At 40.6% G+C, this 288,358-nt stretch overlaps 6 protein-coding genes across 12 annotated transcripts in view; 3 read left to right on the top strand and 3 right to left on the bottom strand.

Moving 5' to 3' along the window:
• Positions 1-17,210: 17,210 nt before the first annotated feature.
• On the top strand, positions 17,211-47,867 carry LOC143029299 (uncharacterized). Of its 3 annotated transcripts, XR_012966815.1 has the most exons (5): positions 17,211-17,458; positions 19,799-19,883; positions 32,826-32,977; positions 33,131-33,257; positions 47,332-47,469. XR_012966815.1 is itself a non-coding variant. In XM_076192038.1 (4 exons), the coding sequence occupies exons 1-4, from the start codon at positions 17,345-17,347 to the stop codon at positions 47,530-47,532; spliced, it is 552 nt and encodes a 183-aa protein (XP_076048153.1). In that variant the 5' UTR covers positions 17,211-17,344; the 3' UTR covers positions 47,533-47,867. The 3 variants fall into 3 exon arrangements, 1 of the variants encoding a protein (XP_076048153.1); XM_076192038.1 differs by lacking the exon at positions 33,131-33,257 and having other exon boundaries at positions 47,332-47,867; XR_012966814.1 differs by lacking the exons at positions 17,211-17,458; positions 19,799-19,883; positions 33,131-33,257; positions 47,332-47,469 and adding an exon at positions 22,328-25,686 and having other exon boundaries at positions 32,826-32,965.
• Positions 47,868-65,899: 18,032 nt separating this feature from the next.
• Positions 65,900-76,589, bottom strand: dUTPase (Deoxyuridine triphosphatase). The gene is made up of 4 exons (XM_076192037.1): positions 76,176-76,589; positions 67,470-67,606; positions 67,208-67,353; positions 65,900-67,098 (listed from the first exon to the last, which is right to left on the bottom strand). The coding sequence occupies exons 1-4, from the start codon at positions 76,277-76,279 to the stop codon at positions 67,042-67,044; spliced, it is 444 nt and encodes a 147-aa protein (XP_076048152.1). The 5' UTR covers positions 76,280-76,589; the 3' UTR covers positions 65,900-67,041.
• Positions 76,590-81,256: 4,667 nt separating this feature from the next.
• Positions 81,257-190,042, top strand: Sse (extra spindle pole bodies like 1, separase). Of its 2 annotated transcripts, none has more exons than XM_076192046.1 (12): positions 81,257-81,331; positions 87,614-87,716; positions 96,599-96,725; positions 98,024-98,130; positions 106,879-107,003; positions 111,637-111,786; positions 124,378-124,539; positions 152,589-152,801; positions 176,112-176,207; positions 176,575-176,780; positions 182,473-182,640; positions 188,630-190,041. In XM_076192046.1, exons 2-12 carry the CDS (start codon positions 87,614-87,616, stop codon positions 188,859-188,861), a joined length of 1,689 nt encoding a protein of 562 aa, XP_076048161.1. In that variant the 5' UTR covers positions 81,257-81,331; the 3' UTR covers positions 188,862-190,041. The 2 variants fall into 2 exon arrangements, with proteins under 2 accessions (XP_076048161.1, XP_076048162.1); XM_076192047.1 differs by lacking the exon at positions 81,257-81,331 and adding an exon at positions 81,591-81,611 and having other exon boundaries at positions 188,630-190,042.
• A 22,800-nt stretch (positions 190,043-212,842) lies between these two features.
• Positions 212,843-244,215, top strand: LOC143029296 (uncharacterized). Of its 3 annotated transcripts, none has more exons than XR_012966813.1 (3): positions 212,843-213,825; positions 231,814-231,917; positions 232,396-244,215. XR_012966813.1 is itself a non-coding variant. In XM_076192036.1 (2 exons), exon 1 carries the CDS (start codon positions 212,937-212,939, stop codon positions 213,807-213,809), a length of 873 nt encoding a protein of 290 aa, XP_076048151.1. In that variant the 5' UTR covers positions 212,845-212,936; the 3' UTR covers positions 213,810-213,825; positions 232,396-244,215. The 3 variants fall into 3 exon arrangements, 1 of the variants encoding a protein (XP_076048151.1); XR_012966812.1 differs by lacking the exon at positions 231,814-231,917 and adding an exon at positions 228,826-228,995; XM_076192036.1 differs by lacking the exon at positions 231,814-231,917 and having other exon boundaries at positions 212,845-213,825.
• Positions 227,281-228,391, bottom strand: LOC143028969 (uncharacterized). Its single transcript, XM_076191319.1, has 2 exons — positions 228,086-228,391; positions 227,281-227,799 (listed from the first exon to the last, which is right to left on the bottom strand). Exons 1-2 carry the CDS (start codon positions 228,389-228,391, stop codon positions 227,281-227,283), a joined length of 825 nt encoding a protein of 274 aa, XP_076047434.1.
• Positions 244,216-260,420: 16,205 nt separating the features above from the next.
• Txl (Thioredoxin-like) overlaps positions 260,421-288,358 on the bottom strand; it is a 33,881-nt gene continuing 5,943 nt past the window's right edge. Inside the window, exons 2-7 of one of the 2 annotated variants that reach the window (XM_076192035.1) lie at positions 285,325-285,401; positions 283,330-283,486; positions 277,883-277,996; positions 277,271-277,393; positions 276,988-277,148; positions 260,421-260,804 (exon numbers count right to left, since the gene is read on the bottom strand). In XM_076192035.1, the coding sequence (XP_076048150.1) occupies positions 260,594-260,804; positions 276,988-277,148; positions 277,271-277,393; positions 277,883-277,996; positions 283,330-283,446 (726 nt within the window). In that variant the 5' untranslated portion in view covers positions 283,447-283,486; positions 285,325-285,401 and the 3' untranslated portion in view covers positions 260,421-260,593. The remainder of the gene's footprint in view (positions 260,805-276,987; positions 277,149-277,270; positions 277,394-277,882; positions 277,997-283,329; positions 283,487-285,324; positions 285,402-288,358) is intronic. The other variant, XM_076192034.1, reaches the window with a different exon arrangement.

Below are 288,358 nucleotides of genomic sequence, written 5' to 3'. Positions count from 1 at the left end.
CGCCGACTATTAAGTGAGTCGGACGGAGGATAAAAACGTAAATTCTCTTTGATCATATTACATGGAAATCACACATTTTAAAGAAAATATGTCATATAATACAACCATATGCTATTTTTTCAATTTCAAAAGAATGTGCAATCCTATCAACACTGTGCTTTGCCCACTTTAGATTATGATTCAGAGAACTTCATATTGACAAACTTAACTGTTTCTATTGGAAAGATGCGAAACCGGAATGAAAAAAATATATATACTTCAGAGTAAATAATTGGCGGTAGCCGATGTCAATTATTTCTTATCGTATCCAGCACTTGCAAAACAGCGCAGTTATGGAAATAATTTTTTCTGGAACTGAAACATTGGAATGATAGTAAACGAAAAGACAGTGTTCTGTTGTTGGACTTCCAATGGGCCGCGAATATTTCTTATTTTCACGTTTTTGGGAGAGTTTTAGTCTCTTTAATTACAGATTAGATATGTTTTATCAATTATTTTCATCGTTGAACAGACAAGTACGTTGCAGAACGGGGACGTTTTGGTACTACCACACCGGGGACGTTTTGACTGGATACCGCCAGGCGGGTGATGAAGTGCCTTTTGAAAACGATAACATGAAACGCCTCATCGAAATATCGGAAAAGGCTAAGTAGATTATTTATTAACCACACCTAAGCGGCCGAAACGCCAGCTTTGTTCCTAAACAATGGCCGAAACCTCCGGTCACCCCCAACTCGCACCTGCGCTCTCTACCACTTTTTCTATTTAAAGTAGCGAGTCGACGGATCACCGTGACAGAGTTCAAAATAAAACTGATTTACAATATAGAACGTAAGCTCCACCACAGTCTTTTTGGGCAAAGCACTTTAGCATGTTAAAGTTGTTCATTGGCGAGTCATCGTGACTGATTTCAAAATGAACCTGAATTACTATATAGAACGCAAGCGGAAACACAGTTCTGGTGGACAAAGTGCTTTACCATGTCAGAGTACTGAAGGGACGGGTAACTGTGACTGAGTTAAAAATGAACCTGACTTACTATACAGAACGTAAGCTCCACCACAGTCCTGGTGGGTATAGTGCTTTAGCAAGTAGCGAGTCGACAGGTCACCGTGACTAAGTTCATAATGAACCTGACTTGCGATACAGAATGCAAGTTCCACCAGTCTCAGTAGGCAAAGCACTTTAGCATGTAAAAGTAGTCAATCGACGAGTCACCGTGACTGACTTCTTACAAAATGTTACCCCCCCATCCCCACTAACCTAACCAAACCGAACAAAACCAAATCAATCCTAACCCAATCCAACCCTGAATTAAGATATAAAACGTAAGCTCAACCACAGTTCCGGTGAGCAAAGCACTCTGGTATGTTAAAATACCGAGTCGACATGTTGCCGTGACTGACTTATAAGTGAACCTGACTTACGATATGGAAAGTAATCCCCACCACATTCTTTGTGGGCAAAGCACTTTAGTATGCGAAAGTAGTGAAACAACAGGTCAGTCACGGAGTTCAAGATGAACCTGACTTACGATATAGATTTTAAGTGCCATCACAGTCCTGATGGCAAAGTAAGTTAGGATGATTGATTGATTTATGGAATTTTTGGCTCGAAGGCCAAGCGCCGGAGCCGGTAGGCCATTCAGCGCTGTAAGTTAGGATGTTAAAATACTGAGTCTATCTAACGTAACTAGACCTAACCAACAAGGCAGGATACTTACATGGAAGACTTCCTGTGACTCCAACTTGTGGCAACGTGTGGCGGATAATATTGGCTTCGTAATACATCACAAGTTCACAACACTATCTCTATTGCACTATACTTCACGACCACAATTTCACTCCAAACTCCCGCACTATCATTTTCACGTCACGGTGGGAAAGAACACGGTAGATACAAATTAACGTAAGCACTAACATGCTTCAAAAAGTGTCTCCGATTTTCCAAGACAACAAAGTCAATGTTCTCGCAAAGCAGGATACATCCCGCTGGAGATGTTGATTTACCGAAATTACAACGTAGACTGAAGGCCAGTCTTCCAGTGTTGCCAATTTTGTAGAGGTGAATTCCCACAGATTAAAGATTTTTTCCCCACAGATATCCACAAACTGAAATTGAAATCCCACAAAAATTCCCACAAAATTAATACAGCATTATTTCATATAAATTTATTATTGATGAAGAAAATTAAACATTTTTCCTTACAAAAAAGCAGTTACTTAATATTTAACAACTATATAAACTTAAAAACTAGGTCTTTCCATTATGACTGTTCTGTAGACAGCCTGCAGCTACAGTAGGCCAACCAAAACTTTGCAATACAAACATCATAATGACAATAATTAGATTTATAGTTACCTACAGTCTCAGTTTCTTACTGCATTAAATCAAGATTAATGACATTCTCCTCCTCCTCCTCCTCTCTAGAACCTTTAGCACCGAAATTTCTTATCATGTCATCAGTGGGCTGAAAGTTTACACACGACTGATAATAATGAACCAACCCATACCTTATCTGCAACAATGCCTCTACCGACCTAACCTTCAGACGATTTCTCAGTTTCGAGTGAACAACACTCATTTGAGAGAAAATTCTTTCTACTGAGGCATTTGAAAATGGAAGGGACAATAATGCCAGTACGAGGCCTGAAATGTTTGGGAATTTTTTTTGTCCTGCAGAATTTTCCCTTTCATTTACCTCAGTCCAAAAACATACTGCATTACCCAAGCAACTTTTAGGCCACTGCTGAAGACCCATTGAACTCCATTCATTTTCAAGACCATCTAGATCCTCAAAGGTAGACCGTTACCTAGCACTAATCAGAGCAACAGGGTCTTTAATCTGCGATGTGGCAATGGAAGGATGGAAATTTTTCAACATCATAAGTATCTCAACATTATCAGGTAAGCGCATCTGAACTTGTTTTATGAGTTCAACCACAAACTCTTTACACCGCTCTTTGATATAGTGAACTTGAGCTACAGTTAAAGAACAAGCAGATGCATATGTGGTGAACTCATATCCAAAGCTCATTGCCTCACATAGCACAACATGATCCAGAAATTTAAGTTTGGGTAGGTTTTTATCATAACATTTTGACAAGTGCTTTCCATTTACTACAATGTTCATTAGATTACGATACATTGCAATGAGATCCTGTGTTACTTTTGTGACATCTGCAGTTTGTGACTGGAAAATCTTATTAACACTAACTATTTCTTTTAGAGTTTTTCTGACAAACAACAAATACAATTTATTCTGGTCATCTCTGTATGCATCAGACAGGGTTTTCACTGTGTAACAACGTTCTTTGGAAGCACTCAGGTCAAAATGAAGCTTTAGAGCCTCCCACTGATCGATAATTATACGAACTGCTTCCAACCTTGCCTACCAGCGTGAGCCTGCCAGTCCCGGCACCTTCTTAGGTACTGTACACTGTTTTCTAACACTGTATATAGCCTGATACTCATTAGTCCTCTTAGGACTAGTAGAAAACCAATTATGAGTTTCTCTAACTACAAAATCAACAATTATAGGAAGGCATTCAGAAGCCTTACTGGCAGAAAGGTGAAGGGAGTGGCACACACACCTAAACAGGGATTATCAACTCTTAAAAGTGTTGAGAGTGAATGAGTTCGACCGATCATCGAACTGGCTCCATCAGTCCCTAGGCCTATCATTTTTTTCACATCTAGGCCGTCCTCAGCCAAGCATCTTTTAACAGTTTGATAGAGATTATCAGCTGTAGCATTTTCTATTGGTAGTAGACAATAGAAAGTGTCCACTACAGACTTTTTACTTGTACTGTAAAAACGAATGCAAAGGGCAAGGAAAGATATATTTGCTTCGTTGGTACTCTCATCAACCACCAAGCTAAAAAATTGGTCTCCAATTTCATTTCTTAATTTAACAGCAAAAGATGGAGTAATGACATATTTTTGAAGACGTGCACATTTAGTATGGTGCATTCTGAAATCTTGTAATGTGCGTGATTTCATAGCCAACTTAGGCAAAAGTTCACCCAAATGGTCTACTGATAAAGCTGAGGCATGTTCAGCTATATAAACTGTTATTCTAAGCTCAGCAATTTTGACTGGATCTGTCTCTATGGGACGCATAGCATCTTTGATGGACCTCTGGCTCTTGCTTGTAGAGGATTTAGTGTTATCGACGTGTTTCTTGCTAAGAGAGTGACCAATCACGGATTTCATGTGCGCTTGAAAGGAATTTCCGCAAACTTTGCATCGTGCTTTGCTTGCATCACCTGGGACTGACTGCAGCCAACCTAAAAACAAGAAGTCAAAGTTCTCTGATAAACATACAATAGTTATACCATTTCATCTGCGGTAATTTATATTACGACTACATAAGCACTGAGAAAACGTAGATCTAGCCTAGCGTACACCACACCTTGGTAAAGTAAGATTATCCAGCGGTAATCAATTAATGGATATAAGGAAAGCATACATGTATCTATTTGTATATGCTCTTCATCTATTTTTAACAAGGTAACTTAACAGATTCGAAATTTTTGTCGTTACCTTTAAAACGTTGATCATTTTTCCATGATGGACGGTACCTCTGACTGTATTTCCTTGTACTTTTGTCAGTCATCTTGACTATCACTAGCAAATAAAGTAGGTCCTACAAGCACCGGCCGTCTTGCAGACCGGTATGACTAACAGCAGCTGAGCAACAGAGCTTACTGTATAACTGAAACTGTAGAGTGAAGTAAGCCTCTGGCGAGACTTCCAAAACGTTCCAAGATTCCAACTTGAGCATGTTGACAAAGGAGTCGAGAGTTTCTACTGGCCAGACCGTGCTTGAACGTATGACGCTCTCGACATATCGCGGGGAGGGTCGACCGTACTTGAACGTATGACGTTTTCGACCTATCGCGGGGAGGGTCGACCGTACTTGAACGTATGACGCTTTCGACCTATCGCGAGGAGAGAAGAGAAAACGTTTTCGCTTGGGCTGTGTCTTCATTGAAGAAGTAGTCCTCCTCCTCCCCCCTACCCAATCCCTTCCGAGTGCCCACTAAACGAGTGATGGAGTCAGATGGACGCGTCCAGGACGCGTGAGTTATGGAACGGACCAAACTATGATCCACCCCATTCCCACCCTACCCATATTATGTACCACAGAATTAGTTCCAGTATTTAAAACTGACTGATTCAACACAACCTAGTTATGTATTCCAACAATACTTTTTCAAATTCTCTTGTTTATGGAGAATCTTAGTTATTTGTCTGACTAATTGTTGATTCCATAGAATTCCCCACAAACTGTATGGATTCCCACAAAAAGAATCCACAAATTAAGAACAAAATTGGTCTCCCCACAAACAGTCCCACGTCAGATCATTTGTCCCACAGATCTGTGGGAAAATCCCACAAAGTGGCAACAGTGCAATTGCGAACGTAGGCGTATACACTCGTCAAGGCTCACAGCTCGCTCACGCAACCCACAGCCAAAGGGAAGGCGGCCAATCAGAAGGCTAGACAATCAGACGGGACCTTTCTGTACGCCAGTTACAGGGTTTAAAAGGATGGCCTCTTGCCAACTGCACTCGGGCGTCTATATATATTCTAACCAGGAAGTCCCCTTAGGCAACTATACTTGATCACTTTTACTATGAGCAGATGCTCGCGATCAAGTTCAGCTCTAATCGCGGTCCCATCCTCCTGTGTACCCTCTACCGCCCTCCCTGTATCCCCTTCCTCCCCTTTCTTGACATTGCCAAGGTGATGTCATACAAAGTTCCAGCCTTCTTCATTGGCGACTTGAACTGTAGGTATGCTGACTGGAGCCCCGGCACGTCCCCTCTTTTTGAAGGAGGTGGGGGGGTTTATCTCGGATTTAAAATTCAAATCCCCTGGTCCTTCAGGCATCGGTACACATCTACTCAAACGTATGCCAGAGAACATAATCTCACCCGTGATGACATTATACAATAGCTCATTAGCCTCTGGGTAATTCCCAAATCTTTTCAATGCCTCCCATACCATCCTCATTCCCAAACCCCAGAAGCCCGTCTCCGTCCCTCTTTCATACCAGCCAATCTCCCTTTGATAAGGTGTTTGAGCACATCCTCTGCCGCCGCCTGACCGGGTACCTGGAGATGGAGAACGTGCAGAGGGACTGCTAGTTTGATTTTCGACCGGAGCGCGGTGCAGACGACGTTACTTCCATGAACACTCAATGGGTTCAGAGACTGCTAGAGGGTCGCCCTGGTAAAGCCATTTTGTTTGTAAGGATGTAGAAAAGGAATTCGATACTGTCTGGCATGAAAACCTCAAGTACAAATTGTACCACAAGTTCGTTTTACCCTACCGTTCACAAGGTTGCTCTACAACTACCTGGACGACAGGACAATAAGAATAAAGTGGCGGGGCTGTCTGTCTCGACCTTTTGTGCCGAAGGCTGGAGTACCACAAGAGTCAGTCCTTAACCCCACTCTGTACAATCTATATACGGATGACCTGCCAGAGCCGGCTTACCCACGCAACCGAGCTCTTACTCTTCCGTATGCGGACGACACTAATCAGATTAGCAGACACAAAACGCTGCAGGGAGCGTTACACGGTATGCAAAACATACTAGATGGGCACACGAGTGGGAGCAACAGTGGCGCATTAAGACCAGCGCGTCGAAATACAAAGCTGTATACTTCCGCTGCAAGCACACCAACAGAACAATCACGAACATTCATTTTAAAATGAACAACCCACAAATCCCAGTGAAAAACCATGCCTGTGTGCTGGGTAGCGCACTGGATAGTGGCCTTACCTGGACCCCACACTTCCGTAGACAGAGAGCGAGAGATAATGCAGTGTTGCGCTTCAAAACCGCGACACTGCCCACTAAACGTCGATTGTACCTAGCTCTAGTTAGACCGATTCTGTGTCAGTCCCCGGGATTGAGGCAGTTGACATGTCCCACTAACAACTACGACCATCCGAAGGTTCAGAATACCGCAGTCAAGTTCACTACGGGTTCGCGATGGAGTGACTTCAGAACCGCTGAGTCCCTACAGCGAGATTCCAACATCCGTCCACTCAACCAACACAAACTTCACATGAGACACCTAGAAAGACTGCACGCCAAACACAAACACATGATAAGACACATCACACCTAGACCACACCGTACAGACTACTTGTCAGCTGCGCCTCTCCCACGGGCAGTGTACACGAAAAAATCGTGTACGTGTTTAGCCGCGCCTATTTACAATCTATTCTTTTACCAGCTTTGAATGATCGTGACCAGACGTGCCGCGATGTGCTGGGTTCTGTCTAAGTACCACGGACACGAGTCCGTCTATATCCAGCAGTAAGCGTGAGGAAAGGTAACAGATTCTCAGTAGGCGTGCTATGGCTGGCCGGGTTCAGTCCTCGCCGCATATACTTATAATTTTACTTTCAAATTGATTTATATGTAAACATGTTATTTGCATTTTTAATATATATTCACATCTCTACCGAATATATATCAATCAATCAAATCAGCCAACCTGAGTCCACTGCTTTATAGCACTCCATGATTCACACGACCGCGCCAACCTCTGCCACGTCACTCCTGCAAACTTTTCTATCTCGTCTCTCCACCTTCTGTCTGGTCTCCCTCTTCCACGCTTCCTATCTCGCGGCGTCCACTCAGTAACACACTTGCTCCATCGCTCATCAATCAGTCGTTCGCACTAACTTACCTGCCCAATTCCACTTCCTCTCTTTTACTGCTTCCACAATATATTTCACTCTAGTCTGCTCTCTCACCCAACTTGCTCTCTTTCGGTCTCTCAGTGTTATCCCCATCATTGATCTCTCCATTCTCCTCTGTGTAATCCTTAGCTTTGTTTCCATTGCCTTCGTTAGTTTCCAAGTCTCACACCCGTAGATTATTGCTGGTAGAATGCATTGATTGTAAAATTTACGTTTCAAACATAAAAGTAGAGAGCCTCTCAGGATTTTATTATACTTACCAAACACTTTCCAGCCAATTGTAATGCTTCTTTTTGTTTCATCATGCACTGTATGGGGCAGAAACGTGGAACATAAGAGAAGAAGAGAGAAGGAGTTTGAATGTGTTTGAGATGAGGTGTCTGAGAAGTATGGTGGGGGTTACTAGGCTGGATAGAGTGAGAAATGAGGAGGTGAGGAGGAGAACAGGGGTGAAAAAGTAGCTGGGAGATAGGGTTGATGAAAGAATATTAGGATGGTTTGGACACATGGAAAGAATGACTGAAGAAAGACTAGTAAAAGAGGTATGGAAGGCAGATGTGGAGGGAGTGAACATGAGGGGACGTCCTAGGATGAGGTGGATGGATGGGGTGAAGGGGGCTTTGGGGAAGAGGGGAATGTCTGTTGAGGAAGGAAGGGAGAGGACGGAAGACAGAGGTGAGTGGAGAATGGTTGTATATGGATGATGTTGTGATTGCATGAGGAGGAATGGGCGGGGGTGGGGGGGTAGTATGTGTGAGTAAATTTTGACGCAGCCCGAAGGGATTTCTCCACGTCCTCTCCTTATATGCAAGGGGGGACGGAGAGGGGGGTCGCCGATTAAATGAAGCGGCCTTGCTGTGGATGTGCTGTGTCTTGCGACACTGCTTCTGACCCAGGGCGGTGGGCAAGGTGCAGGGATGACCCGTCATCCAGGAGGTGCTCAGATGAGAGGGAGGGTGGAAGGGGTGTGGAGTGTATTTAGGGATGAAATGGGTGGGAGTGTTTTTATGCCTTTCCCTTTTTGGCTACCTCCCTTGAAAGGGGGAAAAAGCCTTGGTATATGTATGTATGTATGATGATCTTTCGTCACTTTCACCATTTGCCCTAAATTATTATAATCCTCAACTTCTTCAAGACTCTTACCATCAATTACAATCTCGTTACTTTGAATGTTCGTGTTGAACATTACTTTGGTTTTACTTTTACTCATTCTTAAACCTACTGTGAGACTTTCCTTGTTTATATTAATCACCATATCTTGGAAGTCTTCTGCTTTTTCTGAAATAAGAATAATGCCATCTGCAAATCTTAGGTGGTTCAAATATTTGCCATTAATCTTTAAACCATTCTTTTTCCAACTCAATCTTCTGAAAATATTTTCCAAGCTGAAAATAGTTTGGGTGAAGTTGTATCGCCTTGCCGTACTCATTTCTCGATCCTGATCTTTTCTGTATCTTTATGTACTCGAATTATAGCGGTACCTTTCGCATAAATATTTTTTAAAGCTCTTACGATCTGTTCGTTTGTACCCTGCATGCGTAGCGAGTTTAGTATTGCTATTTGTTCGACCGAGTCAAAGGCCTTCTCGTAATCTACAAAAGCTAAACAGAGAGGTATATTGTATGTTGTAGTTTTCTCGATTAGTTGGTTTATCGCCTGCAAATGGTCTAGAGTCGAATATCCGCTCTTTTAAAGCCTGCCTGTCCTCTCGGTTGGTTTCCATCTAAAACTTGACTTAGTCTATTTGTAAGGACCTTGGAGAATACTTTATATACGTTTGATAGCAAGCTAATCGGTCGATAGTTACTAAGGTAATTCTGGTCTCCTTTTTTATGAAGCAAAATCACTATAGCATTGCATCATGATTCAGGAACGCTTTCTTGACGTAAGCACTTGGTGTACAACTGAGCTAATTTAATATGAACTAATTTACCTGCGTCTTTCAACAGATCTATCGGTATACCATCTTCCCCAGGTGTTTTTCCTCGTTTCATAGTTTTTAGAGCAAATTCTAATTCTTCCTTTGTAATCTCTGGTACACTTCTAACGTCTACACATGAATTTACTAACTGAACTACGGTCTTCGACGAGTAAAGCTCTTGGTAAAATTCTTCTACTTTTTTGCCATTTGTCTAAACATTTAATTATTTCTCCATTTCTATCTTTCAAACATATCATTTGTTGTCTTCCTAAAGCATGTCTGCACTCGTTCACTTTAGCACTTTTACCTTTCCGAATATTTCCTCTATTTCACCCATGTTTCTCTTTCTTTTCACTAATCTCTGCCTTTTGTTCATAAGCTTATTTAGTTCTACTCTTTCTATTTCGTCTTTCCTGCTTTTAATATGCATGGTCCTTCTTCTTTTAATTAGGTCATTTGTAGCTTTGGAGTATTTCTTTTCTCTACTGTTTTTTGTACTTCCTTCTTTCTCTGCCGATTCCCTAATGATATTCACTAAATTCAAATTAATATCTTCCGCGCTGTCCTCGTTAGATCTTAGAGCTTCGAATCTATTTTTTATTTCTAACTGAAAATTTTTATTATTATCCTTAACCTTTGCAAGGCTAATTTTATTTCTTAAAATTAGTTTATTTCTCTCGGATCTGAAATTGAATTTAGCTGTGCAACCTACCATTGTATGGTCACTACCTATGTTGACTTTATTATCACCGTAACAATGCTAACGCTTTTGCTCTCATCTCCTAATATGAAGTCTATTTCGTTCTTTGTTGTTCCATTTGGACTTCTCCACGTCCATTTACGACCTACACGCTTTTGGAAGAAAGTGTTCATTACCCTTATATTGTAGTTCTCTGCAAAATTGACTTATATCATATTACAATAATTTTTCTATGTTAGAATATCAAATAAATCAGTATACCCCTCACTTAAGGTTTTCTATTGTGTTAGTGCACTTCTATTTTCTGTGGTTTCATGTTTTAATGTGTTTTATTTATTTTACAATGTACAGTTGCCCCACTTAGTTTTGGCACAGTTTTAAAAATGTTTCGGACAAGAATAGAAACTCGCCCAGTATTCTGTTTTTATTACATTTTCGTGTCTGTTCATTTACATGTTTTTTTTCTTTTTATTTATTTATTTTTGCTAAATAGTAACTACCTTTAAAAATGTGACAAACAGCGAAATACTCAAAATTGTGTAGCAGACGACACATTTTTCTTGACTTACTAATGACATCTATCACTCTTTTTGACAAGTAATACGATTAATATACGTTGCAGAGGAGAGAGAGAGAGAGAGAGAGAGAGAGAGAGAGAGAGAGAACGCAGGAATCCGTTCACATAATGGTCGATGGTAGACTAATAACCAGCTTCAAGCTGTGAGTGGTGTCGAGTGCAGTGACAAACTAACCAAAACTAACTCGTATACTTATAAGTTATGTTATAACCCTATTATTAAATTATTTTGATTTATTTATTCAGCAGAGGGCTTGTAATCCAATTATGTTATGTTAACTGTAATGCAAAAAAACAACGTTTTTTTTATAAAAAGAAAATATTTGTAATCTTGTGCAAATTTGTTCAGATGTTGAATATTTAGTACATAAAAACAGGTGCAACTATGTTATTCATCCCTCCACATATGCGCATCTATCTTATTCAAAGAGGCATTAGACAGAGTATAAAAATAAACAAGTAATTGACCATATAAAGTCACTGTCAGATGCTGCAAGCCTGCAACAAGTGTAGATACTGTATATGGGCCAGTATGGCTATTGGCTGGCTACCTTACAAAAATTTACCTTTTATTTTAGCATACTCTTCAAAGACTAAGCACTCCAATTTCCCATAGTGACCCTGGACGTTGCCTAAACACAGATCTGCCACTTGGACAGTGGAAAAGGGGTTAACATAGTAATGGGGGGAAAACTGCTGTACTCCCCGCCACCCATCAAGGCTCAGAGCTTACTTTCTACCTGACTTTTTGCTCGCTATCCCTTAACTTTAACCTACAATCATACATAACACAATTGGATCACAAGCCCTCTGCTGAATAAATGAAAATAATTTATTCAATAATAGGGTTATAACATAACATATAAGTGTGCGAGTTAGTTTTGGTTAGTTTGTCACTGCACTCAACACCACTCACAGCTTGAAGTTGGTTGTTAGTCTACCATCAACCACTACGTGAACAGATTCCTGCGTTCTCTCTCTCTCTCTCCTCTGCAACGTATATTAATCGTATTACTTGTCAAATAAAAGTGATAGATGTCATTAGTAAGTCAAGAAAAATGTGTCGTCTGCTACACCATTTTGAGTATTTCGCTGTTTGTCACAATTTTAAGGTAGTTACTATTTAGCAAAAAAAAAAGCAAGTAAATGAACAGACACGAAAATGTAATAAAAAAGAATTCTGGGCGAGTTGCCATCCTTGTCCGAAACATTTTTAAAACTGTGCCAAAACTAAGTGGGGCAACTGTACATTGTAAAATAAATAAAACACATCAAAACATGAAACCACAGAAAATAGAAGTGCCCTAACACCATAGAAAACCTTAAGTGAGGGGTATACTGATTTATCTAATATTCTAACATAGAAAAATTATTGTAATATGGTTCTTTTCCTTGCTGAGTTATTTTAAAACAAAATATAAAAAAACGAAAATATCCGTGTTTTTTGTCTTATTTTTTTGCAAAAGAAAAAAAAACGTTAATTTTTTTTTTTTTTAGTTGCATCTCAAGGACTTATGTATGATTGTAGGTTAAAGTTAAGGGATAGCGAGCAAAGTCAGGTGGAAAGTAAGCTCTGAGCCTTGATGGGTGGCGGGGAGTACAACAGTTTCCCCCCATTACTATGTTAACCCCTTGTCCACTGTCCAAGTGGCGGATCTGTGTTTAGGCAACGTCCAGGGTCACTATGGGAAATTGGAGTGTTTAATCTTTGAAGAGTATGCTAAGATAAAAGGTAAATTTTGTAAGGTAGCCAGCCAATAGCCATACTGGCCCATATACAGTATTTACACTTGTTGCAGGCTTGCAGCATCTGTCAGTGACTAAAATGGTCAATTGCTTTATTTTTATACTCTGTCTAATGCCTCTGTGAATAAGATAGATGCACATATGTGGAGGGATGAATAACATACTTGCACCTATTCTTATATACTAAATATTTAATATCTGAACAAATTTGGACATTAGATTTTTTTTTATATATAAAAACAGCGATTATTTTTTTTCATCTATAATCTCACCTGTCATTTCTTTCACCTACTCCAAATTTTCAAGTGCACGTCTGATCTCCCATTTTCTTCCCCACTTTAGCAAAAATGGTCAATTGCTTGTTTATTTTTATACTCTGTCTAATGCCTCTTTGAATAAGATAGATGCACATATGTGGAGGGATGAATAACATACTTGCACCTATTCTTATATACTAAATATTTAATATCTGAACAAATTTGGACATCAAAAAAATATTTTTTATATAAAAACAGCGATTATTTTTTTTTTTCATCTATAATCTCACCTGTCATTTCTTTCACCTACCCCAAATTTTCCAGTGTACGTCTGATCTCCCATTTTCTTCCCCACTTTAGCATTAAAATATCCTATTACCAACGTGTACTAACATTTTTCTTGATCCATTACCTGACTTAAATCATCATAGAACGACTCAATTTCATCGTCTGAACTCTGAAGTTGGTGCATAAACCTGAACTATTTTTAGAGTGTACCTTTTACACAGCCTAATCACAATCCAAGCTACCCTGTCTGACAAACTACTGAATTTGACTACGTTACCAGCAACCTCTCGGTTGATCAAGAAGCCTACTCCACTAGATCTTTCTTTGTCCTTACCTCTATAGTAGAACAGATGGTGACCACCTTGTAATTGTATCAGCTTTTCTTCCGCTCTTCGGACTTCGCTCAAGCCTACGATGTCCCACTTGATGTTGTCTAGTTCTTCCATTAAACTCTCCAGCCTGTGGTCTTCTGAGAGACTTCTTACTTTGTAAATATAAATCTTCATTTTCTTCATGTTGTTTAATGCCCAAGACTCGGATCTGCTTAGACAGTGCTTACTCACATTCGGTGGCACACTGCCCGTAAGCACACAAGGCAATGTGGTTGGACCTTTAGGAGATGATGATCGAACAGGTACGCCCGGTTTTGTTTTGGTTGTGCTGTTCATGGTTGCTATGGTTTTTTTTTCAGTAATCTCACCTCCGTGCCAACTGGTTTCTGGTGAGATATTTCTCTGGTGTCACCTTATTCATTACATTCTGTGAAGCCCTATATCTATAGGGTGCCCAATGGTCCACGCCGTCATTATGACGGTACCTTATATATCTATGAGGAATTTCCCTGATCGCAATCAGGGACGTGCCAGTTAGCAGTGGGTTCTGCGACTGTGCGTGTGAGCTGCTCTTTGTCTAATCTTTCTTACAAAACCTGTTCGATATGGGTGACCCAGCAGAGATTTTCTCTCTATCGAATTAGCCTTTGTAGTCATTAAGATTCTCAAGCCTATCCACCACGTCAAGGTGTCAACTCTCGGATAGGGTGTGTGTGTGTGTGTGTGTGTGTGTATATATATATACTATTACCTGTTCTCTCGCCCGGCAAAATGCTCCGCTATTTCAGGAAATCTGTTTCATAGGCCGGAACCAGGATACATCTCTCCCCTTATTTATCCAGTTGAATGTACACCCGCTTACAGGAAACAACCACCCATGTGTAGCATACACCAAGCAAATCACAAACAAAAACACGACTACACGCACAAACATCTACATAAGCTTTTCCTTCTACTAAAATTTATTTCGTTTCTAACTTTCTCTCCTAATGCATCTTCTCATTTCGGTTTACCTACCACTAAAAATCTTTCCAAATTTTCTGTCTGTCCCTACGACTAAGCCTTCTACTCCCTTTCTAACTTTGTTAAGTTGAATAGATATCCCTAAAGTGCCTTCACAGTTACATATTTTGATTTCAGCCTCCAACTCCAAGTCTCTTGCCCACCCCTCCTAAGCCACGACTTCACGCAAGAAACATCCCTAAGAATCGCCCGGTGGCAATAGCCCTCTTTTATTCACAACTATCATTTCATTTTCATACAGACATAATTATCTTACCCTCCTACAACTACCAACCCCGCGCAAGCGGCTGGTCTTTCCTAGGTAGTCCATAGTGTACAGCCTCACCAACCATCGCAGCAAGAACTCGCCTCCAGCTCCAAGACCTTCTCTCTCCTAGCTTCGATCGAGGACCTCCAGCTCCAGATTTCAGGCTCCCCACATACTCACCTTATCCGGCGATTGAAAGAGATAGAGATTACCGTGTGTATTCACATTATCCGGCGATTGAAAGAGATAGAGATTATTGTGTAGTCAGGAGTTTGATTTCCTCCTTGGTTGTCCATACCAGAACACTATAGTGTATTATTGATATTGATAGGTATGATGGAAAAAATAAATATTCACTTTATTGTCAGTCTTCATTTAAAGTTGAGTCTATACAAAATCAAAGTGAACTTGGTAAATACTAAAAGTCACGGATAAATTTTTCAGCTATCAAATTTTTTTGTTTAATTTTCCCAGGATTTTTGGCTGAGACAGGAAATAGGCTACGCTAAAACCATAGACGTATACCTTATATTTTACAAATATACCACTGCATAATCTATTTCCAGGTGAAAGTAATTATTTTATTAATTACAAAAGTAATCGAATATATAAACAATTACTATCACATTACCACAGGTTGCCAACCACTGGCCATGATGGAGCGCGTGCCGTAAAAATCTCCTTACGACAAGTGTTGAGCCGGCACTGCATGTCCATCAAATGAAAACGGTCCGAAACACCCCCAGCAGTGCGTTGGCGGTGTTGTAAACCTCGATTTCCAACAGTTCCACTAACACCGCCATGGTGATGGGGCACATCTTGTGTCCGCATACCAGAATACATACACAAATCTATGCATCACTGCATAGGTACTTAATAGAGGTTCACAAGATAATATACAACATGGAGGGACTAATAACTTTGTGTGCGTGTCAAGCAACCAACAAAGGGACATCACCTCAAGACATATAAATAGAGAACAAGGGTTAACACAATAAAATACCTTTTCCCCAGAAAGTCATCGAGGAGTGAACAACCAGTCAAAAGAAGCAGTCTCGATTAGAACAACGAATGTCCTCAAGGAAAACTTTGGAAAATTATTTAGGCATGTGGAAAGTGGGGAGAGGGAGGCATCACAAGAATCAGCAGTGGCTGCTCCAGTCCTAACACAACCGTCTGTGGAGTAATCACAAAAGATTGTTAGCAAAAAAAAAAAAAAAATTATCATGGCATACGAGGACCACTTCTTCATTGGATCAAGACGTTCTTGACTTCTCGAGAACAGTGCGTTGTTTTTTAGTGTAGTCAATCGTTAACTGTTACCGTAACTTTTGGGGTTCCTCAGGGCACTGTCTCGGGACCTCTTCCTTTCTTACATAAATGATCACCTACTATCACTTTCCTCTACTACTAGACTCTTTGCGGACGATAGTTTAGTATAGAGGCAAATAGATAACAGGGACTATTGTCTTCAACTACAAAATAACCTACGTGCTCTTGAAGACTGGGAAGCCAAGTGGCAAATGACATTAAGACCTGACAAATTTCACCATAGATTCACCTGTACTAACCAACCTATATACATAACACAAACCTAGATATAATTTCCCACCACAAATACTTGGGGGTCCACATTTCAGAAGACATGAGGTGGACCACACATGTAAGCAGCGTCAGGGCTACAGCCAATAGAGCCCTGGGATTCCTGCACAGGAAGTGAGGAACCTCAGGAAAGGCAACGCAGTCATCAAAATTCCTGTTTATAAGACATTCGTTTGGCCACACTTAGTATTGCGACAACGCCTGAGATCCACACATTAACAATGGCATATACAAATTAAAGTCCACAGAATAAAGTAGCACGATGGATCAGACACGATTACTGACACACGACACCAGTCACTGGGCTAAAACAAGACATTAGGCCTGAACCACTTGAACCATGAGGACGAATACACATACAACGAATGGTACACAAAATCACAAACAACTTAGTTGACATAAACAAAGAAAGTCACACACAACAAATGCACGAATATCTTAATTTCCCGACTCATCGCCCGGATATGGATCAAAAGGTCTCCTGTCGGCATGCTCCGCCTTTGTAATCCTTTGTAATATCATATATCCCGTGAGTGCCCTCTGCGGGTTCTGGCCAAGAAAGAAAGTATGGAAAGTTTTTGGTAAGTGTTATTTTTGGGTTATTCAAACTTTTTGGAATAGTGAGTACTTTAGCACATTGTTCTGGATATATCGTTAGTGGTGTTCTTAATGCAAACACACAAGAATCAATATTATGTTAAGTTCGAAGATAAATAATATGTTTAGCAAATTTTTGTTTGTTTTACACTTTATTCTAGCGCATTTTAAACACTAGTTAGAAACAGTGGTTGTTGGCACGGGACATTTGAAAACAAAACAGTGGCTTTAGTGTAGTTGACAAATATTAAAAATCGTGTAAACGCAATTCAGTCTTAGTGACTACAGTAGTTTATTTGTACACACCGATAAGAAATATATTGGGGATGAGTTCCTCAACCGTGTCTGCATTAGTATCGGAGAAACTAAAATGTATAATTGATTCATTTGATGATTGGGTTGACGATGATCGATCGGTTGTGTTAAATGAATACATGGGTGTAAGTTACTTTTTTCCCCAAGTTTTATTAAAGTATTCGATAGTGCAGATTTGAGTAAAAAAGATTGTGGGGCTAATGGCTTTGGGGCTTTGATGGAGTAGGGAGTTTGGTGGCATGTCTTCAAGTATCAACTATCAATCAAGAGCTGTTTTATGATCTGAGACTAGAGAGTGAATGTATTTATTAATTTAAGTATAGATGTGTTCTGTGGTACAAGTCAAATAGTTGGTTATTGTTATTGTTAAAGTAGTATGCTCATTAAGTAGTTGGGAAAGTCCTACCCTTGATAATGACACCCACCTGAGCCACCTGGCCTACTTCCTCCAATACAATAGGCAATACCCAGCCTCACCTTTGGCTTTGCCACCCAAATAAAACAAACACTAAAGCTATTCAACAAGAATTTCAGTAAATTTTTAGAAGTGCACACCTACTTGATATAGCATTAGAAAATTAAATAGTTTTATGAAATATAATACATTAATCTGATATATGTTATTCTTGGTAGAAGATAATAGAAAAATGCCGTCCAAAGCCATTCAGAGCCGTCCAATTCTAAATGAAGCCATCTTTTTTCATCATAATGCCTTTAAATGGTGTATTCTTCAATTTACAGCAAGTATACCTAATTTCAGCGAGTTTAGTTGAAGATGTAGCAGCTTCGTCAGTTGATTGGGTTGGACGAGGAGAAGGCACTTATGAAAGCACTCCAGAGCCATCCAAATCTAAATTAAGCCATCTTTTTTCATAATGCCTTTAAATGGTGTATTCTTCAATTTACAGCCAATGTACCTAATTTTAGCGAGTTTGGTTGAAGATTAATAAAGTTATCTGCACCGATACCAAAGACCAGCTTACCGTCCAACTTAACTGTCGGCGGGCTGGGCGAATCATAGGTGTGGTCGGTAATTTTGCATAGGATAAAGACGTAAATTCTCTGATCATATTACAGTAAAACCCCGATTATCCAAAACAAAAGGGGGGAAGCCTCTTTCAGATAAGTAGTTTAGTTTTACTAATACAGGTAAACGTCGACTTACGATGGCATTAGGTTTCGATAGAGCCATCGTAAGACGATCTCATCGTAAGTCGATCCCCACTCTGTTCCGTGGTCACTGTACCTAGCCTACCTGTATATTAACCACCAGAGATACTGAATATAGCCTATTAAACATGTTCAGTAGTTTATTTAATTATTTTTATCCTTTTTACCATATTCAAACACTATAATATGTATTTTCAGTACGGAACTTAAATCTCGCGGGCAGCAGCCAATGCCAGCCGTACGACGTGACGTAATAATACTCGCATCATAAAATATAGTCACCGCTTATATCGATCGTTCTCTCTTTCACCCGCGAATTTTGAAAACCACAGAGAATGGGATTTAGGGCACATTTGAGAGAATGTAAAAACACAGGGGCGACTACAATAAATATAATCAAGACGCCGATATGGCAGCGTCGCGAATCCACTTGCTCCTCATGACGCCTACGTGTGCGGCACCGTATGGAAGGGGTTAAATTATCATATCGTCGTCGTCGTCGTCGTCATCGTAAAGTCGAACAATCGTAAGTCGCGGCCATCGTAAGTCGACGTTTACCTGTACAGATACAATACTTAATTGAAAGTTAGTGTTTCATTCACTATCATTAACCACTTCAGTATAATGACACCTACATAGGCATCATGAGGCGTGAGTGGGTACATAAAGATGCTGGCATTGGCGTCTTGAATATATTTTTTTGTAGTTAAACATGAGTTATCTCCAGATTCTGTAAATTGGTTTGATCACATTTTCTGTTTATTATTATTACTCAGAGTAAAAGAGAATGGGCAATACAACAGTGACTTTATATTTTATAATGTAAGTAGTGTGATGAATTGTACATATGGCAACTGATACAGCACACAAGAATTTGACACATACTGAAGTTGTTAAGTAACTATGAATTAAAGATATGAGTGTGATAATATGTATAACAATACAAATAGCATATTTTTAGTAAAAAGAAATTGTGATTGACCACCCTCTATGCTCACTATCCCTTAATCTACAAAATGCCAAATGGAACCTATTTGCTTGTATACTTAGAATTCCCCTATATTTTTAATGGTATGGTTAATGTGGTTGTGTGAAAGAGGAATTTTGTATTTCCACTTGAGGATGGGCAGGCATATTAAATTTAACATCTAATTTTATTTTACCAGTGTTTAAGTGGTTATTCAATTAATATTTTGTTAGCACACTGAATTGGCTTTTGTATGAGCCCTTAGTAATTTGAATTTTATTTACTTGAGTCTTATAATTGTCTTTGCAATATGCATACTGTTTTCCAGATATTTGATCAAGTGTGGGCAAGAACTGTTGAACTGAGTGAAAAGCCACATCCAGAATCCCAGCTTATAGAAGATGATGAAAAAGGTATGAAGTTAAAATTCTGTTCATGTGTATTTAAAGTTTGTAGCTGGTATTTGAACGCCAGGAGGCTGTTGCCGGACATCTGAAAGCTGCAGGTCCCCTACAAGAGAGACCAGGGACAACAGATTGATCGATTGTTTCAGTTTGAGTTTTATTATTTACTCAGTCACTTAGTTTTTGTATCTGTTTATGGCTTGTAGATATAGTGCTTCTGGATGAGGGTGGCCTTGCAACCTGTTTCTGTTAAATCCATCAAACCCACGGTTGGTGGCCAGGGTACAAACAAGCACATCTACGTGATATAGTAATAGGAAATGAAATAATAATTTTGTAAATTATTATACATACATATACCAAGGCTTTTTCCCCCTTACAAGGGGAAATCAATAATAGAAACAGTTGCTAAAAGCTATAAACAAAGTTGCATAGACTCCTTTAGATGCCATCTTTGTTTTGATAAATTCAGAGGTCAGAGACAATAACAATAGCCTGATGACCTCTAGAATTACAGTTCCTGCATTACTAAATGCAATTTAGGTTAGGTAGGTATGTTTGGTTAGGTTGGGTTGGGTTAGAATATACAAATTTAGCATACTTTAATTTCTTTGACCACCTCTACCTAAACAAACATGACGTTTCAAGTAGTCTTGAAGCGGCTACATGTGTTTGTTAATAGCTTTTAGCAACTGTTTCTATTATTGATTTCTGCCAAGAATAATGTACATTACGTTGATGTATTATAATTTACAAAATCATTATTTAATTTTCTATTACTATATTGCACCGGTAAAGTTGAACCAATGGCATGGTTCATTAAATTCCATGCTACAAAGTCCTCTGAAAGGGGCACCATCCTAGCCTTCTGATGGGAGGAGTTTGTGACGTTAAACTATATCATATGACATAGGTGTGCACCTTTAAAATTCTACCAAACCAAGCCTTAGGTGAACCTCTTGCAGGCTCCCCATATACCTGGAACATTCTTTCCCACTACAAGGATCCTTTTTGTTGGCTGGACTCAGGAGGATTTGACTGGATGTATTGGCTCTCTGAAATGAGGAGTCTGGGCAGTGGTGAAATCAGCAGTGAGGTTTACTCCAGCTTCTGGTGAGGCCACAGCAATGGGACCCTTGTGAGCATGACTGGTTTTATCTGACTATAGCATGCCATCACAGGGGTTACTTTGGTTGATGAGCATATAATGCTGATGAGATTGCTGCAGACCTTGGGCTTCATTTCTTATAAGCTGTATGTTGGACGAGTGTGTTGTGAGGTCACGTGACCTTGAAATACAACTGCGTGGCGGGAAACCATCAGTCGTAGTGTAACCACCGGTGAGTAAACAAACACTGGTAGCAGATCATCATTCGGCGAATTGGCGTCATTTGAGCCATGTCTGTGTCAACTAAGTGGCCTCCCAAACTATCAAATGAGGAAGCATATGAAGTATGGAAGAAGGATATTGAAATATGGTCCAAATTAACGTCGATCAATAAGAACAAACAAGCGCTGGCGATTCATTTATCCCTGGATGGCCAGGCGAGGGTGGCGACATCAGAGCTGGAAGTTGCTGATTTGGAGAAGGATGATGGAGTGAATACCTTGTTAAATAAATTAGACAAGCTATTTCTGGTTGACAAAGGTAGGAAGCAGTTTAATGTGTTTCAAACATTATATAATCTTCGGAGGGCTGATGGTCTTGGAATTAAGAAATTTATATCTGACTTTGAACACAAATATTGTGATTTCACCAAGCAAGATATGTCATTGCCTGATTCTGTGAAGGCTTTTATGTTATTGTTGCCGTGTAAGTTAAGTGAAAAGGAACAACAGCTTGTAATGTCAGCAATGACAGATGTCACCTATGAGAACATGACTAGTGCCCTCAATCATATATTTACTAGAGGTTTAGGCCTGGTTGGGCATACCAGTGAATCATGTGTGAATCAATCTGATAGTGGCATGATTGATATAAAGACCAAGCCGGTACTTATGAGTGAGGACAGAGATGATACTGACACAATTATGTTTGCCAGGGCTTACCAACATAGTAGATCAAGAGTTAGAGGAAGCAGGCGTGGAAGGCAGCCTTATAGGGCAAGAGGCACTTCGAGAAGGCAGAACCCCTTGGAACCAAATGGGCAAGTAACAAGATGTAGAATATGATTCATATTTTCATCGGGCTAGGTCATGTCCTGATGCTTATGAAAACAAGCAAGAAGGTGTACAATATGAACAGGGAGCACAGACAGAACAGAAAGAAAAAGGTGAGACAGCATACCTATCACTATTTTTAGGATATGCAAACAATAGAGGAACAATAATCTTATCAATAATAAGCTTATCAATTATTGATAAGCTACAGAGGTTGGTAGAAGAGGCTAATGGTTGTGCTTTATTAGATACAGGGTGTTCTTCAACAGTGTGCAGAACTGACTGGTATGGGAATTTTGTCAAGCATCTGAGTGATTATGAGTGGGAAAACATCATCATAGAGGAGTCAACTTCGACATTCACTTTTGCCGACAATGTCACTGTGCCTTCTGTTATGAAAGCAACACTGCCTTGTGTAATTGCAGGAATGAGGGCTAAAATTGTTACAGATATAGTAGACTGTAATATTCCACTCTTGCTAAGTAGATCCTCTATGAAGAAGTCTGAGATGATTATCAATTTTGCGACAGACCAGGTGAAAATAAAGGGACAGGTGATCAATTTGCACACATCAGTATCAGGTCATTACTTACTACAGATATCAGCCTGACTAGGTGTGGATGAGATTTGTGAGATGTTTGCATTTGCTGCCATCAAAAGTAAGGAGGTAAAAAAGAGAGCAACAAAATTACACAGACAGTTTGGTCATCCTACAGCAAACAAGCTCATAAAGGATTCTAAACTAAAAGAAGCAGTTGAGATTGTTTCTAACGAGTGTGACATTTGTTGCAAGCTGAAGAAGACTAAACCATGCCCTGTTGTTTGTGTGCTAATGGCATCAAGGTTTAACGAGACAATATCCATGGACTTAAAGTGTTGGGGTAAGAATTATTTTTTGGTAATAGTTGATCTGGCAACTAGATATTGTACAGCCACTGTAGTCAGGGACAAACGTTGTGACACCATCATAAAAGCGTTATTCCTCAGATGGATTGTGAATTTTGGTGTACCTGGGAAGATACTTACAGACAATGGATGTGAGTCAGTAACAGTGAGATGCGAACCTTGGGAGAGGTATTTAATGTGAAAATTATGACCACAGCGGCAGAATCTCCTTGGAGCAATGGCGTGTGCAAGAGGCTGAATGCAGTGATTGGAGATATAGTGATGAAAATTATGACTGATAACAAGTGTGATTTGGAAATAGCCTTAGCTTGGGCAGTTTCTGCACATAACATCCTTACAAACTATTTGGGTTTTTCACCAAATCAATTGGTTTTCGGGAATAATCCAAGTTTGCCTAACATCTATGCAAACCGACCCCCAGCGTTGGAACCAGTGCTATCATCTAATATTGTGAGAGACAATTTGAATGCACTGCATGTGGCTAGACATGAATTCATTAAAGCAGAGTCGAGTGAACGCTTGACAAGGATTATGCGACATAATGTAAGAGCAAATGATAAAGAGGATCTACAGAATGGGGCTGAAGTTTATTACAAGAGAAATGACAACAATGAGTGGCATGGCCCGGGCATAATCATCGGAAGAGACGGCAAACAATTCCTGGTTAGGCGTGGGGGTACTTATGTTAGAGTACATCAATGCCGTTTAACATCTGCACCAGAGCATGAAAGCAGAGGACAACCAAGATATGGTATTAAGGTCATCAAAAGGTGATAATGACAGGACATTGCCCAATGGATATGCTTTTAAAGAGGAGTCTGAGAATGAGGATGACAACCAAGTAGCAGATGCTTTGGAGGAATCTACTGTTGCAGGGATACAACAAGGAGCCCCAAAGGCAGTAGATGCTAAGGAGGAAAGTGAACAGAGAGAGAATAACACAGAGGAATCCGCTTATTGCTTGCTGGCACTCGAATTCAAGGTACAAGGAGTGACACTGGTCGTGTTGTGAGTAGAACAGGCAAAGCTACTGGCAAATATTGTAATTGCTACAATTTTAGATGGGATTCAGATGCTGACATTACCTGGGCAGACTTGGAAAAGGATTTCACTGATTGGAAGGTGGTTGATGAGGATACTGAGTTGCTGATAATGTTTACATCAGAGGAGCTGTCACAGGCCAAGGAAGAAGAAATGAAGAGCTGGAGGGATAATAATGTTTATGAGGAGGTTGAAGATATGGGGCAGAAGGCGATGTCTGTACGGTGGGTAGTAAGAGAGAAGATTAAGGAGGGTCGGACCAAGGACAAAGCTCGATTAGTAGCAAGGGGATTTGAAGAAGAAATGGATGATCATCAAAAGGATTCACCCACTTGTTCTAAAGAAGCTGTACGTTTGGCTTTAGCTGTTGCTGCTACTAATAGGTGGACATGTCATTCTTTGGATGTCAAGGCGGCTTACCTTCAAGGGAATCCAATTGAGAGGGATATATATTTGCGCCCACCTCCTGATTTTGACTATGGAAGTCTGTGGAAGTTGAATGAGGCTGTTTATGGACTGGTAGATGCAGCAAGACAGTGGTATATATGTGTCAGGAAGGAATTACTTGAGGTAGGAGCTATAGTCTCATCTCTGGATCCGGCACTGTTCTCGTATAAATGAAAAGGGTGTCTTGAAGGAATAATTTGTGTGTACGTGGATGGTCTTTTTTGGGCAGGTACCAGCTGCTTTGAAGAACATGTTATGGCCAAACTTCATCAAATTTTCCTCATTGGCAATTCTGAATCCAAAGCGTTCAAATACATAGGATTGAATATCATTTCATGTAATGATGGGAGTATAACATTGGATCAGAACCAGTATGTGGCAACACTAACACCCATTCGTATTAGTAGGCAAAGATCCACAATCAAGTCGAGCAAGTTGTCAGAAGGTGAAAGATCAGAGTATCGTGCCTTATTAAGACAGCTCAACACACACCCGCCCAGACATTGCTTTTGAGGTATGCGAATTGAGTGGAGTCGGTAACAAGGCCACTGTGGGGAATTTATTGCGTCTGAATAAGGTGGTCAGTAGAGTGAAGGAAGGCATGAAACTCCATATACCGAAAATGGAGAGGCTTGAGAGTTGCTTTTTGGAGTGCTTTTCAGATGCTTCATTTGCCAACTTGTCGGGTGGTGGTTCCCAAGGAGGTTTTGTAGTGTTCTTATGTGATGACAGTGGGAGGCGCTGTCCTGTGTATTGGCAGTCGAGGAAGATCAGACGTGTTGTGAAATCCACACTTTCTGCGGAAACCATGGCATTGTTAGACTGTGCAGAGACAGCAGTCTATCTAGCTAGGATTCTAGATGAAATTTCATGCTGTGGCCATTTGAAGGTGAAGTGTCATGTGGATAATAAGAGTTTGGTGGAAACCCTCCAATCTTATAAAGGAGTGGAAGGTAAGAGATTGCGCATAGATATAGCAGTATTGCACAATATGCTGGAACAAAAAGAAGTGGAGGAAGTAAACTGGGTGGAGACGGCGGCTCAGCTGGCTGACTGTCTAACGAAGGAAGGTGCATCGACCGAACGGCTGCAGAATGCCGTCAGTCTGTACTAAAACGATGCACAATGCAAGAGACAGTGGAGCGGAGTGGTGGAGACTGGAGAAGATTAAAAAAAGACAGACGAGTGTGTTGTGACGTCACGTGACCTTGAAATACAACTGCACGGCGGGAAACCGTCAGTCGGAGTGTAACCACCGGTGAGTAAACGAACACTGTATATGCTCCCACTGAGGTACATAAACTTGAAGAGATGTTCTGTACCAAGCTTGATTCTAGCTGACCATTGCCCATCATAGGATATACTTGTTGCTTTGGGGAACTTCATCATTGTAGTTACTGGTACTGATAGATATGAAATATGAATTGGTTCTCATGATTGTAGAACCAGGGTCATTAGTAATTCTCTCCTAAATTTTGCAAAATTCAGAAGGATGAAGGTTGCTGTGACCTGGACCTAGAGATGAAAACCACACTGATGGATTTGGTATAGCAATACAAGAAATGTGGCAAAAGAGATCTATCAAATCTTTGTTAGTACTCAATGGAGGATCCTACATAACTGCAGGGTTTGCCAGTGGTTTACCAGTGCTGAGTTCTTTAGGATCAGTCATAGACTTTCATTGAAGCTTTTAGGCTTGGTAAGTCCAGGAGAATCCTTACATGTAATCAACCTGGATTTCACTTGGAGATGTATTTACTTTATTGTATTATACAGGAAAGGACCAGTATTTGTTGGGTCCCATCTCTGACTCCCCAATATCATACCTAGCCTCAAGTTGTGTGGTTAGGAGTGAGCACTAGGAGTCTTTGATCATGTGAAAGTGTTTGGTGCCCCATAAAACCCTGAAAAACCATGGGATGCCTTTAAATGTCTGTCTGTCTATGAGGAGGTAAGATGTTAGAGAAACAATGGGTGGTGGAATGGGTGTGTGCCTTGGCTGGCTACCATCCTTATAAAGGGGAAGAGGCCCTTGGCATATAAATAGATTTACCTATCTACTGGACCACCCATGACCTGTTGGGTCAAATAGAATTTTAAATGATATGTTGTTAATAAAATGGTCAATAGAATCTTTATTAAGACAATGCTCTTTTCAGTAGATGAAGGCAGTGACTTGATTACTCATAAGAGGTGAAATGCAGAAGATTGTGACGTCATGTAGTCGTTGCTTGGAACACTATGCATCATATGATATGCTCTTATATTTACAACATTCTTTGTTCAATTTGAATGATTTAAAAACACTTTAATATTTTCCTTTTGCTTAACTCCACTCAGTGCAACATGTAATTGTCCATGCTGAAATACAAGTTTGTCTAGATAAACTAAAACTTTCTGAAAAGTCTGTCCTTGACTTATGAATGGTCATGGGAAACACTGATTGAATTGGAAACTGAATTCTTGCAAATGGAATATTGTCTGGGGTATTGGCTGCTTGTTATTGTGGCAAAGTAGCATGCAGTTGATACTTTAGGGTCTATATGGGGGCACCCCTACGGACCAGAGCCACACATCATTTTGTCTATGATAGAGGAAAACTGTTCATAGAGAAATGATGACACTTTTATACTACGACTGTCCCTCCGTTATGCTGTCCCCCAACCCCTTGCTGCTGTCCTGTACCATTTCTCTGAGTATTCATTTTCTGTGGTGGGGGAAAAGAATACTGCCACCAAGTATTTCCACTTGGATCGTAAGAGGCAAGAAGAAAGGGACGGGGATTGGGACTAGGCATCCTTCTCCTTGTAGCCCCACAGGGGACATTCCTAAAAGAAAAAGTAAAGGCATAAGAGGGTCTGGGAGTTTTCCGACCAGCACCCTAAGGATTGGGTCTTTTAATGTGCGTGGATGTGATACAGATGAGAGTAAAAGGGAAGAGATAGGTAGTATGTGAGAAGAAAGATGGATGTGTTGGCTTTGAGTGAAACTAAGTTGAAAGGGAAGGGTGAGTGTAAGTGGGAGGTTATCAGGAGTGAAGAGAGGGTGAGGGAGGGAAGGGGTGGCTATTCTAGTAAGTGAAGAGATAGGTAAACGTGTAGTGGAGTGGAAGGAGGTTTCCTCAAGGATAATGTGGATGAAGGTGAAACTGGGAAAGGAGATGTGGGTCTTTGTAAGTGCATATGGGCCTGGCAGTGAGAAGAGCATAGAAGAAAGGGAGGCTTTTTGGATGAATTTAAATGAGTGCATAGAGGATTTAGGGAGAAATATCAATGTAAGAGTACTGGGAGACCTTAATGCTAGGGTAGGAAATGGTCCAATTGATGGAGTGGTTGGGAAATGTGGAGTTCCAGGAAAGAATCGTAGTGGAGAGTTGATCATAGCAAATACAGTGTTTCAGAAGAAAGTCAAGTATAATACACATGGGAGAGGGTGGTGGATGGAAGGGTGGTAGATAGAGCGTTAATGGATTATGTAGTGGTAAATAAGATTATGATAGGAAGAGTTAAGGATGTACATGTGCTAAGGGGAGAGGGTGGGGGAATATCAGATCATTTTTTGGTGGAAGATAAGTTGAGAGTGGAGGATAGATGGAGAAAGAGGAAAGGGACAAAAGGTAGGGAGGTGCTTAGAGTGAACTCTTTAAATGAAAAAGAAAAGGAAGAGTACAAGAAGAAGCTGAAGGAGTGGGAGGGAGTGAAGGATAGAGTAGAGCTAGGTGTGGAGGAGGAGTGGGGATGGTTCAAGGAGGGAGTCACAGAGTGTGCAAGGATCGTGTGTGGAACAAGAAGGACGGGAGGAAATAGAAGGAAGGTTAGTGAATGGTGGGATGAGGAAATAAAGAAGGTTGTAGAAGAGAAGAAGCAAGCTTTCATAGATTGGTTACAAAATAGAAAGAGGGAGTCATATGAGAGGTACAGAGAAAAGAAAAGAGAAGTAAAGCAAAAGTTAATGGAGGCAAAGAGGAGAGCAGATGTGAAATGGGGTAAGAGTATGACAGAAAATTTTGAAAGTAATAAAAAGAAGTTTTGGAAAGAAATTAAGAGAGGAAGAGGAGGTGAATCAAGTAGAGAGGAAAAGGTAAAAGGTGCAGATGGAGAGATGATAATGGAAGAGAAGGCAGTAAGGGGAAGATGGGCAGAATATTTTAGGGAGTTGCTAAATGTGAGGGAGGATGGGGAGGGAAAGATAGTTGCAGTGGGAAGTGCTAAGAAAATGAGTGAGGAAAATGGAGGAGAAATAAGGAAGGATGAAGTGAAAGCAGTTGTTAAGATGATGAAAGCAGGTAAGGCACCTGGTCAGGATGGATGCCATGCAGAATGTCTAAAAAAAAAAGGGAAAGTGATGGTGGACTAGCTTGTGAGGTTATTTAATGTTTGCTGGAGAGAGGGTAGAGGACTGGAGGAGTGCCTGTTTAGTTCCACTTTGCAAGGGAAAAGGAGACAAGCGTGAATGTAGTAGTTTCAGAGGGATTAGCTTGTTAAGTGTAGTTGGGAAGGCTTATGGGAGGATCTTGATTGAGAGGATTAGGAAAGGAACAGAGGGAGTAATTGGTGAGGAACAGTGTGGATTTAGGATGGGTAGAGGTTGTGTAGATCAGATTTTTGTGGTAAGACAAATATGTGAGAAAGCTATAGGAAAGGGGAAGGATGTTTTTTGGGCTTTTATGGATCTGGAAAAGGCTTACGATAGGGTAGACAGAAAGGCACTGTGGGAGGTTATGCAGATATACGGGATAGGAGGAAAGCTTCTAAGAGCTGTCAAGAGTTTTTATGAGAGTAGTAGAGCTTGTGTCAGGATTAGAAATGGAGAGAGTGAGTGGTTCGAGGTAAAGGTGGGACTTCGTCAAGGATGCGTTATGTCGCCCTGGCTGTTCAACTTATACATGGATGGGGTAGTGCAAGAGGTAAATGCAAGGGTAGTGGATCAGGGATTGGAGATGGTTAAAGAAAATGGAGAAAAGTGTGAGGTGAGCCAGCTGTTGTTTGCTGACGACACTGCACTTGTGGCAGGATCGGAGGAGGGATTGAGGAAGTTGGTGACAGAGTTTGGGAGAGTATGTGATAGAAGAAAGCTAAAGATAAATGTGGGTAAAAGTAAGGTGATGAGATGTACAAGGGGTGAAAGTGGTAGTAGACTGGAAGTGAGCATTAAGGGAGAGTGACTGGAGGAAGTGGATAGTTTTAGATACTTGGGTGCAAATGTGGCAGGAAAAGGTGGAGTGAAGGTGGTGGTAGAATGTAGATTGAGAGAAGTGAGTAAATGCCTTAGTGGATTAAAAAGTGTAATGAGGAATAGACATTTGGGAATGGATGCTAAGAGGAGACTGTATGAAGGAGTGATTGTGCCAACAGCACTGTATGGGGCAGAAACATGGAACATAAGAGAAGAAGAGAGAAGGAGTTTGAATGTGTTTGAGATGAGGTGTCTGAGAAGTATGATGGGGGCTACTAGGCTGGATAGAGTGAGAAATGAGGAGGTGAGGAGGAGAACAGGGGTGGAAAGGGAGTTGGGAGATAGGGTTGATGAAAGAGTATTAGGATGGTTTGGACACATGGAAAGAATGAGTGAAGAAAGACTAGTAAAAGAGGTATGGAGGGCAGATGTGGAGGGAGTGAACATGAGAGGATACCCTAAGATGAGGTGGATGGATGGGGTGAAGGGGGCTTTGGGGAAGAGGGGAATGTCTGTTGAGGAAGGACGGGAGAGGACAGAAGACAGGGGTGAATGGAGAATGGTTGTATATGGATGATGTTGTGATGCATGAGGTGGAATGGGCGGGGGGATGGGGGGTGAGGTAGTATGTGTGAGCAAATTTTGATGCAGCCCGAAGGGATTTCTCCCCATCTTCTCCTTTTATGCATGGGGGGGACAGAGAGGGGGGGTCGCTGATTTAATGAAGCGGCCTTGCTGTGGATGTGCTGTGTCTTGCGACACTGCTTCTGACCCAGGGCAGTGGACAGGATGCAGAGATGACCTGTCATCCAGGAGGTGCTAAGATAAGAGGGAGGGTGGAGGGGTGTGGAGTGTATTCAGGGATGGAATTGGTGGGAATGATTTTATGCCTTTTCCTTTTTGGCTACCTCCCTTGTAAGGGGGAAAAAGCCTTGGTATATGTATGTATGTATAGATAAAACAATTTTCAATCTTGGAATTAGAAGGTTGTGACGTCACATTGTTGTTGCTTGGAACACTATGCATCATGTGATTTATATGATTTGTAATATTTTGATAAACTCATTATGCCTCATAGAAGCTAATTCAAGAGTTGGCTATACTTTTAGATAATGAATATGAAAATTTTAAATATTAATGGTCAGAAAATATGTAATCTGAAAATTGGAAATTAGAAAATTGGCAAATTGGAAAATTAGCAGTTGTATCGTCTTGCCCTCAGCATTGGGGTTCCTTGGGACCCACAGAGTAGATGTCGTGACATCATGTCTCTTCTTCTGATTAGCTGGTCCTCAGTCGTGACGTCATATCTCTTCTTATGATCTCTTCTTCTGATTGGCTGGTCCTCAGTTGTGACGTCATATCTCTTCTTCTGATTGGCTGGTCCTCAGTCGTGATGTCATATCTCTTCTGATTGGCTGGGTGATGGTTTCAAACAAGCAAGATAACAAACAAGATGATCAGAATTTTATAAGTGTATAGATATATGAAAAACCTTCCTCTTCCTTAAATGAGATAGCTAGCCAAGGCACACTCACCTTTCACCCATCGAACACCTATTTGTTTTCCTTTTTATCTTAGCTCCTTGTGGATGAAGGGCCATCCCTGCCCCTTGCCTACTGCCTGGGTTAGAGGCAATACAGCAAGACACAGCACCTCCACAATAGGGCCCAATAGCCAAAGCTGCCCCCCCTGCCCCCCATACACACACACCCTGGTCTTCATTTGTATGGCAACCCTCCCCCTGTCCATTCATGAGTAGTGAGAGAAGACGTCATGTTCCATAATGTTCCATAAGCCACATTCTTGCAAGAGCCATATTTGCTCGCCATCCTTAATGAAAATGCCTATTGATGTTAAATTCAACCAATTAGTAGGCTACCTTGAATTAGATGATAAGTTTTAATGTGAATTAGGCTTTTTCTCATGTGAGTGTCCCAGTTGCAGGAGGACTTACAAACCAGCAGTGGAGGAGTACCTGTACATGACTCAGGCACCTCAGTCCGTGGTTGGAGTTCACCATGAATGATGACACAAAGAAGTAGCATCCACATTATTATAGATGTTCTTTTTTATTAGATAATTAGAAATTGATCAATTGTAAACCTTTGCACAAAAATAAAGAAGTGAATAGATTGTGTGAAGCCAGGTACACAGTGGTAGATTGGGATTATAATTATAATAAACTGGCACTCTATTATTTGGTCTTGCTATAAATTTAAGAGATGCGGGCAGTAGTGTCTCTGACTCCCTTGCTTGTGCCCCACACATATCTCATATACACCAGACTAAGGTAAATTGTATATTTTTATATCGTGTGAATTGAATAGTGTTGCACCTCACCCTTTCACTGTCCTTGTGAAGCGAGAAAATCTCTTTAAAAGACAAATTATCATACTAGCTACTGGATTGAAGAGCTGTTCAAATCATGGCCAAGATTTGATACATCAACTCAAACACAGAGGCTAGTCCATGACATTGTACTAGTGTAATGTGACAGTATTGGGAGGGTTCTTTTGTAGAATTGTACATCTATATTTTTCATGTGCTCTTCTATGCTGTCTATTTTGGTTTCTGAGTGTAGCTATTCACTGGGGGATGGTTTTGCTGTTTTGCCTCACTCCCCAACCTCATCCACTTGAGAAATATACAGTGCAGATAAGAAGAAATTCCTTCAAGGCACATCATTTCCATATTCATCTACTTCATTCTTAGTCTCCTCCTCAAGCTCCCTCCATTCACATTTCTGTTTTTTTTTTTTTTTTTTTTTTTTCTTCTTCTTCTTCTTCTTCTTCTTCTTCTTCTTCTTCTTCTTCTTCTTCTTCTTCTTCTTCTTCTTCTTCTTCTTCTTCTTCTTCTTCTTCTTCTTCTTCTTCTTCTTCTTCTTCTTCTTCTTCTTCTTCTTCTTCTTCTTCTTCTTCTTCTTCTTCTTCTTCTTCTTCTTCTTCTTCTTCTTCTTCTTCTTCTTCTTCTTCTTCTTCTTCTTCTTCTTCTTCCCTCATTCTTTCCATATGCCCAAACCATCTCAGAATTCTTTGATCCACACTATCTGCCAGCTAATTTTAATGAGTTTATTGGAAAATGAATTTGGTATGTTATTCAATCCAAAACAAAAAACATGCCTCTTGAGAAATTCTATTGTTTAATATTAGTGTTGCTGTGTTGATAAGAATTAGGTTATTTTTGTTTTAACTTGTTTTCTTTTTAACTTTTTATTTGCAGATGATGATGATGGTGCTGAAAAAGAAAATCTAGAAGATGTTGAAATCTTGCATGAAGCAACTTTGATTGCAGTTACCAAAAAACGGAAGTCTTACCCACATACGTTGGCTGGTCTCACAGGAAAAACAACCAGACTCTGTAGCAAGAGTATAGTATGTTACCTCAGTTTTGCTGACTGAAATATATATATAAATGAGATATCAAGTGAATGTTAAGACCACAATAGTTATATTATTTGGCCTGTTACAATTTGTATTTCTCTCAAGAGCTAATGCAGGCTTTATCTCTTATGTGTTTCACACCAGAAACAAATGGGAGGAGGATAGGTTGCCTGGCTACCTCCCTTATAAGGGGGGAGAAGGTTTTGTTAAGTCTCTCATGGTGGGAGATAAGAATGTTACCGCCATCATGGTCCTCTACATGCTATTGAAGGTGATTAAATGGGGCAGAGCAAGAGGGCAGGGAGTCTTCCTTTCCATATTCCTCTCCTGCAAAGAACAGGCAGGAGAGACCAGTGAATGGTGTTTACATAATGTGATTCTGCAAGATGGACATTTGAGAATCATTTCCTTACCTACCATCCATCTGAAGACCCAGTCAACATCCTCTCACTTCCATCTGGAGGTACCCTGAGGGGCTGACTCTTGGTCTTCAGACTGGGCCCAAGATCTCTCGCTGTCAGCTTTGTATTTCCTCTATCTTTTCATGCAAAGAGAGTTGGCAACTAGCAATTGATTCCCTCCTATTACTCCATGCCAGTGACATAGAAAACTGCAACAGACACCACTCCAAAGGTTCTGCCCTCAGATCTGTGGGAGGACTCGGGGACCATTGACAGTTACCATGGTTTTGTGGGTTTCTGACTGAAACTAAGGTATTATTGTTATTAACAAGGCAGAAGAGGTGATTCTGGTAGGACAAGTCCAACCAGAATATTAATACTTGTGGAATGAATGAAGGTAAAGTAGATGGGATTGCTTGTATGTTTGTAAGAAGAAAGATGTAGCATTGCATGCAGGTCACTATCCAGCACTAAGACACTACCAGCACATAATAGGCCTGGCCACAGAAACAAACTACCATAGATGCAACCATCACACAGAGGACACTGAATACCTCGTATTACACTGCCTCACCCTTGCTATACCCAAACAACAACCTAATATTTCTACTGTAGGGTGACTTGTGGGTCACTCCAATGGCTGTCGCTAATTACCTGGGAGCCATGGGTCTCCTTCAAGAGATCTGGGGCAGTGGATTGATTGAATGAATGTGAATGAGAAAGGTGAGATTGAAATTGGACTGTTTGGAATGGAAATGTCATTAAATGGGCAAAAATAAGAATTAGGAAGTGCAGTGCAAGTGTACATGAGTGCATATGGACCATGTAGTGAGAGAAGGGAGGAGGAAATAATAGAGCTTTAGAATGATGTAAATGAGTGTGTTGAGGGGTGAGGAATAAATGTGAATATCATAAGGGATGATGAAAGCAAGGGATGAGCTAGTGGATAGTGTAAATGGGAAGTAAAATGTGCATGAAAGGAATAAAAATGAAGGGAAAGTACTGTAGTTGTGCATTGAAAGGAAGTTGGTGATTGCTAAGAACATGTTTATTAAGAAGAAAAATAAACATAGAATTGATCAATTAATCATTGCCATTTCACAAAGTAGAAAACCCACAGCCCCTCAGTAATTGGCACTGATCCTCAGAACCTCCCACAACTATGGGAAGAAACTTTGGACTGTTGTCTATGTTGTATTTACATAATTGTAGTACATTGTCTATGTTGTATTTACCTAATTGTAGTACATTGTCTATGTTGTATTTACTTAATTGTAGTACATTGTCTATGTTGTATTTACCTAATTGTAGTACGTATACAGGAAAGGAGCATCACTCGTTTGGTCCCGTCTCCTGTTCTCTAATTTTGTAACATACCACCTAGACTCAAATTCATGTAGGGTTCTAACTTAATTTATATCTTTGATTTCCAATTATCATATTTAGATTTGAACTCATGTGTTGGTTGAGCTTGGGCTCTCTATATCACTTCATTCTGGGGCTGTTTCTATGTCACTGGCTATAAGTTGTGGAGAAAGAAGAGCAGTTGCCAGTTGTCAGTTCTCCGTGTGTGAAAAAAAGGCAAGAAATACAGCTGAAGTTGATAGAGAGATCCTGGGTCTAGTCCAAAACTGAGTGTCAGTTCCTTAGTGCTGCACTTCCTGATGGAAGTGAGGGGCTTGGCATGTTTTGAAAATGGGCAGCCCCACTATCCATCTTGCAGGGCCACCACATGCAGGTACTCATCATTGGTTCCAGCATAGGTAGATGTGAGTCAGAGTGGTTAGTGGAAGGGTAGTAAATAGAACAATAAGAGATAGAGGAGTGGTACCTGAGAAAGTGTGTGTCGTAGTATTGGATGTGAATGTGGTGAGGGTGTAGAGCAGTAGAATGTAATCACTATCTGGTGGAAGAATAGTTGGGAATAGATGAAAAGTGGAGAAATAGGAGAAGTTGCTGAAAATGAATGAGAGAGTATTTTTAGTATTTTGTCAGCAGTAACCACTGCTTCTGTCCTTGGGAATTTTGGATTGTATTACACCAAAGAGGCTAAGTCACAGAAGTAGTAAAAAGGAGACTTAATAGGTATCAGCCTTTTTTTTTTTTTTTTTTTTTTGTGGGGTGAAGAGGGGAATGTCTGTTGAGGAAGGACAGGAGAAGAAAGAAGATAGGGTTGAATGGAGAATGATTGTGTATGGATGATACTGTGATGCATGAAAGAATGTGGGTTGGGGATGGGGGGTGAGGGAGTATGTGTGGAAAATTAATTTGATACTGCCTGCCTGAAGAGATTTCTCCCCCATCATCTCTTTTTCTGTATGAGGTGATGGAGAGGAGGGGGGGGGGTCACCAATTTGATCAAGTGGCCTTGCTGTGGAAGTGCGGCTGCCGTCTTGTGACACTGCTCTTGACCCAGGGCAGTGGGTGAGATGCTGCAGGGATGAAGGAAGGAGGGAGGGAGTGGATTTTGTGCCTTTGTTTTTTGGCTACCTTCCTTGTAAGGGGGAAAAAGTCTTTGGTATATGTATGTATACATTTATTTTTATGTATTTATTTTAGATTAGTCTCATAATCATAAAAGAATGCTGCATGACTCTTGTCCATGGGAATGTTACTAAATCTCTGAAAATATTGGCTACACATTAAATTTATGTAGTGCATATTCCATACAGAGAAAAACATGAATACCACAGTAGTGAACTTTATGAAATTTGTGAAATTTATTGGAATTTAGATGTTTCCTGCATATAAGGAGTGGTTGAAAGAAGAAATAATGATTTGTATAGGAAAAGTAGAGCAAAGAGGGCTGGAAATAAAGTGCATGGTGAGAGAGGCCAAGAAAAGAGCACAGGTGAGGTGGGGAAGATATTTGTGTGAAATTATTGAAAGGAATAAAAAGATGTTTTGAAAGAATGCAAAAAGAGCACCAAAAGGTGAGTCTAATAGAGAAGAGTGAAGGGAGCAGATATGTTGTTGTTATACTGTATATATATATATACTAAAGGGTTTTTACCCCTTACATGGGAGGTAGCCAAAAAATAAAGGCATAGAAACCACTCCCACCCATTCCATCCCCTACATATTCCACTCCCCTCTACCCTCTTCCCTCCCTCTTATGTCGGCACCTCCTGGATGACAGGTCATCCCTGCATCTTGCCCACTGCCCTGGGTCAGAAGCATAATAATGCAGTGAGTGGGAGTTGGTAAGAGAATGACTGTAATGGGTAAGGAGAATGCTAGGGGAGTGTCAGAAGAGGAGGCACAAATAACATTGAAAAAATTGAAAGATGGCATTGCACCAACATCACATGGGTGTCATATGGACAAAAGGGTAAAGTAGTAATAGTGGAGTGATTGGTGAGGTTCAGTGTGTCTCAGGTAAGGATACATATTGATTGATTGGGGGAATGCACATGTGTATATATATATATATATTATGGTTAAAGAAAATGGAGAAAAGTGTGAGATAAGCCAGTTGTTTACTGACAATTCTGCACTTGTAGCAGGATCAGAGGAGGTGACTGAGGAAGTTAGTGACAGAGTTTGGCAAGTTGTGCAAAAGAAGGAAGTTGAAGATAAATGTGGGTAAAAGTAAGGTGATGCGATGTACATGGGAAGAAAGTGGCAGCAGAATGGAAGTGAGTATTAAGGGAGACTGGAGGAAATGGATATTTTTAGATACTAGGGTGCAAATGTGGCAGGAAAGGGAGAAGTGGAGGTGGAGGTAGAATGTAGATTGGGAGAAACAAGTAAATGCCTTGGGTGATTGAAAAGTGTAATGAGAAATAGACATCTAGGAATGGATGCTAAGAGGAGATTGTATAGAGTTATGTATTTACCTAGTTGTATTTTACAGGAAGAGAGCTATGCTCATAGTGACCTGCTTTTGTATTTCAGCATCAAGTTTGATCTTAAATTCTTGTTTAGTTTATGCAATCACTGTTTCCTCATTCAATTTGTTCCAGATATCTACCACTCTGTGTGGGAAGTTATTCTTTTTCAGATCTCTTCTGTAACTATCCTTTTTATTTTTTATTTATTTATTTTTTTATTTTTTTATTTTTTTGTCATCTTGTTTTTCTTTTGTCCCGTCTGGGGTATTGGCTGCATGTTATTGTGGCAAGTAGCATGCAGTTGATACTTTAGGGTCTATATGGGCCACCCCTACAGACCAGAGCCACACATAATTTTGTCTATGATAGAGAAAAACTCTGTTCATAGAGAAATTATGACACTTTTATACTACAACTGTCCCTCCATTATGCTGTCCCCCAACCCCTTGTTACTGTCCTGTACCATTTCTCTGAGTATTCATTTTCTGTTTTCGCCGACCCTGTGGTGGGGGAAGAGAATACTACCACCAAGTTTTCCCACTTGAGTCATAAAAGGCGACAAAAAAGGGACGGGGGATGGGATTAGGAGTCCTACTACCTGTAGCCCCAAAAGCGGACATTCCTAAAAAGAAAAGAAAATGCATAAGAGGGTCTGGGAGTTTTCCAACCAGTACTCTAAGGTTTGGGTCTTTTAATGTGAGTGGATGTGGTACAGATGAGAGTAAGAGGGAAGAGATTGGCAGTATGTTTGTGAGAAGAAAGATGGATGTGCTGGCTTTGAGTGAAACTAAAATGAAAGGAAAGGGCAACTGTGAGTTTGGGAGTGTAGCTGGGAGGTACTCAGGAGTGAAGAGGGGACAAGGAAGAGAAGGGGTGGCTATACTAGTAAGTGAAGAGATAAGTAAGCAGGTAGAGGAGTGGAAGGAGGTTTCATCAAGGTTGATGTGGATGAAGGTGAAGCTGGGAAGGGAGATGTGGGTTTTTGTAAGTGCGTATGGACCTGGTAGTGAGAAGAGCGTAAAGGAAAGGGAGGCTTTTTGGGTAGATACAAATGAGTGTATAGAGGGATTAGGGAGAAATGTCAATGTAGTTGTATTGGGAGACCTTAATGCTAGGGTAGTAAATGAGCCAATAGACGGAGTGATTGGGAAGTATGGAGTTCCCAGTAAAAATCGTGGAGAAATGATGGTGGAGATGTGTCTTGAAAGAGAGCTGATGATAGCTAATACAGTGTTTAAGAAGAAAGTCATGCATAAGTACACATGGGAGGGAGTGGTGGATGGAAGGGTGGCAGATAGAGCGTTAATGGACTACATAGTGGTGACCAGGAGTATGGTAGGAAGAGTTAAGGATGTACATGTTCTAAGGGGAGAGAGTGGGGGAATATCAGATCATTTTCTGGTGGAAGGTCAAATGAGAGTGGAAAAAGAGGAAAAGGACAGAAGGTAGGGAGGTATTTAGAGTGAACTGCTTAAATGAGGGAAAAAAGGAGAGTGAGTTTAAGAAGAAGTTAGTTCGTCCACATTTGGAATATGCTGTTTCCGTATGGTCACCGAATCTCATTAAAGACATTGACAGACTGGAAAAAGTACAATGGCGAGCCACAAAACTGATTCCAAATATAAAAAATAAATCATACGAAAATCGACTTAAGCACATGAATCTGTTTTCCCTAAAAAAGCGTAGACTCAGAGGTGACTTGATACAGGTCTTTAAGATTTTAAAGGGAATTGACAACATCAAAAGTGACCAAATTTTCACATTGAATGAGAATCAGACAAGAAACAATGGTCTCAAACTGTCCGGAAATAGATTCAATTTGTTAGTAGGTAGAAACAACTTTGCCAACCGTGTAGTTAATGAATGGAATAAACTTCCTGCACAGGTAGTGCAATGTAGTTCAGTTCGAAGCTTTAAGAATCATTTAGATAAATACCTAAGATGCTGTAATGATTACAATTTATGTTATATTTTTTGTTTTGTTATAATTTGTCTGTCTGATTTTCATTTATTATTAGTTATATGTCAATTTATAATCATTTACTATTTACCTGTTTGTTTGTTATTCAACTATACCTATGCATTTATTTATGTATTTTATTTGTTATTTTTACATTATTATAGTTTTAATTTATTATTAATATATATATATATATATATATATTTTTTTTTTTTTTTTTTTTTTTTTTTTTTTTTTTGCATCCGACCTAGATATGGATCAAAAGGTCTCCTGTCGACATGCTCCGCCTTTGTAATCCTTTGTAAGAGGAAAGGGAGGGAGTAAAGGATAGAGTAGAACTAGGAGTGGAGGAGGAATGGGGATGGTTCAAGGAGGGAGTCATAAGGTATACAAAGATGGTGTTTGGAACAAGGAGGGCAGGAGGAAAAAGAAGGAAGGGTAGTGAGTGGTGGGATGAGGAAGCAAAGAAATATGTAGAAGAAAAAAAGCAGGCATTCATTGATTGGCTGCAAATTAGGACGAGGGAATCGTATGAGAGGTACAAAGTAAAGAGAAAGGAAGTTAGGCACAAGATAAAGAAAGCAAAGAGGAGAGCAGATGTGAAATGGGGTAAGAGTATGACAGATAATTTTGAAAGCAATAGAAAGATGTTTTGGAAGGAAATTAAAAGAGAAAAAGGAGGCAAATCAAGTAGAGAGGAAAAGATAAAAGGTGCAGATGGAGAGATGACAATGGAAGAGAAGGCAGTGAGAGGAAGGTGGGCAGAGTATTTTAGGGAGTTGCTAAATGTGAAGGAGGATAGGGAGGGAAAGGTAGTTGCAGTGGGAAGCGCTAAGAAAATGAGAGTGAGTGAGGAAAATGGAGGCGAAATCAGGAAGGATGAAGTGAAAGCAGCTGTTAAGATGATGAGAGCAGGTAAGGCACCTGGTCTGGATGGATGCCATGCAGAATGTCTGAGGAAAGGAGAGTGATGGTGGACTGGCTGGTGAGGTTGTTTAATGTTTGTTTGAGAGAGGGTAGAGTGCCGGAGGACTGGAGGAGTGCCTGTATAGTTCTGCTTTACAAAGGAAAGGGGGACAAGTGTGAGTGTAGTAGTTTCAGAGGGATCAGCTTGTTGAGTGTAGTTGGGAAGGGGTATGGGAGGGTCTTGATTGAGAGGATTAGGAAAGGAACAGAAGGAGTAATTGGTGAGGAACAGTGCGGCTTTAGGACAGGTAGGGGTTGTGTAGATCAGATCTTTGTGGTAAGACAGATATGTGAGAAAGCTATAGGAAAAGGTAAGGATGTTTTCTGGGCTTTTATGGATCTGGAAAAGGCTTATGACAGGGTAGATAGGAAGGCACTGTGGGAGGTACTGCAGATATATGGGATAGGAGGAAAGCTGTTAAGAGCAGTCAAGAGTTTTTACCTCATCTGGGGTATTGGCTGCATGCTATTGTGGCGAAGTAGCATGCAGTTGATACTTTAGGGTCTATATGGGGTGCCCCTACAGACCAGAGCCACACACCATTTTGTCTATGATAGAGGAAGACTGTTCATAGAGAAATGATGACACTTTTATTATACTATGACTGTCCCTCCATTATGCTGTCCCCCAACCCCTTGTTACTGTCCTGTACCATTTCTCTGAATATTCATTTCCTTTTTTTGCCTACCCTGTCATGGGGAAAGAGAATGCTACCACCAAGTATTCTCACTTGAGTCGTAAGAGGCAACAAAAAATGGGACGGTGGATAGGATTAGGAGTCCTGCTACCTGTAGGCCCAAAGGGGACATTCATAAAAAAAGTAAAGGCATAAGAGGGTCTAGGAGTTTTCCAACCAGTATCCTAAGGTTTGGGTCCTTTAATGTGCGTGGATTTGGTACAGATGAGAGTAAAAGGGAAGAGATAGACAGTATGTTTGTGAGAAGAAAGATGGATGTGCTGGCTTTGAGTGAAACTAAATTGAAAGGGAAGGGGGAGTGTAGCTGGGAGGTTCTCAGGAATGAAGAGGGGACAAGGGAGAGAAGGGGTGGCTATACTAGTAAGTGAAGAGATAGGTAAGCGTGTAGTGGAGTGGAAGGTTTCTTCAAGGTTAACCCCTTCAATACAATGACGCCTATGTAGGCGTCATGAGGAGCAAGTGGGTACACGAGGATGCCGATGTCGGCGGTTTGATTATATATATTGTAGTTGTACCTGTGTGACCCCCATACTCTGTAAACTGGCTTCATCATATTTTCTATGGTTATCAAAATTCACGGGTGAAAGAGAAGCAATACAGGGGTAACTTTATTTTTCATAATGCAAATATTATGACGCAACATCGCACGTCTGGCAGCTAATGCTGCCCTTGAGATTTTGGCCCATATTGAAGGGGTTAATGTGGATGAAGGTGAAGTTGGGAAGGGAGATGTGGGTTTTTGTAAGTGTGTATGGGCCTGGTAGTGAGAAGAGCATATAGGAACGGGAGTTTTTTTTTTGGGTAGATTTAAATGAGTGCATAAAGGGATTAGGGAGAAATGTCAATGTAGTTGTATTGGGAGACTTTAATGCTAGGGTAGGAAATGAACCAATAGATGGAGTGATTGGGAAGTATGGAGTTACAGGTAAAAATTGTAGTATATAACACTGGGGAACACTCATTTTGTTGCATTTAAAAAAAGACTTTTCTATAGTCAACTTGAGTGTGCTGATTTCAAATCTGAAGTCGGGTTTTGTCTGCAAGCTACAGATTTTATGCAATTTGACATTTTTATTTATTTTCTAAATTTTCGTTATTATAGGAAATTGCAATATCAGCCACAATTCTTTTGTTCACTTGAATCTTAAAACAGTATGAAAGCCATTTCTGTACATTTATTAAGGCAAAAGAAACAGAACATTAACAGAACATCTATCCCAAAGTTAGATTAGCATCCTTCAGAACATCACCACAGCTGATGGAAGCTTATCAATTTCTTTGTGTATTTTTTTCAGGCAGGAATTTGCGTTTGTAACTTTTGCGTTTGTACATTTCATCTGGGCAATTTCGTTTAATGCTCCAGCAGTAGTCAGCCATCATACTTTTGTCCCAGCGCCCTTGGTAGCGCTCTTCCATGATCTTTAGTTCTTGGTGGAATCGTTCTCCTTGTTCGTCACTCACAGCCCCCAGGTTGTCAGGGAACTGATCAAGGTGGCTGTTCAAAAAATGAAGCTTGATGCTCATGTTGCACCCGAGATCACGAAAAGCGAGGAGCATTCTGTTCACAAGTTCACTGTAGTTCTCCGCCTTATTGTTTCCAAGGAAGTTCTGAACGACTGCCACAAAGGATAACCATGCTGCCCTTTCTAAAGCGGTCATCTTAGCAACAAACTGATCATCACGAATTAGGGTTCGAATCTGTGGGCCATCAAACACGCCTGCTTTGATCTTCTCAAATGATAACCCTGGTAAAGCTGTGATGATGTATTGGAAACATTCACCTTCGGTTTCCAGTGCCTTGACAAATTGTTTCATCAAACCTAATTTGATGTGAAGAGGAGGAAAGATGATCTTATCTCTGTTTACAATTGGGTCTTGTATGATATTTGGCATGCCTGCTTAGGGTGTCACGAATAGGCCAGTCCTTCTGGACCCAATGTCTGTCTCATGCTCGGCTGTCCCACATACAGAGGAAACATGGAAACTTAGTGAAACCTTTCTGTTGTCCAAGAAGAAAGTTGACCATCTTTAAGTCTACACAAATTATCCAATTGTGCTCATGATACTTCAATAAGTCCATGACCATTCTCATATCATCATAGTCTTCCCGCAAATGCACTGAGTGACCGACAGGTACTGCTCCATAAACATTGCCATTATGTAAAAGAACACACTTTAGACTGCGTTTTGAACTGTCTAAAAAGAGTCTCCATTCAGCAGGACTATAGTAAGGTACACCCAGTTCTTTGAGAAGCCCTGGGATGTCATGGCAGTAAACAAACTGTCTGTCTTTTGAAAAGAAGGTCACAAAAAGCTGGTCACGCTTTCTGAAATATGATACTTTAACAGAGTGATCAACAAGATTTCTGCCTTGTAATCTTGATGCCAAAAGCTCTGTTGCTTTCTTTGAAAGACCTAAATCCCGCACTAAATCATTCAGTTCAGCCTGGGGAAGAGGCTTAGGGACGGGGAAAGGTTCAGTGTCTGAAGAACAGTCCTCCGATTGTGAACACTTTTCTGACAATTCACTGTCACAACTGTCTTGCTGGCTTGTATCATGTCCAATGTCTTTATCGTCCAATGAAGGCAAGCCTTTGAAAACTGGAACAGGTACTTCTTCAGAGTGCGGAACAGGCCGAATAGCTGAGGGAATGTTCGGATACGTAATCTTATGTCGGTTTTTCTTCCCAACACCCGTTGTGTTTACCATGCAGAAATAACAGTCAGTTACATGGTTGGTGGGTTCGCGCCAAATCATTGGAACTCCAAAAGGCAGACCTTTGCGTTTTCCTTTGGTCCAGTCTCGAAGCATTTCCTCACAATTGTGGCACACAACATGAGGAGCCCATTGCTTGTCTTGATCACCAAGATGAACTTCAAAATATGCCTTGTAGGCACGCTTGACGAACGAGGATATGTTACGTCTCTGACGATTGAGTGTGTAGCATCCACATATGTAGCAGAAGGCATCAGGCTTGTTTCTGCAATGATGTCTCATTCTGGAAGCCATGTTTGAACTGAAACAAAAGAAGAATGATCAAAATATTAGAAGCTATCTATATATATGGACATTAAAATGCTTATACATGGTTTACGCAAGTTCACATATGTACAATTTCATTAACCTCAAATTGCATACAAACTAGAGCTTGTAGAGAAAAACTAATTTCAGATTTGAAATCAGCGCCTAAAACTCTTTCAAAATCCGTTAAAATATCCAATGCAACTCAAAGTTACTGAAAAAGTGTTCCCCTGTGTAATTGATGGTGACGTGTCTTGAGAGTTGATGATAGCAAATACAGTGTTTAGGAAGAAAGTCAAGCATAAGTACACATGGGAGAGGGTGGTGGATGGAAGGGTGGCAGATAGAGCATTAATGAACTATATAGTGGTGACCAGGAGTATGGTAGGAAGAGTTAAAGATGTACATGTTCTAAGGGGAGAGAGTGGGTAATGTAAGATAATTTTCTGGTGGAAGGTAAATTGACAGTGGAGAACAGGTGGAGAAAGAGGAAAAGGGCAGAAGGTAGGGAGGTACTTAGAGTGAACTGCTTAAATGAGAAAGAAAAGTAGGAGTATAAGAAGCTGAGAGAGGAGTGGGAGGTAGTGAAGGATGGAGTACAACTAGGAGTGGAGGAGAAATGGTGATGGTTCAAGGAGGGAGTCATAAGGTGTGCAAAGATGGTGTGTGGAACAAGGAGAGCAGGAGGAAGTAGAAGGAAGGGTAGTGAGTGGTGGGATGAGGAAGCAAAGAAGGGCATAAAAGAGAAGAAGCAGGCTTTCATAGATTAGTTACAAATTAGGACGAGGGAATACAATGAGAGGTACAAAGTAAGAAGGGAAGTTAAGCATAAGATAAAGGAAGCAAAGAAGAGAGCAGATGTGAAATGGGGTAAGAGTATGACAGAAAATTTTGAAAGAAATTAAAAGAGGAAGAGGAGGCGAATCAAGTAGAGAAGAAAAGGTAAAAGGTCCAGATGGAGAGATGATAATGGAAGAGAAGGCAGTCAAGAGTTTTTACAAGAGTAGTAGAGCTTGTGTGAGGATTAGAAATGGAGAGAGTGAATGGTTTGAGGTAAAGGTGGGACTTCATCAGGGATGTGTTATGTCACCCTGGCTACTCAATCTATACAAGGATGGGGTGGTGCAAGAGGTGAATGTAAGGGGTTGGAAATGGTTAAAGAAAATGGAGAAAAGTGGAAGGTGAGCCAGTTATTGTTTGCTGACAACACTGCACTTGTAGCAGGATCAGAGGAGGGATTGAAGAAGTTAGTGATAGAGTTTGAGAAGGTGTGTGAAAGAAGGAAGCTGATGATAAATGTAGGCAAAAGTAAGGTGATGAGATGTACAAGGGGAGAGAGTGACAGCAGGCTGGAAATGAGTATAAAGGGAGAGATACTGGAGGAAGTGGATTGTTTTAGATACTTGGGTGCGAATGTGGCAGGAAAGGGAGGAGTGGGGGTAGAGATAGAATGTAGATTGAGAGAAGTGAGGAAAAGCCTTGGTGGATTAAAAAGTGTAATGAGAAATAGACATCTGGGAATGGATGCTAAGAGGAGGTTATATGAAGGAGTGATTGTGCCAACAGCACTGTATGGGGCAGAAACATGGAACATAAGAGAGGAAGAGAAAAGGAGTTTAAATTTGTTTGGGATGAAATGTCTGAGTAGTATGATAGGGGTTACTAGGCCAGATAGTGAGAAATGAAGAGGTGATGAGAACAGGGGTATAAAGGGAGCTGGGAGATAGGGTTGATGAAAGAATATTAGGATGGTTTGAACACATGGAAAGAATGAGTGAAGAAAGATTAGCGAAAGAAGTGTGGAAGGCAGAGGTGGAAGGAGTGAATATGAGGGGGCGTCCTAGGATGAGATGGATGGATGGGGTAAAAGGGGCATTACAAAAGAGAGGAATGTCTGTTGAGGAAAGACAGGAGAGGACAGAAAATAGGGGTGAATGGAGAAGGGTTGTGTATGGATGATACTGTGATGCATGAGAGGGAGTGGGTGGGGGATGGGAGGTGAGGAAGCATGTATGAGAAATAATTTGACACAGCCTGAAGGGATTCCTTTCTGTCTTCTTTTTTTTTCACAAGGGGACAGAGAGGGGGGGTTGCCCAATTAATGAAGCATCCTTGCTGTGGATGTGCTTTATCTTGTGACACTGCTTCTGACACAGGGCAGTGGACAGGATGCAGAGATGACCCATCATCCAGGAGGTGCCAAGATGAGAGGGAAGGAGGAGGGTGGAGGGGAGTGGAGTATGTAGGGGATGGAATGGGTGGGAGTGGTTTCTATGCCTTTTTCTTTTTAGCTACCCCCCATGTAAGGGGGAAAAAGCCTTTGGTATATGTATGTATGTCTACAGCTAACATGTCCATTCTTACTGGAGGTGCTCTCTTTGTGAATGCCTTCACCATTTGTTGGGTGATGTTTGGAGTAGTGTGGTATTGGATTAGCCCTCTTTGAATTCATATTGGTTTGGGAAGGTGGGTATTTTAATTACCTTTCTTTCAGCTACTAATATTTCCTTTAGTTTGGGTATAGTGGGTAGTAGGGAGATGGGTTTTACATGAGTGTAAGGTGAGTATCCAAAGGCTTTTTCCCCCTTACAAGGGAAGCAGCCAAAAAAACAAGGGCATAAAATCCTTCCCACCCATTCTATCTCCATATACTCCAATTCCATGCAACCCCCTCCCTCCCTCTTGACTCCACTGCTTCATTACATAGATAAAAAAAAAAAAATAAAGAATCTACAGAGCAGAGAAGAAATTGTTTTAGGTTGTGGCAATTTATCACCATTCACAACCACTTCCCACTCTCACCTAGAGTATCTTTTGCACTCTCTCTTTCCTGCTCAACAGACATTACTTTGTTCTCAAGGTTCTTTTCATCCCATCCATCCCACTTTCAGTCTTCCCCTCAAGTTCACTCCATCCACTTCTGCTTGCCACACAATTTTTGCTAGTTTATTCATTCCTCCCATGTGTCCAAAATATCCCAGTATTCTCTGATCATCTCTATCCACCAACTCTTTCCATCCCCACTCTCTCTATTTCCTCCCTATCTCCCTTTGTCTTCATTTCTTTCTTTTCTTTTTATCTGTTTCTCTTCCTTCCTTTCTTACATCTCGGGTAGTTTCTGAGCTGCCATTGTATGCCATCGAATTTGTCTGCCTCACAAAGACTGACCTGGAATCAGTAACTTCATAAAGCTGACTGAGAGGATAGACATTGAAGCAAATTGTCTCTACTGCCCAGCTTCAAAGTGCATCATCACCCTCACCAGCATCTGGAAATTAAAGTTGATGATCTTTCTATTTCTGCCAACTTCCACAATTCTTCCACCAACTAGCAATTGTTTTCTTCCTGGTGAGGTTCATGGGAGAGACTGAATAAGTACCATTGTTGGCTACGAGTACCATTAGACTCACAATGAAAGTCACAGTAGCAGATGATTGATGACTTACCTGTATTAATGTATTTCAGGAAACCCAGAAGGTTGATCTGCCTCCACATGTCCCACTTGAAGTGTGCACAGGTGTTGATAACCTGGAAAAGAACTGTTCCCAACTGACTGAAGACAACCTTGCATCCCTAACTTCCAGTATGCTTACCCTCCAACCACGTACAACTAAATTGCAACATTTAGAAGAAGCTATACAGATTATTGTCAATAATAGGGAGTAATTTTCTTTATTTGACTTTTTCCACCCCATTATGGTTGTCTATATCATAGATTTTATTCCTGTGATTGTCAGACAGTGGCAGAGATTGGCATGGTCATCAATGGCTGTTGCCCAGGGCAGCACCTTGGCAAGGACAACACAAAGGTGCTTGCACAAATATTATGAATAGTAATATTTGTGAGAAATATCACAGTCAAGTAGTGGGGATTTTGATAACCTGTTAATTTGTCTTAACCTCTTCACTCTGGGCCAAAATCTCGCGGGCAGCATTAGCTGCCAGACGTGCGATGTTGCGTCATAATACTCGCATTATAAAAAATAAAGTAACCCCTGTAATGCTTGTTCTCTTTCACCCATGAATTTTGATAACCATAGAAAATATGATGAAGCCAGTTTACAGAGTATGGGGGTCACGCAGGTACAACTACAATAAATATAATCAAGACGCCGATATGGCAGCCTTGTGTACCCACTTGCTCCTCATGACGACTATGTAGGCGTCACCGTATGGAAGGGGTTAATGTGGCTTGGAAGATATCTTCTAAATGACGCAGTCCTATCCATCTCATCTGTTCTACAGCATTCACCTCTTCCTAGTCTGTATCATACACCACACTCCCTCTGATTTGTTGCTTCAAGAATAGTTTCAACTGTTTCACCATTCATTATGTGTTGGGAATAACTGTGAATACCATATTTTACGGCTTGCAAGACGCACCCTATTTGAAAGAAATTTCTAAGAAAAAAAAAGAAGTCATTCTCATACAAGAACACATTCACCATACCTGACCACTGAATACAAAAACACAAGAAGCAAGGACGACACACGTATTGGACATATTGTTTACATTACGAAATCACTTGTCCGATTTTGTTTGTATGGCAATAATACCAGTTAGTGATTAGAAAATATACTATATATTTTTCATTGTCCAAGGGTGGATTTATTTTCATAAAAATAAGCTAGAAATTCAAAAATATACTTGTAGAAATATAAAATTCCACTGCCGAATCATTTTTTCGGTAGGCGGTGGTCCAAAGTGTCTTTCTGCTGCTCTATTACAGTGTTCTTTGGCATATCATACAACTTGTAGCTTGTATGCGATAGTATAACTATACCATTTTGATGAAATTCAGTGCATTATTCCTACCTTATTTAGGCTATCATTGCAAGCATGGGATGGGGTCCTTTGTTTTTATGTCGACGATCATTTGTCATTCTCTAAAATTCCAAGCATGGGGGGGAAAATTAAATGATATGAATTGCCTTGTGGCCATTTCTTCCTGCAAGATCGAGATTATTCATTTAAAATACTGGAATGAATGAATGAATACATGTAAATAAAATGAAGCCAAATAATCTTTTAATAAGTACTGTCAACTGTGTATTTTCTATTTTACTAAACACAGTAAAGTGCATAAAAATAAAAATATGTACAAGGAAAAACATCATAAAATGACTATCAATATTTATGCAGTTGTTTCTTTCAGGCTATACAGATATATTGCTTACCGGCACTTCACCAGATGGATTTACCACATCCTTGGTAAAAAAAAAAAAACAGAAAAGTTTTGCCATCTTGTGCAGTCTCACGACTTCGTGCACAGTGGGAAAGTGAGGGCTATACATACTGTGGTTTCAAATATCCCCAAGTTTGATGTGAACGCAATGACATGTGATATAAATATCAGGAAGCAATGTGGACTTATGAAATCACTGTTAGTTTGATTACAAAGTCATGTACCATGTACTAGTCTGTTGAATCTTTATCATGTTTATGTGATGGCAATACTGCTGCTGTACACAACCTAGTCAGTGCTTCAATGATTAAACCATGTTCGCGATTGTCTTTCAGACACTACATCTGATTTAGTGTGTCTTTTGTAGGTATCTGCAATATTTTATACCTCCGGTCCAGCGGCGGCGCCAGGAATTTTTTAGTTGGGGAGGCTAAGGGGGGGCTGAGCAAATTTTTGGGGGGCTAATAGGGTAAAATTTTACTTTCGATCTTTGTTGGAATATAGCAATACAAAATTAAATAGTAATTTTGTAAATTAAAATGTATGAACGTAATATGCAATTTTGTGTGCGGAAATTAAAATAAAAATAGTTGCTAAAACAGGTTTCTAAGTAACGAAGTCGTGTACGACGAATGGTACGCCATGTTTGTTATGGTAGATTCCGACGTCGGAGAAATGAAAGGACGATAAATTTGTCTAAACTTAACTAAACTAACCTAACCTAACCTGTGTTTAATAAATCATTACCTGCAAATTAGATATCATCCGGCTGGTCCTCGTCGTCATCGTCGTGAGAGACGTTGGCGGGCTTTTCAATCACTCTCTCAGCTTTTGTATGGCTATATTCCTCCAATGGTCGAAAGTAAAATTTTACCGGTTAGGTTAGTTTAGTTTAATTTAGTTTAGACAAATATTTCGTCCTTTCATTTCTCCGACGTCGGAATCTACCATAACAAACATGGCGTACCATTCGTAGTACACGACTTCGTTAATTATGAAATCTGTTTTAGCAACTATTTTTATTTTCATTTCCGCACACAAAATTGCATATTACGTTCATACATTTTAATTTACAAAATTACTATTTAATTTTGTATTGCTATATTCCAACAAAGGTCAAAAGTAAAATTTTACCGCTAATAGTAATATGATAATACACATATATTATCCTCATTTCAGAAGGGGAGGGGGTTAATGGTAGGGCTAGCACTGATGGCTGACAAATCTTTAGCCCTGGCAATTAAAAATTCCACTTAATAAAATTATTTCAATGAGTGTTAATTTTCAATTTGCTCATTTCAGTTGGGGGGGCTAAAGCCCCCCCAACCCCCTCTGGCGCCGCCACTGCTCCGGTCCATGGCTTCAGGGCCAGTTTAATTCACTAGGCCTATATAGGCCATCCTGTATGTCCATGGAATTTATAACAAGCCCTCTCTGACATAGGCATAGGCCTAAGCCTAACGCATGCACATGATGCATGGAGTCAGAAAAAGTAAAATGACTGCGGTACCTCAAGCCTCCGGCGTTTATCAAACGCTGACCTCTTTTTTTGGTTTCGGCGTGGAATGCTTTGTAGTAGCTGCAAAAATTGAGGGCACGGCATCAGGTTTTAGATGTCTCCTGGTCTTCTCCATAAATCCAATCGATAACGCTAGATTCATTTCGAAGCATTCCTCTTCGAAGTGGTCAGAGCAAAGTTCTGAAAACTTCGAAGGCTCCCACAGTTTGCCCGGTCTTTTGCCTGCTCTGTTCACCTTTATATCCATTCCGATCGTCGGGCTGGCTCCGTAGGAAATTGAAAGAAACTCCTCCCACTTCCACTACCATTGTTGCAGCCTGCGGCAACGCAGTACACCATTATTATCACAATTTTGTGACAAAATAAAAAAAAATTGAGACACTTAAGAGACGACACACGACTGACAATGCAAAAGCGATACGATGCACTCTCAGAATAAATATTGTTTGGCAACTGTGACGTCACGAACGCGGAATTCCCCGAACGTTCCTGAAGCGCACGGGCGGGTTTCGAATAGCAGACAACGCAATGAGATGAAGACAAACAACTGTTTTTGCCAAATTTGATAAGATGTAGATGGTGGAATTACAGGTAAACGTCGACTTACAATGGCATTAGGTTTCGATAGAGCCATCGTAAGACGATTTCATCGTAAGTCGATCCCCAATTTGTGTATCACTCTGTTCCGTGGTCACTGTACCTAGCCTACCTGTATATTAACCACCAGAGATACTGAATATAGCCTATTAAACATGTACAGTAGTTTATTTAATCATTTTTATCCTTTTTACCATATTCAAACACTATAATATGTATTTTCAGTACGGAACTTAAATCTCGCGGGCAGCAGCCAATGCTAGCCGTACGACGTGACGTAATAATACTCGCACCATAAAATATAGTCACCGCTTATATCGATCGTTCTCTCTTTCACCCGCGAATTTTGAAAACCACAGAGAATGGGATTCAGGGCACATTTGATTGAATGTAAAAACACAGGGGCGACTACAATAAATATAATCAAGACGCCGATATGGCAGCGTCGCGAATCCACTTGCTCCTCATGACGCCTACGTGTGCGGCACCGTATGGAAGGGGTTAAATATATCATATCGTCGTCGTCATCGTAAAGTCGAACAATCGTAAGTCGCGGCCATCGTAAGTCGACGTTTACCTGTATATAGAATACTGTCAGTATGCTTTTTTATGTACATTAAACTGTAAATACAAAAAGTTACGGAAGTCTTGATATCTGACCTTTAATTGGGTAATCATTTCCCTTACTGAGAGAATATATATATATACAGACGCTCCTCAACTTACATTTTAGTTACGTTCCGAACATAACATGAAAATGAACGTAAGTTGTTACTGTACTCACTATCGGAGAAAAAATGACGGAAGTACAGGGAAACTGTATATTTCGACTACTATCTGTAGTCCTCTTCAGCAGAATGCTTACAAGAAGCTAAGGTACAAGTATATATGAGGAAGTGAGGGGTACGTAAAAGGGGATGGGGAAAGTGGGGGGACTCCCCCATCCCCTTTTATGTACCATGGACTGAATCAGTAAATAGGAGACAAATTACTGTTGTTGGCAATTTGGTATGGTATACATTTATTGGTTTCTTTTCCTGTGCTTGAAAATAATATTGTTATACAACCACTCCTCGTTTAACGACCTACTTGGTTAACGACATCGCGGAGTAACGATGGGCTTTATGACAGACCAATATTCGTTTAACGTAAATCTCCCTAAGTTACGACATCGTGTACGAAAAGTTGGCTGAGGCAAATTTGTATGATGTTATAAATGAACTTGTACGGTGGATATTAGCTGTGAGGTAAAGTGTTCTGAAGCTTAGGTCTACATTACCATCCTGCAAGCTGCAAAAATTACCTGGGGTACAGTATATACCGGTATTGGTAAATTTTTAGTTTTGACCATGGGTGCAATATAGCAATAGAAAATTAATTATTAATTTTGTAAATTATAATGTATCAACGTAATATGCAATTTTGTGAGCAGAAAAAAAAGGTGCTAAAACAGATTTTGTAAGTAACGAAGTTGTGTCGGACAAATGGTACGCCATGTTTATGATAGATGCCAACGTCGAAGAAATGAAAGGATGATAAATTCGTCTAACCTAACCTGTGTTTAATAAATCATTACCTGCAAATTAAATGTCATCCGGCTCGTCCTCGTTGTCGTCGTCGGGAGAGACGTTGGCGGGCTTTTCAACCACTCTCAGCTTGCGGGGTACACAAAGTTCTTGCAGCTTGAAGGAATGCATGTATCTCCGCTCCATAACATTCCTTCAAGAAAATGTACCTGGCGAGGTACTATCAGAAGTACCTAGGCCCACAATTGACAGACGACAAGATGGCGTCCCGATCCTATGCTACCGACTTCGTTCATTAGCATATCTGCTTGTACCAAGGTATTTTTATTTTCATTTCCGCCCACAAAATTGCATATTACGTTGATACATTTTAATTTACAAAATTAATTATTAATTTTCTATTGCTATATTGCGCCCATGGTCGAAACAAAAAATACCACGGTATTTAATATGGAATGTCAGCATATGCGGATTTGGTCATACACAGTAATTTAAGGAACTTAACCACCACATTATTTGAGGGCTTTCTGTACTATCAAAACAGTAAATAAAGCTTTAATGCACTGTATAAAAGAGGGAAAATACACGAAAATAAAGATACATGTTTTGCTGGACATTGTACATACAGTACATGTACGTATATGTATACACTTTTGCTTAACAACCAATTCGGTTAACGACGGCAACGCTGGTCCCAATTGTCGTCGTTAAACGAGGAGTGGTTGTATTGTATTATCAATTAGTTTTAACAAACACAACAGTCAAATATTCCTAGAGAGAGCAGAGCAGACTAACGGTAGCACTCTCTCCTCCCACTTCCTTCCCTCTCACATGGGGTCTGACATCACCACCACCATGCCTGGTATTGGCAGCCTGGACTTGGGTTGGACAATTGGGCCATTGTCTAGCTCTACAACAGATGGGATTTTTTGTCTACTAAATCAAGGATCTTTTAAATGGAGGGTCGAGTGTATTTGAATATTTTGATGCAGCCTGAAGGAATTTCTCCTCATTTTCTCTTATTCTGCATGAGGGGGTCACTGAAGTGCCCTTCCTGTGTATGTATTGTGTCTTACTACATTGTTTCTGACTTAGGGCAGTGGGTGGTATACAAGGATGATCCATCATCTATGAGGAGGTAAGATAAGAGGGTGGATTGGGTGGGAGGGGCTACCTCCCTTATAAGGGGGAAAGAGCTCTCTCTTGGTATATTAATAGAGATAGATTATATTTCCTCCCAGACCCTCTTATGCCTGGACTTCTCACAGGAATGTACCAATAGGGCTATTGAGAGCAGGATGCCTAGTCCTACGCTCCATCCTGTTTTAGCTACCTTTATGACCCAAGTGAGAAGACTGGCAGTATTCTTTTTTCCCCCTACCACAGGGGAAAGGTGAAAATAGAAATATATACTTAAAGAAGTGGTACAAGATAGTATTAAGAGGGGGTGGTGACAGCATAATGGAGGGAATCACAGTACAAGGTAGCAGCATTTCTCTGTGATTAGAGATTTCCTCTAACATAGACAAAATGATGTGAGGCTCTGGTCTGTAGTGACATCCATATAGTACCTAAAGTATCAATTGCATGCTACTGCACGATAACATGCAGCTATTAGTCCAGATGGGGTGATAAAAGATTAGTAATAGGTATGGAGGGAGTATTCTTGAGAGACAACCTGGGATGATATGGATGGATGGGGTTAAGTGGGCATTGAGCAAAAGGGGAATGTCTATTGAGCAAGGAAGGGTGATAGGGATGAGTGGAGAATGTGTATAGATATTGCTATGCAAGGAAGGGATTGGGGGTTAGGGGGTGATTGTTTGTGAATGGTATTTTTATGCAGTCCAAAGGAATTTCTCCCCATCTTCTCTTTTTCTATCAGAGGGATCACCAATCAAGTAAAATGGCCTTGCTGTGGATGTATTGTGTTTTGCATTGTTTCTGATCCAGAGGGGCAGTGGGTTGGATACAAGGATGACCTGTCATCCATGAGGAGCTAAGGTGAAGCAGGGGAAAGGGTGGGGGTTGGGAGTAGGTATGTGCCTTTGACTCGACCACCTCCCTTATAAGGGGAAAGAAACTCTTGGTATATAGATAGATTATATTGAAGGGGCTAACACTCTTGATTAATGTTTGCAACTTGGTGGTATGTACCATAGATTTTAATTTTGGCTTGTCAGATTATTTTATTTTACTGGAAGGCAGATGTGGAGGGAGTGAACATGAGGGGACGTCCTAGGATGAGATGGATAGATGGGGTGAAGGGGGCTTTGGGGAAGAGGGGAATGTCTGTTGAGGAAGGACGGGAGAGGACAGAAGACAGGGATGAATGGAGAATGGTTGTATATAGATGATGTTGTGATGCATGAGGTGAAATGGGTGGGAGGAGGTAGTATGTGTGAGCAAAATTTGATGCAGCCCAAAGGGATTTCTCCCTGTCTCCTCCTTTTATACGGGGGGGGGGGGGGCAGAGAGGGGAGGTCGCCGATTTAATGAAGCGGCCTTGCTGTGGATGTGCTGTGTCTTACAAAGGACTACAAAGGCGGAGCATGCCGACAGGAGACCTTTTGGTCCATATCTAGGTTGGATGCGAAAAAAAAATCATAGTAAAATAATAATTATAAAAAAAAACTATAATAATGTATGCAACAAACAAAATACATAAATAAATGCATAGGTATAGTTGAATAACAAACAAACAGGTAAACAGTAAATAATGATAAATTGACACGACTAATAATAAATGAAAATCAAACAGACAAATGATACAAAGCAAAAACAAATAATATAAAATAAATTATAATCATTACAACATCTTGCTTAGGTGTTTATCTAAATGAGTCTTAAAGCTTCGAACTGAACTACATTGCACTACCTGTGCAGGAAGTTTATTCCATTCATTAACTACACGGTTGGCAAAGTTGTTTTTATCTACTTCCAAATTGAATCTATTTCCAGATAGTTTGAGACCATTGTTTCTTGTCTGATTCTCATTCAATGTGAAAATTTTGTCACTTTTGATGTTGTCAATTCCCTTTAGAATCTTAGAGACCTGTATCAAGTCACCTCTGAGTCTACTCTTTTTTAGGGAAAACAGATTCATATGTTGTAGTCGATTTTCGTATGATTTATTTTTGATATTTGGAATCAGTTTTGTGGCTCGCCGTTGTACTTTTTCCAGTCTGTCAATGTCTTTAATGAGATTCGGTGACCATACAGAAACAGCATATTCCAAATGTGGACTAACTAACGATTTATATAGCTTGTTAATGAGCGATGGACTTTTGAAATCAAAAGATCGTGCAATCAGTCCTAGAATCTTATTTGCTTTCTCAGAGGCTGAAATACACTGCTTGGATGATTTGAGGTCGTTACTGATAATTACGCCGAGATATTTTTCACTATCCACTTTTGTTAACGAATTTCCAAATAACTTGTAATCGTACTTATTGTTGTTTTTACCTATGTGCATTACCTTGGATTTACATGTGTTAAATTTCATTAGCCACTTTTCAGACCATTGCTGTAATTTATCTAAATCTTCTTGAATATCTAATTGGTTTAAGTGATCATTTGCCATTCCGCACATTTTTGTATCATCAGCAAATTTGGAAACAGTAGATCTTAGTCCATGGTCTATATCATTTATATATATACTATGAATAGAAGTGGCCCAAGAACGGAACCCTGAGGAACTCCACTTGTAACATTTTCCCATGTAGAAGTTTTTCCATTTAAAACAACTCTTTGTTTTCGACCATTCAACCAATTACTAGTCCAACTTAATAGGCTACCACTTATTCCGTGTAAAGCTAATTTAGTAAGTAGTCTTTCGAGGGGGACGGTATCAAAAGCTTTTGCAAAGTCTAGATATATTAAATCTATATTGTTTCTTTTGTCATAATTCGATATAATTGAGTTGTAGAATTCGAGTAAGTTAGTCACGCAAGAACGTTTCCGTCTGAAACCATGCTGGCTATCATTTATCAAATGGTTACTTTCTAAATGATGTTCGATAGCATCTCTGATGATAGTTTCCATTATTTTTCCTACAATTGAAGTCAAACTTATAGGCCTATAGTTATTTGGTTTCTTTTTCTCACCTTTTTTGAATATGGGAGTCACGTTAGCTAGCTTCCATTCTCTTGGGACATCTCCAGATATGATGGATTTCTTGAAAATAATTTCTAATGGAACAACAATCTCATTTTTCATTTCCTTTAAGATTCTTGGATGCCAACCGTCAGGCCCTGGTGTTTTATTAACTTTGAGTTTACCTATACACCTTTTAATTTTTTCTTTTGTTATATTTACCGTAGTAAGTTTACCCTAGACTTTTCACAGGTTTCAGTTTGGAGTTCACTTTGAGGTGTTTCGTCTATGAATACCGAGCTAAAATAATTGTTTAAGATATTACACATGACTTCATTTGAATATTCAAGTTGACCGTCAGCAGATAATAGTGGACCAATGTGATTCCTAACAACCTTTTTATCTCTAATGTAACTATAGAATTCTTTGGGATTCTCTTTGCATTTATCAGCGATTTTCATTTCGTATTGTCGTTTTCTTTTTCTTGTCTTTTTTAAATCTCTCTGTATTGATACATAACTTTCATGGTCATTAGATGCACCCGAGCACTTATATTTCTTATAAGCCTGTCTCTTTTTAGCAATACTTTTTTCAGTTTCTTTGTCGAGCCACTTTGGGCGAGACTGATGTGGGGGATGTCTGTCCTTAAAAGGAATGTAAGTTTGAATCATCTTAGTGTGCATATTTTGAAATATTTCCCACATCTGATCTACAGGTCTTTCGTTTAATTTTGCCTCCCAATCTGTAAGCTGAAGCTCCTGACGTAGTCCTATGAACTGAGCTTTACTGAAATCGGGTATTTTAGAAACACAAGTATCTATTCTAAAATTGTTTAGGAGTTTGAATCTAACTAAATTGTGATCGCTATTTGCAACAGATTCACCGACTTCTACATCAGTTACCATGCTTTCGCGGCTAGTGATCAATAGATCGAGTAAGTTTCCATATCTTGTGGGCTCTTTTACATGCTGAATTAAGTAATTGTCACCAAGAAAATCAATCAAGCAACTACCTATATGGCCATGTTCAAGGGTCATCCAATCAATGTCAGTAAAATTGAAATCACCCATTATCAATAAATCCCGGTTGCAGAAACTAGACAGTTCTTGAAAAAACAGTTTGTCGTCTGCTGATGATAATGTCTTTGGCCTATATATTACACCTATATTCATTTTTTGTCCATTTGTTTGGGTTAACTCAACCCACAAACTATCGTATGCATCCTGTTTCACTTTCTCTAAAATACAAGCGTGAACATTGTTTTTAACGTACAACAGAACACCCCCACCTTTCTTGTGGTTTCTATCGTGATGAAAGTGTTTAAATTCAGCATCGAACTCTGTACCATTTAACCATGTCTCAGTTATTCCTATCATATCGAGATTTTCGCTTTTGACATACGCCTGTATTTCTTGAAATTTGTTCCTAATACTACGAGCATTAAAGTGCATGGCTTTAAGAAACTCGTGATTATTTCTTTTTTGACACATTTTGAGTTTCAATATCATGTCTTACATTATCTTGCGACACTGCATCTGACCCAGGGCAGTGGACAAGGTGCAGGGATGACCTGTCATCCTGGAGGTGCTAAGATAAGAGGAAGGGTGGAGGGGAGTGGAGTGTATTCAGGGATGGAATGGGTGGGAATGATTTTATGCCTTTTTCTTTTTGGCTACCTCCCTTATAAGGGGGAAAAAGCCTTGGTATATGTATGTATATATATGAGGGATGATTGCTACTTGAGCAAGAGGTTGGAGTGGAAGCAGTTTAAGGCTGCTTGGCTTAGCAAGTTTAAAGTAAGGGCATACATACACCAAAGGAGGTAGCCAAAGTCAAAGGCATATCACTCCCATCCATTTCATACCCACATACTCCATTCCCATTCACCACCTTTCCCTCCCTCTTTTCTTGGCCCCTCCTGGATTACAGGTTATCCCTGCATCCCACCCACTGGCCTGGGTCAGAAGCAATGCAGCAAGACAAAGAACATCCATTAATTGGCAACCTCCTCGCTCAATACCCTCATGCATTTAAAGAGAGGACTGGGAGAAATCCCTTCGGGCTGCATCAAAATATAATTCACGCATACTATCTCATTCCTCCATCCCCTATCCACTCCCTTCCATGCATCACAGCATCATCCATACACAACCATTCTTCACCCCCTGTCTTCCATCTTTTCCCTTAACAGACATTCCCCTTTCTCAATGCCCCTTTTACCCCATCTCATCCTTGGTTGCTACCTCATGTTCACCCCCTCCATCTCTGCCTTCCACACCTATTTTATTAATCTTTCTTCACTCATACTTTCCATGTGTCCAAACCATCCCAATACTCTTTCATCAACCCTATCTCCCAATTCCCTTTCCACCCCCGCTCTCCTCTTCACCTCCTCATTTCTCAATGTACAGAATCTCTTTACAAATGTCTTAATTCAAAATGCCATCTCTGCTATAAAGAGTCTTACTTCACATCAATGGAGATGACCTTCCTATCAACAAGAAAGAGTATATCAAATTAATTGAAATGTGCTTCAATGGTGAAACATTTCACCAATATGAAGGCCTGCCCATGGGATCCCCTTCAAGTGCAGTAGCCATGTGCCTCTTCTAAGAGACACTGGAACACGAAGAGTACATGAACATCATTCCAAACGACAGCAAGTGGTGCAGATACGTGGATGACTGCCTTCTCATCATCCATAAGAACACAACATTAGTGACATCTTTTCACATCTCAACCAAGTACTGTACACCCTAAAAAAATTCAGCTGGCTGTAGAGCACAAGGTTAATGGGTCCTTACCATTACTGGATAGCATCATCATCAGAGAGAATAGCTCTGTAAAATTCAAGGTGTATAGAAAGCCCACCCAAAAGATGATTACATCCATTATCCTAAGTGCTCATGACAAAAAGACCAAGACTGGTGTAGTCATGGGATTTTACCTTTGAGTGCTCAGGATATGCAGCCCTGAATTCCTCAATGACGAATTGCATCATGTCACCAAGACTTGAAAAAATTGGCTTCCCCACTGGTCTTCTGTCTGCAACCTTGAAAAAAGCCAAAGCCATAATGGAGAGGAATAATGACAAAGACCAAGGCACTGTCACAATATGTCATGATATGACAGAAGGATGTGCATGTGAGATGAAGTGTAGCTTATAGCTTATGTAAGTTGTGTTATGTGTGTTGGTCTGTGTATCCCTTGCAAGTTACATATAACTGCAAATACATAAACTGATGTTGAATTCAGCTAATATTAGGTTATCTTAAGCTAGGTACTGAGGTATAGAACTGTAAAAATAAGTTACTCTGATACGTTTACCAGTTGCAGGAGATTTACTGCATAGTATGGAAAAAGAGTACACAAATGGAACAATTTGCCAAAGAGGTCAAAGGGCACCACAGCAACGATGGCCTAGGAAAGTAGTACAATCTAAATCCGTGCTCATTTCTTAACAAGATTTAGATAGATAGCAGTTGATAAATTGTAAACCTTCACACAAAAATAAAGTGGAAGGATTGTGTAAAGCCAGGTAAATAGGAATATAGACATAGCAACATGGCACCTGTATGCACCCCACATATAAAAAGAGGGTTGCATGCTGTGCCAACACACAATTTACACTTACACCATCATTCAAAACCCTTCATATTTTTTGTAAGTTCATTTTTGTATATTAAGGGAGAGCGACTGGAGGAAGTGGATAGTTTTAGATACTTGGGTGCAAATGTGGCAGGAAAAGGTGGAGGTAGAATGTAATTGAGAGAAGTGAGTAAATGCCTTGGTGGATTGAACAGTGTAATGAGGAATAGACATTTGGGAATGGATGCTAAGAGGAGACTATGAAGGAGTAATTGTGCCAACAGCACTGTATGGGGCAGAAACATGGAACATAAGAGAAGAAGAGAGAAGGAGTTTGAATGTGTTTGAGACGAGGTGTCTGAGAAGTATGATGGGGGTTACTAGGCTAGATAGAGTGAGAAATGAGGAGGTGAGGAGAAGAACGGGGGTGGAAAGGGAGTTGGGAGATAGGGTTGATAAAAGAGTATTGGGATGGTTTGGATACATGGAAAGAATGAGTGAAGAAAGACTAGTAAAAGAGGTATGGAATGCAGATGTGGAGGAAGTGAACATGAGGGGATGTCCTAGGATGAGGTGGATGGATGGGGTGAAGGGGGCTTTGGGGAAGAGGGGAATGTCTGTTGAGGAAGGACGGGAGAGGACAGAAGACAGGGGTGAATGGAGAATGGTTGTATATGGATGATGTTGTGATGTATGAGGTGGAATGGGCGGGGGGATGGGAGGTGAGGTAGTATGTGTGAGCAAAATTTGACGCAGCCCGAAGGGATTTCTCCCCATCTTCTTTTATGCATGGGGGGACAGAGAGGGGGGGTCGCCAATTTAATGAAGCAGCCTTGCTGTGGATGTGCTGTGTCTTGCGACACTGCTTCTGACCCAGGGCAGTGGACAAGGTGCAGGGATGACCCATCATCCAGGAGGTGCTAAGATAAGAGGGAGGGTGGAGGGGTGTGGAATGTATTCAGGGATGGAATGGGTGGGAATGATTTTATGCCTTTTCCTTTTGGCTACCTCCCTTGTAAGGGGGGAAAAAGCCTTGGTATATGTATGTATTTTTGTATATATTTTACACCATGTAAAATAGTTATATTTTGCATTTTGCCTCTATTTCATATCCAGTGTGAGATGGAAAATCTCCTAACAAAAGGCATGAAGCACACTGGTAATTGGATTGATAGAACTGATCAGATCGTGGCCAGGTTTGATACAGTAAGTCAAATACAACAAGCTAGACCATGACAGCATGAACAACACAATGTACATAGTAGTCCCCACCTCTGACTTGGCCTGCACATTCAGTAAAGAATTTTGACATATGGATATCTGCATCTCATGTGATGCAGGTATGACAATTGGTGACCTTATTAAACCAAAGCTAGGCAATAGCAATACCAAAAGTTTAGTTTATAAAATTCCATGTTCAGGGTATGACAGTGCTTATATTGGAGAAACTTACAGGGGGTTATTCACAAGATTAAAAGAAGACAGAGCCAATGTCCAATACCACCACAACACCAGTGCACTCTGGAACCACATAGATGAAGATGGACATCTACCTAAATGGGATAAAGGAAGCATTCTACACAATAATCTTAGCAAGAAACAAAGAAAAATTGTAGAAGCTCTGTATATAGCCACCAATAAATGTATGAACAATAGAGTAGGTGACATCAAATTATCAGAGACAACAGCATGGCATGCTGCAAGAGAATGGAAGAAAACGGGACATCAGATCATCAGAAGCACCCCACGGAGTGTCAATTCAACTAACACACAGGAGTTCGAGCCTCCTTGAACTCAAACCTATTGACCTATTCTTCTTCACTACCTATATATTTTCTGTATATACTGCCACTTTTTCTGTAAACATTCTTTCTGAAGAAGCACCATAATGCAAAACTAGTCAAAAAAATAAATTAATTCTATTTGTGTTTTCCCTCTGCCTCTCTTATATATATAGTATATATACACACACAATGTATACATATACCAATGGCTTTTCTCACCCTTACATGTGGTAGCCAAAACCAAAGGCATAAAATCCACTCCCACCCATTCCATCCCCACATACTCCCCTCCCTCTTATTTTGGCTCCTCCTGGATGACAGGTCATCCCTGCATTTTGCCCAGTGTCCTAAGTCAGAAGCAATGCAGCAAGACACAGAACATCCACAGCAAGGCTGCTTCATTTAGTTGGCGATCCCCCCTCTCCATCCCCTTATACAGAAAGAAATGGGGAGAAATCCTTTTGGGCTGTGTCAAAATATTCACACATACCACCTCAACCCCCCCAACCCACTCCCTTCCATGGATCACAGCATCATCCATACACAACCATTCTCCATTCACCACTATCTTCTCCCTTCCTCAACAGACATTCCCTTTTTACCCCATCCATTTCATCATTGGTCACCCCCTCATGTTCACTTCTTTCACTTCTGCCTTCCACCCCTCTTTTAACTTATCTTTCTTCACATTCTTTCCACATGCCCAAACCATCCCAAATCTTCATCAACACTACCTCCCAACTCCCTTTCCACCCCCACTCTTCTCTTCACCTCATTTCTCACTCCATCCAGCCTAGTAACCCCTACCATACTTCTCAGGCATTTCATCTCAAACACATTTAAACTCTTCCTCTTATATTCAATGTTTCTGTTTCATATAGTGCTGTCAGTACAATCACTTTTCCATACAATGTCCTCTTAGCATCTATTCCTAAATGTCTATTTCTCATTACTTTTTAATCCCCAAAGGCATTTACTCACTTCTCTCAATCTACATTCTACCTTCAAGCCCACTCCTCCCTTTCTTGCCACATTCATACCCAAGTATCTAAAACTATCCACTTCCTCCTGTCTCCCTTAATTCACACATCCCTGACAAAGTCCCACCTTTACCTCAAACCACTCACTCTCAATTTCTAATCCTAACACAAGCTCTACTATTCTCATAAAACCTCATGACTGTTTTTAACAGCTTTCCTCCTATCCCATATATCTGCAATACCTCTCACAGTGCCTTTCTGTCTACCCTGTTATAAGCTTTTTCCAGATCCATAAAAGCCCAAAAATCATCCTTACCTTTTCCTATAGCTTTCTCACATACATCTTACCACAAAAATCTGATCTACACAACCCCTACATGTCCTAAACCCACTGTTCCTCACCAATTACTCCTGTTCCTTTCCTAATACTGTCAAGGCCTCCCAACAACACTTAACAAGCTGATCCCTCTGAAAATACTAATCACACTTGTCCTCTTTTCCTTGTAAACTGGAACTACTAAAAATATATACATGTATAATAATCAACACGCCAGTATCACGTGCCCACTCACACCTCATGACGCCTACATAGGCACCGCACCGAAGTGGTTAACCCCCCCCAAGACATTTACTAGTTTCTATCAGTCTACAATCTGCATCCACTTCCTGTCTTTTATTGATCAATTTTGAGGTTTTCATACAACTACTGGAGTTAATTTTCATCTTTAGGGTGGTTGTTTCATGCATAGCTGGGGTGGTACTTTTTCCACATAGCCTGAGAATATCTCTGGGTTGCCCTCTGGAGGATCACTAATTTCATGCACTGCTTTGTCTAGGGACAGGCATTGGTTTACATAATAAATTTTTCTATACATCTATTTACTCTTACAAAATTGTTTTTTGTAGCTTATGAATGTTCTCTAGTATGTAGGTTGTTTTCTGACCTATTACTAGTCCATATGAATGACATAAATAGAAGGGTGGACTGAACCCTCCTATCTTTTGCCAATGATACCCATATCAGCCGTGCAGTGCAGGAAAGTGGGGACATGCAACATCTACAAGACGATCTCAACTCGGTTTATGCATGGGCCAACAACAGCAACATGCAATTCAACAGAGAAGTTCGAGGTCTTGAGATATGGAACAACCCAAGGCATTAAAGACAACACTGAACTGCACACAGAAAGAGGTATGAAAATCACACCCAAAGCCCATGTAAAAAGCCTGGGCATTCACTTGAATGATGATGCCACTTTCCACCACCACATCAAGCAGTCAGTGAAAAGAGCACAAGGGATGGCCAGCTGGGTCCTAAAGACTTTCTCCTCAAGAGAGGTTCAAGTGATGCTTACCCTTTGGAAGTCGCTTATTCAACCAATCGTGGACTATTGTAGCCAACCCTGGTCGCCACACAAACGCAGAGACATCCAGATGCTTGAAGCTGTCCAAAGGAACTACACCAGGCACATCAAAGGGATGCAAGATCTCAACTATTGGGATCGCCTGGGAGCACTAGGTCTATACTCTCAACAAAGGAGAGAAAGATACAGGGCCATTTACACATGGAAAATCCTTGAGGGTCTTGTTCCAGACCCCACCCCTTCAACAATCAAGCCATACCAGTGTAATTCATGGGCGTAAGTGTGAGAGACAAATTCTCCCATCAAGAGCCCCGGAAAGGATCAAGACCCTACTGGCAACCAGCCCCATGAGGGTCCAAAAATCTTCAACCCCCTCCCAAAAGAGGCGAGAGAGAAAACTAAATGCTTGGTGGATAGCTTCAAACATGCACTGGACAGGTTCCTGCGGAAGGTGCCACATGAGCCTCCAGTGCCAGGCTACACCACCATCAGTAGGTTCTCTCCAAACTCACTACCAGACCAACTGACCCTTGCAAGGAGGGACAACAGGACTGGCAGCAGCGGTAGTCCACTACGGCTGTGAGGATCGACCTCGGAACTTCACTAAGTAAACTTTATTGGGAAAGGATTCAATTGGAGGTTTTGTGTGTTTTTTCCATGTTATTTGGGTTTGTTGGGAGTGTGAACACATTTTTGTTTAGTGATGCTGCTTGTTGGTTACAACCTTCATCCACAAAGAGCCAAAATAGAAGGAACAAGCACAGTAAAATTCCTTTTATCCGACCTTGGTGGGACCTAACCTAGATCAGATGTATGAATGTACACCAATAGATTAAAAAATCAATCACTGGTTTGGGACATTTTCACTTATTTACTGTACAATAAAGCATAATAAACAACAGAGCTGAGGAGAAACAACCACCAATGGCCAAATGTAAGCAAACCGTAAAATGCCCGCAAAAACAATAGCCAACCTGAGTGGCAGGAGTCGGTAGTGGCGACAGCAACAACTAAACATCCACTCAATGGTCGGATGTTTGGACAAATTTAACTCTTACCCGACTTGGGACATTGAAGAAAAAAGTCGGAAGTCTGATAAAAGGAATTTTACTGTAATTGATGCTGGTTGGGTGTGGAATAGGTAAAGGCTGGGTGTTTGCCTCAGATAGACCACCCTGAAAAGGGATTTTTGGTATACTGTGGGTGTCGAGATAAGAGGGTGGAGGGGAGTGGAGTGTGGTAGGGATGGAATGGGTGGGAGTGGATTTTAGCCTTTTTTTTGCTATCTCCCTTATAAGAGGGAAAAAGCCTTTGGTATATGTAAGTTTTATAGGTACTGCTACAAAGTGCAGAAACAAATTGGTATGATTACCCATTAATGAAAACACAAGGAAATTGGGGTCACAATTTTTTTCTGCTTTTATTAATGACATCTGATAACCATGTAAGACATGTGCAATTAAAGGGACAACAGCTAAAATGACTACATATCCACCATCTAAAAATATATATAAATGCATCTTCAGATCTGTCTTGATTCAATATGCAAATGGGTTATAAATAACAATGAACACATTTTCATCCTATCTTCTGTTACTCCAAAGTTCCAATTTGTTCAAGTACTATTCAGTGCCCTTCCCTATTTTGTATTTAAGGCTATTAATGTCAGGTCATTTGCAAGAGAGGACATTGGTGCTTAGTTGATTCTAAAGTTTGGAGACTATTCATGTCTAATTCCACTGGGAAAAAATCCCCAAAATTCTGGGCCTCCTCCTATTTGACACTTGTATGGCTTTCAGTCCATATATCACAAGACCTGACAGCAAAAATCAACAAGAAAAACTTAAATCCATAACTAGTACAGACTTTGGACAACAGAAATAAACTAATAACCTACAAGTCATAAGAACTTTCACTATGCCTCCACAGCATGATTCCCAACCATAAGAAATGGGTGTAAAGATCACACCTCAACACTTTCCAAGCAATACTGCTGGTCTATCTCTAAAATACCCCCACACAAATCAGGTTGTCACATTTGTCTATACATTCTACAGTTTTGTCAATCGTGAAAATATACAAAGGCTGTAATCCTCCTTGTACACAGAATGGTCTGTCAAAAAGCATACATCCACTTATCAAATGATTCTCCCCTCAAATTTAAGAACCTCTTCAATATGAGTCAAATATCAGGTTGACTGATGTATGATGATGCATCACAATATGGGCATTACAAAATATAAAGTTACTGCTGTTCACAGAATACAAGGATCACTCGGCTACTACAAAATAAACACAATCAGCAAGCGAACACCAGCATCCTCGTTTATCCTTCTCGCAGCTCATGATGCATATGTGGGCATCATATTCAAGAGGTTAACTTTAGAACAAGAGATCACATCCCCTGAGACACTACAACCTCCCAAAGGCTCAGCAATCTGTATGTATGCATCTGAGCACATGTAAACAACCTGACATATCCAAACTTTACATGTAACTAGTATTCAATTTGTTTTTTATACTGGAAATTTATTTCTTAGTTCTTTCCTGTAGATCCAAAGCCATCTTTTCCCCTTTCTGTATCATCAAGGGTCTGAAACAAAAAAGGTTTTTAAATGCACATGATATTGAGCATTGTCATTTTACAGAAAGCTATATAACAAATACACAAACATTTAATTACATATGTATCATTGTCTTACCTCACATTCCTCAAGTTCAGGGTAAAATATTCTTTCACAGATTAACTGAGCAATACGATCACCTTTAACGACTTCATAGGGCTCCTGGGCATGGTTGAAGAGAACAACTCCTACATTACCCCGGTAGTCTTCGTCAATAACACCCGCTGTAAAACAGGTAAATTATTTTAATATACTCACAATCTTACAATGGTAATGTTGTCTATCTACTTTCAATTGTATAGTAGGTAATCCAATAAGATTTAAAAAAGCAAGAACCAACCTCCTACATCAATGTGGTGTTTCCATGACAGGCCAGATCGGGGGGCCACACGACCATAGCAACCTGAAGGTAATTGGATCTGAACATCTGTCTTGACCAGAGCTTTTCCCTGTGCCGGAATTTTTACATCATAAGCACTGGAAAATAGAAAAACTACTTAGTCCCAAAACATGATATTTGCTCCTATGTATGAGTGAAGTAAGTGAGGAGATAGGTAAACGGGTAGTGGAATGGAAGGAGGTTTCCTCAAGGATAATGTGGATGAAGGTGAAACTGGGAAAGTAGATGTGGGTTTTTGTAAGTGCATATGGGCCTGGTAGTGAGAAGAGTGTAGCAGAAAGGGAGGGTTTTTGGATAGATCTAAATGAGTGCATAGAGGGATTAGGGAGAAATGTCAATGTAATAGTACTGGGAGACCTTAAGGCTAGGGTAGGAAATGAACCAATTGACAAAGTGGTAGGGAAATGTGGAGTTCCAGGAAAGAATCGTAGTGGAGAGTTGATGACAGCAAATACAGTGTTTCGGAAGAAAGTCAAGCATAAGTACACATGGATGGTGGATGGAAGGGTGGTAGATAGAGCATTAATGAACTATGTAGAGGTAGATAGGAGTATAATAGGAAGAGTTAAGGATGTACATGTGCTAAGGGGAGAGAATGGGGGAATATCAGATCATTTTTTGGTGGAAGGTAAGTTGAGAGTGGAGGATAGATGGAGAAAGAGGAAAAGGACAAAAGGTAGGGAGGTGCTTAGAGTGAACTCATTAAATGAAAAGGAAAAGGAGGAGTACAAGAAGCTGAGGGAGGAATGGGAGGGAGTGAAGGATAGAGTAGAGCTAGGAGTGGAGGAGGAATGGGGATGGTTCAAGGAGGGAGTCACAAAGTGTGCAAAGATGGTGTGTGGAACAAGATGGACAGGAGGAAATAGAAGGAAGGTTAGTGAATGGTGGGATGAGGAAACAAAGAAGGTTGTAGAAGAGAAGAAGCGAGCTTTCACAGATTGGTTATAAAATAGGATGAGGGAGTCATATGAGAGGTACAAAGAAAAGAAAAGAAATAAAGCACAAGGTAAATGAGGCAAAGAGTATGACAGAAAATTTTGAAAGTAATAAAAAGATGTTTTGGAAAGAAATTAAGAGAGGAAGAGGAGGCAAATCAAGTAGAGAAGAAAAGGTAAAAGGTGCAGTGGAGAGATGATAATGGAAGAGAAGGCAGTAAGGGGAAGATGGGTAGAATAATTTAGGGAGTTGCTAAATGTGAAGGAGGATAGGGAGGGAAAGATAGCTGCAGTGGGAAATGCTAAGAAAATGACTGATGAGTGAGGAAAATGGAGGAGAAATAAGGAAGGATGAAGTGAAGGCAGTTGTTAAGGTGCCTGGTCTGGATGGATGCCAGGCAGAATGTCTAAAAAAAGGAGGTACAGTGATGGTGGACTGGCTGGTGAGGTTATTTAATGTTTGCTGGAGAGAGGGTGGAGTGCCGGAGGACTGGAGGAGTGCCTGTATAGTTCCACTTTACAAGGGAAAAAGGGACAAATGTGAATGTAGTAGTTTCAGAGTAGATTGAGAGGATTAGGAGAGGAACAGAGGGAGTAATTGGTGAGGAACAGTGTGGATTTAGGATGGGTAGAGGTTGTGTAGATCAGGTTTTTGTGGTAAGACATATGTGAGAAAGCTATAGGAAAGGGGAAGGATGTTTATTGGGCTTTTATGGATCTGGAAAAGGCTTACGACAGGGTAGACAGGAGGGCACTGTGGGAGGTTCTGCGGATATACGGGATAGGAGGAAAGCTTCTAGGAGCTGTCAAAAGTTTTTATGAGAGTAGTAGAGCATGTGTCAGGATTAGAAATGGAGAGAGTGGTTCGAGGTAAAGGTGGGACTTTGTCAGGGATGTGTTATGTCACCCTGGCTGTTCAACTTGTACATGGATGGGGTGGTGCGAGAGGTAAATGCAAGGGTAGTGGGTCAGGGATTGGAGATGGTTAAAGAAAATGGAGAAAAGTGGGAGGTGAGCCAGCTGTTGTTTGAGGACGACACTGTGCTTGTGGCAGGATCAGGGGAAGTTGGTAACAGTTTGGGAGTGTGTGATAGAAGAAAGCTGAAGATGAATGTGGGTAAAAATAAGGTGATGAGATGTACAAGGGGTGAAAGTGGCAGCAGACTGGAAGTGAGCATTAACCCCTTCCATACGGTGTCGCACACGTAGGCGTCATGAGGAGCAAGTGGATTCGCGACGCTGCCATATCGGCGTCTTGATTATATTTATTGTAGTCGCCCCTGTGTTTTTACCTTCTCCCTAATCTGCTCTTAATCCCATTCTCTGTGGTTTTCAAAATTCACGGGTGAAAGAGAGAACGATCGATATAAGCCGTGACTATATATTATGATGCGAGTATTATTACGACACGTCGTACGGCTGGCATTGGCTGCTGCCTGCAAGATTTAATTCCCGTAGTGAAGTGGTTAAGGGAGAGCGATTGGAGGAAGTGGATAGTTTTAGATACTTGGGTGCAAATGTGACAGGAAAAGGTGGAGTGGAGGTGGAGGTAGAATGTAGATTGAGAGAAGAGAGTAAATGCCTTGGTGGATTAAAGAGTGTAATGAGGAATAGACATTTGGGAATGGATGCTAAGAAAAGACTGTATGAAGGAATGATTGTGCCAACAGCACTATATGGGGTAGAAACATGGAACATAGAGAGGAAGAGAGGAGTTTGAATGTGTTTGAGATGAGGTGTCTGAGAAGTATGATGGGGGTTACTAGGCTGGATAGAGTGAGAAATGAGGAGGTGAGGAGGAGAACAGGGGTGGAAAGGGAGTTGGGAGATAGGGTTGATGAAAGAGTATTGGGATGGTTTGGACACATGGAAGGACTGAGTGAAGAAAGACTAGTAAAAGAGGTATGGAAGGCAGATGTGGAGGGAGTGGACATGAGGGGACGTCCTAGGATGAGGAGGATGGATGGGGTGAAGGGGGCTTTGGGGAAGAGGGGAATGTCTGTTGAGGAAGGATGGGAGAGGACAGAAGACAGGTGAATGGAGAATGGTTATAGATGGATGATGATGTGATGCATGAGGTGGAATGGGTGGGGAGATAGTATGTGTGAGCAAAATTTGACACAGCCCAAAGGGATTTCTCCCTATCTTCTCCTGTTATGCATGGGGGGATGGAGAGGGGGGGTCGCCGATTTAATGAAGCGGTCTTGCTGTGGATGTGCTGCATCTTGCGACACTGCTTCTGACCCAGGGCAGTGGACAAGGTGCAGGGATGATTCGTCATCCAGGATGTGCTAAGATAAGAGGGAGGGTGGAGGGGAGTGGAGTGTATTCAGGGATGGAGTGGGTGGGAATGATTTTATGCCTTTTTCTTTTTGGCTACCTCCCTTGTAAGGGGGAAAAAGCCTTGGTATATGTATGTATGACATAACAGCACTGTAAAATGCAGAAACAAGAATCCTGCAATGTTTCTTCCTAAGACACAGTCAGTGCACAAAGAAAGTTGATCACTTTAATTTTCTACTATTCATCCTGTGCTACTCTCATAAAATCATTACCACCTCTTTTGCACAAATCATGGCAAGGACAGATTTGGCTATTGTAATTGTTATTTTGAACTGTGTTCTTTTCATTATCTGCACTTCATGTATATTGATTCAATGCCAAATTAACTTATTTTTATTAATACATACATACATACATACATATATATATACACACACCAAAAGGCCCTTCCCCATTGTAAGAGGGTGAAAAAAAGCACCCTTCATCTATCCCACAACCATCCATATACCCATTTGATGTCCTCCTATTGTAACTCCCCTCTCCCCTACCCACTGTTCAGGTTAGTCAATCCAGGAAGACAGCAACCCAATAGCAGTGCCCAACAACAGCTGAAAGTTGCCCCAAACTTCTTCAGTACATGGCAACATCTCTACCTCCTCATCCACTACAGAAATTACTAGGAAGATAAAATATATATATATATATATATATATATATATATATATATATATATATATATATATATATGTATATATATTAGTCAATCCAGGAAGACAGCAACCCAATAGCAGTGCCCAACAGCTGAAAGTTGCTCCAAACTTCGTCATTACATGGCAACATCTCTACCTCCTCATCCACTACAGAAATTACTAGGAAAAAAAAAAAAAAAAAAAAATTATATATATATATATATATATATATATATATATATATATATATATATATATCCCTTTGGGCTGTCATCTCATCCATTCACAGTTATCCCTTGCCCTCTCCCTTCCCTTCCCCTTGTATCCAAAACATCCACACAGAAACACAATTATACCCACATAATCTAAAAAGCCCTTCAAGGACCACCAAACTTATTTCTCCGACAACAACCACCCCTGGATATAAGCACCACATCAGACAAGAACCACACTAGCATGCCTGCACTCAGCACACAGTACACAGAATAGGCCTGGCCATATTCAGTCTGCCCAAGATGCAACCACCACCACATGGAAACACAGAACACCTCATACTACAATGCCCTACTCTAACAATCCCCAGACAACAACACAATATCTCTTCTCCAAATGGTTTCTGACACCACCCACAGGCTATTGCTGGATTCCTGAAGGCCATGGGTCTTCTGGAAGAGACTAGGGGCAATGGATTTATTGTCTTTTAGTTGTTCGAGCAATTCTTTTTATTGTTCAAAGTTTGTTTGTTTTTAGTTGTTTTTCTTTCGTCTAACATTTTCACTAATAAGCCACCTGAGAAACTGCTAAATACTAAACAAAAACCGATAGCAAAGTTGTCTAAAATTTCCTAGATTGCAGAAAAAATTATAATAAATAGATAAATAAACAAATAAATGATCTGATGAGAAGCAAATTTCCAGGGTTTGATGGGTTCCACTCTAGAATTATCTCTGTAAAAGAACAGGGGCTGTGTCAAAATATCTACACAACCACTCTCCACTCACCCCTCCTGTCCTCTGTGGAGAGAGGAGGTTGCCATGCAAGTGAAGCAGCCTTGTTCTGGATGTGCTTTGTCCTGCTTGACCCCAGCAGTGGGCAAGAGATAGGTATAACCTTTCATCCACAAGAAGATAAGATGAGAGAGAAACAAGAGTGGTGGATGGGAGTGAATTGTGTGGGTATGGCAGTGCCTCTGACTTGACTACTTCCTTTCTACTCTGGGGCCACACAACTTGACAACTCGCAGCTTAAACCCCAATAAATTCCTACCTCTAAACCTTACTTCAACACTTATACTCACAAACACAAATTTTACATTTAAATTACACACACACACACACACACAAAAAAAAGTGAAAAAGTAAAATTTATTTAATACTAAGCAGTTTGGTTTTATTTCTGAAAGATATATCAATCTACTGTAAATACAGGGAGATACACCCCTGCACAAGATGCTCCCTTATTATACAAGGTCATTCTATGGGAGAAAAAGAAGTGCTTCATCATATATTCACTAAAAGATGTCTTAGTTTTTTGGGGGAAAATTGTATGGTTCTGTGAATGTAAATAAAATAATGAAACAGTATACTGGAGCAAAGTACAAAATAATGTATTGTAATTGTACATTAACCTTAAATCTAAAGGAACCTAAGTTATATTTGCTGTAGCTAACAAGAAATAGTGATACAATGAAATCAATGAATACTGGTACATGCAAATAAAGCATACATAAAGCTTCCCTATCACTGCACATCTACACACATGCTGACATTTGGCTTAAATCAAATGTTATGTCTTTTTTGTTTTTCAGCCATGGGTTTGACCTTTGTAGAAAATTTACCATAAATAAAATATTTATCTATATACCTCAAACTTTTTCTCCCCTTATAAGGGAAATAGCAAAGTCAAATGCACATACCTACTTCCACACATTCCACTCCCCTCCACCACCCTTTCTACCCTCTCATCTCAGCTCCTTATGACAGGTCATCCGTGTATCCTGCCCACTGCCTTGCATCAGAAGCTATTTAGCAAGACAGTACTGTCAGTGAAAAGCTATCCCTCTAAAACTTTGGATGTACTGTACTTAGAAATTGATTCATCATCCAGCTCTAATATATTTCAATTACTATTGTAATAATTAAAATTAATTATAATGAAATCCATAAAAAGGACTGTATTCGTCAACAAACACATGTAAAAATGTTACTATGTCAAACTTATATTCCTACTCTCTATCGGAAAGAAGGGATCAAAAACGTTTTCGATGTTTTGATGAGACTCGTGTGGTCAGAGAGAGAGAGATGCTACGTAGGCACTCCAAGACAGCCAACCCAGACTATAAATATCTTCATCAAATTATCCCTTTTAAAAGGTAAGAGTTGTCAGAACCAGTTATACAAATTTAATTAAAAAGATCCCACGTCCGATATAGAGAAAGGAAATGAGACGTAAAAGGGGAATGCAAGTTACACGGATGCTGGCAATAACCACGCCTTGTGTTGTTGCTACATGTTTGGATAACCCTTTACGTTCTCATAACTATGTTTCATAACTAACTTTCATAGACTCTGTTGTAGGAAAAGTAAATCTTTCTTTTATTGTATAAAGGGGTCATGAAATGGCTTCCGTTTAGGGGGTTAGATTCACCTAACCTAGTATAGAATAACCTAAAATCATTTATACACTTTAAGTAGGGTAATTTAAAGATTTCTGAAGAGGCCTATCCTTTGTTATATTACAGGAAGAGGCATATTAACCTCATATTACCTTGCTTTTGTCTTGTAAGGATTTCTTCTGCCTCACGAATCTTTCAGATACCCTACTCCATTTTCCTATTGATGTGGTACTTTTTTCTGAGGAAATTGTAATCTTACAGGGAACCAGTCTGGGAAACCAGAACTAGTGTCGGAACTGGTCTTGGAAACCAGTGAACCGGTCTGGAAGACCGGATGGGACGCACATTCTCAATTCCCTTCCTTCCCCGGTTTGGGAAGCTTTTGGATGAGGTTAGAAGAATAAACGAACCAATGACGGTCGAGTTTCCTTTCAACCAAGAATGGAAAGCGGACTAGGACCCACATACCCACAGGTCCCATGTTCTACCAGACGACTAACCGGCAGCACAGTACAACTCCTCATCCTTCGGTTTGTGTGATTGGCTGTGACAGAGTAGCGGAAAAATGATTGCTTACTCCAGAAAGTGTGTGGCAGTCTCTAACATCTGAAGAATTGTTGATATACATACAAAAAAAAATTCTCTCTTTTTTTTTTTTTATTGTCACAGTTCGCTGTGACAGTACATCAACAGCAAAGCCACTTCACTTAATTGGCGACCCCCCTATAAACTATAGTATGGAAATATCATAATCCAACTTTACTCCCAATCAAATCAGAGTGCAGCCTGCATGGCAATACAGAAAGGATAGCAGGGTCAATATGACCAATACACCAGTTAGTATGACATAAAAATGGAGCAAATGAATGGTAGTGCATATAGTGGATCTCCATAAACAAATTTTACCCACTTGACCGTCTTGAGGAGACACACCAGCTCAACTGGATGGTCTAAACACCAGAAGTAAAGAAGATGCAAGTAAAATCTGAGAATGCTGAACATTTATACAACCCCTAGTGCTAGGATTAGGTGAGGCATGAGGAGCCTATGCTAGAAGGCAAACAGCTGCAGCCAAAGCCATCACCTCTGCCCATTGCTCTTGCACTATTGAGGCTGGTAGTCGCTACTGGGCAACTTGAACCCACAACTAAGCAAATGTGAGGCCTGCAGGCTTCCAATTACACCACCAACTTCTTCTAAGTTAATCCATGTAATAATGTATAGACATAGATCAGGTAGAGTCACAGTGTACATGTTCAGCTTGGTTTAGTAAGAGAAAATCTCAAGGCCTAGGAATTTACTTGTTTGGTGCACCTGCATTATACTATCGCAGTGGCTATTTTCAGGTTAGGTTATTGTCGTAAAAATTTAGTTCAAAAGTTCACGATATAGGGTGCTATCAACATGTAAGAATAGCCCGAGGACTATTCTTACAACTCGTCATAAAAATAGCCACTGCCTTATACTATCAACTTAAGATCAGTAATATTGCCAATATTCCATGTCTGGGATGCAAACTACAAAAAGTTTCAATGTCATCACATGAATATTAAGGTCATGAACTGCATAGCCATAGATAGTGTGCCACACAATGTCAATGATTTAAATAAATTAGAATAAATGCCACATGCCATGGTCACAATCTAAGTAAGATGAAGTTTGAAATGGAGTAAAGACAAGGCTCAGAGTGAATCAGAGTAGTAATTTGAATTTTAGGCTACATTTCAGAAACAAGTTCATATCCATACGTAATACTGGCTCTAATCGAGCCTTAGGTAGGTGGAGGTGGTCCATCTCTTCTAATTCTATCTGGCATGTCTTCAGATCCGTACTATCTTTTTAGTATTTCATGTGAAGCCTGTCTGACTAATACATAAGGAAAGCTAACCAGTCTAATTAACCCGACATCCTTGACACGAATAGCTGTATTTAGAAAGTATTACGTCTGCATTCTTGTCAACACATCTGAATCTGGCTATAGCCCAGGCTACATACGTTATGAATAATCCAAAAACATAGCATCCTCCACTGTTCAGTAGATAGCATTTAATGTATTATTCCACTCACCTTGACTGAATTCTCTCATAAGGGGGAAGAAGCCCTTGTAATATTTAGGTCTACTCACCTACACAAGTCATAACCTGCTGCAAACTTGGATCCCCTACACGGAGTGTAGGCATTTTCTGAAAGTTTGACAAAGCGAAGAACACAGCGAGTTTCTCCTGGCATGATGAAGCTTAATGTTTCTTATGGCGGGCTACCACTTTCAATCCTATGTCCCTCTGTTCATAGATTTGAGAATACGCGCGCAAAATTGGTAGACACCAACGGAATCCTTAGAGTACCCTAATTCCCCCAATTTTCCCCTAGATGTATTCCCCTAAATATATCAATTTTTGTCAGCCTTAATTCAGAACAAGCAAAATATTATGACTAATGAAAATAGAAAACAACTGCCAATCATATAATTTTCCATTAAAATACTATTGCCAATGTTTTTTGTGCCGGACTTTGACTTTCAATCTTGTGGCCCTCTGTTCAACACATCATAAGCGCGCGAAATTTAGGTCGGTTGTAGTCCTGTACCTCCCTAAATCCCCCGATTTTTCCCTAGAATCTTTACCTTGTATCTATTTTGCCGTTACGATTATAAAATATTTCAAACTGAATCTGAATCTGGACAATTTTGATCATCCTTAAATTTAGAACAAACGCGCTGTCATGTTTAATGGAAAAGAAAAATGCCAAATGTATCCTTTCCCATTACTATACTAATGCCAATGGTGCCATTGAAAAATCATTCTGTCCTTCAGAATCACGTAGGAATTCATCACCAATACAACCATTAAAATATGTAGCAGCTGTATTATTAGTATTAATCTTATAACAATAAAAATTAGTAGTAGTACTATCATTATAATTATTATAAATTCATTTATTCTCAACACTACCTCTCCCCCATTATTATCCACTTTTCTTCCATATTCATTAATGGGCAAGTGAGCTACAAGTCTTACAATAGATTGGTCAAAAATATTATTGTTTTGCATATGCTTAAAAAGGGGATTTTGTATTACTGGAAGATAATTTAGCTCTCCGTTTATGTTATGTACGTGAATAAATGTACGGGGATGAAATGGGTGGGAATGTATTTGTGCCTTGTCCTTTCTGGCTACCCCCCTGGTAAGGGGGAAAAAAGCCTTGGTACATGTATGATGATGTATGTACGTGAATAATATAATTGTTGCTGGGCGGTTATCGTAAGCTTTCTTCTACCTTTATCTCTGAGTTCTATATGTTATTGATATATCATCATTCTCTAACTCTTCTCTTCCCAATTTTGTATATTCTCAATAGTTCTTTCTTCATTTTCATAAATCGTAAAATTTATATTAAGTAGTCTGCAGCATTTGACACGATCACTATTCATCAAACACAGTGACAATTCATGAATAATCATAATGATGAACGCATGGGATCACTGAGGATCAGGAAAGAAGATGGTGCTACAGGAAGGTTCGACGAGAATGACTGAAGCAGACGACGTTTTGACGATAGGGTGTAGTGACGCGCCCCTGGTCAAAACCAGACTAGTCGTTACACATTTTCTGTTCTGTTTAACTTGGGAAGAGTATTCCCACGGGCTTTATGGGTGAGCCCGTTTGGAGGGTGATTTGACTTATGAGTGTGTGTGGGCCCAACCACACACACCCATACATTCACAAGATGTGCATACGTATATGAAATACGTATGCACATCTCAGTGAATGCACCCTTCCTAACATTAACTGTGTGTTAGTCATAGTGTTATGTATCAATTGGTGTAATAGATATAGAAAAGAGGGGGGGGGTTGATTCAATATATGAGTGTGTGTGGCTTGGCCACGCCCACTCATACATTTACCGGATGTGCATACCTATGTTAAATATGTATGCACATCTCGGTGAATTCACCCTTCCCGACATGATGGAGAATACAAGTGTAATTATATAACATAATTAAAGGGGGGGCTGACACTCCACCAGCCGACGCAGTTCGTAGGCGCTTAAGTGGCGGCATAGGCGACGCACAAGACCCTCAGATGTTGTCGGAGGCCCTCTCCTCAGAAAAGCAGTTGCGGGGCAATGCTTGAGGTAGTGCTTGAGGGTGGCTACAGTGGCGGCATCTTCTCTCTTCAGGTGTTGGATTGCTTTTAATCTGCCAGAAACAACGGTCCTCCAGTCGCAGACGGAAGAGCAGTTTCCACTTTTCTAGGTGTGGAGCGGGGAAGTACAAGGGGCCCTTAGTCTGTGACTGCCCTGTACCACCAAGCTCTCTCTGACACCTTTGCCTCCAGTCTGTGCTGAAGAAACCGTTGTACCTGATTAAATTTCTGCTGAGAGGGACGACAACATCGACTTCGGGTCTTTGGCGCGCCGCTTCAGCTGCGGCGTCGGCTAGCTCGTTACCTGGGACACCTACGTGGCTTGACACCCAGTTGAGCGTAACACTCCTGCCTTGCTGATGCAGTTTCAGCAGGAGTGCTAGGATGGAGGTCAGAAGGCGTACATTGTCGCTGGGCTGTATCGATTCCAAGCTGCCTAGCAGAGACTGTGAATCCGTGTGGATCACTACAGGACCAGCTCGAGATATTAGTGCATGCTCTAACGCTCCTTGGACCGCTATGGCCTCAGCTTGGAGAGTGGACGCATGATCAGATACTCTCCTGCCGTAGGTCAAACCATCCGTCACGAAAGCAGCCCCCGCACTGCGAGGCCTGTTGGGGTCTACGGAGCCATCCGTGTAATAGACCGCCATTCCAGGTTCCGATAGTGCGCGGATGCCTTGTAGGGCCTGCGCTCGTACTCTTTCCTGATCACATAACTTCTTCTTACTGGGAAGCTTTGTGACAACGAAGGTTGCAGGTATCGACAGCCATGGTGGTGGGGCCTTGAACTCTGGGTGTGGAGAGTCCCTACCCTTCTCAAGGAGAGTGCTGGTGAGCCTGAAGGAGTCCAGGATCCCAGCCGCCTGTGATAACCAGGTATCGGAGTGGATAAGAGTATCCACCCGTCCCAGAGCTGTCACAAGGCTCTAACTCAGCTCAGTTATCCTGGGGCTCTGGACTATCTTGGCAAGAAAGTCGACCTCCAGCCTTCTGACCCGTGATGTTAATGAAGGCAATGAAGCCTCCATTTAGAGGTTAATGATCTTAGTCCAAGGTTGAGCTCCCAGGATAATCCTTGCTGCGGCATTTTGGCAAGGCTCCAGGTCTTCAAGCTTGGCAGTCGCCACATTTATGAGCTGGGGCGGCGTAGTCCACCAAACTGCGGACTGCGTGCACATAGAATGTGCGAAGGACCCGATGCGTGGCACCAAGTGCCTTCCCCGTCATTGCTCTCATAACTGTAGTTCTTGCCTTCAGTCTCTCCTTGAGATAGGATAGTTCCTTCTGAAAGGTGAACCTCACATCAATCCAGACCCCCAGGTACTGATACTGGTAAACCCAGTCCAGCCTAAGGTCCTGGATGGTGAGGTGCTTCCCTTCTTTCCAGAGTCTCAATGCCATGGCCTTCGATTTTGTAGGGGAGATCTTTAACCCTAACCTGCAACATTCCGTCGCCACAGTGCTTAAACAGCGCTGAGCCCTGTTGAAGCACTGCCGTTTCCCAGTAATTATGAGCACAATGTCATCTGCATTGCTCCACCTGGACACAAACCCACCAAGAACTGGAGATAATCACACAAGTACTTATCAACAATGGATACGCAAACTCAGTTGTATCACAAGCAATACAAACACATTTAAACAAATGGTACACCGACGAAGACAGAAACACCACAAGCGAAAACAAACCTATAAAAATATACTACAAAAGCCATATGTCCACAGAATACAAAGCAGACGAGAAGATCATAAAGGACATTATTCACAAAAATGTACTACCCACCAACCCAGCAAAACACATCCAGATCATCATATACTACAAGACAAAGAAGACATCCCAACTAATGATACGTAATCGCCCCAACACAACGAAAACAGAGTGTAGCAGTGTGTCGGTGAGGAAAGTTGAAAAACGGGGTTTCGCTTACGAAGTTTTATTGTAAGCGGATATCAACAAACAAGCGACGTCTAGAACGTCTTCGTATCAGTAACTTAACAAAAACAAAAGATGTCTACATAGGATTCAATTAGATACACACGACTAAAAGTGCTGTATAGGATCTAAACCTATTACAAAGTACAAAACATATGAGAATCACATATATAAGGAATCTACAGCACCAGTATACAATTCTTTAACACCATTTTCATGTATATAAAAATAATAGTAAGACAATTAATCTCAATTTACCACACAGAGTTACAAGAAGACCATGTTGTATACCAATACAGCTGCAATAGTGAGGAGTGTGGACCTCACTCTTACATTGGTATGACAACCACTAAGCTTACAAGACGCCTAACATGCCATTTGAGTAACGGATCCATAAAGTCCCACCACACTACCAAACTCAACAGACCACTAACAAGAAAAGATCTGGATCACAACACAACAATCATTGGCAGAGAAAGAGATCCACGAAGGTTGCTACTCCTTGAAGCACTCTACATTCAAGCAAAGCAGCCATCAATCAACATCCAGGTGGAAGACCCACGGGTCTTGCCATCTAGCAAAAGAATAAGTGCTAAGCGACCAACGAACCCTATCTCTTTGCCCACTGGGAGAGACCCCCCCCCCCCGCGAGTGAAAACAACGCACGCTCATTGGCTACCATTCACCAATGAGCATCCAAATTTTCCTCGACACAGTGTCCATGATCCGTACATTCCATATATAATATACACAGAAAACTTGACACAACAAATCGCCCTGGAAGATGGAACAAGAGAGTTCCGAAACGTCGGCCAATATAAGAGATCTCCTAAACAGACTTACAGAAAATGATGTCAAATATTCGTCGTATAGAGACTATACACAAGAAGATAATCAAAAATGAATCTTCAATAGCTTTTAACCTCGTCTGCCTGCAAGAAAAAGAAAGAAAGAATATATATATATATATATATATATATACACATATATATATATATATATATATATATATATACATACATATATATATATATATGGAAAAATGTACTTATTTTCATATAGCTCCTTTATTGTATATTATGATCAAATAAATGCAATACGGCAAATACAACTTTTGTATTTTCTCTACAGGCATTTCATTCACAGTTCGAACGTAAACAAATTGACAGTTTGGCGGACAAATACAAAATATATTAGAAGGTAAAATAACTTTCAGTCTTATTCGTATTCACTGATAACGTAGTAATTAGGTTGCAATTATTAATTTGTATGACTTCCATGCAAAGTGGTTAAGCATGATGAATGGATTAAATGTATGTGTGGAGCTTATTCTTAGAAATAGCTGTGTATGTTTGATCACATCCCGTTGTTGAAGTAGGTGACTGTCACTAGCCAATAGCCTAGATCATATTAGATGTGTTCCATTATATTTACATACAGTATTGTTAAATGCCATGAAATTTATTGGTGAAACAGATTTGTAGGACCCGGTTTATTTAACAGTTTTGCATCATGCTCAAACAACTTAGCAATAGAATGAAAATTTGAAAATGATTTCATGAATTACACTCATCACTTTGCCTTTGGCAACAGTTACAATAATATTTACAAATTTCAATTTGGGTAAAATTTTAGAAGTGCACCCAAGCAAATAGAAAATTGAATACTAATTTTGTAAGTTATAATAATAATACATCAGTGTAATATACATTATTCTTGGCAGAAATTAATAATAGAAAAGGTTGCTAAAAGCTATAAAATAATAAACAATCATAGCTACTTTCTTTCAATCTTTGGTTGCTTGAGATACCATCTTTGTTTTGGTAGAGATGGAGACTGAAGAAATTAAAGTGTGATAAATTTGTCTATTCTAACCTAACCTAAACTACTTAACCTAACCTAAACTACTTAACCTAACCTAACCTAACCTAACCTACCAACCTAACCTTACCTACCAACCTAACTTAAACTAATATAATTTACTTACTTAACCTAACCTGCATTTAGTAATGCAGTACCTGTAATTTTAGAGGTCGTCACGGTCGTTGTCCTCTCTGACCTCCGAATCTATCAAAACAAAGATGGTGTCTAAAGAAGTTAAAGCAACATAATTTGTTTCTGTATACCGGTAGGTGACAGGTCTTATCAACATTTTCTGATATTGATTTCTGCCAAGAAAATTATTTATTATTTGATGTATTACAATTTATAAAATTAATATGTAATTTTCTAATGCAATACCATGTCGGTGTGCACTTTTAAAAAAATACCCAAATTTGCAATTTATGTGGTAGTAAATTTCACCTTTTCAAATCATGTTGTTTGAGGGTACCATGAATAAAAGAATGATTACAAATACCTATTTAACTTACTATATGTTTAAACTGATTTACTGTGGTCTAGTTTTCTGCAGAACTTGGTAACTAAGAATTGACCACTCATTGAGAAAAGGAAAACATTCTAGCATTTGTGTAGCTTGATTTCTTACAAATCTTATATTCATTTCTGCTTAATCTGTCCATGTTCTCTCAGAAAAAAGATAGTAATATCTGCATTCTCCAAACCCTTTATGATTTCAGTTTTCATTTGATCAGCTTTCTTCCAATGTTGTTAAGTTTAGTTTTATGATCTTTTGTCATAGGATAAGTTTCTCAATTCCAGAACCATTTTGGTGGGTCCTCTTTGTACATCTTCCAAAGTATCTATATCTTATACCTCATGTTACCTTATGGACATCTTGGCAGACACACTTCAGATATAGGAATTGCTGCTGTTTCCTCCTTGTCCATGTTGCCTCCAGTGAAGTGGTATGTGATGTACCAGCTTGTTATAATGGGGCCATGTTGTACTATAGGATGCTGTGGGAGGTGTGTCTTCAATTTCTTGTAGGAAGGCATCCAGCCATCTTTTGAAGACTTCTGCTGTGCAGGATGTGGTTATAGGTTTTTTCTTAAGGGCATACTATATTTGCAGTGAAGAGCTTTTAGAGGATGAAATTAAATATATATCTAAAGTGTTCACAAAACTCAGATACCCGGAAGGACTACTGCACAGATTGAGAAAGAAAGCAACGGTAATAATGAGAAGGAAGAAGGACAACCGGTCCAGAGAAGGCAGGGCTGGGATTTTGTCCGTCCCCAACTCGAAGTACGCAGAGGAGTTGGGACATATTCTCACAAAAGCGGGTGTGAGCGTTGCTTTTTCCACGGGTACAAAATTAGGAGAGGTTGTCTGGAGCAAAAATGAAGATAACTCAGAAAAAGGTATGGAGAAAGGCGCGGTCTACAATATACCATGTGATGGTTGCCCGTTAGGATATTATGGAGAGATGGGAAGATCAGTAGAACTGCGGACATATGAACACAAAAATGACATCAGAGCTCACAGAACCTCAAACTCGCTAGTGGTTCATTTAGACCAATGTAGTCATCTTCCAGATTGGAACAGGATGGAGGTGCTCCACAAAGGTGTAGGGGAAAAGAAAAGAAAAATAGTGGAGGCAGCCTACATTATTTCCCACCCCTGCATCAACCATTGGGATGGGTTTATAAAATTAGCAGGAGCAGCAAGCACTTTAATCAAGGAGGTCAAGAGGATAATTGAGAACGGAGGGAGAGGTGGCATGGTTGGAGTCACCTGAGAAGTATTGAGAATGGATGAGGGTATGGAGGGAGAGGAACATGGCAAGGATGAATTATATAAGCTGTTCATTTCCTAAGACTGTATGTACTTTGAGAATGTCCTGGTAACGACGAAACATCAGTGAATAAAACTCCAACTGTTCTCTGTGTTTAGCTCACTGCCCTTCCACTCACTTGTTTATTTATTCATTTATCATTATTATTATTATTATTATTATTTTTTTCTTTTTGCATCCAACCTAGTTATGGACCAAAGGGTCTCCTGTTGGCATGCTCCACCTTTGTAATCCTTTGTAATGAAGTGGCCTTGCTATGGATGTGCTGTGTCTTGTGACACTGCTTCTGACCCAGGGCAGTGGACAAGATGCAGAGATGACCCATCATCCAGGAGGTGCCAAGATAAGAGGGAGGGAAGAGGGTAGAAGGGAGTGGGGTATGTTAGGGATGGAATGGGTTTCTATGCCTTTGTTTTTTGACTACCTTCCTTGTAAGGGGGAAAAAGCCTTTGGTATATGTACATACATACATATACCAAAGGCTTTTCCCCCCTACCTGGGGGGGTAGCCAAAAAGAAAAAGGCATAGAAACCACTCCCACCCATTCCATTTCCTATATTTTCCACTCCCCTCCACCCTCACCCCCTTCTTATCTTGGCACCTCCTGGATGATGGGTCATCCCTGCATCCTGTCCACTGCCCTGGATCAGAAGCAGTGTCACAAGATACAGCACATCCACAGCAAGGCCGCTTCATAACTTCGGGGACCCCCCCTCTCCGTCTCCTCAAGCAGAAAAGGAGAAGACGGGGAGAAATCCCTTTGGGCTGCGTCAATTTTTTTTTTTTTTTTTTTTTTCCCCTCATACATACTTCCTCGCCCCCCATCCTCCACCCACTCCCCCTCATGCATCACAGCATTATCTATACACAACCCCTCTCCATTCACCTCTATCTTCTGTCCTCTCCCGTCCTTCCTCCACAGACATTCCTCTCTTTTGTAATGCCCCTTTCACCCCATCCATCCATCTCATCCTAGGATGCCCCCTCATATTCACTCCTTCCACCTCTGCCTTCCACACTTCTTTGACTAATCTTTCTTCACTCATTCTTTCCATTCAACCCTATCTCCCAGTTCCCTTTCCACCCCTGTTCTCCTCCTCACCTCCTCATTTCTCACTCTATCTAGCCTAGTAACCCCTATCATACTTCTCAGACATTTCATCTCAAACTCATTCAAGCTCCTTCTCTCTTCCTCTCTCATATTCCATGTTTCTGCCCCGCACAATGCTGTTGGCACAATCACTCCTTCATATAACCTCCTCTTAGCATCCATTCCCAGATGTCTATTTCTCATTACACTTTTCAATCCACCAAGACATTTACTCGCTTTTCTCAATTTACATTCTACCTCCACCCCCACTCCTCCCTTTCCTACCACATTCACACCCAAGTATCTAAAACTATCCACTTCCTCCAGTCTTTCACCCTTAATGCTCACCTCCAGCCTGCTGTCACTCTCTCCCCTTGTACATCTCATCACCTTACTTTTACCCACATTTATCTTCAGCTTCCTTCTTTCACACACCTTCTCAAACTCTATCACTAACTTCCTCAATCCCTCCTCTGATCCTGCTACAAGTGCAGTGTCATCAACAAACAACAACTGGCTCATCTCCCACTTTTCTCCATTTTCTTTAATCATCACCAATCCCTGACCAACTACCCTTGCATTCACCTCTCGCACCACCCCATCCATGTAAAGATTGAACAGCCAGGGCGACATAACATATCCCTGACGAAGTCCCACCTTTACCTCAAACCATTCACTCTCTCCATTTCTAATCCTAACACAAGCTCTACTACTCTCGTAAAAACTCTTGACTGCTCTTAACAGCTTTCCTCCTGTCCTATATATCTGCAGTACCTCCCACAATGCCTTCCTGTCTACCCTGTCATAAGCCTTTTCCAGATCCATAAAAGCCCCCAAAATATCCTTACCTTTTCCTATAGCTTTCTCACATATCTGTCTTACCAAAAAATCTGATCTACACAACCTCTACCTGTCCTAAACCCACACTGTTCCTCACCAATTACTCCCTCTGTTCCTCTCCTAATCCTCTCAATCAAGACCATCCCATAAGCCTTCCCAACTACACTCAACAAGCTGATCCCTCTGTAACTACTACACTCACATTTGTCCCCCTTTCCCTTGTAAAGCGGAATCATACAGGCACTCCTCCAGTTCTCCAGCATTCTACCCTCTCTCAAATAAACATTAAACAACCTCACCAGCCAGTCCACCATCACTGTACCTCCTTTCTTCAGACATTCTGCATGGCAACCATCCAGACCAGGTGCCTTACCTGCTCTCATCATCTTAACAGCTGCTTTCACTTCATCCTTCCCTATTTCTCCTCCATTTTCCTCACTCATCACTCTCATTTTCTTAGTGCTTCTCACTGCTACTACCATTCCCTTCCTATCCTCCTTCACATTTAGCAACTCCCTAAAATACACCTGCCCACTTTCCTCTGACTGCCTTCTCTTCTATTATCATCTCTCCATCTGTACCTTTTACCTTTTCTTCTCTACTTGATTCGCCTCCTTTTTCTCTTTTAATTTCCTTCCAAATCATCTTTTTATTGCTTTAAAAAATTTCTGTCATACTCTTACCCCATTTCATATCTGCTCTCCTCTTTGCTTCCTTTATCTTATGCTTAGCTTCCCTTCTCTTTGGTATATGTATTTTGTGTATTTCTGTTATCAGTGCATTTTTCCATTCCTAAGGGAGTTTTTATTCTTTTAAGGATTGATGAAAAGATGGGAAGACAGTTTTTATACAGATGCCTAGAGGGCAATGTTGCCCAAACTGGAATAAAACAATAAAACTCAGAATAAGACTCCAGTCTTTCCTCTTCCCACCCATTTCATATATATATATATATATATATATATATATATATATACACTTTCATTGTTTTGCATGTAATAATCATGTCAGTTTTCTTCCTTTTTTCTTTTAATGAGGGGAGATCCCGTTCTTATATGGTCCGTCTACAAAACTGGGACCATTTTGATTATTGTTCTGTGTATTCTCTTGATCTTATTGATATCCTTTTTGTTTGGGGACCACACTACTGCTACATTTTCAATTCTAGAGAGAGATAAGGTTCTTTATGAGATTTTTCATCTTCCCCTGGTTGATGAAGTGAAAACACAACTTGTGTTTTTCAACAACTTATATGTGTTCTGCATCTTCTATGTGGTGATTGCACCATGGGCATTTGGTGTCTGTAGGCCAATTCTTTGACTGGTATTGTTATGGGTTATGATCAGCAATCAAATTTTGATCAGTGATTTATTTTGTAGACATAATCACCATTCATGATTTACTGATAAGTTTATTTGAAATTTTCTTGTGGTGGTAAAATTTAGTCCCCTGAGTCTGTGTGCTGGTATATTTTTTGTTTGTACTCTTTCAATTCAGGTCATTGCCCAACACTGAAAGTGCCAACACAGAATAGGTTTGGCCAAAGACTTATATGCATCCACCCTAAAAGAAACAACACCTCGTCTTACACTGTCCTATTCTCACCCTACCTGGACAACAACAGAAAATGTTTTCTTTGAGTGACTTGTGTGCCAGTACTGGTTACCTAGGGGTTATGGGTTTCTTATAAGAGCGACTTGGGGCAATGTATTGATTGATTTATGTTGGTTTTTGTATATCTGACCCAAATAATTTTAAAACATGCCTCTTATTGCTTTAACATGCAAGTTTAGATGTAAATAGCTTCATGTATTTGATGTTGAAAATATCTTTTAAGTATGTTTTATTATTGCAGATGGCAAACAATTTTGAGGAAAACCTAGAAAAACTGCTGTCTCGCCTTGGTGCTAGAACTCTTGAGGATGTAGTTAATACATTACCAAGTGCCCGTAATGCAGGTTAGCATGATGTTTTTGTTTGAGTATGATGTGTTTTGACTTGGTCATCCTCCTTATAAAGGGAAAGCGCTTTTGGTGTACATATACCAAAAGGACCTTCCTCCCTTACAAAGGGGATGGCCTAATCAAGCTATACATCCATTCCTCACTGATCCCACATCCATCCAACACCCGTATGTTGTCCATTCTATCTCCACACAAAAGTACATTCACACTGATCACAAAACAAACTCTTCAAGACAGACCACTGAACTCACTACTCCTATAAAACTATAAACCCTTTTTTGATATCAGCCTCACAGGAAAATCCCTCCTAAGAAGCAAGAACCACACTATCATCCTTGTGTTGTAGTCACCACACAGCTCTAATACAGTACCTGTACAGAATAGGGCTGGGCACAGAATCAAACTGCCCTAGATGCAACCATCACACAGAGGACAATGAACAATACATCATACGCTACTGGCCCACACTAGCTGTTCCCAGATGGCAACACAATATTTCTTCATTGAGTGACCTCTGGGACAGACTGGTGGTTGTACCAGATACCTAGGAGCCAAGCCATGGATCTCCTACAAGAGAGACCTGGGACAATGGATTGATTTATTGGATTGTGATTGTTTCAGTTATATTGTCTGTAAGTGTTTGTTTCTTTTGTTTTATTGGAGAAGGGTATCCCATTGTGCATTTGTGTTAGGAGTCTAATAATGTATCAGGTGTTGTCTTCTATAACTGTTGTGTATTCAATGAATGTGGTGTTTAGTATCCTGTAGTAATGTTTTGTTTAGGAATTGAAGTAACTTCATGTGCTTGTGATATAACTGATATTTGTACATATGTGATTTGTTTAAGAATATGTTTTTGTGGGGGTATGTTTTTGGGTGTGTTGATGTTTGGTGACTGCCACTCAATTGTATTGTTTGTGGTGTATTTGAAGTGGTTTCATGTGTAACACATGTTACATGTGATGGAAGTGTGTGAATAATTTATAGGTTTTATGCATGTGAGATGTGTATTGGCTTGGGTTAATTTCTATGTCTCAAGGTAGACAGAGGAGGTTTGGGAGGGCAGGTGTGGGAGTATTGACCTGATGTAAAAAAAAACAAAAGAGAGGGAGATAGGTTGGTTACTGGTATGAAGTAATTGATAGGATTGAGTGAGTTTCTGAGTCTGATCCAGAGACCAGGTACCAGGCCCTCTGGGCTGCACCTCCTTATGGTAATGGAAGTGATTTGACATATTTGCAACTGGGAGGTGTCAGGCTCTTCTCTGTCAATCTTCTTCTCTCAGTCAATGGTGCCACACCTTGCCAGCATGCTGTGTAACACATTTACATAGTGGAACCTTGATTTTCTATAATTCAGTTATACAACATGTGTAGTTTGCATCATCTGCAATGAAGCTCATGTAACATTCCACACCCTCATCCATGTCATTCACATAAATAGCAAACATTATTGGAGCCAATACTAATCTTTATGAAACTCCACTAATTACCTCTTCCCAAGTAGAACTTATCTCTGAGCACTACCCTCATTTTTCTTCCATGCAAAAAATCTATCCATTTCAATAGTTTACCTTGTATCCCTCCTATGGTTTCCAGTTTTCTTAATATTTTTTTTTGCGAGGGACTTTATCAAAATCTTTTTGCCGATCTAGGAATGCACAATTAGCCCATCCATCCCTTTCTTGTATTATATCTAGTAGACTTGAGTAAAAACAGATAAAATTTATGGTACATGATCTTCCCAGTCTAAATGCAAATTGTTTTGGAATTTGTATATTGTTCTCCAAATATTTTGTCAATCTTCTTTTTATAATTTTTTCATAAGTTTTAGCTACCGTGCTTGTAAGGGAAACGGGTCTGTAATTTGTTGGGTCTTCCCAATTTTCTCCTTTATAAATTGGTACAATATCAGCATTTTTCCAGTCTTCTGGTATGTTTCCTTCTTTAAGCGAGCAACTTGTTAAGTTAAATATTTTGTCTTGGTTCTTCCAATTTGCTATTCCACCCAGGCCATGCAATTTCCTGACATCAAGGTTCATTATTTGATCCATTATTTCTTTTAGAGTTACTATTATTTCCCTCATGGGGGGGGGGATTTCACTTCTTTCCCTTCATCCTGATGTTGTATTTTTTCTCTAGTGAAAATCGACTTGAAGTGTTTGCCCATGACTTCAGCCATTTCTGTATCTTCTGTGTATTCCATATTCTCTTTGTGTAGCTTCACTGTTTCGTATTTATTTTTTAGTTTACCATTTACAAAAAAAAAAAAAATTGACGCAGCCTGAAAGGATTTCTCCCTGTCTTCTCCTTTTCTGCATGGGGGGACAGAGAGGGGGGTTGCTGAATTTATAAAGCAGCCTTGCTGTGGATGTGCTGTCTTGTGACACTGCTTCTGACCCAGGGCAGTGGACAGGATGCAGGGATGACCTGTCATCCAGGAGGTGCCAAGATAAGAGGGGGGGAGGAGGGTAGAGGGGAGTGGAATATATAGGAAATGGAATGGGTGGGAGTGGTTTCTATGCCTTTTTCTTTTTGGCTACCCCCCTGTGTAGGGGGAAAAAGCCTTTGGTGTATGTATGTATGTATTTACATATTTATAGAATAGTTTTGGCTGATCCTTACATTTTTCTATTATGTCTTTTTCATAATTTAATTTTTCTTCCCTGCGCATTTTTACATATTCGTTCCCTTGATTAATATATATTTGCCACTTTCTAGGTTTTTTGTCTTTTCTCCATCTTTTCCAAGCTTTATCTCTTCTATCTTTTGCTTTGCTGCACCTTCTATTAAACCAGCACTTAATATACACCTTTTCCTGTTTTTGTTTTGGGGCATATTTATCCACTCCTTCTTTATAGATTTTCATCAGAATCATCCATTTTTCTTCCACTTGTGTTTCTTGTACAATTTTCCTCAGCTCACTTTAAGAAAAAAATTCCTAAGTTTCTCAAAGTCCATTTTACTATACATCAGTCTTCCTTTTCTGTGTTTCTCATTTCTCTTTATATATATTTCCTCCTTTAATTCTAACTCGAGTAGTATGTGGTCACTCTTTGCAATTGGTGTCTTGTATTCAATTTTGTCTACTATTTCAGGTTCTGATGTAAATAATAAATCTAGTCTCAATGGTTCTTTATTATTTCTAAATCTAGTGTTTTCTTTTACCTATTGTGTCATTGTATGTTCTATAGCAATGTCGAGTAATACATAAGAACATAAGAACATAAGAAATAAAGGAGACTGCAAAAGACCATAAGGCCTACACTAGGCAGCTCCGTATCCATCACCACCTGTCATCCCCATCCATAAAGTTGTCTAATCGTTTTTAAAACAACTGATAGTTTCAGCGCTTACTACATGGTTACATTTCCCCATTGATCCTCTCTGCCTTTCACTGTCCTCTCTTCCCAATATATTTCTTTGCAATTAAAATCTCCCATGAGTACTGCATTACTTTCATCCTTCAGCATCTCGTTTAATGAAGATCTTGTATTGTCTAACATTTTGGAATTAGCTCTCTCCAAGACCCCATTTTTTAGGGCACATATATCATTGCAAACTTTGTGCTTTTCATGTCGCTATCTTCAACTCTTATTGTGATCATCTCTACCTGGTTCTCTCTATATGTAATTTTCATCACATTTAAGTTTTTCTTAACCAGGAACATGACTTCTCCACCTTGTTTCTATTCCCTATTTCTAAGCCAGTGATTATATAATCCATGTCCAACACTGGTACTAGTGGACCCCATAATTTTGCCTCTACAATTCCTATTGGTACTAGTGGACCCCATAATTTTGCCTCTAAAATTCCTATTGGTACTAATGGACCCCTTAATTTTACCTCTACAATTCCTATTATGTTTGGTTTTGCTTCTGAAAGGTAATCGTTTAGTTCATTTAATCCTGAGATTAATCCATCTATGTTGGTATAAGCTAATTTTGATTTTCTATGCCCTCCATCTCATTCTCTGAACCTTTTTTTTTTTTTCTTGAATATATATACAATTTTTTCAGTCTCATATCTAACACTCCAATAGAACTGTGTTATACACTATTTCCATTGTTTTCTCGTTTTTTCTTTAGCTTTGTTTCTTAATGCCTTAATTCTTTCTCTTTCCTCATCATTCATGTCTCTTTTTATTCATATATTTTATAGTGTTTGTTTCTTGTTAATTTTCCTGTTCTTACTAAGATTTTTTCCATTGCCATTTGTGACCTTAATTTGATCATTAGTGGTAGACTTTTTCCTTCTGCATACTTACCCATTCTGTGCACTTCCTCTGTTTCCATATTTATTTCTTGCTCTTTATCTTGTACTACTTTTTGAACATTTCTTGCCAATTCTTTGTCCTCTTTATCTCTCAGGAACCAATTTAGGTTATTTTTTCCTTTAGACCATATATTACTATACACATTTTGTTGTCTACTGTATCTCATACTAGATTTTCTTTTTCTTTAATTACAGTACTACCTCTCATTAACGGACTAAAAGGAGGGTAACGGTGTCCGTTGATGTGAATAATCCGTTTATTTGGAGTGGTTTTTGGGTGGCATAGTGATTGCACAACACTAAACAACAGCACCAAAAACACCGAAAACACTGCAAACACAGCTAATTAACATCCATTAATGAGAGGTAGTACTGTACCTTGATAACTGCATCTTTGGCCTTCTCCTGCATTTGTTGATGAACATTTTTTTTTTTTTTCTCTCCCTTCCAAATTACCTTATCTTCTTTGTCTTTTTTCCAATCATTCCTGAGTTGTTGCAAATCATCATCTCCTATGATTTTTCTGGCTTCCACGGTCATTATTTTTATCCGTTCATCCACCTCTTTCCTTATGGTCTCATTATTTGTGTTTTCATTATTTTTCAACCTCTCGTTTTCACCTTTTAACTCGGCCAGTTCTTTTTTAGTACACTTACCTGTTCTTTTATTTCAGTGTGTGTTTACTTTTTTTTAAGTTATTTCCTATTCATCTTCCATCAATAGTTTCTTGCTTCCATGATTCATTCTTATTTCTCATGTCCCTCTCTATGTCTATAATTCTACTAAAAAGTCTTCTTTCATACCCATTGAATCCAGAAAAATGACCCTCATTGCCATTGTCAAATAGAAACCTTTTTGTACCTCTCAGTGATCTGAAGCCTATGTTTACATTTTGCTTCGCTCTTGCACTGGCAGATGGCTCTGGGTACATGTTTCTCTGACCCGTTGCCAATTTCTTTCATTTTACTTCAATTACACACTATTTAAGTTATAATTTAACCATTTCGGGTATCCACAAGCACTCCCCTTCCTATATATCACACTCTAGATATTCTTATATTGTAGCACTATTAAAGGATTCTGTTTTTAAAGTAATTCTCAGGAGCTCCAATTTATGTGTGTTATCACTGATGATCGACATGTAAGTGCATATGGGCCTAGTAGTGAGAAGAGTGTAGAGGAAAGGGAGGCTTTTTGGATAGACTTATATAAGTGCATAGAGGGTTTAGGGAGAAATGTCAGTGTAGTGGTATTGGGAAACCTTAATGCTAGGGTAGGAAATAAACCAATAGATGGAGTGGTTGGAAGTGTGGAGTTCCAGGAAAAAATCATAGTGGAGGGTTGATGGTGGAGATGTGTCTAGAAAGAGTTGATGATAGCAAATACATTGTTTAGGAAGAAAGTCAAGCATAAGTACACATAGGAGAGGGTGGTGGATGGAAGGGTGGTAGATAGAGCATTAGTGGACTATATAGTGGTAACCAGGAGAATAATAGGAAGAGTTACGGATGTACATGTTCTAAGGGGAGAGAGTGGGGGAATATCAGATCATTTTTGGTGGAAGGTAAGGTGAGAGTGGAGGATAGATGGAGAAAGAGGAAAAGGACAGAAGGTAGGGAGGTGCTTAGAGTGAACTGCTTAAGTGAGAAAGAAGAGTAGAAGCTGAGAGAAGAGTGGGAGGGAGTGAAGGATAGAGTAGAGCTAGGAGTGGAGGAGGAATAGGGATGTTTCAAGGAAGGAGTCATAAGGTTACAAAGATGGGGTGTGGAACAAGGAGGGTGGGAGGAAATAGAAGGAAGGGAAGTGAGTGATGGGATGAGGAAGCAAAGAAGGTTGTAGAAGAGAAGAAACGAGCAATCTAAGATTGGTTACAAAATAGGATGGGAGAATCATATGAGAGGTACAAGGAAAAGAGAAGAGGAGTAAAGTCTGTCTGATTTTCATTTATTGTTATTTATTATTTACCTGTTTGTTTATTATTTAACTATACCTATGCATTTATTTGTGTATTTTATTTGTTATTTACATTATTATAGTTTTTATTTATTATTTTATTATAATGATTTTTTTCGCATCCGACCTAGATATGGACCAAAAGGTCTCCTGTCGGCATGCTCCGCCTTTGTAATCCTTTGTAAGATGAAAGAGGCAAAGATGAGAGCAGATGTGAAATGGGGTAAGAGTATGACAAAATTTTGAAAGTAATGAAAAAAAAATTTTTGAAAGAAATTAACCCCTTCCATACGGTGCCGCACACGTAGGCGTCATGGGGAGCGAGTGTATTCGCGAGGCTGCCATATCGGCGTCTTGATTATATTTATTGTAGTTGCCCCTCCATAATGACATTCTTTCTAATTCTTTTGTAATCGCATTTTCTATGGTTATCAAAATTCACGGGTGAAGAGAGAACGATCGATATAAGCGGTGACTATATTTTATGATGCGAGTATTATTACGACACGTCGTACGGCTGGCATTGGTTGCTGCCACCGAGATCTAAGTCCATGACGCCTACGTGTGCGGCACCGTATGGAAGGGGTTAAGAGAGTAAAAGGAGGCAAATTGAATAGAGAAGCAAAGGTAAAAGGTGCAGATGGAGAGGAAAATGGAAGAAATGGCAGTAAGAGGAAGATGGGCCAATTATTTTAAGGAGTTGCTAAATGTGAAGGAGGATAGGGAGGAAAGGGTAGTTGCAGTGGGAAGTGCTAAGAAAATGACAGTGATGAGTGAGGAAAATGGAGAAATAAGGAAAGATGAAGTGAAGGCAGCTGTTAAGATGATGAGAGCAGGTAAGGCACTGGGATTAGATGGGTGTCATGCAGAATGTCTGAAAAAAGGAGGTACAGTGATGGTGGACTGGCTGGTGAGGTTATTTAATGTTTGTTTAAGAGGGTAGAGTGCTGGAGGACTGGAGGAGTGCCTGTATAGTTCCACTTTACAAGGGAAAGGGGGACAAGTGTGAGAGTAGTAGTTTGAGAGGGATGAGTTTGTTAAGTGTAGTTGGGAAGGCTTATGGGAGGGTCTTGATTGAGAGGATTAGGAGAGGAATAGAGGGAGTAGTTGGTGAGGAACCGTGTGACTTTAGGACAGGTAGGAGTTGCGTGGATTGGATTTTTTTGGTAAGATCATTCATACATACATACATGAATTACATATATACATCTGGGCCTCTTTCCCCTTATAAGGGAGGTAGCCAGCCAAGGCACACACCTACTACTACCAATTCCATTTCTATCCACTACTCATTGTTTCCCTCACATCTTAGCTCCTCATGGATGAAAGGTCATCCTTGTCTCCTGCCCACCCAGGTCAAAAACTCTGCAGTAAGACACAACACATCCACAGCAGGGCAGCTTCATTTACATGGTGACTCTCCCTCCTTGTCTCTTCATGTAAAGAATAGATAAGTTGGGGAGAAATTTCTTTTGGCCTGGATTAAATGTCATAAATGTATGACCCTTCTCCACTCACACCTATCCCCTGCCTTCTCTCTTCTCAACTCAATAGACATTCCACTTTTGCTTAAAGTCCCTCTCACTCTGTACATCCATCTCATTTTGGTTGTCTCCGTAAGTTCACTCCATCCATCTCTTATTTCCACTTTTGTTAATTTTTCTTCACTAATTCTTTCCATGTATCCAAACCATCCCAATAATCATCAGCCCTATCTGCCAACTCCCATTCTACCCTTGCTCACCTCCTCACCTCCACATTTCTCACTCTATCCAACTTTAACTCTCACCATACTTCCCATACACTTCATCTCAAACAAATTTAAACTTCTCCTTTCTACCTCTCATAAATCCTAAGTCTCTGCCTTACACATTGTCATAGGCATACTCACCCCTTCATATAATCACCTCTTTGCATCCATTCCCAGATGCCTGCCTATTTTTTATGTACATATAGGTGCATGTATATCTGTGGAATGCATTCAGTGATCAAGATTAGTCTAATGATAATTATGATGTTTATTGTACATACATACATATACCAAGGCTTTTTCCCCCTTACAAGGGAGGTAGCCAAAAAGGAAAAGGAATAAAATCATTTCCACCCATTCCATCCCTGAATACACTCCACACCCCTCCACCCTCTCTCTTATCTTAGCACCTCCTGGATGACGGGTCATCCCTGCACCTTGTCCACTGCCCTGGGTCAGAAGCAGTGTTGCAAGACACAGCACATCCACAGCAAGGCCGCTTCATTAAATCGGCGACCCCCCTCTTAGTCCCCCCATTGCATAAAAGGAGAAGACGGGGAGAAATCCCTTCGGGCTGCGTCAAATTTTGCTCACACATACTACCTCACCCCCCATCCCCCCACCCATTCCACCTCATGCAATCACATCATCATCCATATACAACCGTTCTCTATTCACCCCTGTCTTCTGTCCTCTCCCGTCCTTCCTCAACAGACATTCCCCTCTTCCCCAAAGCCCCCTTCACCCTATCCATCCACCTCATCCTAGGACGTCCCCTCATGTTCACTCTCTCCACATCTGCCTTCTATACTTCTTTTACTAGTCTTTCTTCACTCATTCTTTCCATATTTATTGTAATTTGTAGAATATATTTTCTTTGCTATTTTGTATTTTGACAGAGAGTTACATCAGAGCTGCAGAGAAAAAGTTGCAAACAGGCAATGTTGAAGAGGCCTTTCATTATCTCTCACTCTCACATTCAACACTTCTTCATCATCGAATCTCCATGCGTGTTCACAAACCACGGTCTGTATAGTGTTCACTTTTTAGTAAGGATATTGTGTATGGGTTTCTTGTTGTGCAAAGACATGATATACTGATATATGCATGAATATATGGAGGAGGCTCACTGGCAGAGTGATTTAGTGTTGCTACTTGGGTATGAGGTTGAAGTGGAGGTGGATCAAATCCTGCTAGGAGAAAGTGAGTATGTAGTAAAGGCACACTACATTAAATTCCCTGCATGGAAAAAGCCCTCCTTTAGGTTGTTTCATCCTAATGTTTTCTGAGATTAGGAATTTGTAATAAGCCAAATCATGAACATATATATGTACAATAGATTGTTGACGAGTTAAACACTATATGAGGATGGAGCCTTTATTTGTACAACGTTTTGCTTATTACAGCTTTTTCAAGTACTTGAAAAAGCTGTAATAAGCGAAACATCATACAAATAAAGGCTCCATCCTCATATGGTGTTTAACTCGTCAATCTTGTTGGCAACTGCCACTTTCATGAAAACAATAGATTGTATGTTCACCTGATACCTGTTGTAATGATGTAGTAAATGCACTGGAAACTGCATGAATTTTTATTTTTTCAATTCTTTTTTTAAATTGACACATAGTATGTAGAGTTGTACTTTTTTAACTTTTGTAGAGCAAAGTTATTTCCAAACAATTTTAATATTTTCAACACTGTGTTTAAAAAGTGAGCCAAGCAAATATAAGTGGGAAAGGGTTGTGAGGGGAGGGTGGTTGAGGGGCAATAATAACCTCTATAGTGGTACCCAAAAGGGGAAACTGGAAGAAGGAGAGATCAGGGGATTTTCAGGTTATATCTCTCATCCCAGTTTCTCCTTAGCCCACATTATCCAAGAGACACTTCTCCCAATTCCATGTTGCACTTACCCTTCTCATCACTTCCCAATAGTGCAACATTACCTGACACTCTACGCACCATGCTTACCAACCAACTCCAGCTCATGCCTCTGTTTCAGTTTGATTTCACTTGACAGTAACACATCAGTCTTTGCACTCACTAACTTATCTTTTGCTTTCATCTGTACTATATTGGTCCACATTTAATTACCCAATTATTTAGGGGTGGGATACAGAAGAGATTTAAGGAAAGTAGTGCAAAGAAGGGATAGTTGAAGTTTCTTATAAGTGAGTTAGCATCCCTCTGTGAGTGTGTTTTGATTACTTTTGAAGGAAGTTTGTGCCAGTTAATGACTGTGGGATAAACAAAATATATTCTACTTAGTGATTAAATTTGAGCCCAGTTCTGATGAATGATAATTACATTTGCCATTGTTATTATAGGAATGGACAAGAGAGCTCTTCTGGGTTTACTAGTGAAAACAAAAAACAACATCTTGTTGCCTACAGCAAAGATGACACATTAAATATGCTAAGACAGCTCCCATCAGGTAAGACCACAGGGCATAGAACTGTTTTATTCCTTTCATATAAAAAGTGTTAAGGCAATACCCCCTAGCACTATATTTTCCATAATGGATATTGTTCTTTTGTCTATTCTGGTATATTTTTTCTCCCTCCTTCCTTCCTTTCTTCTCTCTCTTTGATTTCATATAACTTTCTCAGCCTTCCTTTTCCTACATACTTTTTCTCTATTCTTACTTTGTTCATATTTTTTCCTTCATTATCTCATGACTCTTCCTATCTCATGTCATCCATTCCTTTTCTTTTTCCTTTCTATAAATCTGCTTATTTTTTTGCCACTTCCTTTTTTCACTTCATTTCCTTTTTTCTAGAGCACTTGTGGCGCAGTGGGAAATGTGCTGGTCTTGTCTCTTCCTAGTCATGGGCTTGAGTCCCACACTCCTCTCTGAATGACAGCAGACAGTTACCTGCCCCAACAATCCAAGCACGTGGTTGTCTGGAGTGAGCAGTGTCACTGATGATTTCTGGTGAAGCCTCCATCCAGTTATTTCTGAGCCATTACTCTAGTTTGTCTATGTAGGCTTAGCTGCTATTTTGTAGTTTCTATGGTAGGTTATAATTGCCAGGTCATCTGTGCGAGTACATTGGTATTAAGTTCTGGATCTGGAGTTGAGAAATCATTAGTGAAGAGATTGAATGGCATCGATGAGTATTGCCTCTTGGGGGACTCCATTGTACAGTGCCCGCAAGGGAAATGTTCCCATGAAAAACGCAAGTGAAATATTCCCACGAGATTTGTAGGGTACTTTTCCACTGCATTCCCGCCATACAAATAGTGGGAGAAGCTTGGAGTGATGTGGCTCATACCAGCCTGGCTGACTCCCCCCCCCCTCACCCATGCGGGATGCCTCTGTCTGCTCCCAGAGCCCAGTGAGAGAGGATCTGTGATGCTCTGCTCCTTGTTCACACTTCTCACAGATTTTAATCAACTTTGAAGCTCTGCCAAACAACTTCAGCTGATCACAATGGGACGTACAAAGCTCACTGTGGAGGAGAAGACCCGTACACTCACCCTACTGGAGCAGGGAGTGCCTATGATTCATGTAGCCAGCGAGCTGAATGTAAGCAGAAGGACTATCTACAAGCTGAAATATGCTGCTGCTGCACTCCCTGGTGGCACTGTCCCACCAAGGAAAGCAGGCTCTGGGGGGCCAAAGAAAGACTTCTCCAAAGACAGATAACATCTTAAAGCAAGAAGTAGGGAAAAATCCTTCGATAACAGCAACTGAGTTAAAAAATAAGCACCCTGAGCTGCTGAAAAATGTTGCTATTCGAACAATCCAACATCGCCTTCAAAAGGACCTGGGTTTGACCTGTTGGCATGCCATCAAGAAACCGCTGTTGACAGAGACCATGAAGAAGAAGAGGATGCTATTTGCAAAGAAATATAAGGACTGGACCCAGGAGTAGTGGAAGAATGTGATGTGGAGTGATGAAAGCACCTTCTGACTTGTCAGGGGGGGTGCCAAAGTGGTGAGTAGGCCTAGTGGTGTGTCCAGGTACGACCCATGGTACACCGTAAAGACTGTGAAACACCCGGATAGTGTGATGGTTTGGGGCTGCTTCAGTGGGAAAAAGGGCAGGGGTGGAGTGTATTTCCTCCCCAAGAACGTAACAATGAGGGCAAGTAATTATATTGATGTACTGAAAGATCACTTCATGCTTATGTGGGAAATTCATGAGTGTGATTATTTTATGCGTGATGGTGCCCCTGCCCATAAGTGAAAAGCTGTGAAAAAGTTCCTGGCAGATAATAATATTGATGTTTTGGATTGGCCTGGTAATTCCCCTGATCTAAACCCAATTGAAAATGTCTGGAACCAAATGAAAAGTGAAGTGGAAAAGTCGTGCCCCCACCTTGATCACCAGCCTGAAGGCCTTGCAGAAGTTGTGGGTCACGATGGATGCCTCCTACTTCAAAAACCTAGCCATTTCAATGCCAAAGAGGCTTGAACAGATGTTAAAAACAAAAGGAAACATGTCTAAGTACTAGGAGTAAACATACATACATACATATACCAAGGCTTTTTCCATCTTACAAGGGAGGTAGCCAAAAAGGAAAAGGCATAAAATCATTCCCACCCATTCCATCCCTGAATACACTCCACACCCCTCCACCCTCCCTCTTATCTTAGCACCTCCTGGATGATGGGTCATCCCTGCACCTTGTCCACTGCCCTGGGTCAGAAGCAGTGTCGCAAGACACAGCACATCCACAGCAAGGCCGCTTCATTAAATCGGCGACCCCCCCCCCTCTCCATCCCCCCATGCAGAAAAGGAGAAGACGGGGAGAAATCCCTTCGGGCTGCGTCAAATTTTGCTCACACATACTACCTCACCCCCCATCGCCCCTTAATGCAAAAAAAAGGAGTAAACATAAGGATGCAATAAAACAAATGTAACTTGTACCTTTGTGTTATTTTTTTTTTTTTATCCCAAAGAACCTAGTGGGAACTTTTCCTTTGCGGCCACTGTACAGCCCTATTGTCCTAGAAATATGGGTATTTTGGGTTACTAGGCAATGTCTCCATGATAAGAAGTTGGTTAGCCATATTTTGTTGTTCTTGTGTATATCTGTTTCTATGATCTCTTTTAAGAGTACATCTCTGCGAACTTTGTCAAATGTAATGTTTATGTCCAAGGCTACAGAAACCATTCATTTTTGGTGGAGCTTTCATGTTGAATCCTTCCAGCACTTGTTGGGTGATGTTTGTGAGCATTGTGCTGCTGGAGTGGCCTGTATCCTTGAATCCATGTTGGGTAGGGGTGATAGCTATTATTGTTGTATTATTCCTTTCTGCTGCTAATCTTTCCATCAGCTTAGATATGTTCTCCAACTTAATTTTTTCATATTTTAACTTGCCATAATCACCCTTGAACTCTTCAAGTTCTGTTTCATATGATTCCTTTGATAATATTATCTTGTGTTTATGACTTCGCCAGGGATGTGTCATGTCGCTATGGCTGTTCAATGTGTACATGGATGGGGTGCTGCAAGAGGTAAATGCAAGGGTAATGGGCAGGGGACTGGAGATGGTTAAAGAAAATGGAGAAAAATGGGAGATAAGCCAGTTGTTGTTTACTGATGACACTGTGCTTGTAGCAGGATCAGAGGAGAGATTAAGGAAGTTAGTGACGAAGTTTGGGAAGGTGTGTGAAAGAAGGAAGTTGAAGATAAATATAAGATGATGAGATGTACATGGGGAGATGATGACAGCAAATTGGAAGTGACCATTAAGGGAGAGAGCCTGAAAGAAGTGGATAGCTTTAGATACTTGGGGGCAAACGTGGCAGGGAAGGGGTCGAAGTAGAGGTAGAATATAGATTGAAGGAAGCAAGTAAATGCCTTGGTGGATTAAAAAGTGTAATGAGAAATAGACATTTGGGAATGGATGTTAAGAGGAGACTATATTTACCTAGTTGTATTATACGGGAAGGGAGCTATGCTCATGGTGACCCGTCTGGACCTTTCAGCATCAAGTTTTTTCTTAAATCTTGAATTGTGTTTGCACACACTGTTCCCTTATCCAATTTATTCCAGGTATCCAGCACTCCATGTGGGAAGCTTTTTTTTTTTTTTTTTCAGATCTATAAGGATGGTGTGTGGAACAAGGATAGGAGGAAATAGAAGGAAGGGTAGTGAATGGTGGGATGAGGAAACAAAGAAGGTTGTAGAAGAGAAGAAGTGAGCTTTCACAGATTGGTTACAAAATAGGATGAGGGAGTCATATGAGAGGTACAAAGAAAAGAAATGAGAAGTAAAGCAAAAGGTAAAGGAGGCAAAGAGGAGAGCAGATGTGAAGTGGGGTAAGAGTATGACAGAAAATTTTGAGAGTAATAAAAAGATGTTTTGGAAAGAAATTAAGAGAGGAAGAGGAGGCAAATCAAGTAGAGAAGAAAAGGTAAAAGGTGCAGATGGAGAGATGATAATGGAAGAGAGGGCAGTAAGGGGAAGATGGGCAGAATATTTTAGGGAGTTGCTAAATGTGAAGGAGGATAGGGAGGGAAAGATAGTTGCAGTGGGAAATGCTAAGAAAATGACCGTGATGAGTGAGGAAAATGGAGGAGAAATAAGGAAGGATGAAGTGAAGGCAGTTGTTAAGATGATGAAAGCAGGTAAGGCACCTGGTCTGGATGGATGCCATGCAGAATGTCTAAAAAAAGGAGGTACAGTGATGGTGGACTGGCTGGTGAGGTTATTTAATGTTTGCTGGAGAGAGGGTAGAGTGCCAGAGGACTGGAGGAGTGCCTGTATAGTTCCACTTTACAAGGGAAAAGGGAACAAGTGTGAATGTAGTAGTTTCAGAGGGATTAGGTTGTTAAGTGTAGTCGGGAAGGCTTATGGGAGGATCTTGATTGAGAGGATTAGGAGAGGAACAGAGGGAGTAATTGGTGAGGAACAGTGTGGATTTAGGACGGGTAGAGGTTGTGTAGATCAGATCTCTGTGGTAAGACAAATATGTGAGAAAGCTATAGGAAAGGGATGTTTTTTGGGCTTTTATGGACCTAGAAAAGGCTTACGAAAGGGTAGACAGAAAGGCACTGTGGGAGGTTATGCAGATATATGGGATAGGAGGAAAGCTTTTGGGAGCTGTCAAGAGTTTTTATGAGAGTAGTAGAGCTTGTGTCAGGATTAGAAATGGAGAGAGTGAATGGTTCGAGGTAAAGGTGGGACTTCGTCAAGGATGCGTTATGTCGCCCTGGCTGTTCAACTTATACATGGATGGGGTAGTGCGAGAGGTAAATGCAAGGGTAGTGGATCAGGGATTGGAGATGGTTAAAGAAAATGTAGAAAAGTGGGAGGTGAGCCAGCTGTTGTTTGCGGACGACACTGTGCTTGTGGCAGGATCGGAGGAGGGACTGAGGAAGTTGGTGACAGAGTTTGGAAGAGTATGTGATAGAAGAAAGCTAAAGATAAATGTGGGTAAAAGTAAGGTGATGAGATGTACAAGGGGTGAAAGTGGCAGTAGACTGGAAGTGAGCATTAAGGGAGACTGACTGGAGGAAGTGGATAGTTTTAGATACTTGGGTGCAAATGTGGCAGGAAAAGGTGGAGTGAAGGTGGAGGTAGAATGTAGATTGAGAGAAGCGAGTAAATGCCTTGGTGGATTGAAGAGTGTAATGAGGAATAGACATTTGGGAATGGATGCTAAGAGGAGACTGTATGAAGGAGTGATTGTGCCAACAGCACTGTATGGAGCAGAAACATGGAACATAAGAGAGAAGGAGTTTGAATGTGTTTGAGATGAGGTGTCTGAGAAGTATGATGGGGGCTACTAGGCTAGATAGAGTGAGAAATGAGGTGAGGAGAAGAACAGGGGTGGAAAGGGAGTTGGGAGATAGGGTTGATGAAAGAGTGTTAGGATGGTTTGGACACATGGAAAGAATGAGTGAAGAAAGACTAGTAAAAGAGGTATGGAAGGCAGATGTGAAGGGAGTGAACATGAGGGGACGTCCTAGGATGAGGTGGATGGATGAGGTGAAGGGGGCTTTGGGGAAGAGGGGAATGTCTGTTGAGGAAGGACGGGAGAGGACAGAAGACAGGGGTGAATGGATAATGGTTGTATATGGATGATGTTGTGATACATAAGGTGGAATGGGTAGTATGTGGGAGCAAAATTTGACGCAGCCCGAAGGGATTTCTCCCCGTCTTCTCCTTTTATGCATGGGGGGACGGAGAGGGGGGGTCGCCGATTTAATGAAGCGGCCTTGCTGTGGATGTGCTGTGTCTTGCGACACTGCTTCTGACCCAGGGGAATGGACAAGGTGCAGGGATAACCCGTCATCCAGGAGGTGCTAAGATAAGAGGGAGGGTGGAGGGGTGTGGAGTGTATTCAGGGATGGAATGGGTGGGAATGATTTTATGCCATTTCCTTTTTAGCTACCTCCCTTGTAAGGGGGAAAAAACCTTGGTATATGTATGTATGTACGTATGTTCTATAATTATCCTTTTTTGAGTTTCTTTTCATGTCCCATTTTAATAAATCATCCCCATCTAGGATTTCCATTCCTGTCATGATTCTATAAATAGTCAGCAGGAGTGACATGAAACATAAGAGAGGAATAGAGAAAGAGTTTAAGTGTATTTACCTAGTATTCACCTAGTTGTATTTTACGGGAAGGGGAGCTATGCTCGTGGTGTCCTGTCTTCATATCTCATTTTATCTAAACTATTTTGAATTCATGTATTGTTTTTGCACACACCACTTTCTCATCTAACTTGTTCCAACTGCCTATTACTCTTTGAGGAAAGCTGTTCTTTTTCAGATCTTCTATAGCTGTCTTTCTTGATTTTCTTTCCGTGTCCTCTTGTATTTCTATCATCCCATTTTATTAGATCCTCTGTATCAATAATTTCTATGCCTTTCATGATTCTGTAAATAGCTATCAAATCTCCTCTCTCTCTTCTTTGCTCTAGTGTCTGTAGTTCAAGTTTTGCTAGTCTCTCTTCATATGATAGTTTTGAGAGTGTTGTGCCAATTTTGTAATTGCTTTGTATTCTTTCAAGTTTTTTTATACATTTTTTTGTACTTGGTGACCACATCGTTGCTGCATATTCCAATCTTGGTGTTATCAGAGTGATTAGTATTTTCTTCACCATTTCTTCATCCAGGTATGTAAATGCCACTTTGATTGTTCTTATTAAATTATAAGTTTCACCAAAAATCTTATTTGTTTCTCAGGTGACATATTATTCATAACAATGACTCCCAGGTCCTTCTCATTTTCAACTTTTTTTATACTCTTTTCTCCCAATTTATATGATCCTGTTATTCTGTTTTTGCTTTTTCCAAATTCCATTATACTACACTTTTTTGTATTGAACTCCATCTCCCACTTCCTACTCCATTCCCAGACTTTATTTAGATCACTCTGTAGTGATTCACAATCTTCTTCCATGTTCACTTTTTTTAATAGTTTTGCATCATCTGCAAAGAAGCTCATATAACTTTCAATTTCTTCATCCATATCATTAATATATATAGCAAACATTATTGGGGCCAAAACTGTTCCTTGTGGAACACCACTTATTACTTCATCCCAATTTGAGTGTTGGTCTCTTATAACTACTCTCATTTTTCTTTCTTGCAAAAAGTCTTCCATCCATTTAAGCAGTTTGCCCTGTATTCCTCCTTTGGTTTCTAATTTCTTAAGCAACTTCTTATGTGGTACTTTGTCAAAAGCTTTTTTAGGTCTAGAAATGCACAATCAGCCCATCCATCTCTTTCTTGTATTATATCTATTAGCCTTGAATAGAAACATATTGAATTGGTGTTGCATGATCGTCCTTGTCTGAATCCAAATTGCCTTGGATTTAGCATGTTTTTTCTAAATAGTTTACCCATCTATTTTTGACAATTCTTTCACAAATTTTTGCTATTGTGCTTGTTAGAGAGACTGGTCTATAGTTGGTAGGGTCTTCTTTATTTCCCCCTTTATATATAGGTACTATATTTGCTTTTTTCCAATCTTCTGGAACTTTTCTTTCTTTCAAGGAACTGTTTATTATGCTATGTATTTTGTCTGCCAGTTCATTCCTGCATTCTTTCAAAATCCAGTTTGCTATTTCATCTGGTCCATGCGATTTTCTAACATCAAGATTACTCAAGTGTTTCAATAATTCATTCTTTGTTACTTCTATTTCTTTCATAGGGGGGACTTTCTCTTTCCATTCGATCTCTTCAGGTTTTATGTTCTCCCTTGTAAACACTGATTTAAAATGCTTGTTCATAATGTCCTCCATTTCTATTTCCTCTGTGTATTCAACTCCTTGTCTTAATTTCTCCAAATCTTGTTTGTTTTTCAGTTTATTGTTTACAAATCTGTAAAATAATTTTGGTTGATCTTTGTTTGAGATGAAATGTCTGAGAAGCATGGTAGGGATTACTAGGCTGGAAAGAGTGAGAAACGAGGAGGTTATGAGGAAAGTGGGGGTGGAAAAGTAGTTGGGAGATAGGATTGATGAAAGAGTATTGGGATGGATGGGACACATGGAAAGAATGAGTGAAGAAAGATCAGTTAAAGTGTAGAAGGCAGAGGTAGATTGAGTGAACATGAGGGGGCGACCAAGGATGTGATGGATGGCTGGATGGATGGAGTGAAAGGGGCATTGAGAAAGAGGGGGATATCTATTGAGAAAGGAAGGAAGGAAAAAGACAAGATAGGGGTGAGTGGAGAATGGTTGTGTATGGATAATGAGGCTGTGATGCATGGAAGGGAGTGGGTGGGGGATGGAGGGGTTAGGGAGTATGTGTGAATGATATTTTGATACAGCCCGAAGGGATTTCTCCCCGTCTTCTCTTTTTCTGCATGAGAGGACGGAGAAGGGGGCTCGCCGATTAAATGAAGTGGTCTTGCTGTGGAGGTGCTGTGTCCTGCTGCATTGCTTCTGACCAGGGGCAGTGGGTGAGATGCAGGGATGACCCATCATTCAGGAGGAACCAAGAAAAGAGGGAGGGAGGGGTGGTGAATGGGACTGGAGTGGGTGAGGGTGAAATGGGTGGGAGTGGATTTATGCCTTTTGACCTTGGCTACCTCCCTTGTAAGGGGGAAAAGGCCCCTAATGGTATATGTATGTATGCATGTATGTGTATGTCTATCGTATGAAAGCCACTTTTTTTTTGTCATGATATAGGATGAATACAGGAAAAAACAAATTCTACCTTTAGTAGCCTTTTTTACAGAATATTGGTATAATTTTTATGACATTACAGATTGGACAGTGGTTCAGATAACTTCTCACCAGACTCCATTTCCTCAGCAGAAGACCAGCAGGCAAACCCCTGGGCTTTATTTGGCTCGCTGTAGGTGTGGGCCAACCCCAAGCATCATTGTCAAGGTAAATGGATGCATAAGGAACTTGTGCAGAAGATGCAACACATAACACTTTAAAAAATTGAAGATGTGTAAACACTGAGAAAGAATGATGCAATCAATCTGTTGCTCTGAGCCTCTTGTAGGACTCGTGTAGCCCCAAGGTATTCAACAACTGCCCTTGGGTTGGCCCAGAGACCCAAACAAGACGTGTGTGTGTATTTACCTAGTTGTATTTTATGGGAAGGGGAGCTATGCTCGTGGTGTCCCGTCTTCATATCTCATTTTATCTAAACTATTTTTAAATTCATGTATTGTTTTTGCACACACCACTTTCTCATCTAACTTGTTCCAACTGCCTATTACTCTGTGAGGAAAGCTGTTCTTTTTCAGATCTCTACTATAGCTGTCTTTTTTTATTTTCTTTCCGTGTCCTCTTGTATTTCTATCATCCCATTTGATCAGATTCTCTCTATTAGTAATTTCTATGCCTTTCATGATTCTGTAAATAGCTATCAAATCTCCTCTCTCTCTTCTTTGCTCTAGTGTCTGTAGTTCAAGTTTTGCTAGTCTCTCTTCATATGATAGTTTTGAGAGTGTTGGTGCCAATTTTGTAATTGCTCTTTGTATTCTTTCAAGTTTTTTTATACATTTTTTTGTACTTAGTGACCACATCGTTGCTGCATATTTCAATCTTGGTCTTATCAGGGTGATTAGAATTTTCCTCACCATTTCTTCATCCAGGTATGTAAATGCAACTTTGATTGTTCTTATTAAATTATAAGTTTCTCCAAAAATCTTATTTATATGTTTCTCAGGTGACTTTATTCATAGCAATGACTCCCAGGTCTTTCTCATTTTCTACTTTTTTTATTCCTTCTCCCAATTTATATGCTCCTGTTATTCTGTTTTTGCTCTTTCCAAATTCCATTATACTACACTTTTTTGTTTTGAACTCCATCTCCCACTTCCTACTCCATTCTTGTACTTTATTTAGATCACTCTGTAGTGATTCACAATCTTCTTCTGTGTTCACTTTTTTCAGTAGTTTTGCATCATCTGCAAAGAAGCTCATATAGCTTTCAATTCCTTCATCCATATCATTAATATATATAGCAAACATTATTAAGGCCAGAACTGTTCCTTGTGGAACACCGCTTATTACTTCATCCCATTTTGAGTGTTGGTCTCTTATCACTACTCTCATTTTTCTTTCTTGCAAAAAGTCTTCCATCCAATTAAGCAATTTGCCCTGTATTCCTCCTTTGGTTTCTAATTTCTTGAGCAACTTCTTATGTGGTACTTTGTCAAAAGCTTTTTTTAGGTCTAGAAATGCACAATCAGCCCATCCATCTCTTTCTTGTATTATATCTATTAGCCTTGAATAGAAACATATTGAATTGGTGTTGCATGATCGTCCTTGTCTGAATCCAAATTGCCTTGAATTTATCATGTTGTTTGTTTTTTTTTCTAAATATTTTACCCATCCATTTTTGACAATTCTTTCACAAATTTTTGCTATTGTGCTTGTTAGAGAGACTGGTCTATAGTTGGTAGGGTCTTCTTTATTTCCCCCTTTATATATAGGTACTATATTTGCTTTTTTCCAATCTTCTGGAACTTTTCTTTCTTTCAAGGAACTGTTTATTATGCTATGTATTTTGTCTGCCAGTTCATTCCTGCATTCTTTCAAAATCCAGTTTGCTATTTCATCTGGTCCATGCGATTTTCTAACATCAAGATTACTCAAGTGTTTCAATATTTCATTCTTTGTTACTTCTATTTCTTTCATAGGGGGGACTTTCTCTTTCCATTCAATCTCTTCAGGTTGTATGTTCTCCCTTGTAAACACTGATTTAAAATGTTTGTTCATAATTTCCGCCATTTCAATTTCCTCTGTGTATTCAATTCCTCCTTGTCTTAATTTCTCCAAATCTTGTTTGTTTTTCAGTTTGTTGTTTACAAATCTGTAAAATAGTTTTGGTTGATCTTTACACTTTTCTATGACATCTTTTTCATATTTTCTCTTTTCCTCTCTGCACGTTTGTACATATTCATTTCTATAACAAGTATATATTTTCAATTTTTCAGGCCTTTTGTCTTTTTTCCATCTGGTCCAAGCTTTGTCTCTTTTGTCTTTTAACTCCCTACAACTTTTGTTGTACCAGCACTTTACATATTCTTTTTCTTGTTTTTGTCTTGGGACATACTTTTCCACTCCTTTTTTTATAAATTTTTGTCAAAATATTCCATTTCTCTTCCACTGGTGTTAATCTTTGTATATTCCTTCCCAGTTTTCTTTTTGAAAGAATTCTCTTATTTTATCAAAGTTTGTTTTTTCATACATCATTCTTCCTTTTCTATATTGTTCATTTCTTTTCATGTATTTTTCCTCATTTAGTTCCAGTTCAATCAATATGTGGTCACTTTTACTTATTGGTGTTTTATATTCAATCTTTTCCACTATTCTAGGTTCAGATGTAATTATTAGGTCTAGTCTCGATGGTTCTTCATTTCTATACCTAGTGTTCTCCTGTATCCACTGTGTCATTGTATGGTCAGTAATCATCTCAAGTAGAGTGTTTCCCCATGAGCCGTCTCCACCCTCTACTGTCATCTCTTCCCAGCAGATTTCTTTGCAATTAAAGTCGCCCATCATAACTATTCTTCCTCCATCTTCCATTATCTTATTTAATGTTATCTTTGTGTCCTCTAACATATTTTTATGTTCACTCTCTTCCCACGAGGCTGTTTTCGGAGGCACATAATTTATCACAAACTTTCTGCTCTTCTTATCTCTGTCTTCCACTTCGATCATAATCATCTCTACTGTATTCTTTCCATATGTGACACACCTCACGTTTATATCCTTAGTCAGGAACATAACTCCACCCCCTTGCTTTGTCTCTCTGTTTTTAATCCAATAATTATATGCATCATGTCCTACACTGTTGGGTGGTAGTGGACCTTTTAATTTTGTTTCTACAATTCCCATTATGTCCGGTTCTTTTTCCTTGAGATAATCATTCAGCTCATTCAATCCTGTTATTAATCCGTCTATATTTGTGTAAGACACACTTAGTTTTCTGCCACTTCCATTGTGTTCTCTGTTTCCCTATTGTTTTTCTCTAGTATGTCGAATTTCCTTACTTTCATATTCACTACTCTCCAATAGAATCTCTCTTTTTGTGACTGTTCTGTCCTCGTTTTTTTCCTTAGCTTCAAGTCTTTTCTTTTTTTCCTCCTCTCTTTCCTCTTTATTCATTTCCCTTTTTATCCATACCTTTTTATATTGTGCACTTGTTGCTAGTTTCCCTGTTTTTGATAAGATATTCTCTGGTCTGGTCTTATCTGTACTATACTTTCCGAGCCTAAACTTCTCTTCGATTTGTTTCATTATTTCTGGTTCATCTTCCTGAACTAATTGTAGTAAACTGCTTACTTTTTCATTTTCCTCTTTGATTCTTGTGGTTCTATCTGGGTTGTTTCTCTTCCATTCCTAATATAATTATACATTTCTTTTTATCTGCTAAGTCTCTTACTATATTCTCCTTCTGTCTCATCACTTTAACCCCTTCCATACGGTGCCGCCTACGTAGGCGTCATGAGGAGCAAGTGGATTCACGACGCTGCCATATCGGCGTCTTGATTATATTTATTGTAGTCGCCCCTGTGTTTTTATATTCTCTCAAATGTGCCATGAATCCCATTCTCTGTGGTTTTCAAAATTCGCGGGTGAAAGAGAGAACAATCGATATAAGCGGTGACTATATTTTATGATGCGAGTATTATTACAGCATGTCGTACGGCTGGCATTGGCTGCTGCCCGCGAGATTTAAGTCCCGTACTGAAGTGGTTAATAACTGAGTCTTCAGTTCTTTCATTTGTTTAATTATGTCAGTAAATGCAACTTTACTGTTTTCTTGGATTTTTTTCCAACCCTCTTTGTTGTCCTTACTATTCCTCTTTAATTCTTCATTCTCCTCTTTTACTTCTCTTAACTGTCTTTTTAGTTCTTCTATTTCCTTAGTTAAGTTTTTGTTTGCCTTCTCTAGTGCTTTCAACCCTTTCCGCCATTTTTGACATTCTACCGAACCTACTCTCCCAATGTTCAGTCATTTGTTCAAGTTTTTCTTCGAGTCTTGCCAGTCGGGGGAGGTTGGTATCCGCCCCCCCCTCATTGAGTCCATGGAAATTATTATCCTCACCTTCTATTGTGCTACTCATATCTATGTTTCTAATCTTTACATTTTTGTTAGACCTTTCGTCATCACTAAATTGGTCTGGCCCTCTTTTTTTTTATATGGCATCTGCCTGCCTGGACCAAGTCCTCTCCTTCCTCATTTCCTTCCATTTCCCTCAGTTATCCCTCCCCTTCTCCTTTTTCCTCACTTTCCCACTACACCACAAGCAATTCCCCCCCTGTAAATACAATAGGTACTTCCTTTGCGTTGAGATCCACGAGAATTTCACTTTTTCTTCAGGATGTCAATCTCCGCTGTCCATCCAACGGACGTGTGTGTGTGTGTGTGTATATATATATATATATATATATATATATATATATATGTGTTAATAGTATTGAAATTAATATATCAGTTAGCTTAAAAGTACATTACCGAGTTTGTCTTAAAGTATTTTTCCTTCTGTGTTTGCAGTCTATCAAACCACCAAGTGATGAAGGTGTTAGAAGCATTTTGACAGAGCTGGAAATTATAAAGAAGGAAAATGGACTTCTATTTCGGGACTATAAGGATGATGTCAAGAAGTATTGGAGCTTGAGGGAAGAACACAATGATAGATTAAAGGTAAAAGTTGATCTCATTTGGACTTTAAGATAGGTTGAATATACAACAGTTGTACAACTACAAGATCACTTGGTGTTGATACTGTTGTTATATATACATACATACATATACCAAAAACCCTTCAATCAATCAGTCAATCTGTTGTCCCTAGTTTCTTGCAGAAGACCTGTGACTATTGGATAACCTGCATCAGCCCCCTTTCATCTGTCTCACACTCATCCAGACACCCATTTGTTGCCCTCAATTTCACCCAGGGGGGGGTGTGGCAGTGGGGGGAGACAGGGATGACCCTTCATCCATGAGGAGCTAAGAAGAGAGAGGAAGGAAAGGGTGGGGGATGGATGGGAGTGGAATGAGTGGGAGTAAGTGTGTGCCTTTTGACTTTGCTATCTCTGCTAAGGGCGAAAAAGCCCTAGGTATATGGATAAGCTCTAATTTTTAGGTGAATTGTTTCAGCCCTGCCTCCCTCATGCAGATTCACTTATACCAGTCTTCATAACAGTCATCATCCCCCCCTCCCTCCCCCCTATCCTTTCCTTCCATTCTCACCTGTGGAAGGTGTATACATTGTTCCTCAACAATGGATCAGCACCCCTTGTAAGTTTAGTTTACTAAGTGCAAATGTCTGGCTTGTTAAATCTGAAATATTTGTTAATTTCCAACTGGAAAAAAGCAAGCCATCTATGGTTGGAAAATATACTTGTAATTTCCTTCCATTGATTTCTGCCTCAGTTTCCATTTTATCTTTGCTCGTTGCAGATGAAGGGTCATCCCTGTCTCCTGCCCACTGCCTTGCAGGGTCAGAAGCAGTGCAGGAAGACACAGCACATCCACAGCAGGGCTGCTTCATTTACACAGTGACTCTCCCTCCTTGTTCCCACATGAAAAAATAGATAATAAAGGAAGATATCCCCTTAGGCTACAGCTAAGTATCATCCATACACAACCATTTGCCACTCACACCTATCCCCTGCCTTCTCCCTTTTCTGCTGAACAGATATTCTTCTCTTGCTCAAAGCCCATTTTACCCCATACAATCATCTTATCTTTTGTTAGCCCCTCAAGTTCATTCCATGCACCTCTGCTCTCTACACTCCTTTTGCTAATGTTTCTTTCCTCATTCTTTCCCATGTAGCCAAACCATCCCAGATACTTTTTCATCAGCCCTATCTGCCAGCTCCCATTCTGCCCCACCCTTTTGTCCCCACCCACCTCCTCATTTCTCAACCTATCTAGCCTTGTAATCCCTACCCTACATCTCCAAAACTTCATCTTAAACACATTTAAACTTCTTTGTCTCTCTTAAATTCCAAATCTCTGCCCCATACAGTGTTGTAGGCACAAATCACTCCATTATGTAATGCTCTCTTTGCATCCATTTCCAGATGCCTATTTCTCATGGTGCTTTACAATCCCCCAAGACATTTAACTTGTTTCCCTCTCTCTACAGTTTACTTCCACCCCCAGCCCTCCATTTCCTGCCTCTCTCCTTTAACCATTTCAGTACAAGTCATATTCTTGTGCACAGCATTGGCTACCATATGTATGATGCATCACACTAATTGTATTATAAATATAAAGTCACTGCTGTATTACTTGTTCTCTTTTACTCTGAGTAATAATACATACTTACATATACCAAGGCTTTTTCCCCCTTACAAGGGAGGTAGCCAAAGAGGAAAAGGCATAAAAATAATTCCCAGCCATTCCATCCCTGAATACACTCCACACCCCTCCACCCTCCCTCTTATCTTAGCACCTCCTGGATGACAGGTCATCCCTGCACCTTGTCCACTGCCCTGGGTCAGAAGCAGTGTTGCAAGACGCAGCACATCCACAGCAAGGCCGCTTCATTAAATTGGCGACCTCCCCTCTCCGTCCCCCCATGCATAAAAGGAGAAGACGGAGAGAAATCCCTTCGGGCTGCGTCAAATTTTGCTCACACATACTACCTTAACCCCCCATCCCCCCACCCATTCCGCCTCATGCATCACAACATCATCCATATACAACCATTCTCCATTCACCCCTGTCTTCTGCCCTCTCCCGTCCTTTTTCAACAGACATTCCCCTCTTCCCCAAAGCCCCCTTCACCCCATCCATCCACCTCATCCTAGGACGTCCCTTCATGTTCACTCCCTCCACATCTGCTTTCCATACCTCTTTTACTAGTCTTTCTTCACTCATTCTTTCCATGTGTCCAAACCATCCTAATACTCATTCATCAACCCTATCTCCCAACTCCCTTTCCATCCCTGTTCTCCTTCTCACCTCCTCATTTCTCACTCTATCTAGCCCAGTAACCCCCATCACACCCCACAGACACCTCTTCCCAAACATATTCAAACTCCCTCTCTCCTCCCCTCCCATGTTCCATGCTTCCACCCCACACAGTGCTGTTGGCACAATCACTCCTTCATACAGTCTCCTCTTAGCATCCATTCCCAAATGTCTATTCCTCATTACACTTTTAAATTCACCAAGGCACCCACTCGCTTCTCCCAATCCACATTCCACCTCCACCCCCACTCCACCTTTTCCTGCCACATCCGCACCCAAGTATCTAAAACCATCCACTTCCTCCAGTCTCTCTCCCTTAATGCTCACTTCCAGTCTACTGCCACTTTCACCCCTTGTACATCTCATCACCTTACTTTTACCCACATTTATCTTCAGGTTTCTTCTATCACACACTCTCCCAAACTCTGTCACCAACCCCTCCCCTGATCCCGCCACAAGAGCAGCATCGTCCGCAAACAACAGCTGGCTCACCTCCCACTTTTCTCCATTTTCTTTAACCATCTCCAATCCCTGACCCACTACCCTTGCATTTACTTCTCACAATACTCCATCCATGTATAAATTGAACAGCCAGGGTGACACAATGCATCCCTGACGAAGTCCCACCCCTACCTCAAACCACTCACTCTCTCCATTTCCAATCCCGACACAAGCTCTACCACTCTCATAAAAACTCTTGACAGCTCCTAGAAGCTCTCCTCCTATCCTGTATATCCACAAAACCTCCCACAGTGCCTTCCTGTCCACCCTGTCACAAGCCCCTTCCAGATCCATAAAGGCCCAAAAAACATCCTTATCTTTTCCTATAGCTTTCTCACATATCTGTCTTACCACAAAGATCTGATCTACACAACCTCTACCCATCCTAAATCCTAAATCCACACTGTTCCACACCAATTACTCCCTCTGTTCCTCTACAGGCATTCCTCCAGTCCTCCGGCACTCTACCCTCTCTCCAGCAAATATTAAATAACCTCACCAGCCAGTCCACCATCACTGTACCTTCCTTTTTCAGACACCCCGCACGGCATCCATCCAGACCAGGCGCCCCACCCACTCACTTCATCCTTCCTTACCTCTCCTCTACTTTCCTCACTTATCATGGTCATTCGCCCAGCATTTCCCACCACAGCTACCCCTCCCTCCCCATCCTCCCCCACATTTAGCAACTCCCTAAAATATTCTGCCCATCTTCCCCTCACTGCCCTCTCTTCCATTATCATCTTGCCATCTGCACCTTTCACCCTTTCTTCTCTACTTGATTTGCCTCCTCTTCCTCTCTTAATTTCTTTCCAAAACATCTTTTTATTACTTTCAAAATTTTCTGTCACACTCTTACCCCACTTCACATCTGCTCTCCTCTTTGCCTCCTTTACCTTTTGCTTTACTTCTCTTTTCTTTTCTTTGTACCTCTCGTATGACTCCCTTGTCCTATTTTGTAACGAAACTATGAAAGCTTGCTTCTTCTCTTCTACAACCTTCTTTGTTTTTTCATCCCACCATTCACTACCCTTCCTTCTATTTCCTCCTGTCCTTCTTGTTCCACACACCACCTTTGCACACTTTGTGACTCCCTCCTTGAACCATCCCCATTCCTCCTCCACACCTAGTTCTACTCTATCCTTCACTCCCTCGCACTCCTCCTTCAGCTTCTTCTTGTACTCCTTCTCCTTTTTCTTTTCATTTAAAGAGTTCACTCTAAGCACCTCCCTACCTTTTGTCCATTTCCTCTTTCTCCATCTATCCTCCATTCTCAACTTACCTTCCATAAAAAAATGATCTGATATTCCCCCACCCTCTCCCCTTAGCACATGTACATCCTTAACTCTTCCTATCATAATCCTATTTACCACTACATAATCCATTAACACTATCTACCACCCTTCCCTCCACCACCCTCTCCCATGTGTACTTGTGCTTGACTTTCTTCCGAAACACTGTATTTGCTACCATCAACTCAACTAGCATCAACTGAGTGATAATAAACACAGAAAATGTGATAAAACCAGTTCACAGAATCCAAGGTTAACTCATGTACAAATACAAAAAATATAATCAAGATGCTGTCCCACACTGGCATCCTCGTGTACCCACTTGCGCCTCATGACGCCTACCTAGATGTCAACGTACCAAAGTGGCTAAGACTCTTCCAACTTGTCCTCTCCTCATTTTATCACCTTACCCTTTTTATTTTTATATAATTTATTATTAAGCGAGTAAATGCCTTGGTGGATTAAAAAGTATAATGAGAAATAGATATCTGGGAATTGATGCTAAGAGGAGGTTATATGAAGAAGTGATTGTGCCAACAGCACTGTACAGGGCAGAAACATGGAACATAAGAGGAAGAGAGAAGGAGTTTGAATGTGTTTGAGATGAAATGCCTGAGAAGTATGACAGGGGTTACTAGGCTAGATAGAGTGAGAAATGAGGAGGTGAAGAGGAGAACAGGGTGGCAAGGGAGCTGGGACATAGGGTTGATGAAAGAGTATTGGGATGGTTTGAACACATGGAAAGAATGAGTGAAGAAAGATTAGTAAAAGAAGTGTGGAAGGCAGAGGTGGAAGGAGTGAATATGAGGGGGCATCCTAGGATGAGATAGATGGATGGGGTAAAAGAGAGGAATGTCTGTTGAGGAAGGACAGGAGAGGACAGAAGATAGGGGTGAACGGAGAAGGGTTGTGTATAGATGATGCTGTGATACATGAGGGGGAGTGGGTGGAGGATGGGGGTTGAGGAAGTATTTATGAGAAAAAATTTGACACAGCACAAAGGGATTTCTCCCTGTCTTCTCCTTTTCTGCACGAGGGGATGGAGAGGGGGGTCACCGAATTTATGAAGCAGCCTTGCTGTGGATGTGCTGTGTCTGGCGACATTGCATCTGACCCAGGGCAGTGGACAGGATGCAGGGATGACCCATCATCCAGGAGGTGCCAAGATAAGAGGGAGGGAGGAGGGTGGAGGGGAGTGGAATATGAATGGAATGGGTGGGAGTGGTTTCTATGCCTTTTTCTTTTTGGCTACCCCCCCGTGTAAAGGGGAAAAGCCGTTGGTATATGTATGTATGTATGTATTGTTATGTGGGTCTTTGTAAGTGCATATGGGCCTGGCAGTGAGAAGAGTGTAGAAGAAAGGGAGGCCTTTTGGATAGATTTAAATGAGTGCATAGAGGATTCAGGGAGAAATGTCAATGCAATAGTACAGGTAAACGTCGACTTACGATGGCCGCGACTTACGATTGTTCGACTTTACGATGACGACGACGACGATATGATAATTTAACCCCTTCCATACGGTGCCGCACACATAGGCGTCATGAGGAGCAAGTGGATTCGCGACGCTGCCATATCGGCGTCTTGATTATATTTATTGTAGTCGCCCCTGTGTTTTTACATTCTCTCAAATGTGCCTTGAATCCCATTCTCTGTGGTTTTCAAAATTCGCAGGTGAAAGAGAGAACGATCGATATAAGCGGTGACTATATTTTATGATGCGAGTATTATTACGTCACGTCGTATGGCTGGCATTGGCTGCTGCCCGCGAGATTTAAGTTCCGTACTGAAAATACATATTATAGTGTTTGAATATGGTAAAAAGGATAAAAATAATTAAATAAACTACTGTACATATGGTAAAAAGGATAAAAATAATTAAATAAACTACTGTACATGTAATAGGCTATATTCAGTATCTCTGGTGGTTAATGTACAGGTAGGCTAGGTACAGTGACCACGGAACAGTGATACACAAATTGGGGATCGACTTACGATGAAATCGTCTTACGATGGCTCTATCGAAACCTAATGCCATCGTAAGTCGACGTTTACCTGTACTGGGAGACCTTAATGCTAGGGTAGGAAATGGTCCAATTGATGGAGTGGTTGGGAAATGTGGAGTTCCAGAAAGGAATTGTAGTGGAGAGTTGATGGTGGAAATGTGTCTATAAAGAGAGTTGATAATAGCAAATACAGTGTTCCGGAAGAAAGTCAAGCATAAGTATACATGGGATAGGGTGGTGGATGGAAGGGTGGTAGATAGAGCATTGATGGATTATGTAGTGGTAAATAGGATTATGATAGGAAGAGGAAAGGATGTACATGTGCTAAGGGGAGAGGGTGGGGGACTATCAGATAATTTTTTGGTGGAAGGTAAGTTGAGAGTGGAGGATAGATGGAGAAAGAGGAAATGGACAAAAGGTAGGGAGGTGCTTAGAGTGAACTCTTTAACCACTTCCATACAGTGACGCCTACGTAGGCGGCATGAGGAGCAAGTGGGTACTCGATGATGCCGACATTGCCATCTTGATTATATTTATTGTAGTCGTACCTACGTAATTTCCATTCTATCTAAACTGGCTTCATAAATTTTCTATGGTTATCAAAATACACGGGTGAAAGAGAACGAACGATTGAGCACTGACTTTATTTTTTATAATGGGATTATTATGACGCAACATCGCACGTCGGGCAGCTAATGCTGCCAGACGTGCGATGTGCCCCGGAGTGAAGAGGTTAAATGAAAAGGAAAAGGAGAAAGAGTACAAGAAGAAGCTGAAGGAGGAGTGCGAGGGAGTGAAGGATAGAGTAGAACTAGGTGTGGAGGAGGAATGGGGATGGTTCAAGGAGGGAGTCACAAAGTGTGCAAGGATGGTCTGTGGAACAAGAACGACAGGAGGAAATAGAAGGAAGGGTAGTGAATGGTGGGATGAGGAAACAAAGAAGGTTGTAGAAGAGAAGAAGCGAGCTTTCACAGATTGGTTGCAAAATAGGACAAGGGAGTCATATGAGAGGTACAAAGAAAAGAAAAGAGAAGTAAAGCAAAAGGTAAAGGAGGCAAAGAGGAGAGCAGATGTGAAGTGGGGTAAGAGTATGACAGAAAATTTTGAAAGTAATAAAAAGATGTTTTGGAAAGAAATTAAGAGGAAGAGGAGGCGAATCAAGTAGAGAAGAAAGGGTGAAAGGTGCAGATGGAGAGATGATAATGGAAGAGAAGGCAATAAGGGGAAGATGGGCAATGTTTTAGGAAGCTGTTAAATGTGGGGGAGGATGGGGAGGGAAAGATAGTTGCAGTGGGAAATGCTAAGAAAATGACCGTGATGAGTGAGGAAAATGGAGGAGAAATAAGGAAGGATGAAGTGAAGGCAGTTGTTAAGATGATGAAAGCAGGTAAGGCACCTGGTCTGGATGGATGCCATGCAGAATGTCTAAAAAAAGGAGGTACAGTGATGGTGGACTGGCTGGTGAGGTTATTTAATGTTTGCTGGAGAGAGGGTAGAGTGCCGGAGGACTGGAGGAGTGCTTGTATAGTTCCACTTTACAAGGGAAAAGGGAACAAGTGTGAATGTAGTAGTTTCAGAGGGATTAGGTTGTTAAGTGTAGTCGGGAAGGCTTATGGGAGGATCTTGATTGAGAGGATTAGGAGAGGAACAGAGGGAGTAATTGGTGAGGAACAGTGTGGATTTAGGACGGGTAGAGGTTGTGTAGATCAGATCTCTGTGGTAAGACAAATATGTGAGAAAGCTATAGGAATGGGGAAGGATGTTTTTTGGGCATTTATGGATCTGGAAAAGGCTTACGATAGCGTAGACAGAAAGGGACTGTGGGAGGTTATGCAGATACATGGGATAGGAGGAAAGCTTCTAAGCTGTCAAGAGTTGTTATGAGAGTAGTATAGCTTGTGTCAGGATTAGAAATGGAGAGAGTGGTTCGAGGTAAAGGTGGGACTTCGTCAAGGATGAATTATGTCGCCCTGGCTGTTCAACTTATACATGGATGGGGTGGTGCGAGAGGTAAATGCAAGGGTAGTGGATCAGGGATTGGAGATGGTTAAAGAAAATGGAGAAAAGTGGGAGGTGAGCCAGCTGTTGTTTGCAGACGACACTGTGCTTGTGGCAGGATCGGAGGAGGGACTGAGGAAGTTGGTGACAGTTTGGGAGAGTGTGTGATAGAAGAAAGCTGAAGATAAATGTGGGGAAAAGTAAGGTGATGAGATATACAAGGGGTGAAAGTGGCAGTAGTATGGAAGTAAGCATTAAGGGAGACTGACTGGAGGATGTGGATAGTTTTAGTTACTTGGGTGTAAATGTGGCAGGAAAAGGTGGAGTGAAGGTGGAGGTAGAATGTAGATTGAGAGAAGTGTAATGAGGAATAGACATTTGGGAATGGATGCTAAGAGGAGACTATATGAAGGAGTAATTGTGCCAACAGCACTGTATGGGGCAGAAACATGGAACATAAGAGGGGAAGAGAGAAGGAGTTTGAATATGTTTGAGATGAGGTGTCTGAGAAGTATGATGGGGGTTACTGGGCTAGATAGAGTGAGAAATGAGGAGGTGAGGAGGAGAACAGGGGTGGAAAGGGGGTTGGGAGATAGGGTTGATGAAAGAGTATTAGGATGGTTTGGACACATGGAAAGAATGAGTGAAGAAAGGCTGGTAAAAGAGGTATGGAAGGTAGATGTGGAGGGAGTGAACATGAAGGGACGTCCTAGGATGAGGTGGATGGATGGGGTGAAGGGGGCTTTGGGGAAGAGGGGAATGTCTGTTGAGGAAGGACGGGAGAGGACAGAAGACAGGGGTGAATGGAGAATGGCTGTATATGGATGATGTTGTGATGCATGAGGTGGAATGGGCAGGGGGATGGGGGGTGAGGTAGTATTTGTGAGCAATATTTGATGCAGCCCGAAGGGATTTCTCCCTGTCTTCTCCTTTATGTATGGGGGGATGGAGAGGGGGGGTCGCCGATTTAATGAAGCGGCCTTGCTGTGGATATGCTGTGTCTTGCGACACTGCTTCTGACCCAGGGGAGTGGACAAGGTGCGGGGATGACCCGTCATCCAGGAGGTGCTAAGATGAGAGGGAGGGTGGAGGGGTGTGGAGTGTATTCAGGAATGGAATGGGTGGGAGTGATTTTATGCCTTTTCCTTTTTGGCTACCTCCCTTGTAAGAGGGAAAACCTTGGTATATGTATGTATGTATGTAAAATTTTCTGTCATACTTTTACCCCTTTTTACATCTGCTCACCTTTACCTTTTGCTTTACTTATCTTTTCTTTGTACCTCTCATATGACTCCCTCGTCCTATTTTGTAACCAATCAGTGAAAGCTCGCTTCTTTTCTTCTACAACCTTTGTTTCCTCATCCCACCATTATTATTATTATTGTTTTTCATTATCCACCCTAGTAACACCTATCATACTTCTCAGACATTTTATCTCAAACACATTTAAATTTTTCCTCTCTGCCTCTTTTAAATTAAATTTTTCTGCCCCATACAGTGCTATTGCCACAGTTACCCCTTCATATAGTTTTCTCTTTGCATCCATTCCCAAAGGTAGGGAGGTGCTTAGAGTGAACTCTTTAAATGAAAAGAAAAAGGAGAAGGAGTACAAGAAGAAGCTGAGAGAGGAGTGGGAGGGAGTGAAGGATAGAGTAGAGCTAGGAATGGAGGAGGAATGGGGATGGTTCAAGGAGGGAGTCACAAAGTATTCAAAGATGGTGTGTGGAACAAGAAGGACAAGAGGAAATAGAGGGAAGGGTAAATGGTGGGATGAGGAAACAAAGAAGGTTGTAGAAGTGAAGAAGCAAGCTTTCACAGATTGATTGTAAAATAGGACGAGGGAGTCATATGAGAGGTACAAAGAAAAGAAAAGAGAAGTAAAGCACAAGGTAAAGGAGGCAAAGAGGTGAGCAGATGTGAAATGGGGTATGAGTATGACAGAAAATTTTGAAAGTAATAAAAAGATGTTTTGGAAAGAAATTAAGAGAGGAAGAAGAGGCGAATCAAGTAGAGGAGAAAAGGTAAAAGGTGCAGATGGAGAGATGATAATGGAAGAGAAGGCAGTAAGGGGAAGATGGGCAGAATATTTTAGGGAGTTGTTTAATGTGAAGGAGGATAGGGAGGGAAAGATAGTTGCAGTGGGAAATGCTAAGAAAATGACCATGATGAGTGAGGAAAATGGAGGAGAAATAAGGAAGGATGAATTGAAGGTAGTTGTTAAGATGATGAAAGTAGGTAAGGCACCTTGTCTGGATGGATGCCATGCAGAATGTCTAAAAAAAAGGAGGTACAGTGATGGTGGACTGGTTGGTGAGGTTATTTAATGTTTGCTGGAGAGAGGGTAGAGTGCCGGAGGACTGGAGGAGTGCCTGTATAGTTCCACTTTACAAGGGAAAAGGGGACAAGTGTGAATGTAGTAGTTTCAGAGGGATTAGCTTGTTAAGCATAGTTGGGAAGTCTTATGGGAGGATTTTGATTGAGAGGATTAGGAGAGGAACAGAGGGAGTAACTGGTGAGGAACAGTGTGGATTTAGGATGGGTAGAAGTTGTGTAGATCAGATTTTTGTGGTAAGACAGATATGTGAGAAAGCTATAGGAATGGGGAAGGATGTCTTTTGGGCTTTTATGGATCTGGAAAAGACTTATGACAGGGTAGACAGGAAGGCACTGTGGTTAGTCTTGCAGATATACGGGATAGGAGGAAAGCTTCTAGGAACTGTCGAGTTTTTACGAGAGTAGTAGAGCATGTGTCAGGATTAGAAATGGAGAGAGTGAGTGCTTCGAGGTAAAGGTGGGACTTTGTCAGGGATGTGTTATGTTACCCTGACTGTTCAACTTATACATGGATGGGGTGGTGCGAGAGGTAAATGCAAAGGTGGTGGGTCAGGGATTGGAGATGGTTAAAGAAAATGGAGAAAAGTGGGAGGTGAGCCAGCTGTTGTTTGCAGATGACACTGCACTTGTGGAAGGATCGGAGGAGGGACTGAGGAAGTTGGTGACAGAGTTTGGGAGAGTGTGTGATAGAAGAAAGCTGAAGATAAATGTGGGTAAAAGTAAAGTGATGAGATGTACAAGGGTTGAAAGGAGCAGCAGACTGGAAGTGAGCATAAAAGGAGAGCGACTGGAGGAAGTGGATAGTTTTAGATACTTGGGTGCAAATGTGGCAGGAAAAGGTGGAGTTGATGTGGAGGTAGAATGTAGATTGAGAGAAGTGAGTAAATGCCTTGGTGGATTAGGAAGTGTAATGAGGAATAGACATTTGGGAATGGATGCTAAGAGGAGACTGTATGAAGGAGTGATTGTGCCAACAGCACTGTATGGGGCAGAAACATGGAACATAAGAGAGGAAGAGATTGTTTGAATGTGTTTGAGATGAGGTGTCTGAGATGTATGATAGGGGTTACTAGGCTAGATAGAGTAAGAAATGAGGAAGTGAGGAGAACAGGGATGAAAAGGGAGTTGGGAGATAGGATTGATGAAAGAGTATTAGGATGGTTTGGACACATGGAAAGAATGAGTGAAGAAAGGCTGGTAAAAGAGGTATGGAAGGCAGATGTGGAGGGAGTGAACTTGAGGGGACGTCCTAGGATGAGATGGATGGATGGGGTAAAGGGGGCTTTGGGGAAGAGGGGAATGTCTGTTGAGGAAGGATGGGAGAGGACAGAAGACAGGGGTGAATGGAGAATGGTTGTATATGGATGTGATGCATGAGGTGGAATGGGCGAGTTGGGGGGGTGAGGTAGTATTTGTGAGCAAAATTTGATGCAGCCCGAAGGGATTTCTCCCCATCTTCTCCTTTTATGTATGGGGGGATGGAGAGTGGGGGTCGCCGATTTAATGAAGCGGCCTTGCTATGGATGTGCTGTGTCTTGCGACACTGCCTCTGACCCAGGGCAGTGGACAAGGTGCAGGGATGACCCATCATCCAGGAGGTGCTAAGATGGGAGGGAAGGTGGAGGGGAGTGGAGTGTATTTAGGGATGAATTGGGTGGGAATGATTTTATGCCTTTTTTCTTTTTGGCTACCTCCCTTGAAAGGGGGAAAAGGACTTAGTATATGTATGTATGTAGTGTACAATTTACTTCCACCTCCACTCCTCCCTTTCGTGTCACATGCAACTTCAGATACTTAAAGCTATCAACTTCCTCCAGCCTCTCTCCTTTAAGACTTACTTCCAACTTGCTGCCATCTTCTCCCCTTGTACATCTCATCACCTTACTTTTACCCCCATTTACCTACAACTTTCTCCTATCGTATACCCTCCCACTCTCTCACTAACTCCCTTAATCCCTCCTTTGACCCTGCCACAACTGTATTGTCATCAGCAAGCAACAATTGGCTCACCTCCCACTTTTTTCCATTTTCTTTAACCAAGAAAGAAATTAGAGAAAAAAAAAAAAATTAATTGGAATATAGTTACTGGAAAACCTGGCAATTTGTTTTGGATACACTTTTCTACTATATAAGAATACAGAATCTTTTAGTTTTCCTCTAATGACAACAACAATTTTCAGTCTTTGGTTCGGAGTATGGAGGTTGCTTGGTTGAAACATTGGAGGTGTTTGTTATGTGGAAGTTTAGGTGCCAGAGAAGAACATGAGCTCAAGAAGATTACAAGTAAAATCATGCAAGAAGCAGGTGTGAATCTAAGTAAAGACAAGCAACTCCTTTTGCAGGTGGGTGAATTTAGATGATATTTTCTCTTTTATTTATTTATAAATAAACTCCAGGTGTCTTCAGGTGTTAGCATTTGCTTGATGCACAAGTGACATGAGTTCAAATCCCTAAGTCCAGAGACAAAAATAGGTACTGATAGGAATTTTTTATACATAATCATTATGTGCACACACACACACACACACTTTCAACGAACGGACGGCTTGAAGAACGTTCTGAAGAAAAGTGCCGATTGTGGATCCCAACGCAAAGAGAAGTACCTTTTTGTATTTGCAGGGTGGGGGGAAATTGCTCGTGGGGCAGTAGGTAAGTAGGAAAAGAGGAGAAGGGGAGGGATTGCTGGGGAAATGGAAGGAAATGAGGATGTGGAGGACTTGGCCCAGGCAGACGGGCGTAAGGTCAACATGAAACGACCACCGGACCAGCTCAGTGATGACGAAATGGCAAATAAAAATGTAAAGATTAGAAGTATAGAGAGGAGCAATACAGTAGAAAGTGACGAGAATATGTTCCAGGGATTTAAAGAGGGTGGGGGGGACACACCCCCCCCCCCCGACTGATAAGACTAGAGGAGAGAGTTGATAAGGTGATCGAGGACTTGGAACGTAAGTTAGGTAATGTAGACTCCATTTTCCAGAGAATTGAAAGGTTGGAACAACTAGAGAAGGCTAACAGAAACTTAACTGAAGAAGTAGAGGACCTAAAAAGACAGTTAGGAAATGTAAAAGAGGAGAATGAGAAATTGAAGAAGAATAGTAATGAAAACAGAGAGAAAATAGATACAGAAGCTAAAAATTGGAGAATAACTCAAGAAGGGAATAAGGTTTCATTCACTGACATAGTCAAACAGCAATTGAAAGAACATAATGAAGACTCAGTTATTAAAGTGATGAGACAGAAGGAGAATATAGTAAGAGAATTAGCTGACAAAAAGAAATGTATAATTATATTAGGAATGGAAGAGAAACATAACCCAGATAGAACCGCAAGAATCAAGGAGGAAAATGAAAGGGTAAGCGGTTTATTAAAATTAGTCCAGGAAGATGAACCAGAAATTATAAAGGAAATTGAGGAAAAATTCAGACTCGGAAAATATAGTACAGATAAGACCAGACCAATTAAGATTAAATTCAGGTCACAAACAACGGCAGAGAAAATTCTATCCAAGACAGGGAAACTAGCAACAAATGATCAATATAAAAAGGTATGGATAAAAAGAGAAATGAATAAGGAGGAAAGAGAGGCAGAAAAGCAGAAAAGAATTGAAGCTAAGGCAAAAAACGAGGAAAGAACGGAGTCAGAGAAAGAGAGATTCTATTGGAGAGTAGTGAACATGAAAATAAAGCAGTTCGACATACTAAAGAAAAACATAAGGGAAACAGAGAACACAATGGAAGTGGCAGAAAACTAAGAGTGTCTTACACAAATATAGATGGATTGATAACAGGATTGAATGAACTGAATGATTATTTGAAAGAAAAAGAACCGGACATAATGGGAATTGTAGAAACAAAATTAAAAGGCCCACTACCACCCAACAGTGTAGGACATGATACATACAATTATTGGATTAGAAACAGAGAGAAAAAACAAGGGGGTGGAGTTATGTTCCTGACAAAGAAGGATATAAACGTGAAAGGTGTCATATATGGAAAGAATACAGTAGAGATGATTATGATAGAAGTGGAAGACCGAGATAAGAAGAGCAGAAAATTTGTGATCAATTATGTGCCTCCGAAAACAGCCTCATGGGAGGAGAGTGAACATAAAAGTATGTTAGAGGACACAAAGATAGCATTAACTAAAATAATGGAAGACGGAGGAAGAATAGTTATGATGGGCGACTTTAATTGCAAAGAAATCTGCTGGGAAGAAATGACCGTAAAGAGTGGTGATGACTCATGGGGAAATGCTCTACTTGAGATGATTACTGACCATTCAATGACACAATGGATACAAGAGAACACTAGGTATAGAAATGAAGAAGAACCATCGAGGCTAGACTTAATAATTACATCTGAACCTAGAATAGTGGACAAGATTGAATATAAAACACCAATAGGTAAAAGTGACCACATATTGATTGAACTGGAACTTAATGAAGAAAAATATATGAAAAGAAATGAACAATATAGAAAAGGAAGAATGATGTATGAAAAAACAAACTTTGATAAAATAAGAGAATTCTTCCAACAAGAAAACTGGGAAGAAATATACAAAGAAGAAACATCAGTGGAAGAGAAATGGAATATTTTGACAAAAATTTACAAAGGAGTGGAAAAGTATGTCCCAAGACAAAAACAAGAAAAAGAATATGTAAAATGCTGGTACAACAAAAGTTGTAGGGAGTTAAAAGACAAAAGAGACAAAGCCTGGACCGGATGGAAAAAAGACAGAAGACCTGAAAAATGGAAAATATATACTGGTTATAGAAATGAATATGTACAAAAGTGCAGAGAGGAAAAAAGAAAATATGAAAAAGATGTTATAGAAAAGTGTAAAGATCAACCAAAACTATTCTACAGATTTGTAAACAATAAACTGAAAAACAAACAAGACTTGGAGAAATTAAGACAAGGAGTTGAATACACTGAGGAAATGGAAATGGCAGAAATTATGAACAAACATTTTAAATCAGTGTTTACAAGGGAAAATATACAACCTGAAGAGATTGAGTGGAAGGAAAAAGTCCCCCCTATGGAAGAAATAGAAGTAACGAAGAATGAAATATTGACACACTTGGGTAATTTTGATGTCAGAAAATCGCATGGGCCAGATGAAATAGCAAACTGGATTCTGAAAGAATGTAGGAATGAACTGGCAGACAAAATACATAGCATAATAAGCAGTTCCTTAAAAGAAGGAAAAGTTCCAGAAGATTGGAAAAAAGCAAATATAGTACCTATATATAAAGGAGGAAATAAAGAAGAACCTACCAACTATAGACCAGTCTCTCTAACAAGTACAATAGCAAAAATATGTGAAAGAATTATCAAAAGTAGATGGGTAAAATACTTGGAAAAAAACAACGTACTAAATCCAAGGCAATTTGGATTCAGACAAGGACGATCATGCGTCACCAATTTAATATGTTTCTATTCAAGACTAATAGATATAATACAAGAAAGAGATGGATGGGCTGATTGTGCATTTCTAGACCTAAAAAAAGCTTTTGACAAAGTACCACATAAGAAGTTGCTTAAGAAATTAGAATATGAAGGAGGAATACAAGGTAAATTGCTAAATTGGATGGAAGACTTTTTGCAAGAAAGAAAAATGAGAGTAGTGATAAGAGATCAGCACTCAAAATGGAATGAAGTAATAAGCGGTGTCCCGCAGGGAACAGTTCTGGCCCCAATAATGTTTGCTATATATATTAATGATATGGATGAAGGAATTGAAAGCTATATGAGCTTCTTTGCAGATGATGCAAAATTACTGAAAAGAGTGAAAACTGAAGAGGATTGTGAATCACTACAGAGAGATCTAAATAAAGTACAAGAATGGAGTAGGAAGTGGGAGATGGAGTTCAATACAAAAAAGTGTAGTATAATGGAATTTGGAAAAAGCAAAAACAGAATAACAGGATCATATAATTTGGGAGAAGAAGGAATAAAAAGAGTAGAAAATGAGAGGGACCTGGGAGTCATTGTTATGAATAATATGTCACCTGAGAAACATATAAATAAGATTTTTGGAGAAACTTATAATTTAATAAGAACAATCAAAGTGGCATTTACATACCTGGATGAAGAAATGGTGAGGAAAATCCTAATCACCCTGATAAGACCAAGATTGGAATATGCAGCAACGATATGGTCACCAAGTACAAAAAAATGTATAAAAAAACTTGAAAGAATACAAAGAGCAATTACTAAACTGGCACCAACACTCTCAAAACTATCATATGAAGAGAGACTACAAAAACTTAAACTACAGACACTAGAGCAAAGAAGAGAGAGAGGAGATTTGATAGCTATTTACAGAATCATGAAAGGCATAGAAATTACTGATAGAGAGAATCTGATAAAATGGGATGACAGAAATACAAGAGGACACGGAAAGAAAATAAAAAAAGACAACTATAGAAGAGATTTGAAAAAGAACAGCTTTCCTCACAGAGCAATAGACAGTTGGAACAAGTTAGATGAGAAAGTGGTGTGTGCAAAAACAATACATGAATTTAAAAATAGTTTAGATAAAATGAGATATGAAGACGGGACCTCACGAGCATAGCTCCCCTTCCCGTAAAATACAACTAGGTAAATACAACTAGGTAAATACACTTTCAACGAACGGACGGCTTGAAGAACGTTCTGAAGAAAAGTGCCGATTGTGGATCCCAACGCAAAGAGAAGTACCTTTTTGTATTTGCAGGGTGGGGGAAATTGCTCGTGGGGCAGTAGGTAAGTAGGAAAAGAGGAGAAGGGGAGGGATTGCTGGGGAAATGGAAGGAAATGAGGATGTGGAGGACTTGGCCCAGGCAGACGGGCGTAAGGTCAACATGAAACGACCACCGGACCAGCTCAGTGATGACGAAATGGCAAATAAAAATGTAAAGATTAGAAGTATAGAGAGGAGCAATACAGTAGAAAGTGACGAGAATATGTTCCAGGGATTTAAAGAGGGTGGGGGGGACACACTCCCCCCCCCCCCCCCCCCCCCCCCCCCCCCCCCCCCGACTGATAAGACTAGAGGAGAGAGTTGATAAGGTGATCGAGGACTTGGAACGTAAGTTAGGTAATGTAGACTCCATTTTCCAGAGAATTGAAAGGTTGGAACAACTAGAGAAGGCTAACAGAAACTTAACTGAAGAAGTAGAGGACCTAAAAAGACAGTTAGGAAATGTAAAAGAGGAGAATGAGAAATTGAAGAAGAATAGTAATGAAAACAGAGAGAAAATAGATACAGAAGCTAAAAATTGGAGAATAACTCAAGAAGGGAATAAGGTTTCATTCACTGACATAGTCAAACAGCAATTGAAAGAACATAATGAAGACTCAGTTATTAAAGTGATGAGACAGAAGGAGAATATAGTAAGAGAATTAGCTGACAAAAAGAAATGTATAATTATATTAGGAATGGAAGAGAAACATAACCCAGATAGAACCGCAAGAATCAAGGAGGAAAATGAAAGAGTAAGCAGTTTATTAAAATTAGTCCAGGAAGATGAACCAGAAATTATAAAGGAAATTGAGGAAAAATTCAGACTCGGAAAATATAGTACAGATAAGACCAGACCAATTAAGATTAAATTCAGGTCACAAACAACGGCAGAGAAAATTCTATCCAAGACAGGGAAACTAGCAACAAATGATCAATATAAAAAGGTATGGATAAAAAGAGAAATGAATAAGGAGGAAAGAGAGGCAGAAAGGCAGAAAAGAATTGAAGCTAAGGCAAAAAACGAGGAAAGAACGGAGTCAGAGAAAGAGAGATTCTATTGGAGAGTAGTGAACATGAAAATAAAGCAGTTCGACATACTAAAGAAAAACATAAGGGAAACAGAGAACACAATGGAAGTGGCAGAAAACTAAGAGTGTCTTACACAAATATAGATGGATTGATAACAGGATTGAATGAACTGAATGATTATTTGAAAGAAAAAGAACCGGACATAATGGGAATTGTAGAAACAAAATTAAAAGGCCCACTACCACCCAACAGTGTAGGACATGATACATACAATTATTGGATTAGAAACAGAGAGAAAAAGCAAGGGGGTGGAGTTATGTTCCTGACTAAGAAGGATATAAACGTGAAAGGTGTCATATATGGAAAGAATACAGTAGAGATGATTATGATAGAAGTGGAAGACCGAGATAAGAAGAGCAGAAAATTTGTGATCAATTATGTGCCTCCGAAAACAGCCTCATGGGAGGAGAGTGAACATAAAAGTATGTTAGAGGACACAAAGATAGCATTAACTAAAATAATGGAAGACGGAGGAAGAATAGTTATGATGGGCGACTTTAATTGCAAAGAAATCTGCTGGGAAGAAATGACAATAAAGAGTGGTGATGACTCATGGGGAAATACTCTACTTGAGATGATTACTGACCATTCAATGACACAATGGATACAAGAGAACACTAGGTATAGAAATGAAGAAGAACCATCGAGGCTAGACTTAATAATTACATCTGAACCTAGAATAGTGGACAAGATTGAATATAAAACACCAATAGGTAAAAGTGACCACATATTGATTGAACTGGAACTTAATGAAGAAAAATATATGAAAAGAAATGAACAATATAGAAAAGGAAGAATGATGTATGAAAAAACAAACTTTGATAAAATAAGAGAATTCTTCCAACAAGAAAACTGGGAAGAAATATACAAAGAAGAAACATCAGTGGAAGAGAAATGGAATATTTTGACAAAAATTTACAAAGAAGGAGTGGAAAAGTATGTCCCAAGACAAAAACAAGAAAAAGAATATGTAAAATGCTGGTACAACAAAAGTTGTAGGGAGTTAAAAGACAAAAGAGACAAAGCCTGGACCAGATGGAAAAAAGACAGAAGACCTGAAAAATGGAAAATATATACTGGTTATAGAAATGAATATGTACAAAAGTGCAGAGAGGAAAAAAGAAAATATGAAAAAGATGTTATAGAAAAGTGTAAAGATCAACCAAAACTATTCTACAGATTTGTAAACAATAAACTGAAAAACAAACAAGACTTGGAGAAATTAAGACAAGGAGGAGTTGAATACACTGAGGAAATGGAAATGGCAGAAATTATGAACAAACATTTTAAATCAGTGTTTACAAGGGAAAATATACAACCTGAAGAGATTGAGTGGAAGGAAAAAGTCCCCCCTATGGAAGAAATAGAAGTAACGAAGAATGAAATATTGACACACTTGGGTAATTTTGATGTCAGAAAATCGCATGGGCCAGATGAAATAGCAAACTGGATTCTGAAAGAATGCAGGAATGAACTGGCAGACAAAATACATAGCATAATAAGCAGTTCCTTAAAAGAAGGAAAAGTTCCAGAAGATTGGAAAAAAGCAAATATAGTACCTATATATAAGGGAGGAAATAAAGAAGAACCTACCAACTATAGACCAGTCTCTCTAACAAGTACAATAGCAAAAATATGTGAAAGAATTATCAAAAGTAGATGGGTAAAATACTTGGAAAAAAACAACGTACTAAATCCAAGGCAATTTGGATTCAGACAAGGACGATCATGCGTCACCAATTTAATATGTTTCTATTCAAGGCTAATAGATATAATACAAGAAAGAGATGGATGGGCTGATTGTGCATTTCTAGACCTAAAAAAAGCTTTTGACAAAGTACCACATAAGAAGTTGCTTAAGAAATTAGAATATGAAGGAGGAATACAAGGTAAATTGCTAAATTGGATGGGAGACTTTTTGCAAGAAAGAAAAATGAGAGTAGTGATAAGAGATCAGCACTCAAAATGGAATGAAGTAATAAGCGGTGTCCCGCAGGGAACAGTTCTGGCCCCAATAATGTTTGCTATATATATTAATGATATGGATGAAGGAATTGAAAGCTATATGAGCTTCTTTGCAGATGATGCAAAATTACTGAAAAGAGTGAAAACTGAAGAGGATTGTGAATCACTACAGAGAGATCTAAATAAAGTACAAGAATGGAGTAGGAAGTGGGAGATGGAGTTCAATACAAAAAAGTGTAGTATAATGGAATTTGGAAAAAGCAAAAACAGAATAACAGGATCATATAATTTGGGAGAAGAAGGAATAAAAAGAGTAGAAAATGAGAGGGACCTGGGAGTCATTGTTATGAATAATATGTCACCTGAGAAACATATAAATAAGATTTTTGGAGAAACTTATAATTTAATAAGAACAATCAAAGTGGCATTTACATACCTGGATGAAGAAATGGTGAGGAAAATCCTAATCACCCTGATAAGACCAAGATTGGAATATGCAGCAACGATATGGTCACCAAGTACAAAAAAATGTATAAAAAAACTTGAAAGAATACAAAGAGCAATTACTAAACTGGCACCAACACTCTCAAAACTATCATATGAAGAGAGACTACAAAAACTTAAACTACAGACACTAGAGCAAAGAAGAGAGAGAGGAGATTTGATAGCTATTTACAGAATCATGAAAGGCATAGAAATTACTGATAGAGAGAATCTGATAAAATGGGATGACAGAAATACAAGAGGACACGGAAAGAAAATAAAAAAAGACAACTATAGAAGAGATTTGAAAAAGAACAGCTTTCCTCACAGAGCAATAGACAGTTGGAACAAGTTAGATGAGAAAGTGGTGTGTGCAAAAACAATACATGAATTTAAAAATAGTTTAGATAAAATGAGATATGAAGACGGGACCTCACGAGCATAGCTCCCCTTCCCGTAAAATACAACTAGGTAAATACACTTTCAACGAACGGACGGCTTGAAGAACGTTCTGAAGAAAAGTGCCGATTGTGGATCCCAACGCAAAGAGAAGTACCTTTTTGTATTTGCAGGGTGGGGGGAAATTGCTCGTGGGGCAGTAGGTAAGTAGGAAAAGAGGAGAAGGGGAGGGATTGCTGGGGAAATGGAAGGAAATGAGGATGTGGAGGACTTGGCCCAGGCAGACGGGCGTAAGGTCAACATGAAACGACCACCGGACCAGCTCAGTGATGACGAAATGGCAAATAAAAATGTAAAGATTAGAAGTATAGAGAGGAGCAATACAGTAGAAAGTGACGAGAATATGTTCCAGGGATTTAAAGAGGGTGGGGGGACCCCCCCCCCCCCCGACTGATAAGACTAGAGGAGAGAGTTGATAAGGTGATCGAGGACTTGGAACGTAAGTTAGGTAATGTAGACTCCATTTTCCAGAGAATTGAAAGGTTGGAACAACTAGAGAAGGCTAACAGAAACTTAACTGAAGAAGTAGAGGACCTAAAAAGACAGTTAGGAAATGTAAAGGAGGAGAATGAGAAATTGAAGAAGAATAGTAATGAAAACAGAGAGAAAATAGATACAGAAGCTAAAAATTGGAGAATAACTCAAGAAGGGAATAAGGTTTCATTCACTGACATAGTCAAACAGCAATTGAAAGAACATAATGAAGACTCAGTTATTAAAGTGATGAGACAGAAGGAGAATATAGTAAGAGAATTAGCTGACAAAAAGAAATGTATAATTATATTAGGAATGGAAGAGAAACATAACCCAGATAGAACCGCAAGAATCAAGGAGGAAAATGAAAGAGTAAGCAGTTTATTAAAATTAGTCCAGGAAGATGAACCAGAAATTATAAAGGAAATTGAGGAAAAATTCAGACTCGGAAAATATAGTACAGATAAGACCAGACCAATTAAGATTAAATTCAGGTCACAAACAACGGCAGAGAAAATTCTATCCAAGACAGGGAAACTAGCAACAAATGATCAATATAAAAAGGTATGGATAAAAAGAGAAATGAATAAGGAGGAAAGAGAGGCAGAAAGGCAGAAAAGAATTGAAGCTAAGGCAAAAAACGAGGAAAGAACGGAGTCAGAGAAAGAGAGATTCTATTGGAGAGTAGTGAACATGAAAATAAAGCAGTTCGACATACTAAAGAAAAACATAAGGGAAACAGAGAACACAATGGAAGTGGCAGAAAACTAAGAGTGTCTTACACAAATATAGATGGATTGATAACAGGATTGAATGAACTGAATGATTATTTGAAAGAAAAAGAACCGGACATAATGGGAATTGTAGAAACAAAATTAAAAGGCCCACTACCACCCAACAGTGTAGGACATGATACATACAATTATTGGATTAGAAACAGAGAGAAAAAGCAAGGGGGTGGAGTTATGTTCCTGACTAAGAAGGATATAAACGTGAAAGGTGTCATATATGGAAAGAATACAGTAGAGATGATTATGATAGAAGTGGAAGACCGAGATAAGAAGAGCAGAAAATTTGTGATCAATTATGTGCCTCCGAAAACAGCCTCATGGGAGGAGAGTGAACATAAAAGTATGTTAGAGGACACAAAGATAGCATTAACTAAAATAATGGAAGACGGAGGAAGAATAGTTATGATGGGCGACTTTAATTGCAAAGAAATCTGCTGGGAAGAAATGACAATAAAGAGTGGTGATGACTCATGGGGAAATACTCTACTTGAGATGATTACTGACCATTCAATGACACAATGGATACAAGAGAACACTAGGTATAGAAATGAAGAAGAACCATCGAGGCTAGACTTAATAATTACATCTGAACCTAGAATAGTGGACAAGATTGAATATAAAACACCAATAGGTAAAAGTGACCACATATTGATTGAACTGGAACTTAATGAAGAAAAATATATGAAAAGAAATGAACAATATAGAAAAGGAAGAATGATGTATGAAAAAACAAACTTTGATAAAATAAGAGAATTCTTCCAACAAGAAAACTGGGAAGAAATATACAAAGAAGAAACATCAGTGGAAGAGAAATGGAATATTTTGACAAAAATTTACAAAAAAGGAGTGGAAAAGTATGTCCCAAGACAAAAACAAGAAAAAGAATATGTAAAATGCTGGTACAACAAAAGTTGTAGGGAGTTAAAAGACAAAAGAGACAAAGCCTGGACCAGATGGAAAAAAGACAGAAGACCTGAAAAATGGAAAATATATACTGGTTATAGAAATGAATATGTACAAAAGTGCAGAGAGGAAAAAAGAAAATATGAAAAAGATGTTATAGAAAAGTGTAAAGATCAACCAAAACTATTCTACAGATTTGTAAACAATAAACTGAAAAACAAACAAGACTTGGAGAAATTAAGACAAGGAGGAGTTGAATACACTGAGGAAATGGAAATGGCAGAAATTATGAACAAACATTTTAAATCAGTGTTTACAAGGGAAAATATACAACCTGAAGAGATTGAGTGGAAGGAAAAAGTCCCCCCTATGGAAGAAATAGAAGTAACAAAGAATGAAATATTGACACACTTGGGTAATTTTGATGTCAGAAAATCGCATGGGCCAGATGAAATAGCAAACTGGATTCTGAAAGAATGCAGGAATGAACTGGCAGACAAAATACATAGCATAATAAGCAGTTCCTTAAAAGAAGGAAAAGTTCCAGAAGATTGGAAAAAAGCAAATATAGTACCTATATATAAGGGAGGAAATAAAGAAGAACCTACCAACTATAGACCAGTCTCTCTAACAAGTACAATAGCAAAAATATGTGAAAGAATTATCAAAAGTAGATGGGTAAAATACTTGGAAAAAAAACAACGTACTAAATCCAAGGCAATTTGGATTCAGACAAGGACGATCATGCGTCACCAATTTAATATGTTTCTATTCAAGGCTAATAGATATAATACAAGAAAGAGATGGATGGGCTGATTGTGCATTTCTAGACCTAAAAAAAGCTTTTGACAAAGTACCACATAAGAAGTTGCTTAAGAAATTAGAATATGAAGGAGGAATACAAGGTAAATTGCTAAATTGGATGGAAGACTTTTTGCAAGAAAGAAAAATGAGAGTAGTGATAAGAGATTAGCACTCAAAATGGAATGAAGTAATAAGCGGTGTCCCGCAGGGAACAGTTCTGGCCCCAATAATGTTTGCTATATATATTAATGATATGGATGAAGGAATTGAAAGCTATATGAGCTTCTTTGCAGATGATGCAAAATTACTGAAAAGAGTGAAAACTGAAGAAGATTGTGAATCACTACAGAGAGATCTAAATAAAGTACAAGAATGGAGTAGGAAGTGGGAGATGGAGTTCAATACAAAAAAGTGTAGTATAATGGAATTTGGAAAAAGCAAAAACAGAATAACAGGATCATATCATTTGGGAGAAGAAGGAATAAAAAGAGTAGAAAATGAGAAGGACCTGGGAGTCATTGTTATGAATAATATGTCACCTGAGAAACATATAAATAAGATTTTTGGAGAAACTTATAATTTAATAAGAACAATCAAAGTGGCATTTACATACCTGGATGAAGAAATGGTGAGGAAAATCCTAATCACCCTGATAAGACCAAGATTGGAATATGCAGCAACGATATGGTCACCAAGTACAAAAAAATGTATAAAAAAACTTGAAAGAATACAAAGAGCAATTACAAAACTGGCACCAACACTCTCAAAACTATCATATGAAGAGAGACTACAAAAACTTAAATTACAGACACTAGAGCAAAGAAGAGAGAGAGGAGATTTGATAGCTATTTACAGAATCATGAAAGGCATAGAAATTACTGATAGAGAGAATCTGATAAAATGGGATGACAGAAATACAAGAGGACACGGAAAGAAAATAAAAAAAGACAACTATAGAAGAGATTTGAAAAAGAACAGCTTTCCTCACAGAGTAATAGACAGTTGGAACAAGTTAGATGAGAAAGTGGTGTGTGCAAAAACAATACATGAATTTAAAAATAGTTTAGATAAAATGAGATATGAAGACGGGACCCCACGAGCATAGCTCCCCTTCCCGTAAAATACAACTAGGTAAATACAACTAGGTAAATACACTTTCAACGAACGGACGGCTTGAAGAACGTTCTGAAGAAAAGTGCCGATTGTGGATCCCAACGCAAAGAGAAGTGCCTTTTTGTATTTGCAGGGTGGGGGGAAATTGCTCGTGGGGTAGTGGGAAAGTAAGGAAAGAGGAGAGGGGGAGGGATTGCTGGGGAAATGGAAGGTAATGAGGAGGTGGAGGAAATGGCCCTGACGGGCCGCCGAAAGGTAGACAAACGACCCCAAGACGAGTTGGATGATGACGACATGTCTAATAGGAATGTGAAGATTAGAGGTATAGATAGGAGCAATATAGCAGAAAGTGATGAGAATATTTTCAAGGGATTTAAAGAGAGTGGGGGGGACACAAACCCCCCCCGACTGACAAGACTAGAGAAGAAGGTTGATAAGGTGATCGAGGACTTGGAGAGTAGGTTAGGTCATATGAACACCATTTTACAAAGGGTTGAAAGATTGGAAGAACTGGAAAAGGCGAATAAAAACTTAACTGATGAAATAGAAGACCTAAAAAGACAGTTAAGAGAGGTAAAGGTGGAGAATGAGGAATTGAAGAAGAATAGTAAAGAAAACAGAGAAACGATAGCTAAAGAAAGTAAAAATTGGAAGAAAACCCAAGAAGGAAATAAGATTTCATTCACTGACATAGTCAAACAGCAATTGAAAGAACATACTGAAGACTCAGTTATTAAAGTGATGAGACAAAAGGAGAATATAGTAAGGGATTTAGCAGACAAGAAGAAATGTATAATTATATTAGGAATGGAAGAGAAACACAACACAGATAGAACCACAAGAATCAAAGAGGAAAATGAAAAAGTAAGCCAATTACTAGAATCAGTTCAGGAAGATGAACCAGAAATTATGAAACAAATCGAAGAGAAATTTAGACTCGGAAAGTATAGCACAGACAAGACCAGACCAATTAAGATTAAATTCAAGTCACAAACAACGGCAGAGAATATCTTATCCAAAACAGGGAAACTAGCAACAAGTGAACAATACAAAAAGATATGGATAAAAAGAGAAATGAATAAAGAGGAAAGAGAGGAAGAAAAGCAGAAAAGACTGGAAGCTAAGGCAAAAAACGAGAACAGAACGGAGTCAGAGAAAGAGAGATTCTATTGGAGAGTAGTGAACATGAAACTAAGGAAGTTCGACATACAAAAGAAAAACATAAGGGAAACAGAGAACACAATGGAAGTGGCAGAAAACTAAGAGTGTCTTACACAAATATAGATGGATTAATAACAGGATTGAATGAGCTGAATGATTATTTGAAAGAAAAAGAACCGGACATAATGGGAATTGTAGAAACAAAATTAAAAGGCCCACTACCACCCAACAGTGTAGGACATGATGCATACAATTATTGGATTAGAAACAGAGAGAAAAAGCAAGGGGGTGGAGTTATGTTCCTGACTAAGAAGGATATAAACGTGAAAGGTGTCATATATGGAAAGAATACAGTAGAGATGATTATGATAGAAGTGGAAGACAGAGATAAGAAGAGCAGAAAATTTGTGATCAATTATGTGCCTCCGAAAACAGCCTCATGGGAGGAGAGTGAATATAAAAGTATGTTAGAGGACACAAAGATAGCATTAACTAAAATAATGGAAGACGGAGGAAGAATAGTTATGATGGGCAACTTTAATTGCAAAGAAATCTGCTGGGAAGAAATGACAGTAAAGAGTGGTGATGACTCATGGGGAAATGCTCTACTTGAGATGATTACTGACCATTCAATGACACAATGGATACAAGAGAACACTAGGTATAGAAATGAAGAAGAACCATCGAGGCTAGACTTAATAATTACATCTGAACCTAGAATAGTGGACAAGATTGAATATAAAACACCAATAGGTAAAAGTGACCACATATTGATTGAACTGGAACTTAATGAAGAAAAATATATGAAAAGAAATGAACAATATAGAAAAGGAAGAATGATGTATGAAAAAACAAACTTTGATAAAATAAGAGAATTCTTCCAACAAGAAAACTGGGAAGAAATATACAAAGAAGAAACATCAGTGGAAGAGAAATGGAATATTTTGACAAAAATTTACAAAAAAGGAGTGGAAAAGTATGTCCCAAGACAAAAACAAGAAAAAGAATATGTAAAATGCTGGTACAACAAAAGTTGTAGGGAGTTAAAAGACAAAAGAGACAAAGCCTGGACCAGATGGAAAAAAGACAGAAGACCTGAAAAATGGAAAATATATACTGGTTATAGAAATGAATATGTACAAAAGTGCAGAGAGGAAAAAAGAAAATATGAAAAAGATGTTATAGAAAAGTGTAAAGATCAACCAAAACTATTCTACAGATTTGTAAACAATAAACTGAAAAACAAACAAGACTTGGAGAAATTGAGACAAGGAGGAGTTGAATACACTGAGGAAATGGAAATGGCAGAAATTATGAACAAACATTTTAAATCAGTGTTTACAAGGGAAAATATACAACCTGAAGAGATTGAGTGGAAAGAAAAAGTCCCCCCTATGGAAGAAATAGAAGTAACAAAGAAGGAAATATTGACACACTTGGGTAATTTTGATGTCAGAAAATCGCATGGGCCAGATGAAATAGCAAACTGGATTCTGAAAGAATGCAGGAATGAACTGGCAGACAAAATACATAGCATAATAAGCAGTTCCTTAAAAGAAGGAAAAGTTCCAGAAGATTGGAAAAAAGCAAATATAGTACCTATATATAAAGGAGGAAATAAAGAAGAACCTACCAACTATAGACCAGTCTCTCTAACAAGTACAATAGCAAAAATTTGTGAAAGAATTATCAAAAGTAGATGGGTAAAATACTTGGAAAAAAACAACGTACTAAATCCAAGGCAATTTGGATTCAGACAAGGACGGTCATGCGTCACCAATTTAATATGTTTCTATTCAAGGCTAATAGATATAATACAAGAAAGAGATGGATGGGCTGATTGTGCATTTCTAGACCTAAAAAAAGCTTTTGACAAAGTACCACATAAGAAGTTGCTTAAGAAATTAGAATATGAAGGAGGAATACAAGGTAAATTGCTAAATTGGATGGGAGACTTTTTGCAAGAAAGAAAAATGAGAGTAGTGATAAGAGATCAGCACTCAAAATGGAATGAAGTAATAAGCGGTGTCCCGCAGGGAACAGTTCTGGCCCCAATAATGTTTGCTATATATATTAATGATATGGATGAAGGAATTGAAAGCTATATGAGCTTCTTTGCAGATGATGCAAAACTACTGAAAAGAGTGAAAACTGAAGAAGATTGTGAATCACTACAGAGAGATCTAAATAAAGTACATGAATGGAGTAGGAAGTGGGAGATGGAGTTCAATACAAAAAAGTGTAGTATAATGGAATTTGGAAAAAGCAAAAACAGAATAACAGGATCATATAATTTGGGAGAAGAAGGAATAAAAAAAGTAGAAAATGAGAAGGACCTGGGAGTCATTGTTATGAATAATATGTCACCTGAGAAACATATAAATAAGATTTTTGGAGAAACTTATAATTTAATAAGAACAATCAAAGTGGCATTTACATACCTGGATGAAGAAATGGTGAGGAAAATCCTAATCACCCTGATAAGACCAAGATTGGAATATGCAGCAACGATATGGTCACCAAGTACAAAAAAATGTATAAAAAAACTTGAAAGAATACAAAGAGCAATCACAAAACTGGCACCAACACTCTCAAAACTATCATATGAAGAGAGACTACAAAAACTTAAACTACAGACACTAGAGCAAAGAAGAGAGAGAGGAGATTTGATAGCTATTTACAGAATCATGAAAGGCATAGAAATTACTGATAGAGAGAATCTGATAAAATGGGATGACAGAAATACAAGAGGACACGGAAAAAAAATAAAAAAAGACAGCTATAGAAGAGATTTGAAAAAGAACAGCTTTCCTCACAGAGTAATAGACAGTTGGAACAAGTTAGATGAGAAAGTGGTGTGTGCAAAAACAATACATGAATTTAAAAATAGTTTAGATAAAATGAGATATGAAGACGGGACCCCACGAGCATAGCTCCCCTTCCCGTAAAATACAACTAGGTAAATACATAAGAAGTTGCTTAAGAAATTAGAATATGAAGGAGGAATACAGGGCAAACTACTAAATTGGATGGAGGACTTTTTGCAAGAAAGAAAAATGAGAGTAGTGATAAGAAACCAGCACTCAAAATGGGATGAAGTAATAAGCGGTGTTCCGCAGGGAACAGTTCTGGCCCCAATAATGTTTGCTATATATATTAATGATATGGATGAAGGAATAGAAAGCTATATGAGCTTCTTTGCAGATGATGCAAAACTACTGAAAAGAGTGAAAACTGAAGAAGATTGTGAATCACTACAGAGAGATCTAAATAAAGTACAAGAATGGAGTAGGAAATGGGAGATGGAGTTCAATACAAAAAAGTGTAGTATAATGGAATTTGGAAAAAGCAAAAACAGAATAACAGGAGCATATAAATTGGGAGAAGAAGGAATAAAAAAAGTAGAAAACAAGAAGGACCTGGGAGTCATTGTTATGAATAATATGTCACCTGAGAAACATATAAATAAGATTTTTGGAGAGACGTATAATCTAATAAGAACAATCAAAGTTGCATTTACATACCTGGATGAAGAAATGGTGAAGAAAATCCTAATCACACTGATAAGACCAAGATTGGAATATGCAGCAACGATATGGTCACCAAGTACAAAAAAATTTATAAAAAAAACTTGAAAGAATACAAAGAGCAATTACAAAACTGGCACCAACACTCTCAAAACTATCATATGAAGAGAGACTAGAAAAACTTGAACTACAGACACTAGAACAAAGAAGAGAGAGAGGAGATTTGATAGCTATTTACAGAATCATGAAAGGCATAGAAATTACTGACAGAGAGAATCTGATAAAATGGGATGACAGAAATACTAGAGGACACGGAAAGAAAATAAAAAAAGACAGCTATAGAAGAGATTTGAAAAAGAACAGCTTTCCTCACAGAGTAATAGACAGTTGGAACAAGTTAGATGAGAAAGTGGTGTGTGCAAAAAAATACATGAATTTAAAAATAGTTTAGATAAAATGAGATATGAAGACGGGACCCCACGAGCATAGCTCCGCTTCCCGTAAAATACAACTAGGTAAATACAACTAGGTAAATACACACACTTTCACCGAATGGACGGCGAGAATTGGTGTTCCAAAGAAAAAGGAAAAACTACGTGGATCTCAACATCCAGGAAGTGCCTTTTTGTATTTATAGGGAAGGGGAGTGCTCGTGGAATAGTGGGGAAGTGATAGGGAAGGGATATTGAGGGAAATGGAAGGAAATGAGGAAGAGAATGACATGGTCCAGGAAGCTAGGAGAAATGTAAACAAGAGACGAACTGAAGACGATGACTTTGGAGAGGACGGAATCAACAAAAATGTAAAGATTAGAAGTATAGATAAGAGCAATACAGTAGAAGGTGATGAGAATATTTTCCAGGGACAAGACTAGAAGAGAAGCTCGATAAGATGATCGAGCACAGGGAGCTTAGGTTTGGTCACGTTAACAATATTGTGCAGAGGGTTGAAAAATTGGAAGAACTAGAGAAGGCGAACAAAAACTTAACTGTTAAAAGAAGTAAGAGAGGAGAATAAAGTCTTAAAGGAGAATAGTAAGGACAACAAAGAGGGTTCGAAAAAAAAATCCAAGACAACAGCAAAGTTGCATTTACTGACATAATCAAACAACAAATGAAAGAACAAACTGAAGACTCAGTTATTAATGTGATGAGACAGAAGGAGAATATAGTAAGAGACTTAGCAGATAGAAAGAAATGTATAATTATATTAGGAATGGATGAGAAACATAACCCAGATAGAACCACAAGAATCAAAGAGGAAAATGAAAAAGTAAGAAATTTACTAGAATTAGTTCAGGAAGATGAGCCAGAAATAATGAAACAAATCGAAGAGAAATTCAGGCTCGGGAAATATAGTACAGACAAGACCAGACCAATTAAGATTAAATTCAGGTCACAAACAACGGCAGAGAATATCTTATCCAAAACAGGGAAACTAGCAACAAATGAACAATATAAAAAGGTATGGATAAAAAGGGAAATGAATAAAGAGGAAAGAGAGGAGGAAATAAGGAAAAGACATGAAGCTAAGAAAAAAAAACGAGACCAGAACGGAGACAGAAAAACAAGAATTCTACTGGAGAGTAGTGAATATGAAATTGAAGAAATGGAAAATAACAGAGAGAAACACAAAAGAAACAGAGAATACAATGGAAATAACAGAAAGTTAAGAGTATCCTACACAAATATAGATGGATTAATAACAGGACTGAATGAACTGAACAAATATCTGAAAGAAAAAGATCCGGACATAATGGGAATTGTTGAGACAAAATTAAAAGGTCCACTACCACCCAACAGCATAGGACACAATGCATATAATTATTGGATTAGAAACAGAGAGATAAAACAAGGGGGTGGAGTTATGTTCCTGACTAAGAAGGATATAAACGTGAAGAGTGTCACATATGGGAAGAATAGAGTAGAGATGATTATGATAGAAGTAGAAGATAGAGATAAGAAGAGCCGAAAGTTTGTAATAAACTACGTGCCCCCAAAAACAGCCTTGTGGGAAGAGAATGAACATAAAAGCATGTTAGAAGACACAAGAATAACACTAAACGAGATAATGGAAGATGGAGGAAGAATAGTTATGATGGGCGACTATAATTGCAAAGAAATATGCTGGGAAGAGATGACCATAAAGGGTGGAGAAGACTCATGGGGAAGTGTTCTACTTGAGGTGATTATTGACCACACAATGACATAATGGATCCAAGAGAACACTAGGTATAGAAATGAAGAACCATCGAGACTAGACCTAATAATCACATCAGAACCTAAAATAGTGGAAAAGATAGAATACCAGGCACCAATAAGCAAAAGTGACCACATATTGATAGAACTAGAACTAAATGAGAAAAAATACATGAAAAGAAATGAACAATATAGAAAAGGAAGATTGATGTATGAAAAAACCAATTTTGATGAAATAAGAGAATTCCTCCAAAATGAAAACTGGGAAAGAATACACAAAGAAGATACAACAGTAGAAGAGAAATGGAATATTTTGACAAAAATCTATAAAAAAAGGAGTAGAAAAGTATGTCCCAAGACAAAAACAAGAAAAAGAATATGTAAAGTGCTATCACAATAAAAGTTGTAGGGAGATAAAAGACAAAAGAGACAAAGCTTGGACCAAATTGAAGAAAAACAAAAGACCAGAAAAATGGAAAATATATACTTGTTATAGAAATGAATATGTACAAGCGTGCAGAGAGGAAAAGAGAAAATATGAAAAAGATGTCATAGAAAAATGTAAAGATCAACCAAAACTATTCTACAGATTTGTAAACAACAAACTGAAAAACAAACAAGATTTGGAGAAATTAAGACAAGGAGGAGTTGAATACACAGAGGAAATTGAAATGGCGGAAATTATGAACAAACATTTTAAATCAGTGTTTACAAGGGAGAACATACAACCTGAAGAGATCGAATGGAAAGATAAAGTCCCCCCTATGAAAGAAATAGAAGTAATAAAGAATGAAATATTGAAACACTTAAGTAATCTTGATGTCAGAAAATCGCATGGACCAGATGAAATAGCAAACTGGATTTTGAAAGAATGCAGGAATGAACTGGCAGACATAATACATAGCATAATAAACAGTTCCTTGAAAGAAGGTAAAGTTCCAGAAGATTGGAAAAAAGCAAATATAGTACCTATATATAAAGGGGGAAATAAAGAAGACCCTACCAACTATAGGCCAGTCTCTCTAACAAGTACAATAGCAAAAATTTGTGAAAGAATTGTCAAAAATAGATGGGTAAAATATTTAGAAAAAAAAAAAACATGCTAAATCCAAGGCAATTTGGATTCAGACAAGGACGATCATGTGTCACCAATTTAATATGTTTCTATTCAAGGCTAATAGATATAATACAAGAAAGAGATGGATGGGCTGATTGTGCATTTCTAGACCTAAAAAAAGCTTTTGACAAAGTACCACATAAGAAGTTGCTTAAGAAATTAGAAACTGAAGGAGGAATACAGGGCAAACTGCTAAATTGGATGGAAGACTTTTTGCAAGAAAGAAAAATGAGAGTAGTGATAAGAGACCAACACTCAAAATGGGATGAAGTAATAAGCAGTGTTCCACAAGGAACAGTTCTGGCCCCAATAATGTTTGCTATATATATTAATGATATGGATGAAGGAATTGAAAGCTATATGAGCTTCTTTGCAGATGATGCAAAACTACTGAAAAAAGTGAACACGGAAGAAGATTGTGAATCACTACAGAGAGATCTAAATAAAGTACAAGAATGGAGTAGGAAGTGGGAGATGGAGTTCAATACAAAGAAGTGTAGTATAATGGAATTTGGAAAAAGTAAAAACAGAATAACAGGATCATATAAATTGGGAGAAGAAGGAATAAAAAAAGTAGAGAATGAGAAGGACCTGGGAGTCATTGTTATGAATAATATGTCACCTGAGAAACATATAAATAAGATTTTTGGAGAAACCTATAATTTATAAGAACAATCAAAGTTGCATTTACATACCTGGATGAAGAAATGGTGAAGAAAATTCTAATCACCCTGATAAGACCAAGATTGAAATATGCAGCAACGATATGGTCACCAAGTACAAAAAAAATGTATAAAAAAAACTTGAAAGAATACAAAGAGCAATTACAAAATTGGCACCAACACTCTCAAAACTATCATATGAAGAGAGACTAGCAAAACTTGAACTACAGACACTAGAGCAAAGAAGAGAGGAGATTTGATAGCTATTTACAGAATCATGAAAGGCATAGAAATTACTGATAGAGAGAATCTGATAAAATGGGATGACAGAAATACAAGAGGACATGGAAAGAAAATAAAAAAAGACAGCTATAGAAGAGACCTGAAAAGGAACAGCTTTCCTCACAGAGTAATTGACAGTTGGAACAAGTTAGATGAGAAAGTGGTGTGTGCAAAAACAATACATGAATTTAAAAATAGTTTAGATAAAATGAGATACGAAAACGGGACACCACGAGCATAGCTCCCCTTCCCGTAAAATACAACTAGGTAAATACATGCTCCCCTTCCTGTAAGATACAACTAAGTAAATACAATTAGGTAAACCTAGGTAAATACATACACATATGCACATGCACAAATGAGGTTGGTACTCAGAGACAAGAACTAAAATTGGGAAGAAATGATAAGTGGAGTCCCACAAGGCTCTGTATGGGCTCCGATAATGTTTGCCATATATATTGTGGTGGGAGTCACCACTGTAGTGGGGGTCAGGGATAATGACTAGGCGGTTCGGGTTATGCAGCGGTACTGACTTCTTCATAGAGACTGTCTGTCACCTGCGTTTATTAGCTCTATTTATAGTTAACATAGCATAGCATTGTGGGAGCTTTGCCAGTGTGGACCAATCAAGAGTCAGGTATAATGTATAACAATTAGATATATTGACAAACAGACATGGGGAAAATATTATAAGTACAAATTCTAAAGATATTAATTACAAGTGTGAAATATTATGAAATTAAACAAGCGAAGAATAATTTACATCCGATCACAGCGATACGGGCCCAAACAAACATAACAACGGGTACACACATTTTCAATATTTAACATAATAACACTTGTACATGAGTAAATAGGAGTTTTTAATAACACATTGATTTATGGAACAAACTTCGTGTACTGCATTTGCCGCAGGACGCTACAATATAATTGACATGGATGAAGGTGTGGAATCTTATATGAACTTCTTTGCAGATGATGTAAAACTACTAAAGAGAGTAAGTACAGAGAAAGATTGCAAATCACTACAAGAAGACCTGGACAAAATCTGGAAATGGAGTCAGAAGAGTGAAGTGAATTTCAACATCAAGAAATGTAGTATAATGGAATCTGGAAAAAGTAAAAACAGAAAATTGGGACAATACAAAATTGGTACAAAGGAAATTAGAAAAATCAACTTGGAAAGGGACTTAGGAGTAACTATCACAAAGGACATGACAACAGACAAACATATCATCAAATTAGTTAGGGAAACTTTCAATTTATTAAGATCAATGAAAGTGGCTTTTGACTACATGGATAAAGAAATGACAAAGAAAATGTTAGTTACATTGATAAGACCAAAATTGGAGTATGCTGCAACACTATGGACACCTAGTACAAAAAAGAACATAAAGAAATTAGAAAGAATTCAAAGAGCAACAACAAAGATGGCACCAACACTCGTATTTGACATATGAACAAAGATTGGACAAGTAGCATAATGGAGTTTGGAAAAAGTAAAAAAAGAATATCAGAACAATATAAAATTGGAACAAAGGAAGTAAAGAAAGTGGTATCTGAAAAAGACCTTGGCGTAATTACCTCAAATGACATGTCCCCTGATAAACACATAAACAAAATTGTCAGAGAATCTTACAACTTGCTAAGATCAATAAAGGTGGCTTTTACCTATTTAGATGAAGAAATGGTTAAAGAAAATACTAGTCACACTAATAAGGCCTAGACGATAGTATGCTGCGACAGTATGGTCACCCAATACCAAAAAGAATATTAAAAAAAAAAAAAAAAATGAAAGAATCCAGAGAGCAGCCACAAAAGTGGCCCTAAAATTTTTCGAATTTGTCATATGAGGAGAGACTGCCTAAATTAAAACTACCAACTTTGAAACAAAGAAGAAAAAGAGGTGACCTGCTGATCATTTACAGATTCATGAATGGCATGGAAGTCCTTGATAGAGAGGAATTACTAAATTGGGGTAAGAGAAATACAAGGGGACACAAAAAGAAACTCAAAAAAGATAGTTATAGAAGAGACCTGAAAAAAAAAAAACAGTTTTCCACATAGAGCGATGGATATCTGGAGCAAACTGGATAAAACAATAGTGTGTGCAGAAACTATACATGAATTTAAGAGCAAACTAGACACAGCAAGATACAAAGATGGGACACCACAAGCATAGCTACCCTTCTTGTAAGATACAACTAGGTAAATACACACACAGCCATGAAAATGACCCCAACACTTTCGAACCTGTCATATGAGGAGAGACTAGCTAAATTGAAATTACTGACTTTGGAACAAAGAAGAAAAAGTGACGACCTACTGACCATCTACAGAGTCATGAAAGGCATGGAAGTCCTTGATAGAGAGGACTTACTAATTTGGGACAAGAGAAACACAAGAGGACATAAAAAAAAAAGGATAGTTTGTATCAGGACAATTTCTCCTGGAGGACAATTTTTCCCCCACTGTTAATTGCCCCCCAGGATGATTTCCCCCAAGGACAATTAACCCCTGTTGTCAATGGCCCCCTTGATGTCAATTCTCCCCCCCCCCCACATTTGAATGATATACACTTCGATTTTTTCATAATTTAATAATCTAAAGTCTCTGTTGTTATGTAATAATTTATATATACTATTTGTATCGGCTGCATGTTATTCTGGCAAAGTAGCATGCAGTTGATACAATACTTTAGGGTCTATATATATTTATATATATATATATATATATATATATATATACAGGTACTCCTCGTTTAACGACCTACTCGGTTAATGACAACTCGGAGTAACAACGGGCTTTATGAAATTTGTTTAACGTAAATCTCCCGAAGTTACGACGTCGTGTACGATAATTAAGTTGGCTGAGGCAAATTTGTATGATGTTATAAATTAACTTGTACGGTGGATATTACCTGTGAGGTAAAGTGTTCTGAAGCTTAGGTCTACATTACCATCCTGCAAGCTGAAAAAACTACATGGGGTACAGTATATACCGGTAGTGGTAAATTTTTAGTTTCGACCAAGGGCGCAATATAGCAATAGATTTTTTTTTTTTTTTTTTTTTTTTTTTTTTTTTTTTTGTAAATTATAATGTATCAACGTAATATGCAATTTTGTGAGCGGAAAAAAGGTGCTAATTTTTTTCTCGTAAATAACGAAGTCATGTCGGACGAATGGTACACCGTGTTTGTTATGATAGATGCCGATGTCGAAGAAATGAAAGGATGATAAATTCGTCTAACCTAAACTAAACTAACCTAACCTGTGTTTGATAAATCATTACCTGCAAATTAAATGTCATCCGGCTCGTCGTCGTGAGAGATGTTGGCAGACAAGATGGCGTCCCGATCCTATACTACCGACTTCGTTCATTAGCATATTTTCTTGTAGCATGGTATTTTTTACTTTCATTTCCGCCCACAAAATTGCATATTACGTTGATACATTTTAATTTACAAAATTAATCATTATTTTTCTATTGCTATATTGCGCCCATGGTCGAAACTAAAAAAATACCCCAGTATTCAATATGGAATGTCAGCATACACGGATTTGGTCATATATGGTAATTTCAGGAACCTAACCACCGTAGATAAACAGTAAATAAAGTTTTAATGTACTGTATAAAAAAGGGAAAATACACAAAAATAAAGATACATGTATTGCTGGACATTGTACATACAGTACATGTACGTATATGTATACACTCGTCCTCGTTGTCGTCGTCGTGAGAGACATTGGCAGACGATAAGATGGCGTCCCAATCCTATGCTACCGACTTCGTTCATTAGCATATTTTCTTGTAGCATGGTATTTTTTACTTTCATTTCCGTCCACAAAGTTGCATATTATGTTGATACATTTTAATTTACAAAATTAACAATTAATTTTCTATTGCTATATTGCGCCCATGGTTGAAACTAAAAAAAATACCCCGGTATTCAATATGGAATGTCAGCATACGCGGATTTGATCATATACGGTAATTTCAGGAACCTAACCACCGTAAATAAACAGTAAATAAAGCTTTAATGTACTGTATAAAAGAGGGAAAATACACAAAAATAAAGATACATGTATTGCTGGACATTGTACATACAGTACATGTATGTATATGTATACACTTTCGCTTAACGACCAATTCGGTTAACGACGGCGCGCTGGTCCCAATTGTCTTCATTAAACGAGGAGTGGCTGTATATATATATATATATATATATATATATATATATATATATATATATATATATATATTATATATAATATATATATATATATATATATATATACAGGTCACCACTATATAATGGACTATATAGTGGTGACCAGGAGTATGGTGGGGGAGAGTTAAGAATGCATGTCCTAAGGGGAGTGGGAGAATATCAGATCATTTTGGTGGAAGGTAAGCTGAGAGTGGAGGATAGATGAAGAAAGAGGAAAAGGGCAGAAGGTAGGGAGGTGCTTAGAGTGAATTGCTTAAATGAGAAAGAAAAGGAGGAGTATAAGAAGGTGATAGAGGAGTGGGAGGGAGTGAAGGATAGAGTAGAACTAGGGGTGGAGGAGGAATGGGGATGGTTCAAGGAGAGAGTTACAAGGTGTACAAAGATGGGGTGTGGAACAAGGAGGATGGGAGGAAATAGAAGGAAGGGTAGTGAGTAGTGGGATAAGGAAGCAAAGAAGGTTGTAGAAGAGAAGTGAGCTTTCACTGATTGGTTACAAATTAGGACGTTGTAATCATATGAGAAAAGAGAAGAGAAGTAAAGCATAAGATAAAGGAGGCAAAGAGGAGAGCAAATGTGAAATGGGGTAAGAGTATGATAGAAAATTTTGAAAGTAATAAAAAGATGTTTTGGAAAGAAATTAAGAGAGGAAGAGGAGGCGAATCAAGTAAAGAAGAAAAGGTAAAAGGTACAAATGGAGAGATGATAATGGAAGAGAAGGCAGTAAGAGAAAGATGGGCAGAGTATTTTAGGGAGTTGCTAAATGTGAAGGAGGATAGGGAGGGAAAGGTAGTTGCAGTGGGAAGTGCTAAGAAAATGACTGATGAGTGAGGGAAAGGGAGGAGAAATAAGGAAAGATGAAGTGAAGGGAGTTGTTAAGATGATGAGAGCAGGTAAGGCACCTGGGTTGGATGGATGCCATGCAGAATGTCTAAAAAAAAAAGGAGGTACAGTGATGGTGAGGTTATTTAATGTTTGTTTAAGAGAGGGTAGAGTGCCAAAGTATTGGAGGAATACCTGTATAGTTCCACTTTACAAGGGAAAAGGGGACAATTGTGAATGTAGTAGTTTGAGAGGGATAAGTTTGTTGAGTGTAGTTAGGAAGGCTTATAGGAGGGTCTTGATTATTGAGGGGATTAAGAGAAAAGCATAGGAAGTAATTGGTGAGGAACAGTGTGGGTTTAGGACAGGTAGGGGTTGCATAGATCAGATTTTTGTGGTAAGACAGATATGTGAGAAAGCTTTAGGAAAAGGTAAGTATGTTTTATGGGCTTTTATGGATCTGGAAAAGGCTTATGACAAGGTAGACAGGAAGGTACTGTAGGAGGTATTGTACAATTACCTTTTAATTTTTCATGGTGAGCAGTTGGTGGGATAAGAAAAGTTAAAAAAAAAAAAAAACTGTTAGCTCTCTCTCTCTCTCTCTCTCTCTTTGTTGTGACATTGTAAATGCAGAAAATTGCTTGAAGTGCATATCAACATACATACATACATGTAGAATGTAGATTGAGAGAAGCGAGTAAATGCCTTGGTGGATTGAAAAGTTTAATGAGAAATAGACATCTGAGAATGGATGCTAAGAGGAGGATATATGAAGGAGTGATTGTGCCAACAGCATTGTACAGGACAGAAACATGGAACATGAGAGAGGAAGAGAGAAGGAGTTTGAATGTATTTGAGATGAAATGTTTGAGAAGTATGATAGGCGTTACTAGGCTAGATAGAGTGAGAAATGAGGAGGTGAGGAGGAGAACAGGGGTGGAAAGGGAACTGGGAGATAGGGTTGATGAAAAAGAGTTTAGAACACATGGAAAGAAGTGAGTGAAAGTAAAAGAAGTGTGGAAGGCAGAGGTGGAAGGAGTGAATATGAGGGGGCATCCTAGGATGAGATGGATGGATGGGGTGAAAGGGGCATTACAAAAGAGAGGAATGTCTGTTGAGGAAGGACAGGAGAGGACAGAAGATTGGGGTGAATGGAGAGGGGTTGTGTATAGATGATGCTGTGATGCATGAGGGGGAGTGGGTGGAGGATGGGGGGTGAGGAAGTGTGTATGAGAAAAATTTGATGCAGCCCAAAGTGATTTCTCCCTGTCTTCTCCTTTTCTACATGAGGGGATGGAGAGGGGGTGTTGCCGAATTTATGAAGTGGCCTTGCAGTGGATGTGCTGTGTCTGGCGACACTGCTTCTGACCCAGGGCAGTAGACGGGATGCAGGGATGACCTGTCATCCAGGAGGTGCCAAGACAAGAGGGAGGGAGGAGGGTGGAGGGGAGTGGAATATATAGGAAATGGAATGGGTGGGAGTGGTTTCTATGCCTATTTCTTTTTGACTGCCCCCCGTGTAGGGGGGAAAAGCCTTTGGTATATGTATGTATGTATTTGACAGCATTCTTGGTTCCATTGCAGTGTGTTATGACTTGTCCCATACCACCAGCTAAGTGCAACCATCTCCCATGGACTGTGGACTCCTCTCTAAGAGCAGGAGTAGCAAATATTTTAGAGGAATCTGTCCGAAGCCAAGTTGTGAAGGATTTGACAACTGCTATAGGCAAATATGAAGAACAGTTAGCCCATATGCGGCAAGTCACAAGAAACCCAGCTATTTTGATTATTGACAAGGTAATATTTTCTTGGTTAGATTCCTTTAGAATATAAGAATGAAGGAGACTGCAAGAGACCATAAGGCCTACACTAGGGAGTTCCATGTCTGTTATCACCTATCATCCCTATCCATAAAGTTATCTAGCCTCTTAAAATAACCAATAATTTCTGTGCTTACTACATGGTTACTAAATCTATTCCATTTGCTACCAGCATGTTATTCAGCATCATTACACATGATGTCTCAACACCAGATCCAGAATATAACACCAAAATACACTGTCAACCTGACAATAATAGTTGCTAAGAACACCCAAGCCTACTTACACAAACTAGAACAGGTACTTAGAAGTAATAGAATGGAGGCCTTCCTCAAAAATCATTAATAACATTACTCATTCCAGACAACCATGAATCAAAGACACATCCTGAAGTAAGACTGAATTTGTTCATATACCATTAGGGGCTTTTTCCCCCTTACATGGGAGGTAACTAAAGTCAAAAGGCATAAATCCACTCCCACCCATTTCATCCCCACCTACTCTACTCCTACCCATTTCATCCCCACCCGCCCCACTCCCATTCACCACCCCTCCCTCCCTCCCTCTTTTCTTGGCTCCTCTTGGATGACAGTTCATCCCTGTATCTCTCCCATTGCCCTGGGTCAGAAGCAATGCAGCAAGACACAGCACATCCACAGAAAGGCTGCTTCATTTAATTGGCAACACCCTCCTCTCCATCCCCTCATGCAGAAAAAAATAAGATGAAATCCCTTCAGGCTGTGTCAAAATATCATTCACACATAACCAATCCGTAACCCCCCATCCCCAACTCACTCCCTTTTGTTCATCACAATATCATCCATACAGATTCTACACTCACCCCTATCTTCTGTCTTTTCCCTTCCTTCCTCAACAGACATCCCCTTCTTGCTCAACACCCCTTTTACCCCACACATCCATCTCATCCATGGTCACCCTCTCATGTTTACTCCATCTACTTCTGCCTTCCACACTTTCTGTACTTATCTTTCTTCACTCATTCTTTTCATGTGTCCAAACCATCCTCTTTCATCAACCCTGTCTCCCATCTTCTTTTCCACCCCTGCTCTCCTCCTCACTTCCTCATTTCTCACTCTATCAAGCCTAGTAGCCCATGTCATACTTCTTAGATATTTTGTCTTAAACACAATTAAACTCTTTCTCTCTTCCGTATGTTCCATGTTTCTACCCCATACAGTGCTGTCAGTACAAGCACCCCTTCATACAATCTCCTCTTAGCATCCATTCCCAAATGCCTATTTCTAATTACACTTTTTAATCCCCCAAGGCACTTGCTGCTTTCAATCTACGTTGTACTTTCACTTCCACTCCTCCCTTCCCTGCCACATGTGCCCCCAAATATCTAAAGCTATCCACTTCCTCCTGTCTCTTTCTCTTAATACTTGTTTTTAATTTGCTGCTATATTCTTCCCATGCACATCTCATCACCTTACTTTTACCCACATTAACTTCAACTTCCTTCTTTTTCACACCTTCCCAAACTCAGTCACTAACTTCCTTAATCCCTCCTGATTCTGCTACAAGTGTAATGTTGTCACCAAACAACTACTGGCTTATCTCCCATTTTTCTCATTTTTTTTTTAACCATCTCCAATCCCTTGGCCCATTACCCATGCATTTACCTCCTGCACCACCCCATCCATGTACACATTGGAGAACCATGGTGATGTGACACATCTCTGGCAAAGTCCCATCGTTACCTCAAACCACTTGCTCTCTCTGTTTCTAATTCTAACCCAGGCTCTACCACTCTTGTAAAAACTTTTGAATGCTCTTAACAGGTTTCTTCCTATCCCATATATCTGCAAAACCTTCCACAGTGACTTTCTGTCTACCCTGTCATAAGCCTTTTCCAAATCCATAAAGGCCCAAAAAGCATCCTTACCTTTTCCTAAAGCTTTCTCACATATCTGCCTTACCACACAACCCTTACCTTTCCTAAACCCACACTGTTCCTCACCAATTACTCTCTCTGTTCCTCTCCCAATCCTCTCAATCAAAACTCTCCCATAAGCCTTCCCAACTACATTCAACAAACTGATTCCTCTGAAACTACTACACTTACATTTGTCCTCTCTTTTCCCTTGTAAAGAGGAACTATACAGGCACTCCTCCAGTCCTCCGGCACTCCACCATCTTTTAGACAAACCTTAAACAACTTCATTGGCCAGTCCATCATCACTGTACCTCTCTTTTTTAGACACTGCATGACACCCATTCAACCCAGGTGCCTTACCTGCTCTAATCAGTTTAATAACTACTTTCACCTCTTCTTATTTATCCCCCATTTTACATATTGATCACTGGCATTTATCATCTCCCCGTCTGGGGTATTGGCTGCATGTTATTGTGGCAAAAGTAGCATGCAGTTGATACTTAGGGTCTATATGGGGTGCTCCTACAGACCAGAGCCATTTTGTCTATGATAAAGGAAAACTCTGTTCATAGAGAAATGATGACACTTTTATACTACAACTGTCCCTCCATTATGCTGTCCCCCAACCCCTTGTTGCTGTCCTGTACCATTTCTCTGAGTATTCATTTTCTGTTTTTGCTGACCCTGTGGTGGGGGGAGAGAATGCTACCACCAAGTCTTTCCACTTGAGTCGTAAAAGGCGACAAAAACGGGATGGGGGATGGGATTAGGAGTCCTACTACCTGTAGCCCCGAAAGGGGACATTCCTAAAAAGAAAAGAAAAGGCATAAGAGGGTCTGGGAGTTTTCCAACCAGTACCCTAAGGTTTGGGTCTTTTAATGTGCGTGGATGTGGTACAGATGATAGTAAAAGGGAAGAGATAGGCAGTATGTTTGTGAGAAGAAAGATGGATGTGCTGGCTTTGAGTGAAACTAAAATAAAAGGAAAGGGCAACTGTGAGTTTTGGAAGTGTAGCTGGGAGGTACTCAGGAGTGAAGAGGGGACGAGGGAGAGAAGGGGTGGCTATACTAGTAAGTGAAGAGATAAGTAAGTGGGTAGTGGAGTGGAAGGAGGTTTCATCAAGGTTGATGTGGATAAAGGTGAAGCTGGGAAGGGAGATGTGGGTTTTTGTAAGTGTATATGGACCTGGTAGTGAGAAGAACGTAGAGGAAAGGGAGGCTTTTTGGGTAGATATAAATGAGTGCATAGAGGGATTAGGGAGAAATGTCAATGTAGTTGTATTGGGAGACCTTAATGCTAGGGTAGGAAAGGAACCAATAGTTAGAGTGATTGGGAAGTATGGAGTTCCAGGTAAAAATTGTAGTGGAGAAATGATGGTGGAGATGTGTCTTGAAAGAGAGTTGATGTTAGCAAATACAGTGTTTAAGAAGAAAGTCAAACATAAGTACACATAGGAGAGGGAGGTGGATGGAAGGGTGGCAGACAGAGCATTAATGGACTATATAGTGGTGACCAGGAGTATGGTAGAAAGAGTTAAGGATGTACATGTGCTAAGGGGAGAGAGTGGGGGAATATCAGATAATTTTCTGGTGAAAGGTAAAATGAGAGTGGAGAATGGGTGGAGAAAGAGGAAAAGGGCAGAAGGTAGTGAGGTACTTAGAGTGAACTGCTTAAATGAGGAAAAAAAGGATAGTGAGTTTAAGAAGAAACTGAAAGAGGAGTGGGAGGGAGTGAAGGATAGAGTAGAACTAGGAGTGGAGGAATGGGGACAGTTCAAGGAGGGAGTCATAAGGTGTGCAAAGATGGTGTGTGGAACAAGGAGGGCAGGAGGAAAAAGAAGGAAGGGTAGTGAGTGGTGGGATGAGGAAGCAAAGAAATGTGTAGAAGAGAAGAAACAGGCATTCATAGATTGGCTGCAAATTAGGACGAGGGAATCATATGAGAGGCACAAAGTAAAGAGAAGGGAAGCTAAGCATAAGATAAAGGAAGCAAAGAGGAGAGCAGATGTGAAATGGGGTAAGAGTATGACAGAAAATTTTATAAGCAATAAAAAGATGTTTTGGAAGGAAATTAAAAGAGAAAAAGGAGGCGAATCAAGTAGAGAAGAAAAGGTAAAAGGTACAGATGGAGAGATGATAATGGAAGAGAAGGCAGTGAAAGGAAGGTGGGCAGAGTATTTTAGGGAGTGTGTTATAGAAGAAAGCTGAAAATAAATGTGGGTAAAAGTAAGGTGATGAGATGTACAAGGGGTGAAAGTGGCAGTAGTCTGGAAGTGAGCATTAAGGGAGAGCGAATGGAGGAAGTGGATAGTTTTAGATACTACGGTGTAAATGTGGCAGGAAAAGGTGGAGTGAAGGTGGAGGTAGAATGTAGATTGAGAGAAGCGAGTAAATGCCTTGGTGGATTAAAAAGTGTAATGAGGAATAGACATTTGGGAATGGATGCTAAGAGGAGACTATATGAAGGAGTGATTGTGCCAACAGCACTGTATGGGGCAGAAACATGGAACATAAGAGAGGAAGAGAGAAGGAGTTTGAATGTGTTTGAGATGAGGTGTCTGAGAAGTATGATGGGGGTTACTAACCCCTTCCATACGGTGCCGCACACGTAGGCGTCATGAGGAGCAAGTGGATTCGCGACGCTGCCATATCGGCGTTTTGATTATATTTATTGTAGTCGCCCCTGTGTTTTTACATTCTCCCAAATGCGCCCTGAATGGTTTTCAAAATTCGCGGATGAAAGAGAGAACAATCGATATAAGCAGTGACTATATTTTATGATGCGAATATTATTACGTTACGTCATACGGCTGGCATTGGCTGCTGCCCGCGAGATTTAAGTCCCGTACTGAAGTGGCTAGGCTAGATAGAGTGAGAAATGAGGAGGAGAACAGGGGTGGAAAGGGAGTTGGGAGATAGGGTTGATGAAAGAGTATTAGGATGGTTTGGACACATGGAAAGAATGAGCAAAGAAAGACTAGTAAAAGAGGTATGGAAGGCAGATGTGGAGGGAGTGAACATGAAGGGACATCCTATAAGGAGGTGGATGGATGGGGTGAAGGGGGCTTTGGGGAAGAGGGGAATGTCCTCAGCTCTCAGTCCGCTCGTGACCTCAGCGCTCAGTTCGCTCGTGACCTCAGCTCAGTCCGCTTGTGACCTTAGCTCCAGTCCGCTCGTGACCTCAGCTAGAGACCTCATTTTTCTGCACAGACACCAGCTAGCGAATACCTGTGAAATTTATATCTCCGAATAGTGTTAAGTGATTGTGTTGTGTTTTTGTAATTGTATACATATAGCACTATACAGTTACAGATATAAGATAAAGTGTAGCGTTCTATTTAAATTCAAAACAGTTTTCTGTTACTGTACTCCAAAGGTAGGAGAAATAGTATAAGGTAAGCAGAGTAAGCTTCGCGTATTTAGTTTATTAGAGACCACTTTGATTTTGTTTTTGTTGTTGATTTGTATTTTCTCTTTGCCATTTTTATTGCTAAAGGAGGAGCGAAATGGCTTGTGAACGTTGTGTGAACCTAGAGGTCCGTCTCAGGATGTGTGAGGAGGAAATTCGTCTTCTCAGGAGTGTGCTCCATGAGAAGAGTGAACCCTCCCCACAATCCAAAGAGCGTTCCACTTCTTCCCCTACTGTCACTGCCGTGAGTGAGTGGCGCTCCGTGGGGTCCCGTTTGTTGAGCCCGCGTTCGGTAGACGTGTGCCCTGTGGAGCAACCGCTGGCTCTAGCCAATCATTTTGCTCTACTGGAGGATGAAGTGGCTGAAAACCAGGAGTTCTTGGTGGTGGGGGACTCCATGGTGCAAGGCTATGACGACATCCTACAGCGGAAGGCTAAGCGATGTTGCAAGCTTGTATGTCAACTGGGCTGTTGGATCACCGATTGTACCCAGTCCATCAGGGAGCAAGGACTGAAGAACACGGTTACGATTGTTCATACGGGAAGTAACGATGTAGGTAGGGTGAGATCAGAGGAGCTTGTTCGGAATTACAAGGTCCTCCTTCAGGAGATGAAGGAACGTGGGAGCTGTCACGTAGTCTGTGGGATCCTCCCGAGGATCTACGCAGGCCCGTGCTGGAACAGTAGAGCCATAGGGATCAATGATAGGATATCGCAGTTGTGCACACAATTGGGATACCACTTTCTTGATCCTTGGTATCTCTTTTCTAGGCGCCATGACCTTTACGCTTCTGATGGGATCCACCTTACCGGCAGAGGCAAAGATGTTTTTACAAACCTCATTGTGGGAGTTTGTAATGAATTAGCTCCTTTTTTAGGGTAGAAGCCCAAAGGGAAGGGGAAATAGAATGTACTTGGGAAAACAGTGTAGAGTATAGCATTAATGTAGAACAATGTGCCAGTATAGGACAAAATATAATTTTAAGATATAATGTCGCTAGAGGACGAAATGTTACATTAGGATGTAATGTCATAGGACAAAATGTCGCAATGGGATGTAATAACAGTGGAGGACAAAAGATCACGATGGGAAGTAATGATAGTGGAGGACAAAATATCATGAAAGGATGTAATGATAATGGAGGAGAAAAAATCACGGTAGGATATAATGTCAGTGGAGGACAAAATATAATTTTAGGAAGGGATACCAGACAGAATGTCAATGAAGGCCAAAATATCATGATAGGATGTAATGACATTGGAAGACAAAAGATCACGATGGGATGTAATTATAGTGGAGGAAAAAATATCATGGTAGGAGATAATGTTACTGGAGGACAAAATATAATTTTAGGAAGGGATGCTGGACATAACGACAGTGAATGACGGGAGGCCGGCGTGAATCATGGTGACGTAGGGGGACAAAATGTACAAAAGAGTTCAGATGACCGTGATCGACCAGATGTCTGTGATGGGGGAAATGTTAATTTTGATGGGAGAAATGTTAATAAGGCATTGAATGTCAATGAAGGACCAAATAATGATATAGACCAAGGTATAAATAAAAAACAAAATGATAATGTAAGACATGATATTGAAACTCAAAATGTGTCAAAAAAGAAATAATCACGAGTCTTAAAACCATGTACTTTAATGCTCGTAGTATTAGGAACAAATTTCAAGAAATACAGCCGTATGTCAAAAGCGAAAATCTCGATATGATAGGAATAACTGAGACATGGTTAAATGGTACAGAGTTCGAAGCTGAATTTAATATTGCAGGATTTAAACACTTTCATCAGGATAGAAACCACAAGAAAGGTGGGGGTGTTCTGTTGTACGTTAAAAACAATGTTCATGCTTGTGTTTTAGAGAAAGTGAAACAGGATGCATATGATAGTTTGTGGGTTGAGTTAACCCAAACAAATGGACAAAAAATGAATATAGGTGTAATATATAGGCCAAAGACTTTAGCAGACGACAAACTGTTATTTCAAGAACTGTCTAGTTTCTGCAACTGGGATTTATTGATAATGGGTGATTTCAATTTTACTGACATTGATTGGATGACCCTTGAACATGGCCATATAGGTAGTCGCTTGATTGATTTTCTTGGTGACAATTACTTAATTCAGCATGTAAAAGAGCCCACAAGATATGGAAACTTACTCGATCTATTGATCACTAGCCACGAAAGCATGGTAACTGATGTAGAAGTCGGTGAATCTGTTGCAAATAGCGATCACAACTTAGTTAGATTGAAACTCCTAAACAATTTTAGAATAGATACTTGTGTTTCTAAAATACCCGATTTCAGTAAAGCTCAGTTCATAGGACTACGTCAGGAGCTTCAGCTTACAGATTGGGAGGCAAAATTAACGAAAGACCTGTAGATCAGATGTGGGAAATATTTCAAAATACACTCACTAAGATGATTCAAATTTACATTCCTTTTAAGGACAGATGTCCCCCAAATCAGGCTCGCCCAAAGTGGCTCGACAAAGAAACTGAAAAAAGTATTGCTAAAAAGAGACAGGCTTATAAGAAATATAAGTGCTCGGGTGCATCTAATGACTATGAAAGTTATGTATCAATACAGAGAGATTTAAAAAAGACAATAAGAAAAAGAAAACGACAATACGAAATGAACATCGCTGAGAAATCCAAAGAGAATCCCAAAGAATTCTATAGTTACATTAGAGATAAAAAGGTTGTTAGGAATCACATTGGTCCACTATTATCTGCTGATGGTCAACTTGAATATTCAAATGAAGGAATGTGTAATATCTTAAACAATTATTTTAGCTCGGTATTCGTAAATGAAACACCTCAAAGTGAATTCCAAACTGAAACCTGTGAAAAGTCTGGGGTAAACTTACTACGGTAAATATAACAAAAGAAAAAATTAAAAGGTGTATAGACAAACTCAAAGTTAATAAAACACCAGGGCCTGACGGTTGGCATCCAAGAATCTTAAAGGAAATGAAAAATGAGATTGTTGTTCCATTAGAAATTATTTTCAAGAAATTCATCATATCCGGAGATGTCCCAAGAGAATGGAAGCTAGCTAACGTTACTCCCATATTCAAAAAAGGTGACAAAAAGAAGCCAAATAACTATAGGCCTATAAGTTTGACTTAAATCGTAGGAAAAATAATGGAAACTATCATCAGAGATGCTATCGAACATCATTTAGAAAGTAACCGTTTGATAAATGATAGTCAGCATGGTTTCACACGGAAACGTTCTTGCGTGACTAACTTACTTGAATTCTACAACACAGTTATCTCAAATTATGACAAAAGAAACAATATAGATTTAATATATCTAGACTTTGCAAAAGCTTTTGATACTGTCCCACACAAAAGACTACTTACTAAATTAGCTTTACACGGAATAAGTGGTAGCCTATTAGGTTGGACTAGTAATTGGTTGAATGGTCGAAAACAGAGAGTTGTTTTAAATGGACAAACTTCTAGATGGAAAAATGTTACAAGTGGAGTTCCTCAGGGTTCCATTCTTGGGCCACTTCTATTCATAGTATATATAAATGATATAGACCATGGACTAAAATCTACTGTTTCCAAATTTGCTGATGATACAAAACTGTGCGAAGTGGCAAATGATCACTCAAACCAATTAGATATTCAAGAAGATTTAGATCAATTACAGCAATGGTCTGAAAAGTGGCTAATGAAATTTAACAAGTAAATGCAAGGTAATGCACATAGGTAAAAATAACAGTAAGTACGATTACAAGTTATTTGGAAATTCATTAACAAAAGTGGGTAGTGAAAAAGATCTCTGCGTAATTATCAGTAACAAACTCAAATCATCCAAGCGGTGTATTTCAGCCTCTGAGAAAGCAAATAAGATTCTAGGACTGATTGCATGATCTTTTGATTTCAAAAGTCCATCACTCATTAACAAGCTATATAAATTGTTAGTTCGTCCACATTTGGAATATGCTGTTTCCGTATGGTCACCGAATCTCATTAAAGACATTGATAGACTGGAAAAAGTACAATGGCAAACCACAAAACTGATTCCCTAAAAATGCGTAGACTCAGAGGTGACTTGATACAGGTCTTTAAGATTCTAAAGGGAATTGACAACATCAAAAGTGACAAAATTTTCACATTGAATGAGAATCAGACAAGAAACAATGGTCTCAAACTGTCCGGAAATAGATTCAATTTGGAAGTAGGTAGAAACAACTTTGCCAACCGTGTAGTTAATGAATGGAATAAACTTCCTGCACAGGTAGTGCAATGTAGTTCAGTTCGAAGCTTTAAGAATCATTTAAATAAACACCTAAGCAAGATGCTGTAATGATTATAATTTATTTTATATTATTTGTTTTTGTTTTGTTATCATATGTCTGTCTGATTTTAATTTATTATTAGTTATATGTCAATTTATTATTATTCACTATTTACCTGTTTGTTTATTATTTAACTATACCTATGCATTTATTTATGTATTTTATTTGTTATTGACATTATTATAGTTTTTATTTATTATTTTATTAATATTATGATTTTTTTTTTCTTGCATCCGACCTAGATATGGACCAAAAGGTCTCCTGTCGGCATGCTCCGCCTTTGTAATCCTTTGTCTGTTGAGGAAGGACGGGAGAGGACAGAAGACAGGGGTGAATGGAGAATGGTTGTATATGGATGATGTTATGATGCATGAGGTGGAATGGGTGGGGGGATGGGGGGTGAGGTATGTGTGAGCAAATTTTGACACAGTCCAAAGGGATTTGTCCCCGTCTTCTCCTTTTATGTATGGGGGGACGGAGAGGTGGGGTCGCCGATTTAATGAAGTGGCCTTGCTGTGGATGTGCTGTCTTGCGACACTGCTAACCCAGGGCAGTGGACAAGGTGCAGGGATGACCCGTCATCCAGGAGGTGCTAAGATAAGAGGGAGGGTGGAGGGGTGTGGAGTGTATTCAGGGATGGAATGGGTGGGAATGATTTTATGCCTTTTCTTTTTGGCTACCTCCCTTGTAAGGGGGAAAAAGCCTTGGTATATGTATGTATGCTAAATGTGAAGGAGGATAGGGAGGGAAAGGTAGTTGTAGTGGGAAGCGCTAAGAAAATGAGAGTGATGAGTGAGGAAAATGGAGGAGAAATAGGGAAGGATGAAGGGAAAGCAGCTGTTAAGATGATGAGAGCAGGTAAGGCACCTGGTCTGGATGGATGCCATGCGGAATGTCTGAAGAAAAGAGGTGCAGTGATGGTGGACTAGCTGGTGAGGTTGTTTAATGTTTGTTTGAGAGAGGGTAGTGCTGGAGGACTGGAGGAGTGCCTGTATAGTTCCGCTTTACAAGGGAAAGGGGGACAAGTGTGAGTGTAGTAGTTTCAGAGGGATCAGCTTGTTGAGTGTAGTTGGGAAGGCTTATGGGAGGATCTTGATTGAGAGGATTAGGAGAGGAACAGAGGGAGTAATTGGTGAGGAACAGTGTGGTTTTAGGACAGGTAGGGTATGTGTAGATCAGATCTTTGTGGTAAGACAGATATGTGAGAAAGCTATAGGAAAAGGTAAGGATGTTTTTTGGGCAGTCAAGAGTTATTACGAGAGTAGTAGAGCTTGTGTTAGGATTAGAAATGGAGAGAGTGAATGGTTTGAGGTAAAGGTGGGACTTTGTCAGGGATTTGTTATGTCACCCTGGCTGTTCAATCTTTACATGGATGGGGTGGTGCGAGAGGTGAATGCAAGGGTAGTGGGTCAGGGATTGGAGATGATTAAAGAAAATGAAGAAAAGTGGGAGGTGAGCCAGCTGTTATTTGCTGACGACACTGCACTTGTAGCAGAATCAGAGGAGGGATTAAGGAAGTTAGTGACAGAGTTTGAGAAGGTTTGTGAAAGAAGGAAGCTGAAGATAAATGTGGGTAAAAGTAAGGTGATGAGATGTACAAGGGGAGAGAGTGACAGCAGGCTGGAGGTGAGCATTAAGGGTGAAAGACTGGAGGAAGTGGATAGTTTTAGATACTTGGGTGCAAATGTGGCAGGAAAGGGAGGAGTGGGGGTGGAGGTAAAATGTAGATTGAGAGAAGCGAGTAAATGCCTTGGTGGATTGAATAGTGTAATGAGAAATAGACATCTGGGAATGGATGCTAAGAGGAGGTTATATGAAGGAGCAATTGTGCCAACAGCATTGTATGGGGCAGAAACATGGAACATGAGAGAGGAAGAGAGAAGGAGTTTGAATGTGTTTGAGATGAAATGTCTGAGAAGTATGATAGGGGTTACTAGACTAGAGTGAGGCATGAGGAGGTGAGGAGGAGAACAGGGGTGGAAAGGGAACTGGGAGATAGGGTTGATGAAAGGGTATTAGGATGGTTTGGACACATGGAAAGAATGAGTGAAGAAAGATTAGTAAAAGAAGTGTGGAAGGCAGAGGTGGAAGGAGTGAATATGAGGGGCGTCCTAGGATGAGATGGATGGATGGGGTGAAAGGGGCATTACAAAAGAGAGGGATGTCTGTGGAGGAAGGACGGGAGAGGACAGAAGACAGGGGTGAATGGAGAAGGGTTGTGTATAGATGATGCTGTGATGCATGAGGGGGAGTGGGTGGGAGATGGGGGGTGAGGAAGTATGTATGAGAAAAGAAATTGACGCAGCCCAAAGTGATTTCTCCCTGTCTTCTCCTTTTTTGCATGAGGGGACGGAGAGGGGGTATCGCCGAATTTATGAAGCGGCCTTGCTGTGGATGTGCTGTGTCTTGCGACACTGCTTCTGACCCAGGGCAGTGGACAGGATGCAGGGATGACCCATCATTCAGGAGGTGCCAAGATAAGAAGGAGGGTGGAGGGGAGTGGAATATATAGGAAATGGAATGGGTGGGAGTGGTTTCTATGCCTTTTTCTTTTTGGCTACCCCCCAGGTAGGGGGGAAAAGCCTTTGGTATATGTATGTATGTATCTCTTCATCTGGACTTTTTACTTCTTCTCTACTTGATTCACCTCCCATTCCTCTTTAAATTTCCTTCCAAAACATCTTTTTATTATTTAAAAAAAATTCTGTCATACTCTTTCCCCCTTTTACATCTGCTCTCATTTTTGCCTCATTTATCTCATGTTTTACTTCTCTTTTTTCTTTTCTTTGTACCCCTCACATGTTTCATCCAATTTTGTAACCAATCTGTGAATGCTCATTTCTTTTCTTCCATAACCTCCTTTGCTTTATCATCCCTCCACTCATTACCCATCCTTCTATTTCCTCCCCTCCTCCTTGTTCCACACACCATTGCACACCTTGTGACTCCCTCCTTGAACCATCCCCATTCCTCCTCCACTCCTAGTTCTACTCTATCCTTCACTCCCACTCTTCTCTCAGCTTCTTCTTGTACTCCTTCTCCTTTTCTTTCTCATTTAAGCAGTTTACTCTAAGCACCTCCCTACCTTCTGTTCTTTTACTCCTTCTCCATCTCTCCTCCACTCTCAACTTACCTTCCATGGGACGGCTCAGAGAGACAGTCAAGGGAACAACAACTTTCCTTCCACCAAAAAATTATCTGAGATTCCACCACTCTCTCCCCTAAGAATATGTACATCCAAAACTCTTCCTTCTCTTGTCCTGGTTACAACCATATAGTCCATTAACCCGCTAAGACCGACAGGCCTTGAATAGGGCTGCATCGCAAACGTCCGACAGGCCTTAAATGGGGCAGCTACTTTCAGCGCTAATAAAAACCGCGCTAAAATTGGTAGCACTGCTATATTTGGCCATGACGTAGTCCTATGGTAGTACTGTAGGCTAGCAGGAAGTAAACTGCTCTTGCCAGCTAGTGTGCCGCAAAATTTTGTGAGAGGCGTGCGCATCGTGTCACGGCGAGAATTTTTACGTATTTACTTATTTACGAAACTATTATTTACAACTATGCATCTGGTGGTGACCATAAACGTGCCAAAAATGGCATCAACAACCCCTGTTGTTAGTGCACGAGGTCGGGCAAAGCGGGATTCTGTGAAGCCAATCGTGTCCACCCAGCACTGCGTACCACCGCCAGAGAGGCGGAGAGTTGCCGCTACCACAATCTTCTCCAACTCTCGGTAATTATTCCGAGACAACTATGGTGAGTAGAGCAATAAAAACTTGTAGGATGATGCATTGTCATGTCTACTAACAGCAGATTTTTTTCCAGAGTAATTCATAAGAGTTGATTTTTTTATGATAATTGCGGTACTGGGAGATTGCTAAATTTTCGGCCGTCGGTCTTAGCGGGTTAAAGCCCTATCTATCACCCTTTCCCATGTGTATTTATGGTTGACATCCTTTCTAACCACTGTGTTAGCTATCATCAACTCTCTAGACATATCTCTACCATCAACTCTTCATTACAATATTTTCCTGACACTCCACATTTCCCAACTACTCCATCTATTGGTTCATCTCTTACTCTAGCATTGAGATCTCCCAATACCACTACATTTTCTCCCTAAACCCTCTATGCACTCATATAAATCTATCCAAAAAGCCTCCCTTTCCTCTACATTGGTCTCACTACCAGGCCCACATGCACTTCAAAGACCCACATCTCCCCAGTTTCACCTTCATCCACATTAAACTTGAAGAAACTTCCATCCACTCCACCACATACTTACCTATCTCTTCACTTACTGATATAGCCACCCCTTCTCTCCCAAATTCAAACTTACCCCTCCCTCTCAACTTGGTTTCACTCAGTGCCAATCAGTAGTAGGAAACTTTAATCAAAATCTACAGTTCTTAAGAACTACATTAAACTACACCTCTCTTGCAATGTTCCCAACAATCAAGAAAACAAATAAACTATACCAAACAAAGCATTGAGGAAAATTACATGATACACCAAAACCACTTCAATAGTATATCTGCCTTCAGAAATCAAAATCCTCTCCATAGAACACATGAAACTGTTTGGCACTTTTTTTTTGCAAGAACCCTCCGCCTCACATATCTGTTTCATTACAAAACACAAGCTCAACCAACCAACTACAGTCTGTGGAGAGGCTGAAATAGTTTGTAACATTTTGGAAGGATATGTGTGTCAGATCTTTTATACCTCAGTAGGAGTTGACCAATGTTAATTGCAATACACACATACACAATTTAACTTACCCCGGCAGCTTCACTGGTCTACGAGGGTTCTGCATAATTACTTAAAATTTTGTGTGGGTACTTCTTTCTGTATAGCATTGTACATGCATTAATGTCGGAGAGCAGGGCCTATCAAACAAGTTTGAACTTCAATCTAATAGTTAGCAATCGACTCATACCAATAAATAATAATAACAATTATATATACAGTATTCACACATACACATAGCAAACCATTAATCTCTCTCACATCAATGATTAATAATGCAATTTTATGTATATGTCCACACACATACACATAACTAACCAATGCAATCTAGAAATGAGTTTAGATTTCGATGTCACTCGACTGCTTAGTACAGCAAAATCTCACCAGCGGGGCGACAACAACCGGCTCTTCACGATGTCCACAGTGTTCACAGTGTTCAAAGTTCAAAATGTTCTCAATTTCTACAAAATACACTATCACAACTCTGGCAGATACAACTGTTATGAGAGTCAATACTTCACAAGCTTCTTCTAGCCATGAGTATCTGTATTTACCTAGTTGTAATATACGGGAGGGGAGCTATGCTCGTGGTGACCCGTCTTTGTATCTCTCCGCATCAAGTTTTATCTTAAATCTTGTATAGTGTTTGCACATACTGTTTTGTTGTCTAATTTGTTCCATGTATTAATTGCTCGGTGTGGGAAGCTGTTCCTTTTCAAGATTTTTCTATAACTTTTTTCAGTTTTTTTCTGTGTCCTCTCGTTTTACCATTGTCCCACACTAACAGGTCGTTCTTGTGTAAAACTTCCATTCCTTTCATTATTCTGCAGATAGTCAGCAAATCTCCTTTTTCTCTTCTTTGTTCCAGAGTTGGTAGGTTCAGTTTGGATAGTCTTTGTTCATATGTTAGTTCGATGAGAGTCGGTACTAGTTTGGTTGTCGCTCTTTGTAATCTTTCTAGTTTCTTAATATTCTTTTTGGTACTGGGTGTCCAAAGTGATGCTGCATACTCAAGTTTTGGTCTTATTAGTGTAGTTAGTATTTTCTTTATAATTTCTTCATCCATATAAGTAAATGCCACTTTGATTGACCTCAATAAATTGTAGGTTTCTCCGAATATTTTATTTATATGCTTATCAGGTTTCATGTCCTTTCCAATCATCACTCCAAGATCTTTTTCAGAGTTTGCTTTTTTTTTTTTTCTTCTCCAATTCTGTAATCTTTTGATATTCTGTTTTTAATCTTTCCAAATTCCATGTTACTGCATTTCTTTATTTTAAATTTCACTTCCCACTTTTGAGTCCAATTCCATATTGTGTTCAGATCTTGTTGCAATGAGTTGCAGTCCTCTTCCGTTTTTACCTTCTTAAGTAATTTTTCATCATCTGCAAAAAAATTCATATAGCACTCCACGCCTTCATTCATGTCATTAATGTATATGGCAAACATGATCGGGGCCAGTACCGATCCTTGCGGGACACCGCTTTTTACTTCTTCCCAGTTGGAGAATTTTTCTCTAATTATAACTCTCATTTTCCTCCCAATCAGGAAGTCTTCCATCCATTCCAATAATTTTCCTCTGATGCCACCCCTTGACTCTATCTTATTTATTAGTTTCCTATGAGGTACCTTATCGAATGCCTTTTGCAGGTCCAGAAAAGCACAGTCCGCCCATCCATCTCTTTCTTGTATAATGTCTACTAATCTTGAGTAAAAGCAGATCAGATTTGTTGTACATGATCTCCCTTGTCTGAATCCAAATTGATTTGGGTTCAGTATAGATTTTTCTTCCAGGTATTTAACCCATCTGTTTTTGACAACTCTTTCACAAATTTTTGCTGTTGTGCTTGTTTGTGAGACTGGTCTGTAGTTAGATGGATCTTCTTTATCCCCTCCCTTATAAATTAGTACAATGTTTGCCTTTTTCCAGTCCAATGGTACTTTTCCTTCTTTAAGTGAGGATTTAATTATATTATATATTTTGTCAGTTAATTCCTCCATACATTCCTTCAGTATCCAGTTTGCAGTTCCGTCTGGGCTATGTGATTTTCTGACATCAAGGGTTTTAATTTGATCACCGATTTCTTTTTGTGTTACATTTATTTCTTTCATTGCTGGGGATAATTATCTCTCTCTACACTGTTAGGCGAGTTTTCTATTGTGAATACTGATCTGAAGTGGTTGTTCATAATTGCAGCCATTTCCAGTTCTTCTGTATATTCCTTTTTATCTTGGCGCAGTTTTTCTATTTCTTGTTTGTTTTTCAGTTTTCCATTTACATACTTGTAAAATAGTTTGGGTTCTCCCTTACATTTGTCTATTATCTTTTTTTCATAATTCTTCTTTTCATCTCTGCATATTTTTACATATTCATTTCTTAGTTTGATGTACGTTTGCCATTTGCTTTGTTTCTTATCTCTTTTCCACTTTTTCCAAGCTTTGTCACTTTTTTCCTTGGCTTCACTACATCTTTTGTTGTACCAGCTCTTTATGTATGCCTTTTCCATTTTTTTTTTTTTGTGATACATATTTGTTCACTCCTTCATTATACATACATACATACATATACCAAGGCTTTTTCCCCCTTCCAAGGGAGGTAGCCAAAAAGGGAAAGGCACAAAAACACTCCCACCCATTACATCCTCAAATACACTCCACACCCCTCCCACCCTTCCTCTCATCTGAGCACCTCCTGGATGACGGGTCATCCCTGCACTCTGCCCACCGCCCTGGGTCAGAAGCAGTGTCGCAAGACACAGTACATCCACAGCAAGGCCGCTTCATTTAATCGGCGACCCCCCCTCTCCGTCCCCCTTTGCATGTAAGGCGAGGACGGGGAGAAATCCCTTCGGGCTGCATCAAAATTTACTCACACATACTACCCCACCCCCCCGCCCATTTCTCCTCATGCAGTCACAACATCATCCATATACAACCATTCTCCACTCACCTCTGTCTTCCGTCCTCTCCCTTCCTTCCTCAACAGACATTCCCCTCTTCCCCAAAGCCCCCTTCACCCCATCCATCCACCTCATCCTAGGACGTCCCCTCATGTTCACTCCCTCCACATCTGCCTTCCATACCTCTTTTACTAGTCTTTCTTCACTCATTCTTTCCATGTGTCCAAACCATCCTAATATTCTTTCATCAACCCTATCTCCCAAATCCTTTTTCACCCCTGTTCTCCTCCTGACCTCCTCATTTCTCACTCTATCCAGCCTAGTAACCCCCACCATACTTCTCAGACACCTCATCTCAAACACATTCAAACTCCTTCTCTCTTCTTCTCTTATGTTCCACGTTTCTGCCCCATACAGTGCTGTTGGCACAATCACTCCTTCATACAGTCTCCTCTTCGCATCCATTCCCAAATGTCTATTCCTCATTACACTCTTTAAACCACCAAGGCATTTACTCGCTTCTCTCAATCTACATTCTACCTCCACCTTCACTCCACCTTTTCCTGCTACACTTGCACCCAAGTATCTAAAACTATCCACTTCCTCCAGTCGCTCTCCCTTTATGTTCACTTCCAGTCTACTGCCACTTTCACCCCTTGTACATCTCATCACCTTACTTTTACCCACATTTATCTTTAGCTTTCTTCTATCACATACTCTCCCAAACTCTGCCACCAGCTTCCTCAATCCCTCCTCTGACCCTGCCACAAGCGCAGTGTCGTCCGCAAACAACAGCTGGCTCACCTCCCACTTTTCTCCATTTTCTTTAACCATCTCCAATCCCTGACTCACTACCCTAGCATTCACCTCTCGCACCACCCCATCCATGTATAAGTTGATCAGCCAGGGCGACATAACGCATCCTTGACGAAGTCCCACCTTTACCTCAAACCACTCACTCTCTCCATTTCTAATCCTAACACATGCTCTACTACTCTCATAAAAACTCTTGACAGCTCCCAAAAGCTTTCCTCCTATCCCATAAATCTGCATAACCTCCCACAGTGCCTTTCTGTCTACCCTATCATAAGCCTTTTCCAGATCCATAAAAGCCCAAAAAACATCCTTCCCCTTTCCTATAGCTTTCTCACATATCTGTCTTACCACAAAGATCTGATCTACACAACCTCTACCCGTCCTAAATCCACACTGTTCCTCACCAATTACTCCTTCTGTTCCTCTCCTAATCCTCTCAATTAAGATCCTCCCATAAGCCTTCCCTACTACACTCAACAGGCTAATCCCTCTGAAACTACTACATTCACACTTGTCCCCTTTTCCCTTGTAAAGTGGAACTATACAGGCACTACTCCAGTCCTCCGGTACTCTACCCTCTCTCCAGCAAACATTAAATAACCTCACCAACCAGTCCACCATCACTGAACCTCCCTTTTTCAGACATTCTGCATGACATCCATCCAGACCAGGTGCCTTACCTGCTTTCATCATCTTTACAACTGCCTTCACCTCATCCTTCCTTATTTCTCCTCCATTCTCCTCACTCATCACTCTCATTTTCTTCGCATTTCCCACTGCAGCTATCTTTCCTTCCCTATCCTCCTTCACATTCAGCAACTCCCTAAAATATTCTGCCCATCTTCCCCTCACTGCCATCTCTTCCATTATCATCTCTCCATCTGTACCTTTTACCTTTTCTTCCCTACTTGATTTGCCTCCTCTTCCTCTCTTAATTTCTTTCCAAAACATCTTTTTATTACTTTCAAAATTTTCTGTCATACTCCTACCCCATTTCACATCTGCTCTCCTCTTTGCCTCCTTTACCTTTTGCTTTACTTCTCTTTTCTTTTCTTTGTGCGTCTCATATGACTCCCCTGTCCTCTTTTGTAACCAATCTGTGAATGCTCGCTTCTTCTCTTCTACAACCTTCTTTGTTTCCTCATCCCACCATTCACTACCCTTTCTTCTATTTCCCCCTGTCCTTCTTGTTCCACACACCATCCTTGCACACTTTAAGACTCCCTCCTTGAACCATCCCCATTCCTCCTCCACACCCATCTCTGTTCTATCCTTTACTCCCTCCCACTCCTCCTTCAGCTTCTTTTCGTACTCCTTCTCCTTTTCCTTTTCACTCAAGGAGTTCACTCTAAGAACCTCCCTACCTTTTGTCCCTTTCCTCCTTCTCCATCTATCCTCCACTCTCAGCTTACCTTCCACCAAAAAATGATCTGATATTCCCCCACCCTCTCCCCTTAGCACATGTACATCCTTAACTCTTCCTATCATAATCCTATTTACCACTACATAATCCATTAGCGCTCTATCTACCACCCTTCCCTCCACCACCCTCTCCCATGTGTACTTATGCTTGACTTTCTTCCGAAACACTGTATTTGCTATCATCAACTCTCTTTCTAGACACATTTCCACCATCAACTCTCCACTACGATTCTTTCCTGGAACTCCACACTTCCCAACCACTCCATCGATTGGACCATTTCCCACCCTAGCATTAAGGTCTCCCAGTACTATTACATTGACATTTCTTCCTAAACCCTCTATGCACTCATTTAAATCTATCCAAAATGCCTCCCTTTCTTCCATGCTCTTCTCACTGCCCGGCCCATATGCACTTACAAAGACCCACATCTCCTTTCCCAGTTTCACCTTCATCCACATTATCCTTGAGGAAACCTCCTTCCACTCCCCTTTACCTATCTCCTCACTTACTAGAATAGCCACCCCTTCCCTCCCTCGCCCTCTCTTCACTCCTGATAACCTCCCACTTACACTCCCAAACTTACACTCACCCTTCCCTTTCAACTTAGTTTCACTCAAAGCCAACACATCCAACTTTCTTCTCACAAACATACTACCTATCTCTTCCCTTTTACTCTCATCTGTACCACATCCACGCACATTAAAAGACCCAAACCTTAGGGTGCTGGCCCGAGGCCCTCCAGCACCCCTTATGCCTTTCCTTTTCATTTTAGGAATCTGCCCCTTGGGGCTACAGGGAGAAGGATGCCTAGTCCCTCTCCCCGTCCCTTTCTTCTCGCCTCTTACGATCCAAGTGGGAAACTTGGTGGCAGTATTCTTTTCCCCATTTTTCTTCTATCCCTGTATCTTCGTTTTGGAATTTTTCCCAGTTTGCATTGCGAAAGAATGTTTTAAGTTTCTCAAAGTTTGTTTTGTTATACATAGGTCTTCCTATTCTATGTTTATCATTTTTGCTTTGGTCCATTTGTTCTTTCAATTCCATTTCTATTAGTACGTGGTCACTTTTTCCTATCGGAGTTTTATAATAAATTTTTTCAATAATCTCAGGTTCTGTCGTAAGTATTAAGTCCAATTTTGAGGGTTCTTCATTTCCTCTGTATCTAGTATTTTCTCTAATCCACTGGGTCATTGTGTATTCAATGGTCAAGTCAAGGAGTACATTGCCCCAGTGTTTCTCTCCCCCCTTCACTGTCATTTCTTCCCAGCATATTTCTTTTGAATTAAAGTCACCCATAATTACTGTATTTCCTCCATCTTTCAGCATTTCAATTAATTCATCTTTTGTATCTTCTAGTAACTCGGAATTATCCCTTTCCAACTGTAATTGATTTATTAGTTAATCAGTTGTTTATGTATATGTATAATTCAGCCAAATTTTAAGAGTCACAAGTGATCTGTGACAATGTGGAAGAAGAAAGTTATGAGTGATCAATTAATCTATTGCCCCATGTTCTGCTTGCAGAAGACCCACAGCCTTTAGGTAACTGGCAACAGCCTATGGGTGAGTCCTCAAGTCACTCAGGGAAGATATATTGTGATATTGTCTATGAATTGTTGGTGTGGGGGCACTGTAGTATAAGGTATTCTCTGTGTAGTAGTTGTATGTGGGTCAGTTTGAACCTGGCCAGGTCTTTTTTGTATTGATACTGGATGGTGCCCTGAGTGCAATTATGCCTGTGTGGTTCTTACTAGACTTTTATTTTTTGTGCTAATGTCTGGGGGTTGGTGTATTATCAAGTTTGGTGGTCTGTCTTGAAGGGCTTATTAAGTGATCTGAGGGAATGTGGGCAAAAGTAAAATTATGAGATGTACAAGGAATAAGTATGTATGTTTAATGACACAAATTTTAGGGCTCTGGTTGGAAATATCCTCTCAGACCCTCTAATGCCTTGACTTCTCACAGGATGAATATACAGAGAGGAAGATACCTAATCCCATCACTCCATCTCTGTTGTCTTTTACAACTCGCATGGCAACCATGGTGGCCGAACTCTTTCCCCTGCCAAAGGGGAAACGGGAAAATAAAAAATATACTCAAAGAAGTGGTACAGGACAGATTCAAGGGAACAGCATAATAGAGGGACAGTTGTAGTACAAACATAACATCATTCCCCCAGGAATAGAGATTTTACTCTAACACAGACAAATAGTGTGTCCATAGGGACTCCCCAAAACAGTCCCTAAAGCATTGGCTGCATACTAGCATGCAATTAATACTGTACAGTAACATGCAGTCAGTACCCCAGTAAGGGTATTTTCTGCACAAGGTGACAAGGAGGGAGGGAGTGTTGCCTTGTGAATGAATCAGCCCTGCTGCTGTGAATGTACTGTGTCTTGCTGCATTGCCTCGGGGCTGGAGACAAGGATGACCCTTCATTCATGAGGAGCTAAGATCAGAGGGAAACATTGGGTAGGAATAGGTGTGTCCCTTGGCTGGCTACCACCTATATAAGGAGGGAGGTTCCTTTGGTATATAGATAGACCAGGAATAATGATGATGGCAGATTGAATGTGAAGGATGAAAGGCTAAAAGAAGCAGCGAGTTATTAGTATTTGGGAATGCTAGTGTCATAGAATGAAGGAGCAGATGTGAAGGCCAACCATAAAGTGAGGAAAGCAAGTAGATGTACAGATACAATGAAATTTTTTATGAGAAACAAGTATTTGGGGAAGAATGCAAGCTCATAGTTGTATGAAGAGTGATTGTACACATGGCACTGTAAATAACAGACTTGGATGATAAGGCAAAAAGAAAGTCGGAATGTTTTTGTGGCAAAGAGAATTATGATGGGTGTTACAAGAGTGGATATTGAGAAATGAGGCAGAGGATATTAGGGGTGGAAGCTGTTGGCTAAATAGCTCAAAGAACAGTGAGATGATTTGGATATATAGAAAGAATAAATAATGAAAGACTCAAAAAGTGTGGAGAGCAGAAATTGATGGAGTCAGCTCAAGAGGAAGACTGAATGAGATGAATGGATAGGGTGAAATGGACTTTGGATCCACCTAAAATGTCTATCAAGCAGGGGAGAGAGAATGCATGAAGTGAAAAGAGGGAAATTTTGAATGGATGAAAGAATGCCGTAGCCCTAAGGGATGTTTTTCCCACCTGTTTCATAAATTATTTTGCATGGATGAGCCTGGTGATCACACAGTGAAGTGGTGGGGGTCAAGGAGCTGCTGGCCCAGCCCAGCCCGGCCCACTTTTGGAAGTGCTGTGGTGCCTCACTGCATTTTCCTTAGTGTGGCAGGGGGTTACCCTTCATTCACATAGTGTGGAGATGGGATGAATATTAAATGGGTACTAATTGTGTGTGAAGTAGGTGTAGGCTTTGAATTAGCCACCCCATTATAAGGAAGAGAGAGCCTATGGTATATATGTACACTTCAGTAATACTGCTTCCACTATTTCATTATATCTTGTCACCATTTTTTTTTATGTATCCACTTTTGCACTAGGGTATCAGAGTAAACTTTTGTTATTCTTCCATCTGCTCTTCTTTACCTGTTGGCTTTTTTTATCTTCACAAACTTTAGTTCCCATCCCAACCTACAGCTTTTTATGTTCTTCACTAGAGCACAATACTATTGCTAGTGTAATCTTTTTGAAACTATACTACACCTGTTGTTAGCATAATTATCATAACTTTTGCTTGAGGAAATTATTTATAGTCTTAATTACTTTTTTTTTTTTTTTCCCTCCTACAGGCAGTGTTGTATCTTCCCTGGGAGATGACAACACCTTTGAGGGAGCAACCAGTGAGCCGCTTACCAAGTTTACGAATGCTTTCACTACTCTATCAAGTATGTGCTTACTTTGAGGGACAATGATGACTGCTCAAATGTTATTAAATTATGTATCCTTAACAATTTGTTACTCATAGTCAGAAGTCATATAGAGATGTTTTTTTTTTTTTTTTTTTTTTTTTTTTTTTTTTTTTTTCCATTTCTTTTTTTCCTTCTCTTCTTTTTTCTTTTCCTCTCCCTTGTTTCTTTCCTTCTGTCCTTTTTTCCTTCCTTTCCTTTTTCCCAAAGAGATTTGTGAAAGGGTCTTGAGGACTGTTAGAAATTGAGGAAAAAATATTATCAGGAAAGTTTATATATGGATTTATATGGATTTTATCAATGTAGACAGAGTTTTCTCAAATCTTATGTTAATTTTGTTTCCTAGCATCACGCCAACAAGGCAGACAGCATCCTCATCCAAGGTGTTGATATAAGAAAAGGTTTCTATGTCCTCAATCCTGGTAATGATCTACCAAAGACACAAGAACGACTGCAAGGAGTGTTAAAGGAAAAGAAATGGGAAGGAATTTTGCAGAGGCAGCCAACTCATAATGAGTTTAAAGAAGCTTTGTCACATAAAGATGTGTTTGTGTATGTGTTATGTTTCTATTTTCTTACCTTACATTTCAATTACTTGTGCATATACATAGATTAACAAGGGAGGTCTGGGGTAATGGCTGTATGTTATTGTAGAGTTAGAAGCTGCTCAATAGTATACAGGTGATACTTTAGGGTCTATATAGGGTACCCCAACAGACCAGAGCCACACATCATTTTGTCTGTGATGGAGGAAATCTCCATTCATAGAGAAATTATGTTACTTGATTATAGTGCAACTGTCCCTCCATTATACTGTCATGTACCACTTCTCTGAATAACCATTTCCTTTTTTGCTGAACTCTGGGGTAGCAGAGAAAGAATACTGCTACTTAGTGTTCATACTTGAGTTGTAAAAGGCAAAAAAAAAAAAAAACTAGGCATCCTATTCTCTATAGCCTCAAAGGAGACATTCCTAAAAAAAAGTAAAGGCATAAGAGTCTGGGAGTTTTCCAACCAGAACCCAAAGGTTTGGGTCTTTTCTTGTGCATGGATATGGTACAGATGAGAGTAAAAGGGAAGAGATAGGCAATTTGTTTGTGAGAAGAAAGATGGATATGTTGGCCCTTGTGGTGGGTGCAAAAGAATACTGCCACCAAGTATTTCCACTTGAGTCGTAAAAGGTGACAAAAAAGGGATGGTATTAGGAGTCCTACTACCTGTAGCCCCAAAAGGGGACATTCCTAAAAAAGAAAGTAAAGACATAAGAGGGTCTGGGAGCTTTCCAACCAGTACCCTAAGGTTTTGGTCTTTTAATGTGCGTGAATGTGGTACAGATGATAGTAAAAGGGAAGAGATAGGCAGTATGTTTGTGAGAAGAAAGATGGATGTACTGGCTTTGAGTGAAAATAAAATGAAAGGAAAGGGCAACTGTGAGTTTGGGAGTGTAGCTGGGAGGTACTCAGAAGTGAAGAGGGGACGAGGGAGAGAAGGGGTGGTTATACTGGTAAGTGAAGAGATAAGTAAGTGAGTAGTGGAGTGGAAGGAGGTGTCATCAAGGTTGATGAGGATGAAGGTTAAGCTGGGAAAGGAGATGTGGGTTTTTGTAAGTGCGTATGGGCCTGGTAGTAAGAAGAGCGGAGAGGAAAGGGAGGCATTTTGGGTAGATATAAATGAGTGCATAGAGGGACTAGGGAGAAATGTCAATGTAATTGTATTGGGAGACCTAAATGCTAGGGTAGGAAATTAACCAATTGACGGAGTGATTGGGAAGTATGGAGTTCCAGGTAAAAATTGTAGTGGAGAAATGATGGTGGAGATGTGTCTTGAAAGAGAGTTGATGATAGCAAATACAGTGTTTAAGAAGAAAGTCCAGCATAATTACACATGGGAGAGGGTGGTGAATGGAAGGGTGGCAGATAAAGCATTAATGGACTATATAATGGTAACCAGGAGTATGGTAGGAAGAGTTAAGGATGTACATGTTCTAAGGGGAGAGATTGGGGGAATATCAGATCATTTTCTGGTGGAAGGTAAATTGAGAGTGGCGAATAGGTGGAGAAAGAGGAAAAGGGCAGAAGGTAGGGAGATACTTAGAGTGAACTGTTTAAATGAGGAAAAAAAGGAGAATGAGTATAAGAAGAAGTTGAGAGAGTAAAGGATAGAGTAGAACTAGGAGTGGAGGAGGAATGGGGATGGTTCAAGGAGGGAGTCATAAGGTGTGCAAAGATGGTGTGTGGAACAAGGAGGGCGGGAGGAAATAGAAGGAAGGGTAGTGAGTGGTGGGATGAGGAAGCAAAGAAGGGTGTAAAAGAGAAGAAGCAGGCATTCATAGATTGGCTACAAATTAGGACAAAGGAATCGTATGAGAGGTACAAAGTAAAGAGAAAGGAAGTTAGGTATAAGATAAAGGAAGCAAAGAGGAGAGCAGATGTGAAATGGGGTAAGAGTATGACAAAATTTTGAAAGTAATAAAAAGATGTTTTGGAAGGAAATTAAAAGAGGAAGAGGAGGTGAATCAAGTAGAGAAGAAAAGGTAAAAGGTGCAGATGGAGAGATGATAATGGAAGAGAAGGGAGTGAGAAGGTGGGCAGAGTATTTTAGGGAGTTGCTAAATGTGAAGGATGATAGGGAGGGAAAGGTAGTTGCAGTGGGAAGTGCTAAGAAAATGAGAGTGATGAGTGAGGAAAATGGAGGAGAAATAGGGAAGGATGAAGTGAAAGCAGCTGTTAAGATGAGAGCAAGTAAGGCACCTGGTCTGGATGGATGCCATGCAGAATGTCTGAAGAAAGGAGGTACAGTTATGATGGACTGGCTGGTGAGGTTATTTAATGTTTGTTTAAGAGAGGGTAGAGTGCCAGAGGACTGGAGGAGTGCCTGTATAGTTCTGCTTTACAAGGGAAAGGGGGACAAGTGTGAGTGAAGTAGTTACAGAGGGATCAGCTTGTTGAGTGTAGTTGGGAAGGCTTATGGGGTGGTCTTGATTGAGAGTATTAGGAGAGGAACAGAGGGAATAATTGGTGAGGAGCAGTGTGGTTTTAGGACAGGTAGGGTATGTGTAGATCAGATTTTTGTGGTAAGACAGATATGTGAGAAAGTTATAGGAAAAGGTAAGGATGTCTTTTGGGCTTTTATGGATCTGGAAAAGGCTTATGACAGGGTAGACAGGAAGGCACTGTGGGAGGTACTGCAGATATATGGGATAGGAGGAAAGGTTCTCGGAGCTGTCAAGAGTTTTTATGAGAGTAGTAGAGCTTACGTGAGGATTAGAAATGGAACATAACATAAGAATAAAGGAGACTGCAAGAGACCATAAGGCCTACACTAGGCAGCTCCGAATCCATCACCACCTGTCGTCCCCATCCATAAAGTTGTCTAATCGTTTTTTAAAACAACTGATAGTTTCAGCGCTTACTACATGGTTACTAAGTTTATTCCATTCATCGACCACCCTATTAGTAAACCAATTCTTGCCTATTTCCTTCTTAAAGAGAGAGTGAATGGTTTGAGGTAAACGTGGGACTTTGTCAGGGGTATGTTATGTCGCCCTGGCTGTTCAATCTTTACATGGATGGGGTGGTGCGAGAGGTGAATGCAAGGGTAGTGGGTCAGGGGTTGGAGATGTTTAAAGAAAATGGAGAAAAATGGGAGGTGAGCCAGCTGTTGCTTGCTGACGACACTGTGCTTGTAGCAGGATCAAAGGAGGGATTGAGGAAGTTAGTGACAGAGTTTGAGGTGTGTGAAAGAAGGAAGCTGAAGATGAATGTGGGCAAAAGTAAGGTGATGAGATGTACAAGGGGAGAGAGTGACAGCAGGCTGGAAGTGAGCATTAAGGGTGAGAAACTGGAGGAAGTGGATAGTTTCAGATACTTGGGTGTGAATGTGACAGGAAAGGGAGTAGTGGTGGAGGTAGAATGTAGATTGAGAGAAGTGAGTAAATGCCTTGGTGGATTAAAAAGTGTAATGAGAAATAGACATCTGGGAATGGATGCTAAGAGGAGGTTATATGAAGGAGCGATTGTGCCAACAGCAATGTACGGGGCAGAAACATGGAACATGAGAGAGGAAGAGAGAAGGAGTTTGAATGTATTTGAGATGAAATGTCTGAGAAGTATGATAGGGGTTACTAGACTAGATAGAGTGAGAAATGAGGTGAGGAGGAGAATGGGGGTGGAAAGGGAGTGGGAGATAGGGTTGATGAAAGAGTATTAGGATGGTTTGGACACATGGAAAGAATGAGTGAAGAAAGATTAGTAAAAGAAGTGTGGAAGGTGGAGGTGGAAGGAGTGAATATGAGGGGGCGTCCTAGGATGAGATGGATGGATGGGGTGAAAGGGGCATTACAAAAGAGAGGAATGTCTGTAGAGGAAGGACTGGAGAGGACAGAAGATAGGGGTGAATGGAGAAGGGTTTTGTATAGATGATGCTGTGATGCATGAGGGGGAGTGGGTGGGAGATGGGGGGTGAGGAAGTATGTATGAGAAAAAAATTTGACACAGCCCGAAGGGATTTCTCCCCGTCTTCTCCTTTTCTGCATGAGGGGATGGAGAGAGGGGGTCACCGAATTTATGAAGCGGCCTTGCTGTGGATGTGCTGTGTCTTGCGACACTGCTTCTGACTCAGGGCAGTGGACAGGATACAGGGATGACCCGTCTTCCAGGAGGTGCCAAGATAGGAGGAGGGTGGATGGGAGTGGAATATATGGGAAATGAAATGGGTGGGAGTGATTTCTATGCCTTTTTCTTTTTGGCTACACCCCGTGTAAGGGGGAAAAAGCCTTTGGTATATGTATGTATGTAAGTTGAAAGAGATGGGAGAGTTTGAGTTTGGGAGAGTATGTGCCTTTTTGACTTGGATCCCTTGTAAGAGGGAAAAATCCTTGGTATATAGATAGATTTTTTTATTATTATTATTGTCAGTTGTCAGAATGGTAGGTCGCACTGCTAAATTGAACTATAGAGCTGAGAGAAATAAATATTTTTAAAAACAAAGAAAATAAGTCTCACAAAGGTTAAGGATAATAATAAGAAATTTCAGAAATCAAAAATAGATTCAAACCTCTAAAAACTAATGAGGACACTGTGAAAGATATGAATTTGAATTTTGTGAATATCATTAGGGAATTGGCAGAGGAAGTACAAAAAATATTAGAGAAAACAAATACTCCAAAGCTACAAATGTCCTAATTAAAAGAAAGACCATGCAGATTAAAAGTAGGAGAGATAAAATAGAATAGAACTAAAGCTCATCAACAAAAGGCAGAGAACAGAAAAAAGAAAGAGGAACATGGATGAAATAGAGGAAACCATTAAGAAAGGTACAAATATATACCAAAGGCTTTTTCCCCCTTATAAGGGAGGTAGCCAAAAAACAAAGGCATAAAATCCACTCCCACCTATTCTGTCCCCACGTACTCCCCTCCCATCCACCCCTTTCCTTCCCTTTTATCTTGGCTCCTCCTGGATGATGGGTCATCATGCAGAAATGGAGAAGGAGAGAAAGCCCTTCAGGCTGCATCAATTTATTTTTTACACATACTCCCTCACCCCCCATCCCCCACCCATTTGGGAATGGATGCTAAGAGGAGATTGTATGAAGAAGTAATTGTGGTGACAGCACTGTATGGGACAGAAACATGGAACATAAGAGAGGAAGAAAGGAGGAGTTTGATTGTTTGAGATGAGGTGCTTGAGAAGTATGATAGGGGTTACTAGGCTGGATAGAGTGAAAAATAAGGAAGCAAGGAGGAGAATGGGGATGGAAAGGGAGTTGGGAGATAGGGTTGATGAAAGAGTATTGGGATGGTTTGGACACATGGAAAGAATGAGTGAAGAAAGATTAGTAAAAGAAGTGTGGAAGGAGTGAACATGAGGGGGGAACTGGAGATGACATGGATGGATGGGGTAAAAGGGGTATTGGGAAAGAGGGGAATGTCTGTTGAGGAAGGATAGGAGAAGACAAAAGATAGGGGTGAGTGAAGAATGGTTGTATATGGATGATGCTGTGATACATGGAAGGGAGTGGGTGGGGGATGGGGGTGAAGGAATATTTGTGAATGAGGGGGCGATGAGTGGAAGTGGAGTGGATGTGGGGATGGAATGGGTGGGACTGGATTTTATGACTTTGTTTTATGGCTACCTCCCTCCCTTGTAAGGGGGGAAATGGCCATGGGTATATGTATGTATGTATTATTGTTATTATTTATTCATTTTATTATTATTATTTTTTTTTTCTTCTTCTTTTTCAGATATATTGGTCATGGTTCTGGAAGCAAATACCTGCCTGGTGAACTGCTAGAAGCTCTGAACTGCCGTAGTCTTACTTTGTTATTTGGATGCTCTTCAGTTCACTTAACAGAGAGGGGTGAAATACCAGACCCATGGGGTGTTGTTTTGAACTACCTCATTGCAAGCTGGTGAGTGTAGAATATTTCCATAGTGCTGTGTTGCAAAAGGTTGAAATCAAAGCTCAAGAGCTGGCTATAAAAGTTAAATCACTAGAGTCAAGAAATATTTTGTATGGTTCCTTCACATTACCATGACAACCATTTTCATATTAGAGAACTGTGAAAATTGAATTGGTGAAATGCCTCAAAGAATAAACATTTTATTACAGTTAATTTTACTTTAGGGATTTCTCCCTGTCCTCTTCATTTTCTGCATGAGGGAATGGAAATTAGGGTCACCAATTAAGGGAAGAGGCCTTGCTGTGGATGCACTGCTGTGTCTTGCTGGCTGGATTGTTTCTGACCCCAACCCCCCAACCCCATCCCTTGGCAATGGGCAGGAGACCAGAGGGATGACTCTTTATCCTTGGGGAGCTCAGACAAGAAGGCAACAAGGGTGGTGGATGGGAGTGGAATGGGTGCATGGCTTTGATTTGGCTACCTCCCTTATTAGGTGTAAAAAGCCCTTGGTATATAGATAGATAAAATTTTGTTTCATATCTGGAAGATCATGTATGCAGGATCTTTTAAACTTTAACTCAAGAATGATTGGTATGCTGCAAGAGAGAGGTCTGGTTGGACTGTGTGTACTGAGATAGAGGCTTTTGATAAAGTATGTACTTCAGAAAAGAGAAGTAAAGAAAAAGGTAAAGGAGGCAAAGAGGAGAGCAGATGTAAAATGGGGTAAGAGTATGACAGAAAATTTTGAAAGTAATAAAAATATGTTTTGGAAAGAAATTAAGAGAGGAAGAGGAGGTGAATCAAGTAGAGAAGAAAAGGTAAAAGGTGCAGATGGAGAGATGATAATGGAGGAGAAGGCAGTAAAGGGAAGATGGGCAGAATATTTTAGGGAGTTGCTAAATGTGAAGGAGGATAGGGAGGGAAAGATAGCTGCAGTGGGAAATGCTAAGAAAATGACCGTGATGAGTGAGGAAAATGGAGGAGAAATAAGGAAGGATGAAGTGAAGGCAGTTGTTAAGATGATGAAAGCAGGTAAGGCACCTGGTCTGGATGGATGCCATGCAGAATGTCTTAAAAAAGGAGGTACAGTGATGGTGGACTGGTTGGTGAGGTTATTAATGTTTGCTGGAGAGAAGGTAGAGTGCTGGAGGACTGGAGGAGTGCTTGTATAGTTCCACTTTACAAGGGAAAAGGGGACAAGTGTGAATGTAGTAGTTTCAGAGGGATTAGCTTGTTAAGTGTAGTTGGGAAGGCTTATAGGAGGATCTTGATTGAGAGGATTAGGAGAGGAGCAGAGGGAGTAATTGGTGAGGAACAGTGTGGATTTAGGACAGGTAGAGGTTGTGTAGATCAGATTTTTGTGGTTAGACAGATATGTGAGAAAGCTATAGGAAAGGGGAAGGATGTTTTTTGGGCCTTTATGGATCTGGAAAAGGCTTACGACAGGGTAGACAGAAAGGCACTGTGGGAGGTTATGCGGATATACAGGATAGGAGGAAAGCTTCTCGGAGCTGTCAAGAGTTTTTATGAGAGTAGTATAGCTTGTGTCAGGATTAGAAATGGAGAGAGTGAGTGGTTTGAGGTAAAGGTGGGACTTCGTCAAGGATACGTTATGTCACCCTGGCTGTTCAACTTATACATGGATGGGGTAGTGCGAGAGGTAAATGGAAGGGTAGTGGGTCAGGGATTGGAGATGGTTAAAGAAAATGGAGAAAAGTGGGAGGTGAGCCAGCTGTTGTTTGTGGACGACACTGTGCTTGTGGCAGGATCGGAGGAGGGATTGAGGAAGCTGGTGACAGAGTTTGGGAGAGTGTGTGATAGAAGAAAGCTGAAGATAAATGTGGGTAAAAGTAAGGTGATGAGATGTACAAGGGGTGAAAGTGGCAGTAATCTGGAAGTGAGCATTAAGGGAGAGCAACTGGAGGAAGTGGATAGTTTTAGATACTTGGGTGCAAATGTGGCAGGAAAAGGTGGAGTGAAGGTGGAGGTACAATGTAGATTGAGAGAAGCGAGTAAATGCCTTGGTGGATTAAAAAGTGTAATGAGAAATAGAAATTTGGGAATGGATGCTAAGAGGAGACTGTATGAAGGAGTGATTGTGCCAACATTACTGTATGGAGCAGAAACATGGAACATAAGAGAGGAAGAGAGAAGGAGTTTGAATGTGTTTGAGATGAAGTGTCTGAGAAGTATGATGGGGGTTACTAGGCTAGATAGAGTGAGAAATGAGGAGGTGAGGAGGAGAACAGGGGTGGAAAGGGAGTTGGGAGATAGGGTTGATGAAAGAGTATTAGGATGGTTTGGACACATGGAAAGAATGAGTGAAGAAAGACTAGTAAAGGAGGTATGGAAGGCGGATGTGGAGGGAGTGAACATGAGGGGACGTCCTAGGATGAGGTGGATGGATGGGGTGAAGGGGGCTTTGGGGAAGAGGGGAATGTCTGTTGAGGAAGGACGGGAGAGGACAGAAGACAGGGGTGAATGGAGAATGGTTGTATATGGAAGATGCTGTGATGCATGAGGTGGAATGGACAGGGGGATGGGGGGTGAGGTAGTGTGTGTGAGCAAAATTTTGACGCAGCCCGAAGGGATTTCTCCCCGTCCTCTCCTTTATATGGGGTGACGGAGAGGGGGGGGTCGCCGATTTAATGAAGCGGCCTTGCTGTGGATGTGCTGTGTCTTGCGACATTGCTTCTGACCCAGGGCAGTGGACAGGGTGCAGGGATGACCCGTCATCTAGGAGGTGCTAAGATGGGAGGGAGGGTGGAGGGGTGTGGAGTGTTTTCAGGGATGGAATGGGTGGGAATGATTTTATGCCCTTTCCTTTTTAGCTACCTCCCTAGTAAGGGGGAAAAAGCCTTGGTATATGTATGTATGTATGTACTTCAGAACTGACTGAAAACTGGAACTTATTGGAGGACTAAGAATTAAACTTTTTGAATGGATGAAAGGTTTCATAAAGGGCAGGTATATCAGAATCTGGTCAATGTTGTGAACACCCCCATAAGGAGGCTGGGGAGGTCCCCCTTACATAGGATATTGTAGATACAAATACCAAGGGCTTTCTCCTCCTTACAAAGGAGACAGCCAAAGTTAAAGGCAGAAATCCACTCCAATTCACTACCCCTACCCTGCTTTTTTCTTGGCTCCTGGATGATGGGTCACTCCCTCCACATCTGCCTTCCATACCTCTTTTGCTAGTCTTTCTTCACTCATTCTTTCCATGTGTCCAAACCATCCTAATACTCTTTCATCAACCCATCTCCCAACTCCCTTTCCACCCCTGTTCTCCTCACCTCCTCATTTCTCACTCAGTCTAGCCTAGTAACCCCCATCATACATCTCAGACACCTCATCTCAAACACATTCAAACTCCTTCTCTCTTCCTCTCTTATGTTCCATGTGTCTGCCCCATACAGTGCTGTTGGCACAATCACTCCTTCATACAATCTCCTCTTAGCATCCATGCCCAAATGTCTATTCCTCATTACAATTTTTAATCCACCAAGGCATTTACTCGCTTCTCTCAATCTACATTGTACCTCCACCTTCACTCCACCTTTTCCTGCCACATTTGCACCCAAGTATCTAAAACTATCCACTTCCTCCACTGTTGTTTGTGGATGACACTGCGCTTGTGGCAGGATTGGAGGAGGTATTGAGGAAGTTGGTGACAGAGTTTGGGAGAGTGTGTGAAAAAAGAAAGCTGAAGATAAATGTGGGTAAAAGTAAGGTGATGAGATGTACAAGGGGTGAAAGTGGCAGCAGACTGGAAGTGAGAATTAAGGGAGAGTGACTGGAGGAAGTGGTTAGTTTTAGACACATTTAACAACTCCCTAAAATACTCTGCCCATCTTCCTCTTACTGCTGTCTCTTCCATTATCATCTCTCCATCTGCACCTTTTACCTTTTCTTCTATACTTGATTTGCCTCCCCTTCTTCTCTTAATTTCCTTTCAAAACATCCTTTTATTACATAGATACATACATAGATACAGACATATACCAAAGGCTTTTTTCCCCCTTATAAAGGTGGTAGTCAAAAAGCAAAGGCATAAAAACCACTCCCACCTATTCTATCCCTATCATACTTCACTGCCCTACCTCTCATCTTGGCACCCCCTGGATGATGGGTCATCCCTGCATCTCGTCCACTGCCCTGGGTCAGAAGCAGTGTTGCAAGACACAGCACATCCACAGCAAGGCTGCTTTGATAAATCGGCGAGTCCCCCTCTCCGTACCCCCATGCAGAAAAAGAGAAGACGGGGAGAAATCCCTTCGGACTGTGTCAATTTTTCTCACACATACTACCTCACCCCCCATCCCCCCACCCATTCCACCTCATGCATCACAGCATCATCCATATATAACCATTCTCCATCCACCCCTGTCTTCTGTCCTCTCCCGTCCTTCCTCAACAGACATTTTCCTCTTCCCCAAAGACCTTTCACCCCATCCATCCATCACATCCTAGGTCGACCTTTCATGTTCACTCTTTCCACCTTTGCCTTCCACACCTCCTTTACTAGTTTTTTCACTCATTGTTTCCATGTGTCCAAACCATCCCAATACTCTTTCAACAACCCTATCTCCCAACTTCTTTTCCACCCCGTTCTCCTCCTCACTGCCTCATTTCTCACTCAGTCTAGCCTAGTAACCCCTACCATACTTCTCAGGCACCTCATCTCAAGTACATTCAAACTCCTCTCTTCCTCTCTTATGTTCCATGTTTCTGCTCCATACAGTGCTGTCGGCGCAATCACTCCTTCATACAATCTCCTCTTAGCATCCATTCCCAAATGTCTATTTCTCATTACACTTTTTAATCCACTGAGGCATTTACTTGCTTTTCTCAATCTACATTTTACCTCCACCTCCATTCCTCCCTTTCCTGCTACATTCACACCCATGTATCTAAAACTATCTGTTTCCTCCAATCTCTCTCCCTTAATACTCACTTCCAGTCTGCTGCCACTTTCTCCCCTTGTATATCTCATCACCTTACTTTTACCCACATTTATCTTCAACTTCCTCCTTTTGCACACCTTCCCAAACTGTATCACTAACTTCCTCAATCCCTCCTCTGATCCTGCTACAAGTGCAGTGCTGTTAGCAAACAACAGCTGGCTTATCTCCCACTTTTCTACATTTTCTTTAACCATCTCTTATCCCTGATGCACTACCCTTGCATTTGCCTCTTGTACCACCGCATCCATGTATAAATTGAACAGCCAGGGCGACATAACACATCCCCGACGAAGTCCCACCTTTAACTCAAACCACTCATTCTCTTCATATGTAATCCTGACACACACACTTCTACTCTCATAAAAACTCTTGACTGCTCCTAACAGCTTTCCTCCTATCCCATATATCTCCAATACCTCCCATAATGCCTTCCTGTCTACCCTGTCATAAGCCTTATCCAGATCCATAAAAGCCCAAAAAACATCCTTACCTTTTCCTATAGCTTTCTCACATATGTCTTATCACAAAAATCTGATCTTTGCAACCCCTACATGTCCTAAATCCACACTGTTCCTCACCAATCACTCCCTCTGTTCCTCTCCTAATCCTCTCAATCAAGATCCTACCATAAGCCTTCCCAACTACACTTAACAAGCTGATCCCTCTGAAACTACTACACTCACACTTGTCCCCTATACCCTTGTAAAGTGGAATTATACCTCCTTTAGCTGAAAGTTAGATTTACATGTTACTTTTGCTTTCTTAATTTAGAAATAATTTGCACATAGTGTTTGCATGTCGATTGTCTTCTCACTTTATGGTTTGATTGAGAGCCACATGTTGCCAAAAACTCATTTGTAATGATTTGAAAATTAACCTCAATTTCTTTTTTGTATTTCTTTATCAAAAATGTGAAATTTGTCTATATGTATATATATATATATATATATATATATATATACATATATACATACATACATACATATATACATAAATAATATAATATATATATATATATATTTTTTTTTCAGTCCATGTGTGGTGGGTATGCTGTGGGATGTAACAGACAAGGAAGTTGATCGCATCACTGAAGCAATATTACGTTTTCTGGAAGGGCAGGAGGTGCCTGATTACAAACCGTCAGAGCACCCAACATCAAACATTCCCCTCCTTGTGGCACAAGCAAGGAATGTGGCCAGGCATTATTTGATGGCATGTGCACCCATTGTATATGGACTACCTTTACATACACTTGCTAACTAACTATTATAAGTTTGTTATTAACCTATTGAGGATTGTTGCTGCCTTTAAGATATTTATTTTGACAAGAGCCAGATGATTTTATTTATTTAGAGAAATCTTCAATCCTCAAAAAAGGTTAGAAATTAGCTCAATCTATTGGGGAGTGTTGTTCCTTTAGAACAATTTCATTTGGTCAAATGTACAATTGTTTTTATGTAGATGGAATAAAACTTCCATTCTTGAAAGGGTTACACCATGTAAAAATTTTTTTTATCAAAGTATTTTAAGATATCAGATCTCTGACAGTGATCATAAATGTACTGTATGGTATTTAGCTAGTCATTTAACTAATTTTGATACATACCTACATATACCAAGGGCTTTTTCACCTTGCAAGGGAGGTAGCTAAAGTCAAAGGCATAGATCCACTCCCACTCATTTCATACCCACACATTCCACTCCCATCATCACTAATTTTTATACAAGAAAATAATTCAAGCAAATGGAAATGAGTTTCATTACATTATATTACTGTATATATCAAACACCCAACTCCATAAAAGGTGTGAGTCAGCACCTTCCTACATCAAATAAAACCCATTCAAACACCCCTCCAATCTCAGCTCAAAAATGAAGGTTTACTCTCAATTCTGCCACATTGTTTAGGCAATGACCAATCCAGCAGGGCACACATCAGGGCACAACAGCTGAAGCTGGTTTATTGACTCCTCCCAGTTCACTATGTGGTGATCAGGTGTGAAGAATATATCTCTGGGCCGTATCATCCCTTCCTCAATTCAGTCTCTCTCCATTCACCATAATTTTTTGCATCCTATTCCCTGCTTGACAGACATCCTGTGTGTGTCCAATGCACTTCATCCCACCCATACATCTCATTCTCAGTCTTTAGCTCATTCTGGTTTCCAAACTCCTTTTAACTAGTATTTTCTTGTTCCCCCTCTCTGTCCCCTCATGCAGAAAAAGAGATGGGGAGAAATCCCTTCGAGCTGCATCAAAATATCATTTACACATACTCCATAAACCCCCATTCCCTACCCACCCCCTTCCATGCATCACATCATCATCCATACACAACCATTCTCCACTTGCCCTTATTTTCTGTCTTCCCCCATCCTTCCTCAATAGACATTTCCCTCTTTCCCAAAAGGGGCATTGGGAGAGAGGGAAATGTCTGTTGAGGAAGGAAGGAAGAAGTCAGCATAGGGGTGAGTGGAGAATGGTTTTGTATGGATGATGATGTGATGCATGGAAGGAGTGAGTGGGGGGATGGGTGGTTGAGTAAGGGAATATGTGTAAAGGATATTTTAATGCAGCATGAAAGGATTTCTTCCCATCTTCTCTTTTTCTCTATGAGGGGATGGAGAGAGGGGGGTCACTGATTAAATGAAACAGCCTTGCTGTGGATGTGCTGTGTCTTGCTGCATTTCTTCTGACCCAAGGCAGTGGGCAAGATGCAAGGATGACCCATCATCCAGGAGGAGCCAAAAAAAGAGGGAGTGAGGGGTAGTGAATGGGAGTGGAGTATATAGAGATGAAATGGATGGGAGTAGATTTATGCCTTTTGACTTTGGCTACTTCCTTGTAAGGGGGAAAAAGCCCTTGGTATGTGTATTTTCTAATTCATTCTTTCATATGCACAATATACCTTAACATTCCCTGTTCTGGCCAATCTGATAGCTCCCTTCCTGTCTTTGTTCTATGCCTGACCTCCACCTTTCTTACTCTTATTCATTCTTGCGACACTGCCTCTGATCCAGGGCAGTGGACAAGATGCAGGGATGACCCATCATCCAGGAGGTGCCCAGATAAGAGGGAGGGTGGAGGGGAGTGGAGTGTATTCGGGATGGAATAGGTGGGAATGGTTATTATGCCTTTCTCTTTTTGGCTACCTCCCTTGTAAGGGGGAAAAAGCCTTTGGTATATGTATGTATTGTATTCATTCTTCAAGCACCTGCCATATTTCTCAAAAATATATTTCATACTGAAAGCAGGCAAAAAAAATGTATTTCCAGAGGCTACAGAAAAAAATACATCCTGAACTACACACCAGAGATAGCCTCCCTAATAAAAAAAGAAATTAAGACCTGAATCCAACAGAAATCAAAGAGCAGCCACAACTGATTAGAGACACCACAGAAACAGAGAACAAAATTAAAAACTGGGGAAACAGAGTATCCATATGGTAAAAAAAAAAAAAAATAAAGGAAAGCAATAGAAAAAAAAGTGAACTAATTTTCTACCCCTTAGTCATGAATATGTTGGTGCAACTCAGAATGAAATTCCATCAGCAAAAGAACAATACATCATCATTAACAAATCTATCTATATGTCAATGGCCTCTTCCCCCTTAACAATCTTCTCTAATGCCCTTTGACCTCTTGCATACATACATATACCAAAGGCTTTTTCCCCCTTACAAGGGAGGTAGCCAGAAAGTAAAGGCATAAAATCCACTCCCATTCCATCTCCACATACTCCACACCCATCCACCCCCTCCCCTCCCTCTTATCTTGGCTCCTCCTGGATGGTCATCCCTGAATCTCCCACTGCCCTGGGTTAGAAGCAGCATCACAAGACACAGCACATCCACAGCAAGGCCACTTCATTAAATTGGCAACCCCCCTTCTCTATCCCCTCATCTAGAAATGGAAAAGATGGGGGAGAAATCCCATCAGGCTGTGTCAATTTATTTTTCACACATACTCCCTCACCACCCATCCCCACCCACTCCCTTTCATGCATCACAGCATCATCTATACACAACCATTCTCCATTCACCCCTATCTTCTGTCTTCTCCAATCCTTCCTCAACAGACATTCCCCTCTTTCCCAATGCTCCATTTACCCCATCCATCCATCTCATTCTTGGTCACTCCCCTCATGTTCACTCCTAGCTCTGCCTTCCACACCTCTTTTACTAATCTTTCTTCACTCATTCTTTCCATGTGTCCAAACCATCCCAATACTCTTTCACGAACCCTATCTTCCAACTCTCTTTCCACCCCCGTTCTCCCCACCTTGTTTCTCATTCTATCCAGCCTAGTAACCCCTATCATACATTTCAGGCACCTCATCTCAAACACCTTCAAACTCCTCTCTTCCTCTCTAATGTTCCATGTTTCTTCCCCATACAGTGCTGTTGACACAATCACTCCTTCATACAATCTCCTCTTAGCATCCATTCCCAAATGTCTATTTCTCGTTACACTTTTTAATCCACCAAGACATTTACTTGCTTCTCTCAATCTACATTCTACCTCCACCTCCACTCCTTTTCCTGCCACATTTGCACCCAATTATCTAAAACTATCCACTTCCTCCAGTCTCCCTTAATACTCACTTCCAGTCCACTGCCACTTTCTCCCTTTGTACATCTTATCACCTTACTTTTACCCACATTTATCTTCAACTTCCTTCTTTCACACATCTTCCCAAACTCTGTCACTAACTTCCTCAATTCCTTCTCTGATCATACTACAAGTGCAGTGTCATCAGCAAACAACAACTGGCTTATCTCCCACTTTTCTCCATTTTCTTTGACCATCTCTAATCCATGACTCATTACCCTTGCACCACCCCATCCATGTATAAATTGAACAGCCAAGGTGACATAAAATACCCCTGGTGAAGTCCCACCATTACCTCAAATCACTCACTCTTTCTTTTACATAGTTACCAGAAATGGCTGACAAAACTGGCCAGCAGAGTAGAGAGAGAGACATAACAACCACCTAAATAATACAATAGAATGCCAATGATATTAATCTTTTCATGAGTGACCTCCCCCAGGGTTGGTGAAATATTGAGCTTGGTGGTCTATCTTGAGTTTGTTTTGTAATTTGGGTGTGAATGGGTTTTTGGATGGGTGTATACTTTGACTTGGCACTCCCTTTGTAAGGAGGAGGGAAAGGACTTTTGTTATATGTACGTTTTCCTTGTATAGCAGGAAAATAGATAACTGTAATGTTTGGATAAGTTTGGCTAAAGAATATTGATCAGGGGTGCTATGGGGTGGAATGCATTGTTTCAGGTATATAATATTCTATTATATGAACCAATTATTTTTCTTTGATTTATGTGCATGTAAATGGCCTAGTCCTCATTAATATACATTAAAAGGTAGGGTAAGAGTAGTGCTACCCTTTCTTTGGAGAACACCCCCAATATGTGGAAGCTCACCAAACAAAATTGAAATTATCCATGTGTTAATTTTTTTCTTTTTTACTTTCTAAATGAAAGATGCCTGAATTTTCTCTATTTTCCATCAATACAGTGAACAAATGTATAGATATAGTAGTTTTTGTACTTATCAGAGAAGCAAGTAAATGTCTTGGGGGAATGAAAAATGTCAGAAATAGGCATCTGGGGACTTGGAATATAAAGGAGGCAGAAATAAGAAATTTCAATGTTTGAGATGAAGTATCTGATAAGTATGGTGGGGGTCACAAGAGTGGATTGAGTGAGAAATGAGGAGGTGAGGATGAGAGTAGGGTTGGAAAGAGAGCTGGCAGATAGGGCTAATGAAAAAGTAGTGGGACGCTTTGGGCACATATAGAGAATAAGTAAAGATTAGCAAAAGTAGTGGAAGGCAGAGATAGATGGGGCAAACTTGAGGGGAAGACCTAAAATGAGATGGATGGATGAGGTGAAGAGGGGTCTTGAACTGGCCCATAGGATGTGGAGGGGGTAGCCTGGCTGGAAGACAAACACTGTTGGGGAGAATAAGTTTTATTTAAGTTGGGCACCAAAGAATGGCAATGGCTAGCTCTGGCAGTGAGAAGGAGTGGGGGGGAGGCAGCAAGCTATGCTCACAGCATGGTGCTCTGAGGCTGTCTGAAATTTTTACAGGATATGATAACGGTAGGTAAATTGGAGAGAAGGGGGGAGTAGAAAATGTTACAAATGGAAGTTGAAGATAGAAAAAAAAAGATGTGGGGCAGACCCACTTACATGATTGAGGATGGTTTTTGGTACGAGTTGCTGGTATCTCTGTAGGAGTTTGGGTTGAGTCTTCAGTTTTTCTTCCTCTCATATGAAATTCACTTTATTGTAAATGTACGTTTTCAATAAATATCATAGGCCAAAATGTCCAGCATTCAAGTAGGAACACTATATTGCTGATGTTTTGATTGTATACTTCACACTGGGAAAGGTTATGAACCACAGAGACAGCTTTGTCAACCTATCATTGGCTACTGCCAAGCTGGTCCTAGAAGGAGGAACAGTCCAAACAGCGTGCTCCGTTCTAAGATGCCCAGTGGTATGATCCACGATGAGAGTATATATACTGTTAATGAAGAAGACCGAGTTTCCAACATCCGTCCACTCAACCAACACAAACACAAACTTCACATGAGACACCTAGAAAAACTGCATGACAGACACAAACACCTAATACAACACATTACACCTAGACCACACCATACAGACTATCTGTCAGCTGCGCCCTTCCCACGTGCGGTGTACACAATAAGTTGTGTATAGCTGCACTTATCAGTAATGTATTCCTTCACCAGCTTTGACTGGTGATAACAACAATAATAATTATAGTAATGATGATAATAACAATGATAATAATGATTATAATAATGTATATATCCCATTAATTGTCAGGCTGTAAGCACACACATTGGAGGCAACAACCCTCTATGTGTAGAATACACACACAATCATATCGCAAACAAAACTAACACAATTACATGCACAAACAACTACATAAACTTTTTCTTCTACTAAACTTATTTTCATTTCTAACTTTCTCTCCCACTACATCTCATTTCAGTTTACCTACCACTAAAATTATTTCCAATTTCTCTATCTTTCTCTAAGACTAAGCCTCTTACTCGTTTTCTAACTTTGTTGGATGAGGATAAGAAGATTAAATATTCCTATGTAACCTAATGGTTACACATATCAATCCCAGTCTCCAACCCTGAACCCTGAATCTCTTGCCCATACCACCAAATCCACAACACCACGAATAAATATTCCTAATCACCCGGTGGCAGAAACCCTCTTTTATACACGACTACTATCTTTTAATTTTCTTACAGACATTCTTCCCCTACCACAAAAACCAATCCCGCACAAGCAGGTGGTCTTACCTAGCTAGTCCACTAGTCCACAAACTCATACATATCAACAATGATATTACACATTTTCTAACAGACAACCCACTCCCACTACACGAGGAACACACTAGATTACCGCTGAGCTTCGAAAGAACACAAGGCGGTAGCCTACCTACATCCCAATATACACTATACACGGAATCTTAACCGAGGGAAGTATTAACCCCTCCCTCCCTGACGTAAATATATCCCCCTCCATGACTATCAAAAAGCAAGCATAGGCACAAGCTATCAAGGAAATAATCCAAATGTAGAGATAAGTAATTACAGAGGCGGAGGATGCCGACAGGAGACCTTTTGGTCCATAAATAGGTCGGATGCAAAAAATATACAATAATGATAAATGAAAAAAATATATAATGTTAAATACATACATAGGTATAGTTAAATAATAAACAGGTAAATAGTAAATAATGATAAATTGACATAACTAATAATAAATAAAAATCAAACAAATAAACAGACAAGTAATAAGATAAATGGCAGGCATTACAGCATCTTGCTTAGGTGTTTAAACAAATCTTAAAGCTTCGAACTGAACTACATCGTACTGCCTCTGTATGAAGTTTATTCCATCCATTAACTACACAGCAAAGTTGTTTCTACCCACTTCCAAATTAAATCTATTTCCTGACAGTTTGAGACCATTACTTCTTGTCGGATTCTCATTCTGTGAAAATTTTGTCACTTGATGTTGTCAATTCGGTTTAGAATCTTAAAGACCTGTAACAAGTCACCTCTGAGCCTACGCTTTTTAGGGAAAATAGATTCGTATGTTTTAGTCGATTTTTGTATGATTTATTTTTTTATATTTGGAATCAGTTTTGTGGCTCGTCATTGTACTTTTTTCCAATCTGTCAATGTCTTTAATGAGATTCGGTGACCATACGGAAACCGTGTAATGACGTGATGCATCCTACGACCCATCACACACTAATCAAAGAAATCTTCGGAGCCTTTCCAAAGTTCCTGTAGTTGGCAAGCGTAGTTCGCAAGGGTGTCCCTGCCAGCCAGGGGTCAGCCAATCAGGAACTTGGAAAGCTCCTCACGTTCCCGCCAGCCTCTCTTAAAAGGTCGGCGTTTCGCCGAGATGGAGAGAACAGTACCGACCAGCGCACAACTACATCACCTCGTCCAGTCTTCTAGCTGTCCCATCGAGCCTCGCCGTCATCATCTGCTACCGCCTCGCTGACGTTAGGCTCCACGTCCAGCTACAACCAGAAGCTCCACTAAGATGTGGCCTTAGTCCGAGCTTCACCTATATTTCTCATGTGACACTTCTAGTGTCGCACCTTGTGGCTAATTACCAAAAGAAAGATATTAGATATTTTGTGTTGATTTTCATTTGTCCTGCCGTTGTTTCCGAACTAAAACTACTACAAAGTGGTGAGCCCGGTGAAGGACAACCAGGATTATGGAAAACACACAAGTGAAACTTCCCAGTTTCTCCCGTGACTTGGAGAGCTGGCTAGTTCACACAGAGGCCTATTTAGCCACTCAAGGTAACGTGCCGGACCTCCAAGCCTTCGGCGCGTACATCGCCGCTCTACCAACGGACATCATCGCCCTTGTCCGTAACGTCGTCTCCTCTCCTCCGCAAGAAGGCAAGTGTTCCGCCCTCAAGACTGCCTTAAGGAAGCTTTACACCAAGTCCGACGACCAGCTCTACCGAGATATCCAGCATAGTGAACTCGGCGACATCACCCCGTCACAATTATACACCCGTATGGCCGCCCTCAACACCCGGGCAAAGGTGTCATTGCCCAAGGAACTCCGCTCCATTCACCTCTCCAAGATGCCGGACGCCCTCCACTTACATCTGGAAGCTCTAGCCGGCGATAAGGACGACGAACAATACTGCGAAATAGCAGATAGATTGTTCCAACGTCATTTCTCTGTACAAGTCCGGTCAGCCAGCAGCTTCCACCACAGTGACAAACCAGTGTATAGGGTTCAGTGCAGTGACGACCCAGGTGTTAGTGACAATAGTGCTATGAGTGAAAACATTCCCGTGTCATATAGTGCCAATGACCAAAGTGTGCAGCAGCTACGACAGGAAGTCGCCGACATGAAGTCTTTGCTCAACCAGCTTTTAGCCGAGAAAGGAAGTCATCAACCACCACGTAGCCCCGCTCCACGACAGCATACTACCTCCTGCTGGTACCATACCCGCTCCGGAGCCAAGGCGCTCAGATGCACACAACCATGCAGCTGGTCGCAGGGAAACGACCGTCACACCCTCCTCCAACTTATCAAGGAGACATTCGCCAACACCCGTCCAACCCCCCCTCGACCACCACAACCTCAACCGGAGCACCTTCCCCGGCCCTGTCTACAAGTGACTACGTCTTCCTCAGGCGAGACTCCAAACGAACTTCTCTTCAACGCCCATACGATGGCCCCTTCCGAGTCCTCACCAGATCAACAAAACACTTCGTGATCAACCGAGACGCCAAACCGGATCGCGTCTCCATCGACAGGCTCAAGCCGGCCCACCTCCCCACCACTCCCCCTACCAAACCTACAGGGCCACTACAATACCTCTTACAACATGGTCCTAACCCCATCCTCACCACCGAACCAAGTCATTCCCCACCCCCCGAAAACTCTCTCCTCCAAACCAATACTCCCCTCCTGCCCCTAACTCCCCATCACCACAGCACCTGCAACAGCCCCCCCAAACTCACTCAGATAACGCGTACGCGACGGCAAACCCTTATCCTTCTCCTATCCCACAACCACATCCTTCTACAACTGTTCCCGGCACCCCCCAAGATCCTCCCCACCCCACGCCCCCGCTCGACCATGCAATGCAACAATTCTCACCCAACCTTATGTCTCCACAGCTCCATACTCAACCGACCTCCCATCACCAGGCCTCCAACCTCGACAACACCACCGTGCACTCGAGCCCCCCTCCATCAAGGCCCTCCTCGCCAGACATGCCCCCTGACGGCATGACCACTCGTTCGGGGCGATTGATCCGAAGGCCAGACCGGTTCAAGTACGTCGCGCGCATCGCTCCCTATCCTCCTCGACGCCCGCTTTCGAGGAGCAGGGGGAGTGGTGTAGTGACGTGATGCATCCTACGACCCGTAACACACTAATAAAAAAATCTTCGGAGCCTTTCCAAAGTTCCTGTAGTTGGCAAGCGTAGTTCGCAAGGGTGTCCCTGCCAGCCAGCGGTCAGCCAATCAGGAACTTGGAAAGCTCCTCACGTTCCCGCCAGCCTCTCTTAAAAGGTCGGCGTTTCGCCGAGATGGGCAGAACAGTACCGACCAGCGCACAACTACATCACCTCGTCCAGTCTTCTAGCTGTCCCATCGAGCCTCGCCGTCATCATCTGCTACCGCCTCGCTGACGTTAGGCTCCACGTCCAGCTACAACTAAGCTGTGGCCTTAGTGACACTTCTAGTGTCGCACCTTGTGGCTAATTACCAAAAGAAAGAGATTAGATATTTTGTGTTGATTTTCATTTGTCCTGCCGTTGTTCCGAACTAAAACTACTACAACCGCATATTCCAAATGTTAACGAACTAACAATTAATATAGCTTGTTAATGAGAGATGGACTTTTGAAGTCAAAAGATCGCAGTCAGTCCTAGAATCTTATTTGCTTTCTCAGAGGCTGAAATACACTGCATAGATGATTTGAGATCGTTACTGACAATTACACCAAGGTCCTTTTCACTATCCACTTTTGTCAACGAATTTCCGAATAACTTGTAATCGTACTTACTGTTCATTTTTCCTACGTGCATAACCTTCCATTTACTTGTGTTAAATTTTATTGGCCACTTTTCAGACCATTGCTGTAATTTATCTAAATCTTGAATATCTAATTGATTTAAAATGATCATTGCCATTCTGCAGTTTTGTATCATCAGCAAATTTGGTCTATATAATTTATATATATATATGTATATATATACACGTTTTATCAACCACAATGCACTTTAATTCTGCAGAAATTGTAACGTGGGTCGCCCGAGGACTCGAACCCATGCGGCGAGAACGTTACCAGTGCCGAGTGACTTAAACCAATACACCATCTCTTGATGGTGTATTGGTTTAAGTCACTCGGCACTGGTAACGTTCTCGCCGCATGGGTTCGAGTCCTCGGGCGTCCCACGTTACAATTTCTGCATGCGCCTATATGGCTTAGAATTAAAGTGCATTGTGGTTGATAAAACGTATCTCTAAACACTGGGACCCATTCAGTGTCGTACATATATATATATATATATATATATATATATATATATATATGTATATATATATATATGCATATATATATATACTATGAATAGAAGGCCCAAGAACGGAACCTTGAGGAGCTCCACTCATAAAAAAAAATTCCACCTAGAAGTTTTTCCATTTACAGCAACTATTTTCGATCATTCAACCAATTACTAATCCAACTTAATAGGCTACCATTTATTCCGCGTGAAGCTAATTTAGTAAGTATCCTTCCATGAGGGATGGCATCAAAAGCTTTTGCAAAGTCTAGATATATTAAATCTATTGTTTCTTTTGTCATAATTCGATATGACTGTGTTGTAGATTTCGAGTAGTCACGCAATAACGTTTCCGTCTGAATCCATGTTGACTATCATTTATCAAACAGTTACTTTCTAAATGATGTTCGATAGCATCTCTGATAGTTTCCATCATTTTCCCTACGATTGAAGTCAAGCTTATAGGCCTGTAGTTATTTGGTTTCTTTTTGTCATCTTTTTGAATATGGGACTAACGTTAGCTATCTTCCATTCTTTTGGGACATCTCCAGATATGATGCATTTCTTGAAAATAATTTCTAATGGAACAACAATCTGATTTTTCATTTCCTATAAGATTTTTGGATGCCAACCGTCAGGCCCTGGTGTTTGATCAATATTGAGTTTCTCTATACACCTTTTAATTTTTTCTTTTGTTATATTTACCGTAGTAAGTTCACCCTAGATTTTTCACATGTTTCAGTTTGGAGTTCACTTTGAGGTGTTTCGTTTACGAATACTGACCTAAAAAGTTATTTAAAATATCACACATTCCTTCATTTGAATATTCAAGTTGACTGTCAGCATTTAATAGTGGGCCAATGGATTCTCTTTGGATTTATCAGCGATATTCATTTCGTATTGTAGTTTTCGTTTTTTATTGTCTTTTTTAAATTTCTGTATCATTACATAACTTTGATAGTCACTAGATGCACCCAAACACTTATTTCATATAAGCCTGTCTCTTTTTAGCAATACTTTCCGTTTCATCTGGTCGACATGACCCCCCCCCCACCCCCCATGGCAACTAACATCAATTGGCAGCATGACGGAATCCCGGCCGGCAACCTTACTATCTCTCCCTTCCTTCTGTTATTTCTACCTCTTCTCACCCGCCCCCCTCCCTTCGTGGTGTCATAATATTATATTTTTGTAATGTTAGTGTAATGCGGGGGCATTTCTCCTCTTCCGTAAGGAAAGGTTTTTCACTCTCACCACCGGCCCGTCCCACAGTCGACATCGTGAAGTAGGAATGTCAACAACTCCAGCGGGATGTATCCTGCCCTGCGGGTTGCGGGAATTTTATTATTATGACTGCGTTGTCTTGAACTTAGTCCGAGGAACAGTAGTGCGCGGTGGAAAATCGTAGGCACTTTCTGACCAGTGCGATCGTTAACATAAAATAATATGGCGGTGCGTTAGTATCTACGTTAATTTACATCTACCGCGTTATCCCACGGTGCCGTGATAGTCCGGAGTGTATCGTAGTGAACGCGGTGATCACGGTGCCTGTAGTGAGCCGTAGTAACTCGGCCCGAATTGACTGGTATCGTTAACATAAGATGATACAGCAGTGCTTACGTTAATTTGCATCAACTGTGTTGTATCCCACGGTGCCGTGGAAGTGCAAAGTGGTGGTGCTCAGCGTAGTGCTTTGTGTTTTCAAATGCAGTGTTTGTAGGACCGTATTGACTCGGGCCGAATTGACCGTGTTGTATCCCAGCAGGACGTATCCTGCATCGGTCACACTAATTACCGAGATGGACGGAGATGAAATGGAAATTACCGATATGCCATATAATTCACCGAAATAAGGTATTAGGAGTCTAAAGAATTTAATTCCTCGCCTGTACAAACTAATTTGGCAAAAAGAATCGCAGTTGGACCGATCACCATACACAGATCAAAACAGGAATTACCGAGATCAATCTGAAATTACCGATACAGAGTATTAAAATCACCGATATGGAGAATTTACCGTTCACCGAGATCAACTTGGAAATTATAAATAGGACTAGGATGTTATTATATTATTATTTATTACATCGGTTTTATTATTATTATTATTGTTACGTATTCGCATGTACATTAACTCACCTTTTTCTCTTTCTCGTGGGCCGTGATCATGGAATCACGAGTTAAAGTCAAGTTCACGCCTACAATTGTCCGGATCAGGGAAAGGCAGGAGTTCAGTCTTCTCTTGATTATTCTGCTTAGCGAACATGAGGATTTTATACGTGTGTTCAACACCAATGCTAGGCTTACTCTCTCTATGCGAGGGTATGGCAGGCGACGCCGGGACCCCCCTGGCGTCCCCCCATCATACCCTCGCTACATACCCCCTTGCTTATGCTTCGACTCTCCGACATCACGCATCACTTACACGCATACCAACCATCCAGGCACACTATGCAACATTCATACATGCAATTTCGCCACATTATCCCCCTCTACAAAGTTTGACGACCCGTCAGCTTTCACCTTCAATCTTACAAAAGAACTTAAACAAACATTCTGTATAAAAGAAATAAAACATCACTTCTACATTTGGAAAACATTACATGTACTAAGAACACTTAATCACATACAATGACATATCCAAATATCAAATAACATCAAATGGCATATCCTAACACATTAATAACATCAAATGTCAATCATATAGTCCGTTAACCACGCTGGTAGCTTCCTATTTCTGGGAAGTCGACCAGGTCTCTGGTCTCTCTCTACTCCATCTTCACTTTCTTTCCCCGAGTCTTCATGTGTTACACCTTCGTCACTTTCAGTGTCACTATCACTTTCACATTCACTTTCAACACCAGGACTATGATCACCATCATCACAACTACTACTACCACTGTCACTGTCTCTCGAACCTACATCACGTTCACCCCAGGAAAATTCTCCCTCGCCTGGGTGTTTCCATAACCGATCGACATGCACTACTTTACTCGCCCGTTTTCTGCCAGGCATTTCTAGTCGATAATTCACTGCGGATATCACTTCCGTCACTTTATATGGTCCTTCCCAGTCAGACTGGAGTTTCGGTGACTTGCCAGGCTTTCTCTGTGGATTATGCAGCCAGACCATATCGCCGGGCTGATGCTCTGCATTTCTGGCGCGACCTTGGTACTGCCTCCACATAGCCTGACCTGACACTCGCAGATGCTGCCTCGCCCAGCGGGAAGCCTCCTCCAGGCGCCGCTGCATCGTCCTCACGTAATCACTGTACGTATGTGGAAGTTCTGCTCCCGGTGGTCGAACGGTAGAGAGGTCGACTGGCAGACGAATTTCCCTGCCAAACATTAACTTGGCTGGCGTGAATCCCGTGGCCTCATGCTCAGCTGAACGATAGGCCATAAGTACGTACGGAACCCACAAATCCCAGTCGCGCTGGTCCTCCTGACAGTACTTGGCCAGCTGCTGGACAATCGTCGCGTTAAACCTCTCCACCATACCATCACTCTGGGGCCTCAGGGGAGAAGTACGAGTCTTATTGATGCCAAGCAGACTGCAGCATTCCTTAAAGACCCGCGACTCAAACTCTCGTCCTTGGTCTGAGTGCAGTACCCCTGGGACTCCATAGTGCACGAACACCTCCTCCACAAGGAACTGAGCTACAGTCTCTGCCTCGTGGTTAGGTAGAGCACAGACTTTCGGCCACTTCGTGAAGTAGTCCATTACCACGCACAAGTACTTGTTTCCTCTCTCTGTGCACGTAAAAGGGCCGGCTATATCCACAGCCAGGCGTTCCATCGGCGCCCCGGTGTGGTATAACTGCAGGGAGGCACGAGTCTTGTGGGCGAGGCCGCTCTTTGCGGCGCACACACGACAAGTCTTGCACCACTCCTGCACGTCTAGTCGCATGCCCACCCAGTACACTCGCTGCCTCAACTTTTCGAGAGTGCGTTTCACTCCCAGGTGGCCGCTGGTATTACCCTCGTGCATCTCTTTCAGCAGCTCCTGTCGCCGAGAGCATGGCACTACTACCAGCCAGCTTACCTCTCCTGTTCGTGCGTGCGTCCAACGCCGGTGTAGGATTCCCCCTCGCAGACTCAGTGCCTCCCACTGGTCAACAAGACCTTTGGTAGCAGGACTCTCGGGTGATACTGTCTCTTTGGGAGGCCTTTCACTGCTGGCCTCTAACCACCCAATCACCAGAGACAGGTCAGAATCCTCTCGTTGGTCCCTCTTCCACTTCTCGTCTGCCTCGGTGGTGCTGTGAGCGACGGTTAATATCCGCACATCCACCCCAGACTCGCCGTGAGCAATGCACACACTCGGGTGGGCAGGGACGGCGACTAAGCTGTCGGCGTTGTTATGCACCCGGCCAGGTCGGTGCTCGATCTCATAGTTGTACTGCTCCAGTTTTCCAATCCACCTGGCCAGCTGTCCTTCCGGTTCCTTCATCGTCTTCAACCATCTCAAGGCGGCATGATCCGTTCGAATGGTGAAGCGCGTACCATACAGGTAGTGATGGAAGTGGGCGAGTGCTTTCATCACCGCTGCCAGCTCCTTCCGTGTGACGCAGTAGTTCCTTTCCGCCTTGTTAAACTTAGCCCTGTAGTAACTCACGACATACTCCTTTCCATCACGAAGCTGTGACAGCACGGCTCCCACACCCTCTTGGCTCGCGTCCGTGTCCACAATGTACGGCAAGCCCATTTGTGGGTAGGGAAGCACTGGCGCTTCCACCAACGCTCGCTTCAGTGCCACGAAAGCTTGCTGGCACTCCTCGCTCCACTCGAAAACTGCTCCCTTCCTCGTCAGATGGTGCAGTGGGGCGGCGATAGTGGCGAACCCTGCCACAAACCTCCGGTAGTACGTGCACAAGGCCAGGAAACTGCGCAGCTCCGAGACATTCTGAGTGACTGGCCATCCTTCCACAGCGGTGACCTTGAGTGAGTCTGTCCTCACACCTTCCCTTCCGACGACATGTCCCAAAAACGGCACTTCTGACTTGAATAGAGTGCACTTCTTTGGATTCAGCTTCAGGCCAGCCTTCCTCATTCGGCTGAACACTTCTGTGAGCCTAGCCAGCTCCTCCTCGAAGCTGTTTCCAAACACCAGCACGTCGTCTAGGTAGACGACTGCCGCCTTCCATTGCATACCGTCGAGTACACGTTCCATAAGACGCTCAAAGACTCCAGGGGCGTTCATGAGGCCAAAGGGCATCACGTTCCAGTGCCACAGGCCTTGCCCAATCGAGAAGGCTGTCTTCTTTTTATCCTCAGGCGCCATCTCGACTTGATGATAGCCTGACTTCAAGTCCAGCGTGGAGAACCACTGGACCCCATTGAGAGCGTCTAACGTCTCGTCGATGCGGGGGAGAGGATAAGCATCAGGGACAGTGACGGCGTTCAGCGCCCGGTAATCTACGCAGAACCTACGGCTTCCGTCCTTCTTCGTCACTAGGACTACCGGCGAGCACCACGGGCTGTCTGACCGCTCAATCACTCCCGTTGCTGCCAACTCTCGGACAAGCTTCTCCATTTCTTCTCTCTTTGCTGGTGGGACCCGACGAGGCGCCTGCTTGATGGGAGGACTATCTCTGGTAAAGATGCTGTGCTGAACCAATGACGTGCGACCCAAGTCCATGTCTCCACTGCTGAACACGTCACGGTATTGTGCAAGTAATGCCTTCACTCTACTCGCCTGCTCAGCTGTCAGCTGCGTGATACTCCTATCCGCCAAGTCTTCCAAGTACTCAGGCAGGCCCTCTGGTAGGTCCTTCTGTTTCTTCTCCTCCTTCGGTGACTCCATCTTGCTGTTAGCGGTGGCGATAGTGGTGGATGCGGTGTGATGCATGGTCGTAGTAGCAGAGGTGCGGGCCACTCTTCTTTTCCGTGCTTTACCTTTGCTGGGTGACTTGACGGCCTGAGATCTCTGCCCTCTGGGTTCCCTTACCTCATCCCTCGTGGCGAGCTCTCCATTAGGATTCAAAGGCACTTCATAGCCTCTCACTAACATCCTACCCTCCTGGAGATCAACACACGCCCCCACGCGATTAAGGAAATCCAACCCCAACAGGCATTCATCTTCCATCTCCGCCACAAGTACAGGCAGGCGTTCAGTCACCCTGCCTACGGCCAGATTCACCCACACCGGTCCCTTCACCGGTACACAGTCTCCTGTAACTCCGCACAGTTGCTGACCCACGCACTTCACACCACGTTCTGGTAGGACTCCCTCTCGCACGAAGGTCCTCTCTGCCCCCGTATCCACTACCATCTCCACTTGGCGTCCATTGATACTCCCTGTCACCTTGATGGCGTCGGACGCCGCCACCTGACGACACCTTAGTTGGCTTGGGGCGCCCGAGTGCTCTGCTGGGAAGGTGCCCCGGCCCCCAGCTGCTTCAAGTTTCCCGCCGACGGCGTCACCCCCTTGGGCTGGCGGCACTCAGGGGAACTGTGTCCTCGTATTCCACAATTCCAGCAGCAGGGCTCGAACACCGGTCACATTCCGTCCTCCAGCGACCGTGCCCTCCTCTTGCAGTCGTGCTTTTTGTGACCTACCTGACCACAGTTGAAGCACGATCCTTTGAAAGGCTTGGAGCTCACCTTCCCACCAGGTTGAGATGGTTTGCTACTTGCCTGCGCACGCCTGGCCCAAGCACGGCTCGGACGACGCTTCCACGCGTCGCTGGGAGGGGGAGCAGCAGGGCTGACGCTCATGAGAAAGGCTTCAAACTCCGCTGCCCTTGCCAAAGCCTCTCTCACGTTCTTGGGCGCAGCCTGCTTCACGTGGATCTGTAACTGCCTATCGTGATGAGCGTCCACGAAGCAGTCCTTGGCCAACATGTCCACGGTGTCCTCCGTGGCCATGGGGTAAGCGCCCCTCACTAGCGCTTCCACGTCCTGCGCTAGTAAGGGAAGGGCCTCGTCCTTCCCTCGCCTCCTCGTCTTCAGTTGAGCCCGGAACACCTCCGGTTGCCGCCTCCTGCCGAAACGACGCCGGAGAGCCCCAGCCACACTGTCGTAACATCGCAGTTGAGCGGGGGTTAAGTGTTCCAGTACTTCCAACGCCTGCCCTTTGAGCACACTCACCAGCTGAAAGGCCTTCTCTTCCTGTGACCAACTATGACGAGCTGCAACCACATCGTACTGTGCCTGGTACGCGTCCCAAGACACCTTCCCGTCATATTCAATCACCTTTCTCTCTTTCTCGTACCGCGTGACCTCACCACCTCCACAGGCCCCCCGGGGTTGCAGTTCAACTGAACGACTCCCCAGACTCCCTGTGAGGTCGTCCCCTGGGTTCACGTGGCAACAATCGCCCCTCGGCTGTAGAGACGCCGGTGGCGGCGAGAGGCTACGAGGAGGTGAGGGTGGTGGGGTGATTGTGCTCACCGCTACGCGACGCTCAGCAAAATTGCACCATGTCACGGTATCGAGATTGGCTGCAATCTCCCCATTCTCCTGTCTCACCAAAACCGCCTCCAGTGTCGATACCCTGTCAAGACACGTCTGCATGTGCTCACGGTACCGCTCTTCTGTTGCTTTCATCTCCTCTTTAACCTCTTCTTTCACTGCCACCACCTCCTCCTTAACCTCTTCCTTCACACGGTGGTACACGTCGTCAGTATACTGGTTAGCACGTATTTCTAACGATCCCATGTTCTCCCCAATAATAGCCCTCAGTTCCTCTTTCACTTCAGTCATGACCTGTTTTTGTTGATCCATTTGGATCGCAAGCATATCTGCCATGACCTGTTGTTGGTGTTTCAACATCTCGGTCACTGAGTGTTGTGCCAAGAGCAACACTGACTGAGGAGATACATGTTCAGTACCCTCTCGGTGCAACACCGTGTCCACACATTCAATCGACGCCATGATACTCGACTCCTGCTTTCCCTCAATTTCTATGTCTTTACCCTCAATTTATATGTCTTTATTATCACCGGTGACATCCATGATCACTTGAGTCACTTATCACTTCAATATCAAATAATTCATCACTTCAACTTGATCCCGCTTCTGACGCCATGTGTTACGTATTCGCATGTACATTAACTCACCTTTTTCTCTTTCTCGTGGGCCGTGATCATGGAATCACGAGTTAAAGACAAGTTCACGCCTACAATTGTCTGGATCAGGGAAAGGCAGGAGTTCAGTCTTCTCTTGTTTATTCTGCTTAGCGAACATGAGGATTTTACATGTGTGTTCAACACCAATGCTAGGCTTACTCTCTCTATGCGAGGGTATGGTAGGCGATGCCGAGACCACCCCCGGCATCCACCCCACGCACACCCCCGCTACATACCCTCTTGCTTATGCTTCGACTCTCCGACATCACGCATCACTTACACGCATACCAACCATCCAGGCACACTATGCAACATTCATACATGAAATTTCGCCACAGTATGGTATTGTGGTGTTGTTAATCTTGATTGGTGGTGGTTGTCGTGTTGACATGGGTAGGAGTTGGAATTTGTTTGTCTTAGTAGAAATTTTCCATTGTTTTTCGTATGTATTTATTTTGTGTATTTCATGTTGTGCTTTCCTGGCAAGCATTTGTTTTGCTGTGGTGTTTGGGTAGGTGATGATCTGTGTGGCATCGTCTGCATATTGTATAGTGTAGCTTCCATGTGATGGTGGAGGGGTGTCTGCCGTGTATAAGTTAAATAATGTTGGAGAAATTACGCTTCCTTGTGGTACTCCACTGTGGAGTGAGAAAGCTGGTCCGATGTATTGATTTATTTTAATTTTCGCTGTTCTGTTGTCGAGGAAGCTACATAGTGTTTTTGTAATGGTGTCAGGTAGTTGTGTTTGTAGTATTTTGTATTTAAGACCTTCGTGCCAAACTTTGTCGAAGGCCTTAGAGATGTCTCGTGAAATAATTATGCATGCTTGTTTGTGTCTTTGTGTGTCTGCTATTGTTTCATATAAGGTGACGAGTGCGGTGTGTGTTCCCTTGCCAGGAGTGAATCCGTGTTGGTGTGGGTTTAGCATGTCGTGGTCGTGTAGGTGTGCCATTAGTCTATTTGTAATGATTCTTTCGTATATTTTCCCTGGTGTTTCGAGTAGTGAAATGGGTCTGTAGTTTTGTATTTGTGTTGTCTTTTTGTTTTGTTTAGGTATGAATGTGATTATTGAGTTTTTTAATTTTTATGGAAAGTATCCTAGGCTCAGTGTTTCGTTGAATATGTCTGTGAGCAATTGTTTTGGCCGTCACACAACTCGAGCTAGTCCTATATACTTGCTGTAGTTAGCAAGACGTCGCGGCCACCTCCAGCCAGCAGCCAATCAGAAACTCGGGAAAGCTCTATGGGGACCTCACTGAGGCGCCAGCCTCCTTTAAAGGGACAGCGTCTTCCCGAGACAACCAATTCTCTCAAACCCAACCTGGGGAAAAAACAGGAAAAGCTCAGGCCTTACCTATTCACTTCCCGTAAGATACATACACACACCTCTCACGAACATAGCCACGACCCACGCATAAACATCTACACTTGCTTTTTCTTCGACTAAGATTCGCTTCCTTTCTAACTTTCTCTTATAGTACATCTTCTCACTTCAGTTTACCTCCCACTAAAGATTTTCCGTTTTTCCACCTTTCTCTACTATTACGCCTCCTACTATTTTCTGAACTTTTGGTGATTCTAATCCCGGCCTTCGGTGCCGCCGTCCGAGTTCCCTGTCCATTTCTCCCGAGCCACGACCACCAACAGCCCCTGATCGCTCGCTTAATCGCCCGGTGGCAATAGCCCTCTTTTGGACACTACTATCTTTTCATTTTCTTGCAGATCTTCTTCCCCTCCCACAAAAACCGATCCCGCGCAAGCGGATGGTCTTACCTTGCAAGTCGCGTTCTCTCCTGCCCATACCTCCAAAGCCACGACGCCACGAAATAAATATCCCTAATTGCCCAATGGCAGAAGCCCTCTTTGATACACTACTACTATCTTTTCATTTTCTTACATACCTTCTTCCCCTCCCACAAAAACCAATTCCGCGCAAGCGGGTGGTCTTACCTAGCAAGTCGCAAGTTCTCTCCATTAAGTCGCCTCGAGCACAGTTCTCTCCAGCAAGTCGCCTCAGGCACGACATCTCCAAGCAGCAGTTCTCTCCAGCAAGCCGCCTCGGGCACAATATCTCAAGTGGCCCTTCGCAGTCAGCCCACAACACTTTAAGGCCCTCACCCTGGACCTTCCCTCCTGCGGCCCTTCATTCTCAGCCCACGACAGTCGAAGAGGCCCTCACTCCGGACCTTCCCTCTACGAGTCCTCGTCCGTGACCTCCGAGCCTAGTATTCATTCAATTTTATGTGCCTTAGTGCTATTGTGAATTTCATTTCCCTGGCTTGTCCGAACCTAACCACATGGTAAAAGAACAATGCATTATGCATCAGGAACAACAAAATATTACTTAAAAGGTACAAAAACAGTACGAGTGAGTACCAGATCAGTGTAGTACCATTAGTGATCTACTACATTATTCTACTGCCGTAGCAGCAAGTATAGGATAATAAAGGGGAGTCCATTCCAGGGTAAGAGTAAATATCAAGTATCAAGTAATTCATCTGGCTTTAATAGCAAGGTCTTTTAGGTAAGATTTGTGAGTTTCCAGTGTAATCAGTAAATTGAATTGCGTGCCGTACGTGCATGAGCCCCGGGAAGAAAATGTGTAATCTGTGCGTGTACATGACTACAAATTTGTAAAATTTACAGCTACCAGTAGTGCTTCCACAGCAAAAAAAATCGTTACCCCAGACAGTTGTGTCAATTACCCTAAATTATAACTTTATTTAATATATATATATGTATATATATATATTATCACATTTTTTTTTGCTGGCAAATAATAGAACTACATAAGAACAGTATTATGTAACGTCACGCGACCTGAATACACGAATACGTGAACACCGTTACGACGTCAGGCATGATGTCACCACCAATGCATGTGTAACACATAGAAACAAGAAAAACCATCTTATGGACTGGAAGAATGCAGAGCTGCTGATACGGGAACCAGACAAAATCCGCAGGAAGTGTTTAGAAGCAGCAATCATTCAAGGAACGAACACTATTGAACAAAACAGGGGCATGTTTAACATATCTCCTCACATTATTCCCCTAATACCCATGGCCAGCAAAATATTAAATATTTAAACCACCCTTTGTGGACATTTCGCCCACGGACGTTTGGGCCAGCATTCTCCTCCTTTCCCAGTGTCCAATACCCCCCCCCCCTTCTCCTCCTCCTCTTCCTTCCCCCCCCCCCCTTTTCTCTCCCCGTTCCCTCCTTTCCCCTTATTTAATCTCAAGCATTTGTATCTCAACTTGTACTTGAAAAAGCTGTAATAAGCGAAACGTCGTACAAAAAAGGCTCCGTCCTCATATGGTGTTTATCTCGTCAATCTTGTCGGCAAACTGCCACTTTTAAGCAGTATTATGTAAGTCAAAGTCACCTTTATGTAAAGATTTAGGCATTTCTATAACAATAACAAGTACAATACTGAGCGTAATCCAGAAAATAAAGACAGAAATCCTGCTTCTAAATAGGTGCAACATGTTATTTTATGAAGTACTGGAGACCGTAATCCAGAAAATAAAGACAGAACTCCTGGTTCCAAATAGGTGCAACATGCTATTTTATAAAGTACTGGAGCTAGGTTCTCCCCTTAGAGCAGCACATTCTTTGCAAGTAGCACTGCTTTTCACATTTCTAACAGCTAAGTAAACTTTCGTCAATAATTAAGGTATTTGCTTTTGCATTATTGTTCTTCATGTGGTAAATTGTGTGCATGAGCCCACAGATTGTTTCATTTTTCAGACTGTTCCTTTGGGATGTTTTGGTTAAATTTAGTTTGCTAAAAAAAACTTTCAACAGATGCATTTGAAAAGGGCAGCGACAGTAAGCTACTGATCCCAGTTTTTAGGTTGGGAAAGCATATAATTCCAGCTGCATTTCTTTTGTTAAAAAACATGTTCCTGTACTCATCACAAGAAATATGTTTGGATAATCCATCTACTAATTAATGAGATCTCCACTCATCATCTAGCTTTTGCTTGTCTACAAATTTTGATAATTGTGGTAAAGCATTAATTACATCCACAAGAGATTTAGGAATAAGCTCCACAAATTTAAAAGGCCAAGGAGTTACTGGATAGAACATTATCATGCCTGTCCATCATATATATTCGGGGGAACGGACAAAAGGTCCCCGGACAAAATGTCCTGAAATCTGCACCCCCGGGACAAAATGTCCCCAATATTTAGGACAAAAGGTCCCAATTTTTTTTTCAACAAATATTGATTTTTATCAACTGTTTATACATTTTGGGTCATAGTTGATTGTGGTTTTATATCAACCCTTAAATTCTGGAGAATGTCTATATATAAACACAAAATACAGTAATATTTGATATTTGATATTTCATTAAATATCACAATGATGAATCACAGTACATCTCACAAATCATATAAGATGATAAATCACAGTACATATCACATATAATATAAAATACATATCACATATAATACAGGACATATATAATATATAATACAGATGGCCTAGACGTTGGGCTGGCCACCACGCAGGTTGTGACTGATGCCACGCAGGAACTCTGGGATGGTCTTCCTGCCCTCCTTGTAGTCGGTCACCAGGTTATAGAGGCGAACCTGGAGCTCGATGTAGCACCGCTTCGACCGCTTGTTCTGACGGACACCACGGTCATCCTGGAGGAGGACTGCATCAAACTTTGAGCACATCTGAGCAGATCTGAGGTGTGAACCAGGCACAGATGTGTAAGAGAGGTGTGACAAACACTTTGTGAGCAAATTTAGAGCACATCTGAGGTGTTAACCAAGCAATGGGGGTGTGAAAGAGGTGTGATAAGCACCTTATGAGTACAATTACGGCACACAATTATGCTTTATTGGACTTATATTGTATGCCTATAAAAAATCAAGTTAAAAAACAAAAATTCACAAAAAAACATATAAAGGAATAAAGTAAAACACATCTGACAAATTTTTTGAAAAAAGAATTTGAGGACGTTTTGTCCAAGGTGTGCAGATTTCAGGACATTTTGTCCGGGGACATTTTGTCCTACATTCATATATTCGTTATTTATCAATGTCGAAAAGACAAAAAAAAAAATATTCTAAATTGGTTTTGTTCTAAAGGAATGTGAATGTGTCTGATTGTCCTAGATTCTCTATTTGTACCCCAAAATTTGCTCAATTACAAAAAAAAAAAAAAAAATACCCTAAACTCTACCCGAGCATAGGCTTGATTACCCTAAAATAGGGTAATTACCCTAAAAGTGGAAGCACTGGCTACCAGGCTTTGCTCCCACTAGCCAGCTTATGATGATGAAATCTTTAAATGAATCTTCGTCTGGTATAACGGGTTATTCGGGACTTTCTGACTTCATCCTTACTAAAGGGGTATTACACATAAATTGAATAGCGACAATCGTAATGGAAATGTTAGTGCTTTTATAATACCATAATTTTCTAGAATATTTTGGGTTGATAAAAAGTGAATATCGACATCCTATTGGTGGATGAAGCCGAACGTTTTGATATGTTTACACTTGTAAGCGTTGTGATTGGTTGGGTTCTGTAAGTGCTTCCCGTCACATGACCAAAACAAGTCGTGGTTGTGAGTTGTCAAAGGTGGACGTTGAGAATTTCTTAGGTGTGGCATAAGATGGCAGACTCCGAAAATTGTGACAATGACTTGTCATTAAACCTACCAGAAATCAGTGACTGTGTCACGGATGTATTTATGCTTGATGGGTTGGACTTCATGCTGGATGGTCAGCAACTTGACCAGCCCCAAGCTGTGATGTCAGAACTTGCTCAGGTTTCCTCTACTGATATTCATACGGATAACGCAGGGGTAGAAGAATCCAAAAATAATGCTTTGTTTGCCGAGCATGCTGTAGACTTGCTGGGTATGAACCAGATGACTACAAATGAAACAGCTGATAGCACACAATCTGATACCATTAATAGCACTGGTGATGAAGTACCCCTTTGGAATGAAGCACTTGATTTTATAATGCAAAATGGAAGTGGGTGTTCAAAAAAGAATGAATTCCAAATATTGCAGCCCTTTGATGTTGACAGTATAGACGAGAACAACCAGGGAACCCCTGCTTCAGTTGTGCTAGATACTATTGATTGCCCTACTCATACTGTAGTTTTGAATGTAAATGCACCTGGTAGCAGTAATGTGAAGCCCACTATACCACACCAAGTTGTACCAATCTTGCCTAAAGACCCTAGTCATAGTAATGGTAACTACCGAGGAAAGCAAAGGCAAAGGAAGAAGCTCAAGGCTTATGAATTGCCAGAGTTCAATGATAAAGAAAGAGAGAAAAAACGTTTGAATGCAGTTAATGCACGTATTAATCGACTAAGGAAGAAAGAAGAAATGGAAGAGTTGCGTGAAAGTCTTGAGAAAGCTATTGCAGAAAAGAATTATTACAAGGAAGAACTGAAAATGTTAAAGGAAACAAATAATGAACTAGAGAAGAGATTGAAGATTATTGAAGAGGCTGTCAAGTTCAAATGTTAATACATCTCTTTAAAAGGTATATTCTGTTGTTTGAAATGGGAAGGTTGAAGTAAATTTTTAGAATTGCACATCTATGTGATGTATCATTAGAAAATTAATTTGAGAAATTATAGTATATCAATGTAAAATATGTTATTCTTTGCAGAAATCAATAATAGAAAAATTTGTCAAAAGCCATAAACAAACAAATATAGTTGCTTCGACTACTTGAGACAGCATCTTTGTTTTGGTAGAGGTGGAGGTTGAAGAACTTGAAGTATGATAAATTTCTCGGTAAAATTTTACTTTCGACCTTTGTTTGAATATAGCAATACAAAATTAAATAGTAATTTTGTAAATTAAAATGTATCAACGTAATATGCAATTTTGTGTGCGGAAATGAAAATAAAAATACGTTGCTACAACAGATTTCAAGTAACGAAGTCGTGTACGACGAATGGTACGCCATGTTTGTTGTGGTAGATGCCGACGTCGGAGAAATGAAAGGACGATAAATTTGTCTAAAACTAAACTAAACTAACCTAACCTAACCTAACCTAACCTAACCTAACCTGTGTTTAATAAATCATTACCTGCAAATTAGATATCATCCGGCTGGTCGTCGTCGTCGTGAGAGACGTTGGCGGGCTTTTCAACCACTCTCTCAGCTTTTGTATGGCTATATTCCTCCAATGGTCGAAAGTAAAATTATACCGGTTAGGTTAGGTTAGGTTAGTTTAGTTTAGTTTAGTTTAGTTTAGTTTAGTTTACTTTAGTTGAGAGAAATTTATCGTCCTTTCATTTCTCCGACGTCGGAATCTACCATAACAAACATGGCGTACCATTCGTCGTACACGACTTCGTTACTTAAGAAATCTGTTGTAGCAACGTATTTTTATTTTCATTTCCGCACACAAAATTGCATATTACGTTGATACATTTTAATTTACAAAATTACTATTTAATTTTGTATTGCTATATTCCTACAATGATCGAAAGTAAAATTTTACCAATTTCTCTATTCTAACCTAACCTAATCTACTTACCTATCATAGCTAGCATTTAGTAAAGAGATATCCATAATTCTAGAGGTCATCAGGTTGTCATCGTCGTTTCTGACCATCAAATCTATCAAAACAAATATGGCGTCTAAAGGAGTTGACGCAAATTCTTTCATTTCTGCATAGCTTTTAGCAATATTTTCTGATATTGATTTCTGCCAAGAAAAATATCCATTACATTGATGTATTATAATTTACAAAAATAGTATTTAATTTTCTAATGCTATACAGCATAGGTGTGCAATTCAAAAAATACCTAATTTAGTGTTATATGTTTGTAAAAATTGAGAGCACATGTGTATATTAGGGATTTCATTTCTAAGATTTGGATGCTGCTCTTTTTTAATTTTACAGTTTCATACTGGTTTACTATTTACTCATGGTGCAGTGATTTGATTACAGCCTGTCAAGACAATGTAGTATTTTTTTAATTTCTAGGGTTAAGTTTCTGTTACCTATTATGAATCCTTCGGGGATGAAATGGGTGGGAATGTTTTTGTGCCTTGTCCTTTTTGGCTACCCCCCTGGTAAGGGGGAAAAAAGCCTTGGTATATGTATGTATGTATTATGAATCCTATTTCTTGCAACCCTGTCTGTCCTAACTCATACCAAAGAAGAGAGAGGCAAATTTGTAAAACAGGATTCAAAAGCATTTTGAAGGGAAACAATTTGCTACCTCATGACCTCAGGGTTATGCCAAGAGTGAAGTGATTCAGATTGCATGTATATTTAGTTATTGTCTCTCCCACTAACATTAAGCTCATGGTAAAATTTTAGTTGTGCACACCTATGATATAGCAATAGAAAATTAATTATCAATTTTGAAAATTGTAATAGATCAACGTAATATGCAATTTTCTTGGCAGAAATCAATAACAAAAAAGTTGCTAAAACCTATTTTCTAACAAACTAAGTCACGGTGGTTGAATGATACGCTATGTTTGTTTTGATAGGTGCCGAGGTCAAAGAAATGAAACAATAAATTAGTCTATTCTAACCTAACCTAACCAATGTTTAGTCATTCGGTTCCTCAAATTGAAAAGATCATGCAGGTCGTTGTCGTTGTCATGGATGCTGACGGCCTGATTATTATTGTACCTTGGGCAATTAACAGACAATGGCAGAACCCCATGTTCTCTCATAAAGTCCAAGGAAGCCCTATTGCATTTGTAACAGCACTTATTAACGTCACCTGGAGTTGGAGAACACCTGGTCCACAACATGAAAGCCGTCATCTGATAGTGACTGGACTGACATGGCGTCCATACCATATCCTAGCGTCTTCATTCATTAGTAAATATGCTTCTAGCATTTTTTTTTTTCCAAGAAAATCGCATATTATGTTCATGTATTCATTTACAAAATTAATATTTAATTTTCTAATGCTATATCGCATAGATGTGTACAACTAGAATAATACCAAGCTCATTCTTCCAATTAACAATTAATTATTAGTCCTCTGGTGATGTTGCATCATGGTGGGGGTAGAAGAGGTGATCTCTGGAAGCTGTTAGTCAGAACTTACACGGCAAACTTACCTATTTCAATTTACAAAGGATTACAAAGGCGGAGCATGCCGACAGGAGACCTTTTGATCCATATCTAAGTCGGATGCAAAAAAAAAAAAAAAATCATAATAATAAAATAATAAATAAAAACTATAATAATGTAAATAACAAATAAAATACATAAATAAATGCATAGGTATAGTTAAAATAATAAACAAACAGGTAAATAGTAAATAATAAATTAACATATAACTAATAATAAATGAAAATCACAGACAAATGATAGCAAAACAAAAACAAATAATATAAGATAAATTATAATCATTACAGCATCTTACTTTATTTATCTAAATGATTCTTAAAGCTTCGAACTGAAGTACATTGCACTACCTGTGCAGGAAGTTTATTCCATTCATTAACTACATAGTTGGCAAAGTTGTTTCTACCTACTTCCAAATTGAACCTATTTCCAGACAGTTTGAGACCATTGTTTCTTGTCTGATTCTCATTCAATGTGAAAATTTTGTCACTTTTGATGTTCTCAATTCCCTTTAAAATCTTAAAGACCTGTATCAAGTCACCTCTGAGTCTATGCTTTTTTAGGGAAAACAGATTCATGTGCTTTAGTCAATTTTTGTATGATTTATTTTTGATATTTGGAATCAGTTTTGTGGCTCGCCGTTGTACTTTTTCCTGTCTGTCAATGTCTTTAATGAGATTCGGTGACCATACGGAAACAGCATATTCCAAATGTGGACGAACTAACGATTTATATAGCTTGTTAATGAGTGATGGACTTTTGAAATCAAAAGATCGTGCAATCAGTCCCAGAATCTTATTTGCTTTCTTAGAGGCTGAAATACATTGCTTGGATGATTTGAGGTCGTTACTGATAATTACGCCGAGATCTTTTTCACTATCCACTTTTGTTAACGAATTTCCAAATAACTTGTAATCGTACTTACTGTTATTTTTACCTATGTGCATTACCTTGCATTTACTTGTGTTAAATTTCATTAGACACTTTTCAGACCATTGCTGTAATTGATCTAAATCTTCTTGAATATCTAATTGGTTTGAGTGATCATTTGCCACTCCGCACAGTTTTGTATCATCAGCAAATTTGGAAACAGTAGATTTTAGTCCATGGTCTATATCATTTATATATACTATGAATAGAAGTGGCCCAAGAACAGAACCCTGAGGAACTCCACTTGCAACACTTTTCCATCCAGAAGTTTTTCCATTTAAAACAACTCTGTTTTCGACCATTCAACAAATTACTAGTCCAACCTAATAGGCTACCACTTATTCCATGCAAAGCTAGTTTAGTAAGTAGTCTTTCGTGTGGGACGGTATCAAAAGCTTTTGCAAAGTCTAGATATATTAAATCTATATTGTTTCTTTTGTCATAATTCGAGATAACTGTGACTCCCATATCTAACACATCTTGGGTGTGAAAGATGACAATCTAATAAATTTTACCAGTTAACAAGATTTTGTACACTTTAAGTTTCAACATCACTGATGGTAATATTTATTTTTATTTTGGTACATATTGTCATATTGTTTGTTGATATCATTAATCTACATCACTGATGATAACATTTCTTTGGTACTTGTATATGGTATCTCTATATGGTATCTCCTTAATGACACTGATTGAATCTTTCCTTAAATTTGCTGTTTGGGCAGTGATACCATCCTTGGGAAGTCTATCTATATACCGAGTGCTTTTTCCCCCTTATAAGGGAAGTAGGTAAGTCAAAGGTACATACTTACTCCCACTCACCACCCTTTCCCCCTCTCATCTTAGCTCCTCGTGGATGATGAGTCATCCCTGTATCCTGCCTACTGCTCAGTACATCCACAGCAAAGCCATTTCACTTAATTGGTGACCCCCCCCCCTCTGTGTCCCCTCATGCAGAAAAAGAGAAGATTGGGGGAAATCTTTTTGGGCTGCGTTAAAATGTCATTAACACACAAACACCCCCTACCAACCCTATCCCCTGCCCCTCTCTTCCTTGCCTAATGGTATTATCTATATATAGCCACTCTCCATTTATCCCTATACCCTGCCTTTTCCCTTGCTCAACAGACATTCCCCTCTTGTTCAATGCCCTCTTCATCCTATCCATCCATCTCATTCTTGGTCATCTCCTCAAGTTCACTTCCTCCACCTCTGCCCCCCACACCTCTTTTACTATTCTTTCATCATTCTTTCTTTTCATGCGTCCAAACCATCCCAATAATTTTTCATCAGCCCTATCTGCCATCTCCTTTTCTATTGCTCTCCTCCTCACCTCATTTCTTACTCTGTCCAGCCTAGTAATCCCTACCATATTTCTCAGACATTTAATCTCAAACATGTTTAGACTTTTCCTCTCTGCCTCTCTTAAATTCCAAGTCTTTGCCTCATACAGTGTTGTCAGCACAATCACCCCATCATATAATCTCCTCTTTGCATCAATTCCCAGATGCCTATTTCTCATAACAATTTTTAATCCCCCAAGGCATTTACATACTTCTCTTAACCCCTTCACTCCGGGCCAAAATCTCGCGGGCAGCATTAGCTGCCAGACGTGCGATGTTGTGTCATAATACTCACATTATAAAAGATAAAGTTACTGCTGTATTTAGCTCGTTCTCTTTCACCCGTGAATTTTGATAACCATAGAAATTATGATGAAGCCAGTTTACAGAGTATGGGGTCACGCAGGTACAACTACAATAAATATAATCAAGACACCGACATTGGCATCCTCGCGTACCCACTTGCTCCTCATGACCCCTACGAAGGCATCATTGTATCGAAGGGGTTAATCTACAATTTACCTCCACTCCTTCCTTTCCATCCACATGCAACCCCAAATACCTAAAGCTATCCACTTCCTCCAGCCTCTCTCCTTCTAGACTTATTTCCAAACTTACTGCCATCCTCTACCCTTGTACATCTCATCATCTTGCTTTTACCCACATTTACCTTCAACTTCCTGCTATCACATACCTTCCCAAACTCCATCACTAACTTCCTTAATCACCTCCTCATGCTCTGCCACAAACACAGTGTTGTCAGTAAACAACAACTGGCTCACCTCCCACTTTTCTCCATTTTCATTAACCATCTCTAGTCCCCTGCCCATTACCCTTGCTTTTACCTCCTCCATCCCCCCTTCCATCCCTTCCATATACACATTGAACAGTCAAGGCAACATGACACAGCCCTGATGCAGTCCCACCTTTATCTCAAACCACTCGCTCTCTCCATTTCCCATTCTAACACAAGCTTTTACTCTCATAAAAACTCTTGACTACCCATAGCTGCTTTCCCCCAATCCCATATATCTGGAAAACCTCCTACAGTGCCTTCCTGACCACCATTCATTCCATAAATTCACAACCCTTACACTCAATGAATTTGCTCAAGCTAAAGTTTTCCAGTGCTCATGTTTCCTTATCTGGGATGTGTTGGATCTTGTATTGCTTTCATTGTACTCAAAGAAGACACTTCTGTCAATGTTCTCCATCCTTTTCTAGATTTTATACGTTTCAATAAGGTCTCCTCTCTGCCTTCATTTTTCTAATGAGAGTCCAATTTTTTCACACATGTCCTCATAATTAAAGTCTTCTCTGGAACTTATTTTGTCATTTGTCTTTTAACTTTCTCCAATTCCAGTGTGACCTCTCTATAATAAGGGAACAACTTTGCACCACATATTCTAGGTGCAGCCATACTAAGGAGCAGTATATTGTCTTCCACATCTTAATGGCTGTGTATGAATAATTTCTCCTAATAAGGCCAACCATCCTGCTACCTTTTGCCACTGCCTTAGCAATATGTTGCCCTGATTTAAGGTTCAATGAGACAAAAACTCCCAAATTTTTAGTCACCTGATGATTTCAATTCTTCCCCATTCATTTCATATTGAAATTCAGGGTTTCTGTGTCCAATATGCATCTCACATTTCTCAGCATTGAACTCCAATAATCATTTCCTGCTCCACTCTTTTAACCTGTTAAAATCTCTTTGCATGACCTGAATATCATCATCAGATTTTAGTGCCTTAAAAATCTTAGCATCATCAGCAAAAAGAAGAGTGGGGCATTCAAGTTCGTCCACCAGATCATTTACAAATACTGTACCAGGAACAAAACAGGTCCCAACACAGATCCGTAAGGTACTCCAGATGTAAATGGAGTTTTTTCAACCATCTGCTCTCTATTAGAAAGAAATGCCTTGATCTAATTCAAGATATTACCCTTAGTTCTGTAGACTTTGAGCTTTATCAATAACCTGGTGTGAGGGACAGTGTCAAATGCCTTTTTTCAATTATATTGACTGATTATAAATTTCAGCTGTCAGGGTCTACATATATGTTAGCATGTTGGTTAATGTGCTCCTTACAAAGGATTACAAAGGCAGAGCATGCCGACAGGAGACCTTTTGATCCATATCTTTCTGTTTGAATCCATGTTGACTGTTGCAAAGTAACTGGTTATCTTTTAGATGTTTCACTAGGACTTCTTGAATTAAAATTTCACACAGTTTGCATAACATGTAGGTAAGAGCAGCAGGATGGTAATTGAGTGGGTGTAGTTTGTCTCCTTTCTTAAAGATAGAGCATACTTTGACAGTTCTCCAGGGTGTTGGAACTACTACTATGTTTAAAGATTGTTTCACTAGGAGAGTCACTGGTAGGGTCACTCATTGTGGCATCCCTTTGACAATATAGGATGTATTTCATCAGGTCCCATCACCTTATTCACATCAAGGTGTTTCAAAAGATAATTTTACATTCTGAGATGTTGACATCATTTATCATTCCATTATATCCTATAATGAATGTGTTGGTCTTTTCTCTCAAAAATTCCTTGGAGTGCCTGATTAAATTCATTGGCATTCTCCTTATCCATAGCTCATTTTGCCATTTGTTTTTTTTGTTTTTTGTTTTGTTTTTAACTTGGAACACCTTTGCTTTCAGGTCTGTGTTACTCCTGACAAAACTCCAGAAGTGCTTTGATTTAGACTTAATGTCTTCACACAATCTTTTGAAAGTCCCATTTAGCATTTTCACTGCTGCTGTGGTTTATTTCTGTCTCTTCTATACAATGCTGCACATAGGTTTGTTTTCCTTGTTTTAAGTCTTTTCCAAACCCTTTCCTTCATGTCCAAACAGATACTTTGTCATCCACTTTGGTTTGGGTTTCACTATTTTGTTTGGGTGTCACTGTTTTGACTAGAGGCTTTGGTACATATTGTTCTATCAACTTGCAAATTTGAAAGTACTTAGCACATTTCATTGGCTGACTTATTGGCAAATTTCTCATGCCAGTTGACTCCAGATAATTTCTTCTTTATTTCTGGGTAGTACAGTACAGTACAGTACAGGATCAATGGTATTATTTTCACAGAGGTTCATCATATGCCTTGTCATTTTTTATGTTCTAGATTAACTCAACTTATTAATTACACCAACTTTTCTCAAATGAAAATCTTCTGTAAATGTATGGTTTTCATGATATGAATTTTCTTTGACAGTGTAATGTAATGCAATGTATGTGCCCTTGGTTATCCACAGAAACAATAATAGTGGAGGGAAGAGAAAGACAAGTATCATATAGTATTTTAGAAATTAGTTACTTACTGTGGCAGGAAAGGGTATTTGCTCCCCCACCCCACCGTTGCAAAACACAGCTAAATAAATCACTAACACTAGCAATAATGGTGTTATTTCTACTAAAATGCACATTTTTGTACTAACAGAGTAGATGGGTAAAGAAGAAAAGAAAATAGTGTGTGATTTGCAACTGAAATCAATATGAGATTCACATGAATCACACTATAGAACATAGATTTCTGATACTTTTTATCAGAGGGGTGTGGTGGACCTCTGCAGATATTTTACCAAGGGAGTAACACAGCCCAGCAGCAGCCTAGGCAGCTGAACAGCCCCATTCAGGATCTGCTCAGCTCACCCCATGTGGGAAAGGGGGTGGGATAGTGATGCAAGAAAAAAATAATAATAATAATAGCCACAAGTTAAAAAAAAAAAAAAAAAAAAAAAAAAAAAAATATATATATATATATATATATATATATATATATATATATATATATATATATATATATATATTTAGCATCCAAATTTCTTCAGATATTAAATATCAAGTATATGAAAACAGGTGTAAGTACAGTACTTGATTCGTCCCTCCACATGTGCATATCTACCTTATCCAAAGAGACATCAGACACAGTATAAGAATAAACAAGTAATTGACTTTTTTTAGTCAGGACTCAGATGCTGCAACAAGTGTAGATACTGTATATGGGCCAATATGTCTACCTTACAAAATTTACTCTTAGTATAATCTTCAAAGATTAAACACCCCAAATTTCCTTGTCATGAATAGTTAAACATACACATAAAATAGGATATACAATAAGGTATGCACAAATTAATCATGGTCTGTGGGCCTGGAAAAGGCGAGAAGAGTGTGCAAGGATAGGAGCAAATGGAGCCTTCTCTCATGACCATCCCCTGGAGTGGGGGAAGTTCCTAGGAACATGCATCAGACTCAGACATTGTAGATATAGTTCAGGCTCTGAACTTCTGACTCCATCAATCCAAGTCCTGAGGTTCCTGCTGTTCCTCTTCAGGCACCTCTATATCAGATGGGGAAATCTGGGGCTGGCTGCCGGGGCTGGGCGGTTCATCAATTGAGCCCTCAGAATATTCTGTTTCTGAATCATCCGACTCAAGCTGGAAAGTAGGGATGTTGCTCGAAGCAGTAGAATCCCTGCTGGTTGATGGCTATGGTTGTAGTAGTGGTGGATAAGTGGCAGGAGCTGGAAAAAAAAAAAAAAAAAAAAAATCTATAAAAAACATGTTTTTTTATAAAAGAAAAAGCACGTTTATTTGTTTATTTTTATTTATTTTATTTTTTATTCTATTTATTTATTTATTTTTTTTTTTTTGAGTTGCATCTATAGGGTGGGAGAAGTGCCCCAAACATACCCTCCCAAAGCCTAGCCTGGCTTGAGAGCTGTCCTCAGCATGGTCACCCATGACATGGCATGAATAATAATAAGAATACAATCAGTCCTCAATTTAATGGACCCCAATTTAGTGGATTTCATGGCAATGGACAAAATCTAGTGAATTTAAGTAAATTTCTGAGTTTCTTGGCTATATGATCATGGTATATTAAGGACCCATCTTCTCATTCCTTGGTAAGTAAATGTGTGGAAATTATTACACCTAGGTCTCTTATTCAGCACTTGCCAACTGCCACTTGTGTGGCCATTTGGGCCGAGGACATAAACCCACTTCAGGAATTGGCCCCCCAGGACATAATAAAACACCACCAATTCCCAAAGTGGGTTAATGTATATTTATTGGACCAGTTCATCCTTTTTTGTGTGTGTGTGTGTGTGTATTTACCTAGTTGTATTTTACGGGAAGGGGAGCTATGCTCGTGGTGTCCCGTCTTCATATCTCATTTTATCTCAACTGTTTTTAAATTCATGTATTGTTTTTGCACACACCACTTTCTCATCTAACTTGTTACAAATTTCTATTACTCTGTGGGGAAAGCTGTTCTTTTTCAGATCTTCTATAACTGTCTTTCTTGATTTTCTTTCCATGTCCTCTTGTATTTCTATCATCCCATATTAGATAATCTCTATCAATAGTTTCTATGCCTTTCATGATTCTATAAATAGTTATCAAATCTCTCTCTCTTCTTTGCTCTAATGTCTGTAGTTCAAGTTTTGTTAGTCTCTCTTCATATGATAGTTTTGAGAGAGTTGGTGCCAATTTTGTAATTGTTCTTTGTATTCTTTCAAGTTTTGTTGTACATTTTTTTTGTACTTGGTGACCACATCATTGCTGCATATTCCAATCTTGGTCTTATCTAAGTGATTAGTATTTTCTTCACCATTTCTTCATCCAGGTATGTAAATGCCACTTCGATTGTTCTTATCAAATTATAAGTTTCTCCAAAAATCTTGTTTATATATTTCTCAGGTGACATATTATTCATAATAATGACTCCCAGGTCCTTCTCATTTTCTACTTTTTTTATTCCTTCTTCTCCCAATTTATATGATCCTTCTATTCTTTTTTTGCATTTTCCAAATTCCATTATACTACACTTTTTGGTATTGAACTCCATCTCCCACTTCCTACTCCATTCCCATACTTTATTGAGATCACTCTGAAGTGACTCAGTCTTCTTCCGTGTTCACTTTTTTTAACAGTTTTGCGTCATCTGCAAAGAAGCTCATGTGACTTTCAATTTCTTTATCTGTATCATTAATATATATAGCAAACATTATTGGGGCCAAAACTGTTCCTTGGGGAACACCGCTTATTACTTCATCCCAGTTAGAGTGTTTGTCTCTTATCATTACTCTCATTTTTCTTTCTTGCAAAAAGTCTTCCATCCATTTAAGCAGTTTGCCCTGTATTCCTCCTTCAGTTTCTAATTTCTTAACCCCTTCCATACGGTGCCGCATACATAGGCATCATGAGGAGCAAGTGGATACGCAAGGCTGCCATATCGGCGTCTTGATTATATTTATTGTAGTTGCCCCTCCATCATGACATACTCTCTAAACTGTCTGTAATCACATTTTGTATGGTTATCAAAATTCACGGGTGAAAGAGAGAACGATCGATATAAGCGGTGACTATATTCTATGATGCAAGTATTATTACGACACGTCGTACGGCTGGCATCGGCTGCTGCCCGGAAGATTTAAGGCCCGTACTGAAGAGGTTAACATTGTTTCTTGTCTGATTCTCATTCAATGTGAAAATTTTGTCACTTTTGATGTTGTCAATTCCCTTTAAAATCATAAAGACCTGTATTAAGTCACCTCTGAGTCTACGCTTTTTTAGGGAAAACAGATTCATGTGTTTTAGTCGATTTTTGTATGATTTATTTTTGATATTTGGAATCAGTTTTGTGGCTCACTGTTGTACTTTTTCCAGTCTGTCAATGTCTTTAATGAGATTCGGTGACCAGAATCTTATTTGCTTTCTCAGAGGCTGAAATACACTGCTTGGATGATTTGAGGTCGTTACTGATAATTATGCCGAGATCTTTTTCACTATCCACTTTTGTTAACGAATTTCCAAATAACTTGTAATCGTACTTACTGTTATATTTACCTATGTGCATTATCTTGCATTTACTTGTGTTAAATTTCATTAGCCACTTCAGACCATTGCTGTAATTGATCTAAATCTTCTTGAATATCTAATTGGTTTGAGTGATCATTTGCCACTCCGCACAGTTTTGTATCATCAGCAAATTTGGAAACAGTAGATTTTAGTCCATGGTCTATCATTTATATATACCATGAATAGAAGTGGCCCAAGAACGGAACCCTGAGGAACTCCACTTGTAACATTTTTCCATCTAGAAGTTTGTCCATTTAAAACAACTCTCTGTTTTCGACCATTCAACCAATTACTAGTCCAACCTAATAGGCTACCACTTATTCCGTGTAAAGCTAATTTAGTAAGTAGTCTTTCGTGTGGGACGGTATCAAAAGCTTTTGCAAAGTCTAGATATATTAAATCTATATTGTTTCTTTTGTCATAATTCGAGATAACTGTATTGTAGAATTCGAGTATGTTAGTCACGCAAGAACGTTTCCGTCTGAAACCATGCCTCCTTGAGGAACACACGTGCAACACCAGTATCAGCCAGCAATTACTAACTTGCACCTCGGCCAGCCATGTGATGATGAACACTGGATTCATTGAGGAATGCATACCCTCTGTCTTCATGAGTCACCAGCGTCAGAATGTTTTGGCTCCAACTTCCCATGCATTACACTTGACCTCATGCCATTTAGGAGCACAGGTCATGACCTGCCCATGTATATAAAGGCTAGACAAACGCTGAAGATGCAGACTGCCTCAGAGCATTATATGTGAGCTTGGCTTGCTGCTCCTTGCTTTCCCACTGTCTCCCCCCTCTCTTGCAAGCAGACCAAGTTGGGACATGACTTGAAATTCACAGTTGTCACCTCCTTCACTGTCTCATCTCCTCCCCCTTTTCTCGCCCTTAGTGAGTCCTATCATAACATTGGCACCTAACATTCATAGCTCAAGAAAACCAACTCTCTCTCCATCAGAGTTTGCCTCAACCAGCCTAATATTGGCTGCCCAACATGGGGTAAGACTATCAGCCTAATAATGATCAAAGATGATAAAAGTATACAAAGGTAAGAAAGCCATAAACAATATAAAGATCAATACTCCAACAGTAATAGTGGCCTTCATTCAACCACAACTACCAGAGTACCTGAATGTAGGTAATTTAAGATGCATAGTAGTGCTGGGCAAATACCGTTAATTTCAATACCAGAATTACCGGTAAACAACAATGCTGTTACCGGAATTACCGGTAAAAGACTCGTGAGGTAGTAGTGACGTCCCAAGTTCAAGTCGCCTTTATGACTTAAATCTAAACAAATTTCATCCTACTATGGTGTGTAGTCACAACTCAAGTTTTGTAACATCATCACTTAACTCAAGTTTTGTAACATCGTCACTATAAAAATCCTGCGCTCCGAGTCGTTACTCCAACTCTCGTGGGCGGGGAGTAGGGAGGGGGTGCGTGTAAGGTCACAGCATTACCCATAGATCAGTCATACGAGCTCTGAGCTCTCTTCTGAGAGAATAGTTGTCGATCACGAGCCCAGCACGTGATCCAAAGACCAAGGTGAATACTCAAGGATATATTAGATTTCATTGTCAGCATATATTTTTTATTTTTTTTATTTCCTCAATTATTTTTTCATACAAATTAGTTCATATTTTTATTTAGAAACAGAAGCATATTTACATTTTCATCACTTAAGCAATTTCGTCTGTCTGAAATCAACTCACCTGCTCGCGAAAACACTCATTCAGATGGCACAGATGTGGCTGGAATGCAAAGGTAATGTTTTGCTTTTTCCTGCAATAAAGGGAAGGACTGTGAATGATTTTTCCACCAGCGTAGAGGATCTTCGTGTTGGGCAATAATGCCTTCCTCTAGGTAGCTCCTCATGTCCACATTTGGTCCAACACATGCTGGTTGTACTGCCTTCAGACACTCTTTCACTATCTCATCATGTTCTTCCCACAAGTCGAGCTGTCTTTCTGGTTGTGTTGGTCTCTGATGTTGAGCTGCTTGTGTTGCTGGAGCTGGCACAGGCTCCTGGGAATCACTTCGTGCACGCACTGAGTTTACAAGCTTTTCCTGCACCTCATTTATGTTCCCTTTATCAATGAAATGAAGTTTCTTAAACCTTGGGTCTAACAATGTTCCCACTGCAAGAATAAATCCTCTCTCAAGTCCTGAAAATTTCCTATCTAATCGCGCTCGCACCTCCAGACCCAAAGGAAAAGTTTCATAGAGCTCTCTTCTATGTGCGTCCTTCTTTGAAAACATGCAACTTCGAAGGTCTTTGATCAGTGGAATGACTTTTGACAGGCAAGTAATTTTTTCTGCCGAAAGTTCTTTAGTCACCACATCAAAAGGTTGAAGGACACAGATGGCTTTGCTGAGACATTCTAACTCATCACCAGAGAGGCACTGTTATTTCTACCTAACCTAACGCACAAAGTTGATGTCACTGCTTCGTGTTGCTCCTGGAACCTTTCAAACATATAAAATGTTGAGTTCCATCTTGTCTCCACATCCATTATCAGTTTTTTTCTCTCACTTCCTTGTTGTACCTGCTGGGCACATAACTTGTCTGAAGCTTTAAACTATGGTGAAAGAATGACACAATCGCTTTCACCTTTTCTTGTACTTTCTTCACATCATTAGTGTTCTTCAGAGCATTTTGAACCACAAGATTCAGAGAGTGGGCGAAACATGGAATGTGAATTACATTCATGTCTTTCACTGCTTTCACTATGTTGGGAGCATTATCTGTCACGATGCAACACACTTTTTCTAGCAAGTCCCACTCCTCACATATTTCTTTGAGTGCACCTCCTATGTTTTCTGATGTGTGGTCAACCATTAGTCTTTTTGTAGCCAGGAGCTTAGATTTTAGTTCCCATTCAGAAGATATAAAATGAGCAGTCACACTTAGAAATGATTTAGTTTGCCTTGAGGTCCAAAGATCGGAAGTGAGAGCAACATAACTTGCCCCCTCCAACTCTTCTCGCACCTGCTATTTTTGTTTTTCGTAAAGAGAAGGAAATTGTGTTCGCCTGAGCTCCCTCCTACTTGGAAGCACATAACGAGGATCAATCACCTTGACAAACTCCTGAAAACCTTTATTTTCTACCAAGGATAGAGGTTGCATATCACTCATTATCATTTTCAGTAGATGTGAATCAATGTTTTTTTTTCTTTTCTGACCCATCTGGATATGCCTGCCTTCTGATGATAACATATTCCAGCGTTTGTTGTCATGATAATTTACGTGGCGCCGCTGATATGACCCTGCAGGATGGTCCAGGCTGTGATGGTCCAGGCTGCAATGGTCCTGGTTGTGATGGTCCAGGCTGTGATGGTCCTGGTTGTGATGGTCCAGACAGTGATGGTGATGCAGATTCAGCGGACTGTGACTATGCAAGCGGTGGTGGCGAGTTAGGTGTCTCTATGTTTGTCAGATCAAGGTACTCGGTACGATGTCTTGTTCTTTAATGCCCAAATAGTCCCAATGTACTTCCTGTAAAGGTAAAAGTACCTTTGCATATGGTACATGTAACTATGTTTGATCCTGTCTGCTCCATGTATGTCCATACCGGACTTGTTCTCTTTCGTTTGGAGTACATCGTAGAGACAGAGAGAACACTGCAACAAAGAAAAAAAAACATTGTAAGGAATCATTTACTAAGTAGGCTATAATTATATTGACCATCGAATTAATTCTCGTTAATAAAATACAGAGAGTATCTACTATTACTTGAGTTTTAAGAAAAGACATACATCACAATATTTAATGTATCTCTTATCAGAGTTGGGCAAGCGCTCGAAAAGATTTGATCCACTCTCAATGAAGCACACGTTCACTTAATTCATCCCAATTAAGGCTCGCAAATATTAGTTACTTGAGACTACGTGAATAATAATTACATGCGTATCACTATCAAAATATGATTTTTGAATAACACGTTACCTTGCATCGTAGAGGCCACTTCAATGGGCACAGTGTTAATCCACCAGAATCTTTGATCGTCTCTGCCCGCTTATTCTTGTCTCTGCTTTCCGTGAGTCTGTTGTGGTATACTGTATTCCCTGCCCCAACCCATAGCTTATATATATATCCTTGTCAGTCATCACTCGTGCGAGACTGATAAGTGTATTTGTGAACTTGTTTGTGTGATTAACTCCAATACAAGTACAGTACAAATAGATTGCAACATGCAGATGGTGTCTTTCATGAGCAACTGGATACATTTATTTATGTAAATATGCATATATTAATAAACATTAAATATAAAGTTAAATATGAAGATCTGGTAAGTGTGGAAACAGTGTCTCTCCAATCTCCCCATTCTGTGAGCTTTCATGTCCATTCTACAAACTTTACAACGTGCCTTATTTCCATCCTCTTTCACTTCTGCTAACCATTTTTTAAACAGGGGATCCTTTAACCAGGCAGACTGAAATGTTTTTGAGTAGTTTGACCACCTCTTCATTTCTAGATCACATAGGCTGACTAATTGAATATGTACATTTCGCACTGAACCTCTGCGGGCCGAGATGCGAGCAAGACGATCTAGCATGTTGAATACGTTCCTGTTAATTTTCATATTCGAATACGTACATTTCATACTGTGCATCTGTGGGCCGAGAAGGGAGCAGGACGATCTAGCACGTTGAATACGTTTCTGTTAATTTTCATCCTGCATAGGGCCGTCAGTACTGTCACTCAGTACCACCAAGCCGAAACGTGCTTACCGCTCTCTTGAGTGTTATGGTATAGCTTATTGGTTAACGGAGCCTTAACGGTAGCAGAATTTTTGCCAGTAAGCTACTGTCAAGGTTGTTACCGATGAAACCCGTAACTACCGGTAGCTGCCCACCACTACCGTCAGTACCGTCACTCAGTACCACCAAGCCGAGACGTGCTTACCGTTCTCAGAGTGTTATGGGATAGCTTATCGGTTAACGGAGCCTTAACGGTAGCAGATTTTTTGCCGGTAAGCTACCGTCAAGGTTGTTACCGATAAAACCCGTAACTACCGGTAGCTGCCCACCACTACCGTCAGTACCACCAAGCCGAGACGTGCTTACCGCTCCCCGAGTGTTATGGTATAGCTTATCGGTTAACGGAACCTTAACGGTAGCAGAATTTTTGCCGGTAAGCTACCGTCAAGGTTGTTACCAATAAAGCCGGTAACTTTACCGGTAGCTGCCCACCACTAATGCATAGTATAGAATATTATCCATACCCATATAGCTGCTTCAATTGGCAGCATTTTGGACACATATATACATATGCCAAAGGCTTTTTCCACCTTACAAGGGAGGTAGCCAAAAAACAAAGGTATAAAAACCATTCCTACCCATTCCATCCCTAATACACTCCACTCCCCTCCACCCTCTACCCTCCCTCTTATCTTGGCACCTCCTGGATGATGGGTCATCCCTGCATCTTGTCCACTGCCCTGGGTAAGAAGCAGTGTTGCAAGACACATCACATCCACAGCAAGGCCGCTTCATTAAATTGGTGACCCCCCCTCTCCGTCCCCTCATACAGAAAAGAAGACAGTAATGCTACTGCTTAGAAGGTGTATGTGTATATTACTCAGCCCCCACACTTGGTATATAATGCTCAACCCTAGTCAAATGTATAAAAGGAACCAAGATTACCCCGTATCATCCTCAAAATGTACAGTATACCAAATTTGCTATCACACACCTTTTGTTGAACTAGTCTTGTTTTCATTTCTTCCTTCCACTAATGTTGTTCACATGTTTGTCCACTCCCAGGTTGTAAATGTAAAGAAAAAATTCCCATTTCATTATAACTAGAGATATTCATGAATTCTTCCCAGTCTTCCTCTTCAAAGAATTTCTTTAACTTTGAGAAGTCTGCCTTCCCAAAATTGAGTGTGCCTTGCCTATGTGATTCATTGCTTGGCTCTATTTCCTCTTCTGTGAGCTGAAGTTCAGTTGTTCCATGGTCAGTTTTTCCTATGGAACAAAGGTAGTTCAGAGAGCTAATAATGTGTTGCTCTTTGGGTAGTAGTAGGTCTAATCTTGTGGGAGTGTCCTCTCTTACCCAAGTAAATTTCTTTACCCATTGGGTCATTGTGTACTCCATTGCTATATGCAACCGGGTATTTCTCCAAGAATCTGCCATGCCAGTTGTATCTTACTCCTCCCAGATAACCTTACAGCAGTTAAAATCTCCAATAATGTTGATCCCATTCACATCCTCCATAAAGAGATAATCCTTAGTGAAGATGAAGGGGTCACCCACAGAACTCACAACAGAAGCAAGTTGACTGATCCTGCCAAGGGCTATTTGGAATAGGAAGGATGGCTGCATAGGGGCTTGGTCAGAGAAACTGTGGGGAATGGCCTTGGTATGTATTCACCTAGTGCAGGATAACAGCTGTGCTTGAATGGTTTCATCTTTGCATTCCCATTGGTCAGTTCTTACCTTAAATTATCCTGTCCTGTTATGTGATTACTATTTCTTCATCCAAAGTATAACATGAATCAGTGATTGTGTATGATTTTTTTTTCTTAGTGTCCTTCATATCTGATTATTTTTACTTTATTTTTTACTTTTGTTTATGTTATTCATTTCTGCTTATTATTTATTATTCATTTATTAATTTTCATTTTATTTATCTAATATTATTATATATTCTTTATTTATTTATTTATTTATTATTATTTTTTTTTCCATCCTATGGCCTGTGAATGAAGTGATTCAAAACCTGGCATATGCCTCCTATTGATGATTAATGATGACATTTTACATTTTGAGAACATGTGATTTGATTACATTTCATCATGTTGAGAAATCTAACATTCTTTTTATTCTATGGATTACAGGAGACCTGATTCAGATGGTCCATATCATCTGGTATGTGTAGGTGGTCAAGAATCAAGTCCACAGAAATTAGATTTCTCCCTACTGAAGAAAATTATCTGAAAGAAGCCAGGAAAGGTTAATGAAGAAGACAGTTGATAGAGATGGGTTAATCATGATGGGTTTGAATCCTCAGAAGTCAGAAGAGAGAGAGCCAGTATCAGAGCCAACTTGAACAAGTTAGGTAGACCCAGCATTGCCAAACAATATAACATCAGACTTGATAACTGGCAGGCTTTCATCAGTGCATATTTTCCTGGTTGAACTTACTGTAGTATACAGTATTGGAATATGTGTGTGTGTGTCTGTATTAACCTAATTATAGGAAACAGGAAAAGAACAACATTCATAGGGTGTCTCTTACTTTCCAATTATGTCTAGCTTCAAATTCATGTGTGTATGTATTTACCTAATTTTAGTATACAGGAAAGGAGCAATGCTCATTTGGTCCCATTTCCTACTATAAGTATGTATGTGTATGCATGCATGCATTTATGTGTTTGTATGTTTCTCTAATTGTAACATACAGAAAAAGTTACATTTATGGTGTTCTGTTTCTATTTCTCAGTTATACCTTGACTTAAATTTACTTTGTATGTGTGTGTGTGTGTGTGTTTATTTATCTAATTGTATTTACCTAATTGCAGTATACAGAAAGGGAGCAATCAATGAAATGGATGGAGGACTTTTTGGATGGAAGAAAAATGAGGGTAGTGCTTAGAGAGAAAAGTTCTACTTGGGAAGAGGTGATTAGTAGAGTTCCACAAGGATCAGTATTGGCTCCAATAATGTTTGCTATTTATGTGAATGACATGGATGAGGGTGTGGAATGTTACATGAGCTTCTTTGCAGGTGATGCAAAAATGTAAAAAAAAAAAGTGAGTACTGAAATGGGCTGTGACTCACTGCTGAGAGACCTGAACAAGGTTTGGGAATAGAGTCAGAAGTGGGAAGTGGGCTTCATTAAGATTGCAGCATAATGGTATTTGGAAAAAAAAGTAAAAAAAGGTATCAGGACAATACAAAGTTGGTGCAAAGGAAGTAAAGAGGAATCTGGAAAAGACCTGGGAGTAATCATCACAAAGGATATGTACTCTGACAAACATATAAACAAAATTGTTGGCAAAACTATAACTTGTTAAGATCAATAAAAGTGGCTTTTACTTGGATGAAGAAATGGTAAAGAAAATACTAGTCACACTAATAAGGCAAAAATTGGAGTACACAGCAACACTGGTCACCCAGTACTAAAAAAATATAAGGAAAATTGAGATAATCCAGAGAGCAACTATGAAGATGACTCCAAAACTGTCATATGAAGACAGATTGTCAAAACTAAAATTACTGACTGGAACAGAAAAGAAAGAGGTGACTTGTTGACTATCTACAGAATTATGAAAGGTATAGAAGTCCTGGATAGAGAAGACTTACTAAATTGGGATAAGAGAAACATAAGAGGACATGGAAGGAAGCTCAAAAAGGACAGTTATAGAAGAGACCTGAAAAAGAACAGTTTTCCCCACAGAGTAGTGGATGTATGGAACACACTAGACAAAACAATAGTGTGTGAAAAAACCATACACAAATTTAAGGATAAATTAGACAGGATGAGATACAGAGATGGGACGCCATGAGCATAGTTCCCCTTCCTGTAAGTTCTCTAATTTTCTAACATACCTAGACTCAAATTCATGTACAGTTCCAATTTAATCTATATCTGATTTCCAGTTATAGTGTGTGTGTGTGTGTGTGTGTCTTGTACACTCTCACATCTCAAAATTGGCTGTCCTGAAGTCTGGTAATAGAATGTTATTTGTATCATTTAATTCTTCCCAATTAATATTAAATCTTATTTCTTGATTATCACTGGAGCCTAGACTATCTCCCACTTTTATGTTAGTCGTCAGGTGCTCTTTATTAGCTAGAAGTGTCCAGAGTATTTTCTCCCCTCATAGAATTGGAAATCATTTGTTTTAGGAAATTATTGTGCACCACATCTAAGAAACTTAGCACTTCCCGATCTACTAAGATTTCCTAGTCAATGTTTCCATAATTAAAATCTCCCATGATCACATTTTTGTACTGGGATGCCCTGCAGATTTCATGATTCAGGGGATCAGTCTGTACTATCCTCTTCCTTAATTGAATTGTTGGTAATGCAGTGTATTGTATTTTTAACAAAAAGTGCTACTCCTTCCCCACTGCTGCCAACCCTGTCCTTGTGAAAAAAAAATTATATTCTTTCTCAATTTCCAGAAGGAAATGCCTATCAGCCATATTGATTCAGGATTCAGTAATAGCTATAATATCAAGTTTCTCTATACATGCTTTACCTTGCAGCAAATAAATTTTATTTATTATGCTTCTGTTTGTATTGTAGACTTTTAGTTTATCCTCCCTCCACCTGATTAGGTGGTTCTTTTCACAGCCCCTTTCTGAGTTGTTTCTATTGCCTAAACTATATTCTGATACTCCCACCCCCCAGACTCCCATGTAATCTATCAGAAAAAACCCTGCAGGATGCCTACTTTTCGTTCAAGGGCTTCAGCAATGAGCTAAAATCTTTTTGGTGACAAGTGCATTCCATTCCATTCATCTCTCCAAATTAACATATGAACAAAGATTGTCCAAATTGGAATTACCAACTCTGGAACAAAGAAGAGAAAGAGTAGGTCTGCTGACAATTTATAGAATCATGAAATGAATGGAAATCCTAGATAGGAATGATTTATTGAAATGGGACAATGGATAAACGAGAGGACACGAAAAGAAACTCAAAAAGGATAACTATAGAAGAGATCTGAAAAAAATAGCTTCCCACATAGAGTACTGGATACCTGGAATAATTTAGATAGAGAAACAGTGTGTGCAAACACCATTCAAGATTTTAAGAAAAAACTTGGTGCTGAAAGATACAAAGACAGGTCACCACAAGCATAGCTCCCTGTATAATACATCTTCATTTCTTCCTCTTGTAGACCCACAAGAACTTGAAAAGATTTTCTGCATTCAAGCAGCCCTAGTGAGGACTTTTTACTATCTTCCATCTCCTTTTCCATCCCTGCTCTCCTCTTCACCTCATTTCTCACTTTAACCTTGTAATCCCTATCATACTTCAGAGACAGTTTATCTTATAATATATTTAAACTCTTCCTCTCTTATGTTCTATGTCTTTGCCCCATACAGTGCTGCTGGCACAATCACCCCTTCATATAATCTTCTCTTAGCATCCATTCCCAAATGTCTATTTCTCATTACACTTTTTAATCCCTCAACGCACTTGGTGTTTTCAGTATACAATCTACCTTGCATTTCCACTCCTCCCTTTCTCGCTACATGCGACCCCAAGTACCTAAAGCTATCCACTTCCTCCAGACTCTCTCCTTTAATGCTCACTTCCAATTTACTGCCATCCTCTCCCCTTGTACATCTCATCACCTTACATTATTCACATTTACCTTCAACTTCCTTTTCTCGCACACCTTCCCAAACTGTGTCAGTAACTTTCTTCATCCCCCCTCTGATCCTGCCACAAGTGCAGTGTTGTCAGCAAACAACAACTGTCTTACCTCCCACTTTTCTCCATTTTCTTTAACCACCTCAAATCCCTGACCCATTAGCCTTGCATTTATCTCCTGCACCACCCCTATGTACATATTGAACACTCATGGCAACATGACACACCCCTGGTGAAGTCCTATCTCTACCTCAAACCACTTGCTACCTCCATTTCCTATTCTGATACAGGCTTTACTACTCTCATAAAAACTTGATTGGCCTTAACAGCTTTTCTCCGATCCCATATATCTGCAAAACCTCCCACAGTGCCTTCCTGTCTACCCAGTTATAATCCTTTTCCAAATACATAAAGGCCTAAAAAACATCCTTACCCTCTACTAAAACCTTCTCACATATCTGTCTTACCACAAAAATCTGATCCATGGATTTCCTATCTTTCCTAAACCCACTCTGTTCCTCACCAATTACTCCCTCTGTTTCTCTCCTAATCCTTTCAATCAAAACCCACCCATAAGCATTATCAACTATACTTAACAAACTGATCCTTCTAAAACTACTACACTCACATTTGTTCCCTTTTCCCTTGTAAAGCAGAACTATACTGGCACTCCTCCAGTCCTCCGGCAAATTAAAGACCACATGTCTAAAGGATGTGAAGAAGTATAGTTTTCCATATAGATGCATAGATACTTGGAATAGCTTAGAAAATTATGTAATCCAAGTTGGAGCAATAGATGAATTCATATCTAGCTATGATAATAGGAAATCAAGGATATAGACTGAGTTGGATCTGTACATGAATTTGAGGCTGGGTAAGATGGATTAGAGAATAGGAAACAGGACCCATTGAGCATTGCTTCTTTACTGTACAATATACAGTACTATAGTTAGGTAAATACAGTTACCTAAGTAAATAAGCAAGATTGAGAGCATCTGGTCTGCCAACATTGAAATATATAAGATAAAGAGGTGATATAATTATAGTGACACAAGAGATCTCTTGATTGGAGATAGGAGAGCTTTAAGAGGTCATGAGAACAAATTAAAAAATATTACATGTCTAAAGTCTGTGAAGAAATACAGTTTTCCATATAGATGCATAAATATGTGGAATAGCTTAGGTGATATAGCCCATGCTTAAACCAAGTTGGAACTATACATGAAGTTGAAGCTAAGTATGATAAGTTGGAGATTAGGAGATGGGACCCCATGAGCATTACTCCTTTCCTGTATACTACAACAAGGTAAAAACAATTAGATAAATACACTGGCATGTTTGCACTCAGGGCACCATCCAACTTCGAAGCAGTACCAACACAAAATAGGCCTAGCCACAGATTCAAACTGTACCAGTGCAACCATCACACACAGGACATAGAACACCTCATACTACAATGCTCCACACTAACAATCCCTAGACAACAATACAACACATCTTCCTTGAGTGATTTATGGGCCTACCCAGAGGCCATTACTGGTTATCTGAAGGAGTTTCTGCATTGGAGACCAGGGGCAATGGATTAATTGATTGATACCCTTTTCATTTGTTATTGTTGCTGTTTTTGTCATTTACAGTATATTATTTCTAGAGGCACTGACAGAACTATAACTTTAGAAGTGTTTATATCTTGCTATGGTAAGGAACCATTTTTTTTTAAGCTTTATGATTTTACAAGTAAGACTTAATATTCTGCATTTAGTGTGTAGGTTGTGTTTCTTTATGAATATTCTGTATTCAGTTAAGTGCGCACATGTGGTGAGTTGTGGTGATAATGTGCATACAGATGGGGTGAATCTGGTTAAGAGGTGTGAAGAAAGTACCACAATTGTCCTAGCCAAGATTACCACTAATATAACTCCATGTTCAAAGAATGAAAAATGTAATCATATACTATAGCACTGTTTTGTAGATAATATAAGACCATGGATGTTCACCCTGGGGATTTCAACTGTGATCACTCATGTATTAAGTGAGCACTACCCCAAAGCCTCCCTGAGCTCAGGAGTGGAGCCTTGTTAAATAAAAGCACTTATCATTATTCAAAATAGAACTTTGAAGTGCATCAACACTTTTCAATGGGTTGAGATAGTTTTAGATTTTCAAGTATGGAAGGTTGCCTACAGAAGACAAATATTGTTTAGTAAAAGAATATAACATGGAAAACATGTATAACAGTATATGTGTTTATACAATGTTGGTTTCCCTGACTTAGGTATACCCTGAAGTTGAATTGATTTGCCTTATACAGAATGAAGTTCAGATAGATTATATTAATCTTTTCACTGAAGATTTTCCCTTATTGAATAAAAGTATATGGTGGCATTAATGTGTCTGGTGGTAACCAGAATAAAAACATATAGAATGTACATTGCAGTAGTTAGTTCTCCTCATCTCAATAAAATCGTGGCAGGAACTAGTACAAAACATGCAAAACACAAACATCAGTGAAAAGATTAACCATATCTATTTGAGGGCTGTTCCTCAGTTGAATATTGGTATTTCTCAAAATTGCATGAAGGATATGTTCCTAAAATAATAATTTATTTCAAACATGAGCAAAGAAGATACGAGTTACCTTGGCAAGAATGACCAGCTGGGTCCAAAATTTGAAAGATACCCAATTGTGCTATTTTAGATAAAATATGCAAATAAAAAATAATGTTTTCTTAATTGTGTTATTTAAAAAAGCGCAATACAAACTTTTGCAATTTGAAAAATACCTGTACAATCAGACCTTGTCCAACACAACTTCACTGTCCATGAAATTTCACATTTACACAAATAGGTAAAATATCCCAGCATGTGCTGAACACAACCATGATTCTTGATAGCACAATTGAATAGCCTACTGGGTCTTGTTGTGCACCAGTGTCTGGAGAGGGTTTGGGAACCTAACTTATTTTTTCTCATAATACCTGTTATTTGCCAACACAAATTTCATCCTGCACGATGGGCTAAGTAATGTAACACTCGTGTTGGGTGAGGTCTGATTGTATATAGATTGACCCTTTCGTTTGTGAGAATATGGACTGCACAGTGCTTTACATCTTGCAAACCAGAGAATGGGAGAAAATGTGATATGGTCAAATATCCCTCCTTTCTTGCAACTTGCATCCCCATATTGCCTCATCTGGGGATGAATTTTACAGTGAATTGCCATGGACATGTGCACCAATTATTATTATTATTATGTATATGGTTGTATATGGATGATGTTGTGACTGCATGAGGAGGAATGGGTGGGGGGGTGGGGGGTGGGGTAGTATGTGTGAGTAAATTTTGACGCAGCCCGAAGGGATTTCTCCCCGTCCTCTCCTTATATGCAAAGGGGGACGGAGAGGGGGGGTCGCCGATTAAATGAAGCGGCCTTGCTGTGGATGTACTGTGTCTTGCGACACTGCTTCTGACCCAGGGCGGTGGGCAGGGTGCAGGGATGACCCGTCATCCAGGAGGTGCTCAGATGAGAGGAAGGGTGGGAGGGGTGTGGAGTGTATTTAGGGATGAAATGGGTGGGAGTGTTTTTATGCCTTTCCCTTTTTGGCTACCTCCCTTGAAAGGGGGAAAAAGCCTTGGTATATGTATGTATGTATGTATGTATACTGTGGTTGTGTGGGTTCAACTATTCATTGATATGTTTTATATATATATATATATATATATAAATAGAAAGGAAAAACAGGGTGGGGGAGTATTATTTTTGACTAAGAAAGACTTGATGTGACCAAGATAACAGAAGGAAAAAACAATGTGGAGTCAATTATGATAAAAGTTGAAAACTGACATGAAAAGTAGAAAATTTGTAGTAATGTAAATGCCCCCCAAAACACAGTCTTGGACAGAAAGTGATCATAACAAACTGTTGGAAGAGACAAAATAACTAATTTACTGAAAGAAAGAGGAAATATTGTAATTATGGGAGATTTTAATTCAAAAGAAATATGTTGGGAAGAAATGACAATGAAGAGTGGAGAAGACCTGGGGGGAAGCATACTATTTGATATGACCATTGAATACACAATGACTCTGTGGGTAAAGGAAAATACCAGATACAGAAACATTGAGGAACCATCGAGACTAGATTTAATACTTACATCAGAGCCTGAAATTGTTGACAGAATTTATTACAATTCTCCAGTAAGGAAGAGTGATCGTGTAGTAATTGAATTTCAGAATGCAAATTGGGGTAACATCCTAAATGAAGAAACAAAGATGGAAGAGAAATGGAATATACTAAAAGAAATTTACAATGAGGGAGTGAACAAATATGTACCAAAACAGAAGCAAGAAAGGGTATACATAAAAAGCTGGTACAACAAAAAACGTAGTGAGGCTAAGGATAAGACAGACAAAGCTTGGAAAATAGATAAAAAAAAAAAAACAAGTGGCAAACATATATCAAACTAAGAAATGATTATGTAAAAATATACATACATACATATACCAAGGCTTTTTCCCCCTTACAAGGGGGGTAGCCAAAAAGAAAAAGGCATAAAATCATTCCCACCCATTCCATCCCTAAATACACTCCACACCCCTCCACCCTCCCTCTTATCTTAGCACCTCCTGGATGACAGGTCATCCCTGCACCTTGTCCACTGCCCTGGGTCAGAAGCAGTGTCCCAAGACACAGCACATCCACAGCAAGGCCGCTTCATTAAATCGGCGACCCCCCCTCTCCGTCCCCCCATTGCATAAAATGACAGGACGGGGAGAAATCCCTTCGGGCTGCATCAAATTTTGCTCACACATACTACCTCACCCCCCATCCACCCGCCCATTCCACCTCATGCAATCACAACATCATCCATATACAACCATTCTCCATTCACCCCTGTCTTCTGTCCTCTCCCGTCCTTCCTCAACAGACATTCCCCTCTTCCCCAAAGCCCCCTTCACCCCATCCATCCACCTCATCCTAGGACGTCCCCTCATGTTCACACCCCCCCTCATCTGCCTTCCACACTTCTTTTACTAGTCTTTCTTCACTCATTCTTTCCATGTGTCCAAACCATCCTAATACTCTTTCATCAACCCTATCTCCCAGCTCCTTTTCCACCCCTGTTCTCCTGCTCACCTCCTCATTTCTCACTCTATCTAGCCTGTAGCACTGTAAAAATATGCAGAGACAAAAAGAGAAACCATGAAAGAGATATAATAGGAAATGCAAGGAACAACCTAAACTATTTTCCAGGTATGTAAATGGTAAACTAAAAAACAAACAAGAAATAGAAAGACTGTGCCAAGGGAATTACGAGTATAAAGAAGTAGAATTGACTGAAATTATGAACAATCATTTCAAATCAGTATTCACAATTGAAAGTTCACAAAACTGTGAGGAAATAGGGAGATAGAGATACCCCCCAATGAAGGAAATAACCCTGACACAGAAGGGAATCAAGAGACCAAATAAAAAACCTTGATGTCAGAAAATCACACAGTCCGAATGGAATTGCAAATTCGATATTGAAAGAATACATAGAGGAGTTGATGGGCAAAATATACAAGATAATTAAACACTCACTCAAAGAAGAAAAGGTACCACAGGACTGGAAAAATGCAAATATTGTACCATTATATTAAGGAGGGAACAAGGAAAATCCAACCAACTACAGACCGGTCTCCCCTCCAAGCACAATAGCAAAAATATGTTAAAAAGTTATCTAAAGTAGATGGGTTAAACATCTGGAAGAAAAAAATATACTGAATCCAAATCAATTTGGATTTAGACAAGGAAGATCATGTACATCAAACGTGATCTGCTTCTATTCAAGACTAATAGAAATAATACAAAAGAGGGATGGATGGATGGGTGGATTGTGCTTTTCTAGATCTACAAAAAGCATTTGATAAAGTAGCACACAAAAACTAATAAGAAAAATAGAATCAATAGGTGGTATCAAAGGAAAATTATTGGAATGGATGGAAGACTTCTTGACTGGGAGGAAAATGAGGGTAGTAATTAGAGACAAATACTCGACCTGGGAAGATATGATAAGTGGTGTCCTGCAAAGTTCGATATTGGCTCCAATCATGTTTGCCATATATATAAATGACATGAATGAAGGAGTGGAATGTTGTATGAACTTCTTCACAGATGATGCAAAAATACTAAAGAAAGTAAGTACAAAAGAAGATTGTGAGTCATTACAGATGGATGTAGGCAAAATCTGGAAATGGAGTCAAAAGTGGGAAGTGAACTTTAATATCAAGAAGTGTAGTATAATGGAGTTTGGAAAAAATAAAGGTAGATTATCGAGAAATTACAAAATTGGTGAAGAAGTAAAAAAGTGAACTTGGAAAAGGACCTTGGAGTGATAATCAGCAAAGACATGTCACCAGACAAACATATCAATAAAATATTCAGAGAAACCTTCAACTCATTAAGGTCAATGAAAGTGGCATTTGACTATTTGGATGAGGAAATGATTTAAAAAATATTAGCTACACTAATAAGACCAAAATTGGAGTATGCTGCAGCACTATGGACACCCAGTATTAAAAAGAATATAAAGAAATTAGAGTACAAAGAGCAACAACAAAGATGGCACCAACACTCTCCAAATTAACATACGAACAAAGATTGTCCAAATTGGAACTACCAACTCTGGAACAAAGAAGAGAAAGAGGAAATCTACTGACTATTTATAGAATCATGAAAGGAATGGAAATCCTAGATAGAGATGATTTATTAAAATGGGACAATGGAAAAATGAGGACATGAAAAGGAACTCAAAAAGGATAATTATAGAAGAGAACTGAAAAAGAATAGCTTCCCACACAGAGTAGTGGATACCTGGAATAAATTAGATAAGGAAACAGTGTGTGAAAACACTATTCAAGATTTTAAGAAAAAATTTGATGCTGAAAGATACAAAGATGTGTCACCATAAGCATAGCTCCCTTCCTGTATAATACAACTAGTTAGATATACATATATATATATGGTTGTGGCCATTATCATTGTTTGCTATAGATGGGTAGATTCAACTGTTCAGTAACATATAGATTCTTGGTGCCGGCAGTGATACCTGATTGAAAAAAAAAGTGAAAAATAAAAATGGAAATGATAAAAAGCAAAAAGATAAGAATGGAAATATGATTTATGATGCCTCCATATTCTTGAATTTGTCTGTCCAAGGGTCATACAATAACATCCATTGGCTGAGACTGATCTTTAGTTGCACCCTACACCCATTTAACATACTGTGGTTCCACAATTCACATTTTTTTATGGTAAATTCATATATTGAGGGATGCATTCATAAAGAAGGAAGGGGGAGAATATTTCTGGGAGGACCTTACATTGCAAAAGATTTGCATTGTGTGACATCACATATACTGGGGGCAACCTGTACTACATGTAGTTAATCACAGGTGAGAAATGTAGTAACACATTTGTAAATCACAACTAACACCACAGTCGGACGAAAGAGCAAGTTTTTTCAAACACCCTTCCACTAAGTCAAAGAAAGAAAGACAAAATCCCCTAGTCATCCCCTTCTCAGAGTCCATCAGTCAATTGTCCAAGTTTCTTCCCAAAGAGAAAGTAAATTTAATTCATAACTACCCTAATACCATTAATAAAAAAGTTGTTAATGTTCACCAGAGGTTGAAGGAAGAACATATCCCAGGTGTTTACTCCCTTCCATGTAAAGATTGTAACCTTTCATACATTGGCCAGACGGTGAGAGACCTACCGACAAGATTAAATGAACACAAAAGGCCGATTAGATATGGCCAAATAAATTCAGCAGTGTTTCAACGCGTTAATAAATTTAATCACCGGATGGACTGGGAGAAATCTGATCTCATTTATAAATCAGGGTGTGGGTTCAGAAGAAAAATGGTGGAATCAACATTAATTGATTATCTGCCCACGATGAATATTTCCAAGGGTCAATGGACCCCAGACATCATTTTATGACTATTCATCACCAAAAATATTGTCAACAAGCTTCCTCCCCCTCCCCCTGACCCGACCTCGGGTCAGCCTCAGGTCAACTAGGGTTGGGGCAGTGATGTTCTTTATTTTCTCATGTTCCCTTTCTTTTGTAAGAGGTTGCTACTTAAGATAGCCTCCTCCATGCCACTTTGTACTACTGAAGAGGATTGCAGGTAGCAATCGAAATATATAGTTCCGCTTACATAACTTTTTCTTTCGTCCGACTGTGGTGTTAGTTGTGACATGTAGTTAAGTTTACCATTATTAAATGTTGCTTTGCTGAACTGATTTAATTTCTTGAAATAAAGATGCTATACTTTATCTGATGTTTCTGAAAAATTATATTCCTTATCAGTGCTGCTCCTCCTGAATCAAATGACATTATTAGGCAATGTGAGTGAAAAGCATATTAAAATATACATACATACACCAAGATCTTTTTCCCTCTTACAAGGGAGGTAGCCAAAGTCAAAAGGCATAATTCCTCTCCCATCCACCACCCCTCCCTCTCATCTTGGCTCCTGGATGACTGGTCATCCCTGCATCTTGCCCATTGCCCTGGGTCAGAAACAGTGCAGCACGACACAGCACATCTACAGCAAGGCCACTTCATTTAATTGGTAATTACCCCTCTCCATCCCCTTATACAGAAACATTGAAGATAGGAAGAAATCCCTTTGGGCTGCATAAAAATATCACACTTGGACATAACCACTTCATAACCCCCCTATCCTCCACCCACTCCCTTACATGCATCACAATATCATCCATACACAGCCATTTTCCACTCGCACATCTTCTGCTTTCTTCCCTCAACAGACATCCCCCTCTTGCTCAATGCCCCTTTCACCCCATCCATCCATCTCAACCTTGGTTGCCCCCCTCATGTTCAATTGACCCACTTCTGCCTTCTATATTTATTTTACTAATCTTTCTTCACTTATTCTTTCCATGTGTCCTATCCATCCCAATGCTCTTTCATCAACCCTGTCTCCTATCTCCTTTTCCACCCCTGCTCTCCTCCTCACCTGGTCTCTTACTCTATCCAACCTTGTAATCCCTACCATACTTCTGAGACATTTCATCTCAAGCACATTTAAACTCTTCCTCTCTTATGTTCCATGTCTCTGCCCCATACAGTGCTGTCAGCACAATCACCCCTTCATACAATCTCTTCATAGCACCATTTCCAAATAATGTCTATTTCTCATTACCCTTTTTAATCTTCCAAGGCACTTACTTGCTCCTCTCAATCTACAATCTACCTCCACTCCTTCCCTTCCCACCACATGTGACCCCAAGTACCTAAAGCTATCCACTTCCAGCCTCTCTCCTTTAAAACTCTCTTCCAAATTACTGCCATCCTCTCACCTTGTACATCTCACCACCTTTTACCCACAATTATCTTCAACTTTTTCCTCTCACACACCTTCCCAAGCTGTCACTAACTTCCTTAATCCCCCCTCTGATCCTGCCACAAGCAGTGTCATCAGCAAACAAAAACTGGCTTACCTCCCACTTTTCTCCATTTTCTTTAATTATCTCCAATCCCCTGCCAATTACCCTTGCATTTACCTCCTGCACCACGCCATCCATGTAGCCTACACATTGAACAGCCATGGCGACATGACACATCACTGGCATAGTCCCACCTCTACCTCAAACCACTCACTCTCTCCATTTCTGATTCAAACACTGGCTCTAGTACTCTCATAAGAACTCATGACTGCCCTTAACAGCTTTCCTCCAATTCTATATACAGATTGACCTCTCATTAACGGACTAAAAGGGGGGTAACGATGTCCGTTGATGTGAATAATCCGTTGATTTGGAGTGGTTTTTGTGTGAGTGTGTATTGGGGGGAGATGACCAAAAACACCGAAAACACAGCTAATAAATGTCCAAATGTCCACACCGATCACGATCTTGTTAACTAGTAAACAAAACAAAGTGCGCGCCATCAGCCACTCGGCGGACAAACGCTGAACTAATGGACGCATTCTCCCTATCCGCGCAATTTAGACTGTCGGACCGGAACAGCGGATTTTGTCTGTTGCATCCAATATCCAGTAATGCGGTGTCTGTTAATGAGAGGTCAATCTGTATCTGCAAAACCTCCTGTAGTCTCTGTCCACCCTGTCATAAGCCTTCTCCAAACCCATAAAGGCCCAAAAAACATCCATACCCTTTGCTAAACCTTTCTCACATAATTGTCATATCACAAAAATCTGACCCATGCTACCCTTATCTTTCTTAAACCCACACTGTTCCTCACTAATTACTCCCTCTGTTCCTTTCCTAATCCACTCAATCAAAACCCTCCCATAAGCCTTCCCAACTACACTCAACAAACTAATCCCTCAAACTACTACACTCACATTTGTCTCCATTTCCCTTGTAAAGCCAAGCTATACAGGCACTCCTCCAGTCCTCCAGCACTCTACCCTCCCAAAGACAAACATTAAATAACCTCACCAGCCAGCCCACCATCACTACCTCCCTTCTTCAGACAATCCACATGACATCTAACCCAGGTGCCTTACCTGGTCTCATCATTTTAACCACTTTCACTTCACCTTCTCTTATTTCTCTTCCATTTTCCTCATCCATAACTGGCATTTTCTTAGCACCTCCCAATGGAACCACTGTTCCCTCCCTATCTTTTTTCACATTTAGCAACTCCCTAAAATACTCTACCTATCTTCCCCATACAGCCGCTTCTTCCATTATCATCTCTCCATCTGCACCTTTTACTTTTTCTTCTCTTCTTGATTTACCTCCCCTTCTTTTAATTTCCTTCCAAAACATCTTTTTATTTTATTTTTTTTATCATACTCTTCCCCCATTATCACATCTCTCCTTTTTGCCCCCTTTATATTATGTTTTGCTTCTCTGCTTTTTTCTACGCACATCTCATGTTTCTCTTACCTATTTTGCAACAAGTCTGTGATTGCTTGTTTCTTCTCTTCTAGAACCTTCTTTGCTCCATCATCCCACCACTCACTACCCTTCCTTCTATTCCCTCCCAACCTCCTTGTTCCACACACCATCTTTGCACACCTTGTTACTCCCTCCTTGCAACACCCTCATTCCTTCTTCAATCCTACCTCTACTCTATCCTTCACCTCCCACATTTCTCTCTGCTTCTTGTACTCCTTTTCCTTTTTATTTAAGCAATTTACTCTAAGTACCTCCCTACCTTCTGTCCTTTTCCTCTTTCTCCATCTATCCTCCACTCTTAACTTACCTTCCACCAATAAATGATCTGATATTCCAACATTCTGTCCCCTAAGAACATAGACATCTAAAATTCTTCCTACTCTTCTCCTGTATACCACAGAGTTCATAAAAGCCCCATCTACCACCCTTCCATCCATCACCCTCTCCCATTTGTATTTATGCTTGACTTTCTTCCTAAACATTGTGTGAGTTATCATGAACTCTAAACACATCTCCATTAACTCTCAACTATGATTTTTCCCTGGCAATCCACACTTCCCAGCCACTCCATCTATTGGCTCATCTACTCTAACATTGAGATCTCTCAATATCACTATATTGACATATCTCCCTAAACGCTCTATGCACTCATTTAAATCTATCCAAAAAAAACTCCCTTTCCTTTACACTCATCTCACTACCAGGCCCATATGCACTTACAAAGGCCCACATCCCCCCCTCCTAGTTTCACCTTCCTCCACATTAACCTTGAAGAAACTTCCTTCCATTCCACCACATACTCATCACTTACTAGTATAGCCACCCTTTCCCTCCCTCATCTTCTCCTCCTGACACCCTCCCCACTACGCTCCCAAACTCAAACTCATCCCTCCCTTTTAACATAGTTTCATTTAATATCAACACATTCATTTTTCTTCTCACAAACTACTGCCTATATTTTCCCTTTTACTTTCATCTGTATGACACCCATGCACATTAAAAGACCCAAACATTAGGGTTACGGTTGGAAAACTCCTTCCAGACCCTCTTATACTTTGACTTCTTTTAGGAATTTACCTTTTAGGGCTACAGAGAACAGGATGCCTAGTCCTATGCTCTGTCAAATTTTAGTCACCTTTTACGACCCAAGTGGGAATAGTTGGTGACAGTATTCTTTCTCCCATACCACAGGGTTAGGTGAAAATGGGAATACTGTATGTATCCAGAGAAGTGGCACAGGACAGTATTAAGAGTGAGGGGACAGTTGCAGTACAATAAAGTAGCATCATTTCTCTATGAATAGATATTTCCTCCAACACAGACAAAATGATGTGTGGCTCTGGTCCACAGGGGTGCCCCATGTAGACCCTGAAGTATCAGCTGCATGTTATTGAGCAGATTACTACTCACAATATCATGTAGCCAATACCCTAGACAGGTAAGTTAAATTAGTAGGTAAATTAAAATGGTTAGTAAAAATGGTTTTAACTCCTTTAGTTGATGTACTGCCTTTAGTTTATTTATTTACTATTGAGTGGAGAATGGTTGTGTGTAAGTGATGCTGTGATGAATGGTTGGGAATGGATTTATGCCTTTGACTACCTCCCTTGTAAGGGGGCTCTTGGTATATGTATGTTATTTTATTTATTAATTCAGCCAGACCAAATCTGAGGGTATGGGTGGATCTTTGTGTTCCAGATGTCTGTCTCTGCAGGCCACACCTTTGGTGTGAGCAGTGTCCAAGTGAAATCCACAGAATTTCTCATTGCCTTTGAATGTGGGTTAGATGGTGGGCAGATTGGAAGAGGTCACCAAAATGACGACCCCCAAAAAATCCCAAGGAAACCATGGATACCTAAATTGTGAGTTCAGTTGACTTGACTCAAATCTGACCCAGAGGGAGTGAGCCATGCTCAGGGCACAATGAGGTACTTGGGTCCAAAGGCATTTGCTTGGTATGGAGCAAGTTTGGGATTCTGGGTGGCTTTTTTGCAGTTGAGATTTCTGCCTCTGTAGGTTTTGTGTTTGCAAATCATAATCTTAGGATGTAATTTACCAACTTTCTTGGTGGCTACATTTTCAATTTTATTTTCTACTAAGCATTCTCATTCTCAAAATTCATAGTAAAATTACCCCCAGATGAAAATCTAGTATCAATAATAGGAATATCCTTCAAAGCATTTGCAACCTCTTCTTTTTGTCCTCAATCTTACTGGCTTCATCATTATTTTTTACTATCAATAAATTCTTTTTCTCAATCTTTTCAGCATAAGGAACTTTTTTTTACAACATATTGCTGCTTGACATCCATGATGGCACTTAGCAAATCCTCAACTTTTTTAGTGATAACATCTAACTTAGCATCACTACACTAATTAGCACAATCATTTCTTACCTCATGATTCTTATCATCATTCAAATCATCCTGTATCATCATTTTCATTATAGATATCTCTTCACTGCCATATTTCTCCATGTCAGCAAAAGACATTTTCATATCTTCCATAGCTTTCAGTAAACCAGCTTGATACGCCTCAAACTTCCCAGCACTATACAAGAAAATATTGCCATGCTCATTTTCCTTACAGGACTCATAACCAAATGTAACAAAGCCTTGGCATCATGCTCAGCTATAAAATCATAAACTGCAGTTGGAATACTAGCACATTTTGCATGAAACCATACATTGCAATGCTCACACTCAGGAGCTTTATCTTTATTTTCAACAAGGTTTAACAAGAAAAGTAAAGCATAAGATAAAGGAGGCAAAGAAGAGAGCAGATGTGAAATGGGGTGAAAGTACAACAGAAAATTTTGAAAGTAATAAGAAAATGTTTTGGCAGGAAATTAAGAGAGGAAGAGGCGGCGAATCAATTAGAGAAGAAAAGATAAAAGGTGCAGATGGAGATATGATAATGGAAGAGAAGGCAGTGAGAGGAAGGTGGGCAGAGTATTTTAGGGAGTTGCTAAATGTGAAGGAGGATAGGGAGGGAAAGATAGTTGCAGTGGGAAGTGCAAAGAAAATGACTGTGATGAGTAAGGAAAATTGAGGAGAAATTAAGAAAGATGAAGTGAAGGCAGCTGTTAAGATGATGGGAGCAGGTAAGGCACCTGGGTTGGATGGATGCCATGCAGAATGTCTGAAAAAAGGAGGTACAGTGATGGTGGACTGGCTGGTGAGGTTATTTAATGTTTGTTTGAGAGAGGGTATAGTGCCGGAGGAGTGCCTGTATAGTTCCACTTTACAAGGGAATGGGGGACAAGTGTGAGTGTAGTAGTTTCAGAGGGATGAGTTTGTTAAATGTAGTTGGGAAGGCTTATGGGAGGGTCTTGATTAACCCCTTGAGTACCAGATGTGTGTTTTGTGACACCTGCGTGTCATGGTTGAGTGCACCCACCAGGAACCGAGCATGCTCCCCGTGACACGCACGTGTCACAGTTATAAGGTGTGTGTATTGAGGGGCTCTCAAGGCCTCGGTTTCTGGGTTATTTCTACCCACATGGTGGCAAGTGTCTGTGTTTACAAACATAAGGCTCCAGCCATTCGTGGGACGGTTTGAAACGTTTGTTTACGTAAGGTTGACGGGTCGGTAAGGAAGGGGTTAAGAAGATTAGGAGAGGAACAGAGGGGGTGATTGGTGAGGAGCAGTGTGGGTTTGGGATGGGTGGAGGTTGCATAGATCAGATTTTTGTGGTAAGACAGATGTGTAGGAGGGCTGTGGGCTTTTTTGGATCTGGAAAAGACTTATGTCAGGGTAGACAGGGGGGCACTATGGGAGGTATTGCAGATGTATGTGATGGGAAGAAAGCTGTTAAGAGCAGTCAAGAGTTTTTGCGAGAGTGGTGGAGCTTGTGTTGGGATTGGAAGTGGAGAGAGTGAGTGGTCTGAGGTAAGGGTGGGACTTCGTCAGGGATGCATTACATTGCCCTGGCTGTTCAATTTATGCATGGATGGGGTGAATGTTGGGGTGGTGGGTCAGGGATGGAGAAAGGAAAAGGATAGAAGGTGCTTAGAGTAAACTGTATAAAGGAGAAGGAAAAGGAGTACAAGAAAAAGCTGAGAGAACCGTAGGAGTAGGTGAAGGATAGAGAACAGGTAGGAGAGTGGAGGAATGGAAGTGTTTCAAGGAGGGAATAACAAGGTGTGCAAAAATGGTGTGTGGAACAAGAAGGATGGGGGAATAGAAGGGAAAGTAGCGAGTGGTGGGATGATGAAATAAAGTTGTTGAAGAGAAGAAACAAGTATTCATGGATGTGGTGCAAAATAGGACAAGATAAATGTATGAGAGGTACAAAGAAAAAAGAAGAGAAGCAAAACATAAGATAAAGGAGGCAAAAAGGAGAACAGAAGTAATATGGGGGAAGAGTATGAAAAAAAAAATTAAAATAACAAAAAGATCCTTTGGAAGGAATGTAAGAGAGAGGGGAGGCAAATCAAGTAGAGAGAAAAATGTAAAAGATGCAGATGGAGAGATAATGGATGAGGCTGTGATAAGGGGAAGATGGTCAGAATACTTTAGTGTGTTGCTAAATGTGGATGATAAGGAGGGTACGGTAGTTGGAGTTGGAGGTGCTAAATGTCAGTGATGGATGAGGAAAATGGGGGAGATATAAGAATAGATAGGTGCAAGCAGTTAAAGTAGAGCAGGTAAGGCACTTGGCTTAGATGGGTGTCATGTGGAGTGTCTGAAGGGGGGTACAGTGATGGTGGACTGGTTGGTGAGGTTGTTTAATGTTTGTCCAAGGGAGGATAGAGTGCTGGAGGACTAGAGGAATGCCTGTATAGTTCTGCTTTACAAAGTAAAATTGGACAAATGTGAGTGTAGTTTTAGAGGGATCAGTTTGAGTGTAGTTGGCAAGGCTTATGGGAGGGTTTTGAGAGGATTAGGGGAGGAACAGTGGGATTTTAGGAAAGGTAGAGGTTGCATAGATCAGATTTTTGTAGTAACATAGATATATGAAAAAGCTTTAGCAAAGTGCAAGGACATTTTTTGGGCCCTTATGGATTTTGAAAAGGCTTATGACAGGGTAGACAGGAAGGCACTGTGGGAAGTTTTGCAGATACGTAGGATCAGAAGAAAGCTGTTAAAGGCAGTTGATAGTTTTTATGAGAGTAGTATAGCCTGTATTAGAGTGGAGAGAGCAATTGGTTTGATGTAAAAGTGGGATTGCACCAGGGCTGTCATGTCGCCATGGCTGTTCAATATGTATATGGATGGTGTGGGAAATAAATACAAGGGTAATGGGCAAGGCATTGGAGAATAGTGGATGGTAAGCCAGTTGTTGTTTACTGATGATACTGAACTTGTAGCTGGATCAGAGGGGATTATGGGAGTTAGCAACAGAGTTTGTGAAGTTGTGCAAGAGGAGAAAGTTGAAGTAAATGTAGGTAAAAGTAAAGTGATGAGAAATATAAGGGGAGAGGATGACAGCAATTTGGAAGTGAGTCTTAAAGGAGAGAGGCTGGAAGTGGATTGATTTTTATATTTGGGGGTGCATGTGGCAGGAGAGAGAGGAGGGGAAGTAGATTGTAGATTGAGAGAAGCAAGTGTCTTGGGGGATTAAAAAGTATAATGACAAATAATATTTAGGAATGGATGCTAAGAGGAGATTGTATGAAGGGGTGATTGTGCCAACAACACTGTATGGTGCAGAGACATGGAACATAAAAGAAGAGTTTAAACATGTTTGAGATGAAATGTCTCAGAAGTATGGTAGGGGTTAAAAGGTTGGATAGAGTGAGAAACAAGGTGAGGAGAGCAGGGATGGAAAAGGAGAGTGGAGATAGGGTTGATAAAAAAAAAGCACTGGGATGGTTTGGACACATTGAAAAAATGAGTGAAGAAAGATTAGTAAAAGAAGTGTTGAAGGCCGAAGTGGATAGAGTGAGCATGAAAGGGCGACCGTGATGAATAGATGGGGGTGTAAGGGGCACTGAGCAAGGGGGGATGTCTGTTGAGGAAGGAAGGTAAAGACAGAAGATAGGTGTGAGTGGAGAATGGGTGAGCATGGATGATACTGTGATGCATGGGAGTGGTTGGGTGTGAATGGTATTTTGATGCAACCCAAAGGTATTTCTCCGTGTCTTCAATGTTTCTGAACAAGGGCACAAAGAGAAAGGGGCCATCAATTAAATGAAGTGGCCCTACTGTAGATGTACTGTGACTTGCTGCACTGCTTCTAACCCAGGACAATGGGCAAGATGCAGGGATGGCCTGACATCCAGGAGCCAAGATAAGAGGTAAGGGTGGTATGAAGTGCGTGGGAATGGAATTATGCCCTTTGACTTTGGCTACCACCCTTGTAAGGGGGAAAAAAGCCCATACATGCATGTATAAATGTCCCACTGTACACTTTATATTTTTGCTTTCCCCCACTTTTCTGTAACATTGTAACAATGCAGAAGAGTGCTTTGGGGGAGAACTGGCAACACATTGTTTTCATATTTTGGGTAAAATTTGAGCAGTTTTGTTTCATTAACTATTTCTTTTAGTAACATAGATATATAAATCCAGTAAGATGGTATATAAATGCATAATAATTATGGGTATGGCATTGAAAATGTGAACGAGGGAAAGAATACAGACGCTCCTCTACTTACGTTCATTCGTTTTACGTTTTTTCGATTTAACGTTTGAACTGACTGTAAAAAAATTGTAATTTTTTTTTGAGTGAATTTTTTAGTTTAGCGCGCTCTCCGTAGTTCAAACGATACTTACGCATGACGCTGCGTCCATTGTTTACATGATACAAACGACAGACTGAACGTGCCTCCTTGCCTCCTCCTCCTCCATCTCAATTTATGTTGCTTGAATTTAATTTATTTGAAATTAATGTTACAGTAAACTCGCGCTTATCCGAACGCGTTTTAACCGAATAATCGCATTAACCAAATATTTTCTCAATACGGTAGCCATCGCTTCAACCTAATGTATTTGGATCTCAACCGAACATTCAAACACCCCGCCGCCTCTTCCGCCATCCGCAAGCTTCACTAAGTGCTCACACGGTGGCAGCACACTCCATGTGCTGTTTATACTCTATAGAATATGTTTATGAACTATTATAAGCATTTCCATGTGTATGTTAAGTTTACAGGTACGAATATTGCATACGACATTACCGCATAAAACTCTACGGGAATGAAATATACAAAGTTGGATTAACCGAACATTTCGGTTAATCGGACATTTCTAATCCCCCTTGGAGTTCGGATAAGTGGAAGTTTACTGTATTTTACAATGTTATGTGTATAATTAATGATTTAGGGGTGTTTTATAAGATACGGTAATAGAATTTACGGATGTATAGTACAGTAACAACTTACGTTCGGCCGTTCGGAACGCAACTAAAACGTAAGTTGAGGAGCGTCTGTATGCTAAATTTACCACCTTATCTTGCCAACTAGCTTGATCCAAGATATAGAGGGTGCATACTGTAATTGTTTAGTTCTTTAGTGTCACAAAGAAAGTCACAATTTAGTTGAAAATGCATTTATTTAAAAAAAGAAAACGCTCTGTATCAGCACACTTCTGGTGTCCCGTTACTCGATGAATCCGCCCTTGACATCAATGACGTCCTCACCATGCCCTCGAAACCTGGCACAGGCCTTCTTCACAAACTTCTTGGAGAGATTGGCGAAGACAACCTTGATCCAACGGATCATATCATCACTACTCTTGCATGGGATGCGGTTAGTATCTTGTTCAACTGCACCCTATACAAAATAGTCCATAGGGTCGAGGTCAGGTGAGTTAGGGGCCCACATAGGGGCAACAAAGTCAAAGAAATTGTCGGAGAGCAATTTCTGAGATTTTCTAGAGGTGTGACATGGTGCAGAATCCTGTTGTTCTGAGAGTTGTGGGTCTGGTCCCAGCAAAAGTTCTTTTTTGTCTGAAAAGAACCTGAGCATGTCGTTCTCCGATGGGTGCTTCAGTTTGTTGAGCACCTTGCTCTTCTTGAAGTGGTTCTCCTACATCTTTGTGGAGAGGTGACTCTTACACATCTTGTATTACCTATATCTGATATCTTCATGTAAACACTTCCTTTTGGTGCCCTCAGACACTTGCAGCTCTCTGACAATGGACCTCATGGACTGGCTGGGGTCTTCATCAACCATGGCTTGCAACTGAGTGACAAATTCGGCATCCCTGGTGTCTAATTGTCGAGAATGGCGTTTCCTCTTGTCAACACCTTCATAATTGTAGTCAGGTGAAATCAACTCTCTCCTGACAAACTGTTCAGCAACTTTTAGCAGTTCTGAGATCTTGCTGCTGCTGTGTCTGGCAGAGATTAACATAAGTAGCACATGCCTTTTCCATAGATGAGGAAATGTAAAGCTCTCCATGGATGCAAGGCGTTGCTGAGAAAGTCTCAATGTATACTGATTGGTTGCTTTTGTTTCGGGTAGTGTGGTTACCTGCCTATTTCCATACAGTGTCCATGAAACAATGAAACAATTACCATATGCACCCTGTAATCAATTGAGAGCACTCTTTTCATGGAGATGGTTAAAGAAAATGGAGAAAAGTGGGAGGTGAGCCAGCTGTTGTTTGCGGATGACACTGCGCTTGTGGCAGGATCGGAGGAGGGATTGAGGAAGTTGGTGACAGAGTTTGGGAGAGTGTGTGATAGAAGAAAGCTGAAGATACATGTGGGTAAAAGGTGATGAGATGTTCAAGGGGTGAAAGTGGCAGTAGACTGGAAGTGAGCAGGAAGAGTGACTGGAGGAAGTGGATAGTTTTAGATACTTGGGTGCACAAAGTGTGCAAAGATGGTGTGTAGAGCAAGAAGGACAGGAAGAAATAGAAGGAAGGGTAGTGAATGGTGGGATGAGGAAACAAGGTTGTAGAAGAGAAGTGAGCTTTCACAGATTGGTTACAAAATAGGACGAGGGAGTCATATGAGAGGTACAAAGAAAAGAAAAGAGAAGTAAAGCAAAAGGTGAAGGAGGCAAAGAGGAGAGCAGATGTGAAATGGGGTAAGAGTATGACAGAAAATTTTGAAAGTAATAAAAAGATGTTTTGGAAAGAAATTAAGAGAGGAAGAGGAGGCGAATCAAGTAGAGAAGAAAAGGTAAAAGGTGCAGATGGAGAGATGATAATGGAAGAGAAAGCAGTAAGGAGAAGATGGGCACAATATTTTAGGGAGTTGCTAAATGTGAAGGAGGATAGGGAGGGAAAGATAGCTGCAGTGGGAAATGCTAAGAAAATGAGAGTGATGAGTGAGGAAAATGGAGGAGAAATAAGGATGAGGTGAAGGCAGTTGTTAAGATGATGAAAGCAGGTAAGGCACCTGGTCTGAATGGATGCCATGCAGAATGTCTGAAAAAGGGAGGTACAGTGATGGTGGACTAGCTGGTGAGGTTATTTAATGTTTGCTGGGGAGAGGGTAGAGTGCTGGAGGACTGGAGGAGTGTCTGTATAGTTCCACTTTACAAGGGAAAAAGGGACCATTGTGAATGTCGTAGTTTCAGAGGGATTAGCTTGTTAAGTGTAGTTGGGAAAGCTTATGGGAGGATCTTGATTGAGAGGATTAGGAGAGGAGCAGAGGGAGTAATTGGTGAGGAACAGTGTGGATTTAGGACAGGTAGAGGTTGTGTAGATCAGATTTTTGTGGTAAGACATATGTGAGAAAGCTATAGGAAAGGGGATGTTTTTTGGGCTTTATGGATCTAGAAAAGGCTTATGAAAGGGTAGACAGAAAGGAACTGTGGGAGGTTTTGCGGATTTACGGGATATGAGGAAAGCTTCTGGGAGCTGTCAAGAGTTTTTATGAGAGTAGTTGTGCTTGTGTCTGGATTAGAAATGGAGAGAGTGGTTCGAGGTAAAGGTGGACCTTCGTCAAGGATGCGTTATGTCACCCTGGCTGTTCAACTTATACATGGATGGGGTAGTGCGAGAGGTAAATGCAAGGGTAGTGGGTCAGGGATTGGAGATGGTTAAAGAAAATGGAGAAAAGTGGGAGGTGAGCCAGCTGTTGTTTGCGGACAACAATGCGCTTGTGGCAGGATCGGAGGAGGGATTGAGGAAGTTGGTGACAGAGTTTGGGAGAGTGTGTGATAGAAGAAAGCTGAAAATACATGTGGGTAAAAGTAAGGTGATGAGATGTACAAGGGGTGAAAGTGGCAGTAGACTGGAAGTGAGCATTAAGGGTGAAAGACTGGAGGAAGTGGATAGTTTTAGATACTTGGGTGCAAATGTGGCAGGAAAAGGTGGAGGTAAAATGTAGATTGAGAGAAGCAAGTAAATGCCTTGGTGGATTAAAGAGTGTAATGAGGAATAGACATTTAGGAATGGATGCTAAGAGGAGACTGTATGAAGGAGTGATTGTGCCAACAGCACTGTATGAGGGAGAAACATGGAACATATGAGAGGAAGAGAGAGGGAGTTTGAATGTGTTTGAGATGAGGTGTCTGAGAAGTATGATGGGGGTTACTATGCTAGAGTGAGAAATGAGGTGAGGAGAATAGGGGTGGAAAGGGAGTTGGGAGATAAGGTTGATGAAAGAGTATTAGGATGGTTTGGACACATGGAAAGAATGACTGAAGAAAGACTAGTAAAAGAGGTATGGAAGGCAGATGTGGAGGTAGTGAACATGAAGGGACGTCCTAGGATGAGGTGGATGGATGGGGTGAAGGGGGCTTTGGGGAAGAGGGGAATGTCTGTTGAGGAAGGACAGAAGACAGGGGTGAACGGAGAATGGTTGTATATGGATGATGTTGTGATGCATGAGGTGGAATGGGCAGGGGGATGGGGGGGTGAGGTAGTATGTGAGTAAATTTTGACGCAGCCCGAAGGGATTTCTCCCCGTCTTCTCCTTTTTGGCATGGGGGAAAGGAGAGGGGGGGTTGTCGCCGATTTAATGAAGCGGCCTTGCTGTGGATGTGCTATGTCTTGCGACACTGCTTCTGACCCAGGGCAGTGGACAAGGTGCAGGGATGACCTGTCATCCAGGAGGTGCTAAGATAAGAGGGAGGGTGGAGGGGTGTGGAGTGTATTCAGGGATGGAATGGGAATGATTTTATGCCTTTTCCTTTTTGGCTACCTCCCTTGTAAGGGGGAGAAAGCCTTGGTATATGTATCTAAGGTGCAATTGTGGCAGGAAAAGGTGGAGTGGATATGGAGGTAGAATGTAGATTGAGAGAAGCGAGTAAATGCCTTGGTGGATTGAAGAGTGTAATGAGGAATAGACATTTGGGAATGGATGCTAAGAGGATGTATGAAGAAGTGATTGTGCCAACAGCACTGTATGGGGCAGAAACATGGAACATAAAAGAGGAAGAGAGGAGTTTGAATGTGTTTGAGATGAGATATCTGAAAAGTATGATGGGGGTTACTAGGCTAGAGTGAGAAATGAGGTGAGGAGGAGAAGAGGGGTGTAAAGGGAACTGGGAGATAGGGTTGATGAAAGAGTACTAGGATGGTTTGGACACATGGAAAGAATGAGTGAAGAAAGACAAGTAAAAGAGGTATGGAAGGCAGATGTGGAGGGAGTGAACATGAGGGGACGTCCTAGGATGAGGTGGATGGATGGGGTGAAGGGGGCTTTGGGGAAGAGGGGAATGTCTGTTGAGGAAGGACGGGAGAGGACAGAAGACAGGGGTGAATGGAGAATGGTTGTATATGGATGATGATGTGATGCATGAGGTGGAATGGGCGGCAGGATGGGGGGTGAGGTAGTACGTGAGCAAAATTTGATGCAGCCCAAAGGGATTTCTCCTTTTATACATGGGGGGACGGAGAGGGGGGGGTTGCCAATTTAATGGAATGGCCTTGCTGTGAATGTGCTGTCTTGCGACACTGCTTCTGACCCAGGGCAGTGGACAAGGTGCAGGGATGACCTGTCATCCGGGAGGTGCTAAGATGAGAGGGAGGCTGGAGGGGTGTGGAGTGTATTCAGGGATGGAATGGGTGGGAATAATTTTATGCCTTTTCCTTTTTGGCTACTTCCCTTATAAGGGGGAAAAAGCCTTGGTATATGTACTTTCACTTTGTTATCTTGAGACAAATCATGCAAAAAATTACGTGCATATACATATACCAAGGCTTTTTCCCCCTTACAAGGGAGGTAGCTAAAAAGGAAAAGGCATAAAATCATTCCCACCAATTCCATCCCTGAATACACTCCACCCTCCCTCTTATCTTAGCACCTCCTGGATGACAAGTCATCCCTGCACCTTATCCACTGCCCTGGGTCAGAAGCAGTGTCGCAAGACACAACACATCCACAGCAAGGCCACTTCATTAAATTGGCAACCCCCCCATGCATAAAAGGAGAAGACGGGGTGAAATCCCTTCGGACTGCATCAAATTTTGCCCACACATACTAACTCCCCCCAATTCCACCTCATGCATCACATCATCCATATACAACCATTCCCCCATTCACCAGTCTTCTGTCCTCTCCCGTCCTTCCTCAACAGACATTCCCCTCTTCCCCAAAGCTCCCTTCACCCCATCCATCCACCTCATCCTAGGACATCCCCTCATGTTCACTCCCTCCACATCTGCCTTCCATACCTCTTTTACTAGTCTTCCTTCACTCATTCTTTCCATGTGTCCAAACCATCCTAATATTCTTTCATCAACCCTATCTCCCAACTCCCTTTCCACCCGTTCTCCTCCTCACTCTAGCCTAGTTACCCCCATCATACTTCTCAGACACCTCATTTCAAACACATTCAAACTCCTTCTCTTTTCCTCTCTTATGTTCCATGTTTCTGCCTCATACAGTGCTGTTGGCTCAGTCACTCCTTCATACAGTCTCATCTTAGCATCCATTCCCATATGTCTATTCCTCATTACACTTTTTAATCCACCAAGGCATTTACTCGCTTCTCTCAATCTACATTCTACCTCCACCTTTTCCTGCCACATTTGCACCCAAGTATCTAAAACTATCCACTTCCTCCAGTTGCTCTCCCTTAATGCTCACTTCCAGTCTACTGCCATTTTCATCCCTTGTACATCTCATCACCTTACTTTTATCCACATTTATCTTCAGCTTTCTTCTATCACACACTCTCCCAAACTCTGTCACCTTCCTCCGATCCTGCCACAAGTGCAGTGTCGTCCACAAACAACAGCTGGCTCACCTTCCACTTTTCTCCATTTTCTTGAACCATCTCCAAAATTAATTTTCTTTAACCATCTACAAAAAATTAAAAATTGGCCAATGCCAGCATATATCTGAGCCATCCATTGGGCTGACACTGTATGGGTCAGATTGATGAACTAGGAACTGTCTACATTGAAGTACTAATTTGTAACAGGTTTCATTTAACCTCTTCACTCTGGGGCACATAGCACGTCTGGCAGCCTTACCTGCCCGATGTGCGATGTTGCGTCATAATAATCGCATTATAAAAAGTAAAGTCACTGCTCTATTGCTCATTCTCTTTCACCCGTAAATTTTGATAACCATAGAAAATATGATGAAGCCAGTTTAGAGAGTGAGGGTCACGCAGGTACGACTACAATAAATATAATCAAGACGCCAATGTCGGCATTATTGCATACCCACTTGCTCCTCATGACACCTACGTAGGCATCACCGAATGGAAGTGGTTAAGGAATTGAAACAACTTTTCTTTCATGTGTTTAATAACAACTAATCAAGATAAAAAGTACCAATATCAGAAAGAAATGACAAATAATTTTCAGAAGCAGAAATAAAATTTGTTAAATTCAAACAAATAAAAATTGAAGTGCATAAGAAGTGACCTGGAATAAATCAAGTGCCCTAATTATTGGCTTTGCTAATGACTCTCCCCCTTCTTCCCGGCAATTCGTTTGAAATCTGACATCTTAGTGGTCTGGACGGGTGAGCCAATGATGCGGAGTTGGTCAATCCTTGTAGTCTCGGTTTCTGTCTGGTTGTCCCTAAAGAATATGGTGAGGTTGTTTACATTCTGAAGTTTTACATACTTCAATGACACCAATTCTCCTTCTAATTCCTTTGGTGTTAATCTGGAAAAGAAAATTAAAGTTACAAGAAAATCATGTATTTATTCTGATCGCACTGCAAAAGTAAAAATTACAGATTGTTCCAAAGAATACAAACTCTTTGGTACTCCTTACAATAGGATACTTCGCGTAGCGCAAATATTTCTACCGCTAAATTAAAATCCTCACTCTGTGGTTCTGGGCAATGCTTATCCTCAGTAAGGGGCCCTATTGGGGCAACGGGGGCCTTTGCCCTCCACCACAAGTCTCGCACACTACACTCCATTCTCTTCGCGGTAGTCAACGAGTCAACATCTCTCAACTATATCTGCTACTATTTCGTTTTTATCGGTTTCCCCCTTTTTGGGCCGATTTTAAGTCAAAATCCCTTATTAGCATGGCAGCGAACCATTAATTAATCAACGGTTCAATATTTAAATTGTGTGCCGAAAATCAAGCAACCTGCTTCGATCATCGACAGCTCACTCCCAGGACGCTAAGGAGTTCGTCGTCCTTCAATTTCATCGGGTTTTACCTACACCATCCTGTGTCCTGGAATTTCTTGAGTGCCCTCTCCCTTTCCTGTATATTCCCCTAACCGCCACCAGGTATCATACCCTTCACTGTAAGTATGGAATCTGGTTCCAGTATTGTTGTTCAAGATAGGTTGTGTGCCTTCACCAAAGGGAGATACCTTGTCTCACCCCATTACCGCCAGCACAAGCGGACCCTCATATTTGGTGTATAAAGTGTAGAGCTCTCAAGTGTTCACCATCATCCCCGTGTGAGACGTGCATTCAATGGGATGATAGTCAGTGGTCTGTGTACTTTCATGTTCACAGGAAAGCGCATGCATGGAAAAAGGTGCGCAAGCATAGAAAATGGCTTCCACCTTCACTATGGATGCCAACCGTCCTTTATTTCAAAGGACAGTCCTTTATTCAGCACTATTTGTCCTTGTCCTTTATTGAGATTTGAAATGACACTAGTTGTCCTTTATTTTGAAATTGGTGTGACTGGTAGTTCAATACTCTTGAGATGTGATGATTGCAAAAGCGTTTACTTCTTGTAAGAGTGCAGATTGTCAACTCCGCATTCTGCGCAATACCAGACACACAGAGCGGTAGACTGTAGTCCAGGGTGTAAAATTAACCTCATTTTATGTATAACTAAATTTTTCATACCAATTTTGGGAAAACCAGAAAATCGTAAAGTATGTTACTAAATATGAGAACCACCATCAAGAAAAAAGAAAAGGAAAATAATAGAGAAAGAAAGGAGGTGCCGTTGGACGTTTGGAAAGGCAATACTTCTGCCTATCAACTGAACTCACGAAGAACCAAAACAAATATGGCGTATTATACAACAATGTAATGATGACACCCTTCACAAAATTGAGCCGTAATGTGTTATAAATACCAGAAGAGCTGTGAAATCTATGTGAGAAAACTAGTATTAGCAGTGCCAATATTTCATGTTAACAGATATTTGGAAAAACAGAAAAGATTTCTATGAAATTCAACATTCGGCATATTATCAAACATAAGCTTCGTAGGCCATTCATTTCCCAAAGTTTCAGAAATTTGTAGAAGTAGTAGAACACTTGAAGCTAGAAGGAAAGCTTAGATTAAGGATGGATGAACTTTTTGATGAAGTAGTATTATTCAAAGAAACTTCAACACTATCAAAATCTCTGAACTCTTCATAAGCTCAACAATAACCAGAAAGTGGTATTTTGTTTTGAAATCTATGGACTTTAAATGTATCAATGTTTTCAAAATAGTTTCTTTTGTACAATCCATTCCTGGAACATCATCTTATTGTGAGAGAGTTTTTAGTTTAATGTCATCAAAATGGCGAGATAAAAGGAACTGATGCTCTGATGAATTAAGAACGAACTTCTCATACATTTTAACAAAAAAAATTGGAATTCGCTAAAAACAGCAAAGATGGTACAAATTTTCTGAAGGCAGCAAAAAGCCAGGGCAAATATAGTTCTAAAGATTAGAATAAATGTCTTCTCATTCTTGTTTTTATATTTTCATTTAGGTAAGAGAAATGTGATTTTGAACTGCATTTAATATAGGCACCTATTATGATCTATAGCCACTTAAATAAATATCAATAAAGATTTTATGTCCTTTATTGTAGCTTAACAGAGTGGGCAACCCTAACCTTCACCCCCCAAAAACAAGAGAAGGCAGACTACGGCTTCAGAGGAGACGAGCAATTCTCTCCCTCCAAAGCGTAGTACACTCACTATCCGAGTTACGACCGGTGCGACTTACGTCCATCCGTACTTACGACCACATTCAGCAGATGCCTACATGCACATATTATGAGTTTACTGGTTTACTGTGCGTTTGCATGTGGCGTCCAGCATCCCGCACGACAGTTACGGCAGCACAGCACAGCATCTCACCAAGGTTGCGCTGTCTGCCATAATTATGGTATTTCTACCATAATTTAGTGTGTGTCTACCATCTACCATACGATGTCTACCATATACCATAATTTTACTGGAATTGATGTTATACCATATTTCGATTCCCAGTTCCCACCGATAATCAGGGGAGGTGGGAATGGTCAGAAAGGGCAGTTTTGCCAGATCGGTGATACAGGTAAACGTCGACTTACGATGGCCGCGACTTACGATTGTTCGACTTTACGATGACGACGACGACGACGACGATATGATAATTTAACCCCTTCCATACGGTGCCGCACACGTAGGCGTCTTGATTATATTTATTGTAGTCGCCCCTGTGTTTTTACATTCTCTCAAATGATTCATTCTCTGTGGTTTTCAAAATTCGCGGGTGAAAGAGAGAACGATCGATATAAGCGGTGACTATATTTTATGATGCGAGTATTATTACGTCACGTCGTACGGCTGGCATTGGCTGCTGCCCGCGAGATTTAAGTCCGTACTGAAAATACATATTATAGTGTTTGAATATGGTAAAAAGGATAAAAATAATTAAATAAACTACTGTACATGTTTAATAGGCTATATTCAGTATCTCTGGTGGTTAATATACAGGTAGGCTAGGTACAGTGACCACGGAACAGAGTGGGGATCGACTTACGATGAGATCGTCTTACGATGGCTCTATCGAAACCTAATGCCATCGTAAGTCGACGTTTACCTGTACACGCTTCCCCGAAAGCCAAGACAGAGAGTCGGTTTACAGTAGTCCTACATTCGTGCTTTTCATTCTGGTTCGAGTTCTCTATTGGTCGAAAGTCGAAAGCTGTAGTGTACGAACATGGATACAAATAGCTTTAACCCAAGTCTATGATATTCCTGGAGTTCTGAAGTATAATATCTTATATTCAATAAGACAATATATCTCACTGTACTATTCCATGCATAAAATATTTATTTGATGAAATAACGTTATGCTATGATTATCGTTCTTTTCTTACGAAGAGAGACCGAACGTTTTCGCATGGGAGGCGACGATTGAGCCCAGTGCATAGAAGCGAATCTTGCACTTGTTTTCATGTACATTTGAGGGAATTATTTTAAATGTTATTAGACCTTTATTACTTCAACCTCTTTTTATCAATCATGCCTCAACCAGCGGATACCAACGGATCCCCCATGGTGCCTCGCCAGACCTACTGCCGGATCTTTCCCTCGACCGTATGCACGAAGAAAGTGTAGATGACGTGCAACCAAAACGTGGAATTTAATTTTTTTGTTTTTTAAATGCATATTTTCTATTTTTTATATTTAGTATCTTTGTGTTAACTTGTATTTTCGGTCTCTAATAAGAATCCTGTGTAATATATTTTCTTTCTTTACCCTATCCTATTAATTTATTATTATTAATTTATCATTTAGTATAACAATCAAAGAGTATTGGATATTTTGCATACACTGAGAATGTTCTACTATGAGGCCACAAACGAAACATTTGAGCTGGATTTACGCTCTGCATCATATGTCCTTGAGTATACACCTCAAATGTATACGGTCCAAGTTGCAACCGTTTCGACTTACGACCGGTTGGTCGCAACCGATCTAGGTCGTAACTCAGATTGTGAGTGTAGACAGGAAAGTTGTACAACGTCCACCTCGAGTCATTCTCAGGCCAAGTTGTCCTCTATTCCTTCAACCAGGGCGGTTAGCTCAGACGGACATGCGCTTCCGGCCACCTCTAGCTACTGCTCCTCTACGAGTTTTTTCCCCGATGAGGTCGCTTGTGGCTTGCCCTCGACCCTTCCCGGAAACTCGACGCCGACACGGACAAAGAACCCGGGTTCAAAGACAAAGAGCCCCTCAGCCTCTTCTCCTCAGGAATCCTGCAGTACACATAAAACCCATCCTAGGAAGAGCCTGGGGGATCAACGGAGACCTTTCCATGCCCTTTGATCATAAGGACAGAGGTGAGCCTACTCGCACGTTACTTGTGGGTAAAACCACCTCTACCAGAAGAGAGAGCCTCTCCTTAGGGTCCCCCGGACCATCTGAACCTAATTGCGACTCTCCAAGTGGGTATTTACAGGAACTTCTCCCCACTATCTATTCCCTCTTTCACACAATGAATGAACAGATGATGGATGAACAACGCGAATTCATCCGGGCAACTCAAGAAAAGTTCCAGCTGAACTCCGAAGTTCGAAAGGATTCAAAGCCCACAAGAGCCCCCCTAGAACATGTTCCAGCTGATCGGAACCCCCCCCCCCCGAACCGATCAGGGACGAGGATGAAGACGCAGTGTTTCTCGCTGACCGGACAGACGCCAGCTATGACAAGGACAACGTCCACAGCACCGGGGATGAGAGGGCAAGTTACCAAACTTCGCAGGATTCCCAGTCGGAATCCCCGATGGTTGTTAAACCCTCCTTCTCAGAGATCCTATCTAAAGTTAGGAGAGCTAATCAACTGAGCCCTCCACAAGAAGAGGAAGCCACGTTCGAGTCGGAAATCTTCGGGCAATTCTCAAACAAAACCACCTCCAATCCAACTCCCATGGAGTACACAGACGGTAAGAGCCATGAACCAGGCCTCCGACGCACTCACAAACTGGACAACCAAGAAACTGCGCTGGCGTTCTGTTCCAGTGGAACAGCAAAAATGCTTCTACATCCCATCAGGGACAAACCTTAAAGAAGCCTTGATCCTGGCTCGGTTACCAGAGCTTGTCAAAGCGGACGTGGATTCACTACTCAGAAGAAACGTCATCCTTTCCGGCAGAGAATCCAGGGACCTAGTTCAGGGCCTGGCTCTCTCTTGCTGTGAACTCCTGGCTGGAGCGCGTCTTGGCTTCAGTAAGGGAGTTTTTACCCAAGCTACAAGCCCAGGAGGAATGCAACCTCCAGGTTCTATTGGAAAGCTCGAGCAGAGCCCTGAAGCATCAAGCGGCCTGCCTCTCAATGTCTTGGGCCAACATCGAGTCACGCAGGAGAGACACCATCCTAGGAGACCCCAGTGATCCCCTCCTCAGAGAAATTTATGCACCATTGAAGAGGGGCCCCCTTCTAACCCACATGCTGATTCCCCCGGACATGGTGGATTCAGCAATCACAAGCAAAAACCAACTGATGCATAACAGAGCCATCGAAAAAGTAGCCGTCCCTACCTCGAGGCCAAGGCCAACACCCCCATCAGCCCCGAGGACTCCTCAGACACAAAGACAGCCATTTCCTCACTCGAAGAAAGAAGAAAGGCCACCCCTCCTCTCCAAGTCGAAAATGCAGACAAAAAAGCCCCGCCCCTTTCCGACTAGAAAACATAGACGCAAACATTATAGAGGCTCCGGACCCCCCACAGGAAATTCTAGGAATTCACCAGCCCGTCCGCACAAGATAGGGGGTTGCCTCTCCCTCTACTGGAGAGCATGGGAAGAGGCCGGGGCAGAAGACTGGACCCTACAAGTCACCAAGACAGGCTATTGTCTTCCTTTTCACACTGTCCCAAACCTCTCCCCCTATCCCATCCAAGTCAGCAGCTACCACCCGGACTTGGCTCACGGGCGGGCCCTAGCAGAGGAAATCTCCGTTCTGCTCTAGAAAGGAGCTTTAGAGGAAGTCTCGACTCCGGACCCAGGGTTCTACTCAAGGCTATTCCTAGTAGAAAAGACAACAAGGGGGTGGAGACCAGTCATCGATTTGTCTCCACTCAACAAGTTCCTTTCCCTGACGAAGTTCTGAATGGACACCCCAGAGTCCGTAAGGGCGTCTATCAGGGAAGGGGACTTCATGGTGTCGCTGGACCTCCAAGATGCCTATTTCCAAATACCAGTGCATCCCTCCTCCAGGAAATTCCTCAGAATCGTCCACAGGGGCAACACCTTCCAGTTCACCTGCCTATGCTTCAGACTTACCACAGCACCCCAAGTCTTCACCCGAGTGTTCAAACTCGTTTCAGCGTGGTCCCACTCCAGGGTGAATTCACCTACCCCGTTTCCTGGACGACTGGCTGATCCTTGCACATTCCGCCCAGCTATGCCAAGAACACCTGAGAATGGTCCTAACCTTCGTCCGGAAATTGGGCACCGTAGTAAACCCGGAGAAGTCAGATTTCTAACCAAGACAGAGAGTCACGTACTCGGGTATGATCCTGGACTCCTCGCTAATGAAGTCCTTCCCAGTAGAAAAGAGGATCCAGAATCTCACTTCTCTAGTTGCACAGGCACTATCGACCGGGTTCCTGATGGCGAAACAATGCCAAATCCTCCTGGGCCATATGGCCTCCGTAGAGAGATTAATCCCCAGGAGCAGACAAAGAATGCGACCGCTACAGTGGCTCCTCAAGTCTCAGTGGGCCCCGCAAGAGGGAGAACCCCTACAACACATCTCCCTCACCGAAGAAGTCAAGGATTCTCTTCTCTGGTGGAAGGACCCGTGCAACCTGCTCGTGGGGATGCCTCTCAGCCCATCTCCCCCCGAAGTCCTCCTGTTCGATGCCTCCAAGGAGGGCTGGGGAGCCCACCTCAATGACGATCACGTCAGCGGTTCCTGGTCCACAGTCGAGCAGACAGCCCATATCAACTGGCTAGAGTTGAAAGCAGTACTCCTGGCTCTCCGTCACTTCAAGGATCAAGTCTAGGGGAAAGTAGTGGGCATAATGTCTGACAATTCCTCGGTAGTAGCCCACCTGAACAAGCAAGGGGGCACAGTCTCCCAGGAACTATGCCTTCTGACGATGGACATCCTCAATCTAACCAAGAATCTCCAAGTGTCACTCAAAGCCCGCTACATCCCAGGGAAGAGGAATGTCTGGGCAGACCACCTCAGCAGGAAGAATCAGATAATCAGCACAGAATGGTCCCTCCATCAAGAAGTAGCAAAGTTCACCCTCAGCAAATGGGGCTCCCCTCTAGTGGACCTTTTCACCACGAGATGGAATCACCAACTCCCAATATATTTCAGCCCTCTCCTGGATCCTCTGGCAGCAGGAGAAGATGCTCTTTTGCAAAGTTGGGACAACCTGAACACCTATACTTTCCCACCATTTCCCTTGCTCCAGAAGGTACTCCAGAGAGCAAGAAACGCATCCAACCTTTGGATGACTTTGATCACTCCTTGGTGGCCCGAAGCCCCATGGTTTCCAGACGCCCTCGATCTAGCAGTAGAAGAGCCTCTGGCCCTTCAGGGAAGACCAGATCTTCTACATCAACCCATCAATGGGGCTTGGCACAAGAACCCTTCAGCACTCAATCTTCACGCATTCAGACTATGGTCCGGATCCTCCTAAAGAAAGGTTTTCCCAGAGAAGTGGCAGAGGACATGTCAGCTCCTATTCACTCTTCCTCAGCTAACCTTTATCAAGGGAAATGGAATGCCTTTGCAGAATGGTGCCACTCCAGGAAAAAATAATCCCAGATCAAGCCACCATGCCTGAGATTGCCTCCTTCTTCCACTTCCTCAGGAAGTCCAAGATCTCCCTCTCGGCAGTACAAGGCTATAGGGCAGCTCTAAATCAGGTGTTTTCTCTGAAGGGAATGGACCTAGCCCTTTCACCGGAAATTTCCATGCTCTTCAGGCACTTCAAAAGATCATGCCCCCCCCCCCCAGGGAAATCAGTTCACCTCCGTGGGATGTGGCATTAGTCCTGAACTCTCTGAGGGGTCCCCCTTACGAACCCCTCCGAGAGGCACATCTGAAGGACCTCACCTTGAAGACAGTTTTTCTGCTAGCCCTGGCATCTTCCAAGAGAGTAGGGGAGTTACATGCCATCTCTTATAGAGTCGCCCATTCCAAAGGATAGAAAGAGGTCTCCTTCACTTTCATGCCTCAATTCATTGCCAAAAACCAAGATCCTGCCAAATCCGACCTAGATTCTGGTCCTTTAGTGTTCTGTCCTTAGACAAATTTGTAGGGGGAGAACAGACTGAAACAGTACAAGCCATCCGGTACAAGCCATCCGGACCTACCTCAAGAGAACCGAACATCTTAGACCAGAATTAAAGAGGTTGTTCGTCTCTACTAAAAGTAAACTGAAGCCCATCACTAAGAATTCAATTTCTTACTGGATCAAGGAAGTCATCCGCAGAGCCTACGAGATGAACCACACAGATTGCCCTAAAGCGAAAGCCCACGACCTGAGGGCAGTGGGGACCTCCCTAGTCTTCAGAAAGAATCTGTCAGTCAACCAGGTTCTTCAAGCAGGTATATGGAAGAGCCAGAATACATTCAATTCCTTTTACCTCAAAGAAGTTATGTGGGAATCTTTAGGGAACTTCTCTTTGGGCCCCATAGTGGCCGCCCAAGAAGTCCTGAAATGATTTACTCCTCTCCAAGAGCACACAGCCGACCCTGACAACTCATCCAGCAAATGCAGGGATAACTTTCCAAAGTCCTTCTCATACTCCTACATTCCCTTACCTCACCCGAGGGCTCTCAAGCATTCCAAGGGAATTAATTCAAGCCCTTCAGTGGTACAAAAGTGAGTATAACCTGTCTGTCTCCATTCTTCAAAGTTTAGGGAAAATATAGGGGTCTGGTCAACGTAGTCTTAGCACACTAAATTTTCCTTACGGGGGTTTTCCAGGCTAGATAACAACTTCCTTCCCTCCCAAGTCCGAGTCTCCTATTGTAAGGAGTACTGAAGAGTTTATTCTCTGGAACAAATGTAATTTTTGCAGGAAAATTAATTTTTCCCTGATACAAACCTGAGGTACTCCTTACCTCTAATGGCCCTCATCAACCACCCCTCTAAAAAGTTCCTTCTCCTTGCCTGACAAACCTTGTGCTTAATTTCATACCTGGCTCAGAGAATAGAGTATAGTGTGTGAGACTTGTGGTGGAGGGCAAGGGCCCCCCCTTGCCCCAATAGGGCCCCTTACTGAGGATAAGAGTTGCCCAGACCCACAGAGTGAGGATTTTAATTTAGCGGTAGAGATATTTGCGCTACACGAAGTATCCTATTGTAAGGAGTACCTCAGGTTTGTATCAGGGAAAAATTCATTTTCCTGCAAAAATTACATTTTGCTTGGGTTGATCCTTTTTTGGGTTAATACCCTTCAATTTTATTCTGGATCAATCTATACAATAAGACATGGGAGAAATCACTACCAAGAACCATTCTTGCTAACTGTGTCCAGGCCACCACCCTACAATAAGAGTATGCTCACACATACTACCTCACCACCCATCCCCCCACCCATTCCACCTCATGCAATCACATCATCATCCATATACAACCATTCTCCCCTGTCTTCTGTCCTCTCACGTCCTTCCTCAACAGACATTCCCCTCTTCCCAAAAGCCCCCTTCACCCCCTCCATCCACCTCATCCTAGGACGTCCCCTCATGTTCACTCCCTCCACATCTGCCTTCCATACCTCTTTTACTAGTCTTTCTTCACTCATTCTTTCCATGTGTCCAAACCATCCTAATATTATTTCATCAACCCTATCTCCCAGCTCCTTTTCCACCCCTGTTCTCTTCCTCACCTCCTCATTTCTCACTCTATCTAGCCTAGTAACCCCCATCATACTTCTCAGACACCTCTTCTCAAACACATTCAAACTCCTTCTCTCTTCTTCTCTTATGTTCCATGTTTCTGCCCCATACAGTGCTGTTGGCACAATCACTCCTTCATACAGTCTCCTCTTAGCATCCATTCCCAAATGTCTATTCCTCATTACACTCTTTAATCCACCAAGGCATTTACTCTTCTCTCAATCTACATTCTACCTCAACCTTCACTCCACCTTTTCCTGCCACATCTGCACACAAGTATCTAAAACTATCCACTTCCTCCAGTCGCTCTCCCTTAACCTCTTCACTACAGGGCACACTACACGTCTGGCAGCATTAGCTGCCCGACGTGCGATGTTGCGTCATAATAATCGTATTATAAAAAATAAAAGCAGTGCTCAATCGTTCGTTCTCCTTCACTCGTGTATTTTGATAACCATAGAAAACTGATGAAGCCAGTTTAGAGAGAATGAAAATTACGAAGGTACGACTACAATAAATATAATCAAGATGGCAATGTCAGCAACAACGAGTACCTCATCTCTACATCAACAACACTCTAATACCACACACAAACACACCGAAAATTCTTGGTGTAACATACGATACATCCATGTCTTTCAAACAACACCTCACAAACATAAAAAACAAATGCACACCTAGACTTAACGCACTTAAGTCAATCACTGGAACAACATTTGGACAAAACAAAGAAACTAATATAACAATATACAAACAATGCATACGCTCAGTGATGAATTATGCGAGTCCTGCATGGGCTCCTAATCTCAGTGAGACACACCACAACACCCTTCAAATCATACAGAACAAAGCCCTAAAAACAATTACAGGCTGCAAAAATACATCACCTACAGACCATTTACACCATGAAACAAAAGTCCTCAAAGTCAAGGACCACCTCGACATGAGAGGCACACAAACACTTGCTGCAGCCACCACAAACACATCACACCCGCTACACTACATAGCAGAACACCCACACACACCAAGAAACATTAAAACTACACCCATAGACCTTTATTACACACAGATACTCTCTTCTCTTCCTCCACAACCACCAAATACCAGCCTCCGGAAACATATTCATAATCATATCACTCACCGCTCCATTAACACACTGAAAGACAACACACTGCTGCATGCCAGACCCCCTGATATCCACCCTTCTGAATCCTCTCTCCCACGTAAGGACAGAGTCCACTTGGCCAGACTGCGATGCGGTCACCACCCAGCACTTCTAAGCTACCAGAAGAGGCTGGACGACCGTGTTGTGAACAGCTGCCCAGGATGTAACACTTCACCCCATACCATACAACACATAATGGAAGACTGCATTATACACAATCATGCACGCAAACAACACAACATACACTCTATAAAGGATTTGTGGGAAAACCCAGTTTCGGCTGTGGCCTTCCTTGGGGAGACGGGACTGCTCGGACAGACAGTCTAGGGGACGACAACAACAACAACAACGAGTACCCACTTGTTCCTCATGCCACCTACATAGGCGTCACCATATGGAAGTGGTTAATGCTAACTTCCAGTCTACTGCCACTTTCACCCCTTGTACATCTCATCACCTTACTTTTACCCACATTTATCTTTAGCTTTCTTCTATCACATACTCTCCCAAACTCTGCCACCAACTTCCTCAATCCCTCCTCCGATCCTGCCACAAGTGCAGTGTCGTCCACAAACAACAGCTGGCTCACCTCCCACTTTTCTCCATTTTCTTTAACCATCTCCAATCCCTGACTCACTACCCTTGCATTTACCTCTCACACCACCCCATCCATGTATAAGTTGAACAGCCAGGGCGACATTACGCATCCTTGACGAAGTCCCACCTTTACCTCGAACCACTCACTCTCTCCATTTCTAATCCTGACACAAGCTCTACTACTCTCATAAAAACTCTTGACAGCTCTTAGAAGCTTTCCTCCTATCCCATACATCTGCATAACCTCCCACAGTGCCTTTCTGTCTACCCTATCATAAGCCTTTTCCAGATCCATAAAAGCCCAAAAAACATCTTTCCCCTTTCCTATAGCACATATCTGTCTTACCACAAAGATCTGATCTACACAACCTCTACCTGTCCTAAATCCACACTGTTCCTCACCAATTACTCTCTCTGTTCCTCTACTAATCCTCTCAATCAAGATCCTCCCATAAGCCTTCCCAACTACACTTAACAACCTAATCCCTCTGAAACTACTACATTCACACTTGTCCCCTTTTCCCTTGTAAAGAGGAACTATACAGACACTCCTCCAGTCCTCCAGCACTCTACCCTCTCTCCAGCAAACATTAAATAACCTCACCAGCCAGTCCACCATCACTGTACCTCCCTTTTTCAGACATTCTGCATGGCATCCATTCAGACCAGGTGCCTTACCTGCTTTCATCATCTTAACAACTGCCTTCACCTCATCCTTCCTTATTTCTCCTCCATTCTCCTCACTCATCACTCTCATTTTCTTAGCATTTCCCACTGCAGCTATCTTTCCCTCCCTATCCTCCTTCACATTTAGCAACTCCCTAAAAGATTGTGCCCATCTTCCCCTTACTGCCTTCTCTTCCATTATCATCTCTCCATCTGCACCTTTTACCTTTTCTTGTCTACTTGATTCGCCTCCTCTTCCTCTCTTAATTTCTTTCCAAAACATCTTTTTATTACTTTCAAAATTTTCTGTCATACTTTTACCCCATTTCATATCAGCTCTCCTCTTTGCCTCCTTTACCTTTTGCTTTACTTCTCTTTTCTTTTCTTTGTACCTCTCATATGACTCCCTCGTCCTTTTTTGTAACCAATCTGTGAAAGCTCGCTTCTTCTCTTCTACAACCTTCTTTGTTTCCTCATCCCACCATTCACTACCCTTTCTTCTATTTCCCCCTGTCCTCCTTGTTCCACACACCATCCTTGCACACTTTATGACTCCCTCCTTGAACCATCCCCATTCCTCCTCCACACCCAGCTCCACTCTATCCTTTACTCCCTCCCACTCCTCCTTCAGCTTCTTTTTGTACTCCTTCTCCTTTCCCTTTTCATTCAAAGAGTTCACTCTAAGAATCTCCCTACCTGTGTGTGTGTATATATATATATATATATATATATATATATATATATATATATATATATATATATATATATATACACACACACACACACACACACCAAAGGCTTTTTCCTACTAGCCAGAGTCAAAAGGTAGAATTCCACTCCCACCCATTTCAACCCCCTACCGATTCCACTCTCATTCACCACCCCTTCCTCACATCTTGGCTCCTCCTAGATAATAGGTCATCCCTGCATCTAACCCATCACTCTGGGTCAGAAGCAATGCAGCACAATACAGCACATCCACAGTAAGGCTCCTTCATTTAATTGGCAAACCCCCCTCTCCATACTTTTGTGCGGAAACATTGAAGACAAGGAGAAATCCTTTCGGGCTGCATCAAAATATCATTCACATAACCACTCCCTAACCCTCCATATCTCCCATCCACTCCCTTCCATACATCACAGTATCATCCATACACAACCATTCTCCACTAACCCCTATCTTCTGCCTTCTCCCTTCCTTCCTCAACAGACATCCCCCTTTTGCTCAATGCCCCTTTCAGCCCATCCATCTCACCCTCAGTGGCCCCACACCCCATGTTCACTCCCTCCACCTCTGCCTTCCACATCTTTTTTACTAATCTTTCTTCACTCATTCTTTGTGTCCCAACCATCCCAATACTTTTTCATCAACCCTATTTCCCGAAATATACACTAACATAAGAAGGAACAGAGAGGAAGAGAGAAAGTTTAAAAGTGTTTGAGATGAGGTGTCAGAGAAGTATGATGGGGGTTACTAGGCTGGATTGAGTGGGAAATGAGGAGGTAAGGAGGAGAACAGGGGTGGTAAGGGAGTTGGGAGATAGGGTGGATAAAAGAGTACTGGGATGGTTTGGACACATGGAAAGAAGAGTGAAGAAAGACTACTAAAAGAAGTATGGAAGGCAGATGTGGAAGGAGTGAACATGAGGGGGTGACCTAGGATGAGATGGATGGATGGAGTGAAAGGGGTTTTGGGGAAGAGGGGAATGTCTGTTGAGGAAGGACGGGAGAGGACAGAAGATGAGTGAATGGAGAATGGCTGTACATGGATGATGCTGTGATGCATGAGATGGAATGGGTGGGGGGATGGGGGATGAGGTAGTATGTATGGGAAAATTTTGACGCAGCCCAAAGGGATTTCTCCCCATCTTCTTTTCTGCATGAGGGGACGGAGAGAGGGGTTGCCGATTTAATGAAGCAGCCTTGCTGTGGATGTGCTGTGTCTTGCGACACTGCTTCTGACCCAGGGGAGTGGACAAGATGCAGGGAGGACCTGTCATCCACGAGGTACCAAGATAGGAGGGAGGGTAGAGGGTGGAGGGGAGTGGAGTGTATTTAGGGGGTGGAATGGGTGGGAGTGGTATTTATGCCTTTTTCTTTTTGGCTACCTCCCCTGTAAGGGAGAAAGAGCCTTTGGTATATGCATGTATGTCCTACATATTCCACTCCCCTCCACCCTCCTCCCTCCCTCATATCTTGGCACCTCCTAGATGATGGGTCATCCCTGTATCCTGACCCAGGGTAGTGGAATGGGTGGGAGTGGTTTCTATGCTTTTTCTTTTTGGCTACCCCCTGTGTAGGGAGAAAAAGTCTTTAGTATATGTATGTACCTATTAATTTATTTACTTATTTTATTTGCCCATCCCATGTATATAAGGGATGGGCAAAGAATTACAGAGGAGGAGCATGCCGACAGGAGACCTTTTGGTCAATAATTAGGTCAGATGCAAAAAACATTATAATGATACATAAATAAAAATTATAAAATGAATAATAATACATGCATATACCAAAGGCTTTTTTCCCCTTACAAGGGAGGTGGCCAAAAAACAAAGGCATAAAAAACCACTCCCACCCATTCCATCCCTATTACATTCCACTCCCCTCCCTTTTATCTTGGCACCTCCTGAATGACGGGTCATCCCTGCATCTTGTCCAGGGATGACCCGTCATCCAGGAGGTGCCAAGATAAGAGGGAGGGAAGAGGGGAGTGGAGTGTGTAGGGGATGGAATGGGTGGGAGTGGTTTCTATGCCTGTCTTTTGGCTACCTCTTGTGTAAGGGGGAAAAACCTTTGATATATGTATGTATTATTATTTATAACTTTTATTTATGTATCATTATTACAATTTTTTCACATCTGACCTAGTTATGGACTATAAGGTCTTCTGTCAGCATGCTTCTCATTTGTAATCCTTTGCCCATCCCTTATATACATGGGCAGGTCATGACCCATGCTCCTAATTGGAGTGAGGTCAAAGTGTCATGTGTAGGGAAGTTAGAGGTAAAAATTATGATGCCAGTGACTCCCGAAAACAGAGGATATGCATTCCTCAATAGACCCAGTTGTTTATATCACGGGGGTGGCTAAGGTATGGTTAGTCATGGTGGGATGATGCTGACATTGCACACATTTTTCTTCAAAGAAGTTTTTGTGATGGTCATGTGGCAGACCCAAGTGCTAGTTTGTCATCCTAGGGTCCCATGAGTGATCCCCTTGGGAGGCCTGGGAGGTCAAATGATGTGTGCAGACAAGAGGTGAGGATGGGAATGATGAGGCGAGGACTGGTTGTGAGGACAGTGAGAAAGTTTTAGGAAAAGGTAACGATTTTATTTGGGCCTTTATGGATTTGGAAAAAGCTTATGACAGGGTAGACAGGAAGGCATTGTGGGATGTATTGCAGATATATGGGGTAGGAGGAAAGCTGTTGAGAACAGTCAAGGTTTTTATAAGAGTAGTAGAGCCTGTGTTAGAATTAGAAATGGAGAGAGTGAGTGGTTTGAGGTAAAGGTGGGACTTCACCAGGGATGTGTCATGTTGCCATGGCTGTTCAATGTATACATGGATGGAGTGGTATACGAGGTAAATGCAAGGGTAATGGGCTGGAGATTGGAGATGGTTATAGAAAATGGAGAAAAATGGGAGATATGCCAGTTGTTGTTTACTGATGACATTGTGCTTATAACAGGATCAGAGGAATTAATGAAATTAGTGACAAGAGTTTGGAAAGGTGTGCAACAGAAGGAAGTTGAAGATAAGTGTGGGTCAATGGGGTAGGGGCAATTACTTTATATCCTGTAGCTGGGGGTCTCCTGCAAGAGAGAACAGAAGCAGATTGATTTTTATACAGTAAATACTCACATAATTTCTTGAACTGGAATAGATGACTCTGCAGTGTCAAAATCCATTGTGTTGGTTTGATTGATGAATAACTTAAGGGTCTTGGGCCCTGTCTCAGCAGGGGCTTTTATCCTTAGACTATGGAGTTTTACTGACTGACCAAAGGCTACAAAAAGTATAAGCTGAAACAAAAGATATGAAAGCAAATAAAATCTCATGGATATAGTGCCTTATACATTGTATGTAAAATATGAACAATAAACTTATTTGATATGCACATTTCAATTTTTTTATACATGCTTACTTGTTCATCTGTATCAGATTCTAAATAGTCGTCACTGGCAGAGAAAATATTATTGTAATTATGGTCATCACTCTCATTGAGACATTCACAGCCTGACTTGTGTATCATCGGTAACAAGTCCATCTAGAAATAAAAAATACCTTATAAACACATACACATATCAAAAGCCTTTTACACCTTATGAGTAACAACCCCTCCTAGTGATGCACTCATATAACCTAATTTCCTAAATCAAGAAAAGAAATTAGGGTTTAAGAGAGGGGGGATGGGGGACTTGTTTTTTTTTGGCTACCTTCAAACAAACTGTTGGAATATTGATCTCATACTACAATCCTAGATTCTACAGCCCTCATAAAATTACACTTTTATAAATGTCACCAGATCAAATTTGCCTAAAATTTCTCCTGATACAGTGAAAAGGACTCAGAACCATTGATGTGCACTTTATACTCACACTCTATATATTCTGCTCTACTTACTGTCCATCATGATAACACTTATTACAAAGCTAAAAAATCCACTGAAGAATATTCTTTAATCTTTTATTCCTACTTGAGTATCTACAAAGATAAAAGTTTTTCACTACTGCTAACAAAATATCATTGACCATACATGTCCAGGAACGCCTGAATCTTCTGCTTCTGCACTGTCATCATCACCATAGTGCTGTCGGATTCTGGCCTCCAGGGCTTCTGTGTCAGCCCCCTGCAAGCTATCGAGTTTTGTCTGAAAGTAAAGCACATCATGGGATAAATGCCTATAAGAGAATACAAATTTAATAATCCCTAAACATGATAATACATATACCAAAAGGCCTTTCCTATGTACCAGAGATCAGCCAAGGCATACATACACCCTTCACCCATCCCACACCATTCTTTCTGTTTTATCTTAGCTCCTCCTCATGGATGAAGAGCCATCCCTGCCCCCTACCCATGGCCTCAGTCAGAAATACTGGAGCAAGACCCAGCACCACTACAACAGGGCCCAACAGCTCAAGCTGGTTCACCCCCCCAACCCCCACTTGTCCACTCAAAAGGTCAAACAGAGAAGACTAGGAGAAATCCTCTCTGTCTGCACCAATTCATCATCCATTCACAATCACTCTCCAATTTACCTTCTCCCTTCGCTGTTCAACATTTTTCCCCCAAGGCACCCTTCACCATCTATCCATTCTGTTCTCATTTCCCCTACAAATTCACTTTCACCTCCCACGCACTTTTTGCTCATTTTTCTTCACCCATTCTTCCATATGCCCCCAAAAAATCAAAGTATTCCTTAATTACCCATATCTGACATCTACCTTTCCAATCCCACTCTCTTCCTCACCTCATTTCTCACACATCATCCTTGTAACACCAAACTTCTCAAACACATTTATATTCCTCCTTTCTACCCCCTTTAAATTCCAAGTCTCTACCCCATAGGCTACAGTGTCACAGGTACAATCGCCCCTATGTACAGTTTCATGACACTTCATTTACAAATTGATCCCTCTAAAACTATCACACTCATATTTGTCCATTTATATTTTGTACAGTAATACTATACAAGCATTCCTCCAGCACATTCACATTCCTTAGACACACATTAAACAACCTCACTGACCAATCTTATAATACAGTTCCTCCATTCATCAGACACATAACATTTCATCCACCCAACCCAGGCACCTTATCAGCTTTCATTACTTCTGTTGCTCTTACAAAGAACAATGATGGTGGCAACGGTTAAACACTTTTTTTTTCTATATGAGACTATTTTAGTGACTTGCAATAATGCACTTGTGAACTCTATACATCCTGCATGTTTGAGCGCATGTTTTTTCCATTGTCTTTTCTCTTTTAATTCCACAGCTAGGTTGGACCTACAAAACTTTCGATAGTGCAAGGAAACTATTATGAACTTAAAATAACATTCTTGTGAAAGTGCTAAGTGTGACATGGTGGATTGCTTCATATTTGCAGGACATCACTACAGCCAATTTGTCATTTTCTTCTCCTCCCATCACAGTCATCTTCCTAGCATCTCCTGCTACCACAATCACTCCCTATTTTCCCAGAAATATTCTACATATTTCCTCCATAATATCTGCCCATTTGCACCCTTTATCTTTTTCTCTCTATCTGACTTACCCCTCACTCTCTTCATCTCTTTCTGAAACAGATTTTTTATTACTTTTAAAATTCTCAGTGGATGCTCGCTGGCTGTTGTTACTTGCTGCGAAAGTTGAGGTGATAGTGGTTTGAACACTACCACTGGCAAGTTGAACCAAGGGCATGGTTCATTAAATTCTATGCAACCAAATCCTCTGTATGGGGCACCATCCTAGCCTCATGATAGGGGGAGTTTGTGATGTTAAACCAAATAAAAATAAATCAAGATTCCCAGTCAAACTCTTACCCCACTTTACATCTGCTCTCCTTTTCAGCCTACCTCACCTTGTATTTTGCAGAATCAGCCACAAGTACAATGTCATTTACGAGCAACTGGCTCACCTCCTACTTCCCTCCACTCTCACTCACAAACTCCATTCACCTGCCTAGTATTTTTACATTTACATCCCTTACTACCCAATCCATATATATGTTGAACACCATGGCATCATCGCATACATTAATTAACTGTTGTCTTCAGTTTTATAAACTGGAAAACCCTCAAACAGATCTTTCTGGGAAGAACTTTGGACTTCTGTCTATGTTGTATTAACCTCTTCCTTCCATATGATGACCTCCTGGATGGAGGTCATCATATGGAAGAGGTTAATCCAGGAGGTGCCGAGATAGGAGGGAGAGAGGGAGGGAGGGGAGTGGAATATATAGGAAATAGAATGGGTGGGAAAGGTTTCTATGCCTTTTTCTTTTTGGCTACCCCCCATGTAAGGGGGAAAAAGCCTTTGGTATATGTATGTGTGTGTATTACAAAGGCGGAGCATGCCGACAGGAGACCTTTTGATCCATATCTAGGTCGGATGCGAAAAAAAAAAAAAAAATCATATTAATAATAAAATAATAAATAAAAACTATGATAATGTAAATAAATAAAATACATAAATAAATGCATAGGTATAGTTAAATAATAAACAAACAGGTAAATAGTAAATAATAATAAATTGACATATAACTAGTAATAAATGAAAATCAGACAGACAAATGATAACAAAACAAAAAACAAATAATATAAGATAAATTATAATCATTACAGCATCTTACTTAGGTATTTATCTAAATGATTCTTAAAGCTTCGAACTGAACTACATTGCACTACCTGTGCAGGAAGTTTATTCCATTCATTAACTACACGGTTGGCAAAGTTGTTTCTACCTACTTCCAAATTGAATCTATTTCCGGACAGTTTGAGACCATTGTTTCTTGTCTGATTCTCATTCAATGTAAAAATTTGGTCACTTTTGATGTTGTCAATTCCCTTTAGAATTTTAAAGACCTGTATCAAGTTACCTCTGAGTCTACGCTTTTTTAGGGAAAACAGATTCATATGTTTTAGTCGATTTTCGTATTTATTTTTGATATTTGGAATCAGTTTTGTGGCTCGCCGTTGTACTTTTACCAGTCTGTCAATGTATTTAATGAGATTCGGTGACCATATGGAAACAGCATATTCCAAATGTGGACGAACTAACGATTTATATAGCTTGTTAATGAGTGATGGACTTTTGATATCAAAAGATCGCCCAATCAGTCCTAGAATCTTATTTGCTTTCTCAGAGGCTGAAATACACTGCTTGGATGATTTGAGGTCGTTACTGATAATTACGCCAAGATCTTTTTCACTATCCACTTTTGTTAACGAATTTCCAAATAACTTGTGATCGTACTTACTGTTATTTTTACCTATGTGCATTACCTTGCATTTACTTGTGTTAAATTTCATTAGCCACTTTTCAGACCATTGCTGTAATTGATCTAAATCTTCTTGAATATCTAATTGGTTTGAGTGATCATTTGCCACTCCGCACAGTTTTGTATCATGAGGTGCAAGTTACAAGGATGCCAGCATTGGCGTCTTGATTATAGATTTATTTCGTAGTTGTAGCTGAGTAGCCCCCAAATCCTGTCAACTGGCTTGACTGCATTTTCTGTGTTTATTGTTACTCAGAGTAAATGAGAACGAGTAATACAGCGGTAACTTTATATTTTAGAGTGCGAGTATTGTGATGCATCGTTGAATCATCATACATCAGGCATCTAATGCTGCACTTAAAAATTTGCCTCGAATTGAGGAGGTTAATAAAGAACTATTTCTCTGTCATTGACTGAAAGTGGCATGGGATGAGAGCAATTGTTAGTTATCAGCTTCCCATATGAAAAAGTGTGAGAAATACAGTTGAAATTTACAGAATTTTTTTAAATCCAGCCTGAAGATTGAGTGTCAGCCCCTCAGGGCTGCACCTTCTGATGGAGGTGTGGAGGTTGATGGGTTTTGGAAATGGGCAACTCTGCTGTCCTCCTTGCAGGTGCAACACATGCAGGTACCTGTCACAGATTCCTCCTCATCACAAAACCCTAACATAGTCCCATTTTCACCTCAAATAATTCACTCTATTTCTGACCTTCACACATGCTCTACTACATAATACCTATACCAAAATGTTCTTTCCCCTTCACAAGGTGGGTGGCCCAGCCAAGGTATACACTCACCCATCACCTATCCATGACCCATTTGTTGTCCTTTTTATTTTGGCTCCTTGTGGACGATGGGTCACCCCTGTCCTCCTCCACCTAGGCAGGTAGCAATGCAGCCATCACCTCTAGATCAGGGCCCAACAGCTGAAGTTGGTTTACTCTCACTGATTCATTACATGGTGACACCCCACACCCTTTCATTCACTTTTTGAATTGATACACAGCAAACACAAACAAATTCCTTTGGGCCACATAAATTTATCCATTTACAAATATCTCTTCCCTCTCCCTTCCCTGCTTAACGGACCCAAGGCCCCCCTTACCCCATTCACCTACCCATCCCATTCTCAGTATTCCCTGAACGTTCATTCCATCCACCTCTACCTTCCACACTTTTTTTGTTTGCTTTACTTAACTAATTCTTTACACAAGCCCAAATGCCCAGTATGCTCTACTTCTCATATAAAAAAAAAAAATCCATATTAACCCCTTCGATACGATAACACCTACGTAGGCATCATGAGGAGCAAGTGGGTACGCGAGGATGCCGATGTCGGCGTCTTGATTATATATATTGTAGTTGTACCTGCGTGACCCCCATACTCCATAAACTGGCTTCATCATATTTTCTATGGTTATTAAAATTCACGGGTGAAAGAGAACGAGCAATACAGTGATAACTTTATCTTTTATATTGCAAGTATCATGACGCAACATCGCACGTCCGGCACCTAATGCTGCCCGCGAGATTTTGGCCCATATTGAAGGGGTTAAACAGACCTCTCTCTCCATACATCTCCAAACACCTGCCAACCCAGTCATCTAGTAAAGAAAGAAAAAATCACATACCTCAATGCAGACATGAGCCCTCTATCTCCCCTAAACCCACACTACCCTTCCCCAATTAATATCCTGGTTTTCCTAATCCTAAATAAAAAAAAAAAACACACACCTTACTGACTACACTTAACAGACTGATTCCTCTAAAGCTCCAACCTACATTTACCTCTTCCATACAATGACAACTACATAGGCGTCATGAGGCGTGGTTGAGTATATGAGGATGTCAATGTCGGCATCCTGATTATATTTATTTTATAGTTTTAGCTGAGTTATCCCCAAATTCTGTGAACTGGCTTGATCATGTTTTCAGAGTGAAAGAGAACGAGTAATATAGCAGTGACTTTATATCTTATAATGCAAGTATTGTGATGTTTCATCGAATCATTGTTAACATCAGGCATCTATTGCTGCATGCGAGAATTTTACTCATATTAAAGAGTTTTATATTTGTCCCCTTCTTTGGCAAAGATTGATAAATTGAGGCAAAGAGACAGGATCTCATGGACACAACTACAACCCTGAATACTACAACTATTTATATACAACTTGGTAAATATGCACACATTCTTTTACCTTATTTCTATAAAAGATGAAAGTAGGTGTGGCAGAAACACCCTGTGAAGCTGCTGCTCCTTGGCACTGATTAATATCAATCTTGAAGAAAACAGCATTTGGGAACTTGTTGGCCATTTCAGCAAACAAAGGATCAATACGCTGACATGGTGGACATCTACAAAATAAAATATTAGTTTTCAGTAAAGATAAACACACATGAAAATATAAAAGTAGGGAGAGACATCTATGATTTAATGAAGTGGCTTTGCTGTGGATGTGCTGTGTCTTGCAACACTGCTTCTGACCCAGGGCAGTGGACAGGGTGCAGGGATGACCCATAATCCAGGAGGTGCCAAGATAAGAGGGAGGGTGGTGGGTAGAGCGAAGTGGAGTGTATTAGGGATGGAGTGGGTGGGAATGGTTTTTATGACTTTTTCTTTTTGGCTACCTCCCTTGTAAGGGGGAAGCCTTTGGTATATGTATGTAGGGAGAGACATAAGGACATACAGATGGAAGATCTGATCCACCATTTTCTTTACAAGCACAATGTTCTAGGATTACAATAATGGTGGATGATATAAAAATGATGTACTCTGAATGCTGATCCAACACCTTATGTTTTTGCATGGTGTTATAGACACATTAAAAAATAGATTTCTATTGTTTAATGATATAAGCAAGACATTACTAATAAGAACTCATCTTTTACTGGTTCACACTACCTTTCAACATGTTTCACTTTTTACCTGGGTTGGGATGGATGGGTGGGGTGAGGAGGGTCTTGGAAAAGAGGGGAGTGTCTTTTGAGGAAGGACAGGAAAGGACAGAGGGTAGGGGTGAGTAGAGGGTGGTTGTGTGTGGATAGTGCTGTGATACATGAGGGGGAGTGGGTGGGAGATAGGGGGTGGGGGAATATGTGTGAGAAATAAATTGACGCAGCCCAAAGGGATTTCTACCCATCTTCTCCTTTTCTACATGGGAGGGGGGGGTCGCCAATTTAATGAAGTGGCCTTGCTGTGGATGTGTTGTTTTGTGACACTGCTTCTGACCCAGGACAGTGGGCAAGTTGCAGGGATGACCTGTCATCCAGGAGGTGCCAAGATAAGAGGGAAAAGGATGGAGGGGTGTGGAGTATGCTGGGGATGAAATGGATGGGAGTGGTTTTTATGCCTTTGCTTTTTGGCTACCTCCCTTGTAAGGGGGAAAAAGCCTATGGTATATGTATATATGTACTTTTTACCAATTATAGGTAATCTGATCACTGTGAAACTTTATGCAGAATTTTCTGCTAAATTGAAATATACTGTATCAGTCTCGTTACCCAAATGTCCACTGCCTTATCTATGTCATGTTCTAACACCATCTAATGAAGGAATTACATATCCTCATGAGAAACTACCTCTTACAACAAAATTCACGATATTACAAGACTTCAAATAATCTGCAGATTTGTCTGTGACTATGCTCTCTAACCACTCCTCCCGTTGCCAGACACTCCAAATTCCATCCATCTAACCCAGGTGCCTTATCAACTTTCAAAAAACATAAAACTGTATTATTTTTTTCCTGCATCAAGAATTTTCATACCTTTTTTTTTCATCTTAAAAGATCTATTTGTCTTTAAATAGAAAACCTCTGCACATTAATATCTCCTATGATTATGACAAATTACTGAGCAGAGTGGAAGTGAATGGAAGGCGAATTGGTAATGTTTGCCAGAACATCAGAAAACAAACCCAATACTGAACCAAAAAAAAGAAAAAAAGAAAAAAAAAAAAAAACTTTCAAGAGAAGTAAGAACCACACTGGCACACCTGTCCAGGACACCATCCAGCATTAAAATGGTATTAAAACAGAATATACCTGGCCACATAATCAAACTACTCTAAATATGACCACCACACAGAAGTCTCTGCACATCTCATCTTACAATACCCAACGAACGGTCCCTGGACAACAATGCAGGATTTCTTTCCTGAGTGACAGGCCTATCCAGTGACCAGAGCCATTCACCTGGGAGCTTTGGGTCTCCTGGCGATGATGAATTGATTGGCTGGATGATTAGAAAGCCTCAGTAGGGTGTGTATTACCTAGCCAGGGTAAATAAAATAATACTTTGTACTCTTAACTATAGGTAAAATGCTGATGATTACACAAATGCATACTGATAATATTATAGTGATCAACAACATTTTATTTGAAATGTACAATGTACATACAAAAGTACAAATGAATGACTGAAGTGGAGAAACTAAATACCTAAATATAACTGGTTTCATTATAAAGCCTAGACCACACTGAGCCTTGTGTAGTGCTCCATGAGGCAGTTGGCAATGTTGAATGCAGTGCTGAGTATTCACACTGTCTGTCATTACCCAGAGTGCTGTGGCACATCAGTCACCTCTGAATACTGTCGAGGGAGGAGCATGTGTCCTCATTGTCCATTTCACAGTTCATATATGAGACACTTCCACCTTAATTACTTTCAAACTTGTACTTCTTAAGTCCCTCCACTTGTGCTCCTTGCACCTCATGTTTCAAAGGCTGTTGGGATGCTGCTGCAGTAAATCTATAACTACAAATGTGTTGCTTCTTGCTCACTGGGATATAGGTGCCAACCTGGGGAGCTTAGGGTACAACACACCTTCCCCCTTTGCATCAAGATGGGCACTGCCCTGCTGCATGAAATTAGAATGGTTGTGAGGCACATGGTATATTGAAAAAGCCCACTTGCAATACAACATTCAACACCACCAGTAACGTATTGGCACAACATAAGGCTCGGTGTGGACGGACCCTGAGAAGTGACAAGATGAAGAAAAAATAATGTCATGTGCTACCAACCAGTCTGACTAGTTAGAAAAGCTGTAGGTGGGGTTACTAAAACGGACATGTGCATGCTAAAGCTTGAATAGACCATCTGACATGAAGCTACTCCATTCCATACTCATGTAATCAAAATTAATATCTACAAAACTGCTTATTTGTGACAAATGGCGAATGGAAAGAAATGACTTAGAACATGGAGCTACTCAAAGAGCATGAAATAATAATAGGCAGGCATGAGTGGTGGTAACTAGCATTAACAGTAGTTACAGTAAAGTAGTAGTAGTAATAGCAGCAGTAACAGTGGTAATAGTAACATTTGAGAGTAGTATTAGTTGTAGTAATGATGATAAAAATTCAATCAATCAATTTGTTGCCACAGATCTCTATTGCATGAGACTCATGGGATCCCATGTAACCTAATGGCAACAGCCACTGGATTGGCCAATAACTCACTCAAGGAAAAGAAATGGTATTATTAAGGAAGTGCACACCTACACAATATATCAATACAAAATTAAACATTAATTTGGTAAATCAAAATACATGAACATAATATATGCTTTTCTTAGCAGAAGTCAATAACAAAAACCTTGCTAAAGGAAACTGAACTGTGACAATATGTTCAAGACCCCATGTTTGTGTTGTCAGTTTGATGATGGTGATAGCTACCCTGTGCACACCTAAGTGACATATCAATATATTGAATATTAATTTTGTAAATCAAAATACATCAATCAATTCATGCTTTTCTTGAAGCAATGAAATGCCTCTACACCTCCCATTCAGATCGGATCCCAAAACCGGTTGTCACCATTCCTGATGACAATGACATAGATGACCTTTATCTACTGCATCTATCAAAACATACATGGTGTCTGCAAGCACTCATTGCAGCTCTATTCAGTAGTGTATCACTTTTAGCAAGGTTCTTTGTAATTGATATCTGCCTAAAAAATATACATTATGTTGGAGTATTATAATTTACAAAATTAATATTCAATTTTCAACTGCTATAGTGTTTGGGTGTAGACTTCTTTAAATTGTACTGCTGTCTGGGTATGACTTGGGTGGGGCAGTGGAGGATAAGGTGATCAGTATAAGAACATAAGAATAAAGGAGACTGCAAGAGACCATAAGGCCTACACTAGGCAGCTCCGTATCAATCACCATCTGTTGTCCCCATCCATAAAGTTGTCTAATCGTTTTTTAAAACAACTGATAGTTTCAGTGCTCACTACATGGTTACCAAGTTTATTCCATTCATCGACCACCCATGATGACTGCACCTGGGGCAGTTTGCTTATATTAGTGTTGATATCATGTCAGTGCTGGTTGATGACATGAATATAGTAATGCAAGAGTGGTTCTTGCTTCTCTTAGGAAGGGTATATCTGTGGAGCTAAGGTCTGGAGAGGTTTCTTGAAGTTAGGAGTTTGGAATTCCACAACAGATTGCTAAATCTAACACTTCATCAAACTCTCACATTAATGAACCCACCAGAAAAATAATTAGTTCTGTTCCAGTAACATGCATATCTATTTTCACTTTTTCTTTTTCATTTGATGGATCTATCTTTTATTTGGATTGGTTAGGTTAGGAGCTATTGGACAACATAAATTTCATGTTAAATACCTGTGCTTGTGTGTTTCTGGAATTTTACCCATCAATTCCTAAGACAAGTAAGAATTGTAATGGAATGCCTCTGTACTGGCCACTAACCAACACGCAAGACAGTACTAAGCGAGAATCATCATGGAAACAGTTACTAAGGGCCCCAGACGGACAACATTGAGCACCTTGTACCATGGCCCAATACTCACCCTTTCCAGACACCAACAAAAAATCTCTTTACCGAGTGACTTCTAGTTTGAACTGGGAGCCATGGTTGGTTTCCTAGACACTGCAAGTCTACTTCAAGTTACCAAAGCAACAGTTTAAGTGACATTAGTTTAGTAGTCATTCGGGCATGTAGCATCCCAAGCTACTCTGTCCTGCTAATCTGTGGCTTTTATGTTATATGGTATGTATATGCCTTGTATATGGGGGAAAAATTGTAAATTTTTAGAAGTGCACAACTAAACTAGCAATAGAAAAATATAAATTTTGTATATTATAATATATAGACATATGTTTTTCTTGGTGGAAATCATTACATACATACATATACCAAGGCTTTTTCCCCCATACAAGGGAGGTAGCCAAAAAGGAAAAGGCATAA

This window comes from Oratosquilla oratoria, chromosome 10 (genome assembly GCF_046742065.1).
Source record: "Oratosquilla oratoria isolate Oo_2021 chromosome 10, ASM4674206v1, whole genome shotgun sequence".
Lineage (NCBI taxonomy): Eukaryota > Metazoa > Arthropoda > Malacostraca > Stomatopoda > Squillidae > Oratosquilla > Oratosquilla oratoria.
Note: the sequence above shows the minus strand (reverse complement) of the source record. Positions and strands in the feature narration are given on the sequence as shown.

Bases quoted from the DNA above. Each gene is read 5' to 3' on its own strand.
- LOC143029299 (XM_076192038.1), top strand. From the start codon at position 17,345: ATGAGTTCCTCAACCGTGTCTGCATTAGTATCGGAGAAACTAAAATGT. The intron at 17,459-19,798 runs GTAAGTTACTTT...ACTGTTTTCCAG, and splicing joins TGTTAAATGAATACATGGGT to ATATTTGATCAAGTGTGGGC. The intron at 19,884-32,825 runs GTATGAAGTTAA...TTTTATTTGCAG, and splicing joins TATAGAAGATGATGAAAAAG to ATGATGATGATGGTGCTGAA.
- dUTPase (XM_076192037.1), bottom strand. From the start codon at position 76,279: ATGCCAGGAGAAACTCGCTGTGTTCTTCGCTTTGTCAAACTTTCAGAA. The intron at 67,354-67,469 runs GTTGGTTCTTGC...CCTGTTTTACAG, and splicing joins ACACCACATTGATGTAGGAG to CGGGTGTTATTGACGAAGAC. The intron at 67,099-67,207 runs GTAAGACAATGA...TTTTTGTTTCAG, and splicing joins CTGAACTTGAGGAATGTGAG to ACCCTTGATGATACAGAAAG.
- Sse (XM_076192047.1), top strand. From the start codon at position 87,614: ATGGCAAACAATTTTGAGGAAAACCTAGAAAAACTGCTGTCTCGCCTT. The intron at 124,540-152,588 runs GTGGGTGAATTT...GTTCCATTGCAG, and splicing joins ACAAGCAACTCCTTTTGCAG to TGTGTTATGACTTGTCCCAT. The intron at 176,208-176,574 runs GTATGTGCTTAC...TTTGTTTCCTAG, and splicing joins TGCTTTCACTACTCTATCAA to CATCACGCCAACAAGGCAGA.
- LOC143029296 (XM_076192036.1), top strand. From the start codon at position 212,937: ATGGCAGACTCCGAAAATTGTGACAATGACTTGTCATTAAACCTACCA.
- LOC143028969 (XM_076191319.1), bottom strand. From the start codon at position 228,391: ATGGTTGACCACACATCAGAAAACATAGGAGGTGCACTCAAAGAAATA. The intron at 227,800-228,085 runs GTGAGAGAAAAA...ATGTTTTCAAAG, and splicing joins CCAGCAGGTACAACAAGGAA to AAGGACGCACATAGAAGAGA.